At 37.9% G+C, this 202,944-nt stretch overlaps 2 protein-coding genes and 2 long non-coding RNA genes across 11 annotated transcripts; 3 read left to right on the top strand and 1 right to left on the bottom strand.

Moving 5' to 3' along the window:
* The first annotated feature begins 6,037 nt into the window (after positions 1-6,037).
* On the top strand, positions 6,038-196,693 carry ntng1a (netrin g1a). 8 transcript variants are annotated; one of them, XM_077508784.1, is made up of 12 exons: positions 6,038-6,273; positions 11,288-11,415; positions 38,641-38,672; positions 101,759-101,926; positions 110,648-111,247; positions 141,723-142,366; positions 164,563-164,735; positions 175,856-175,882; positions 182,273-182,317; positions 183,714-183,773; positions 191,126-191,260; positions 194,975-196,693. In XM_077508784.1, the coding sequence occupies exons 5-12, from the start codon at positions 110,999-111,001 to the stop codon at positions 195,202-195,204; spliced, it is 1,563 nt and encodes a 520-aa protein (XP_077364910.1). In that variant the 5' UTR covers positions 6,038-6,273; positions 11,288-11,415; positions 38,641-38,672; positions 101,759-101,926; positions 110,648-110,998; the 3' UTR covers positions 195,205-196,693. The 8 variants fall into 8 exon arrangements, with proteins under 8 accessions (XP_077364910.1, XP_077364912.1, XP_077364911.1 ...); XM_077508786.1 differs by lacking the exon at positions 182,273-182,317 and having other exon boundaries at positions 183,717-183,773; XM_077508785.1 differs by lacking the exon at positions 182,273-182,317.
* Positions 90,996-92,262, top strand: prmt6 (protein arginine methyltransferase 6). The gene has a single exon (XM_077508791.1). It carries the CDS (start codon positions 91,032-91,034, stop codon positions 92,088-92,090), a length of 1,059 nt encoding a protein of 352 aa, XP_077364917.1. The 5' UTR covers positions 90,996-91,031; the 3' UTR covers positions 92,091-92,262.
* On the top strand, positions 93,987-95,324 carry LOC144009514 (uncharacterized). Its single transcript, XR_013280951.1, has 3 exons — positions 93,987-94,285; positions 94,702-94,932; positions 95,204-95,324. It is a non-coding gene; the product is annotated as an uncharacterized LOC144009514 (long non-coding RNA).
* On the bottom strand, positions 95,418-96,996 carry LOC144009622 (uncharacterized). Its single transcript, XR_013280984.1, has 3 exons — positions 96,585-96,996; positions 96,130-96,216; positions 95,418-96,048 (listed from the first exon to the last, which is right to left on the bottom strand). It is a non-coding gene; the product is annotated as an uncharacterized LOC144009622 (long non-coding RNA).
* Positions 196,694-202,944: the final 6,251 nt, after the last annotated feature.

Genomic DNA, 202,944 nt, shown 5'->3' with positions numbered 1-202,944 from the left:
TACCTCAATGCTAAGTGATATGAGAGATTGGAGGTAGTTTATATGTATTGCTGTTATGTGCCAAAGCACAATGTTGTGCTTTTTTTTTAGTATTAGCTCTTTTATTTTATTTTTATTTATTTTTTTACAATATTGTGACCTTTATTTAATATCGCTAACCTCCCCACAACATCGTGATAATTATAGTATCGTGAGCTTCATATCGTGATAATATCGTATCATGATATTTGGATATCGTTACATCCCTAGTCTAAACACGCCGTTTTGGTCAGCACTGCTTTGGAAATATTGACTCACCTGTTGTCTGAAGTTGAGCCGTGATGTCGTGAGGTCGTTACCTGAGCCCTGAGCAACTATGATGTCATTTTCAACAAGTTGACAAAATGGCCACCTCCTGAGATGGATCAAATCCGCTCAGTACAACTTAACTCATTCCACAAACACAACATTGACCAGAAAGAATACTTTGGTGACCCACAACTTGGGATGTCTCATTCACCAGTGAACTATACACAGTACATTTCCTAGAGTAAAATTTACTGTAAAAAGACTATATTCCTATATATCCTCATGCCTTCGACCATTTTTGGTCTCCTTTTGGACACACCAGCGATGTTATCCAACAGCAGGGTGGCATAGCTCAAGTGATAGAGTGGCTCTCTCCCATGCTGAAGTGGGATTGTTGCTGAACCCTTGAGTGATTTTTTTATTTTGATTTTTTAATTGTATATAATAGTTTACTCTCTTCCGAGTGTAATGTTTACTCTGTTTACACTGGGACCGAATTTGGTTTTTCAGAGTAAAAATTTATGCTACAAAATGTACCGTGTACTGGATCAAAAGAGTAGAAAGGAGAATCCAGTTGATAAATTTGAAGCCAAACATACAATCGTTGGCACAGTTCAGTCAGGCAAGTGTAGTTCCCTCTGGTCACCAGACAACCAGATTTGTCACACCCATGAAAACGTTTCCGCCGCTCTCGTCTGGGTAGCTTGCTTTTATACTCCCACTGATGCTTGGCAGCTTCTCAAAACCTTGAACATCCATGTGGACACTTTTTGTGATGGTATTGCCAGCCAAGGTTTTGAACCCTCAATTGAGAGATTTGGTGACTATTATGTACCTTTGCAAGCAAGCCTTGTTATGGAACGCTATGTGATGTTGCGACAGTGGCTTTTTTTTCTTTTCTTTTTTTTCCATTGCCACACTTGAATTCAGTGATCCCTTGAGGACAATCAGATTTCTCTTAGAAAATTCCAAATGGATATATAAAACCATGAAGTATAGCTCCATCGTTATTTTTTTGTCATGCAGAAATGACATTCAATCTGAACCCCGTTGTTGTCTAAAATGACTTTTCGCGGAATCCTCCCCTCCTAATAATCCATCAAACAATCAGCCGCCATATAACTTTCAGTGTGAGTAAAACGAGGCTGTCAGCGCTCTGTTTGTGAAAGCAGCCATTTTGATCTCCTCCTGGCGCGCTTTGTCACATTGAAAAATATAGCCATCAACCTTGAAGGTGAAAACTGTCTGCTGTGTAGATGGAGACCTATTGTCTGGAGGATTGACAAGGGTTGATGCAACAGGCTACAGTGAGTCAAGGCAACACACACATTCAAAAAAAAAAAATACTCTTTATTCACCACCTCCTTCCCCAGAGAGGGTATTCTTCATACTTTCAACCACCCAGCAGTGACAAGTCTTTGACACCCCAGCTTACTGTGACACCTCTTTGAGGCCACTCGAGGTCTCCACCACAATCCCTCCTTTGATGGGTATTGTTAGAGAAATAATGCGCAGCTGGAAGGATAATTTTTAGGAAAAACAGGGCTGTTTATGTAGCACAAAGGCGCAACACATGTCTTGGTAAGTGTTCCAGTTGGCTTAAAATGCATTTTTAGTTAGCATTAACTTAGCATATTCACTCAGGTCACTTCATTCGTAGCAAATCAATACAACTGCGATTCTGGAAGTTGTGCCTTTTCAAATATAGAATCATTGTCGAAAAAAGGGGTGTCAAACATACGGCCCGCGGGCCGGATCAGGGCCGCAAATGGGGTTTAATCCGGCCCGTGAGATGATTTTGTAAAGTAAAAAATAAATAAATAAATGAATACATTGAAATGAGGGACTAATTAATCTGCCGGCCACAATCAAAACATAAACTTGTAATTTCACAAGCAGTCCTCAGATGGGCAATGCAACTTGTATCGGGCATCGTCCTGCATGTCATTATTTCACACACAACTTAAAGTTACGGTTTGTTTAATTTTTATTATTATTATTATTTTTAAATCATAGACCGACATAAAAATTATAAAGCTACAAATTAGACACAAATTAAATTACTGGTAACACAAATAGATATGACAAGGATTAACATCCTTATAACGTCATTAACTGCGCCACACAATGCACAATGCATTCTGGGATATATATATATATATATATATATATATATATATATATATATATATATATATATATATATATATATATATATATATATATATATATATATATATATATATATATATATATATTGAACGCGTCTAGAACTCAGTGTTGCCGCGTTCCATGTACATTTGTGTTATTTTTCAGAGCAATATGATTACAGTTGAGCTCTGTAATTTAGGGCTGGTCCATGAAAATCTGTGTGTAAATGACGGCAATCGATTTTAAGTTATATACCGTTATTTTCCCGATGTGATTTGTTAATATATTTTCCTCCACGCGGCCCTCGAGCTAACATGAATTTGACGCCCCTGGTCTCAGTGAAACTCTAAAACTCACTTCAACATTGTTCCTCAGCACCAAGGTGCCACAAGAAGGCAGCAAAGTACTATTTTTTTGCAAAATAGAGCTGCTCAATTTATTTTAGTATGGCACGTTAAAGTAATAAAAGTAATACTCTTATTGAATGAATACATAGAGGGTCTTATTTCAAGGTATCAATACTTGTGACAGCCGCCATTTTATGATCAAAAACTAGAAATTTAAAGTTAGAATAGAAAATCACTCATTTCATGCAATTTTAATGAAATATGCTTTGGTTCCTTTGGTTTAAAAATTTGTGTGTCCTTTATTTTCAGCCATTTAACTATTGTCCAGTCCACTGAGATGCACACGGTTGTTGATGCACACCGTGGTGTTGTTTGTGTCAAAGGGCAGGGTCTCGCCTGCATAAAGGAGCCGCGTCTGTTTCAGATGACTGCCCCAGCGGCACTCGCCATGTGCGGCTTCAATGCTTCGCAGCATCTCTCTTTCGCTCCCTCGCTTTCTCTGGCTGAACTCATCCATCTCTCTCCCTGAGCAGGATCGAGAAGGTCGGACCGCACCTAATACCGCCTCCCTCGCTGCCCGTTTTCATTTCTCAATCTGCAATGTCGGCAACCGTTTTGTGTGAAATTTCCACTTAGCGACTAGTCACATTAGGTAAGACAAGCGGGAAATGCCTGAATCCTGGTTTGTTGTCATGGTAACATGGAGAATTGGTGGCAAAAATAAATAAATAAAATAAACCAAAATCAGACCTCGAACGAACAAATGTGCACCAAATTGTGCATTCAGTAAAGCAGTTTTGTAGGGGTGTTAAAAAAAAAAATCGATTCGGCGATATATCGCGATACTACATCGCGCGATTCTCATATCGATTCAATAATCGGCAGAATCGATTTTATTTTTTTTATTTTTATTTTTTTTAGGATTCACACCTTGAGCATTTTATTTATTTTATTTTAATGCTGTTCAAACATGAAACAGATTACAACCTCTATAAGACTGACATTTCAGATAAATAAATAATACATTTTCATATAAATCTTACACTCTACAAGCTTACTGATTAGTATTTTCTAAATTTGAATGAAAAAAAATGGCAACAATCGACTTATAAATTCGTATCGGGATTAATCGGTATCGAATCGAATCGTGACCTGTGAATCGTGATACGAATCGAATCGTCAGGTACTAGGCAATTCACACCCCTACAGTTTTGTTTGTGTGTGTAGCTAAATTATAACCAAGTAAAGAAACGAAAATAATAAATAAAATAAAGTGGCAAATTTGCGAGTTTTTTTTTTTTTTTTTTTTTCTCGGATTATTGCCCCCACCCTCTTAAAAAAATATGTATACGTGGCCCTAATATGGCGCCGTAGTTACCCCAAGCAGAGGACATTGCAGACATTATTTTGGATACTCCACATCCACCTCCGCCCCCCCCACGGAGCCCCCCACCCATGCACCATTCCTCAACATATTGCTCCTGTTCAATTATTTAGTTGTAAAGCCCGGTTCGGTCCTGAGCTGCAGGGAAAGCTTTACCTGGCGATTAGAACAGAGCTTGTCACTGGCGGCGGCCTGATATCTGTGTTGTTGTCGGGGGGCTGGCGGAAGATGACTTTTGCCACATTATGCAGGCGGAAATGTCATTACCTCATTGCAGCCTTGTCATTTGCAGCCTTTGGTCTCCCAGGGGCGGCGGGGGATTTGTATGTGTATGGAGATGTGTTTGTGTGTCACCCAACACAAATGCCAAAAGCCCACATAATAGAGAACAGCTCATCCTTGCAACTAGAGTGGTAAAAGTCATTTTCTAGTCAAAGAAGATGTCAGTTTTTAATTATGGACAAATTATCCCCAAATTATTCTAATGTCCATTTATTGGACTTGACATTAAGATTCCTACCTATTGTTTATACTGTGACAATTTAGACAATATGTTACATAATTTTACATACAATAAATGGGGAATATATTTACGTGTTTAACCAATGCTCAATTGCTCACTTCTATAATAATTACAAATATCTCATCTATTGTGGGAGATGACATATTAGACTGGAATATGACTTATTGGTCCACTGAATGAGAAGGAACGAGAGCTTGACTAATCCCGTTAGCATCCACTAGGGGTCACTGTTGAAGCAACTACATTTTCCACCCGTTTCTTTTAAACCAATGCACTACCTTGACATAGTCAGAACTTTAATTTAAATCACCTGTATAATCAGACAGTATTCAATAGAAAAACTGTTTCTCCAGTTATTGTATAATTCATGCCTAATCTTAATTTAATATATTTATTTTTGACTCTATGACAATTGTACTGCAGAACTGCACTTCATCAGACATGAAGAACTTTTGATTATATTTTGAACCTCCCATGAAACTTAAAAAAAAAAGAAAACAAAAAAGAAACAGCTCTCAGTATGATGCAATTCTGCACCATTGCACCAATATTAATAAACACATTATTCAGCGCCCTGTGATAGTTGTCAGTACGTGTCAACGCGTACTTTTAACAATACAATAGTTTGTACAAGGAAATGCTGGTAAAGTAGTCTATTTCCCCAGACTTCCTGTGTTCATTATAGGCCAAACGCTTTAGGGAGACGAGAAATCAAAAGTGCCCAGTAAGCATTGTCGCTGAATACTTGGCGATTTTAGCCCAAGAAAAAAAGTCAATCTGCATTCCTCTTCCTGATCTATTATCCGGCTAAAAAAAAAACAACAACACACACACACACACACACAGGACTGTTTGTTTTCTTGCTGGACTGTATGCGCTGCCAATGTCTGTCCTTTCAGGCATAGATATGCAAATCACACTGGAGTTATTAATCGCAGCGTCACAGGGATTATGCAAATGAATAAAAATGAGCGTTAACGACAGGGCGGGGAAAAATAAAAGTCTGGACATCAGCAAACTTGTGGTGGCATTCAGTAGAGGTGATAAGTTAAATTGTTGGCTTGTCCCGACTGTGATCATCGTCAGCTTGTGCTGACCAGTCTTATGATAAGGTGACTTTTATGTCAGGAGACGTTTAGTCTGATTGTAGATTCTATTTGGTTTCATTTCATATCGTCTTTCCGTTTATGTCTGCTTGTGAGGTTTTCGTCTCCACCTGTTCTCGTCCGCCCTCTTCCTTCATGTCAACCAATCAACTCCCTACAGCAACTCGCGTCTTGACCAGGTGCGCCTCGTTGTCTCGTTAATTTTGCTTTTGTATTTATTTCCCGGGTTTAGGTTCAGTCTGCCGGATTATTGTTGTCATTGCGCTCGTCGTACATTATTTTTCTTGTAATGTGCTTTGTTTTATTTATTTATTTATTTATTTGGTTATTTTATTGTTATTATTTTTAAACTTTTTGAGTGGAATCACGCTCTCCTGCCTTGCCTCCCTGCTTCCCTGTGCTTGGCTCCTCCACTTTCTGCCACCGTTTGTGGCAATATTTACTCGACCTGGAATAACAAAAAGATGGCAAAAGGTGAGATATTTTTCCTTTTGCTAAGCCAAAAATCACAAAATGGCAAATCGTAGCATAGTGCAGATTGCAGAACATGCTCTGCTAGATGTCATTTTTTTTAATTATATAATAGTTGTTAACCTTTCTAAACCTCTATGCTAATTTGTGTTAGCCTGTTTATGGTGTTTCACATTCTGTTAGCATAAAGCTACCAGACTTTAATTCATTGACTCGAAGCCATTTTCACTGGAGCAACCCCCTTCGCTCCGGGCTGTTTTACTGGACTTTTACTGATTTTGCAAGGCTCACAGAATATTGTGTTCTATTGCTATAAAATCATGGAACCTACCAAAAAGAAAGATTAGTCTCTTCTTTTATCAGTGGAAAAAAAAATATTTTTGTTTCTGTTTTGCAGCAATTAGCATTTAGCTAAGTTTCATCATTATTCACAAATTTATTTAGAATTATGTGGGGAAACAGCTTGTTTTCAACATGGCCCCTGGTTCATCTTTTACTCTGCTGCCACCTGCTGGCTGTTTTTGTAATTACCATTTTTTTCACCCTTTCGCTGCGGATGAGAGGCTGCATCAAAGCCTTTTTGTATGCTGTTTGAAAGCGCTATATAAATAAAGATGACTTGACTAGCATTAAAAACAAATGTATAAATACATTGTTGGGACCCCGACACCATTTAAAATAGATGTTTTTGGGAGCAAAGGAGTTAATATATGATTTAACATTTTGGTTTGAAAACACACAATGTGTAATATTTGAAAACTGTTTTCGGTGTTAGTTGTGCAATAAACTTCAAATGGGAGTGACAAATAACCAGCTTGAAGCAAGCACACTGCACCTCTTCTTGGAGAATTGGCTGAATACTTTTTAACTCATTCACTCCCAGCCATTTTCACAGAAGCAATCCCGTTCGCTCCCGGCTGTTTTACTAGATTTTGACTGATTTTGCAAGGCCCACAGAATATTGTGTTCAATTGCTATAAAAGCATGGAACCTACCAAAAGAAAGATTAAAGTCTCTTCTTTCATTAGGGAAAAAAAAAAGTTTGTTACCGTTTTGCAGCAATTGGCATTCGAAGAGAGCCAAGTTTCATCAGTTTTCACAAATCTATTTAGAATTGTAAGTAATTTAGCCTTTTTTCTAGATGGCCCTGGTTGATCTCCTTTGCTCTGCTACCACCTGCTGGCCGTTTGTGTAATAACTACCATTTCTGCAACCGTTCTTTGCAGTTGAGAGGCTGCATCAAAGCCTTCTGTATGCTCTAGCATAAACAAAAAACGTATAAATACGTCTTTGGTGACACATTAAAAAAAAAATATATATTTACACGTTATTGGGAGCAAATGAGTTAAGTGTTCCAATAAGTTAAGTTAAGTGTCAAAATTAGCTGTGAAAGTTGGTCGGACAATAAGTCAATGAAAGCCCAGTTGACCGCATTAACCTAAGCTTTGAAATGCTATGCAAACTTTAGTCTTTAGTCATGACAAAATGAGTCTCGTCACATTTGGTTTTGAAGACCTACAATTCTCCTTGAAGCTGTTTTTTTTTTGTTTTTTTTTTGTTTTTTTTTTGTTTTTTTTTTGTTTTTTTCTGATGTCCCTAATATACCTGTGGACCTCACAAATTGGCCGCAGCGCCGTGATTCCCACCATCCTTGCTGGATGATTATTGGCATGTTTGGGGGCATTGCTGCAAAGGGTGAGTGAATGCATTTCTGCAGATGACTGTGAGGCTGGGAAAGATTGAATTCTCACTTTAGTGTCCGTGTCCGTGTGTGTCCGTGTCCGTCCGTGTGTGTGTGAGGAACGGGTCAGTCTCCTCGAAATAGGCAGTGATAGATGAGTTACATGGAAGGAGACAGCTATGCCTGCTCCCCAGCCTGGCTGAATCAGGAAGCTGTCTGCCAACTAAATGCCTCTCTCGCACTTCCTCCCGCCCTCCCTCACTCACACTCTCATTATAATTTCCTCCTTTACTCTCTTCCTCTGCTTTCGAATCAATCGTTTTGTTTTTTTTGTGCTTACCAGACAACAGATCTTTAGTCATTATGAGATTGAGCTTTATATCACTGCTTAGTGAGCACTACACCCACTGCAAGCATTTAAGGCACAAGGAAAAAAAAAAAAATAAAGAGACAGAAAGGTGATGCTTTCATCCATTTGCCTTTATATGAGGCATGAGTATCGTGCCATCATTCAAAGTTTTGCGATGTGAAGTCATTATTAGGGATTTAACGATATCAAAACATCACGATATGAAGGTCACGATACGATAATTGTCACAATATTGTGGGTGGATTTGCGATTCTTTAAAAAAGATCGCAATATTGTAAAAAAAAAAAAAAAAGAGCTCATACTAGGGCTGTGCAATTAATCAAAATTCAATTACAACTTAAATTACTCCACAATTACAAAATCAGCATAATCGTAAAAAAAGATTAATACAAATTTTTGAGTTGTTTAAATACAATACAAATACATTTACACCTTTTTTTATTTTAAAATATCTAATGTAATTTTTTCCATCCAAAAGGAACTTTCATAATTAGTGTTTCAAAGAATTTTGTCTTAATAGTTTTTTTTTTTTTTTAAATATATATTTTTTTAACTTTTAAACATTTTTCTTTTTTTTTTGTACCAAAAAAATAGATGACCCTACTGCACAAGTGCACTTCACGTTTTTGCCAAGATAAATAAATAAATAAATGAATATTTTATAAATTCTGTTTGGTCCAAAAGGAACTTGCATAATTATTTATTTATTTTTTAATTGGTCTTAATATTTTAAATATGAAAACATTTTTCGTTTTGTACCAAAAAAATAATCGTTTGAATAATCCTGATTTCAATTATTGCCAAAATAATCGTGATTATTATTTTTCCCATAATCGAGCAGCCCGAGCTCATACTAAAAAGAACACAATATTGTGCTTTTGTGCATAATAGCCATACATATAAACCACCTACCATCTCTAATAACAATATTGAGGCACGTACTTGGTAATGCAAGCACACATTGATCGCTTCACAAGCAAATTGTTCCCCTTTCATCTGACAATTCGCATAGATTTTAAACATAGAAGGCCAAAACATCCCTAATGAAAAATAAATTGCACTAATAAACTAGCCATTAGGGGGTGCTAGAACTGCACAAATGGAAATCAGCCTGACTTTTTTTTTTTTTTTTTTAAACAATGTGTTCCTTTTAAAGATTGTGAACACTACGACGACAATATTGTGGCATATTTTAATATCACGATGTTGCCCTTATCGTTATATCCCGAGTCATCATTAAAAAAAAAAAAAAAAAAAAAGCTTGTAAAATACTATTAATGTCACATTAAGATTCTGCTAACATGAAAATAGTTTGGTTAAAATGACACTGTTTCATTTCTTCTTCTTTCGAAAATATTTATGCTGTAGTCAGTTTTTGGTGAGTGACCATAAGCCCAAAGACGAAACAAGACTAAAGTACATTGTTTTGTTGTTGTTGCTTTTTGTTTTTTTTTTTTGTTTTTTGTTTTTTGTTGTTGTGTTGTTTTTTTTGTTTTTGTTCCCCCCCCCCTCTCATTCTTTCTGTCTCCTTGTAACTTTTCTTTTCTGCCCGGGGTCGCTTCTTTGTGAGTTGTTTGGGTAAATGTACATGAACCTTTCAAATGACAGCCTCTGCCCTAGAGGGCACACTTGAGCCATGTGACATTGTCACCTGCCATGACTTTCCAAAGAGGATTAAGTGGAGGAAAGGGGAGATGAGGAATAACGGGGATGGCAAAATGTAGGGGAAAAAAATGAATTACTGTATGCAAGTGTCTTTTTCAGGAAACATGTAATAGAAAATTGACTATTTAATGGCTTGTAGACAAATAATTGGATCTCTGGAGTGGCTGCCCGCCCATCAAGTGTGAAATTAGACAACCAAATAAATCTTTTGTTATCCGTTTTTGAGCTAGCCATTACGCATTTCCGCATAATAACCGCACCCACCCAGTCAGTTATTCTGGCCTTGACATTAATCTGCTCGGCTTTTATTCATTCCTTTTATTGTACAGTTGGGACAGATATAAAATTTGCGTTTAATCATCGGTTAACTACTGAAGACATGCGATTTTAATTACGATTAAAAATTTTTTAATCCCCTAACACCACTATTTAAAAATAGTTTTTTTAGTACTTTTTATATCCATCAATTCATTTTCTATACCACTTTATTCCAGATGACTTGGAGCAAAAGGCGGATTATCTGCTGTTTTGTTCTTTTTAGAAAGTTGACAAATCTTTGTTAGGGTCAATTCATTCAGAACAACTTGATTAAAAACAGAAATAATATGAACGCATAATGAACAGCACAATACTCACATAAGAAGGATTAATCACAAATCTGTCCTATTAAATAGAATTAGTGGAATATATGCATGGCTAATTGATTTGTGTGAGTGCACATCTGTCTTAATTAATCACCACTGTAAATGGCTTAAAGGGTTATCTGACTGAACTACGTAATTATATAGACATCAATACATACATTCATTCCCAAAGTGATTTGGATCAGTGAGGCCAAATCCTTTAGTTTGTCTATAGACGGAACATATTTGGGTTTGATGCAAAATTATATAAATATGGCTTTGAAGACATTTCTGAAAACCAGAGAGCTGCCTATGTTTGAAATACAAGCAACTGTAAAGCTGAAGGAAGACAATCCATCAGAGCCGTTGCAAAAACAAGTCGATACAATCATTTTGGATGCCCTGAAGAAACATCATTGGAAAATAAACGTACAAGCTCATCTGTGAACGACAGTAGAGTCACGTCTGGGTTTTGAATGACGAGTTCATCGGGGCGAGAACAGAAAGGCGAAGTCGATCTCCGGACATAAAACCTGTAGAACGTGTATCCGCTTTAAACTGAAGGGGGTAATAAAAAAAATAAATAAAAAATACTGCATATACAGTAAAACTAATAAACAAAAATACAACTCAGCGACTGAATCACTTCTCACATGTCAATGCTTGTGTGTGTTTCAGGCTTGCCAACGAAGAAAGGGAAACACAATGGGCCAAGCTGAGCTAAATCCGCCCCAGTCTCCCGACAGCCTTCGGCGGAGGATATGCTTGTGGAAGCAAACTCGCTCTGAAGTATTCACCATGACACGGTATTGTCACTTTTCCTTCTCTCGAGGCATGTTTTTGCCTCATCGCATGCTACTAGCTTTGACCATAACCATGCATGTGCTGGACTAACTTCATGTTAGGGGGTTAGCAGGTAGATGTGGATGAAATCAGGAAAGAATTCTTCCAGAAGTGCATAGAGGCTGGGGAAGTACCGTATTTTCCGCACTATAAGGCGCACCTTCAATGAATGACATATTTTAAAACTTTTTCCATATATAAGGCGCGACAGTAGAAGCTGGGTTTACATCATGCATCCATTAGATGGTGCTGCGCTAAAGAGTGTCAACAGAACAGTCAGATAGGTTAGTCAAACTTTAAGCTTTCTGACAACTCCATTCACTCCCAAAATGAATAAACGGCTGTTTTATTATTTTCTCTGAGGTAAAGTATTAGTATTAGCTAGCGATCCAAGATGGCGGGATCTTCTGCGCATGCACGTCACACATCGTGCAGGGTCACCGATAGCGTCTCGACAGCAAGACCTGTTGCGGCTCAATATTGATCCATATATAAGGCGCACTGGATTATAAGGCGCATGGTCAGCTTTTGAAAAAAATTGAAGGCTCTTAGGTGTGCCTTATAGTATAGTACACGGTATGTAAACTCGTGTTGTAACGACACACTTCCTACATCCCAAGTCTTTTTATCACCATTTGACGCTGACCACTGCTCTCATGGTGCCGATGATAATCAATCTCAAATCAATTGGGCAATAATTGCTGAGTCAATGGGGTAGGCTGGTTAAATATTGATACGCGTCTAAAAGGCTCATCAGGCTTTTATTGAGCGTACGGGGAGACACGCAGCGCTGGTGCGGCTGACGAGAGACGGCGAAGGGGCTCGGCTCGTTCGCTCTATTTAAGTTAATCAAAGCAAATCTTCCAACATGTACTCAAGAGGATTTATTAAAATGGTGCTCTAAAAGTTCATCATACATGCACACTAGGCTGTTTTCCAGCTGAGCAAACTTTGCCTCAGTAGTCACAACACACTAAACCAGGGCCACCATTTTTCATCAGTCATACTCGAGGTGGCCACATAGTTACTGCACTTCCTAACCAGATGTATGTCAATAATGCTATTTTAGATATGGTTAAAATATATGCTTATATGCTGGATGGCACAACACTGCTAAAGAGCAAACCAACATTAAATACAAGATTTTTTTTTTTTCTCACAAAAATCAATTTACTAAAAATTATAATTATACAGACGTATTATATTTGTCCTGCATATCATTAGAAATCCTCTAAAGTTATTTGGTGTACTTATAGTAGTATAAACCTTTTTTATTTAGACAGGCCTATTATATTTAATTGAGAATCTGATTTTTTTCTATTTCCTATTTTCTTTTTATATTTTATTTTCTGTTAGCGCTTTGAGATCATGCTGATGAAAAGTGCATTACAAATTGAAATTATTATTATTATTATTATTAAATGAGTCTGTATAAGACACTATAAGTGCATCTTGTGATAATACAACTTAAAACTACAGTTGCTGCATATTCACTGTTTGGCACCGGTTAATTCACATATTTTTTTTATTTTTATTTTCAATTTGTTTTATTTATTTATGTATTTATCCCCCCCACACAATCGTTCTCCCCGTGTATCCCCAGTTTGTTGTGGAAAATGTATTTTTCAAGTTTGTCAGCATAGAGTTTTGGAGGGTTATAAAAAATAAAAATAAAAAATCCCCATTTTTTTTTTTTTTTTTTAAATCATAGTGTGCCGCCATTTGGCATCCTTGCACTATAATAAACAGAAGCAATGCACCAATAAATTGCAATACTAGGCTTGAATTTAAAAGTTATGATTTTACAAAGTATTCTTCTGTCGCTAGTAGATTAAAAAGTACATTTTTGCACATTTTACTCCCAATGATTGCAATATGATTGATTAAAATTTTATTGAACATAACTCATAACGTTCCTCTTTTTGGCTGTAATCTTTAAAAATCACGATCAGCTTAATTGTTGGATGTCCCTTCACTAGAATGGATCATCAGGACAGTAACTTTGATAAAGATTGAAACTATCTTGCGGTATTAAAGACCCAACTCAAGCTATGAGCAATATGTATTTTCTCCTATTTCGAAAAGTTAGTCTGACTTGAACCGAAGATAAAATGAACAGTGACTTTGCTCTAATTATCACGATGGCCAAACGGGCTGTGTCAGTTAAATTGTGTTGGCAATTGGCACAACCTCTGGCTGCTTATAGCAGCTACTTTCTGACACTGCGCATCAGCCTGATAGATTGGATCCCGAGCCTCTCCTCGACTGATTGGCAGTTTAATGACAAGGGCGAGTGGGAGGGGGCAGTCGTGTGGAGTTGAGAAAGGCTAAAAAAAAAAAAAAGAAGACAAGACAAGCTTTCAGCTAATAGAAGTTGATTTTAGCTCTTAAAATTGATGCATGCAGGTTGGTCTGCTATAAAGGCATCATCAGAAAAATATATCATTCATAAGCTTGTGTCTGTAAATGTTTCTAAAATGGTTTCATTTATCAAAGATGAGATGACTGGTGAATCTATCTCATGGAGCTAATGGTGCCTGTCCGGGCCACTTACGGTATAACAAAGGTTGACAAATATTCAAGACTCGCGTACAACGGGATATGTTAGCCTCCAAATACTTTTGGTTCTCATAGGCGTATAATCGAATTTGTCACGTGAGCTGCAGAATTTGGACCCAAAAGCAAACATGACACCGATGTTGAAAAACAGTCAAAAATACAAAGTAACAACAGCACAAAGAAACTTTGGGCTAGATGCAAAATGCATGGAAACAGCTAGACTAAGAAACTGCCAATGCACTATTCCATATGACGGAATAAAGGCCTACATGACAAAGTAAGAGTGACAAATTAGGGCTGGGAATCTTTGACTGTCTCACAATTCAATTACGATTTTTTGGGTCTACGATTCGATTCAGAATCGATTTTTCGATTCAAAATTTGACAAATGATTTCTGCTTCAATTTACAGATTGCACAACATTGTCATGATCTACTCCAGTCTGCTTTGCAAGACAAAATGACAAATAGACATTAAAGTGATTTATTTATTTATGTATTTTTTTTTAAAAATAAACATTTCTTAATTTTTTATTGTAAGTGCCTTTTTCCACAAAAACAGCATGTAGGCTACATCTGCCTTTTCTCCTTCATTTCTAATTTAAATAAAATTGATTTATGTATATTAATTTCGATTGATAAATGAGAATCTCGATTCTTTAATGAATTTATTTTTTTTGCACACCCCAATGACAAATACAGGACCATAGCAACTAACAACATTTTATGACATAATTTTATACAGTGACTGTCTATCAATCAAAAAGTCAAAATTTCAGTCAGACCTCTACGTTACGGCATGAGCGCCAACACAAGCTAGCAAGGCCAAGGTCTCCAGCGTAAAGTCAAGTTGTGCTGTGCATGAGCACGGCTGCAGAGGAAGCAGATCACACAGCACAGGCTGCATTATTAAAGCAGTGTGTGGTCACGAGAGCTGACTGAGACTTTCTCTTGGCTGTCACAGGTTGCATCTTGCTATGCTGCATGCACGAGCAGGCAACCATACAAAACCAATCTGGTGAATTAATTTTTTTTTTTTTTTTTTTTTTTTTTTTTTAAATATTCGACAGCAAATCATTCCCACAATGCTTCGACTTTACATCCATTTAGAATTGTTAGACAGCATTTTTAAAATACGTTTGTGACACCACTCATCCTCTGCATTAAGTGATGAATATGATGGAGAAAGAACCACATGAAAGACACCAAAGAAAAAGCTGTCATGAATATTTACATTTCCAAGCAGCTTGAGTCTGGTGGTCTCATTCAGTGAGGGGAAAATATGAGTGACAGTCAGACACAATGACAAAGCAATCAGTCAAATGTTTGTCACGTGAGCAGCAGCATTTGGACCTAAAAGGAAGATGAGACACAGAAGCAGAAAAGTAAAAGTCTTATGTACAAAAATTAGAGCTGTCAAACGATTACATTTTTTAATCAGATTAATCACATCTGAGAATTTTGATTAATTGTTTAAAAAGTTTTGATCAACATTTTTTGCCGGCCAAATTTAAAGAGCACTTATTTTTTTACATTTAATGTTATGACGATGTTTTTTTTTTTATTTATTTTTATTTTTATCCACTGCACATGTCGCTCATTAGTTGTTTATTGCTCAAACACAACCTGTGCTACCTTTAACGTAACATCCGCTGTCAGTCTAATCTAAAGTAGCACCTGCACTCAAGAGTCCAAATTAATAGTGTCATTATTATTATTTATCCTGAGCTCTTAAATAAATAAAATAAATACAAGTAAATAAATAATAGTAAGTATGATTTAATCTGCGTTAATGCACGATTAATGCGATAATTTTTTGTGATTAATTAGTTAATGCTTTAACTTTGACAGCACTACCAAAAATACAAAGTAATAACAGAGAGCAGAACATGGAAGAAAACTTTCTGATTAAAAATAATTCCAGCTAGGACCATGCGAAGTTCTATAAGACAGAATAAAGGCCTATATGACAAAATAAGACTGACCCAAACCAGGTCACAGGAGCTGTTCACAAAAACTGCTTTGTATTATTGCAATAACATGACCAATAAAGCTTGAAATAAAATGCCAAATAAAACAGTCACATTATTTAATGACAAATAAACCCTAAGCTACAAGCCAAGGTGACATTGGAGTTTGTTTTTTTTTTTTTCTCTCTTCTCATCAACCTGCTGCAATTTTAGTCCTTGAAGGTGGACCTGAGAGTCCTCTTGTCTTTATAAATTAGTAGGCCTGCAGGGGTTATTCTACAAGGCTGACACTAATTCATCCTTTGTTCTATATTGAAACTTTGAGGAAAAGGGATTTCGTCTTACTCTAAAAGTCTCCCGGACTAAATATTTAAACAGCAGTTTTCCATGGAATACTAATTCATCATCTATTTATAGCCCATTTTTTTAACACTTCCTGGATAATGTGTCTTATGGCAATACATTTTCTTCACTCGTATGAGAAGAATGCTGAATGAATAAAATATTCAGCCCCACTTTGGAGTGGGGGAATCATGTAACCATAAATAATAACAAATACATGGTGGTAAACCATAGTTGAGAGATTTAGATGATAATTTCTTCAGTTAAAGAATGGGTGTGGGTGGTGCCGGAGTGACAAATAGTGACACATTTTGTCGTACGTTTAATTGGATGGAAGAGGATGAGGTGCAGTCATTCATATGGAGGGTGGGGCCTCCTTGCGATCACATTCTGACATATAGCCAGAATACGAGACTTCCAACCAGTTGGACAAATACTGTTTGCAAAATGATTAACTCATTTACTCCCAATAATGTATAAATACGTTTTTTTTTTAATGTTCTAAGTGTCCCAAAGACGTATTTATACGTTTTTTTATTTTATTTATTTATTTTTATGCTAGAGCATACAGAAGGCTTTGATGCAGCCTCTCAACTGCAAAGAACGGTTGCAGAAATGGTAGTTATTACACAAACGGCCAGCAGGTGGCAGCAGAGCAAAGGAGATCAACCAGGACCATCTAGAAAAAAAGCTCAATTACTTACAATTTTAAATCGATTTGTGAAAATTGATGAAACTTAGCTCTCTTCTAATGCTAATTGCTGCAAAACAGAAACGGATAGAAACATACTTTTTTTTTCCTGATGAAAGAAGAGACTTTAATCTTTCTTTTGATAGGTTCCATGCTTTTATAGCAATAGTACACAATATTCTTTGGGCCTTGCAAAATCAGTCAAAATCCAGTAAAACAGCCGGGAGCGAACGGGATTGCTTCTGTGAAAATGGCTGGGAGTGGGGGCATATAAAAAAAATAAAAAAAAAATAAAATAAATAAATAAAAATAATAATAATAATTTGGATGGCATGTAAATAGTCCTTCATTGCTTGAATACCGGATGAGCTTCTCTTAAAGTGTTGGTAGGCTTTATCGTTGCTTTTTCTTGCAGCTCAACTGGGCTCGAGCTTCAACAGCTTCCAGAAAGTTCTTCCCTTGAACTCGTAATCACCTCGTGGAGCACTTGGGCCATGTGAATGAGTCTCCTATGAGAAAAGGAAAATCACAACATAAGACTTGAGATTGCACAGTGTGACTGTTTGAGCCTCGTGATACACATGCACTGTAAAAACAGGACATTGCTTTTTCCGTGTATTTGCATAACATTCAATATACAATGTACAATATATATAGATTTTTTTTTTTTTTTTTATAAAACTCTAGCTGTAGCTTAACAGAATTTGAATTACAGATTTTTAGATCCAGTAATCCATTCAAATGGATTACTAATTGTACTTTTACTGAAAAAAGTCATAGTCCAACAATCATAATGGTAAATGGTTTACACTTATATCGTGCTTTATTAAGAGGAAAACAGCGAAGTAACAACAAATGACACTAGTGTTAATTTTTTTTTCTGCCATTTTTAAATTTAGTCTTAGTTGTTGTTTTTTGTGTCAGTTTTTATCACAGTTAGTTAACCTCATCCCATTTTTATTTAGTCCAGTTTTACTGGATTTTGACTGATTTTGCAAGGCCCACGGAATATTGTGTTAGCATTAGAAGAGCTAAGTTTCATCAGTTTTCACAAATCTATTTAAAATAGTAAGTAATTGAGCTTTTTTTTTTTTTTTCTACATGGCCCTGGTTGATCTCCTTTGCTCTGCTGCCACCTGCTGGCCGTTTGTGTAATAACTACCATTTCTGCAGCCGTTCTTTGCAGTTGAGAGGCTGCATCAAAGCCTTCTGCATTCTCTAGAATTTAAAAAAAAAAAAAAAAAAGCGTATAAATACGTCTTTGGGACACTTAGAACATTAAAAAAGAAATGTATTTACACGTTATTGGGAGCAAATGAGTTAATGAGGGTTTTAGTCTAGTCTATTTGTTGACAAAATTATTTTTGTCACGTTTTTGTTGAGGAAATTAACACGAAAGGACACATCATTTTAAATGTTTCTTCTTATATTTAAGGCAATATACTCCACTGTTTGTTATGAGATTGCGTCAAATGAAAATGTATTTACCTGTCACCGATAGAGAGATGAGAATGTCAAACTGCATGGGAGAGTTGTGACTTAACTCAAGATTTCCCCAAAGACCTTCACTACCAGGTTCCACTGATCTCCCACTTAATTGCTCTTTCCTGTTAAGAGGTGTTTTCCGAAGTGCAGAAAGAGGCTTGGGTTTTGATTTGCTTTTAACAATCCCTCACGCTGCCACCTTTTTTTTTTTTTTTTTTTTTTTTTTTTTTTTTTTTTTTTAAGGCAAGGCTATATTAGACTTTAATTAATAATGTGGCTTGAAATACTCAAAGGTAATGGCAATTCAGGTATGCAATGCACAGCAGAGGTCTGCAGGGTGGCAATTAATAACGCGGCCTGAGTTGAAAGTGGAGGCCTGCCATGCGACACCTCCAGGGTTTCACTTTATGAAATGTCAGAGGGACCCTAAACTCGGTTCATTGTTTGGCAATAGCCAAATTATACTTCTTGGTTCCATTTTTAACTTATTTTTGAAATCTTAATTCTTAGATTTGTGGCTGCCAGTTTGCTTCCTGAGATATACTGCTTACTACTTATCCTCCTGCTCACATCCAAAAGTGTATTTTTATGTGTACTAAATTGGAATGATGTAAAATTTCCACTTTGTTACCCATTTTTTTTTTTAAATCTGTGGTTGAAAACAGATCAAATAGCATAGTTTGTGGACTCCCCTTTTATTCAAAGCACAAATCTGGTGCAGCAAGCACCACTATTGCAGGAGGCATGTTCGACCAAGTGTTTGTATTTTCCGAGACATGCGAAAGTGTAATGTGTTCAATTATTTGAGTTCTACGATGATTCAGAGGGTTTGATGCATGTTTTCTTATTTATGAATGAAATGCAATGGCATGCTGGACTACCAGCGGCAACACTTAGACATGGTTCCAGTAGGCGTAAAGTTTAGGTAGTTTAGCTGCGGTGGGCGCATGGCAAATGTAACACTAACAGTCTGTATGCAGGAACGCCCAACATGGCACAAAATAGCCTTTTTAATATTTATTGATTTTTCATTAGTTTTTTTATTCAACTTTTTTTTTTTTTTTTTTTTTTTTTTTTTTTTTTTAATTCAGTCAGTTTTAATTAGTTTTTAGAACAAGTTTGTTAGTTTTTGAATGCTTGATTTTGGTTTAGTTTTTATTATTTTTGGTATTAGTTTTTCTTTCTTTTCTTTTTTTAATATATGGAGTATTTTCCCACTGCAGTGTAAAAAAAATAATAATCACAAAATAGTGCATAATAAATTTAAGTAAACTACTATTCTCAAATGACTTTTTGACCTTATTTTGTGCAGACATACTGAAATGAACACTTTTACAATGAACTGCAAAAGCTCAAGTATTAATGACAAAGATTCCATATGATTGACAAAGATTGAAACAATGCCATTTTTGCTATAATTAATGCTAGTATTGTAAACAGATTTAGTTTCAGTGAATTTTCGTTTTTGAAAAAGCATTTTTATTTTTATATGATTATTTTTTTTTCTTTTTCCAATTTTACTGTCAGTTGTTTCTTTCATTCTCGAGGAGAGATGAACCAAATTCACAACGAGGCTCAATGCACCGGCACGAAAATCGAGATGTGCCAGTTTTTACACTCAAGCGCGGCTCTGCCATCCACAAAAATAGAGCCCCGTATCTGTTTTGAGTTAAAAACGGTCTTCTGTAAATGGCCCTTCAGTCATGTTGTCTTCGCTTGTAGCACAACCAAAAGAAGAGCACGAGCAGGGTACAGGATTAATGAGATTATGAAAAATATATCTGTTTGTCAGGATGTGCATGGAAGCGAGATGACTGGAATAACAAGTCTTAACCGAGTTAGAACAGAGCAGCAACTTAGTGCGGTAAAAGTGAAAGTCAGGGGCTATTGCTGTCTCAGGAGTGCGTTACCAGAAGCAACCCAGGCTGAGGCAGGAGGGAGCAATGATTGAAGTGGAAGTCGGGCTGAGAATCTGTTGGCTGAGGATTCCTTGACAAACAAAACGGGGCAAACGAAAATAGAGAGGTTTGATCCCTGACTGGCTGAACAAACAGTCCACGAACTGGCAGTGTTGGTGTGAGTCATGTAGTGAAGGCAAACCAGTGATGACAGGGTGGAGGGAGAAGCTGCCAGCAAGGTAGAAGGGTCAGCTCTTCATATCCAGATCGCATTACTTGGTTTTATGAGCAATTCGCTCTGTTTGTAAATCAAAACAATATTTTCATAAAAAGAGGTTAACATTTAACGCTTTGACCGCCAAAAACGTTTAATAACGTTTAGTAAGATCACGATGTATGCCACTATAAATGTTAAGTGATGTCAACTATTTTTTTTTTCTTTTTCTGACCACATCAGTGGTCAGTGCAACGTCCAAGTGCAGCACAGCCAGGTCAATGAGTTGTGAAATCAAAAACACCCACTAACTATGGCCAGCAGATGGCAGCAGTAGCTGCTCGGGCCCTAACTAGAGCTGCAAATTCCAATGAAACATGACGCAATCTGATGAAATAGAACGTTTTCAAGGCTGACGTGAATGATCAAACCCTTTGTAACATTAAACCTAATTTGATGGAGCGTCACTAAACAAAAAATATTAGTGTCAAAGTCACTGTTGTGGAGAAAATGTATCTTTTCAATTTTGGCTCAATGTCACTCAAATGACCTATTTTCAAATGGTGATTACTAAAGAATAAAATAAGGTAGAAAGTTTTTTTTTTTTTTTTTCTTTTTCTCCCCCCCCCCCCCCCCCCCTCCTAATGAAAGAACGGAATGCGATCTTTCCTGTTTCGTTTATCTTCCTGGGGTCTTTTCAAATTCATTACAATCATTTCTAATAAACATCTAGCCATATACACACCTACTCTCACATGCATACACTGAACAACAAAAATAAACATAAAAATACAAATAAATGAAAAGTCAATGTGCTACCCATGTTGTATATGTAGCAAAAGAACACAATATTCTGATTTGCTTTTTACTCTGGCAGTAAAAAAAAAAAAAAAAAAAAAAAAAGTTAAAATACAGTATCTCATGGAACGTATTCAGAGTGTATCATTGATCTATTCCACTGAATGACAAAGTAGCACAAATCAGGATGATGTCTCATATCAGAATTGCTGGAAAACCGACAAAGTAGTACAAGACTTAATGAGTATGGCAGTATGAAAACCGTAGTTCCACAAACGGACGCACAGTAATTTACAGTGTCATCATTTGCACGCCTGCGTTCACACACTAACTCGGACACACATTCTTTTGTGGTTAATTTCTCCAGTTACAAAGATAGTGTTATTGATGTGATGGGTCACATTGCGATTTGGAGGCAATTAAAAGGTAATGAATGTACTCAAATGAAACCTATGCCTGGAGGGCAGCAAGATGATCTATTTGCTTGCGTGTGTGTATGTTCGTGTGGCTTCCAGATCGGATGAAATGCAACCAAAGCTGCTGTTTATATATCCCTGCAACAACCTCATTGTGCTTTCTGACTAATTGTATCTTAAAGCTGTCAATAATGGCCTCTGCATCCTCCTTTAGCCATTGGCTCCTTAAAACAAACTGGAGTCAACAATTCTGACTGAAAATATGTTTAAAAGTATTTGGAAATACGTTCAAACATATTTAAATAAATATGTCGGCAACTTTAGCATATTTGAAAGTACGTTCAAATGTATTTGCAATTACGGTTAATTGTATTTAAATACGGTTAAATGTAAATATGGTGAACTTAGGGCTGTGCAATTAATCAAAATTCAATTACAATTTCAATTATTACACTCCACAATTACAAAATCATCTTAATTGTAAAAAAAAAGATTAATACTAATTTTTGAGTTGTTTAAATTTATACATTTACCTTTTTTTTTCAATTTTAAAATATCAATTTTTTTCCCATCCAAAAGGAACTTGCATAATTAGTGTTTCAAAGAATTTTGTTTATCTTAATAGTTTTTTATATATATATATATATATATATATATATATATATATATATATATATAAAAAATTTTTAACTTTTAAACTTTTTCTTGCACAAGTGCACTTCAAGTTTTTGCCAAGATAAATAAATAAATATTTTATAAATTGTTTGGTCCAAAAGGAACTTACATAATTTATTATTTATTTTTAAATTGGTCTTAATATTTTAAATGTGAAAACATTTTTTTCTTGTTTTGTACCAAAAAAAATAATCGTGTGAATAGTCATGATTTCAATTATTGCCAAAATAATTGGGATTATTATTTTTCCCATAATCGAGCAGCCCTCGGTGAAAGGTTTTGGCAAGTACTATACTCTCAAACGTTTGCAAGTACGCTCGAACATATTTGCAAATATGTTTTAACAGTATTTGCAAACTGAAACTGTCAACACATTTCATCTACTGTATTTTTTGTAGCGCTGAACAACCAAACAGAAGACGGACAATTTTTTTTGTATGACTCATTCCGCTCTCCCCAAGGAGACAATGTCTGCCACCGCAAAGGAAGAACTTAGCACAGTCGTCGTCATTTTCATGTTCATTAGATCTCTCTAACCTTAGAAACCTAACCAGTCATTACTTCCTAACGGCTCTCCTAGGTGTTTTTAATTAGCGAGGATTCCTCGTTATGTGAGGCAGATGGCCCAATCCTCGATCTTTTGTTAAAGTCATGCTAATTAGGATTCTCACAGAAGACGCGTCCAACCCGAATCCTTAATCAGTTGAGACTGCTTAGCCAAGTAATAAGAAGCCTGATGTGTGTCCTTAACAGTGCTCACCTTGAAACTTGAAAAATAAGATACCAGTCACTTGGTGTACGTTGCAGACAAATGTGTACCATGAGAGAAATAATCCCTAAAATTGTCACAATTGATTATATTTCTTGGTCACGAGATGTTTTCGAGTTACAGTAGAAATGGTTCCAAACAGATTAGCAATCAATGACTACCAGGTCGTCTGCTAAACAAACCAATGATTGAGTCAGAAAAGGAAAGCAATATGCAAGAGAATGCTTGATGTCTTCTGCGGGTCTGAAAATGCCGGCACATCAAACGTCACACATGTCATTCTTTTCTGGGCTTTCCAGCACTTTGAAGGCACAACTTTTGCAAAGATATCTAAAAGTCCTTATCTTATCTGAGTCCAGATACATCCTTCTCAACAAGCACAGATGGCAAGTATGGCCCAAAACAATTCTCGTGTCGGCTTCCTCCACTGAAACGGTTTGAGGGAAAATAATGTTGATTTGGAGTCTCGGTAATAATCATGAGTGTTGTGTATTATCGCTATAACAATATGGGTTTATATTGATGTATCCTCTATGTCAGGGGTGTCCAAACTTTTTCATTTGAGGGCCACATACAGAAAATTAGAATGATGCAAGGGCCACGTAATGTTATGAACAAAAATTATGTTTAGTCCTTAAAAATTGTACAAATTTATTTGTGCTTTTGCATATTTAGAAAAATGCTACAGTATATAAACCATTTTATTTATTATGGCAGTAGGGTTATTATAGCTTTTGGAGTTTTTCCATTTTAGTTAGTTTTTTAGTTTTCAGGCTGGTTCTGTTAGTTTATTATTAGTTTTAGTTCTTTAATAAATGCTAGTTTTAGTATTAGTTTTTTTTAATGTGTATTACTTGTGCGCAATTTAATAAAAAAAAAAAACACCATGGGAGCAACGTCATCTGAAGGTACTTTACTTTTCTATTGGCTTCTGCTAGATGATGTCACTTCTGTGTGACATACTTTCAAACATCATTATTCCGGTTTATATCAAAATAAATCGACTTAAAATCATCCCCAAAGGCTCATGTATTAAATTAATTACCAAAGACTAAAAAAAGTCATTTTTGCTATAATTAGTTAGTTTTGAAAACATAAAATGTAGTTTCAGTGTTCATTTTTTAAAAAGCATTTTTTTTTTATTTTAAAATTGTTTTTTAAATTTTAGTTTGTTTTTTCATTAGTTTTAGCTAACTAACCTTTAATGGCACCTGTGTTTTTCGACACCCCCTTACTTTGACCATCTCCAAACGTTTTTGTTTTTGTTAATTTATTTTAACTGAGTCAAATGCCATTTTTAGCATATGGCGCGGGCCACTGAAAAATGGACGGTGGGCCGCCAATGGCCCCCGGGCCGTAGTTTGGACACCCCTGCTCTATGTATTTTGTTCAGTAAATTACATACAGTAAATTGAGTTCACTGATTTCGGACTTGTATGTCTCTTTCCCCCCCCCCCCCCCCCCCCCCCCCCACTTGGATTGGACCTCGCTTATTCTCATGAGTAGTCTGACAAAGGTGAGCATTCCGTCAGTACTGACAGAATTTTATTAATCGCCCATCACTGCTCTTTGATAATAACCTTCATATGTGTTAAGACTAAATTCTGGGTTAGTTGGGAACAGGAAACGGCAATGGGATGAAATGGAATGTCTTAAAGTAAAACAATGATGCAACACAAATCTGTGGAATTTAGCCACATTGATACTCAAATGTTGCTTACTTTGGAAAAGTACACTATGTATAAATCACCAGACTTTCCTAGTGTGCAGTCAATAATGGCTCAATAAGTCCCCAGTGCGGTAATGGCAAGAGGTGGGTTTTCGAGAAACAATCAAGACTGGCGTAAACGACGGCTTTACAATACGACTTCCCTTTCTCTATTTTGTGACGTCACTTTTGCGACAAAGTTATCGCTGCAAAGTTATTTTCCTTTTTGGTCAGGACACTGCTCTTTTGCTCATTTCTTACAGCATCAGTCACCGTTATAAAATGGCTTTTATAATTATAGAGAATAAAGCACCACTTAATTCAGTTTGCTTTGTAATGTTAAGTTAATAATAAGACAGGGTGGGCGGAATAGACTACCTGAAACATTTTCATAAATCTTTTATAATGAAGTTCGCTCCTTTTGTTGGCTTGAAATGTCATACGTTGAAATCAGAAACGTGGTCCCGTTCTCACCAGTCGCCAACCAATTAATCTTTAAGATGAACTCTTTTTTTTCCCTTTCCTGATAACATGAACTCGTAGACTGTCTAAGTCTCTCGTAAAAGCGCCATCTTTTGGACCAGAAACATTGGACAAGCAATGTAATTTTATTTATTTTTATTTTTTGCAGACCATCGGATATTATTTACACTCCATGACATCTAAATCAAGAAGATGTATGTGTGTCCTTTTTAATTTGAATCCTGTAATAATGAGAACGTTGACAAGTGTGAGATCAAATGTTATTGGGTGAAGTAACAACTGATATACAATAACAGGATGCCAGCACAAGCGCAATCCGCTTTGCCCGTAGTTCAGGCACAATAAATAGCCAGGGCTCCTACCGCATTCATCATATCGATTTTTCTTTAATGATATGCGCGAGAAAGTAATTTCCTTGTCTCTGCCTTGTCAGCGGTGACTAATCAAATTTTCTGGAGTCAACCTGTTCTATACCTCAAGGAAATGCTTGGCTATAGGTACCGGTCATCCGAGTGGCACAGAAATTTCAAACGCCTGCAATCTTTCTCTCCATGCAGAACTTGAATACTAACTATATGCTGTGACTGTGTTTTCCGGGAAAACTACATTACAAGATTCATCACAACTGGGATCGAGTGTATAAGAAATATTTGTACCTCAATATTAACCTTCACCAAGTAAATTTAAATCTCTAATCCATCATGTTGCAGTAAAGTTAAATGCTAATTGCATTGGCTCATTACAGCTTGTGTACGGCATTTGCGTTTATGAAATGTCATTCAAAGTAGTGTACCCGCAGGCCAATCGATGTCAGCTGTCTTTCCGACAGAATGTTTCATTTGCTGTAAATACAGGAACGGAGTATTATGGATTGGGGGCAGCCAGCTGGACGCCCGCATGTGTTTGTTTTTTTTTTTTTTCCTTCTCTGGGTGGTGGCACTCTGGAAAGGCATTGATCATTACTTGGTTTCCAGTTTCATGGAAGCTGTCTAAATCTATGACTAAGGCCTACCGGGGCCAAGATGTTTGGAGTAAACTCATGACCTTTGAGGTTGGTCTAAGACCATGTTATTGATAGAAGCGCAGATTTGGTTGCTTACCCACTGGAAGTTGTCGTTATTCAATGACTGTTATTTGTCTGGAGACAACGTTGTGGAGATGCAGAGAGGTGCCACACAAGTTATTTCATTTTGAAATGTATATTTCCATCCATCTTCTTATTCCTCACAAGGGTCGCAGGGGATGCTGGAACCTATCTCAGCTAGCTTTGGGTAGTAGGCGGGGTACACCCTGGACTGGTTGCCAGCCAATCGCAGGGCAAAATGTATATTTCATAAATAAATAAGTTCCTCATGCATTGCCCACATTTTGTTTTTGAAAAACTATCACCTGTGGCTGCATTTTATCGTGTGAACATTGAAAGCATTCATGTCATTTTTTTAAATTTTTTTTACATCTTTTTATACCGCCATATTTTGTCCTTCAACTACTTATACATTTCTTGAAATATTTAAACTATTCCAGCTTCAACATGTTCCCAAAATTCACGCTTCACGGGCCATTATTTTTCTCAATCCTAACTTTCACAGTTTTCCCACAATTTAACACCCCCCCCCCCCCCCCCAAAAAAAAATAAATAAAAATTATACCGCTATATTTTGTCCTTCAACTACTTATACATTTCTTGACATATTCAAACCATTCCAGCTTCAACATGTTCCCAAAATTCACGCTTCACGGGCCATTATTTTTCTCAATCCTAACTTTCACAGTTTTCCTACAATTTAATATTTCCCTCCGCCAAAAAAAATCCCCATCCGTTTTGAATGTGACATTCAAAAATTCACTCATTCAGAATTCAAACTGTCCAGCTCAAACGTACTTGCAAATGTAACGTATTTAAATATGTCGGAACATGTACATATTTTCCAGTCACAATGTTTTGACTTTTTAGTTCTTTACTTCATGTTCCACACTCTGCTACTCTGTTTACATAGTAATTTGATTCCATTTCTTTTTCCAAATCAGTGATACTGTTTGGAATTCATCAAGTCTTCCAGTAAACCTAAAATCTAAGTTTGTATTTATGCAATAATTCTGACATTTCTCTGTCAATAGTCTCACAATTTCAACCTGTACTGGGCTCCCTGCAGAGCAAAGGGAAGGAGGAGGTAGCATAGTGTTTTTTTTTTTTTTTTTTTTTTTTTCCCCAAAACAGCCTGCTATTGCCACCCACCTCTGCACGCTGGTTAACACTCCGATTTCTCTTTGTAGATCTGGCTTTGGTGAATTTTCCTAAAATACACATTCATCATTGCCAAGGGCATAAACAATTATCAATCAGCTTTAACGCAGTATTCCACACAGGAGATTCTCAAGCAGCTTGCAGAACTGCTCTGCTGTTCTCAGTGAATGATCACGTGTGAGGTTCAAACTAGCCGCTCGTGATGCGTGAAAAGTTATTCGCAGTTGGGTCATAAATTCGATGTTTCACTTTTGTAGATGTCCTGTTAGCCAACATTTGAATTAGAAGGTTCAATTGACAACATTCACTTGTGTTTAAATATGGCTGCTTATCCCATGCAACGTGAGGATCACACAAGTACTATTTTGCAACTGGATGAAACGGTTAACTGTGTACATAAAATGTCATTTAGGAAAATGACAGAAATGGGAGCGGATGCACACAGTTGAGGACACATTGTCTCGCTTATAGTGCACTCCCATCATCTCCCTGGTCATAAACGACGAAATGCCCACAGGCGAAGAGTTATGACAAATGACGGCCCTGTTTTAACATAACACACCAAAGGGGGCGTTTGTTTAGCATGCACATTGCTTTGTTGGTTTTCAACGTATTGGCTCATCAATAATTCAACGCTGATTCTACCGGCAATTACAATGATGAAGACATCAAAATGCAAAACGGAGGGCTGTGACTTCTGTTAGTGAATAAGAGTTGTTTGCAAAACTACAGACAGGACAGACTTTTAATGAGTAGCTTTTGTAGAGTAGCCAGAAAGAGCAGATTGTCTGCTTGCTCTTTTGGGGTCTTCAGTGTATTAGAAATATAAAACTGGAAACATAGCTACGGTATGTGAATAATGCCTAATTTATTGTTGTTAACAGTTTAATGGGCAAATTGCTTTCAACGAATTTAGACTAACAGTATCTGAATACTTTTTTTTTTTTTTTTTTTTTTTTTTTTTTTTGGTCATGATTTTGATTAAATTATGACTTGCTCATTTTATAATACATGAAGGACTTGGTGGCCATATAAAATGTGTTAACACCCATCAAATTGTAAAACATGATTGTTTCTGTAATTAGTTTGTTTACAACTAGTTGTTAGAATGTACAATTTTATTATAGGTTGTGTACATTTTTTAATATAATTTTTGTTTTACACGTTGTGTATATAGGGAAACACAAAGTTAAACAAAACAAAAAAACGATTATTATTATGCATTAACAGTAATGCCATTGTGTAAAATATTTCAACTCGGTGCAGAGGAATGACCCAGACAGATGCATGGACTGCAGGTCATTTTGAAATGCATGACTCCTTCTTGTGACTGCAGCCCCAAATCTGCCTTTCAAATCTGCCAGCACAATTTGTCTCATAATATTATATTGTTTATTTTGTTGTTGCGGTGCAGTTTTCTGCAAAAACCGTCAACCTTTGCCAGTGTTTACAAATGATCAGCAGGGCAGAGTGTCAGTCATGAACAGTACCAAAACACACAAACTCTGGATTCAAAACAACCACCTTAACTTTGGGTTTCTTTTCAGTAGAATGTCTTGTCTGACCTTTTTGGGAGATCTTGCTTGAGTCAGGAATGTCCTTGTCACTATGAGTTTTCATGGACCACTTGGCGTATTTTTGTTTTTGTTTTTTATTTATTTATTTATTTTTTTATTTTCCCCTTGTGCACCAGGAGAAATGTCCTTAGTTGGGGAAACAACACAAAGAGAAGAACCTTTCAGAACAAATATTAGCCAGACCACAATTATGATTTATATTTTTGACATTAGTATTACCAGTTTTTCTGTCATGAAGCACATTTACAGATATTTGACACTATAATTGAATTTAAAAGCATTCAGTACATACAAAACACCTCGTGCACAAAAACTAGCATTTAGCTTTTTTTTCTTTCTTTTTTTTTTTCCCCCCTCATTTAATTCAATGACAAAACAGAAAACAAGTACGATGCTATTTGATTTTCTTGTGCTTTATGGACATCTTACGTGCTAATGTTGCCTGCATATGTTATCTGTTAATGAAGACATGCTCCAGCATGGCTCGGTGTGCAAGGCCTGAAAGTCATTCTATGTGATCACAGGCTCTAATACCTGCTTTAATCAACACAGCTTGGCCGACGGTATTGTGAGGGCATTCGTCTCACCTCGCCAGGAACACATGCTGGCAGCTGCTTTGCATATCAGGCCTGGCGAATCGATATGTTATTAAAGAACAACCTGTTGGAGGCATGTCAATTAATTCTGGGCTGTCAACTGCTTCGCTTGCACTGTTTAGCAGGTCTGAAGGAGTGTGGGAGGTGTCATTTTAACTTGTGCCTGTGAAGCATTTGTCACCTCAGTTACCACGAGCACTCCACTGCAAACTCTGCAGTGGCTTGTATTGTGCACATACCGGTAATTAAAAAAAAAAAAAAGACAGCAGTCTATTTTTTTTTTTGCAACTTTTTGTATCTAAAACAAGGAGCTGAACACAACGGGTGTTTGATTTATGAATGGATTGATACGCAGGGTTGGGGAATCCAGGTCCAGAAAGTAAAAATCCTGCCACAGATTGCCTTTGACTTTTAAAAAAAAAAAAAAAAAAAAAAAAAAAGAATCTGAATCATATTTACTGGTTATGTATGTAAAACACATGAGGAATGTAATTTCGCAGTCAAAACTCGTCCAAGAAATGTAAAAATAACTGACCAACAGAGGGAGATTTGGATCAAAGAAACTGACTGCAATTTCAGTTAAAATATACTTCACATATCACAAGGGACATAGCAACTGCATAGCACTACAAATATCACAAGGGGCGTAAAATAACTGCATAAAAACTGACAACTTCATCATCACAAGTGACATAGAAACTGCATAGCGGCTGACATTACAAGTGACATAGAAACTGCATAGCACCTACAAATGTCACAAGGGACATAGAAACTGCATAGCAACTACAACTATCACAACAGACATAACTGCATAGCAAATGACATCACAAGGGACATAAATTGCACAGTAACTACATATACATCACGAGAAATAGCAACTGCATAACGGATACAAATTTCACAATGGATATTAAAATAACTGCTTAAAAACTGACAGCTTCATCATCACAAGTGACATAGAAACCGCATAGCGACTGACATTACAAGTGACATAGAAACTGCATAGTTCCTACAAATATCACAAGGGACATAGAAACTGCATAGCAACTACAATTACCATCACAAGGGATATAGCAACTGACATCAGCATCATAACATCCCCATTACCCAACCAAAAATGGTCACATATGACCTAAATACCCCAGTCCAAACCAAAACACAGTCATAACAAGAGAAGTCAATTGCCTGAGAATGAAATGACCGGCATGAATGAGAATATTCACAATGCATCGTTCTCATTGACGTCTCCTCATTCTTTGAATCAATGCAATCCTGAGCCATGCTCCTATTGATATGTCTTTCTCTCTAACAAACGGGACAATTACCTCAGAATTTGACATTCGTGATGTGCAGATCCATACTGAAATATTGATACCCCCAATACCAGATCTTCATGCTCTTAAAAGCGATTAAGTCAAAATATCGATACTTTTGATGTATGGGGCATTTGAGGTAATGTACAGGATATTAACAGGGACGCTGTTGAAAGAAACCATTATAGTGAAACTATTGACACGTTTAAATGATGATAGTTGGTGGGAACTACTTTACCGCCTCTGTTGTGCAAATATTTTCACCATCGGAAATGAGCGGGCTGCACATTTCACTGTGGCAGGCAGGCACGTTCTTGATTTTCTGAAAATAGCTTGATTATTGCGCAGGGAGGAGAGCTTGAATGGGGTGCGGCAATCCATATGCTACACTTAACAACCAATGAAGTTGTGATTCAGAGATCTGGAGCGAAAAGAGCTGACGATGCTCGTCCACGCTCCTGACTTTTCTCAGAACAGCAGCGGCACGCAATAATCGACCTGTATTTGTTGCCTGTAAACCACGTCATGTAATGGCTAGATCAAAAACATTCATATTCAATCACTATGGCATTAACTATATGAGATTTGATTAATTACGTTCACCAAGTTCTGTTTTTCTTTCATCGCTTCTTACTGCATAGTAGATATGAATTACTTAACCGTTAAAATCCAAACATATTTTTGATCAGGTCTTGCTAAATACATTTTACAGTTTGTGATCCCTATTATTTATAATGGGCTCTTTGGAAAGCCAGCTTGTTTACTCAGCAAATGATCTGAGCAGAAACTTCCCTTAATGGAGAATCTAAAGCGTTTTCCAAACTCTCTTTGCATGCTGACTGCTTGACATGAACGGACATTGACTTCAGCACAATTTACTGTACTTTGGAATCTAACCAAAGTCAAATTTGTGCTGCACTTGAAATGATTTACTCTTGATGTTATTCACATTGACTGAAATAGAAATCATCTGAAATTATTATTTTTTATTTTTTTGGTGTTTGTAGATTTAAAAAAAAAAAAAAAAAACTAGTAATACTAATTAAAAAATAGAATAAACGTAGGGGCTTATATTGGAGACACAATTTACTTACATCATATGCCGGTTCTTAAAATATATGCAATTGTACACAGCATGATGAAGCACACACTGAAAAGAAATGTGAGCGCTTTCACATAGTCATAGAATATAATGAATACATACCAACAACTTTAGAGCATTCCACTTTTGATTAATTTTGTCGGATGAATTTTACCGAGAAAGCAAAAAAGGCTTAACGGTGTATATTCTAATAACCTGAAATAAACAATACACAGAACGGATCTATGCATTTTTATTCCAAGCAAAAGTATGCAGTCTTTTACGGTGACATTGATTTTATAAATTAAATAGATAAAATAGTCCTTAGAATGTTAATTAAGCATGGAACCTTTCAAAAGAAAGATTAGTCTCTTCTTTCATCAGGAAAAAAAAGGATGTTTCTATCTGTTTCCGTTTTGCAGCAATTAGCATTAAAAGAGAGCTAAGTTTCATCAGTTTTCAAAAATCCATTTAAAATTGTGATTAATTTAGTAAAAATAGTAAGTAATTGAGCTTTTTTTTTTTTTTCTACATGGCACTGGTTGATCTCCTTTGCACTGCTGCCACCTGCTGGCCGTTTGTGTAATAACTACCATTTCTGCAACCGTTCTTTGCAGTTGAGGCTGCATCAAAGCCTTTTGTATGCTCTAGCATAAAAAAAAAAAAAAAAAAACGTATAAATACGTCTTTGGGACACTTGGTACATTAAAAAAAAAACATATTTATAAGTTATTGGGAGCAAATGAGTTAAGGATAGGTGAGTATCGGGCCAATACCCGGCCTAATTTCAAGGCTATCGGCCTCTTGTGGCTGTTTTACAATCAGGAAATAGAAATTGAAAATTAGAAGAATAGAGAATTGGCATCAATTTTATGCAATTTTGAGGAAAAATGCTATATTCTTTAAAATTATCTATTTTTATTTTTAAATTTATTTTTTTTTGTAGGGGGGAGATTTATGCATCAATAGTACTAGTAGTATCGGTACTTGGTATCTGTATCAGTGACGACTTGAGTCGTTGACGACTTGGACTGATATTCATCTGATGGAAAACAAAGATTCGCTTTTTATTACAATTTATTTTTCAAGCTCTTGTGCTCAAAATGCACAGTGTCCCCCTAGACAAGTGAAGTCTACTCAGATGTCACTTTCCATTCATTGAAATGTTGAATAATGCAATAGTAGTGCGATTTTAGCGTCGCTTTTCTGCAGGCCTGCCGCCCCCTGAGCGAACGTGACCAAATGCAATTTAACTGTCGGGCATTCGCTATCCATTTTTAATGACTGGCTGACCGTTGGCAATTAGTTTTGCTGCGATTCGAAATTTGAAAAAATGCCAGTTGGATCAGATGACCTTTCACAACAAAAATGACATGTTGGTGAGATCGGCCACATTTATACTATTTTTACTTTAGCTGCGGGTATTCATTGTAGTTTTAGACGCATTGCTTTGAAACGGGTGCAATTTGACCTCATTCAGATGACTAAAAGATTGAGAATGGAGAAGGATATTGCTAAAGGGGGAGTCATATTTGCCTCTTTGCTTTCCAAAGATCCCCCCCCTCCCTCACTGGTGTCACCTGGAAGCTTACCGCCAGTCAGCAGCCCACCTTTTCGGGAAGCCACAGATGAGCGCTGTTCAGACGAACGGCCTCAGGCGCAGGCCTCCATGAATAGTCAACACAACAAGTCGGGATACTTCAAGGGAGCTTGAAAATCTCTCGACCAACTTGGTGTCCCACTATGGGAGCCATCCATAAAGACTCTTTAAACCCATATGAAAGGGTCGGACCACGAATGCCTCTGGGTTTAAGTTTAGGGGGGGGGAGGCACTGTTAAACCCGAGCTGCTGTTTGGATGGGAAATACAGCATAACATAAAGTTATATAGAATGGGATGTCATTTTGCATGTAATAAATCTCTTCATTAACTCATTCACTCCCAGCCATTTTGACAGAAGCAATCCCGTTCGCTTCCGGCTGTTTTACTGGATTTTGACTGATTTTGCAAGGCTCACAGAATATTGTGTTCTATTGCTATAAAAGTATGGAACCTATCGAAAGAACGATTAAAGTCTCTTCTTTCATCAGGAAAAAAAAAAAAAAGTGTTTCTATCTGTTTCCGTTTTGCCGCAATTAGCATTAGCAGAGAGCTAAGTTTCATCAGTTTTAACAAATCAATTCAAAATTGGTAAGTAATTGAGCTTTTTTTTTTTTTTCTAGATGGCTCTGGTTGATCGCCTTTGCTCTGCTGCCACCTACTGGCCGTTTGTGTAATAACTACCATTTCTGCAACCATTCTTTGCAGTTGAGAGGCTGCATCAAAGCCTTCTGTATGCTCTAGCATAAAAAAACAAAACAAAAAACAAAACGTATAAATACGTCTTTGGGACACTTAGAACATAAAAAAAAACGTGTTTACACGTTATTGGGAGTAAATGAGTTAATGAGCAATTCGGGGTCATTTGTGTAAACAACAATGATGCATTTTCTTCCTCATTTGTCACTGTCTCCAAAAATAGTCAACCAGCACGCAATCCATTCACAGCATATGATATGCAGCAATTTACAAAAAAAAAAAAAAAAAAAAAAAAAAAAAACTCTAAAGAAAACTGTCACGAAAACATAAATGTATTGTATAGTCAGATAATTATTAGATGTGTAGCAGATGTAAAGGATTTTTCTTAATAATCCCGTTTCCTAAGAAATGTTTCATCCACAGAAACACTTCCAATTACTGTCTCCACCATTGTCCGGCCAGCTCACGTTGCCCATTATTTCTTGCCGTGTTGCATGCTGTGGGGTGAGGACTATTGTGGTGGGTGCGCTTGAAAGCAATGTGAGGTTTTCAACTGATCCCTGCTGTTATGTTTACATCGCCATCACAGGCTAATAGATATATTATATATATTATAATAAAATAAAGTGAAAATAAAAATGAATAGAAAAATCTAATAAAAAAAAAAAAATAAATGTAATAGGAAATAACAAATATCCATAAATAAAAAAATAAAGAGATTCAAAAAATAAAAATAAATGTCAACAAGCTAGTCGTCCATTGCTGGAGCTCTCATGTAAGCTGGCAAGACTTCCTTGTTCATCATCGATCCGCTCACTCGACCAATGAAAGTCAGTTTGCAGCGGCTGAGTCGAATCCAAGATATGCTTTGGACCGCCCTCTCATTTGAATAATATTTCATCCTGGTAGAGCGTCTGCAGCATGAAATAAATAAATGTGAGAGCAGAGTCTTTTTTTTATTTTTTTTATTTTTTTATTTATTTATTTTTTATTTATTTTTTAAATTCTATATTTTTGCATTTATTTTTACTTTTATTTATTTATGCAGCTATAACTTTCTATTTGTGTGTGTATATATATATTTTTTTAAATTTTTTTATTATATTTTTATATCTGTTTTTATTTTATTTATTTATGGTATTTATTTAGTTATGCATTTATTAATTTTTTTTTTTTTTTAGCTGTTTTGTTCCTCCATATATATAGCAAGCTTTTTTTGTGTGACATACAATTGCTTTTTAAACAAAGCCCTCCTTCAACAAGTCATTGTGAAAATGTTTTTTTTTTTTTTTTTTTTTTCCCTTTCCAAAAATAATAAATAACATTAATATTTTCTTTTGCATAAATTTGTAATACTCAAACACCGTGTGCCCTTTCGGATCTGAACATGCTCATTGTGACAGGAACACATGGCCAGACAAATCCCCTGTAGCTTGACGGCGGGATATTCTCAGTGTTGATGGAGCTATCGATCATGCACACATTAAAATGATGTCGGCAGCGGTGAACGCAAATGGTGGAGGAGGTCCATTAATCAGGAAATCGATGCATCCCATCAATAGGCCGCCATGGCTCGGACAACGGATGATGCGTTTGTAGGTGGAGCTTAGCTTTCAACCCCAACGGAAAGCATTTCTTTGCAGGGAAGGACACATCTTGCGCAAGCCTCTGGTGATACTTTCATCTTTTATGGAATCCTTTTAGGGGACTGCTCAGCCCCACAACTCATTTTCGCTTGTGAGCGTGAAGGGGTCATGAGTCATGAACAGTTGAGATGAGGAAGTTCACTCTCAGCTTCCCTCCACTTGTGCCCGAGGGACGGTCACCTCCATGACTGATAGGCACGGCATCTGTGAATCATGGCTTACAGCTATGAAAAAGTCAACTTCAGCATTACTGGACAGCGCAGAACAATGTACAACAAGTTATTTCATTAATCTGTAACAGTGGTGTCCAAACAACGGCCCGGGGGCCATTTGCGGCCCGCCATACATTTTTTAGTGGCCCGCGACATATGCTAAAAATGACTCGGTTCAATTAAAATAAAAACAAAGATGTCCGGAGATGGTCAAAGTAAGAAGGGAGAGTGTCAAAAAACACAGGTGCTATTAAAGGTTATTTTAGATAACTTAAAAAAAACAAAAAAAACTAAAATTCAAAAAACAATTTTGTTAACAAAATAAAATAAAAACGAAGATGCTTTTTAAAGAAGAAAACTGACTGAAACTACATTTTATGTTTACAGAACTAACTATAATTATAGCAAACATGTCCTTCGTTTGAGTCTTTGGTAATTAATTTTAATGCACCAGACTTTGGGGATGATTTTAAATGTGATTTTTAGTAGATTTATTTTTGATATAAACTGGAATTATGACGTCGTGCCGATGGTGTTTTTTTTTTTTTTTTTTTTTTTTTTTTTTTTTTTTTTCAATATTGCGCACAAGTCATACACATAAAAAAACTAATACTGAAACTAACTAAACTAAAACTAAGCATTTATTAAAGAACTAAAACTAATTAAAAAAAAAACTAACAATCACCCTGAAAATTAATTAAAACTGAATTTAAAAAACAAACAAAACTCAAAACGAAATAAAAACTAAAATGAAAAATTCCAAAGCTATAATAACCCTACTGCCATATTACAAAAAATTGGTTTATATACTGTAGCATTTTTCTAAATGTGCAAAAGAACAAAAAATTATTTATACAATTTTTAAGACTAAACACAATGTCTCTTCATAACATTATGTGGCCCTTGCGTCCTTCGGATTTTCTGTATGAGTTATTTGAAAAGTTGCGTTTCAAGTTTTAATTTTATTTTTAAGCAAGTATTCAGTAGCTAAGTTACTTTTTCAAAGTAGTCAGTCAAGTAACAAAATGATTTTTTTAAAGCAATTACCGGTAAGGAAAGTAACTAAGTTACTTTTTAAGCTATTTATTATAAACGTTGATTTTTAAGTTTCTTTTTAAAGAAAGTAATCAGTTGAGTAACTCATTTACTTTTTCAAGCAACTAATCGGTAAAGTAACTAGTAGCATACACGATAAAGTAACAGTTACATACATATGAGTTGGCATGCTGGGGGGGGGGGGACTGAGCCAGTGTGACTGGGCTCTACAATCACTGTATCTTTAATTACTCCATGTTTGAATTGAATCATTATTTTGAAAGCGTTGACTCAGCATAATATTTAAACTGCAGAATATTGCCGTATGTTTGAAATGATGATGAAATTATAATTCATTCATTGATCATGTAAATCACAACCTGTAACATCTGAAAATAGAACAAAGTCTCCCCAATCTAGGTCGCTAGATGAAAAACATCTCAAATGGAAAACCTAAATTAACTTTGCCAACCTGAATGGCACATAGAGAATATTACAAAGTCGCATCCCGTGGGCCAATTGGTTTCAGGCCGTTCGAAAGCAGCTTTGTAGGTGTCAAATAATTACTTAAAAGGACTTGGCTGTTCTATTTTGAAAACATCCCATTTCCCATCAAACATGACATGAATGGCGGGTTTTTCCCGCCATTCATGTGTCGAGTAGAAGGCAATTTGAAGAGGTTACATCTTTTGTAAATGTATCTTTTACGGGAGGCGCTAGATTGGAACATGTCGTTTAGCAGATTTTCCCTCCCCTTTTCCGATAAGTGAATTGAATTGCAAAGTCCTGGATATAATTTGACGTTAGACATAACCAATTTATCTCCGGCTGCTGTGCAATCCGGCCCCTGTAATGAAAACCCAGATGGGCAGTCGGGATTGGCGGAGACTGACACCTGCTTCTGTTGCTTCAAATTAGAAATGCCAAAAGAAAGGAAGAAAGTGTCAAATGGCAATGTGGCACACAATTTACATGTCTAATACTCAAACTGGAGGGTTGAGGTTTCAATCTCAAGAAAAGTGGTTTTGTTATCCAGAAAAAAAAATAAAAATAGGTATTACCATCCCATATTTACTGGCTTAAATCCTACTTTTTAATTACTTCGTTCAATGCATTTAAATGACTGACTTGTTATACAATACACATATCACGGTAATTTTTTCATGTCTCTGTTCCAGAAAACGCACAAAAGTCAGAAGAATCCGAAAAGGTATTTGGTGCGACCTCCCTTACACCACACTTATTTGTCACATACATAAATCTCTTTTATATCGCATACAATAAAAGACATAATGTAACATAAATTCTTCTTTTAAAGCAGGCAGTGAAATGTAGTGTTGGTGCTGAACTATTCTTAAGACAAAGTTAACCAAAAACTTTATCAAAAACAGAAAAGTCTACAAACAGGGCTTCTGTGGGTCTTAAAAAAACATTAAAAGTCATGAAACTGAGTTTGCTAAAACTTTAAGGCCTTAAATTGCATTAAATAGGATGTCCAGAAGGCAGATATATAAAAAATTTAAATATAGTAGTGGGGATGTAACGATAAGGGCGATATCGTGATATTAAAACTGCCACAATATCGTTGTCGTCATGTTCACAATATATAAAAGGACCAAATCTGTTAAAAAAAAAAAAGTTGATTTCCATATGTGCCGTTGTAGCACCCTCTAGTGGCTAGTTTATTAGTGCAATTTAATTTTCATTAGGGATGTTTTGGCCTTCTTTGGTTAAAATCTATGCTAATTGTCAGATGAAGGGGAACCTAATTTAATAATTTAATTTAATAACCTAATAAATCAATTAGTGCTTGCATTAGCAAATAAGTGCCTCAATATTGTTATTAGAGATTGTAGGTGGTTTATATGTATTGCTGTTATGTACAAAAGAACAATATTGTGCTTTTTTTTTAGTATGAGCTCTTTTTTTTTTTCTTTTATTATATTGTGACCTTTTTTAAATATTACCAACGCCCCCACAATATCGTGATAATTATCGTATCGTGACCTTCATATCGTGACATTTGGATATCGTTACATCCCTATATAGTAGACCTTTACAAACCAAAATAATATACTGCTCCTGTCGCCAAAATCCAACATGAAACACTAATGCCACCTAGTGGCAGAAGTACAAAAAAAAACAAAAACCTCAACATAAATCTATGACTCAATGTTTCACACTCCTTTTAAATTGTTTAGTATATATTTTTCAACTTCAATAACTTGTATGTATTACTGTAAAGTTACTAAATCGATGAGCTAAAACAACCACATTTGGATTTGGTAAGCATATTTGGACACTTTGATGTCACCAAGTGAATGAAAAACGTGAAAACAACAAAATTTTATTGTACATTTAGAAAAGATATAACGTGTGAGTTATATAAACAATGCATGTGTATGTTTATGCAGTATGACGTGAGCATTAAATTAGTTTTAAGTTGCATAACAAATGGCATTAAATTAGATTTGCTGATACCTGAAGCAACAACCCTGATATAGAACCCGCATTTTCTCCTTATATTCTACCACATATGACAAATAGTATCTAGCAACACTTTACTTTTTTCCCCTCCCTGTTTAGAATAGAAAAAAGAAAAACCGTTTTCCTGATTACACCAAATCACTGAACGTTATGATGTTGGCATCCTGGTGAGAGCAGCTGCTCGGCTGTCGTATTAATCTATGATACTTATGTAAATGTGAGCTCTTTTGAAGATTTTTTCCCCGACAAAAATTGTTATTGAAGCTGCCAATCATTGTTTACATAATTACCCCATCATACGTTTCACTGAAGTCCTGATGAATGACACCTGCATCATCATCCAATCATGCACTTGTAAAAGTTGTTTTGTACTTCAGAGAAAAGCGTCTAAATTTAGATTTGTCATCACTATTAAAATTGAATAAATGATATGTCATACATGTCAGTTATTGGTTATGACAGACAGTAACACAAACAAACCAGATCTGCGCTTGTAAATGGCATGTACTCTCGGATAATAATTGCCATGTCAGAAAGATTTAGTCGCAAATCTCATTTTAAATGATGTCACATAGAATTAGGCTAAAAGGTCCTAGAGGGAAACTAGTCCAATCTGAGTCTTTAGCGAAAGCTTTCTGACACAAAGTAATATGAAATATATCCAGTTCTTAGTTTTCACATATGTAATTGTATTTAGTTGTATTTTTTTCTGTTGTTCATATTTCGATCTTTGAATGTTGCTTACAGACAGAAAAAACAAAATTGAGATGTTAGCCCATAAGGATGTAATATATAAAATAATAATATAGTAATAATAGTAATATTAAAAGCATCACATTAGTTTAAAAAAAAAAAAAATGTTATTCAATTTGTGCAGTTCCAGCACCCTCTGGTGGTTAGTTTAGTAGTGTGGTTTAATTTAAATTAGGCATGTTTTGGCCACCTTTGTTTAAGACCCACGCCTAATGGCCAGATGAAGGGGAACGCAACACATTTGATTTCCTCCACAAATTGACTTCATTCAAAATCTGTGCATCCATTTGTAAGTAAGTGCCTGAATATTAAATGTTATTAAAGTAGTGATTGTGATCATTTATGTACATAGAGGTTAATTTTAGCTGTACTATTTGCACTATATGTATAATTAGCTAGTTAGCATTGTCTAGACATGCAACTGCTCGTTTATTTGTATTTTATACCTGCAAATATTTTTCAACATGCATAAAAAAAATATTAATTTAACTCATTTGCTCCCAATAACGTGTAAAAACGTTTTTTTGCTTTGTGTCCCAAAGACATATTTATACGTTATTTTGGTTTGTTTTTTTATGCTAGAGTATACAGACGGCTTTTCATGCAGCCTCTCAACTGCAAGGAAAAGTTGCATAAATGGTAGTTATTACACAAACGGACAGCAGGTGGCACCAGAGCAAAGGAGATCAACCCAGGGCCATGTAGAAAAAAAAAAGCTAAATTGCTGACAATTTAAATAGATTTGTAAAAACTTATGAAACTTAGCTCTCTTCTAATGCTAATTGCTACAAAACGGAAACAAAATTTTTTTTCCTGATGAAAGAAGAGACTTGAATCTTTTTGATAGGTTCCATGCTTTTATAGCAATAGAACACACTGTTCTGTGGGCCTTGCAAAATCAGTCAAAATTCAGTAAAATAGCCGGGAGCGAACGGGATTGCTTCCGTGAATATGGCTGGGAGTGAATGAGTGCTAATTTACGCCTGCTTCAGCCCAACACAGCATTTTAAACTGCGTAGACCGTCATACTTTGTGCCACTGTGCCAATAGGAGCGCATGGCAATAAAATGACTGGCCAAGCCTATTTCTTTGTCTGTTATGTACAAAAGCACAATATTGTGTGTTGTATGCGTCACTGCTTTTAATCAGAACTTGAAATTCTTATTGTGTTTATCTGGACAGTACTTAGTTTTCACAGTATCAGCCGTCTGAAAATGTCTCGACTACTTACTGAGCTGAAGGACAGCTACAGCACTGGACATTCAACTGATTACAGTTCGTATAGAAAATGTAGGTTATAGTTGGATAAGATGCTTATGTCACGTAAGAGTCTTTGACTCTTAAGCTTGAAAAGAAACTGGTGATATAGACAAAGGTGGGGAAAAAAAAAGAATTTCACCGTGAATGTGAAAACATGTTCGAAGACTTTTTTTTTTTTTTTTTTCTCCACACAAGCTCAAGAATGCATCCATTCCTTTCAGATGCTGTGCATCTTCTTTGCCGATGGATTTGATGGACTGTGTTAAGTTTTTGAGTGGCACGCCTTATATACAGCTCCAGACACCATCCATCCAGATACGTGGATGTCTGGATTGCAGCATTCTGTTAATGTACAGTACACTTATCTTGAAAATCAGCTCATAATTTCATATTGACAATTGATGGGCTTGCAAATTAAATTAGTTGAAATGACTCTCCCTTGCTACTTCAGATGAACTCCTAAAAGAAAAGACATGAAAATCATCATCAAACTATCGTGTAAAGCTTCAAAGTTAAAAAGGATCTCTGCCACCGTTTCCATCCCAGACAATGTAGATTTCTCCACGTCCACAAACATTTTCCTTTAAAGCCTCGATACATATTTTAATACAATCACAGGCTCGGCGCCACGGTTAAATCTGTTTGTATAAGTCTGATAAAGTATCTGGTCCAGCTGTCAACCTATTTCCATGACAGTTGTGTGGAACTCCAGGCAAGCATTATTCTATCCAAATCAATCATATCTGACATGCTTTCACTCAAAATGAAGCAGAGTCCTTGAATGGCTTTAGTAATGTCATTGGGGAGTGGTGGGGGCTGGTTTAGAAGTTGCATGGTGAGGTAGGCTGCAATCCGGCTTTTAGGAAAGCTTACAAGTATTGTGAAATTGCGCCTGAAATGTGAGTTTTCAGGAAATGGCCAAAGTTTTGCACAATTTTGAGTTATGTTGTTGGGTTATAAATATAATGCGTCTCTCAGTGTGGATAATTGTCATCTTATGGAAAATAATATTTATAGAGGTCATATATTGAACAATATTGCAGTTTGTAGGTACTTTATAAGTAGTTTTCATCAGTCTTGAAAAAGCCAGACTTTCACATAATTGAAGTTCTATAAGTATTTTTTTTAATCTATTTGTAAAATACACTACATGTATGTACTGTAGCGACGTTCCTATTTGCCGCTAATCCCGTTCCACATAGCGCCCTTAGTCTTCAGACTAAGAAACCACAGTCTGTTATGTTAGTGTATGAAAAATTGTAAATAAGTTATCATACATTTGCTGCAATGAAGAACTGCTTCTGCTGGCAATGAAGAATGCTTTGCTCTGTTCCCACTCACATTCACGTAGCCTCGCTATTTTTGAAGATGACTCAAAAAGCTGAAGGACCACAGCATCTATCGCGGCAAAATGGTTCGAGCCAGCCTGCTGAGGTTGCCTGTTTTCTGTTCAAGAAATGATTGTAAACTTGACCACACATGTACTCTGCAATTTTCCACTCACATAGACAAACAAGTGCACTGTGTTCCTACTATGCCTTGCATTTGCATTTTTTAGGGTTGGAACACCCATGTAACTAGGGGCGTGGAAAAGCAAATAGAGAGGGTGAGGAGAGGAATCTTCAGAGAGTGCAGGAGTGAAATGTATCAGTTGTGAGCCCTGAACGGAATGTCTTCTCTCCTTTTTGTGTCGTTTTTAAAAGATGTAAAACAGGTAACCCTGACAGTTAGGATCTTCGTAACAAGCTGCCAAACTTTTATTCCCCAAAGTCACCGTCTGAAATACTTTTTTCACCATTCAAGTATGTATTTAAAAAAAAAAAAAAATCTTCACAGTCGCAACCCATCCGAGAAATACGAAAACCAACGACAATGGTGGGAGAGAGAAGGGGAAGGAAAGCCTGGCAGTTTGCTAATTAGCGTCCCAAGTTTCTTAGATGGGGGGGAAAAAAAAAAAAGGAAACTTGAAGGAGAGGGAAAGAAAGGCCCAATTTATTAGAAATTTTACTGATGAAACGGTGGCCATTCTTGAATGTTACTTGAAACAATTCATACACAATATTTCAAATATTTTAAAGTTAATCGAAATTTGTCATTCATTTGACAGCCCTTCAACTTTTAGCTTGTGTTAAACCCGGGAGAATTTGTGTTCCTGTTGACCTCACCAGACAGGGACTGATTGGTCGCCATTGTCACCTGACCTAAACCCATTTCAGATTAAACCTTGGGCTGCATGCAGGTAATTGCTCACAATCCTTCGTCATCAAGCTATGTAAATCTCTCGCCAGCTCATTAGCAGGCTCTATTTGAACATCGTTTTTCCTCTCCCCATCATCTTTCTCAAAGCTTCTCAACTCAGTCTGCTGTTTTTATTCACGTGTAATTTAGTTGAGTTAAATACTATTACGTAAATATGAATGGATACTTCTTTTTTTTTTTTTTTTTTTTTTTTTTTTTTTAAATGCTGTTGGAAACATTTTGTAATTTGCTTTCATCAATTATTCAGACGTATCTTTGGTGTCTGCATCATCTGCAGCACAACTGTCTTGTCAATATTATCAGCCTTGGATAATTAGCCGCCATTCTTTTGTAATCTAAGCGGCTGGTCTGGAAATGGCTTTATTGATGAGCAAAGCAACACTATTGACTTTTCCTGTAAAGCAAGATTTAAAAAGCTGAATTTCTGTTCCAATCCTAAAGTCGATACTGTCAGTTCACCTTTTTTTTTTTTTTTTTTTTTTTTTTTTTGAAATAGTTTGGCACATTCAAGCATTTCATTAAAGTCGAGTCATTAGATCTCAAAGACTTTAGATTAATTTATTTAACCCTTCTGTTATCTTCACGAGGGTCAGTCTGAACTTTTTAATTCATTAAAGGGATACTTTACTTATTTAGCCATTTTTGGCAGTCAAACATTAATATTTTGCCTATAATAAATTTGATATTTTCATTAGTTTTCATGTACAATTAGTACCTTTTTTTTAAAAACACATTTTGCAACTTGCTGTCGACTGAAAATGACATCACAAAGTCTCAGGTAACCAATCACAGCTCAGCTTGTGAATGTCAGATGACCAAACCTAGAAAACAGGTGAGCTGTGATTGGTTACCTTGTGATGTCATTTTCAGTCGACAGCAAGTTGCAAAATGTGTTTTTTTAAAAGGTACTAATTGTACGTGAAAAGTAATGAAAGTATCAAATTAATCATAGACAAAATATTAACGTTTTATTGCTAAAATGGGCTAAATAAGTTAAGTATCCCTTTAATTAATATAAAATAGAATAAAAAAAAAAAAGAAAAAGATCTGTTTCCTTGGCATAGCTATGATGTTTGCGGGTCAATTTGACCCAAGCATATTTAATTATTTATATATAAAATTTAATTAAATTAATTAAAATGACCCAGGTCATGACCCAAAAGGGTCGGAAAGAATAATTTTTTTTTTCTGTATATTGCAATATGATTAATAACTCAATGAGCAAAACTACTACAATTCATATTTATTGTCGATTACACTTAAGCCCTCATACTTGTCACTTACTTTTATATTTTTTGTACTTTAAATGGGTCAATTTGAGCCAGGGAATTTTAATGATCAAAATCAGCAGGAGAAAAAAAAATGTATTGAGTTAATTTAATGCAACAAATTTATTTAGAAGTGATGACTTACTTTTAGAAAAATTGTCAGTTTAACCAGCAACATAAGTTATTGAAAAGATTATTATTATACTACAGTCACCTGAAGTGCTTTTTAAAAAAATATATATATATATATTTTTTTTTATGTTATTGCCTGCTTTTATTTCTTCACCTCACTACTCCAACACATTTATCTACCATCAACATGCAAATATAATATAACCACACACACACGCCTCTCTCGGTCATCTTAAAATTTCGATAACCAAACATCATGAATGTTAAATTAAGTCTCCCACCTGTCTGGGTTGGAGCTGTCATGTTCAGCGTTGGTCGACAGAGCAGCCCCGGAGAGTTCATGAAAGAGGCAGAAGGAAGCGCAGCTCATTTTACATGCAGCACCGCCTTAGTTGAGGCAAACACCCCATATGCGCACCAAACCACAGTCATTATGGAAATACGTTTAGAATGCATATTTATATTGGGAGACAAAAAGCATTTACATTTTCTCCTCTGTAATTCGTACTGCAGAGAGACCTCTTGATACTAACTGCACGTGTATGCATGCAAGCATTAGTCATTGTGGGTTTTGTTTAGCTGTTTATGGCAAAGTAGGGCTAAGTCATGTTGCGTGGTCATGTCCATGAATGAAGAGGTAATTGATTGTGGCGATTTGCATATAACCGTTTTAGCACCGTAATGAGGATTGCGCTCAGTGTTGCTGACCCGACCAGAGTCGAACATGCCCCCCTTTTGCTCCCTCTGAGTGATTTGCAAGGCGTAGCTGTCCTTCAACAATTGGTTGCATCTGAGACTTGAAGCATTTATTTCCCCAACCTATCAAACGGCCGCTGCACTCAGCCTGTTGTGATTGTGCTGACCACGACTGAACACGGTGCCTAAAAATGCACAGACTGCAGGAGGTTAGAAAGAAAATCAAGTTAAGTGGCTGTGGGGTTGTACATTGAGAATTTGAGAGCAAAAAAAAAAAGTGTTCTTTTGAAGTTTGAAGGAAATACTTGAGTTTTTTTGCAAAACGTTCCATTAAAGCACCGTGTTCTGATACTTTACAAATAAAACTTTTACGCCACAAAAGTCAGGATTCATACGGATCAGTCCCTGCTACTGATGTCGGCCTTTCAGCATAAGCAATTTATGCAGTTAACTATTTACATCCAACAATATGCCATAATTCCATTCCGGAATAATTTAGCTGATAATTCACCTTAATTCAATTCAGTTGCATCACATTTACGTTCTACGGTAAAGAGAATTTGGAAGGTCAATAAAATTTGGAAAACAAAATTTGCATCAAAAGGATTTGAACTCTGTAACTATTTTTAAGGTACTATGTGTATTATTTAGTGCCATCTCGTGGTGAACTAAAAGATTGCATTGATTTTGAAGCATACGCACTATATATCAGAGACCGCGCTTAGCAAGGCTACCACCAATATAGAACTATTATTTTTGAGCAGCCCGGCCAGCCAGAGTGGCTCGGTGGAGTGGCTAACAGGAGAAGCTAGCCAAACCGAGCGAGAGCAACGCAGAGTTAGCCTGAACCACGGGACTCAGGTAAACGAACATTTTTTTTTTTTTTAAGTTAATTGTGGGTTTTTAAAATTACTGAATTATTAGTTCATGACTAGATGATGCACACTGTCTCTAAGGGTTGTCAGAAACTCATTTTTGTTATTCTTTAATGCCTTAATTGGGTGTTGGGGGTGGTTAGGGGGTAGGTAGTTGTGGCACGGACGGGTACCCCGCATAGTCAAAATTCGCAACTTAGAAATGTACCTTTTAAATTTATTTATTTATGCATTTATTCCTTTATTTGGTACAAGTGCTGTTATTCCATGAAAAACTATTTGCAGTTTTTTGTTTTTTTTTTGGCTTATGTCAAAGCCGTGTCGTATGGAAAACAGTGCTTTGGTGCCATTTTGTGGCATCCTTATGCCAATTAACTGTTGAAGTGACAAAAATATACCAGCCAGAGCATTGTCTAATAGAAAAGTAATGATTTGCTGCCATCTTGTGGCATGTATAGGCAATTATAATTGGGTTTGAATGAGATAAACTTGTACATCAGAATTTTCAAATCTTACAGGTTTGATTTAAAAAAAAAAATAAATAAATAAATAAAATAAATAAATAAATCAATATTCACAATACCTGAAGAGCAAAATACTTACTCTGACCAAAACACTGAATTCAGCCCGTGCGGTATAGAGCATGCAAATGAGCATTATGGAGGGGTCATAATGTGGAAGTACCCCTTTCTGCACACATCCTCCTGACTATAATCCTGGCGCAAAATCAAATCCCACCTCCATACTGAACCGAGATAATTGCAAACAGAGGTCTGATAAGCCCCTGTAATGGAACTCTGTCAATCAGTTCATGCCATATACCCTCCCTCTCTCCTGGGTGTTTGCTCAAATTGAATGAAGAAATCCAGGAGCCGCTGACATTTAGGTCTACTGCTCTGCTGATTGTGAGAAGAATGTTCCGGTTTAATTTCATTAACAGGGAAAGTAAAAGCAAATTTGCCGTATGAAAAGCAATTACGGCGCTGCTGACTGGAGCTTTTATGCTGGGAAAAGGTCCTCCTCTCATTGTCTTTCCGAGTGTTGAAGACTTTCCTCAATTTATTGCGCGGGGCATTTATTATGCAAAGAAAACAGAACTCGTACTGGGTAATTATTTGGCCTCAAGGTCACTATGATCCAAAGAAGTGATTTTGACAATGCAGGACTAATTTTGGCGACATCCTACGTATGTTTATAAAGGAGAAAGTATGTTCTACTGTACAAAACAATTCTTACACGTAGCGAATGTGACATCGCATTTTAAATAAGACGGCTTTATCCAGCAAATTGCAATCTAATATGAAATTTAAAAAAATGCTTCAGGCAGTGGAGAAATCAATAGTGGCCTTTATCTCCACAGCGTCAACCCTTAGTTCCCTGCTGCTTGAGTGCCATGGCCTGTTCTCCCCTTTCATCCCATGAACATGCCCCCCTCCGAGGCAGGAGAATAGTCAGACTGCAGGGTAGAGGTCGCTTGCGACTCACCTGGATTTATCGAAGAGTCACAATTCGAAAAAGGTCCAATGTGGATTAAAACATGCTGGCTTTTATCAGAATACATCGGTGAAAGAGACCGACCGGGAACATGTCAACTTTGTTACATTGAGCCAAAAGGGTTCCCATTTAGTTTTGATGGGGAAAATATTGATATTTTATGATGGGAAGAAATCAATAAGGGAATGATATCAACAACTCATCAGTACAGAGTGTACAAAAAGATTTCAATTCCCAAACATAATTGGACATTAACAGATCTTTCATATGTTTGCCTTGATATCACCCCTCAATTCTATTTGGTCCAAATATTTTTAACCCTCGGAAAACGGGGATCTCAATGAGGGTGAAATATGGCTGCAATTTCTAAATGGAAAATTCAGTATTTTTGAATCCTCTTAAAGTCTACACTTCAATCATATATTGCTTTATTTCAAATCCATTGTGATGGTACTGTTAGGTGCAGGCAATAAAAACGAAACCAAAAATCAACCATCCAAATTAAGCTTGACAGATCAGGATTTTACAGCCGATTGAGTTAAAAAAACAAAAAAATCACTGATTCAACCAGAAGATACAGCAATATCAACTTAAGCAACTTTTACATTTACTCGACAGTCGACCGCCACCATTCACGGGTGATAGGGACAGGCCCCTCCCACGAATAGCAAAAACCACCATATAATTGACAATTGAAATGCATGGAGAGAAAAAAAAAAAACATGATAATCTGGATTTAATAGCATTTCTAGTTGGGGCTTTCTTCACTTCTTCTGGCAACTTATTCCATTTGTGTGCAGCACAACAGCTAAAAGCTGCTTCACCTTGTTTGCTTCGAAACTTGGGCTCCAATAATTGACCCGTTTGTACCTAGATTTAAAAGCATTTGTACTTGGAGATGATGTCACTTCCGTTTGCAATTTATTCCATTTGCATGCAGCATAACAGCTAAAAGCTGCTTCACCTTGTTTGCTTTGAAACTTGGGCTCCACTAATTGACCCGTTTGTACGTAGATTTAAAAACATTTGTACTTGAGGATGACTTCACTTCTGTTTGCAACTTATTCCATTTGTGTGCAGCATACCAGCTAAAAGCTGCTTCACCTTGTTTGCTTTGAAACTTGGGCTCCACTAATGGGCCTGTTATAAGCTAGATTTAAAGGCATTTGTACTTGGGGATGATTTCACCTCTGTTTGCAATTTATTCCATTTGTGTGCAGCATACCAGCTAAAAGCTGCTTCACCTTGTTTGCTTAGAAACTTGGGCTCCAATAATTGACCCGTTTGTACCTAGATTTAAAAGCATTTGTACTTGGAGATGTCACTTCCGTTTGCAATTTATTCCATTTGTGTGCAGCATACCAGCTAAAAGCTGCTTCACCTTGTTTGCTTTGAAACTTGGGCTCCACTAATGGGCCTGTTATAAGCTAGATTTAAAGGCATTTGTACTTGGGGATGATTTCACCTCTGTTTGCAATTTATTCCATTTGCGTGCAGCATAACAGCTAAAAGCCGCTTCGCCATGTTGCTTTGAAACTTGGGATTCACCAATTGACTCGAATCTGAAGACCTTGGAGTCCTACTGGGTTTATATGCAATTAGCATTTCCTTAATGTAGTCAGGACCCAAACCATTCAGTGATTTATAGAGCAGTAACAGAATTTTAAAATCTATTCTATATCTATGGAGTATACATGTGGCATACTAAACATATTTCTTTGTAAATGTCATCAGAGATTGTATTTTCTTGTGTTTATGTATAATCTTAATGACTAAAAGGAAATAAAGTGGGGAAAGTTCATGTCCTCATGATTTCACAGTTTTAAACCTTAATCAAAGGTTCATGCTCTCTGAGTGCTCCAGTTTTTCTTCGCTTGAGTACCAACTTGCGGAAACACAGTCGACTTTTGCTTTATGCAGTAAAACGGCAGCTGGATATTTCTAATGGCCAAAAAGGACCCAAAGCGCAGGGTTTTTACCCTCGGGGGCAGACTCTGCCAGGTTGTTTATCTCCACACAGAGCCCCTCGCTGCTCCTGTCTCATTAGTAACGCAAGGGAGTGTCACAGCCTGGCTAGCTGGCTAAAAGAAGTTGACCTTGCTCACAAGTGGAACCATTCTTGGAACTTGCACTTAAGACAAGTGAGGAGGACTATGAATATTATTTCATACTCTTCTACCTCTGTTTACTTTATATTTTGGAGGGCTAATGTATTCAGGCTGCTATTTCGTCCCTTATAGTATAATGTTGATTAAAGAGAAACGAAAAAAAAAAAAAAAGTCCTTGAAGTATAATTGCAACACTTGTTGTCTGTGATTTGTGATTTTTGCTTGGTGAAACCCTGAGAGGCTAGATGAGAATTCAAAGTGGTTCATGGGAGAATGATAAAATGGTGCAGCGCCGATTTTGACAGTTGATGAAATGAGATACGGAAAGGCCACGACAAAGACGAACCTCTCGGAGACACAAAAAGAAACCTAAATGATTTTTTTTTTTATTATTATTTTGAAAGGCATATTTCATGTTGCTTGACAGTCACTGGCCACTGTTCAGCAATGTTGCAAGCAAACCTTAACGGAGACTAAAAACATAACTGATTTGTTTATCCTCCATATAATCTCAAAATGGCCTCCTCTTTAAATAACTTTTCGAAAATCAGTTGTATTGCAGGCGGTCACTACAGTTGTTTGTGTTCCTCTATAGTACCATATGGTGTGAAGATTAAAAGCTTTTTTTCTTTTTTTTTTTCAAAACTTGAATGCGAAAAAACAAAAATCTAGTCATGTGACGTGACCAAATGATGCGGCAGTCGCTTTAATCAGCTCTAATGAAGTTAGAAATGGGAAAACGTTGCAGCCGAAGCTTCAACCGCCTCTCCAGCTGCGTCTTCCACCTCGCGTAACGTTTCATTCTTCTGATTCATCCAAAATGAGATTTATCTTTGGGTAGTTTGAGGTATTAACGCTCTTTTCAACTCTGGAGGGCTTCAGGGGAAGCAAAGCAGCTTGATTAGAAATAAAGGGAAATACATTTTTAACCTGTTAAAATAACTTGATGTTGAAGGAAAAATGATTTACTGTAGCAGCAAAAATCAGAGTGTTAAGATTCAGTCAGATAGGCAAAAGGTTCCTTATTAATCTCGTAGATGACATGTTGTACTGACCAAATGTAATCAGTAATCAGGGTGGAGTAACGGAAGGAGGCTTTTATTATAATTCACCATCAAAGAACTGGTTGTGTGTGGCAGAAGCTTAGAGGAAGATTTCCTTGTAAAGCTCTGCAAAAAAACAACTTTAAAACAGTGTTGATCCTGTACCATTTTCCAAATTAAAATGTTTCGGCGCTGACCAACCTCTCATCCCCATGTATGAAGAGGGATTAAGTTGGCACAAAAGACTAACAATAGCTCACCTAAGTCAAACCACTTCTTTTTTTTTTTTAAATAACTAAAGGATAGGACATAGAGTACTTTCATGTATGATAATAGCAACTGTTATTGTTGACTTTGGTCACATTTTGAAAAGAACATTTCATCATTTGTTCCTGAATGAAAAGAATATCTGACCATAAAAGTAACACACCACGAATACATTAAGAAAATCAATGGATAAATAACAATAAATTGACTTTTTAAAAGTGAGAAATAATAAGGACCAAGTCAACTAAATCATTTTATTGTTTCTTTTCAAAATTCACAATGCCACTATTGTGTATAATGGTTCATCAGTATGGCTTCCTTCAAACTAAGCCAAGGTTAATGCTGTTAGTCTCGCCTGCGCTTTCCCTGCTATGACCAATCAAAATGTCTGCAGGGAAGCAGGTCCCTGCTGAATTCATATTGAATATTTCTGAAACCATGGCTGAGCATGTGACTACGCAGTCAGATTCACACATTTCTTTGGATTGGATTTTAATACATGTAGGCCTGCTTAGGGTGAGCAACCTTCAGACTAGTTCATAGATAACTGACAAAAATGGACGGGCTGGTCAGGAATGTCACAAAAATTTGAATCGCAGTTGCAATGTTGCCATCTCAAACAGCACATTTGAGCTAGAGATGTAACAACAACGGCAATATCGCGATATTAAAACTGCCACAATATATCATCATCGTCTTGTCACAATATTAAAAGCAGCACATAAAAAAAAAAAAGAAAAAAAAAAGTTGTGTATTTCCATTGTGCAGTTCTAGCACCCTCTGGTGGCTAGTTTTTAGTGCAGTTGAATTTTCGAGAGGCATGTTTTGCCCCTTTTAGGTTTAAAATCTTTAAAAAAAAAAATGCGGCATTAATTATCTAACATCTTAATATTGAGGCACTTAATCGGTAATGCAAGCCCACATTGAGTTCCTCCACATATTGACTCACTTCAAAACATTTTACAATCCCCTTCATCTGACAATGAGTGTATTTTAAACATAGGAGGGCCAAAACATAATGAATGAAAATTAAACTGCAATTAAAAAAAACTTGCCACCAGAGGGTGCTAGAACTGCACAAATGCAAATCAACCAGACTTTTTTTTTTTTTTTTTTTTTTTAATGTGTAGCTTTTAAATATTGTGAATATGACGACGACAATATTGTGGCAGTTTTAATATCACAATATTGCCGGAATCGTTGCATCCCTAGTCGATACCGTGTCAAATCATTTCATTTTGTTTTTAAAGAATGAAATAAACTGTTACTTCACAGTAAAACCATGAGATTAGCGGTTTGGGAAATAGATTCATGGATGTATCTTCCTTCTGGGTCCTTCTCCACTTTTTGGAATATTTTATTTGCATTTTGACAGTTTATATAAATATGGTACACAAACATGCCAATGTACAGACAGTATAAAGACAAACCCCACTCCCCATCCCCGTTACCCTTTTGCAAAAGTCAGCATAATATCCATCTGGCTCTCTCCGCTGCACCTTCCACCATCTCACAGCTAAAAAGACAGAACAAGAAATGATTATCTTTGCTCAGAGATATCAGACCCTGACTCCAGTTTAAACTCATTTGAAAAGCATATGCTCATACATCATATTTCACTCGCCAGAATACAAAACAGATTATCATGACACTCGCTGAACCATGGGTGGGAAACTTAGTTTGAGGACTTATATACCTTGTTGGGGAGTTTGCAACCACGAGTGATGTGCAGTCAGTCTCTATGAGAACTGGACATTACACTGGCAGGTTCGAAATTCACAATGTCGCAACTGATGTTCACGTTCACAGAGTCGCTAAGAAACAAGAACCTCGGTATTTGCTTTCGAGACGCACATTAACTCATTCAAACCCAAAAACGTGTAAATACGCTTTTTATCACTTTGTCCTTCATTCCCAAAAACGTATTTCTACGTTTTTTTGTTTTTTTTTTGTTTTTTTTTATTTTTTATTTTTTATTTTTTTTATGCAAGAGCATACAGAAGGGTTTGATGCAGCTTCTGATATGAAGAGGTGGCTTTAAACAGTGGTTGTTATTACAAAAAACGACCAGCAGGTGGCAGTAAAGAATCATATTAATGTGAATTAACATTGATGAAACTTAACTGTATTCTGATGTCAATTGCTGCAAAATGGAAACGGATGCAAATATATATATATATATATATATATATATATATATATATATATATATATATATATATATATTTATTTATTTTATTTTTTCCCTGATGAAAGAAGAGATGATAATCTTTCTTTCGTTAGGTTCCGAGTTTTTATAGCAATTGAACACAATATTCTGTCGGCCTTGCAAAATCAGTCAAAATCCAGTAAAACAGCCGGGACCTAACGGGATTGCTTATGTGAAAATGGCTGCGGCTGAATAACTTCAAATATTCTCAGGCCAATGATGAAGGAAAAACCAGTAGCATAGACCTTATTGTTTGTAGATAGTGAAGACATAAGTATTTGAGGAAGTGACTGATTTCATTTGACTTTACACAAAATGCTTTTTTTTTTGTAATCATGTTGTTCAAACTGAGCCAAAGAATGGTGTAGCAGAATCAAGTTAATATTTGTAAAATTAGCATCTCTGGGTAAACTGCCATTTTTCTCAGAACAATAAACAGTGTTTTGGAAAAGAACTGATTCACGTCAAATAGCTTATCTACATTATTTTAATTGCATTTTGTTTTCAAAGCAATTGCGCGTTGACTCACTTAGAAATTGTCCTTTGTAAAATATCCACATTTTTGGTGAACAATGTTTGGTTTGTAGTATCTTTGGTGCCTGGTTGCTATAGAAACCGATACCATTCTTTTCCTATGGATTTGTTCTGCACACAAAGCAATATCTTGGTATGCAGATGGTCACGTAGTATAAAGTAACGAGGTGAGAATGCATTGTTTTGTTTGGTCTGGATCTCCCCAGCATATTATATATTTGTATATAATGTATTTCTTGTAACACACCTAACGCTACCTGGGGAATATATTGGATTCACAACCATCCTTTTGCTGCAATCTTTTTGTGAGCCATATTCAATTGTGTGTGTTTGTACAATGCATACACAGATAATTCAAATGCTAATGAATTCGTGACTAAATAACGGTAATGATTTTTCCATTATGAGACATGCAACGAGTATTCAACCATCAACAACTCTCTAATCAAGCCTTCCAATTATTTTCAGAGGAGTAGCAACGCTCCAGTTTAGCACTTCCATAAATACAATTATACTGTCACAACATACATGCAAGTACTCAATGTTCTGTTATTGCAGCGTTTTTACATTTCTTCTCAATTAAGCAGGTGTTTATGTACATGAATTATAACCTTGTGCCATATTGGCAAGTATGAGTTTGTATATTGACCCTGTGTACCTCTCTGAGTCTTAAGGTTTTGGTTTTGACTGGTGCGGTTTAAAGTCTCCCCTTTCAGATGGTTGGCTAGATTTGCTTCTCACAGGAAAGATTAATATTTATATACTGTAATCATAACTACCTCCCTATAGCTCGCAAATAGCGAATATCAAATATAAATGTAAATAAATTTAAAAGAAATATATATATATATATATATATATATATATATATATATATATATATATATATATATATTTGGTTCCCATTTTTTCTTCAATACAAAGGGCTCTCTTACATAAAAAAATAAAAATAAAAAATAAATACTATTCAAGGGCTAACTGTTGAACAAGAAACCATTAACTCATTTTGTATTTTTTTTTTTCCCCACAAAAATCAGCTCCCTCCAAATTTTATTTTTTGTTGAGGTACTGTATTTGTCCTGTATATCATTCAAACTCCGCAAAAAAAAATATGCCCACTCATGTACTCACTATCGTAGCGCAGGATAAGACCTACTGTAAATGCAACTGAGATGTCTGCCATCTAGTGGTGAATGGTGTTATTACAAATTAAAACTACAGTTTTTTTTTTTTCCACATTCTTCCAAGGGATGTTTTCCTCCATGTTTCATGGAAAGCATTTTATTGCATGTGTTTTTACTAATATTTTATTATTATTATTATTATTATTATTATTATTATTATTATTATTATTATTATTATTTATTCAATCTCTGGTGTAATAACCTTTTTGATTTATTCAATTATTTTTTATTTTATCTGTTCTCATTGCTCCTGGACATGTAAATTTCCCAGAGGGAGCCATCCCAAAGGGATCAATAAAGTCAAGTCTAATTCTAGTAAAAAAATAAATAAATAAAAAAAATATCAGTTTGGCTGATGTTTGAAGGGCCATAATCGAATAGGGTAGGGTGCCCACTAATTACATTCAGTGTAATGGTGAGTTGTATATTCAATCATTTGTCTATATGTAAAACGTGGTGAAGATAGCTATACTTAGGGTTGTGCGATTATATGATCGTGAGTCGTGGTTGCGATAAATTTAAGGTGATCAAAACTGTAAAAAATATCCAACACAAATTTAGTGACATTTTGCGTCATTTTCTGCATCCAAGGTTTAAAATAACCCTAAAACTGCGAGTCAAGACTATCGACACGCATTTTTGGTCAGCTCATCAAGAAAACTTGGCGCAGATGGTCATCATCATAATTCCATGGCATTCATTCGACAACACACTTGCAAAACATTCCAAAACACTCTGAATCCTTATATACTTCCCCATAAACCGCATTGGTGGCTGATCTTGTTGTAGCTCCAGGACCCACTAAAATGCACTAAGCAGCCACTTGGAGGGGATGAAGAAGCTCTTTTTAACGGTCCCTGGAGACAAGCAGTATATTTACCATAATCCCAAGCCTGAGGGAGCATCAACTTCTAATCACCTCCATCTTCCTTCCCTAATGCAGATAGAGATCACTGCCTATTATAAACCTCATAAAGCAGCAAGCTTTAAGATTATTGTCGCTCTATACAGAATCGTTTATTCAAAATGGAGGCTTTGTGAGTTGGTGTTTAGCGGGTGATGGATAAATGTTAACAACTGTTGCTACATGGTCCAATTTTAGATACGTGTAATGTAATTTTTGTTTTACATTGTCATCAACAAGCAAATCTATGTAAAAAAATGAAGTTTGCTCTTATTTTGGTTTTTAAAAACTAAAAAGCCCTGGGGTGCCCCTTTTCTAACCTGAATACTTGGTCATATAAAATCAATCCGTGTATGTCGTTGGAACTGAACTTCGGTTTGAGTTCTGCGAATTTTCTATTTGCGAGGAATCTTGGGTGTATATTCACTACGAATGAGCTGCGTCCGGTAAAAGCGCGAAATATTGCACCACAACTGCACCCGCGGTCTGCGCCCAGTTACCCACCTATTCACTAAACCGGCGCCAACACGCCCACAAAACTAAACGGCTTGGAGCAAATTTGCACCTGATTTACCACACATGGCAATGAATTTGCGCCAAGAACACGGTTGTTATAGTGACAGTTGCGAGAAAGATGACATTATCAGAAAGCGTGAACAGCCAGAGAGCGACGGTGCACCGTGCCATGCACTGCTGTCATGATCCCGGGATCGAGGTTGCGGCAGGTTAATGCATGCTTTCCAAAAACTTTATTTGCGTTTGTGCTGGCATTAGTGAATTAGATGCTGCATATCAATGAGTCTCATTTTCATTTTGGTGGCCATATTTTGTGTCAAATGTAACGAAATTACCTAATTTACATACACGCAAATAACACCGGCGCACCGTGGCACAATCTGGTCGGCCGTGCACTTAGTGACGGACTTCCCCATCTGCACGTGTTTAGTGAATTAGGCGCCCCCGGATTGCTCAATGTTTGTTAAACATTTAAGCGATTATAAGGTGTTTTGGTTTATTAATGTACGTAACACAATCATTTGACCAGTTACTGCCTCCGCAAACTTTACATTGGAATTTAACATTTGTGGAGTTTTTATGTCCTTGACATTTAAGAAGAATTGATGTGTCATAAGTAATCAATATAAATGAAATCGAAATTGAATCGATTGAGGAAGTTAGAATCGATACCTAGCCGTAATGAAAAGGCTGTGAAAGCATCGACTATAACTGACTGCACAGCCATATTTAAAATGTATTTCTTTGTAAATTATATAATTCTTTAAAACATTAATTTTAAAACTTTTGCATTTGGTCCATCACTTGCACTTATTGTATGATTCATATGTCAGACAATCATTTTGTTTGGTTCACAGCTGTGAATGAATGAATAGGCCACCAGACATTTTTATGACAAATTGTTTTGTAAAATTAAGGCAAATTCAACACAGTTATTGAATCACGTTAATTTAGTGAATAATAATTCAGTTAGGCTCAGGTTATTACAAGGCAGAGAACATATCACTTTGTGGGGGGTGGGTTGTTGGTCCACCATATTGGCAGATTAAGCAAATTAATCCCTTCTTTATGCTTAATCCCTTTCCTTATCATAAGATTATGAAAATACAGTCTCCTCCCTCCTCTCAGATATTAAATTGCTCCCAACTCCTGGTTTGAAGAGGGAAAGAGGGCACAATAGAAGACGGAAAATAACCCACGTTGTGTTTCAAGTCTTCTTTGTTTTAAATTTCTTTCCCTAGTTTCGAATTCATCTACTGTGTTTCTGGTCCAGCGCGTTAATAATGTTGGGGGTGTTTCATGCACCAAAGTGCTTGGTTATGATGTTTTACCCGTTTTGTATTATTTTTGGATTTCTGGACACTTCCTGTTGAGGCACTGGGGGAAAAAAAAATGCATGACAAATCCTTTGCTAACTGTCTTGGGTTGAATCAGACACTAATTAAGCATTAAAGCACAGCTTTACAGAGAGCAAACCAGACAACTGCGCTAACTGCTATTGGGAGCAAGGGGCATCTACATGAAAATACTGCATCATTAGCACATTACCCGAGATTTCAAATGTCACTCAGCCACAAAGGAGACGATGAACCAAGAGAAACAGCCGAAAGCTCTTCAATTCCTTGACATTCTGCAGACGATGGCAGGAAGTATGGCATGCGTACAGTAATAAATGCGCTCCGTTATTTTAGATTCCAACCTGTATTTCTTTTGCTTTCATACATCTGACACATGCAGCTACTACATCTCTTTTAATCTTGCCAACCTAAACAAATGCAGGCCTGCTGCAGGGGGGTTGGAGCCGTCTGTTGTGGTCTTGTCAATATCTCTCATCAAACGGGGGGGTTAATCAAAGACCTGCCTGTGCCCATTCATGCTGGGGATTAAGCCACATCATGCACGTCATGAAAAAAAAAATAAAAAATGTGGATAGTGAAGTCTCAACAAAGCAGTGTCCGATGCTTTCAAAAATTTCTACACACAGTTCATCTAGTAGCAGTGCAATACCTCTACAGTGGAAATACCTTATAGTATTATAGTATCTTTAAAAACAGCGGCTCCTTTGAAGTAGTGCTGCCCATCTTAAAGTGTTAAATTTAACTGGTGAGTTTTCACTAAATTGTTAAATTAAGACAGGCATTTCACTTCTTAAAAAAAAAAAAAAAAGCCAAATGTAGACAGACACACTTTCTCCAGGTGGGAATCGAACTCAAGCCAGAAAAATAATCACCGTTCTGTGATGTAATATTGTTGAGAAACGTCTGATTTAATAAATTCACCATACGTGTAACTCCTCTCAAAATATGTTGTAGTGACTTAACTGAGTTGAATATGAAGACAAAACTACATACATAGTATAAGCTTGGCTGAGCCACATCCAATATGGCCACCAACTATATGTGGTGGCCATATTGGATGCGGCGAAATTTCCAAGAAAGGCAGGATCTAACATCCAATATGGCCACCAAGTAGATATGGCGGCCATATTGAATGTAGCAAATTCCCATATAATTTTGGATCCAACATGGCCACCAAATAGACATGGCAGCCATATAGGATGTTTCAATTTCCCATAGAATTTAGCATCCAACATGGCCACCAAATAAATGAGGTGGCCATATTGAATTTGGCGAAATCCCAACAAAGGCAGGTTCTAACATCCAATATGGCCTTCAAGTAGATGTGGCGGCCATAACTGATGTGGCAAATTCCCATCATAAAATTTAGGATTCAACATCCAATATGGCCACCAAGTAGACGTGGCGGCCATAGAGGATGTGTCAAATACCCCTAGAATTTAGCATCCAACATCCAATATGGCCACCAAGTAGATGAGGCAGCCATATTGAATGTGACAAATTCTCATCAAATTTCGGATCCATATTGCGCCGGACACGAAATGACGTTTAGGCTGCAACATTTACTTGGTAGCCATATTGAATGTGGCAAATTCTCATCGAATTCGATTTCCAACATCCAATACGGCTGCCAAGTAGACATAGCAGCCATATTGGATGTAGCAAGTTCCAAGTAGATTTGGCAGCCTTATTGGATGTGGCAAAATTCCATCGATGGCAGGATCCAGTTTGAGCCGGACAAGAAATTACGTCTGTTTTAATGATAATGCCCTTGAAATGAGCAACAAGACTTGCTTTCTTCGTATTAGGCAACTTTTATTCCAGTCCTTGGTTCAGTGGCGTCAAGCAGTTTTCCATTCTTTTTTTTTTTTTTTTTTTTTTTTTTTTTTTCTCTTCTTCAAAGATGTTTACACACTAAGTTGTGATCATCTTGTCATGCTGGCTCACTAACAAGCAGTGGCCAAAAGGTACCACAGTCTGTGATCATGATGTGTCACTCCAACAGTTGACACAGGATAGAAAAGGACATCTCTGACAATCTGTCATACTTGCAGCTGTAATTTTGTGTAATGATCTAGTTGGATCACAGTAAGGACTGCACATCTTGGGCTGTGTGGATTTTCCAAAATGCTGTTGCGCAAAACTCGTAAAATTCTTTCATGTCATACCCAAGACGGCATAAGAATGAAATTCTCACGAGGAGACACCTTGCCATAAATAACTTTCAAAAAAAGGGCTTTTAAACATAGAGAATCGTTTCCTCTTGACAATGCAGAATGCGAAGCAATCGTTTCACTAAATATACTTTCACAGAAGCCCCTTTGCATTAAAACAGCAGGCCTGCATGAATACCAATCAAGCCGGAATGATTTTCGAGTGCTGGAATGAAAACTCCACAGGGAGATGAAATATCAGCCCACAAGCAGTAATAACTGCAAAATCCTGAGGATGAATGATTATTAGGCATAAGATGACTCCACCCTGAGACTTGTACAAGCACAGCGTGTTGTACATTAATGTGCAAACCTGTTTGTCGCCACTCTATAATGGAACGTGTGAAACATAAACCTTTGTGTTTATATTTTTCAGTTATGCGACAGAGAGCGATACAAGCCTCGCTTAAATTCATTAATCTGTCACAGGTCTTTTTATGCAAGATGTACAACCTTTCCGAGGGAGGCAGACAGTAATGAGCAGCCATTTAGCAAAATTGTAAAATGAGCAGAAAAATGATTCCTAGACTTTGGTGCTTGAGAATGAAACATCATCGGTATGTTACAGCCTTTCAGGTGGTTTCATATTGACACAAACTAGACATATTCCACTAAATTACTATCTAAAGCCAACAGCCTCAAACCTGGGCGTCAAGATGGACGGTGACTTTAAACTGGAGCAGCAAATTGCCGCTGTTGTCAAATCCAAATCTCCCATCTCAGCAGCACATAGAAATAGTAATCCATGCCTTTGTTACATCTCGGCTGGATTACTGTAATGCACTTTATTTTGGAATCAGCCAGTCCTCCCTCTAGCGTCTCCAGCTTGTCCAAAATGCTGCTGCTCGTCTCCTTACTGGTGCCCATAAGAGGGAACATAACCTCTTCACTGGCTGCCTGTGAAATTTAGAGTCCACTTTAAGATTCTTCCATTTGTTTTCAAATCTCTCAATGGTTTGCCCCACCTTATCTCGCCGAGCTCTTGCACCCCTACGCACCTGCCCGGTGCCTCGGGTCAGTAGACCAGACTCAATTGGAGGTACCGAGGGCTAAGCGGAGGCTTAGAGTAGATCGAGCCTTTCCTGTTCCCGGTCCCTCCCTTTGGAACGACCTTCCACTAAATATTAGGCAACCCCCTCTTTATCCTCTTTTAAAACAAGTCTTAAAACACATCTGTTTTCTTTGGCTTTTGGTGCACCATGAGACTTGTTCTTGGTGTTTTGTGGTGTCTATGACTTTGATGTTTAGTCTACTTATTTATGCATTTATTTATTTATTCACTACTTCTTATTTATTTACTGATGTAAAATGTATTTTCTTGGAAAAAAAACAAAAACAAAAAAACTTGTATACGCACTTCAAAATGTTTGCTTTGTTCTTGTTTTGTTACCTTATTCTTTACTCCACAACCGATATTTATGGTTATGTACAGGAATGCCTGTTCTTCCAGCGCTTTATAAATAAAGTTGAGTTGAGTAAATCTGTGCAATTCGCATCCCCAGGAAATAAGAAACTCATAACCGCTTACCCATCTCGCACATAAAGACCATTGGATTTGTGTGACCTGAGAGCTATTTAATCTCAAATAATAGTCAGGGATTGTTCAAGTTTTCGGAAAAAGTAACACACGGCATAAAAGTTCAAATCTATTCAAAAGTATGACATTCTTGACCTTCCTACATGAATTTCTGCGCGAGTGGTGATGTGATGAAGAAAGATGTTTTTGTGTGATTTAAAAACGTTATTTCTCAGACAAATAGTGAGAATGTGTGGCATTTTTGTCAAACTCTGGGTACGCAATTCCATCCAGCCCACGGAAACATTTGACAAATAGCGTCCACTTAGCAAGCTTAAGGAAGTGAAAGCAGGCTCTGCAGATTTCATCTACTTTTTAACTGTCGTGAAAAAGCATTTGCTAAGCGCAGGTGCCCGACTCTTCAACTTCGCAAACATTTTGACTGGGTGGCGGTGCCACATTCAGCAACAGTTAGTTGGAATCTTTAAGCGGACGTTTAGGTTGTCTATACTGAACAGTGTGCATCTCTGGCGGATGCCACGAATATTAATGTGCGTGGCCTCAACTGCCATATCACAGTGAGCAGCAAATCTTTCCCCGTTGCCTTTCACCCGCTGGCCTGTTTGGCGATTTAATTTTGCTGAAGTCTTGGCAGATTACCGCTACCTCTGTGCTACTGTCATGGAGAATGCGACCCAGGTAGGCAGTGAGCGGAGAGCTGGCACATTGATAAGGACAGCTGCTCTTGGGAGATTTCCCCGGAGAGAGCACTAAGACAGGGCAGGAAAAGACACGCCGGACGTCTGGTGACAACAGCAGGTACGCCTTCATTGTTGCACTCTGGCTGGCATCGCGGTCTTGCTTATTATCTGATAGGCAGCTTACAAGCTAGGAGAGCGTCAACTTTTGTAGGCGCAATCAAAGGGCTTAGGGGCAACATTCTGATTGAAGTCGCTGGCCAAGGTAAGAACAGATCAGCGAGTAGATTGAGAAAATATTCCCATATGCACCCCTTGGGTTTTTACTTAAGAGTCACATTGAAAAAGAGTTCCCATTTCCCAGCGTAGTTTGCAAACTTCAATAAAGAGGACAGTCAAAAAGTAAGCTATTGACAAAAATGTGCTTTTTATATCTAAAACGGCAACGGACTCATCAGGGAGCAGATTGTTCAACAATAAAAGCAGTTCAAGTGACATTTATCCTAATAGGTGCATGTTTTAAAACACTCCCTGAGGCTTTGCCAACTCGACTTTTGAACTCTCATTTCCATATTCTCTTTTGATCCGAAACAAAGGAGTGAACAAAAATTGTTTTCCCCATAAAAAAATGTAAGAATTCCATCGGCCAGACATTGTGAATACTTTTGCCTTTTATTGCGAAAGCCAGGCAGCAGCTTGGGTCTTTACTTGAGATCCGCCACTGCATCCCACTGGGTTTCCTTGACAGAAGTGGAAAGAGGAGCGACTTTGATGAGGAAATGTTTCCCCTCTGTGGAAGCGTTGAGAGGCAACGGCAACGAGACAGAATTGCTGTGTGCATGCATGTGCTGATTTTGTGTGTGGATGTATTTCTCCCTCTCGTTGTTTACTGATATTTAGGATAAGATATTTTCTCCCATAAAACAACAAATAAAACGATATGTTGTGCGTTCAATTAATGCAAAGGGACTGTGAGAGCCCGTCCCATTTGTTTCGAACCACGCCATTTGTCAAAACAACAAAAACCCATTTTGAGAATTTTGACACCATTTTTGACTGTGTGCCACCATTTTGAGTATTTTTGTAAAATTTCACAGAAATGTATAGCACTGTTATTATTTGCACATTTGGTGTTTCTGGGTATTCCTTTGGACCAAATTTTCCCACCAATTTTGACTGGACCAACAGTTTGAATTTATTGAAAATCACAATATTTCGACGGAAGATACCACCGCATAAAATGGTTTGTGACGCTATTGACGGTTCTTATACACTCTTAATACATTTGTACATTTACCGGCAATTTTGCAGATTTATTATTATTATTATTATTATTATTATTTTATTATTATTATTATTATTATTATTATTATTATTATTAATAATATTAACTAGACTAAGTGCAATTTCTGGAGAAATTGCATGGGAATGCTGAATGCTAATATTTGAATGCATGTGGAATGGTTATGAAGTAAATTGAGATAAATTATAAAATTATGACCTCCTGGTTACTGGACAATGCACTTTACCAACTGTGCCACTGTAAGACACCTCGTAATAAGTTATATGTATGGAAGTGGGCGTGGAAAGTGATACTTAACAAAAAGTTCAATGTCTGTCCCATTGAAAATGAATGGGCGGGGGGGGGGGGGAGTTGATATTATGTTAAGTTATAAGTTAAATTATGCAAATACTGTAAGTAATGTGGAATCAGACTATATATATATATATATATATATATATATATATATATATATATATACACACACACACACCCTGGGAGGTGTGATTTTTTTTTTTATTTTTTTTTTTAAGCTAGTTGAAATTTGAACAGTGTAAATTGGAAGTATTATTGTGGGAGTTGTTACGTGACAAAAAAAAGTGTGGAGAATAAAAATCACAATAACGTGGGAATACAGCATAATAATAATAATATAGGCTTTACGCAATTGGGATTGTCCTGCCTATCACTGATAAGCAATCACCCAATCAGAAGAGAGAGCAGTATATCTATATATTAAAAAAAATATTCTCTACAGTCGTCCGTCTAGAGACTGGGTGGGCCCACGAGTAGCAAAAATCAACAAGACATTTTATTAAAAGAAAAAAAAACAGTCTGTCCATTAGCATGACACCAGTTAAACCTCCACAATTCCTCCTGTGACATCCAAACACACCGTTAGCCTCGCTCGCTGGATCCCGACACCCGACTGACACACACAACTATGAGATTAATCAAGAGAGTGGGTCTACTTGAATGACACCGTGGCGGCATGTTATGGATTGTCATCGCTGAGGCACTTGTGCCATTTTCAAGCTTTTTCAGAATCCTTTTGTCACGCTCTCGGGCTGTTGTTAAACCTCCAACGGTGCCGTCTCCAACAAGAGTGGTTCACAGTCAAACACATTTATTACGTATAAATCCCTTTTCTCTTCAGTGGAGCTAACTTTTGAGAGAACGAAATGAAAGACAGGAATTGAGATAGTTTGGCATGTATTGAGTTATATCGGATAAGCAAGGCAGGAAAATACAGTAATAGGGTGGTCAGGTTTCCCTAATTAAAAACCAGGATGCTACGATGTTGCCAAAAATCAAATGTACATGTAAATGCTATCTTGGCTGACAGCTCGACAGTGATAAATAAGTCAATGTACTCACTCCGATTAATCGTTCTAACAGTGGTTAAATGCTGCTAGAAAACTTGGCTTGGTTTGGTTCTGACCGGCGAGTGGAGACCACAGTATTAGGATAGTGGGAGTGCATTTCCCATGATTCTTAGAACAAAAGCAGGAAGTAACTCTAGTTCTGGTTAGAGCTGTCAAAATGAATCAATTAATCGACAAGTAATCAATTACCAAATTAATCGCCAACTATTTGAATAATCAAGTAGTCATTTGAGTCATTTTTTTAATTTTAAAATCCTCTGATTTCAGCATGTCAACTCTAATTGTTCACTGATTTCTGTAGTTCTTCTTGAAAGAAGACGGATTATCTTGTGTGTTTAATCAAAATAAGGCATTATTCCGAACCGATAACATGGTTCAACATCAATTACAATCAGCAATCACTGGTTAACTAATCCCCAAAAACTTTTTAATACTTTACTACGCTTTTTAATACTTTGTCCTTCCCTCCAAAAACCGTGTGCATGTTGTTGTTTTTTTAAATGTAAGAGCATACAGAATGCTTTCATGCAGCTTCTTACACGAAGAGGTGGCTTAAAGCAGTGGTAGTTATTAAAAAAAAAAAAAAAAAAAAAAAACAGCCAGCAGGTGGCAACAGAGTGTAAGAGATCAGCCCGGGCCATTTGGAACAACCTCTTTTTGTCTGTGCTTTCACCAGGAATGTGAATATTGATAAAACTTAGCCATATTCTATTACTAATTTCTGAAAAACTGAAACAGTTACAAACATTTTTTTTTTTTCCCCGATAAAAGAAGAGATTCTAATCTTTCTTTTGGTAGGTTCCATGATTTTATAGCAATAGAACAGAATATTCTGTGGGCCTTGCAAAATCAGTTAAAATCCAGTAAAACAGCCAGGGATGCTTCAGTGAAAATGGCTGGAAGTGATTGAGTTAATAAACGGTAATCCAGGGGATGATTTTGTAATACACTTTAAATGCAAAATTGAAATGAATTTGATTAGTCGATTAATCGTTTGAATAATCGATGGATTATTCGATTCTAAAAATATTTGATCATGACAGCACTAGTTATGATATGATGAAAACACGTCTGCTAGCAACTAGCTGCGGGATGAGAACGCAAACGTTATGTGAAAATAAATAGGAAGTAATAAAAAGTTAAATTCCCTTTTAATAGGTTTTTCTTATGACTCGTTATAACAACCGTGTGATCGACATGCACATGGCGAAATACCGGGACTTGCATAACATCGGGACAAAACAATGGGATTGGCCAAACCCGCCAGGATTGGGACCCAAAGCTCAAAACGGGACTGACAATCCTGGGACATCCGTTTCGTAAAACCACTTTATGTGAGACACAAGTGGCTCATTTTGAATATACACTTCAGGAAACTCAAACTGGGCCAATTGTCTTGTATGGTGGAGAGGAACCTTGCGGTGAACTGAGGCCACGGTCTTCCAGTGGACCAGCGGCTCTAGTTACATATAAATACTGTATTAATAGTGGTGATTCATAATTCAAGTGCAAGCTGTAGTAGACATAACATGAGCCCACCTATTTGCGACATACAACACCTTGACATTTCAAAAATTTTGAACACGGTATAGAATATCACCAAACCAGAGACTATAATTGTCTTTTTGTGAGCTCCATTGGGAAAAGTATGTATGCTCTAAATATTATTCTGGTATTTTTGTTCCACGGAGCTATAGGACCTTTCACGTCCGGAGCCTCTGAGTCTGGACACTGAAGGCCAAAGTGCTCCTCGCTAATATGATGTACAAACAGGCGCACACACGCACACTTTCTTTTTTTCAGAATCTTGTGCACTCTTCATCACGTATACACAGAACTAGAGGAGAACCCGATATCACCTCACCGTACCATTCAAAACTATTGATTTTCAACTTTTCATCAGCGGCAAGAACATTATAGTAATATAAAGCGTGTTCATCGCTCCAGAGTGAGGAATGGCTTGGGGGGGGAAACTTCTTAATCACTTGAGCTTGTGCTTATTCTTAATAGGCTCGGCTTGAAAGGCAATGATCTGAAGACGTGTTTCTTTAATGCGCCGCACGTAGCAGTTTAACGTCAATGGCGCTATGCTTTAGTAATTGCTAGCCATCTGTTTTTCCAAACAGGCCAACCTGACTCGAGTTCCTTTTCTCTTTGTATGATTTGCGATGAAATAGACCAAGCTTACCAGGAAATGTTTAATGGAACCGTCCCTTTTCGTGGTGCCAAGAATATGGTCGAAAATCCTCCTATCGCTGCCGCCGTTTATTTCATAACTCCCGCGAATCTGTCGGGCATGAATGCTTGAAAAAAAATAATCCGGCATGTATATTCTGATGCATTTCACTGGCTACGAGACAGAGAATTAGTCCAAAAAAAAAAAAGATACTGTATGTATCTGCTCTCTGGCTATAAAGGTAGAAAAGCGCAACAGCGCTCCCGGATCTAGTGTTAGAAAGGCGGTAATGCGCTCCCGGCCTAAATAAACATATTTGCGAAGTACGTATTGCCAAGTGGCATGATGGCGATGTAACAGTGAGCACAAACGATATCCATGTAATGAAGTGATGTTTAATAAAGTGAGGGATTGTAATGTGTTAAGCGGATTAAGTGTCATGCTACAGGACAATTCCAAAATTAAGTCAGTAGAGTTCGCCAGACGTGAGCTAGACTGATATAATAAAAATCCCATCATATTCCATTGGCTATTCCAATGCCGTTTTTCCTTTATGGTATGCTGCACAGAGGGAGGTGAAATAAAGCTGCGTGGCTTGTTCCATAGCTTGGATCAGATGACTTAATCAGGCCATAAAGAAGGCCTCACTTACAGATGCTGTTTTGCCCCTGTGCTCTGCATTTCATCAGCCCTCGGGAAGGGTGAAATATGCTCCATCGGAAGGTAATGTGCCCTATCTCTGTCGAAGAAGTGACAAATTTATCACCGCCATCAACAATTTACAATCCGTCCATAGCGTGATGATCTGGACTGTGTTATTTAAGCTGCAGTGGTACAGCCATGTTGGTAATGGTGAAGGCGAGTTGGTACAAAAAGATACGCATTAAGCATTTGTGATAAAAGTAAATATTTTGTCCATAACCTACATGTGTCATGACTCGAGTCATGCAGGAGTAATGTTTGGGTCGTCTCATGTCTGTGGTCACGCTTGGGTTAAGTTTGAGTAGAGTTCATGACCGTGCTCCAGAGTTCACGACCTGTTGCGTGTCTGTTTTGGTTTTGATGTAACAGCATCCAATTTCAACTAGTTTTAGGCTATATGATGTCTGGACTATATGATGTCAAGGATCTTTTTTTTTCCGCTATATGATGTTTGTTGATGTCAGGATCTGTAATTACGGAGTCAACAGCCAATCAGAGAATTTCATTTTAATACTAGTAGTCACATGTCTAGCCACAACCAATGAGATTGATTGACTGTCTATTTAACACCTGGGCTAGGATATTAGCGAAAGCTAATCCAGCCAATTGGCTGCCCTATGGCCCTAGATGGTTGAAAAGCCAAATGGCTTAGCCTTGGCCCTAGGAGTTTGGGTCTGAGAATCGTGTGCGTTTTGCCGGATTATTGCTCAACTGTTCCTGTGTACAGCTCTCTTAGGTTCTGCCTCTCAATGTTAATAAATAGATCTTATTTGAGTCTGCGTTTGGGATTCTACCTCTCAGCACGCAACAGCATGTTTTTTGTTTTTGTTTTTTTGTTGTTGTGGGCTTACAGATCCCATCCTCTTCTCATCAATAATCAAATTATTTACCTCCAGCACAGTGGCGCATCCCCACAGCAACTTTTAAATGATGATTTTCGCTCCTTTATAACTACAATTACGTACAACTAATCAGCCAATATCATTTAGGGACTCTAATTAGGATGCATTCTAAACTACTACTTAAGAATAGTCGTAAAATATTCATTTACTAATCTGTCTGAGACAGATACAGCTATAATCAATACAATCTAATTTGTACTTGTTAAATAATAAATTACCAATGTCAACCACAGAGTATAAAATAAACCTTGTCATCTAATGAATTGCATCCCAGGAGAATAAATGACAGAGCGTTTGAAACAATGAAGCAAGTGGTTGTGAAACTTTATAACCGCAAATGATTTGAAAGATGTAGCACTACACTATTAGTGTTATATCACATCATATTTACTGTCTTTTTACTTATTGTAACTCACATAGGATGAGTATCGATTAATCACCACTTGTTGAATATTCCATTCATCAGATCAAGTCAAACAAAAGCGATAGCACTATTTATTTTAAACAATTATACATTTTTGAATATTTAAAATAATATTTAATAAACAGATACAATACGTGTAAGGATTGGGTGAAATAAAATCACTTTAAGACTGTATTTGGTTCCTGAGTCTTTCCCCCAAGTATTTGCTTCCAGTTGTCCTTGTAACAACTTCTTTCGCCGATTTCTTGTTGTACTGTGAAATTCACAGAATCTACCTTTTCATACACCTGCACATTCATTTCACTTCCACTCCTGTAGCCTCTGGTCCCTCACTCTCTCCATCTATAAACCCCCAAATACTCAGCTTCCTCTCGCTCTTCCTCGCCACCCTTCACTCCCTTCAGTGCCTTTTTGATTGGAGTGACAGTCTTTACAATATGTCACTGTGAATCGACCTCACCTTTAATATTTCAATAAAAAGTCAAAGTGCCGAGTGGTGGAGGGCCCTGAGAATTGACTTCCAGCTGGTTCTGTACTTCCTTTTTGGTCTGTAAAAGCACAACCAAAATAGGGTTTAAAAAAAAAATGCTTATTATTTTTGTTAGCTCGTTCTTGCATTTATCTAATAATATTTACTGTCGATTTAGTCAAACGATAATGGCGCATCAGACCCTACAACTTTTATTTCATTGCTGCAAAGGTGAACTATCCGAAGCTTTTCTCTCTGGTCTTGATGTTATTTGAAAAACAGAACACATTTTTCAGCCACTGAAAAGCAACATCATTCCTGAACTCGCACTTGTACACAAAGAGCTTGAAACCTCTGGTATGCTGTGACCTAACGTTACAAACATTTCCAGTCTTTGCACTGTGAAATGCAAATAAGGACTATCGGACTAAGATTTACCAGCTACACTAACCTCAAAACGTCATACTGGACATGTAGAACAATTGGAAATGCGTGCATCAGAAAGAGTGAACTTGTATTTTCTCTTATCTTCTCTCACTAGTCTAAACAAGTAGCTCTGATTAATATTTATATAAAATAGAAAATAACAATGATTGTAGCCTGATAACAACGGATTGATGGTAACGCAATTTCTATCAGGCTGTTAGCATTAAAGATTAGTGCGCCTTGGCAAAGCTGAGGGCTGTGGGCGATGATGATGGCTAGCTGTTAGCCACTAGCTGCTAACGCCAGTGACTGATGAGAACAGCTGTTGCAACCCAACGCGTCCGCTATTAGCTAGCTAGAGAAGTGGATGTGACTAATGTTTAGATTATCTTTGGTAAATATTTATCAATTCCCTCTGGTTTTGTCAGTAAATAAGTTGAGCTAAATGCTAACAGAAGTCACAATTTAGCCATCATTCTATTATGTCCTGATAGTATGATAAATTGAGATTTACAGAAAACACAAGGGTCTTTCCCAACTTATTGATTCAGTGGTGTGCCTCAATACAGTATAAAGTACTATTGGTCCAAGTCGTTCTCTGTTCATTTACTGCAAAGAACTCCTCGCTAAAGACATTCACTGGGTCTAGTGTTTCGTCAGAGTGGAGGTGAAAGACAATATCTTTGTCGCCGTGCCTCACTTCATTCAGACAGGAGCTTGATCAATCTTTTGGCTCTGTGTGGACTGGGACTGGTGTTTCTAAGGCGTCACTGCACTCGTTTGTGTAGACTACCCTTCAGCCACCCCCCCCCGCCTCCGAACCCAAACCGGTCAGATCACACCGCAGAGACCCTTAAAAGTAGAGTTACGGGAGATAAAAGTTACTATATACCACAGCTTCATTGCTCTTTGGCGGTTGACGAACGTGTCCTCTTATTTGACACTCCGGTGATATTTGACTTTGTCGCATTCTGTGTAACCTCAACACCTTGATAAGCAGCTGCCAGATCCCAGGCAAAGTCAGTCAATTATTGAGTCAACAAGCATCGGGATGAAATCATTATGCGCAGAAATATTAGCTCAGCTTGGCTCAATCTGTTCACAACCGCCTTCCTAACTCTTCTTTATGGCCCAGGTTTGCATATTAATTGATGGCGTAATCTCATTGACGTGGGCCCGAGTGAATCGGGGGGATAACCTGAAGAGTTCATCTGAGCCGGTGTTTATCCGGGCTACGGCATGGTGGTGGGTGCCAGGGTGAAGAACGGGCGATCTGGAGCTCAACTGGGTGTGTGCATACATGATTTATGTGGCTTACCCTCTGAGGGGGAGATAGAGACGACCTTCTGAGGAGTCGGAGCCAAAGCTCTCTCCCTATAAATGAAAAGTGTGCGTGATTACCGCAGGAAAGATGATACAACGCAAGAAAGGTTATATTACTACGCATGATGTGGATGATACATCAATTTAAAAGGTTTACAGTTGCAACATTATCTTTGAACTCCACGAGGATTCTGCAATTTGCTCAAGCAAAAACAGCATCCCCGTTTTCGCGGCTTCATTTTGCATTTCAACTTAATGAAAGGGTTATGTTTGTGTTAGGCTAGTTTCCTTTATCCATTGATAATTCCATCCTAAATCAATGGTGATCTTAGCCGATTTGTTTCTTGACCTTTGTCAAAGGTGAGATTAACATATTTTTCGGATTATAAATCGCAGTTTTTTTTCATAGTTTGGCCGGGGGTGCAACTTATACTCTGGTGCGACTTGTGTGAAATTATTATATAATTTCACGTTATTTTCACACTAAACCGCAAGAGGGCGCTCTAGGCCTGTGTTGATAAGTTAAACATTGCCGGTAGAAGAGGGAGCGGCCATCGTCTACCTCCTGAGTTGGGGGAGTTGTTTAAAAGTGACACAGAGGATGAAGATTTCATTGGATTTAGTGATTTGGGGTGAAACTGATAGTTTTTAAACTTGTTAGCATGTTCTGTATGCTAGAGTTATATGAATAACTTGTAGTGATGGGAACATAATTCACTCACGGAACGTTGGGACGAAGGGAAAGTTCCGGGTGGGAAGGTTTTGTTTTGTGGAAAAGGGGAGTTAGCCTGTTAGCTTCTAGCTGAGTGGGGAGTTGCTGTTAAGACCTCAGAAGCTGACGTCAATAAAACGCCAGCCTTTGGCTCCGTGCTTCAACACTCCGCTTCCGACTGCCGTCACTGCTCGCTACAAACTCTTAATATGTTACGTCGTTACCGACATTACCAGGCATGTCAGTCATGTAACGTTATTATACCGTACGCTTATTCAGCCCGTTGTTCTCTATTTTATTTTTATTTTAAATTGCCTTTCAAGATGACATGTATGTTTTTGGTGTTGGATTTTACCAAATAAATTTCCCCCCAAAATGCGACTTATCCTCCAGTGCGACTTATGTTTTTTCCTTCTTAATGATGCATTTTTTGGCTGGTGCAATTTATAATTCGGAGCGACGTATAATCCGAAAAATGCGGTATGTATACCGCAGTCAAATGTTGTCATACTTTGCACCAAAATTGTGAATATATATCCGACAAAAAGACCGCAAGACATTAATGGGGTCAAGCGATCACTCATCTAACTTTCTTGTCTTATAATTATTCATTTGAGAATGTCCATAAGTAGTCTCTGCTAGGTTGTCTGCCAATTTTGAGTCAATAGTCAATATTTAGCTTTTTTGTATGGAAGCATGGAACTGCCAGTGTGGAGTAAACATTTTTGAACGTATTGAAATACATTTGGACATACTTGTAAATACGTTCAACCATACTTGCAAGTACATTTGAATATACTCGCGAGTATGTTTGAACGTACTTGTAGGCTAAATGCTACAAACATATATTCCCATAATGCCACATGGGTATTTTGGTAACTTATACAATGTCTATAGCATTTAGCCTACAAGTACGTTCAAACGTACTTGCGAGTTTGAACGTACTTTGCGTGCATGTTTGAATGTAATACATTGGAATATACTCTCCAGTCAAAAATGTTTACTCCACATTGGCAGTTGCACTCTTCCGTATTTTTTGGTGTTCAAAAGAGAAATAATTAATAATAATAAACATAAAAGTAATGTTTTGAAGTATTCAGTAAAATGTGACAACTTTTCCAGGTCCCTACTGTGCCCCCCTTTAAAGGAGGCACAGTAGGTTGATGTTTTTTGCCCTCCCCTCTTCCTCGTGTTTTACCGTTTTTCCATCTAAGAAACTTGGGATGCTAAGTAGCGAAACGTCAGGCTTCCCATTGTATCTCCTTCTGTTGGTCGTTGTTATTTTTCATGCTTCTTGAACCAGTTATGACTGTTAAGACAAATTCCTTGTTTGTTATTACATACTTGGCCAGTAAATCTTCATTCTGACACCCACTCCCATTCACACTTGAGTCTCGTCAACACGTCACGTCTTGGTAATATTTGATATTTTGCCTTGACATTGACTTTATAATACTATTTTGAAGAAACACATTTATGCAGTCACGTAAATATCTGGAAAAGGATAAAACAGAGAAATATATATTTCAAATCTGCCTGGGAGGAATGTTTACCGTTTTTCACGACTGAAAGCAAACCCCTTGTGTATGCCTTTTGACGGTGTTGATGTACTTATTTCACTGGCTCACACCTCCCTTTTGATTGCAACCTCTGCTGGTTCTTCAAGTGAGAATCTAATTTGATGCCAAATCGTGTTTCTGAGACCTTTTCACTCTTCAAAATTGACTCTCATCCTTAATTTATAAGGCAGCCTCCTACCGTCAGCACCTGCTCATATCCTCTCACCGCATCAACATATGGCGGCACACGTCGGCAGCTTTGCTATTATCCGGCCGCATGGCACTGCTGACATGTAAACACATGCATGGTATACATTCACGGTCATATGAAGGACCACAAGCTTTTCATGTGTGGAACTGGAATGGCTTTCGAAGACGTTGTTTCCAATTTTTACAGCATATTTTCACTCATTTGACTTCCCAACCTTTCCATTTTCAAAGGGTCTGATGTATGTAACTTGCTTTTTTTTACAGTGCACCATGTCGCTCAAATATAGAGAAAGCAACCAATTAGTCGGATGCAGCCACTGAGGAGTCCACAGTTCAGAACTTGTGAGAATGCAAAATGTGTCACTCAGCAGCGTACACATCCATAGGGAAAGCTATATATATATATATATATATATATATATATATATTCAGAGGAATTTCGAAACAATGACTAAAGTCTAAAGGCTGAAGTCAGACAAATGTATTGTTTGCACATTTTAAATGAGGCTAACTCGGCATCCATCTCATTTGTAAACAGGAAAATGTTCACAGCACTTGATGTCAGTTGCACAATGGTGGGGTGATTATTCTATAGTTTATCGTAGTTTACATTTTTTTTTTTTGAGTATCATAACAATCCACCTATTGCTGTGCATTAGGATGTAACAATATCCAAATGTCATGATACAATATTATCACGATATGAAGCTCACGATACGATAATTATCGAGATTATAATTAATTTAAAAAAAAGCCACAATATTGTAAGAAAAAAAAGAGCTTATACTAAAAAAAGCACAATTTTGTTTTTATCAATATGATATTATGATTTGAGTTTTTTATGTTGTTGTTATGTTATGTTGTTAATGCACGCACACATCGAGTTCCTCCACATATTGACTTGCTTCACACGCATATTACGTTCCCCTTTTATCCACAATTAGCGTAGATTTTAAACATAGAAGGGCCAAAACATCCCTAGTGAAAATTACACTGCACTAAAAAATAGCCACCAGAGGGTGCTAGAACCGCACAAATGGAAATCAACCTGACTTTGCTCCCAATAATGTGTAAATACGTTTTTTTTTAATGTGCCAAGTGTCCCAAAGACGTATTTATGTTTTTGTTTTATGCTAGAGCATACAGAAGGCTTTGATGCAGCCTCTCAACTGCAAAGAACGGTTGCAGAAATGGTAGTTAGAAATGGAACATACTTTTTTTTTTTTTTTTTTTTTTTTTTTTCCTGATGAAAGATGAGACTTTAATCTTTCTTTTGATGGGTTCCATGCTTTTATAGCAATAGAACACAATATTCTTTGGGCCTTGCAAAATCAGTCAAAATCCAGTAAAACAGCCGGGAGTGAACGGGATTGCGAAATGTGAAAATGGCTGGGAGTGAACGAGTTACATATCGTCAACATGACGACGACGATATTGTGGCAGTTTTGATATCGCGCTTATCGTTACATCCCTAGTCATTAGCATGCATTATTTATTTGTTAAATAACATAATTTAGTTGAAAGACTTCTACGAGGCAATAAGATTTGATCAGTCTTAAAAATCCCGTCTACAAGCCATATCAAAGCAACCTGCCGTTTTGTAGCCGAAGGTTAAAGGCCCACGCTGGGCTACGAGCAAATCATAATGGTCCACGCTCCCTGGCTGACACTTGCAGCCTGGGAGTACTTTAATAAGCTGCTGGCTGACAGACGGAGGCAGAGGAAGTGAGGCGCTCTCTTTGGGAACGACACCTTGCTCTCCCTGACGGGCGAGTATGTGCCGAAGTTATAATAAGAGGTTCAAAAACCTCTTGGCTGGGGTGATATCATAAGATTCCAAAAGAGATTGCCAAGCGACACTACATGCTGGTGATTGTTGAGACCCGGAGTAGATTTGTATTATATTAGCATTTGCTTGCTAACATTTGCAAGCACGTTCCAACATATTTAAATATGATCAGTTATATTTGAAAGTACATTCAAACGTACTTGCAAAATATGTTTAACGTATTCGCAAATACGTTTGAACATACTTGTACGCTAAATGCCAAAAACGTATTTTTCCCATAATGCCATGGCGTATTGTTTTTTTTTCTTTAGCATTTGGCTTCCATTATCCTATCGAAAATTAAGTAAACTTAATTTATTTGTAATTATGATTTATTTTTATGTCTGCAGTGCATTGTAGGGGTGTGAATTGCCTCATACCTGACGATTCGATCCGTATCACGATTCATAGGTCACGATTCAATACGATTAATCCCGATATGAATTTACAATTCGATTGTTGTGATTTTTTTTTTTTTTTTAACTCAATTTAGAAAATACCTTTCAGTAAACTTGTACATGTACCCTGTAAGATTTGTATGAAATTTTATTATTTATTGATCTGAAACTTCAGTTTAACTTCAGTTTAACAAACGGGAATTGAAATAAAATATTCAGGCTTAATGTTCCATTAATATAACATTCTTCCATGCTTAAAGTGTGAAAGTTAGACATTTTGTTGAATTTTTTTCCATCAAAAATGGATGTTAAAAAATCGATTCGGCTGCCTATTGAATCGATTCGAGAATTGTGTGCTGTAGTATCGCGATATATTGCCGAATCAATTTTTTTTTATAACACCCCTAGTGCATTGTTTTCTTTCAGCAATTTTTCCATTTATGGGAAAAATGCTATGTTCTTAGGATTTAGCTTCCAAGTACGTTCGAACATACTTACATGGAACATATTTGCAATTGGGTTCAAATCTATTTACCAGCCAAGAATATTTACTCCACATTGTCAATTACACGCTTCCATACATTCACAAAAACACGTTGCATTCATTTCATGTTCGCCCAAAATATGAGCGAGTTCGTCAACTTTCAGTCATTGAACTTGTTCATGTGCAAAACTGCCCCACAGAGAGGATCAACTGTTTTCGCAGTGGCCAGTTGCGCGAGATATAAACACCCCTGTTAAAAGATTATTCTTATCAGTCATCTGTGCATTGACTGAGCCAGCCCTCCGCCATGTAAAAGAATATCACCGCCTGTCCCAAGATTAGACTTGTATCGCAGTGACTTTCCATTGCAGGGCAATAAAAAGTAATATACCCGGCTTTCACTCACGGGTTTATACGCCGCTGAGAGAATAAGGAATTGGCAGTTAAAAAAGCAGGAAAGATAAGCAAGCTGTAATAACGCAGGTATGTCTCTCTCTGTGGGAAATGCGGAGATTGTGAGTTCAAAACGTTATCCACGGCCATTATAGAATAATGTACGGAATGTAGTGTGAGCATTTTTTTTTTACGGCAAACGAATTCGAACAAATTTACATACTGTCCGTACTAATGGCCTGCTGTCTTGATGTGATTTTTGTAATTTTGGAGGTGACGATTATCTCTCGATATGACGATACCGCGGTTATCGATAAATTGGTCAGGTATTAATTCCACGATAATCTACAAAAAAACTAATAATAAAATAATTTAATATAAATAAATAAATAAATTGAAATAAAATAAAATAAATAATACAAAATAATAAAAATACATATAATATAAATATATGAAATAATATAGAATTATATAATATATAATAAATATATATAATAATAATAATAATAATAAGCTCATGAGTCTTCTTCGCCTCAAGACTTCCGTACATTTCCCCACCACTCTTATGAGGGACTCCCCCTAGTGTTCTGCCAAGGAATTGCTCAATAAGTAATTAAACAATGGCGCTGTTATAGTGGCTGAATATTAACGACAAATATCGCGATACTTGTGTAGGCGTATCGATAATCTATCAGGAGACAAAATATCACGATTTATTGCGATACCGATATATCGTCACACTCCTGATTTGTATCGCGATTCATAGGTTTTAATTCAATACCGATTAATCCCGACACAAATTTATAAGTCGCGATTTGTTGCGATTTTTTTTTTTTTTTTTTTTTTTTTTTTACTCAAATTTAGAAAATACTAACCAGTAAACTTGTACATGTACACTGTAAGATTTGTATGAAAATGTTTTATTTATCTGAAACTTCAGGCTGTTTCATATTGGAACAGCTTTGAAATAAAATATTAAGGCTTAATGTTCCATGAATTCATTTAACATTTTTTCCATGATTTAAGGTGTGAACCCTAACCGTAAGTAAGATGTTTTGTTGAATATTTTTCCATCAAAAATGGATGTTTAAAAATCGATTTGGCGGACTATTGAATCGATTCGAGAATTGTGCGATGTAATATCGCGATATATTGCCAAATCGATTAGAATGTGATAATTACGTCAGAGGATGTTGTCGAGATAGCAAGCACTTGTTAAAGTCAGGCATGAGTTTTGATTTGACTGCTTTGGCGACCGATACTAAACCCTTACGATACAGGGATCTTAGTAAATACCGTTTTTTGTTTTTTTGTTTTGTTTTTTACAGATCGTACTTGTTGCGCATGAAATATGTTTGCTACTTCAAACGACCTCCAAAACCCATCAACATTTTACAGAGCTCCAATACTTTTTCTCCCAATCTACTGGGATTCACGTTTCTGCATACAGTAGTAAACTCAAGTGACATACGAGATCTCTTTACAGCTCACTTCACATTTCATCTAAGAGCCACGAAGATAAACCAGAACCCTTCACTTGCTCTGTTGCCGCTTGCTGCGGAGGCAATAGGACAGGAAATCATTGTCATCAAAACAATCTTGAGGAAGGTCAGCTAAATCAGGGGAATTAAATTAGTCACCTTGAGGAAAAGCAGAGACCATGTGGGGACAAACCCGGAGGCAGAGACACTCACTAAATGCCACATGGCAAAAGAAATTGACTGTGTTTACTTGCTAATCAAGATGCGTAATTTGGTCAGTCTCTTCGCAATTAGATGTATAGTTATCTGATAATCATTTTCAAAAATGGCAGACAGTTTTCTCGAACTGTATCTTCACAAGACTGAACACGGAGAAAAGGAGAGAGGGAGCAAGCAAGGGAGATAGCGAATAACCAGTTTGCAGCCAAAGACTGGAACGCTTTGAGCGTCGGGATTGTTTCCACTTAATTTACATACAACTGTGCAATCTCATCTTCCAGAAATGTGTTCCCATTGTTAGAGACAGAAGAGCTGATGGGTCTTTTCAGCTCAGGGATTCATTAGACAAGCAAATCATTTGGATGTTAGTATGTCAGACAAAAAAGCAGTGATTGTATTCGTAGCAGAGGGAAGCAATGGAGAAGGTGGCCATGTTTATTGTTTAACTTTGCTGGGTAAACGACTTTTATGAGTCTACACGATTGACTGCGTTCACATGCAGTCAATAACGATTTTATTTTGGTTTTCAAAAACCCGAATAAGAGCCCTGTGTTACCGCTTTTCGAACCCAAATATGTGGTGATATAAACATGCAACATAACTAGTTTGTGTTCTGCGCATGCTGTATTCGCAAGGAAACTTGGTCTGAACTACTTGTATGCATGTCGGCCATCTTAGGTTGCCACTCGCGAAATGTATTTTCTGTCTCTACGGTGGAAATGCCACGGACATACGCACATATATGCGTGTCCATATGTCCGTAACCCACGAGAAATACTCAGGCAGGGGTAAATAGTGTTGGGAAAGTTTATTTTTCAACTTCAGCTCACAAATTTAAAAATAAACTATAGTTCATAGTTCACCATTTAAACTACGTTTCATTGGTCCAAAAATGAACTAGTTCAGTTTTTTTTTAGTTTTTTTTACGAATACTTAAATACAACTCAAAAGGACAATAAAAAATGAAATTAGTAGGAAAGTAATATAAGAATACTGTACACTAAAATAAATAATGCATGACTTGACAATTCATAATAAAGCGTTTGTGTGTGAATAGCTGCTATTTGAAAAAATAATAGCACTGCTGAAGTTGATGCTAATTGTTAGCATTTGAATGGGATCTGCCGTCAACTTTAGCATTAGCGCTAGCGATGTTTTATAAGCTAATTATGTTTTGTATTTAAATATACGATCTCCCTCGCAAAACATCTTTGCGTTCCCTCGCAAATATTGCGAGGGAATGCAAAGTTGTTTTGGGAAGGAACGCAAAGTTGTTTTTTTCCGCCTAACATGTCACCTTAGGTGCTCCGTAAACACTTCCGGGTCATCTTCCATGTGACCAAAAGCGACGAGGGTGGAACGTTTGTAAACATGAAACAAAGCAGTGGGAAAGCGTTCCCAAAGCAACTAGGATAGAGCATGTAGTTTCCCACTGCTTTGTTTATACGTCTCTTTTGGTCACATGGAAGATGACCCGGAAGTGTTTACGGCGCACCTAAGGTAACATGCTAGGCGAAAAAAACTAATTTGCGAAGGAACGCAAAGTTTTTTTTTTTGTTTTTTTGTTTTTGTTTTTTTCTACCATGTCACCTTGGGGGCACCGTATAAAGCAGAAATAATTTTAGAAATTATCATAGTTGTCCGTGCGTTTCGGTTTATATTGAAATAAGTATGCAAGACTAACTCTGTCCACTCACGCATGTAAACGGGTTATCCTGAATGTTCCAAAATTATATTATTAAATATTTAAATAAATGTAAAAAAGATCAAAATAGGTGACCTAAGAACTTGATGATTTTTTATATCTCATTAGTCGGATGCAGAGGGACAATATTTCCCGGCAAACGGCGATTACGTGCCACCTTGACTGTATCCAGGGACCTCACAGCAGAATCGTGTCATTTACAGCACATTCTATGTCTTTGCACTTTCTTCCAGGCAATATAGAAAACTCCTAACTGACTCTCTGGGGATAGAGAATGACCCAGGCTCACTAAATATCCAGTGCAGCAGCCCAAAGTAGCCATTTAAGATCGCAATGTAATGTCCCTCCTGGCACTTCCTGCCCGGCCAATTAGAGGTCCGAACAGAAGTGCTCAAGCTGAGCGCTGCTTTGGATAGATGATGTCATTGTTTGGGGATGAAGCTCAAGCCGTTAGGCTCGGTGAGGATCCCCAAGTGCAACTTTTTGAAATGCTAATGAAAGGCAAAAGCTTTCTCAACACTTTCAGAAAAGTAGCAGCCTCTCTTCACATGCCGCTTTTATTCGGTTATGCAGGTGGGACAAAAATAACTCGGCTATTCTCTGTTTTTATGCTCCAGAAAATACGTAGCATCATGTTTGAAAAATGTGGCTTTGGACCAAGCAATGAGCTGTGTGGAAAACAATGTGTTTGGTGATGAACTGTAACAGTAAGTTTATGTTGCTTCGGGACAGCGTTCGCCTGCGGGCTCGCGTTGTTTCTCTCGCTGGTTCACGTGAGGACATCAACACCACCCAAGGCAAGACTCTCTTCCGGTCATTTTGTCGAGAAATAGGAAAAAAAAAAAAAGAAAAATCACAGTAACTCGCAATCCCATTACATGTATTTAATAATCAGAACTTCATTTTTAATTGAAGTTGAAAAAATATGCCTGAATGTCGGTGATGAGATTTTAATTTGCGGTTAGTCCAGATTTGACTTGGCATAATCCAACGTCTGTAGTGTGCCAGAAAACAGGCGGGCCAGAACATAATGAGGGTGGTGTTGTAAACAAACTACCAATCACGGCTGTCATGGCTCGCAGGCTACGGCGGCGTTCCATTAAGCTGTTAAGCAGCTCATTATCCATTTTCCTTTATTGTCCCTCCCGGTGCTTGCCATCATTCAAAAATGTAAATGGCTTAAAAAAAAAAAAAAAAATCAACAGATTAAGAGATTTAACTAACGAAAATTGTACGTTAGGACAGTCCGTTTTCATGATGCCACAAGCGATATTGTTTCTCTCTCACAACGGTGATCTGAACAAAGAAAACAAAGCCTCATAAATTCAGGCTCTCTCGTTTCCATTGAAAATTCTTAACATCAGATAATGTGGCATAAAATCCTTTATCTGACCACTCGAGCGCTTTAATTTCATATTTTCATTTCAACTGGTTGATTTTTGTGCACAGATCGATGTATGCAATTAGACATGCAAGACTCAGCAATTGTGCTAATGTGCTTCCATAGATTTTCTCATTTGTTTGAAGGTAACCAATAGTGTACATCTAAATCTGGCGGCCTTATGGTCAGCATCTCTTTGACAGAACAGTTAACAGAAGTCTACGGTGCCTCTGTGCTAGCGTGCAGTGTTGTCTTCCTTCTGTATTTCACAGTAATGTAATGGACTAGGGCTGCTCGATTATGGGGAAAAATAATAATCCCGATTATTTTGGCAATAATTGAAATCAGGATTATTCAAACGATTTTTTTTTTTTTGGTACAAAACAAGACAAATGTTTTCACATTTAAAATATTAAGACCAGTAAAAAAAAGAAAAAAAAAGAAAATGTAATTTCTTTTGGACCAAACAGAATTTATAAATTATTTATTTATGTATTTATTTATTTATTTATCTTGGCAAAAACTTGAAGTGCACTTATGCAGTAGGATCATCATTTATTTTTTGGCACAAAACAAGAAAATGTTTAACAGTTTAAAAAAATATATATTGAAAAAAACTATTAAGACAAACAAAATTCTTTGAAACACTAATTATGCAAGTTCCTTTTGGATGGAAAAAAATATATTAGATATTTTAAAATAAAAAAAATAAAAAGGTGTAAATGTATAAATTTAAACAACTCAAAAAGTAGTATAAACTCATTCACTGCCAGTCATTATAGAAAATTTTTACATTTCCAATACTCACGTGATATTCCATTCAATAATTATATATAAACCGAATCTACCAAATAACAGAATAGACTCCCTACTTTTTGTCCCGTCCCGTTCTTTTATAATTGACAGCAGAAAAATGTAGGTTTGCCAAAATACAGCCATTTCTCCCATGGACTCTGAAACTGTGTTTATTTCCTATAAAATGGGGCAATGATGTCATCTACCGGTGGTTGGGCATCAGTAAAGTTGTTTCCAAGTTTGATATTTACAGTGGAGCATGCTCAGATTCGCCCCCATTTAGCACCGCTCTAAAAAATACAATTGACAAGTATACTTGTCAAAGACAGTGAATGAGTTAATCTTTTTTTTTTTTACGATTATGCTGATTTTGTAATTGTGGAGTGTAATAATTGAAATTGTAATTCAATTTCGATTAATTGTACAGCCCTATAATGGACCCACCACAAGTCAAACCAAAAAAAATCTTAATATGTTTTCTCTATCCCCATTGCGTTAAGTGAAATATGAGTTAAGCTGCAAAATCCAGCAGTTTTTATCAGTATCAGAAGGCCATTTTGCTGTCGAGTGAAAATGACATCACAGTTGGAACCAATCACAGCTCAGCTCCAGAAAACAGGTGAGCTGTGATTGGTCGTTGCCCCTGCGCAACTGTGATGTCATCTTCAGTCGACAGCAAGTGGCAAAATGGCTGGATTTTGTTGCGTAACTCATATTCTACAAATGTAATATTAATCAGAATGTCGTGTTTAGACTGCTGAGGTCGCATATAACATATTGTTGTCAAAGAAATGTTTTCGGTTGACTTCCCCTTTAAGTACATTTTAGGACAAAATCGCCACCAAAGATTAACATAAACCCAGATGTGTACAAAGTGTGTACATCCTGTATTTAAAAAGTGCATTTTCCTGAGTGAAACCGGCATACTGGGCCTTTAAGTGAACTTGAACATGCTAGAAGACGTTTACAACTGTAAATTCCATTGTATGAATAGCATAATATATAAATATAGAGAAACGGCTCAAATGAGAAAGCGGACTTATTATTATCTGAGTTAAAGCAACGTGTCAGTGCTGCTCAGATATACACTATCTGTGTCCCTTAATATCCATACAAGCGTTCCTGTGTGAATGTGTCTGGGCCTGTCTGCTCCGATAAACGTCCTGCTGACACTAACTACCGGCACAGGTTCTCTCTTTGGCTGTCTTACCTTCAGGGTGAGATGCACAGCACCTTAACAGAAAGTGAATACTGCCTTCTGTCCCCTTTGAAAGAGCATTGATTTTTTTATTTTTTTTTAAAACTTTGCACAAACCAAGGTCAGTGGGAAGAACAAGCCGGGAGCGTCTTATCGCCTCCAAAATACCAGGCCTGTCTGTCAGTCTATTTGTTGAGAGCAAAATAAACTCAAATGCAGATACTTGACTTATCGCGTCCTTGTAATTATGACAAAAGAAAGTTAAAACTTCGGTTTAAAGAATCTGCTTTGACGCTACATTATACCGCATCTCTTTCAGGGCTGTAAAGTATGAATGTCAGCGCTTTAAATTGCTTATTATCTACCCTTTCTGTGTTGAAATGTGCCTCTTAACCTCTGGCATAACAGTCCCTTGGCTGCTTGTGAAATCGGACTTTTTTTTTTTTTTTTTTTTTTTTTTTTTTTTTTTTTTTTAAACTGTCAAATGGCCTGTGAAAAAAGCCGACACGTTCGCTCCCAGAGAGACATGAACAAGTAATTGGCCTAATCATGGCAGGCGACAGCACCTTCCTAATAAATTTTTCTCAATAAATGACTTAAACCTAGCTCCAAATACATGCATTCAAAAAGGTATTTTATATATATATATTTTTTTTTGTTTAACTTTAAATTTGGACTCAATTGAATTTTTAATTGTGCTTCTGTTATGGAAATGGGAAATGTAGCTGCTATGAATCACTTATTTCAAAGCGTCCATCATTTTGAGCAGAAAGAGAGACTTATTATTATTATTATTATTATTATTATTATTATTATTATTATTATTATTCATGTACCCCAAACACAATACAAAGAAATGAACTTGGGGACGAACTGATTTCCGAGGTGGCTTCATCGGTGTGAAAACACAAGCACCACATTGAGAATGCGAAAATAGTGCAACTTCATTTTAGGTTCACAAGCTGAATTTAAATGTGTCCAGCATTAATTACGGAATGTGAGCGTTAAGAGTTTAGATAGAATAATGGAGGACCATCATTACAGTTTAATGTGTTCGTACCCAAAGATCCGAGCTATACATATGCTTTTTGAAAGTTGGTTGCAGTCATTTTGTTGGTGTTTCTATTTCACAGTATCATATACCCGCGACGGCAGCCAATAATGGTATTGACCGTTTTACAATCAGGAACTCGGATTTTGAAGAATCGAAAATTGTCGTTAATTTCAAGCACTTTTGTCTGCAAAAAAAAATCCTAATGAATACCATGAAAATATTGATTATGACTGAATTTTCTAGTTCCTTTTCACTTGCACTTTTGTTAACCATTCTAAAATCACCCACCAGGAGCCTATTGAAGTTAAAAGTGAAGAAGAAAATGGACTGATGGGTGGATTAATACTTGCCAGTAAAGAGTCTTGTGGAGGTTTGCATCATTCCATTGGGCCAGTTTGTTCTAATATATGACTCAAGTCATCAGCTAAATGCCATTAAACTACTTGATTTTTATAAATTTTTAGTGATTCCATCATAAGTAGCATCCTCCAACATAGGGCTTGTACTTAATTGCGTGGAAGTGGATGTAATTAATGAATTGATTTCCCGGGATGGGGATTGACGGGCCAAGGGCTTGCTATGGGACTGGCTGGTGCGACAGTGTGTGGTGGCTTGGTGACTGGACAAATAAGAGTGGAAACTCCCCCCTGGGCGAGAGATTTTGCTTTGGCCATTGTTCGAAGTTTTTCGCTGAGAAGCACTGGCACATTCTCCGATTCTGTGCAGTGAATTGCCAAAGTGAGAAATAAAATAACACGCACTTTGAAAAGACATCTAGATAGATCCAGTTGTAGAATACTTTAGTCACTAGGTGTGCACTTTTGGATGAAGTGGATGTGACTCTGTGGTATGAAAGACTAGCTTCACCTATTTGGGTCTTTTCTTTGTGAGACCGATATTAAAACAGCCACCTATTGATCACCAGGAAGAATTCATTGCACCCTAGTTTTGTTGTTGACCTGTTTGCAATTCTCTAAAACGTGGTTGTGTAAAATGTGATGATTGTGTTTTGGGCTGGGACGGCGGATCATTGTTTTATGGATGTATAATGCTTATGTAGTTACTATGTCCCTTTTGATACATTATGCGTATGCAGGTCAGGGGGTCATTGTGTTAAGGATGTATTATGCAGATGCAGTTACTATGTCCCTCTTGATGAGTTATTATGCTTATGCAGTTCCTATGTCGATTGTGATGAGTTATTTTGCTTATGCACGTCAGGAGGCATTGTGTTCTGGATGTATTATGATTATGCAGTTACTATGTCCCTTATTTTGAGTTATGATGCTTACGCAGTTATGATGAGCTATTATGCTTATTCAAGTCAGGGGTCATTTTGTATTATGATTAAGCAGTTACTATGTCCCTTATGATGAGTTACTTTACTTATGCAGGTCAGGAGGTCATTGTGTTAAGGATGTATTATGCTAATGCAGTGACTATGCCCCTTATGAGTTGTTTTGCTTATGCAGTTACGATGTCCCTTAAGATGAGTTATGATGCCTACGCAGTTCCTATGTTGATTATGATGAGCTATTATGCTTATTCAAGACAGGGGTCGTTGGGTATTTTGATTAAACAGTTACTATGCCCCTTATGAATTATTATGCTTATGTACAGCAGGGGTCATTGTGTTACGTAGTATGCTTACACAGTTACTATGTCTATCATGATGAATTATTTTGCTTCTGCAGGTCAGAGGTTCATTGTGTTATGGATGTATTATGCTTATGCAGTTACTATGTCCATTATGATGAGTTATTTTGCTTATATTTTCTTATGCGTGCCTGGTGGCATTTTGTTATGGATGTATTGTGCTTTTGCAGTTACTATGTCCCTTATGCTGATTTTTGTAGCTGTATTACCCACATTTTGGTCACCAAATTGCATGCTATGCTATGTGCCTCTCTTAGTTTGTTCAGTCCCCCTTCTTTTATCCTAGTGGTCTTTATTCTCCCATATAGACTTGTGCCTTGCTCCAATTGGAGATTCCGAGTGACACTTTTGTAAGTGCCTCGAGCTCCAAGACGAGGTTCTTTCAGCACATAGTCGTAGAGGTTTCCCATCCCTCTTCTACTTTTAGTTCTGTATCCAACCCGCGCAAGGTTCTTTGTCAAGGTTTCTCCGTCATGTTTTCTTCGAGGCTGAATCCAACTTATTTCCTTTGTATTTTCTATATAAAGACTCTATGTCCCTAACTTGGCTTGTCTGTGTTTGTTTGGGTCCTAATTCCACACCCCACGTGACAGTTCTTGTGCACATAATATATCCACTCCACATTAGCATACATTTCATGTGACTGTGCGTGCAATCTGTGCATGCTCGTGTGCGCTTCCAGGAGAATGTTGTGATCAGGTTTGTGTGCCGGCCGCAGCAGCTGACAGGTCCAGTATTACTAACAGCGCACAGGCAGCTCCCGTGAGTCCACACAAGCTGACCAAGAGGAAGAACAGCTGCTGGTGGCCTTCGTGTAAAGCCAAACCAGCATTTCTTCTTTGTATCTCTCCTTGCCCCCGGTACACGCATACTGTTATACAATACTTATCGCCTTCTTTATTTTTTTACTTAGCGTGTCTTTCTCTCACGCACACGACCATCTTGTTGCATTCTTATATCGACTATGAATCGATTGGCCACACTCCACAGTACTATATTTGCCAATTTTACTATAGGACAATATGAAACGTTGCAAGAAACAATCTTCTTAGGTGTCTCTTTGAATTTATTTTATAATATCTTTTATTATTTGTATTGTTCTATGTTAGGAAACTGTTAAAGGGGAACTCGGCCCAAATATTTCTTGACAATAATGTGTTGTATGCAGCCCCACGAGTCTAAACACAGTATTCTGATTGATTTTGTGTTTGTTGAATATGAATTAAGCAGTAAAATCCACCCGTTTTCATCTGTCTGACAGGGCGGACATTTTGTCACTTGCGGTCTCCTGAAAATGACATCACAGTTGCTCGGGGCTCAGGTAACCAATCATGGCTCACCTGCGAAGAATCACGGCTCACCTTTCAAACGTCACATGACCAAACTCAGAAAACAGTTCAGCCGTAATTGGTTGTTGCCCTGAGCTACCGTGATGTCATTTTCAGTCTACAGCAAGTGACAAAATGGCCGCCCCCTTGAGATGGATATAATATGTGGGTTTTGGTGCTTAATTAATTCATATTAGGGGCGGCACGGCGGGTGAGTGGTTAGCACGTCCACCTCCCAGTTCTGAGGACTCGGGTTCGAGTCCAGGCTCCGGCCTTCCTGGGTGGAGTTTGCATGTTCTCCCCGTGCCTGCATGGGTCTTCTCCGGGTACTCCGGTCTCCTCCCACATTCCAAAGACATGCATGGCAGGTTAATTGGGCGCTCCGAATCTCTGTGTGCCCTGTGATTGGCTGGCAAGCAGTCCAGGGTGTACCCCACCTACTGCCCACAGCCAGCTGAGAGGCTCCAGCACTCCCCGCGACCCTTGTGAGGAATAAACGGTCAAGAAAGTGGGTGGATGGATAATTCATATTGCACAATATTGATGACGTTAGACCTTTTAAGAGTATCTCTCATATTTACCTTTTAACTTTTGCACTTTTAGTTATCAGTGTCATACTGTATGTCCATGTTTTGGTAATATATGATGCATTTTTGCAATTAAGTTTTTATAGTATAATGGCGTCATACTTCCTTTCCATCTTGAACTAATTAATTTGACACACTGGCAGAAGAAGATGAAAAAGCAGCTAAAAAAAAAAAAAAGTAGATTTTCCTCTGTGTATGAATACAGAGGATTTGTAATTCGCAGTGTAAAGATGAAGGTAAACCGATCCAGCTGACACAGTGGGAGCTGGACGCTGGCTGTTTTGAGGTTTGGCAGCAGTTCTACCTGAAGCCTGAGAGGAGGCGACGACAACATGGCCAACAGCTTCTTGTCTGTCTGTCGAGTCCGGCAGCTATGCTTCCATCCTTCCTGCCAAGTTCATACCATCACAATGTGTCTGGATTTCACAATGCAGTCGTGCGTCCCACTGTAGATGCCCGGCCTTACTTTGCACGTCATCCAATTTTGCTTCTGGCGATACATCAATCAGGGAATCAGCTCCTTCAGTGTTTAGATGGATTTTTCATGTTTCTGATTCAACATACAAGGACATGGCTTTTTTTTTTTTTTTTTTTTTATATAAAAGTTTATGCTCATTATCCCATGATGGCTGCTGTTCTAAACTAAAACTATTTGAATACAAAAAAATGCCCTTTTCTTTCTTTAATAACAATGATAATGGTTCCAGTACTAATTACATCCGTATGGTTCAAAAAGCCTTTTTTGCAGGCCACTTAGTTTCTACATTCCACTATGCTTCAAATAGTAAAACTTGAAACTCTCTTTTGCTTTGTTTTGTTCCTCAAATCTCTGCTTTTTCTTTCATGTTTTCATCATTATAACACGGGATACAACTCCTGCTCGTTTGGCCAGTATCGTTTGGCAAAGATCTCTGAAAGTCCCATAGGACCATCAGGATGAGAGTTCTGTCTGCCATAACTTTGGGAAAATCTCCGAAGTCTTGTGTGTAGCTTGTTAAAAGGTAAACATGGTGGATGTCTAGATATAGCTCGTGAACCGAGGCGTAGACGTTGCAGTGTTATCCAAAAAAAAGTCAACTAATCTCCGACAGACACCCATTTTCTGGAGATTAGATCTATTATGTCATGGAATGTTACGACACATTTTTATTAAAAGGGGAAGGCATCCTTTTTTTTTCTTTTTTTTTTTATAAGGGAAGGCAATCCCAAAAAATGTGTTCTGTGCAGTCCCACTTATTATTGTTTGTGAAATATTTAAGCAGCAAAATCCACCCATTTGTATTAATTTCAGTTCCTCGAGGGCTCAGGTGAGTACAACTCAAACAGGTGAGCCGTGTGGTGGCTGTTACCTGTGCCCTGAGCAACTGTGATGTCATTTTCAGTCAACAGAAAATGGCAAAATGGCCGCCTCATGAGATGGGTACAAAAAAATGGGTGGATTTTACTGCTCAACTCATATTACACAAACGCAACTAAAATGTATTATAATATCTTATGTTTTGTATAATGGCTATTATTTATCGCGAATTCATCCTATTTTGACCACCTTCTCCCGGTCCCTGAACACACCATCCGACTCAACCGTCACTGTCGCTTCCTTGCGGGAAATGTAGTTCTTTAGTAGCTTCACAAACGTATATCGCGAGCTGTATAAAACTACAAATCCCATTTTCAATAATGCGGAAGTGCCAAAGAGAGAAAAGCTGCTTGCGGTGAAAATGTCTCGTGTGGCGAAGAAGCGAAAATTCGATAAAACCCGACAGGACAGCTTGTATTTTGATAGCTATTCCGATGTGACAATACACGAAGAAATGATAGCGGACCATGTACGTACCGACACGTACAGATTGGCCATTTTGAAGAACAGTGAATCGATTCGAGGGAAGGTTGTGCTGGACGTGGGTGCAGGGACCGGCGTTTTGAGCATGTTCTGCGTCCAAGCCGGTGCCAAGAAAGTGTACGCCGTTGAAGCGTGTTCCATTGCCGAGCAAGCTGTGAAAATTGTCCGACAGAACAACATGGAGGACAAAATCGAAGTCATACGAGGGACTGTTGAGACTGTGGAGTTGCCGGAGATGGTGGAAGTGATAGTGAGCGAGTGGATGGGTTATGCACTCCTGCACGAGTCCATGCTGAACTCGGTCCTGTACGCTCGCGACAAATGGTTGAAAAAGCCCGGCGGGGTTATTCTGCCCAACAAAGCCGAACTTTTCATCACGCCAATCTGCGAGCCGGTGGTGGAGGACCGCTTAGATTTCTGGTACACGCTCAAAGACAAGTACGGCGTCGACATGTCATGTATGAGTGACTTTGCCAAGAAATGTATCAAGAACTCTGACATTTCTGTGAGCCCCGTGACCGCCGAGGACGTGCTGTCTCATCCGGCCCGGTTCGCCGAGCTGGACCTGTACACGACCACAGTGGAGCAGCTGCGGTCGGTTAAGGGCCACTTCCGGTGCGAGTCTTTCGGCTCGGCTGCGGTCAACGCATTTTGCGTCTACTTCACGGTCTCCTTCCCTTGTCCGGACAAACCGCAACCACTCGTTCTCTCGACGTCCCCTTTCAAACCCGAGACACACTGGAAACAAGCAGTTTTGTACTTGGATGAGCCAGTGGACGTGGTGCAAGACACGCTGGTGACTGGGGAGGTCAACATGTACCCCTCGGAGGAAAGTGACAGACATGTATGCATTCACCTGGAGTACACCATTGGAAAACATAAAACCCACTCCAAGACTTTTTCCATCCCTGACTGGACCTCTGAAACACTATCATAATTTAGTTTGCTGTCCTCAAACGCACCACCATATCCTGTTTGAATTTAGCATTGTCGCTATGTGGACTATACGTTTTTGATTCAAAGTTTGCGTTTGTGACACTTCAGTGCATCACATATTTGGGAAATGAATGAACAATCTTAAATTGTGTTAAATAAATAGTTTGACTGCACTTTGGGTTGTGTTGTATCAGTCCTGGCATGTTAATATGCACAAAATATTCCACAGCAGGTGTCATGGTGGTTAGTTTTATTAAAGCTTAATTACTTGCAAAAATGTAAGTTGTTTATGTTTTATAATGTGGACTAGACCGATAGATTCAAGCCAAAATAAAAAGTTAATTGTACGAAGCGTCTCAAAAACAATACATCTTGCAATCTATTTATTAAAATTCCCAGGTAATGTTATAAGAGATGCTGCTGACACCCTTGGAACTCTTTGCACCTTCTGTTTTTGTTTGGAATGAAAACCAAACTGATTTTTTTTTACTAAACTATATTTACTGTAGAAAACAATAGTGAGTGATTTACTTGTTAGGTTTTATTTATTTTTTATGTTTGACTAACCACCAGAGGAGATCCCTGGAAAAAAAAAAAGCTCATTATTTTGCTAATCTTAAAAGTTAATTAGATTTATGCTTAAAAAAATCAACAAAGTTCAGAGTTGAAGTTTGTATCTCTAATTTAGATAGTTTTGTGAACAAATGTGACAAAAGTCCTCTTGTGTACCTAAAAAATCTTAGGTCAGAAGAAAAATGAGCATTACATTTACATTTATTTAACTTGCATTTACTGGTATATAATTACAGAAGCGTACTACATTCGCTTGGGAAAAAGTCCTGTTTTTCAGATTTCTTTTTTTGGGGGGGTGGAGGGGCTTTTATATATATTTTTTTTCAATATTTTTTATTTTTTTCTGATTTTTTTTTTTACCCCTATTTTTCTTAATATTGTTTTCTGTTTTTCTGAACAAATTTTCCTCTCTTTTTCTGATATATATATTTTTTCTGTTTTCTGATTTTTTTTTTTGTGTTTTTCAGATTTTTTTTTCCTGTTTTCCTGTATATTTCCCACCTATTTTTATGAATATTTATTTTTCTGTTTTTTTTTTATGACAGAAAAAAACATGCAGAAAAACAGAAGTCGATTTTGTTTTTCTCAGAAAAACAGACAATTAAAAAATAATTACTCAAAAAAACAAAGGCCCCCCAAAAATTAGTCAGAAAAACAGGATAAAGTGCTGATCAGTATCAGCAAATGCATTGACATTTTGCTCAAAATGTAATGTTATACTAGCATTTGTACAACTTTTTCACCAAATTATATTTTTTGTTAGAGGTACATCTGCCCTGCGATTGGCTGGCAACCAGTTCAGTGTGTACCCCGCCTACTGCCCATAGCCAGCTGGGATAGGCTCCAGCACCCCCTGCGGTTCAGAAAATGGATGGATGGACGGATGGATGGAGGTCCATTTATCAAGGTTCTGTGCGTATCCAAACTAAGTGATAGATGTTGTACCATTTTTTGCGATAAACAGTGCTCGTTCATGGCCAAATAGCAGTAAACCGTTTATCATCAGAACAAAATAGGATCCCATGAATGTGGATGAAAATGTCAAACGCAGGCAGTCTCAGAAATCACACTGATGCATGCGTGGCCACACTCGGCTGCTAACTGTGATACTAATTGCGCTCTGTCCCCACCTGAAATGATTGAGAACATTGAAATGTGATTACTTATGATGTCATGCTCTGCACTTGAGTAACCAATCGATACACGTTGTTTCATTCAAGCTATTTCAAGTGTGTGGCACAAATGCTGTTTTTCGACATGTAGAGTGGCACAGGTTAAGGTTGTGTATTTTAGTTTGATGTATGATGTGGGTTTGCCCTTGAATAGGTCGCTTGCACATGTCGTCACTTCCGCCTCGGATTTCTCGTAGTCGCCATGCTGGGTGGCCTCCATTTACGTAGCGATTCGGTCTAACACGTATCTATCACGTTTGTTTTCTGCGTTTAAAATGGTACATTGTTGCTGCATCGTTGGCTGTTCGAACAAAGCCAAGGGGGAAAATGGTCGGTCTTTTTTCCGAATTCCGAAAATAATTAGGAACCAGGGCCTGGAGACAGAGGAGTGCGGACTCCGGAGGGAAGTCGTTACTTTGGGCTCGTGTGTGCAGCGATCACTTTGTGAGCGGTAAGCTTGTTTACCTTTATTTAATGCATGAGGATTAATAACGTTTCGACCGCCCATATATGGGCAAGTTGCTTATGTTTTGGATTCATGAGCAAGCAAGTTCGGTAGTACAAGCTGGCTAGCGGACGTTAGCCGAAAGCTAACATCGAACATTTTCACCCAAGTAGTGCCAGTGCAAAGTGTTTACTGCTGAAATTGGATTGATTAGTCTTGGGCTTTTAATGCCGATAACATGTTTTTTGGTGGCAAAATGTAAACTTGGAAAAAAAAAAAGAGACAGAAGGGGCTGATGCAAGAAAACAGACCCCCGGTAGCCTACACATCATGCTAAAGAACTTATTCACGGCCACCCTACTGCGGTAAAATAACCAGTCTTTCCATATTTTATTTGTTTATATATTTGTTTATTTTAACAGGTCGCCCTGCGCCCGTTTTTCTGTCCAATCATCCCGACTGGGCTCCAACATTAAAGTTGGGTCCCAAGTTACAACATCTATGTCTCAGCCCAGTCGGTGCCAAGATATGAACGTGCACAGGAGAGACAAGCAAAGAAAAGACGACTCGAAGTGGCAGAGATTGTTGCAGTTATGCAGCCAGATGGCTCCAGTAACCTGTACCCTCAAGTACTGCTGACATCATTGACTCTGGTATGCCACTCAGAATTCATTACATGATATATTGTATGCATGAGTGAATGTATGTGTTTGTTTGTGTGTGTACACGCACCTTATATTTTAGAGACATTTGGAAGTGTTTATAGAAATAAGTATTTGCCTGTAGCAATGTTCATACATTAAAAAATGCAACAAAATGTGTACATTTCTTTTACACTGACAAAAAAACTATACTACTTTACTATATTAAACCTATTACTGGTACCGTATTTTTTTGTGATTTTTTCTTTATTTTTTTCTTTAGGGATCTCATGCCACACCGACTTGATTGCCAATGACATGATGGAAACGAAGGCGAGCATCAAAGCATTGGAGGAGGACAACATGCGACTGTTTGTTTGGCGCTAATAAAGGCAGCGTTTATACAAATTCTATTGTTGGGTTTGTTTACAAAGCTATACATAATACAAATGACAGGGTTTTTTTTTTGACTCAATGTGCAATATGGTCCCTCTTAAAGTAATGGCATAAATCTCTATTATTTCTAAAAGCACAAAAAATGAAGTGAATAATGATTAGATGTAGTAATTTCAGGGTTAAAAATTGAACTGTTAATTAATGTAGTTTATTTTAGCACAGGTGCCTACCATCCTGAGATGACGGTATGATGTAATGTTGATGGGGTACGCAATGACTTTCATTATGCTATGTACAGAGGAAAAAGTTGCTCTCTTTTAAATTTGTTTAATGTAAGACAAGTACCAGTACTGTGTTACAGTTTTCCCAATAATCCTTGTTTCACACTTGTCACAAAACCACTGTCCTTTTGGCAGTCTAGATTGGCACACTTCAAGTGATATCATTTGATTTTACAATCTGCTGCAGCACAAAAAACCACTTTATTCCGCATCTTTGAAGTACATGAGCAAGTGGTAGGTGACAGCGGCTGAGCAGGAACACTGGAAGTCCACTGCTGATCTAGTAAATGCTCTCCCGAGCAGTTCAGGTAAGGAGGGGATTTTGGGAAAAAAAAACTCTGGCTTTTCCAACTGGCCAAAACGAGCGATCTGGGTGGACTCGCTCAATCACACTTTGTCCACACCACAAAGTCGCAGAAGTCCGTCCAGTTAAACTCATCTGTGCCTGAATCTGAAAATATTACAAACATTGTAATGAAAATATGAAACATAGAATTAAATAAGAAACTACAAAAAGTAAAGCCATACATACCTGGTAATACTATTGGTGTTGTCGTGACAAGTGATGGGAATTGTTGCCATCTGGCACCAGACAGAAATTGGGTGTTGTGACAGCCTCCTTAACCGTGAGATCATAAGAAAAGCTGTCAGTATGCTCAGTAGTTACCATGAACACGTTTTATTGTACTGGAAACTGAAACTAAAAATACGTCCTCCGAGAGTGGTTAACCTTAACCATTTAGAATAAGTTGATTAAGTAACATGTAACTAGTGAAAGGGTAGCATTAGATTTAATTAAGCCACGGGGAGGCTGTGCAGTTACTTTTTATTCTTATACGCTCTGCCATATTTGCCTGTTATAAAATTATTAGGAAAAACCACATCAGGTAAAGCCAGCTGTGCATGTAAACACAATGATAACAGGAAGCCTGAGAACAAATCAACATTTTTGTGTGCAGAATTACCAACACCATGTGGTTTACTTACGTGCAACAGCAACCGTTTCTTCTGATGCGATGTTAAAGTTTACACTCTGTATCCACCCGCTTACAAAATAATTGTAAGCCTCCAGGGATTTGTTGGCGTGTTATGGAGCATGTTGTCAACACGAGGTAGGGAAAGATGTCCAGAGATGTCACATTTGGCCAGCAAGCTTTCTCCGTCAAAAAAAAAATCACCCTTGGTCAGGACGTAATTAGGATCAATCCCGCCACACAGAGACACCTTCTGCCTGTATCGTTGTTTTTGATCTTCCGGTAAATCGTGAAAATACTGCGAAAATTACATCAGGTTGATAAGCTCTACCGTGTAACTCGCGAGTGTACCTTGTGAACCGGCGGACACCCAATATGGCGCCCGAAGGAAAAACTCCCATGATGCATTACGATGTGCAAGCGACCTATTGTCTGCCACTAGAAAAGATGGGAACAGCGCATGGCACATCTGTGTTTACCAGCAGATTATTTTAAAGAACCCGATATTCAGAAAAATGGAATATTCTGCATATGAACATCATAAACAACTATCGTTTCAAACCGGACAAATTATTGAGCGTGTTTACAAGCATCTTGTTCGTCGATTGCCACTGAAACCTGACTGGCGACGCAGTATCTAATCACGGCTACTCATTTATCCTTGTATGCTAATGACAGCATGAATAAGCCAACGGGATTCAGTTCCCGCAGTCAGTTACAGTAAGCAATATTTCCGTCAGCACATCCTGAGCACACAAATTAGAAGTATTGACAAAAGCTAATTTGGTGGACCAACCCCCAAAGAGGTGGGCTTCATTTCTCTTGCTAGCTGAGGAGACAATTTGTTATCATTAGCATTAGCTACCGGAGCTAACCAGTAGATCCTGTGTCCACTGCATGGATAGCGATAAAACGTCAAATCTCAGCCTGTCGTTTCCAAGACGTCCATCTTAAAGCACTGATGCATGATGACATGGACGGACGCGCAGCGTATCCTGCGCCTGTTAACTCATCCATTTTCACAGAAGCAGTCCCGTTCGCTCCCGGCTGTTTTACTGGATTTTGACTGATTTTACAAGGCCCACAGAATATTGTTCTCTTGCTATAAAAGCATGGAACCTATCAAAAGAAAGATTCAAGTCTCTTCTTTCATCAGAAAAAAAAAAAGGTGCAGTTTAGAGGCTGCATCAAAGCCTTCTGTATGCTCTAGCATTAAAAAACAAAAAACGTATAAATACGTCTTTGGGACACTTAGAACATTAAAAAAAACGGATTTACACGTTATTGGGAGCAAATGAGTTAAGAAGGAGCACGTAAACCATAACAAGGTGGCCCCAATTCACAATCGACCCGAGGCGCTCGGCTCTCGTACAATCTACCAAACTCCTCCCCCTGCCTCGCTAATCCTTTTTCAATCATGCACTTTTTGGATTATGCCTCCATGTAATTCTTTTCAGGTATTGTTTTATAACTTAATATGATATTTCAATTTTAGGCGAGTTGGTGCACGCGCTTAGAATAGCATATAGGATTGGATCAGCGGCGGAGGTCTGCTCGCAGCAGATTGGAGCCCAGGGTTAGCGCCAGGCTGATAAGCGCGGAGACTGACCTGATTCGCTCCTTCAACCCATCCCATATCGAAATGGGAAGTGACTTTTCACAATGTGACGGTCCCTGAAGGAGGCTGGATTAGCAGGTGGGGATTGTTTACGAGGGAGTCCAAACACCACAAAGCCAATGTTTAAATGTGGTTATTTTATATTATATATCATAAAAACTCTAATTAGCTGGATTGGTTATGCCGAGAAATCAAAATTCACAGCAAGCAGTACAGTTTGGTTAATGCTCTTTTTTTTTTTTTGTATCTTATTGTTAGTATAAACCACAGTGGTATAGTACCTAATTAATGTAGTTTAACTCATTCACTCCCAGTCATTTTCACAGAAGCAACCCCCCTTCACTCCCAGCTGTTATACTGGATTTTGACTGATTTTGCAAGGCCCACAGAATATTGTGTTCTATTGCTCTAAAAACATAGAACCTACCAAAAGAAAAATCAGAAAAAAAGTATATTTCTATCTGTTTTCATTTTGCAGAAATTAGCATTAGAATGTAGTTCAGTTTCATCATTATTCACAAATCTGTGGGGAAAAGAGCTTGTTGCAACATGACCCTGGTTGATCTCTTATACTCTGTCGTCATCTGCTGGCCATTTTTGTAATAACTAGCATTGCTTCAACGTTCTCTTCAGTTTTCTAAAAAAAAAAAAAAAAAAAAAAAGTAGAAATACGTCTTTGGGACACTGGTCATATTTAAACTAGAACGTATTTATATGTTTTTGGGAGCAAATGCGTTAATATACCTTGATTGAAAACTAGTTGACAAAAAAATATTTAAATATCAGTCCAATGTCATAATTAACAAAAACTAACAAAATAATAAAAACTAAAATGGAAAAAAAAATTGTAAGTGAAAAAATTATTCTTCATTTTCATCTTTGTCAGTTAATATCATATGTAAGCTTTCAGCGTACCTTTAAAAAAAAAAATAAAAAATTCTGTATTACTTTATGTATGTGCAGAATAATGAAGGCCAAGCAGTTGTTTGAGAATTGTAATTTATTATTACACAATTAGTGATATATATTTTTTATTTTGTGCTCGACAACTACTCAGTATATAAAAACTAAAACAAACTAAAAGTGAAGCATTCACAAAAAAAAAAAAAAAAAAAAACTAACAGACCTTTTCTACAAACTAATTAAGTAGCTGAATTTCAAAAAATTTAAGAAAACTGCTAAACTATTTTAAACCTGGTCCTGACAGCTCATGTCACTTCTGTGCTATTCAACAAATACTCCATGAATGAATGAATGAACAAACAAATAAAATAAAAATAAAAAAGTAAAATTTGGCATTTTACAAAAAAAAGTAAAACTGATTCAAATTACTACATGTAGCTGAATTAAATAAATAAATAAATAAATAAATAAAAGTCTAAAAAGAAATATTATAACCTTGGTCTGAAGAGCGCTCCATTGAACAAGTCCTAAAATTCGGCGACAGCTTTATCCATCAATTTTCAAATAACTATCATGTGATTTGACGAGTGAGGGAAAAATAAGACGCAGGGGTGGAGGCATATTATAGGCACTGGGACCCTTTAATGCTCTTCAAAGAAAAATACATTTCTTGAACACTGGTCGACATTGATGACTGACTGTATTAGCTCATAGTTAGCATGTTATACAAAAGCCTTATTGCTATCTAACTTCAGTTCAAGTGTACATTTGCTCTCTCTGGTTTATTTCTTCAAGTCTCTACCTTTGAATCAAAGAAAATAACTGAGGATTAATCACCACAAAAATTCATCTTGAGTGAACGTTTCGCCGTCATATTTTCGTCTCTACTTAAAGTGTCTCTTTGTTAGCTTGCCGCCGTGCGCCTCTCTCTTGTCGCCGAGTGAATTAGAAAAAAAAAAAAAAGAGGTTGATGACAGGCAAGCTGGCCTCGGGCTAAGGAGGCAGACACAAAAAGCGAGAGACGGCTGCAAGGAGAGCTGTCTCCGCCGTCCCCACCTTGACGAGTCCAACAACAATGATGATGAACCAACAGCGATCATGCTTGCGGTGCTTTGGATCCGCCAAACGCACTTGGTTTGTTGCGTTGATCCGTGATAGGGTTTAATTGCCGTCCAAATCCACTTTTTTTTTTTTTCTAATAACCTCCCTTGGAAATGCATATTTTTACACAATGCTTGAAAATGTAGAAAAGTGAACATCTGGCAGTCGTTTACCTGTGAGGCTTTTTGGTGGCACTTCCTGATTTCATCTGTGATTGGCTTCATCAAAACCTCTGTCACTGTTGGTTTCCTCCATCCATTTTCTTGACCACTTATTCCTCACAAGGGTCGCGAGGCTTTTTTTTTTTTTTTTTTTTTTTTTTTTTATAAACTGTCCTAGAATGAAGTGCAATTGCACCTCCACTACATTAGGGGGCAGTGGCGCTCTCATTAGTGCAGTGTGCGCAGGGAGCATTCACTAGGTGGTGTAGGGGTTTTGTTTGCACTGAGCAAAAAAAAAAAACAAAAAGCAAAAAAATCAGCACAAATTGTTATATATATATATATATATATATATATTTTATTTTTATTTTTATTTTTTATTTTTTTTATTGTGCTCCTGAGTTAATGTTGGTGATCAGTTTGAATGCATTATTATTTATTTATTTTATGTAATTTTTATTTTTCCATATCATATGGTTTGTTATAGTCAGTCAAATGTTTCAAGTTTAATTAAGGATTTAAATTTATTTTTGAATTTCAGATGCACTTTAAATCTTTTCTGTTACAGTTAATGAAGCTATTCTTTGTTGTTAGTTGGTCCATATTTCTTTCTTTTTTTAAATTCTCTTATACGTTAATATGGATACAGTGTTATGCAAAGTGTGCTTATAACAATTTTATAGACAAATGACACTATAGTTGCGTGGTTTGATGTTTTCTTCTTACTGGGGTTGGGCATGACAGAAAATAATTGAGAAGCACAGATTTAAAGGAATATTTCAACTTCCAATATTCACATCTAAACACTTTTACAACTGTCAAACAATAGCATAATAACCGCGAGTCCCTGCACTGTAACTGTCCAATCATGTTAGACTTGAATTCATAACAAGTCGTCTGAAATCTCTTTCGATACCCTTGAAAAACGCCTCCATGCATTCTTGCTTCGTAAGATGCCGTCTGACTAGCTCATATGAGTGATATTGCAAAAAATAAAAACAAATAAAAAAGTGTCGCGCAATCCTCGCTTTATCCCAACTTGTGACACGCCGATGCCGAGGCATCTTTGATGAATAAAACAAGTGCAGTTCAAGGTGGTGGCTCCCTGGCAGCTGCTGTCTGCAAAGAAATCAACTTGAGCTGTCAAAGGCTCACAATAGTCTGCGTGCGTGCGCGCGCATGCCACTCGGCTCGCTCGCTCGCTCTGCGCCTCTGACGCTCACGAACCCCCCACCCCCCCCCCCCCCCCCCCCCCCCCTCCTCCTCCTCCACCACCACCAGAGCCACTTGGAATGTTTGCATCCGGCAAGCCTCGACATTTCTGCAAACTTTTAAACAATTGCACAGCTTGAGGGAGCGTTCAAAGATTTTTTTTGTTGTTGTTTTTTTCGTCTTCTTCTCCAGTGTGGTCGCGATACCGGAAGCTTGTCTTGTCTTCCATCCTGCGAGGAGGTGCGGACTCAATTGCTGCATGGTGGCACCTGCAGGTCGACATGCCCCCGTCGTAAAAAAAAAAAGCGGATTTAGGCGGCTGCAACAGGCGGCATGGACGGCTCTCCACGGGGTTCCAAGGTGAGAAGTTCCTTTCCGTCCATTCGGTTTTTTTATTTTTTTTATTTTTTTTTTAGAGCAGATATTGGTAAACATTTGAAGCGTTTAATGCGCGCCGCATGGGGTAGACGATTCGTGAAATATTTTTTTTCCATTAAGATCTGCTCAAAATGTGCATTTTTTTTTTTTTTTTTAGCTCTAACTGTCAAAGTAATGAAAATGGAATGAATCAGGTTTAGGGGGGAAATGTAATAAATTTTACCTCACGTAAGAAGTTTTTTTTTTTTTTTTGCTGTAGATTCGATATCTTAAATGTTTGGGTATTCTTTTTTTTTTTTTTTTTTTTTTTTTCCCTGCCGTGATTTTAAATATTTTTTTTGCCAGATTGACCATAATCTCACTTTCTACAAGAAAACTTTTTTTTTTTTTTTGTAACTCTTTTAAAGCCTTTCACTTTCTCAATTAAACACAACGAATTGCTGCGTCGTTAAATATGCGGCTAAATATTTAATCCTCCTCCTGTTTTGATGGTTTCGCTCGTGCTAAACAGACTTTTTTTATTTTTTATTTTTTTTAATGTAATAGGGTATACCCAATTTTAGCCTTTAGAGTCCAATGTAATAATGCAATGCTTATATGACGATTATTTTCGCACTATACGTCTTTTTTATTATTATTATTATTATTATTATTATTGAGCAGGGGAGCACGCTACTCTGGTGCATATATTATTATTTGTATTAGGCTATTTTTTATTTTATTTTTTAATTATTGTTGTTGTTGTTGTTGTTTTAAGAGATTGTGAGCGTGCGGGCGGGTGGCTGCACGCTCGAGTGCGGGAGGATGAAAAAAAGGCAGGAGAAGGAGGTTGGGTGGGGAGGGGGGTGAGACCACCCATAAGGTGCGCGTGGCGGAGGAGTTGCAAAGCTGAGCGTGCGCCCGGGAGCGCACCATCCTCCTCCTCCTCCTCCTCCTCCTCCTCCTCCTCCTCCTCCTCCTCCTCCTCCTCCTCCTCCTCCTCCTCCGCCGCCGCCACATCTCGCATATTACTGGAATATCATTTTAGTGCGTGTGCACAACTGAGGCGGGTGCGACTCAATCGTCTGTGGGGAATATTGAAGTTTGTTTTCGCGTGTTTCACCTCGATCAGCGATGGAGTGGCACTTGGATGATGGTGGAGACTTTTGCTACGGTGCCGGTGTCCAGAAGTGGTCCGGTTTGCGTGACGCGCGGTGTTGAGCGACACCCCCCCCCCACTCTCCGGGGGACGAGCGTCAGTCATTTAACGTCCATGTGGCAGGACAAATCCTCTTGATCGTCCAAATAGAGCAATGGTGGTGCGCGCAGCGAGTTCTCCGGGACTGACGTGCGAACTCATCACTTTGCGGCTCCGGCAAGAGCGCGTCTTAAAACGCGTCATTCTTCATTCATGATCAATTTTTTTTTTTTTTTTTTTTTTTTTTGCTGAACTTGTTGATGAGCGCGGGGACATCGGAGCTCGTGTGCGCAAGTGGACTTCAACGCTTGTAAGTTAAATTGCTTTCAGTTTGCTCACAACATCGCCTTGTCATTATTTATTCAGACTTGCTTCAAAAACCACATTTTTTTTTTTTTTTTTTTTTTAACTTTCGTCCGTTACTATTACTTCACATTTCTTTAGTGGCGCCCCCTTGTGGAAGTCATCGTCATCATCTATCAAGCATAATTGCATGTCTGGGATATAGCATTAATTTGTCATCATTCAAGCTGCCAATTATAGTGAGACCTCCCTCGGTACATTTTAAACAGGCCCTTTAGTTTAGGCTCATTCAAATGCATGTTTAACAGTGCTTTAAAACTCATTCACTCCCAGCCGTTTTCACAGAAGCAATCCCGTTCGCTTTCGGCTGTTTTACTGGATTTCGACTGATTGCGCAAGGCCCACAGAATATTGTGCTCAATTGCTATAAAAGCATGGAACCTACCAAAGGAAAGATTAAAGTCTCTTCTTTCATCAGGAAAAAAGTATCTTTCTATCTGTTTCCGTTTTGCAGCAATTAGCATTAGAAGAGAGCTAAGTTTAATCAGTTTTCGCAAATCTATTTAAAATTGAAAGTAATTTAGCTTTTTTTCTAGATGGCCCTCGTTGATCTCCTTTGCTCTGCTGCCACCTGCTGGCCGTTTGTGTAATAACTACCATTTCTGCAACCGTTCTTTGCAGTTGAGAGGCTGCATCAAAGCCTTCTGTATGCTCTACCATTAAAAAAACAAAGCAAAACAAAAAAACGTATAAATGCGTCTTTGGGACACTTACATAAAAAACGTATTTACACGTTATTGGGAGCTAATGAGTTAAATGAGCCAGACAGGCTGCATGTGCTTGATGGCATTAGTGAAATAAACTTATGTTGGGTTATTCTCAACAATTATTATTTTATGCAGATAACTGTTGGTGATAATTGCTTCAAAGTTATGTTTCAATTCAGGGCTCAGTTTCCGGCAACAATTTATAGACATTATTTAGGCCAATGTAATAATATTTCAGTGTGAAATCAAGAGTCAGCATGCCGCTTTCACTAGTTTCATAAATGGCTCGATTTATTGTTCCTCAACAGGCATTCAACTTGTTTTAAATGGATGCTACTTTTAAAGCTATGTGACAAACTGGGCTTCATTAGAAAAATGAAAAGAGTCTGAACCAGGGGTGGACAAACTCGGTCCTCCAGGGCCAGAGTCTTGCAGGTTTTGGAGGTTTCCCTATACCAACACTATCTGATTCCAATCAACAGGATCATGGACAGGCTTAATCATATATCAGCTGTGTTGGAGAAGGGACCGAGTGTGCCCACCCCTGAACGCTATACTCAACAAAATTGGCAGTGTTAAATTAACAACTTTCAGAGTTAAAATTAACACTTCAAAAGTACCTCTGTTGTTGCACACTGTATATAGTTAAAACAACTTTTTTTTTCTTTTTTTTTTACACTGAGATGGAGTTAAAAAAAAAACTCAAAAACAAATTGACACGAGTCAACACTGGTCAGTGTTGATTTTACATCGCACTACTGTGTGTTAAATTACACCATCTAGTTTTGTGCCTTCATTAACACTAAAAATGTTAAGTAAATATTTAATTCTCGTAGATTCAAAATATACAATGTGCAATTATAATTTAACATTACATACTAGTGTCGTGTAAAATCAACACTGACCAGTGTTGACTAGTGTTAAATTTTCAACTACAACAGAGTTCTTTTAACTCCATAAACATTTCAAAAGTGTTGTTTTAACTATATTTAGTGTGCACCACTGCGATTGGCTACTGCCCAAAACCAGCTGAGATAGGTTCCAGCACCCCCCCTCGACCCTTGTGAGGAATAAGCGGTCAAGAAAATGGATGGATGGATGGATAGTGTGCACCAAAATAGACACTTTTGCATTGTTAAAATTTAACTGTAGGTGTTGAATTCACGTAACACATTTTGTTGTGTAAAATGAAAATTTGAACTCGACGCACCTTTCTGTCAAGTAATTGTGTTCTATACCTTGCTCTTTACCCACGTCTTTCTTTTTCTGGCATCTTTTCAGTATTTCCTGCTTGTCGCAAGCTACTTCAGTGAGCATCTTCCTTACAGCTAAAGTGGGCATTTTTGAGTATCCCGGCATGTCACTGTGGTTGCAGAGTAATGTGCATAGCGCCTTTTAGGAAAAGTGTGTTTAATTATGCATTAGGTGTTCCTGTGTCGCAAAGAGAGCTATGCTGAGGAGATGCGGAGTGTGTGCACATGTGTGGAGAGGGTGTCTCGCCGCCACTCGCATGTGGCGTAACTGACGCCTGAGGGCTCCGGACTCAAAACTTGGGGCGGCATCACCACGACGCCCCCCGTCAAAAGTGCTGCTCCTGCACAAACGGGGCGCACGTGTCAGACCGGACCACTCGAGGGAGGACGGCCGTGTTGTTTAGGATGAAAAACAGTCACTGATAGAGAATTGTGGCAGATGGGGAGGCAGGTGAGGCGTATCTTTAGCAGTCACACATTGATTGCATTCAAAGGTCTCAGACATGCGGTTTGGACTTGATCCTGGATGTGAGGAGGCTTGTATTTATGGGTCCTGTAACTGGACGTCGCAACACCAACAACAGATTTATTCTCTCACACGAAAACCTTTTTTTCAGCTGAGGAAAGTAATGTCTCAGTCCCCAGACAAATATGTTAAAAGCTGGAGGCAGTATTGGTACATCTGATTGGATGCTACTAAATTGGCTAATCTATGCTATTAATGCTAATACTGTAGGTGATGCTAAAACTTAAGGCAGAATAAGAGTATCAAAACAACTAAGAAGAATGGATAAGGCATTAGTGCGGACTATCCGTCAGTGTTAAAGTGCTTTATAAATAAAGTTGAGTTGATACATTCACGGCCCCGCCCCAGACTATAGCTAACCGTAGAACTTGTGAATGTTGCTACAGTATGTGGGCAGTGTACATCATGTGTGTGAAATGAGAATTAAATTAAACTGCTTAACAGTCAATAAAACTCAGTTAGACAGTTTATCAACACATTTGTTTACTCGCTGTTGGATTCTCAAGGCGTCCTAGCAAGTTAGGACGAAATGTGAAAATACCCAGGTTAGCTTAGCACTAGCTAGCTAGCAGCTGGAACAACTCAAACAAGTGAATTCAAAATTGGTCCAAAAGATCACCATGAATGCGTTCCGCCATTGGCCAGTGTACGATGAGGAATCCAGGAAGTTAAAGTAAATTAACAATGATAGATAATTGTGGGAATGCTGAAGCATTCCGCGTAACGAACTCCCACACAATACTGCCAATTTACCTTGTTCAAATTTCAACTAGCTTCAAAAATTCACGCCTCCCAGGGTATATATCATCTGATTTCACATTACTTACAGTATTTGCACAATTTAACATTTAATATCAACTTTTCCCCATTCATTTTCAATGGAAGTATCACTTTCCACGCCCACTTCCATACATATAACTTATCATCATGACTAGATACTGCTGGGTGGTAAAGCGCATTGTCCAGGAACCAGGAGGTTATAATTTTATAATTTATCTTTCAATTTACTTCATAAGCATTCCACATGCATTCAAATCTTAGCATTCAACTATTAGCATTCAGCTTTTAGCATTCCCACGCAATTTCTCCAGAAATTGCACTTAGTCTAGTTATAATTCATGTTTTGTATAATTACATTCAGTAGCGTTTCACGTCTGTGTAAGAAGAATGGATTACTTCTCATCATTCACCCCCCCCCCCCCCCCCCCAAAAAAAAATAAATAAATAAATAAATGGCATTCTTTCAGGGTTCACTTTAACGACAAACCTCAAAACAATATAACATCACAGCTGGAAATGAAGCCTGGAAACGGGCTGTATGGCACTACCCCCTACCTAGCACTCCATCAGGCAGCCAACTTCTCAGGCACTTAAACAGCCGTCAGCACTGCACCCATTTGCCATGGGCCGACATGATTAAAAGTTCATAAGGCAGCCACTTGTCGGCGCCGACATTTTCAAAAGTGAAAACGTGATGAGCCGACTCGAAGGCAAGCCCTCGGCGCGCGTTCCACGGGAATGCACGGCTGTCATGTTTGCGGGACCAAGCTCCACTCGACATGTTTATTCATGAGGACAGTGGTCCTATATTGGCAGGTTATTAACAGCCAAGATGAGCGGAGCAGACGGAAGCTTCCGTCCTTATCTATCTTTCATCTACCTCTGACTGTCTGCCCTCCTGTCTTTCTGCCCTTCCCTCTGCCGTGTTTCTCCTTTTGTGAGGCACTGGTGGAGAATATGAAACAGGAAGAGGCAGGAAAAGATGAAAGTAAAAGAGGCAGGACAGAAGCTGTGTCAGAAATTGCCCTTGAAAGTGCATAAAATGCGTGAAATTAAAAATAAGAAGGTGGGGATACAGCCCGCGTATCGTCGTTTTACCTTAATTCCAGCTCAGTTTGTGCTGAGCTTGTCCTTTATGACCTGAAGTAGACTGTTTTGAAATTATTGGCCATTACTAACTTGCTTAATTGTGGAATAAAAAAAAAAAAAGTGCTGCCCTTACTTTCAGCCACCGTCAGTGACTCATAGCACATTAAGCGATGATGTCATGATCGGTTACGTGAGATGTATGTTGCGTGAACAACTATGATCTGAAAAAGTCCACTCCAAATTGTCATCGTATTGCTGCTTCCCTATAGGAAAAGTATGCATTGAAAAAAAAAATCTAATTTCGAACACCCGCATGTAACAATATTCGGATTATCTGCACAATTGTTTTTTTTCCCCCCCGCGGTTCTAGCATAAACCAACGAAGAAACCACAATACAGTATTTTTCACAGTAAATCTGAATTGTGGATCCATAAATTGTTCTATTCATCAATGTGAAAAGTTGATTCACAAAGAATGGGTGAGAAGTCTTCTTCTCTTTAATGCTTTAGATTGGTGGACTATTACTGCATTACTGCCACCTAGTGGGCCGGTGGACCATTTTGAAATATGCATTGCTGCCGCCTACAGAGTAGGTCAAGTTCAAAAATCATTTGTATTTGACAAAATATTTATTGTTTACATTTCTGCAATTTTTAAAGCAAAAGTATTTGGAAGCCTCCTAAAGCAACGTGATATTTGATATTTAATTGTGCTGAAATCTAATTATTATTGTGATCGATTAATTCTCATCCATAAAGAATTTGCAAAACATTGATTAAAACGGCAAATTATAGTTATTTATTTGCATTTCGGTTTGAAGACTTATTAACCATTTTAATAACTTACATTATGGATTTCTGTTGGATATGCTTAGGTACCCCTTCTATAATACTTTGAATATAAACCAATAAAATACACTCACTGAAAGTATTCAAATTTATTTTGATTTTATTTTATTTTATTTTTACATTTTTAGTTGATTCATGTTAATTTATGTAAATTCTCTCTTACTCTATGTAGCCTATTCATGCACAAATTACAATAATCAACATCAGTATTTTTAACAAGTATTTAAAAAAAAGAAAGTCTTTTCATATTCATTCATATAGGAGAAGTAACTTTTCAATACTTGTCCACTGTAGTGACCAGTGTCCCTTAAAGGGTTCATTTTAAAAAACACATTAATTTGTACAGAAAGTTGCCACCCTGCCCTGAAATTTTACAACCATTCTGGTGGTATGTCATTTATTATGATGCTGTATGCACGACATAATAGTTATCATTGTACATCAGTGGTTTGGACGTCCTTTTATTACCTCATACTTTGATCAATGTCCAAAAAGTCAGTTTAATTCCCATCTGCAATTGTTTATGCTTTACCCACTTCCTTTGGTTTACACATAGAGTAAGAAGACAAGTAGGGTACAGAATGCATTGCTTTATTATTGAGGTAAAAAGTAATACACGCATGCACATTTACACACATGCAGTCACCATTCCAGGAAGCTCTTTAGTGTGCCCCTTAACACGTTAATAGTATGTCTCCTAATGGGAGACAGGGAGCTCGGTGCCAAGAGTTCTTCTGGATAATTGGCTGCTTCCTCACCCGCTGACTTCTCACCCATTCACATGCTCTTATTTTACATTTTAGGGTCCCCTTCAACTCTCATCCCTTTATCACAGTTGACAACTTGATTTTTTTTTAAAATTCTTTTAAATCATGCACGAGTCTTTGTCCATCTATTATTGACTGATTATTTTGGTTGTTGATGTCGGCGTTCACGGTCATTCCATGCCATCATTTGCCATTCAGCATACTTAGTCTTAATGTACCAAATTCAAAAGGCATGTTTGTTTTTTTTTAAACTCATACAGTACTTTGATTGGCTACCGTGGATGCCACCACTCGCATCATCATAATTTATGTTATCCCAGTGGGAGGCACACAGTACTGCTCTGCTCTTAGAGCAGAGATGAGTTCTACTGTCGATTGTGACAGAAATACCCCAAGGCTTGCCAGGTGCCCCTTGTGATTGTACACAGGATCTGCCATCATGCATGTCATGTTTTGCAAACACATTGGTGGAGAAGTCGAAGAGACTTTCAGGTGGGAAAACAACTTGGTGACCACTGAAAAATACTGACATATCTATAGAAATAAGACACTTCACGATAAACCTACATGTAAGTTTTTCTTAGCTGAGCTTTGCTTTATAATTCAGTTCTTGTCCATCACTCATGTAGTACTGCAACTAAAGCAGGGTACATACAATTAATTTAAACATTGTAATCAATTTTCTTTATGCGAGAGACCCGACACATAACTAAGAAAACAAAACAAAACACTGTTAGCATGTTGCGTAGCATCCATCAACAATCATGAGTTTCCCTCCCACAAACAAGATTTCTGTTGTAGTACCAAGACTGGCCTGTTATAGCTAATGGGGTGCCAGAGAGCATCAAGGATGCTGAAAATTACAAAGAAGAAATAAAAGTAGTAGCAGAAGAAATAAAACAAGCTAGGCTAACCATTAGGCAACGCTTAGCTAACTCAACTCTTCTTGTCAATTGTATTGTTTTGAATGAACCAGTTGCTTCTCTATTCTTACCACGCCCCATGAAAAAGAATATTTCTTTGTGTATTCTCAGTGTTGTTGTATTGTGAACTTTTATAATTTGATCCAATCCAGCCCACGTTTTCTGTATTTCTATTTGGTCGACAAACGCCAACTTATTAGCATTCAGCCTTGCAATGCTTTCAAACAATGTCACTTCATCCCCGTTCTCTGCTTCTCATTCCTCCACAGTTCCAGACCGCCACACAGGACGAGCACAATGACTGACAGCCAGACAAGCTGAGAAGACCTGTCACACATTGTCTTATCAACACGTCAAAGGGCTATCTCCTTCTCGCGTCCCCCTTTTCGAGCAGCCTCGCTCAATCTTGTCCTCTTCTCAATGGCCTGCTAACACTAGAGAGACACAAATAGTAAAAAAAAAAAAAAAAAAAAAAAAAAGTCAACAAAAGGACATGTCTCCCAATTCCCGTTGAATGAGCTACTGTTAGTCGAAGCGGAAGTAGAAGAGGGACCCCTTGTTTCTAAGTCTTCATAAGGAGATCCAGCTCCAAGAGGAGGGAGGCTGAAAGAGGACCAGTCATGCGTATCTACTTGGCATTGGCACTGCAGGCGTTGTGGACTGGTGTTTGCCAGGCCGCCATGCAGCACTACCCTGCGGCATGGGGCCACTATGACGTGTGCAAATCGCAGATCTACTCGGACGAAGGACTAACCTGGGACTACATGGCCTGCCAGCCAGAGGCGGCAGACATGACCCAGTACCTGAAGGTTACTCTTGATCCGCCCAACATCACCTGTGGAAATCCTCCTGAGACGTACTGTGCGCTGGTGAGTACAGCCTTTATGGAGTTTTTTTTTTGTTCAATGGATCGATTCTGTTCCGCCCTCCAACTAGTGACAGACAACTGAAAAGCCCGCGTAGCATTAATGTGGCTAAAGACGAGGAGACTTGTGCCGACTGACGTCACGTTCTGCTGTTTAGAGAGCTGCTCCTCAGTGTGTTGTTGACACTGATTACTCACACAAAACACAGCATAATGTGACTTTGCCAGGGAAAACAAACACCACAGCGTCAGTAGTACTGCACTAATTCAACTATAACTGGGAAAAACCTAAACATACAAAAGCATGAATGAATGACATTAAATTGGATAGTTAACTCATATTAACTCTTTGACTGCCAAAAACGTTTAATGACGTATGCTAAAATCCTAATGAATGCCGCCATAAACATAGACGTTTACTGAGTTGTTGTTTTTTTTCCCCCCCTCAATGGGCAGTGCAATGTCTTGTGCAGCACTGCCTGCTCAATGGGTTGTGGAATCAAAAACACCCACTAACTATGGCCAGAAGATGGCAGCATTGCATCTCTTTTCAATGGGCTCACGATATATGAAATTACAATGAAACACGACGAGAAGACTTGAAATTGTAAATGCAAGTGAACGACTGAGAACAGCAGATTCAACACATCAATTTAGCGACTTATACCCAACGCTCCAAAGTGTAAATACTTAATATAACATGGTTAATCTCTGCTAATGCAATTACTATCTCGACCAATCAGAGTACGGTACGTGTATTTCTTGCAAGTTTCTGAGGTTTTTTTTCTCGCAAATCTGAGAGTTTATTTCACATGAATTTACGATCTTTTTACTCACAAATTTGCCACTTTCTAATATCACAAATGTTTTGAGTTTTTCCTCATAAATTTGAGTTTTTTTTTCTCTCGCAAATTTGTGAGTTTTTTTTTTTTCTTGGAACCTCAGGGGTCAAAATACACACACTTGACTCAAATGGCTTGGACGTCATGGGCTGCAGGGGATCACACTATATTTCTTGGCTGCAGGGAATTTGGTGCGCTCAGTAGTCGACTTTTGACCGTCGTGTGATTACTTTATTACTATTGGAGCAAAAAAAAAAAGGAAAGTAGTCGGACAAATTTATCCAATAGGAATTCACATGTATAACGGAATCTATGGTGTTCCACAGGGTTCAATTCTGGGGCCTTTGTTGTTTTCATTGTATCGTCTGCCCCTGAGTTCCATCTTATGAAAACAGCTGTGATTGTTTTAAAATGCTCTATAAAAATAGTTGAGTGATGGGAGTCAGCATCAGCAAAATCGCTTTATTTTTTAGTGAAGAAGGGTTCGGTGAATGCGAGGCTGGTGAGGTTAAGTACCTCCAACAAGGTTAAGAACGACTGGGGGAAAAAAAAAATAAAAATGTTAAAGTGCCCAATAAAAGCAATGATTGGTTGATGAGCTTTAAAGACCTCTTTGGTGCATCTACAAATTATCCAGCAATCATGAAAATCACAAACTCCTTGTGGAGCTGAAAATAAAACGATGCATATTAGGTCAAGTATTTAATTAGCAAACCAGCCTCCTCCATATTTGGGGTCCTTTTCACTTTGAAACTCACAGTTGGTTGCCCCAGATTGCTAAATGATGAATCAATTTTAGTCCGACTTGCAAGTCATCAAAGATTCTCTAAGAACAGGAACGCAGCCTCGAAAGCTTTTTAGATAAATAGCAAAAATGTTCCAGGAAGAAAAGTAGTAACTTGAGGAATATAAATAGACTCGGGTAGTCGTCAGCAGAAAGTCAGCTGAGGGAGAGAGAGTGAGAAACGCAGGGGAGGGAGGGATTAACAAAATGGGGATGACAAAGGCGAGCAAATGATCAAGAAAGATTGGAGAAGGCGAGAGCGTCTGGGAAGCAGAGACCCAGAGGACCATGCGCGAAGCATGCAGTGACTGAGTAGCTAATATCTCCTCGGCGGCCCACGACGGAGACTCGGAAATGTGAATAATTCAACATGTAGATAATGTATTTTACTCAGGCTGCACATTATTCTGCTGGACATATTTGAAGCAATGTCCACACTCAAATATATTTTTTGAAAATCGTGTATGTCATTTTTAATTAAGTCTTTTAGTGTTTCTATAACAACAGGTCCATTATCAACATCAAGTACAACAATTACAGCTAAAGTTAATTAATCAACATTCATTTACTTTTGCAGTTTTTTTGTTGTCGGTGATTTTTTTTAATTTCGTGTTTACTTTGTCTGCCAAAGAATATAAACTTTTTTTGTCTGATTTCAAAGATAATTTGTGTCAAACTATAAATTATATATATCAGTAGTCAGAAGTTGCTCGAGATTTTCTCCAGAGCAATATTAAGTTGTGTCATCAGCAGTATGAATAATTCAGGACCTAGCACAGACCCTTGGGGGACTCCGTGAGTTACCGTCAACTGATATGATTTTACATTGTTAAACTGCACATATTTGTCATATTTATTTGATCTGTCATCTAGGTAACTTTTCTTTTCTTTTTTTTTTTCTTTTTTTTTTTTCATATGAATTCATATGACAACTCTCTTATGCCCTAATCTCTCCATTTTTCATATTATGACTTATCATCTAAAGTATCAAAAAACTTTTGATTATTTTTTTATTTTTTATTTCTTTAGGACTTTAAATCCCTACAGTAAATTCTTTTCTTGTCTATGCTAGAAGTAATTTCTGCCATAGAAGTGGATCTTTTTTTTATTTTTTATGTTTTTCTCTGAAACCATATTGGTTTTCACTTAAAAGATTGTTTCCGCACCGAAGTTGTCAATTCTATGTAGACAATATTTTTTCTACCTTTTTTATAGAACTGCAGCAGTACATATATTGGTTTGGTAACGTGTATAGATGTTTCTCTCCACTTTTTTTTTTAAATCGAAGTGACTTTTCTACTTTCATTTTTGATTGGAAAGTACCAGTTTTGAAGGACATGTTATTTGAAAGGTTGCACTACAGAATGAGGACAAGTGCAATAGAAAGTAGAAGGATAGATACATTTTCAACATGAAATGCTTTATATTTCTGTGGACCCGTCGTCCTCAAGCTCTTTTGGAAAATGTGGTCTTCTCTCCACCTTAAGCTTACTCCGTTTATAATCGAGTTGAGTGGATGAAAAGAATTGTGCGTCATATCGTGAGGACTAATGTCAAAACGGGGCCACTTTTCATTCTCCGACTGCTCATTTCTTTGACCTCTGATTGATCCAAAATGAAACCTTGAGTATATGCTCCTTTTTTTTGCTTCGTTGTGACTCAGTGATGGACAAATGAATCACAGATGGGAAGGACTCAGTCATGCATGTCAGAGGCTTGGAACTATTCTATTTCTGGATACACCAATGAAACAATACAAGTAGAATTCTCAAGTCCAATTCAACACCAGAACTTTTACCTGTGATATTCCTGCTGTAGTGTCAAAATGCTGCTGCGAGTTTGCATCACAAGAAGCATTTTAACCACAGGGCAATTGTAGTTAGGTGGCGTTATCAGAGAATTCTATCAACGTGATAATTGATGTAACACTTGTAAAATCTGCCACATATAGCATTGTGTCTGTGGAGCTGAAAGTAACAGACATCAAAGTTGGATATGAGAGTGAGTGAGGCAAGTGGAGCAACTGCAGGGCATGGTGCTTATATGAGTATTATGTCCGGCAGAGGCCTTCATTCCTGGGCCCACCGCTGCATCATTTGCCCACACACAATGACGGCTTTTTTTCTGTTTTCGACCTGTGACCTTTCAAATAACAGTAAGATGACAATCAGTGAACTTTGCTACACATTATATGAGATGCTGCTGCCCCCTCAAGTTCGACGCCTGGCATCTAATAGCGCTGAGAGGTTGCACAGTCGCAAACATTTTGATGATTGAAACTGCAAAGCATTCAGGAGAGGAACCTTGAATGTATGATTTATTTATTTTTTTACATGACAGAGTAGGCTACAGTCCATTATTCCAGAGTTCAAAACAGAAACCTTCACAAAAAATAAAAATAAATACAATGTAACATACCGTGTTTTTTTCAAATGAAATAAGAATTATATTGAAATATTAGCACACCATTTATTTGGACTTTTAGATATGCTGTGCTTTTTTTTATACCTAAAAATGTTAAAGCAAAAATCCGTTGTATATGTCAGCACTAGTCAAAACACGATAATTTGAGAGTCTGGATGTCAATATAGTTGTTAGATACATTTGAGCTGCTTTGTTTCTTTAAATGTTAAGATATGTGTTTTTGTTGACACAGTGTTCATTCCATTTAGTTTTGTTTCATGTTTTGTCAAAATTTCCTGTACGGATGTAATAAATAAACTGGGCTACTCCATGCTGTAGCGAAAAGTGATGCCGGCGGTGGCCATCTTGCGTTGCCACACTTTAACAGTAAGTTGACTTTTCCGCAGTAAACTTTCCACGTTATTTTAAAAATAACACTGTGTGCCGACCGGTTGTAGCAAAAAGTATAAAATTAGCGTGGGAGATGCTCTAAATGCAGATTTCATCAGTAAGAACATGAATATAAATTTTCTCTCATAAGGTACTGAGTGCTACTCAGACTGGTCTGCATCATCAGAACCAGTTATCAGAACCATCAGCAATGAAATGAAAGCAAAGCACACAAGAAAAAAACAATTCTTCTAAAATGGCCGATTCATGATACTTGAGATAATACTCTGAATGGTTGATGCAAACAATTAAGTTCGTTCCTTGCTAGGCTCTCATTATCCCATACAGGGATTTATTGTAGTACAATTACTACATTATTAATTTTGCACTGCAACTGAGGTTTTAAAATTCCAGAGACGTGAAGATACCGTGTGCCCTGTGTGAGTTTATGATGAGTATTTTGTGGTTGGTCTAATCTAATAAGTTGCGCGGGATCGGGTTTGTGGTTGGTCTAATAAGTTGTGCACACTCTGGGGGGGGGCACTAGCAGAAATCCTGCCTAGGGTGCCACGTTGCTTAGGAACTCCACTGGTTAGGGGAACCCCATGAAATGATATCTTAAACGCTGAAGTTAGTTGGCTGACTCAACAAAGCCTAAATAAGGCAACTGTTGCTAGGTGGTAGCTGATTTGCCAAAGTAGTAAAGCAGGTTTAATTACATGGGAGCCTGCTGATGTGACCATTTTGTCAGGTATTAGTCAGAGCTCATGTACTTCCAAAGAGACAAAGATTAACACCGTACACGACAGTTTTACTTAAATTTACATTGTGTGCCATTTATAACCCTGAAACGTATTTTGTACCTTAGACCAAGGACCACTTGTAATCTAAATTGTCCATATGAGTGAATGGTTGTTTGTTTGTGTTGTGTCGTTGACATGGCGACTAGTCCAGGGTTTAACTAAACTAACCTCTCACCCACCAGAATAGGCTCTGAGTGACCAGATTTTCAAAATTACAATCACAAGGGACACAAGGCTCAAACAGGACTGTCCCGTTTATTGTTGTTTTGTTTCATTCCTATGAATCAACGATGTTTTTATACGTTGGATAGTTACCAAGTGCAAGTCATCCGCAGATTCACATGCGGTTATGCAAACCTGACCTTTTCCAAAACTAATCCTGATCAGGGATTTACGTTGGAAAGTGTTTTTAACTCCTCATACCTTCCTTACTCCCCCCTCGCTAATGCACTGTGCCGTTTCAACTGACTCCATAATGACATTTCCTTGAGAAATAAGACAAGTGTCAGCCACAATATGTCTCAATTCATATCCTTAATACTGCTTGGTTTAGCGGCGAATGAGTGGGTGAGCAGATTTTCACAGCGCTGCAATGTTTTCATAGACTATGACATTCTCTCTCATAAACTTGTTTATGGTGCCTTTTGTTGTTGTTGTGAAGTGGGCGAGATAGCAACAGCAAGCACGAAGGCGTTTTTTCCGGACCGACTTGACTGACTTCAAAAAGGTCAGACTCCAGAACCGCAGCAGCAATTAACCAGCAAAGAAAAACTAATTACGCATCCAATTTGGAAGTGTTAAGCATTGGAGGATGAAGTCAGCTTGTTCACTTTTGTTTGCATGGTTTCTTTAATCTGTGACCAGCTCAAACAGAATCGATTTATTGTCGTCTTACTGCGACGGAAGTGGAGGATTTGCAACTAACTGCAAGATGTCAATTTCATTTGTGACAAATCTGTGCCAATCGTGTTTTTTGATTTAATAGCCTAATCAACCTTCAGTAAGTTTTCTGTTCATGATTCAAATCAAATCAATTAGGCCATATAAGCACATTCCATACATAAAAATGCAACTCAAAGTGCTGAGTAATTAAAATGTCCATAGTAGCCTACAATATAAAAAGTAAACCAGCAATTGAGGTGCTTTACATTTTTATTTTCACTGCATTCAACAACACTATTTTAGGGACAGACCGATGGCGCCGATATTGGGCATTTTGACAAATTTCTTCAAAATCTGATGGCCGATAAAAGGTGAAGCTAAAACCATTTTAATCTCAGAAAACTATTTACATTTTCAGTTCAGTTTATAAAAGATTCTGCTGACCTTGAGAATCTTCTGAACCTTTTGCTTTTGTTCGACATTAAAACAAAGAAATGTGGATGTTTAAGATTTCATGTTGTTGGTTTTTTTATTTTTTTATTTTTTATTTATTTATTTATTTTTTAACATTAACTTTTTAAGTTCACTACTGATCACCTTGGGAGTTCACTGGACATTTTTTTTTTTTTTTTTTTTTACATTAACTTTTTAAGTTCACTACTGATCACCTTGGGAGCTCACTGGACATTTTTTATTTTTATTTTTTTTTAGAAATTTAAAATGAAGTATATTGCCTAAGATAAAAAAAAAAAAATCTATATTTTGAAAAGTCTGAAAAATGTTCAATAAGCATATTCAATGTTCAATAAGTATTTAAAAAAAAAACTTTTGATTATAATATTTTTCTCCCCCTTTTTACTGAAAATGAACATCAACTTCAAATATCGGTTATCAGCCTTCTTGACTGCTAATAATTGGCATCGGTATTAGGGATGTAACGATATGGGCAATATCGTGATATTAAAACTGGCACAATATCATCGTCGTCATGTTCACAATATTTCAAAGGAACACATCTGTTAAAAAAAAAAAAAAAAAAAAAAAGTCAGGTTGATTTCCATTTGCACAGTTCTAGCACCCTCTAGTGGCTAGTTTTAGTGCAATTTAATTTTCATTAGGGATGTTTTGGCCTATGTTTCAAATCTATGCTAAGTGTCAGATGAAGAGGAACCTAATTTTCTTGTGAAGCGATCAATGTGTGATTACTTTAGCAAATAAGTGCCTCGATATTGTTATTAGAGATTGTAGGTGGTTTCTATGCATTGCTGTTATGTACAAAAGCACAATATCGTGCTTTCTTTATCGTGATAATTATCGCATCGTGACCTTCATATCGTGATAATATTGTATCGTGATGTTTGGATATCCTTTACTTCCCTAATCGGTATTGGCCCTGAAAAAAACAAAAAACAAAAACGTATCGGTCTATCTCTACTCTCTTTACTAGTCGCCGATTATGCTATTTCACTGAATTAAAGCTGCACCCAAATAAACATTATAACAGTATGATAGGAAAATGATGGTAAGAAAAACAACTCTCTCTACTTAAAAATGCAAAGGAGACTTTTGCAGATCCTTTCAGGGAGAAAAGTTTGTACGAATAAACTTGGTGAAAAGTTGGCTTGCTGACAACATCAGGTGATTTTTTATTTTTTTTTGTGATCGTGTGTATGTGTGTGTGCGACTTGTCTATCTGGGCGCCATCAATGCGCTCAGTGTTGCTTCAACCGTTTATATTGCCACAATGCGATAACAGGGGGCCTCCTTGACTCCAGCTTCCCACAGCCTCTGTCGACTTCTTTTTAAAGTCGGGAGACAAACATCTCTTATTTTGCCCAGAAACAATGAAGAGGCAAACTACACAAGAGGAAAACTTTGTACATGTTTGAATATGAATTTTAGAGTGTTTGCCTGTGAATAAAAATAGAGAATGTACTTTGGAATTTTGTGGATTGACCCCTTTGGAAAACTGTTGCATGAAATAATTCATTCTGTTGCGGTTTCCATAGCATTTCACATGACAGTTCCCGTCAAATAGCAATTGAAGACGAGTCAAGTATGGATTATCTCCCAGAGATTTTGCCTCGGAATATTTTAGAGCCTTAAAACCAGGCATATCACATTGTCTCAGTGTTAAACACTCTTGCAGCTCGCTGACTTTTTGGACCCTCGGATTAGCCTCTTTGAACTCTCATTTCTCTTTTTTTATTTTTGGCCAAAACCATTCTGCTTCAATTTTTTTTCCCTTCATTCCTCACAGTATGTGTTGTCCCTGAATCTCTCCGTTGCATTTCTCAGTTAATCACTTATGAAGAATTACGACCGGAAGGCACTGCTTTCAACCTTTGATACTCAGAGAATTGATAGAATTACTTGTAATTGCTCTTTGTAATCCTGCAGTGGAAATTAGATTCTGTGGCATATGGTGGCTTTCACATTTAGGGACACTTATTTGTTCTTTTGTGTTGGATTTGGATGTTAATTGCAACATATGAACAGGAAGGATTTGAATAGAGCAAAACCAGTGATCCCATTGCTCATTTTTATCTACGTGGTGGGGGCCAAATGATCCCACTGTAGTAGCAGATGCTGAAGCTTCTAAGCACAGCATTTCTATCCACTTTGAACAATTCTTTTAATTGAGCGAATAAGTGGCAAATGTGTCTCCAGGTTGTAAATTTGTCTGAGGATGCTTCAGTAATTTTCCACTACAGTCCGAGAGGTGACAGTAATATGCGTCACAAAGTAGGTTCACATCTGCAGAGTAAATAAGAAGCTAGTGTTGCAGTATGTGGTCGAGTTATGTCTCACTTTTGCCTTAACTCGAAAACGGCCAAACACCTTGAAATAAAATAATATTGTCATTGATACATGAAACAAACTTATTATCATTGCAATTAGTTTGTGAACATACGTAATGGCTAAGAAATAGTACGTCCTACCAAGCAAAATCACCGCATAAAAAGCTAGGCTAGGGTTAGGCTAGCATGGCTACAAGTCATCATATTTGCAGGTCACATGGTACTAATGCTGCATTTGAAGAAAGTGTGAAGTCGGTTTTATCTCACTAGGATTGTTCCAGTTCCGACCTCAAAGCGTATGAAGAAATGGTAAACAACAAAGATGGCTGATTCCGATAAATTGTTTGTTGTTCTGGAAAACAGTTAGTCCAAATCAGGTTGTGTTAGGTAATGTTACTAATTTCGAATAACTAGATTACTGGACTAATAAATAAAGAGATAAATAATTGTGAAAGTTACGTTTGACCGTTTACGATCTATATCTCTATGGGAGTCGCCATTGTCGAATGACGTCAGATTGAAGATTGAACACTTTCTGGTATGAAGTTGGAAAAGTCAGACTTTCTCAAATGCACCATTAATGTGACTTATCAATTAGCATTTATTAGTATTAGCCTGCCAAGCTAATTGCTTAGCCAATAGCTAGAGAAGCATGAAACTAATACTTGAACAATAGAAAAATCACAAGTTAGGCATGTTAGCATTAGCATGACGGCTAAGCTAATAGCTAGGTTACCAAGGACTTGACAGCACAGGACGTTCACTATATGTTCTTGTGTTCGCTAGCATGTTATACGGGTAGAATTTGGTAGTCCAGGTATTGTGTGGCAATAGGGAGTTAAATGGGTTGTAATGTGCACCTTTTTTGGAGGATCCAAAATAGAACTCCGGCAGATGAAAGGCAACAGATAGACCTGTCTGGGAAGTACACACACTGCAGTTTTTCAAAGCAATATCGCAGTGTGCCGGAACATTTTCATTTTACTGTGCACTCAGCTTGATCTGACATTGAGAAGTAATCTGACATTCGTTGCCGTGTATCATTGTGTTGACTACTCATTGACAGCCGCAAAAAGGCTCAAAGTTCAAATGGATAGCAAAACACAACAGACCCAATGAATCCAGACGGAATTTCTCCATCCGCTCTTATCGCAATATACATTCTTGAAAACACAGAAAAATGTGAGGCTGTCATGCTTTGTTGTTATCCATTTCAGTCTTTTGGGACTGCACTTGAATGGCTCCTCTTTCCGCTCTCCACATGGCTCAGTCCCTATTTAAGCAAGCAAGCATATGCCGTGCAAGGGGAACACGCTGAAGCCTGGAAAATGTGCTTGCTTAATTAAAGAAGTGGAATAGCCAGTGCAGCTATTTACACCTAATTCTGACATAAATCTGTAGTTATCGCACTAGTGAGACCGTGCTCCCCCCAATTTAGTGAGGTACCCCAGAGCCTTTCCTTAATAAGCAATCTTCCTGATTGAGCCGAGGTGAGAGTTACAGTATCTTTCTAAGGGAGGCGAAAGGATGAGAGAAGCTGAATTTAAGCAGAAGGGAGGGGGGGGGGGGTAGTGAAGTGCTGTCAGGGCTATTCTGATTGTTAGCAGTCTATTAACCCCATTTAGGACAGAGAGAGCAGTTGGTTAATGGTGGGTAGCCTGGCAATATCTGTAGGACTGTGGCTAGGGTGAAGGCATACACTTGGCATGTCAACCTCTCAACAAAGACCACATAGTCATCTTCAGTCCATTTACCCCTTAATTTGTGACTGTACATATTGTGGCTGTTTAACTTTGCCTTACATTGCAAATTTGGGTCACATCGACACCATCAGAGTCCAAGTGGAACCGCTTGGTGGGAGTTCCTCCTGTACGTTTGCTTTTTCAATGACAAATTTAACGAGAGTGGTGACTGGTGATTGACAGTCAACGGAGTGGATAGATATGGTGGCTCATGATAATGTCCAAACGAGGGCTAAACACGACTTCAAAACCGATTGAATCCATTACAAGTGTGAAGCGGAACATCGCTAAACCGATCTAAGAAAGCCCGTCACTGAGGTTTCCGATCAGTAAAAACACCAAAGCGCCTCTCAATGTAGCGTTAACTACATCTCCCTTCAGTTTTCATTAAATGTTGCGACAATTTTTCCACAAGTACATTTTGGTAATAGAAATGATCCGTTCCAGGGATACAAGTGGGCTGGGTATTGCCAGCAACCTCACGATACGCACCCAATATTTTACATTACTTACATACATTTTTATGACAACAGTCATGTATATTTACTCAAATTATCATTGTGCTGGCTGGTAAAAATGTCTTCTTCTAATGTTAGCAGCACTTCCGGAAAGTAGCAGGAAACGTTATGATTGAATATGCAATATCGACACCTCCGAACTGATACGTGTATTGTAATTAGACTGGCAACGATATATATTCCCGTATTGATTTTTTTTTTTTTTTTTTTTTTTTTAGCCCACCCACCCCTACTTACAAGGATTTGACTTTTATAGCTTTTGTTTTTCTCCCGAAACATGTACAAAATAATTACTCTGGAGCGCCACAATTCACCCTAAGACAGAAGAAAACGGACTCCCTCTATTTCTGACAGTATATTGAAAATAGCTCCCATAAGGTGTCATGCACTTGTTTCAGAAGCATGATTTGACAAGGGGGCGCAACCGGTAATCTTTTCATTATGCTCGCACGGACGGTAAGCACTTGAGAGGCTTGGCGTGGAAATGCATTTTCCATCCCGTCTGTCTGCACATCAGACGCCGAAAATGAAATGATTTAGTGAGAGGTGCCAGGTATTAGCTGTTACTTCGGGACTTGTATTGTTGTCGCACCGAAAGGCTTCTCTTTCACTGCTTATTCAGCGGCCTTCGGTCTACTCCCCCCCCAGTGTAAACACATGCATCAAACAGTGAGCGGCGGCCATTGTGGCAGGCGGCGTTGACGTTCGAGATGAGTCGCACCTCGCTTGGATTCCCTTGGATCGGGTCAAGGGTTTCTTTGCACTTGTGTTATTAGTTGGCATCCTGCCTTGCCATGAGATTGACTAGCGTAGAGAAATATGAAACACTAAAAAGCAGGCGATTATAGGTCAATAGTCAATTAAATGACGATCTGTGCTTCATTAGGATGATACATTTCTGTTTCACTTGTAACATCAATCACCTGAATGCGTCATTATCAGTCTCACTTGCTGCCTTTTAAAACATACATGCAGATGTCTATAAATGTTCTCATTCACAAATGTTGTTCTACAATCATTGAGCAATTTGTATTTGCTTCAGCAAAATTAATTACTAACCCTAATTAGCTTCTCCAACATACCGCCTCTCTAAATGCTCCCTCTGGTATGCAATTTAAGTTGGAACCCATTCCACCCTGCCACGTCCCCTCACTTTCTTGTCTGACTGATTTCAAGCTGCTGTGGGGGTCTTTCTAGTGTCTCGAGACTTGTATTCATTTATTTAAGAATATGCCCTTGGTACACAACAATACATATACATCATTCGAACATGGTGTTTAATGTTTTATACAATCATTTAATGGTTTCCCTTAGCAACACCAGGGGAGTGACTATCTGTTTGAAAAATGTGTGAGTTTGTCTCAGTTGTGTACCTGAAATCTCGGGAAGGAATTCAACGGATTCAAGGAAAGATGCCAAAAGCATGGTTGTCTTTTCATTCGTTGCAAAAGCCATCATAGTGAAAATGTTTGACCCGATGTTTGACGCTTTTGTGAGTGTATTTTAAGGAGTACCAAAAAGTAAGGTACCGTATTTTCCGCACTATAAGGCGCACCTAAGAGGCTTCAATTTTTTCAAAAGCTGACCATGCGCCTTATAATCCAGTGCGCCTTATATATGGATCAATATTGAGCCGCAACAGGTCTTGCTGTGACCCTGCACGATCGGTGACGCGCACGCGCAGAAGATCCCGACATCTTGGATTGCTAGCTAATACTAATACTTTACATCAGAGAAAATAATAAAACGGCTGTGTATTCATTTTAGGAGTAAATGGAGTTGTCAGAAAGCTGGTTTGTAATCTATTAATAACGTTTGACTAACCGATCTGACTGTTTTGTTGACATTCCCTTTAGGGCAGCACCATCTAATGGATGCATAACGTAACCCCAGCCTCTACTGTAGCGGCTTATAGATGGAAAAAGTTTTAAAATATGTCATTCATTGAAGGTGCGCCTTATAATGAGGTGCGCCTTATAGTGCGGAAAATACGGTACTACCCCAATATGACAGTAGGCTGACATGCAACCTAAATTACCGCCAAATGACTGAATTAAACCCTCCATATAACATTGATAATATAATAGGAAATACCCCATAAGGCACCTTTTATCAAACAAAGCTTTGCACACTATGCTGGATATCCTCCATTGTTGTCCTGTATTTACTGTGACAGGCTGCGCTTCCTTATTGAATTTATTGGCAGCTTTCACCATGTCGTGCTGCAATGATGTCCCCCCTATTTACGTGCTGCCGACACATCCAACAGTGGAACCACAAGCCAGATAAAGATTTACTGTTCCAAATCGTACCATGGCAAGCTAAATTGAAATGCAAAGCATGGTGATATTGCGTTAATGGCAGAAAATGCCGGTATAATTGTGTCTCTATTGTAAGTTGTGCAGTCCGAACAGTTTTACCTCATTATTTTGCCAGCTATTTTAGGAATTTTAACAAACCAGACCTTTTGATTCTTTGCTGCAAACCATGGTGGTGTGCAATGACTCATAAAAGCCAGCATGTGTGATTGTGCCTCACCACGTATCTGGGTGCCATGTGGCAGGGAGCGCGCCTCAGCATCGCTCTGCCAAGAGATAAGAACAGAGTAAGCCGCTCACCGTGCCAGCATACTGGATTTCCACTCTGAATTATCTTTGTTGGAAGCTGTAGGGCTGCTCTATTTCTAAAGTAACAATTCCTACACAGCACCATGTTGACTTTAAATTCTTTACATGCTCAGTGTGCGAAGCTATTTGAAATAGATTATCAATAGCGAAGCACTTGACAGTGAGGCAAAAAAGTGAAATCCCGCAAGGGCTGGAATTTGTAAGGTTGTTAAAGCTTTGTAATGAAGGACACATTTGCCTGATGATTAGAGCTAATAGCGTGTATCGGGGTGCTCTAATTGTTGTTGATTATGTAAGTACTTTAATCTCAAGTACTTCATGTTATATTATAGTGCCGCTGAGATTTAGGGAGAGGAGCTTTTTAATTGAGCGTGTTATTGGAGATTAGTGCATTGTGATGTAAAGGGAGACAAGCTCCTGATAGAAAAGGTGGGAGACTGTTGTGCTGACTGGATGAACACCTTTCAGCAGACTTGTGCCAGCGTTATATTGGCTGAAGTCAGCAAACAGGTCTGCGACAAGAGGGCAGCGCCTACTGGGAAGTGTAGGCGGGGGCTGGCATACGGCTAACTGCTCTCGTAGCTTTTGCTTCATCACTTCACCCCCCTTGTTAGGATGCGTTTTGAGCTTGTTTGTGCACTGTAGAGCTGAGATGATTCATTTGGGATGATGTTTGTGGGTTATGTGGTTGGTCAGAGACCCCGCAGACGCCAGTGTCTATGGCAGCGTCTATGGCAAGGGGTGTCCAAACTTTTACCTCTGAGGGCCACATACAGAAAAATAGAAAGCTGCAAGGGCCACTTTGATTTTTTTTTTTTAAAGTTATTTATTAACACATTCATTGCCAGACCAGCAAAAAAATGCATCATTTGACGTCTTTTTCCGTCAATGGCAGTGAATGAGTTAAACATGGTAAAAATCAATGAGGCAATTATAAATCGTTGATATAATGTAGTTAATTATTGAAAACTGCTAACAGTCACAAGGCAAATAGTGACCCCTGTGTGCCACTATAATAGATATGCCTCTCCACTGAGCGGCAGCTGAATCCCAACTTGACATTCTGAACCACAACAAGAACAATCGGTAGTAAACTGACCACACTTAAGAACCATTAATTTAATGTGATGTTTTCACAAATTGGACCTTCACACTAGGCAACAAGTGGATGAAACTATTTTTATTTCTGAAACTGAATTGTTAGCTGCAAATTTGTATCTTTGCGTAGCTAGAAATGTTTAATGCACTTTTTTTTTTTCTTTTTTTTTTTTTTTAACAGCATTGAAAAATTATTTTTCATTTTTGCCGCAGGCCGCAAATGGCCCCCGGGCCGTAGTTTGGACACCCCTGGTCTATGGAGTCTATGGCATCGTCTCCAACATTTGGATGGCTTATAGGAATGAAAAGCAAGTTTACACCAAGTAATGCAGAAATTGGATTAATCTCAGTTGCCATTGTTACATCATTTACATTCTCACAAAAAAAATGTCAGGCTTCCCTGACAGATTTAATCAAAAACTGCAGCACCGACAAATCTTAATTTTATTGTTAAAACGGTTAGCAGGAAAATTCATTGTAAGGAGGATTTTTGTGTTGTGGTCAATTTCAGGTGTTTTAGTCACAAACTGTGTCTAACCAATCTATTTCACAGCAGGACCAAGAACAAATGCTTGCTTTGATGCAATTATGTATTTATTACAACAGGGAATATTGCAGTGTAATGATGGTGTTTTTCTATTGTCCAAGCACTTATTTTTAACCAGAACTCATATAGAGAAATTAGCATTTACTGAAGGTTAGCTAATATATGTCTCAATGCACTATTTTTGTTCATCATTATTATTAATGTTTCAATTATGAACACAGAAGAGAAAATAAGATATTTCACTTAATAATGAGCGGGCAACTGTTTTCATTTTGAGATTGTCAACATTTCAAACTGTATTTTTTTTTTCTCTAGAAACATTAGTGAGATTTGGGCTACGAGACGAAGTTCTGTCAGAACCACAGTCGCGATTTTGCTGGCTAAAACAGCACATTTGATTAAGCTTGGTTTGTTTTAAAATAAAATATCAGTAGGAACTGCAACGGTGCCAGGCTGTCAGCAAAAGTGTTATTTTTGTCAAATAAATTGCTTTTGAAAAGATGTCACACATTTCTTGACCTCGGGCGGGCGGTTGTCCCGGGGGCCCCTTGGCCCCGGGGAGCTGTGGCTCGCTTCAGTCTGTATGGAGCGGGCTGCGGTCACTATGGGCCGGTGGTCTCTGGGATGGCGTTCCTCCCTGTGGTGGTTGGCCGTCATCCCTCTCAGTGTGGATGAACTCCTCCTGCGTGCCTTTCCTCACAGGGTTCTTCTGTGCCCCGCCATGTTGCGGTTTGCATGTGTGTCTTTGGGTACGATCATTGGGATATGTACTAAGTCTATCATGTACAAATACATTGAAAGATTGTGTAAAGCACCATGAAGCTGAATTTTATTGATACCTGTGCTTCACAGACGACCAGTAACTCATTTTGAGTTTCACAAAACAGTCAAGTTTCAAAAATGCAACAACAACAAAAATATGAGGGTAACATTTTCGGGAGACACATTTGGGCACAAGTTGAGCCACAACAACAACAGATGGATCACCGTGGAATGTCCATTATTATCAGTAGATTTCTTTATTATCTGGTTCATCAGTGTGGCGTCAAATTGGTTGATAATTGCCGATAATTATCGCCGTATTTCTTTATTATCTGGTTTATTTGTATGGCAAATTGGTTGATAATTGCAGATAATTATCGTGTATCCCTAATCCTAATTATGTTACTCCCCATACGAGTATACTCAAACCACACTGCTACGTCACTATTATAATAATCTTTTCAAGAGATAGTGGAAACAAAAAATCCAACATGCTGTTAAATCCACCCGTGTTTGTTGTATAATTGCTTGTGGCATAATGTTAGTAGTTTTACTTTTGGGGTGTCATTACGAGTTACTCTATATGAATATTCAACGTGGGCCTGCAGGAGAAACAATATATGTTTGAGTGACAGTACCTGAAACCTTCTTCACAAACCTTGTCTTTTCAAATCCCTCCTGGACACCGCCTGGTTGCCTCCAGCATAACAATTTAAATCCCACCTGATAATAGCTCTTGTCACACTGACAGCTGTCATCAAGTCAGCCGTGTACACTCTTTAGTTTGCTTCTCAAATTAGCAAGTGGATTTTCTCATAACGCTCTTTGTGTTTCTTTGTCTATAAAAAGGAACAATTCACCCTCAGGGAAAGCAACCAAGCATAGAGCAAATTCTGTACTTGTGGCTAATAATTTATAGCAGTTTTGATTTTAACTAAACCACAATTATTGTAGCAGTAAGTTTTTTGTTGAGGGTTGTGTGAAAGTCACCTTTTAAGTTTTAAATCATGCATGTGCACAATACACAATATTGCTGCTTGGTGACTTACATACACGCAACTTCTGGTTCATTGAACTGTAACATTGGCTTGGTTTTGACAGAAAATCAAAGCTTTAGCCAGGTTCATGCTTACCAACTTCCACATTGACCGCGAGCAATAAGTTTCTTCAGCAATTGTGATCAGTGGGTTGATGGGTTGGAGTTTAATTTTTGATTTTTGAAACTGGAGAGAGGGCTTTCTTCCAAAATAATGTTGGCTTAGTCTATGACCTTGTTTGAAAGTATGAAGAAATACTATACCATACTATACGCCGCCGACTGCCCAGAGCCAGCTGAGATGGGCTCCAGCACCCCACACAACCCTTGTGAGGAATAATCGGTCAAGAAAATGGATGGATGGATAACATACTATACTATTACTGTACTAGTGATTTACTTTGTATTTGTCCAAGTGACATGTTGTAGGAATAATTGTAAATATAAGTTATCATACATTTGCTGCAATGAAGAATTGTGTCTCTTAACAATGAAGAATGACTTTCTCTGCTCTACATTCACATTCACATAACCTAGCTAGGCTATATGTTATCTTAAACAGAAGATGACTCAAGAGCACAAGAACATCTAAACGCAGCAGAATGGTTAGAGCCAGTCTGCTGAGGCCGCCTGTTTTCTGTTAAGAATGATTGCAAACTTGAGCACACGTACTCGGCAATCTTCCACTCAAGTACACTGTGTTCCAACTATGGCCTGCATTTGCATTTTTAGGGTTGGCGCACCCATGTAACTAGGGTCGTGAAAACCAAATAAAAAGAGAGGATGAGGAGAGGATTTTTCATAGAGTGCAGAAGTGAATTTTATCAGGTCAGTTCCTCTCCTCTCTCCTCGAAAACATGAATTCTATCACGTAGTAATGAATGTGATGGAATTGGGATATGGGACCCATACTTGCAATAACTGCACCAAGCCTGCGGCCCTTTGACTTAACCAGACTCTAATGTCACATAAAATGTCTTAGACTGGTGTTCCATTACTTTTGGAGGAGACTGTAGTGTCTAAGTGACAACCGGGAACTAAGCTGTGAAATGTATCCTTGGAAATTCACCCCCCAAAAATATGATAAATTAATATGCTGATGATTTATACTCGGGTTTGTTTTCACTCACATTGTGGCTTGATTACAAAACACCTCAAATGTAGTAGATTAATAATGAATAATATGTCACTTTTTATCTGCTTTAGTTGTCCATAGAGGAAGAATTGGGGCACTTTCCATTGTCTTAGTCATTCATTGCAAACTTAATCCCTGTGCACGATCCTGCTATTCAAAGGTGCATTAGTTCAGCTGCCATGCTCCCACTAAGAAGTCAAATGTGGGTGAGGGTTTGGCAAGGCTGTTCCATCTCACTGCCAACAGATGCTCTCCAAGGGTTTGTTGTGCAGGCAGATGCCCACACTGAGCAGAGCCAGCCAAACAAGACTGTGCGCGCGCCCTGGAGCCCCGAGAGGCTCGTCATTATTTGGTGGATTAGCATAATGCTACAAGCCAAACATTTTCAATGGATTCTCAATGAACGTCCGCGTAGCTGGTTTAAATCACTAATTAAGTGTTTCAATAATCCTCATTTGCTAGTCTCAATCTGTGGGGAATATTTTGCTGGAGGTATTGTTAAGTAGTTTCAGTCACAAAATAATGCGTGTAGCTCATAAATTTCATCTATTTAAGTTGAAGATGCTGAATACTTTTATGAAGATGCACACTATTTAGTGAACTGATGATGAGTGTGGATATTTCGTTCACTTGTGTTTTTAGTTGACACTCTCCACGATTTTGCTTTTTTTTTTTTTTTTTTTTTTAACCCACAGGTACATGTGAAATTACAAATGTTGTGAAGTATTATTGTAACTAAGGGTGTCAAAATTAGTGCGTTAATTTAAAGTCCCTTAACGCAACACATTTTTTAAACGTGCAATTAATGACCGCCCCTTACTTGGAAAGCCTATCCGCGTCAAAATTTAGCAGTAATAAATGTAATAATAATGCATATATTTGTGGAGGCTGGGGTCAAGTTTTATTTTGCAATTTAAAATATGTGCAGAATTTCACAAGTTGCTTCATGTTAAAGATAAGATAGCTCTTAATATGAAAATAAAAATGCACTGAGCTGTCACCGTCTTACAAATTCCATTATGCCATCTAGTGGCAGAAAAAAAGACACAAATCAATATCACACTTGTTTTAGTACGTTTTATTTTTCAATTATTCAAAAGTCCATCCATCCATTTTCTTGACCGCTTATTCCTCACAAGGGTCGCGGGGGGTGCTGGCGCCTATCTCAGCTGACTCTGGGCAGTAGGCGGGGGACACCCTGGACTGGTTGCCAGCCAATCGCAGTATTCAAGTCAATTTCATGAATTATTATGAAATTACTGTATCAATCACTAAAAGATGCAGCCATATCACTATTAATTGAGCACATTTTTTTCCTTTATTAATTTAGCAATTTTTTTCATTAATGTTAACAACAGTATGAAAACCTATCTGCGATTGGCTGGCAACCAGTCCCGGGTGTATCCCGCCTACTGCCCAAAGCCAGCTGAGATAGGCTCCAGCACCCCCCGTGACCCTTATGAGGAATAAGCAATCAAGAAAATGGATGGATGGATGAAAACTTATTAATATATTTTATTGTACATTTTATTGTACATTTAGAACATATATAAAATGTTGTAATTAATTGTTAGCTATTGATTAATTACGATTAAAACATTGTATTGCCTGACCCAATAATTGTAACTCAACTAAGAATTTTGTGTGATATTTTTTTCCTGAAAATGTTCATTTAATTTCGAATGACCTCAGAAGTTGTATATTTAGCATTAAACGTGCACCGCTGCCAAACCTTGACCTGCAAATATTCTCACATATTTTTCACATCCAAGCAGTGATGATTTCTAATGCTGCAGTGATTAGATCGATGTGAAAGGCTAAATTACATCTCGTTCTCATTTGTGTCAATAGTGTTGAGTCAGAAGTAATATAGAAGCGCGATGCTCCCCAGTGATAAGCGCTAATAAAAACCTCATTTACAGTAAACTGTTTACTCTTTGAATGCATCATTTGAACCTGGAATGGTTTTCCCCCTCTAGAATCTACTGCCAGGCTACCCTTGCTTTTCAATGCCACCACCTCCATGCCAGTGAGTTTTCCCTTGCCAGCCCCAAAAGTAGGCCAACCGAAAAGGGTGGAAACGGAGTAGTTTCGCCGGTGTAGATGAAATGAGGTACAAAGGCTGGAGTCAAACCGGCTGCAATGATGCACCGCATCTTTGCCGATTCCCCGCGTTGCACCCAAGAGCTGTCACGGCGTTCGCTTGCTGCCATGTTTAGAGCGGCGACAGAGCAATTGTAGCACCTCCGCCCATGGCTTCCTCAACTCTGTCACGTCAGATGAAATCAACTTTAAGAGAAGATAAATAAAGGAAGAGTCGGAGTTGGAGCAAAAAAACGGCTGGTGAAATCAGCGTTGCACCTAGTTTCACCGTGACATTGAATATTTTTATTGTTTTCAGCCACTGGGAAGAAAGCCCTGCCTATTGTGGATGCAGGATTACGGAAGAAAAAGGAAGCCCGTTATAATAGATTGAAAAGCGCCCTCACCTAAAATTCACCTCACCTGACAATATTGCTTTCCGTTGTGCAGCTGTCAGCAAAATCTGGCAGCAAGGATGAAATGAATGTTTGCATGATGCATTCACTTCCAGCCAAATGACAATTTGCAATTGCTTTTGTTCCAACTATCTGTACGTTTGCTAAATATAGCGGTGACTTGAGATATGAGTCAAATCATCGTTTGCCATTGAAATGAATGCAATTGCCATTAATCTGTTCCAGGCCCCGGGTTTAGAACATCTTTTATAGTTGTAGTAATCTTCAATTTGACATTTGACACTCCCTCTTTTCACGCCATACTTCTAAGAAAAAATTAATAGAATAACAAAGGTACTCAAATAGTGATGTGGGCCGGGACTAATGTTATTTTGAGTTTATCGTCGCTGCTATGTGAAAAAACGCTTATGTCCATTTTGGCATTTTTTACATTTTTTGTTTTTGGGATGAAACTGAATACAGATGTCCCAAAAACATAAAAATGTTAAATAATAATAATAATAAATAAATAATAATAAATAAATAAATAAAAACATAGCAGCATATGCTGTGGGATGCTAAAAATAGTAAGGTGGACCACAAATGGCCATAGATTACATGATTCTAGCACCACAACATAGACACTATTTAGCATTTCGCTAGCTGACTAAAAAGCGAAGCTCCGCGTTTGTTTACATTGGTAGCCTGCATCATTTTGAATCCCATCACATTTTCAAAACGTACTCGCACTTCTCACGAGCCCCCTCAAGTCCGATCTTCTTGCCGAAAGACTTTTTCCTTTATTCCTGCTATTTTAAGCCCATCCTGACTACCTAATGAGCATGAGCGTGCGCAGCCATCACAAGATCAACCACTGCATCTAATCCCTCATTAACGAGGATTGCCGCCTAAAACCGGTGTGCTTCTGCTGTGTTTGGCACCAGAAACGTGCACATGGAATTCTACAAACGGGCGACCGCTCGTCATGCGCACACAAACGCGCTCCTCTGCGCGGGCTCGTTAATTTGTATCTTAGTTTAATTCATCACTAACAGAGTGCTTAATGTATCTTTAATTTCAGCAGAGTGGAGTTGATTGGTGTTTTTTGTTTTTTTTTTGTTTTTCCCCGTGGCCCTGTAAAACGTACTTTTCGGCAACAAAAACCGCTGGCTGCCTCTCATCTTTATAGTATCATCCTGATCATCAGGCGCTCAGTCACAATCAACTGGTAAAGCACCCTTGAGTCCCTTTTGAGATTTGTGAGTTATAATTGCAGCGGATGATTGCAGTCATTGTTGGGAATGCAAGTGGATCCACTTGTAATTAATCAGTGGCGGCTGCGCTACTTTATACTGCTTTTCCCCCCTTTATTTTTATTTTACTTTTAACCCTGATGGGTAATGAGGGATGCTGTGTGTGTGTGTGTGTGGCTTGCTTTGAAAACCAGCGTGCGTGTCTGCGCGAGTGTGCGCTAGGACACTTTCCCTGTCAGTGTGTCCGAGTGTCGTGATCTTCCAAGCTCAGAGAAAAGTAAAAGGCCCAAGCTCCCTTTCCCCCAGAGTCATCTGTCAATCATCTCCGATTCAGACGTGGGGGGGGTGGAAGGCATGCAGGGAAAAGAGACAGTGAGAGAAATAAAGACAAAAAAAAAGAAGAAAGTCTCCCTTTAGAATGACTAAATAGACCTTCAGTGATCTGACAGAGGGGCCTGGAGCTGAATCACAACTACTCTCTGCGCAGTTAAGTATCCACAGAGGGAATGCTAGGCCTAACCACAATATTGATTTTAATCATCTCTTAAAAACCAAGATTTAAATAAATAAAATAAGACATGAGGGGCGGTGTGGAAAAATCAGGAAAATGCGTGAATCCGGAAAATGGCGACCACGTGTTCCTTTTCCTTTGTCTCGCCAAGCCTCTTTTGGAAAATAAAACAAAAAGAGGAAAAATATTTCAGAAACAACAGAATACATGATATGCATCATTATTATTCTTGAGTCGAAATAAATTTAATTTGCAATATTAAGTGAACATGATGACAGACTCTCCCTTGTTTATGATCTATCGCATAATTTTAATTTTAATATCAATCTTTTCACTCCCTGTGCTTATGATTCTACTGAAGCAAACAATTCCAAGTGACCGTTTCAAAACTCTACCGTGCATAATAATAATTGGAGTTTTTGTCACCGCCATTGTTGATGCACTAGTTTTGAAATATTTTGTTGCATTTTACCAATTATGGTTTTAAAATTGTGAGATTTGGAAGAAACTATTTATGTAAGGTGGGAATAAATTTGAAGACCACAGATAAAAGGGGATGGGCTAGTATCGATATCAGGTATCGGTATCAGGCCGATACCCAGCCTTATTTCAAGGTATCGTTACTCGCTACATTAGCCACTCTCTTGTGTCAGATGCCCATGAATAATTGATTTATTTATATGAATTAATCTTATGTCTATTTGTATATTATATTATATTATATTATATTATATTATATTTTTATATATGTATTTTATTAACAAATAGGGGAAAAAAAGACAATAGAAAACTACCATTAATGCAGTTTTAAGGAAAAATGCTAAATTGGGATATATATTATTTATTGTTATTTAAAAAAAAGTGATATGAACATCCCTAACAAGGAACTTGAAAAGCATCTTGCAGCCAAAGCATGATTAATTCCTTTTTACAAATACACCAATGCAAAGTGGAGGAAAAAAAACAAAACATAATCATTTAAGTGTCCAAATTCGAATAATTCCAGAATCCCCGAGCAATACAGTAAGTTACATCCGCACGAGAAAAAAAAAAGAAAAAAAAAAAAGCACTGATCCCAATACAAGAGTGGATAAAGAGATGGGAAGGAGTTGTTGGGTCACGCAACGGCAGTGACAATTTGATGAAGCCTCAGCGTGGAAAACAATAACCGCTTCTATTATCTGATAGGACAGTTTGATTGAGAAGTGTCTTCTTTTGAGGCCCATATTGGCAAATCTGGGCCATTACACAAACAGAAAGTGAAAATCGATGTTGCCCTGCTGTTAGCGAGTTTGAAACATTTTCCATGAGTGTTTTTGTCCATTTAGCCAGAAGTGCGGGTGTTTTAATGGGGTTGAGGTCAGGGCTCTCTTTTGTCTAGTGCGCAATTTCAGTGTTCTTATATCTCACGCCGGGCTGCCGAAGCCATGAACTCTCCATGTTAGCGATGCACTTATCACCCGACAGTGGCTTTTACACTTACACTCCCAAGCATGGGGGCCATCAAACTGTCCTTCAAACCATATGATAGTGACACCCCATATAAAAGATAATGGAATGTAAAATGTATTTTATATCCTCTAAATGCGAGTAGGTGCTGAAGGCTTACTCCACTATTGTTTTAAGCTTCGTGAATCTTCCAAATTGACAGGCACTAAAAGAGGAGGATGCATCATGAGGACGTGTACACATGGCCCCGCCTCATAAGCTCCCCTCGGTTTATGTGGCAGCCACACACTGGCGCTAAAGGTGGTTAACCAGAAGAGCTCACACCGTCTTGGATCTCTCCCACAGGGGCCACAAAACAAAAAAAAGTGTTGCAGCCAATGAGCACCAAGCGTTGGCAATACTCTTGGCGTGTGTACAAAATCAATTATAGCCATTTAAAAGATTAAACTCATTCCTCCATCCTGGTTGTAAGTCTGCCGGGAGACATAAAGGCATTTGAAAAATAAATACGGTGTGAATTTCCGCTGCGCGGTCCGCTATCACCTTGTTGACCAGCGTCCAGCCTGGTCGACCTCCGGCCGACCCTGAACCATTTGAAAATATGATTGTAATCCTTGTGAGGATTTGGCCCGGGTGTCTATTACCACTGTAATCTGTCACACTGGCATCCAATATTCATTCCACGTCCAGGTTAAGCCCCTCTTTCTGTCTGCACCACCTATCACCATGGGAGAGGGAGCAAGGAAAATGGGGGGTAGGATGCGATGGCTGATCCACTCAAGGCATGGATGGAAGGAGGGAGATTTTTTGAGACTGTGATGGCACAGTTAAAAAAAGAAAAAAAGAAAAAACTGGGTCGTTTTGAGGAAATTATTGAGGAACAAAAGTCTTGATTAGCATTAGCATTTCACACATCACAAATCTTGGTTAAGACCACATATAATGTGGATGATTGTTTACTGTATGCAGCTGCTGTATGGACTGCCACACATAGCAAGCTAATTATGTAAATTCTCATGATGAAGGTGATGATGAAGCATATTTGCATGCTGGAAATGACTTCAGTCATTTTTGACCTTTGACATAAAAACAGAAGGAGAGATGATCGGTGCTCCGAAATTAGCATTAGCATACATATGATATTAGCATATCGACTATTTTGTTAATGAAGTATTTTGATTATCTCACTGCCTTGTTGTTTTAAACAAAAAAAAATGTTGGGGTCTTCCACTTTTGCATCCATAACTCACGATGCAAACCATCTATATTGACCATTTTGAAATTGTATGCCCATGATTGGGCAGCGGTGATGTTAGCACAGATTAACATTAGCTAACAGCGTTACCATTGTAGCGTCTGATAACCAGCACGTGCTGGAATGTTCAGCTAAGTTGGTTTACAAAAGCATGAGACTTAACTGCCTCCCCCATTCCGATTAATTTCAACCAAAATGTTACAAGTGTATATTATTTGCTGCTAATTGTTTATGTATGTTGACATCATGTCGGAGACTCCTGGAAACCAAACAAGAAGACATGGACCTCTAGCAGAATGTTCTTGAGTCCGACCTTTTAACTCATTCACTGCCAATGACAACTATAGACGTCAAAATTCCAAGCAAACAGCCAGTGTTAATTTTGAAAAAAAAAAAAAAAAAAAAAAAATTAATTAATTTAAATTTTAATAACAAAAAAAAGAAATTTTAATTAAGTTATAGTCTTCTGACTAAATTTCATTAAAGCCTTAGTCATAACTCAGTCACCTGATTGTATTTTAGTTTTAATGCAATTTTAGTCAACAAAAATAAAGAGCAATTTTAGTCGACTAAAATTGACTTTTAGAGGCCGAGACCCAGTATGTGGTCTCAGTAAGACCAAGACCGATCACAAGAACGTCAACGCCCGTGTTGTAGGGTAACAGGAATCCGTTCTACGCACGGTGGTAGCACTTAGCAATGAGATTGTCATCTTTGTTATTAATAACAACAATGATTAATAACTATGAATGAAAACAATGAATAACTAAAACTAAATTCAAATTTCTTGTCAAACTTTGCATTGGCTGTTTGCTTGGATTTTTGACGTCTATAGTCGTCATTGGCAGTGAATGAGTTAATAAGCAACATATATATTGATTTAAATACAGAGAAACACAGTCACATCTACTGCAATAATGTTTAGAGATGAATAAAGGAAGAAGAGGGACACACAGAAGGAAGAGGAGAAGAATAGATGCTACAGGCTGGGCTCAATTTGCTGTCTGAGCTATACGTCTGACACATCTGTCACACATACAGATTGATTTGATTGGTGGGAGCCCATCCATCTTGATGTCTTATCAGCAGGCAGTAAATTTATATTCCCTCAAGTCCCATCCTCCATCAATGGCTGCAGTGTAGACAGGCCAAGGTTGTCACCGCCACAATCACATCTTGGTTTAAAATCTCAGACACATCTTTGTCCTTTTCGCTATTATTTTATCCTCAAATCATTTTTTTGGGGGGGGGTCTTCATTTTGTTGCATCTGTTTAGCGATACCTGTGAATTAGTCAAAAAAAAAAAAAAAAACTTGCCGTGATATCGAAATATACGGTTTAGATATGAGCGCTGTATGGTGGCAGATGACTGAACAATCTTCAAAAGGTGGTTTATGACCACTTTCAGATTTAGATTACTGTCAAACAATTACATAGCCTCAGCTAACTTAATGCTAACATACAATGGGAAACTCTAAATGTTAGCACACGGGCTAACGATTAGCATCTATGCGCTGGTGTTGTTACACTTTGAGCAACGGATATCCGAATACAAACAACACCACATGTAGACAGATAATACAGGGAGTCCTCGAGTTACGTCGTACTCGACCTACATAATTTCGACTTTATGGCGACTGTGTTTAAGTTGAATTGGCGCAATGAATGTCTGTCTGTATGGAAACATAAAATATTGGTTCCAGCTCTTTTGGGGTCTGTAAATATGTTTTGTTTTGTTTTTAATTACTGTACAAAGTATTTTGACGCAAATGTCGACTTTAACGGTAAAATCCGACTTGCGTTGAAATTCGGGGTACACCGCCCATGTAAGATCGGAACTCGGCCGTAACTCGAGGCCTCCCTGTATAACAATACTCGGAGACATATATTTTTGTCTTCTTCAAAGAACGACTAATATTGTTGGCATACTGAGATGTGAGTTTTTGGGAGTGCTGGAACGGATTAATGGAATTTCCATTCATTTCAATGGGGAAAGGTGATTTGAGATTTTTGAGATATTTCACATATTCAAGATAAGAACAAATTGATCTTAAATGAAACGCTCAGTGACAAATCCCCAAACTGGGGATGGATAGATGTACAAAAGTGTGAGATTAAAATTAATTTTGACAAGTGCTTTATTATGTGTCTAAAAGCCCCTCATAGAAAGAGCAAGAGTTAATCTCTGTTTCCAGCGTCTGAACACTCCAAACAGCTCAGGCTGTGTGAAGTGCGGCTGAATGGAGTCTGCAATCAAATTCATGAGCCTCTGTTTACGACATTGTTGATTTTTATCCTTCTCGTTGGCTGTTAAATTGGGTTAACAGTTTGACAGTAATGGGGACAATGCGATAGGAATTCAGAGCAGTATCCTGCCAACAACACACACACATAGAATCGCTATTCTAATCTGATCAAACCGGTGTGTTATGATGACATCAACAGCAATTAAATGCTCAGTTCTGGCTTGGTTTTCTGCGGTGGTTGAACCCTCCCCCCAATTTTGACCACCCAACACCCCGTTGGGATTTATACAAACATCTTTAGTAATTACAGCTATGCTGCGTTCAGGCTGCGGTCAATTATTTCCGCATGTGCCAAACCATTAATTGCTTAACAGTGCCCTCACAGGTTCCCCTCCAGTAAAACACAGATGTCTGCCATTGATTTTCATGAGGCCATACACTCAGCATTTTATCTCTTTCCTCTTCACCGGGTCGAGCTTATTGATCTGCATAAAGGCTGTATTTTGAAGCGTGGGAGACAAGTAGCGGCGGAGGCGGTGATAAAATATATTTAACCTGTGGGTTCAGTAGAGTGCTGGACGACTGGCCAAGGTTGGCAAGTTTAACACGCAGCACATTTTCAGCTCCTCCGGGCACAGGGAATCGATTATGTTTGGACATATCTAGTGACAACAGCAGTGAGCATGCGCTCGAGAGCCACAACATTAGGTACACCTGCATGTAACTGGCACCCAAAACAAGAAATTCAATTTCAATAACTTTCATAACTCACGTGGCTTAGTTATCTTCCCTGTTAGCTTCAAATTTACATGCAGAATACTATACAATACTATACGACAGAATAAAGGTCTATATAATAAAACAAGAGTGACTACAATAACTAAAAGTGACTCATATATCCACATAGCAACTGACCACAATCACATCATCATCATCATAAGGGGCATAGTTACTGCGTAAAATGAATGAAACATTAGAAAATAAAGAAACAAAAATACGCCAATCTTAAATTTAGAAACTTTAATCAAGGAATGGAGTTAAATTACATGATAGCAGGAGGGCTAAGTGGCAAGTATCTCTCATTATGATTGAGTGCAGGTTTTTTTGTTTTTTTTACAATAGTTATTAACTATTGATTCAGATATTTTCTAGAATAAAGTAACATTTTTGAAGGGAAAGTGTTGCAATTCAATGAAGTCTTGCGTTTTAAATGTGTTAGCCCGTGGCAAAAGTTTGCAATTTTCAACGACACTTTTTGTCATTTTAATCAAATAGATGAAACAACAATAACAATCCATTTTCAGAACTTCCCTGCCATTTTGAAATTTTTGAAAATTGTGACTTTTCAGTGAAATGTACAACAGTGCTACTATATCCACATTTTGTGTTTCTGAGTATTTCTTTAGACCAAAGTGATGTTTAAGGGGGCAGTCAGTTAACTCCCCCCCCAATTTTGACTCTGTGCCGCCATTTTTAATTTCTTCAAAATTGTGACATTTTTGACGGAAGATGCCGCCACATAAAAGGAAATTTGTTGTTGGCGTTTTTCTCGACACTAGCAAAGCCTACATGGTTGTATTTCACTTTCCTATACACCTTCAAAACAGTTTTACATTGGCCGCGAATTCCTTCTTTCGTATGGACGCTCATAATTTTTGCCAAAATTGGTTTATATGATGGGCTTATATGTATACATATGCTTTGTAGACCAAAAAGGTTTCCGATATTTATGGTGATCTGCTTAATCCTATATGAAATATGTCCACGATATATTGAAATAATTGCCATCTACCCATTAGCTAACCTTTTAGGATTGCCAAATGGACATTTTACCGCAGTCATTTGCAACTTTACGAGATACTGACAAATACTGGCCTGTCTTTTACTGTGCTTAAGGGCATTAACTCAAATAACCCAACGGACATTACTTGGATACTATCTTTTAATTTTCCTTGAGAGACTTTTTGTTCAGGAAAATTATTTTCTCATGCCCGCATTCTTGGATCTAAAGCTATCTAACATATTAGCTCTGAAGAGTTTGCATTTTCTATTTACCAGGAGGCCAAACACACACACAGGGCACCAGATGCTGCAGTTAATGTCACACCTTAACGTGCCACTCTGAGATTGTGTTAAGAAACCTGGGTGGAATTTTCCACCACCATCCAGCCTTCTACCACCTCACAACCATGACTTCCCAGAGCAGGAAAATGCCTGTAGGGGATGGTCGAGGCAGGATATTAATGGAGCCCTCCAACAGTTAGAAGGCCTGAGAGATTGCTGTTTCGTTGTCACCTTGCCATGGAGGACGAGGAAAAACTTGCAAAGCTTATTTAGCCGAATGGGGCGGGTTTCTAAATCTAACTTACTTGATCTTTGCCTCATTAGATCACCTCACATCTAAGGCCTGATCTTGTCATGTTTTTCCACTACATCAGAATCGCATTCACGTTTATGCTGGGTGCCATTTAAGCTAATCAAGTAGTGAATTATCTTTTACTGATAAATTGGAGCTGCTAGCACTTGAAAGGTCCTCTAAGCGGAGTGCCTTAGGCAGACAGATAAAGCCTCAGGGAGCCTGGTGATGATGTATGGTAAATCGGACAAATGTTTTGATAAGACCTATTGAGGAGGAGGCTTGGTGAGTTAATGACCCAAAATTATGCAAGAGCTTTTTATAGATTTTTTTTTTTCCCCATTTCGAGTTCTGTTTTTTAAGTATTTGTGGCTAAATAATTCATAAAAGCCAAGAGAAGATGCAACGCGCGAAATGAAAACAATCCAAAGTAAATATTGACGCCTCATACCATAAAAGGTTTGCACAGAATCAGTTCTGCTTCCAAATCAGTGTCTTATTTTGTATTTATTCCACTTAACATCTGATCTTTTTTGTTGTTGTTGTTGTTGTTCCTTTATAGGAAAACCCCTACATGTGTAATAATGAATGTGACGCCAGCACTGAGGAACTCGCCCACCCTCCAGAACTCATGTTTGACATCGAGGGACGCAACCCCACAACGTTCTGGCAGTCGACCTCCTGGAAAAGGTATCCAAAGGCCCTCCTGGTCAACATCACGCTGTCTTGGAACAAGACCATCGAGCTGACAGATGATATCGTCCTCACCTTTGAGTCAGGCCGACCCGAACAAATGGTACTGGAAAAGTCGCTGGACTATGGACGTACCTGGCAGCCGTATCAGTTCTACGCCACTGACTGCCTGGATGCCTTCACCATGGAGCCCAAGACCGTGCAGGATCTGACCCAGCATACTCTGCTGGACATCATCTGCACCGAGGACTACTCTCGAGGTTACGTGTGGAAGTACGATAAAACAGTCCGCTTTGAGATCAAGGACCGCTTTGCGCTGTTCGCCGGGCCTCGACTCCACAACATGGCTTCGCTTTATGGCCAACTGGACACCACCAAGAACTTGAGAGACTTTTTCACCATCACAGACCTGAGAATCCGACTGCTCCGACCTGCCACTGGCGCGACAATGGTGGATGAGAACAACCTGTCCAGATACTTCTATGCCATTTCTGACATTAAAGTCCAGGGCAGGTAAGATCTCAATACTTCTGCACTGTCAACAGTCCATCTCTCACAGATTTCTGTGCAAATGCAATATAATTTACCCAACAGTGAAAATGGGTTTACCATTAGTAGTACCTTACCAAATAGAGAAATCACTTATACAGTTTGCTGACATGCTCAATTTCAGTTTCCAGTTAACTCATTTACTCCCAATAACGTGTAAATACGTTTTTTTTAATGTTCTAAGTGTCCCAAAGACGTATTTATACGTTTTTTTGTTTTTTTTGTGCTAGAGCATACAGAAGGCTTTGACGCAGCCTCTCAACTGCAAAGAACGGTTGCAGAAATGGTAGTTATTACACAAATGGCCAGCAGGTGGCAGCAGAGCAAAGGAGATCAACCAGGGCCATGTAGAAAAAAAGCTCAATTACTTACAATATTGAGTAGATTTGTGAAAACTGATGAAACTTAAATCTCTTCTAATGCTAATTGCTGCAAAACGGAAACAGATAGAAACATACTTTTTTTTTCCTTACGAAAGAAGAGACTTTAATCTTTCTTTTGGTAGGTTCCATGCTTTCATAGCAATAGAACACAATGTTCTGTGGGCCTTGCAAAATCAGTCAAAATCCAGTAAAACAGCCGGGAGCGAACGGGATTGCTTCTGTGAAAATGGCTGGGAGTGAATGAGTTAATGCCCGATCATTTAACTCTGCTAAACGTCAGAGGTACAATTTCAGCTGCCAGGTCACCGCCGGTAGTAATTAGGGTTTGATTTCTCACTTCCACAGTGGTCAGTGGGTCACATAACATGTAAAGCAAGATGTCATTATACAATTAGCGGAATGAATAACAAAAGATTCACCAACACCCTGAACACAACTGTGTGTCGCTGGGGCGCAAACCTAAGTGGATGTGTTTTACGCTGTGTTTTACACTTTGTGGTTTTTCCAATTTGACAGATGTGTGTGTGGTTGCAGCGGTGTAGGAATGAAGATTTAATCACGCTTGTTTGGCTCTTCACACTTGAGAGGCTTGCAGTACAAAACGCGCAGCATGGCGAAACATCACAGCAATCCGAGTGTATGGTTACAGTACTAAGTGTCAGAGTCATGCGAGCAGAATGCGTCTCACAACTTTTGGTGTGTCACAACATTGGCGTGAGATAGATTAGGGACGATGAGAACAAATGGAAACACATCTGCGGCAGTATGAATGTGGTTGTACTTCTGTGAACCAATCATGCAAGTAGGAGCTTTAACAGTTTTAAATTTGTTTCTGGTCGTTTTGAACACGTTTGCTCCTCAGTGGGATATGGGGTTTCATATCTCACTGAGGAGCAAACGTGTTCAAAACGACGACGTTCAACGACGACTAGTAGTCGTTCAAACGTGTTCAAAACGACCAGAAACAAATTTAAAACTGTTGGTGAATGTCTTTTTGACAGTTTGCGACCTTGAACCAACCCTGACGAGAAATCAGCATTCGCTACCTTCGCTAATGTCCGTCCCTCATTTTCCCAGATTTTTTGCAAGGGTTCGTTCAAGGTCACAAACCATTGCAAAGACATTCACCAACAGTTTGAATGTTTTTTCTTGTCGCCAAGAAATTTTGAACCTCCATCACGGGCAGGTTGTGAGCCAGCAGTGCCCCAAACCCGTCCCGCCTTATCCCCAACAGCTTCTTCAACTTGAATACACTGCACTAAGAACCAAACGTAAATAGTGTTGGAATAATGGTCACCAGTCGGGGGACTGGTGACCAGCCTCTTTCCCAGATGCCACGGGTCACTGGCCCATATAGGCTGTAGTCCTCCATTAGGGTAAAAAATAATAATAATAATAATAAATAACTGAAGTAATTTCAGTAACAAGAGTTCAGAGAACTTAACTCATTTGCTCCCAATAACGTGAAAATAAATTTTTTTAATGTTTTAAGTGTCCCAAAGACGTATTTATACGTTTTTTTTGTTTTTTGTTTTTGTTTATGCTAGAGCATACAGAAGGCTTTGATGCAGCCTCTCAACTGCAAAGAACGGTTGCAGAAATGGCAGTTATTACACAAACGGCCAGCAGGTGGCAGCAGAGCAAAGGAGATCAACCAGGGCCATGTAGAAAAAAAGCTCAATTACTTGCAATTTTAAATAGATTTGTGAAAACTGATGAAACTTAGCTCTCTTCTAATGCTAATTGCTGCACAACGGAAACAGAGAAACTGAGAAACCTTTTTTTTTTTTTCCTGATGAAAGAAGAGACTTTAATCTTTCTTTTGATAGGTTCCATGTGTTTATAGCAATTGAACACAATATTCTGTGAGCCTTGCAAAATCAGTCAAAATCCAGTAAAACAGCCGGGAGCGGCGGGATTGCTTCTGTGAAAATGGCTGGGAGTGAATGAGTTAATAACCATTAAAATTGGTCTGCCATACGTGCAGCTTATTTATCTAACTAATCAGACCAAACCTAAGCATCACGAAGGGGACTGTAGTTTTGAGTAATGCCTGCACACCATCATCAGGCCACGGCTATTCACCAGCTCACCGCTGTGAGAGTGATGTTTTCCTGAGAAACATACCTAACTGTTTACCAAAGGTAACACACAGTTCAGCCATAATGAGATACACTTTATACTGGGAGGCTTCACTCTTCTTTTTACCCTCCCATGGCAAATCACCGCTCAGCTCTTTTCTTCATGCGTCGTATACGAGACGTAAGCTCCTTAACCCCTTGGAATACAGTTCTGTGAGACTCGGCGGGAGCGATTTTGCTGGGGCAGTGAGGTTGAATCTGGCACATTTGCCATCCGCCTGGATCAGGAATGAGAAGCGGTGCGGAGGGAGAAATTCCGGAGGAGAGCTCCTAGATTTTCTGGCCTTGCCACAGGAGTGTGAAAAACAAAGACAGGATCGTAAGCTCTTTCCTCAAGTAGGTCAACCTAGAAAAGATAGTGCATGAAGGAACAAAGTCCAACTTTGCAGAAGTATGACCCTCTATAAGAAAGTAGAAGTGAAAGGCAGGGGTGGGTGTCATGCATGATGAACCTTCTACTGGCGTTTATTACTGTAAGGGACCGTACTAGAGGCACTTGGATTGAAAGAAATCAATGCAAAGAATTTCAAATCCAACCAAGCATGTAACCATGTGATGGATGCGAACAATGTAAGCCGCCCGGGACTTAAATGAATTTGACACCCTTGTAATTTTTATTGTGTCAGCTGTGCTAAACGGGGGCATGGACGAAAGAAAGCGTGAAAGGTTCGGAGGATTTTCTAATTATCTACTGTATGACTTTAACATAATTGCAAAGCCTCTCTTTTCCTACATCTTTACAGTTACGGCAGCCTGCAATTTTACTAACTGACCCCCCTTCGCCCCTCTCGCCCGTGATCAATGCATTGTAATTAAAGCAAAGAGCCCACCAAAGGATCCTTTCCTCCCTCCCTATCAGCCCCGACTTCCGTGTTTCGCTCTATTTCTTCTGCGCAGAGGACACGTCTCTGAGGGGACTGTAGTTCCCTGTCTTGAATTATACAGAAAGTTGCAGACCCTTTCCATTCCTGTACCACAACTCCAGGGATAAACAACAATCACGGAGCCATGAAAGAAGCGATGCTGATAACTGTAGATTGGATGTTTGAGCACATTTAAATCAAAGCACTATTGCATCTTTTGATTACCAAAGTCTGCAAGGACTTATATAGGGCAAAAGTTACTTCCCATTCAGGTTTGTGTCATCCATCCAAAACTTTTCTCACATCGTCGTGAAAGGCTTAGACAAAAAAAAACCTTTTCCAGCTGGTAAAAGTAATTTTGTTTCTCTATATTATCCTCTGTCCCCTTTGGAGGTTGAAATTCAATTTCCACAGTTACACGTAAATGTGCCATGTGGGGGACGGTCACTCGCTGTCATAGTAGCCTTTTACCTGGCATAGCAAAGCCTCATTTTCCTCTGTGTCATTCCATGCTAAATCAACCTGCGGGTGCCATTGAAAGTAGTATACGTTTGTGTAATAACTCCCATTTCTGCAACCGTTCTTTGCAGTTGAGAGGCTGCATCAAAGCCTTCTGTATGTTCTAGCATAAAAAATAAATAAATAAATAAAAACATATAAATACGTCTTTGGGACACTTAGAACATGAAAAAAACGTATTTATACGTTATTGGGAGCATATGAGTTAATGGAATAAATTTATATTCACAGACATGGACTGCAGTTGTCTCCCTATTCTTTCGCATAATAATAGCAGTGATAAACAATGGCGCCCAGTAATCACAGTTTTTATTCTGTCCTCACTCAATTGGTGCATTTTAATCGTACTTGAGTGCACGTGAGTGCTGTTGGATGTACATATCAGCAGTTTAGTGAGTGATAGCTCTCCCTTAAGGGCGAAACATACAAAAAGTCAATCTGCCTTTTTCCCTCGTTCCCTGGCGCTCTCCCTCCACAGTGCTTGGCTTGCTCTTAGGTCCGCCTATGGTCGACAGATAATCTATTTGTGCTAATTTCATGTTTCTTCCTGTCCAGTTCCCCGTTGAATAAGTCATTCCACTTGTCTTCCCCCCTTAGTCCATCTTTTTCCCCGCACCCTCAATCTCCCACTCCCTGCCCGCCACCATAAGCAGCTATTGACGATGTGCTACGCTCTGCATTTTTTACTATTGGCAATCAGCAGTCTGTACTAGTCCTCATGTGGGAGAATGTCATGTTTGTTGGAAAATCCAACGAACTGGTCCTACTAATGTGGACCATCTGCTTACATCCAGACCGCATGCTATTCAGAGACGTGCAGCTGCAGTCTGATGACCCATATCCCTTCTTTTGGTTGCAAAAAAAAAAAAAAGTACTGGGATGAATTTAATCATGTGAAGTTTGTTGTATTTGTTTTATCAAGGTGATAGCATCATCCTCAACTACATCCTCATTCACTTCCTGTCCGCGGTGGGGTTTTTAACTCATTTGCTCCCAATAACGTGTAAATAAGTTTTTTTTTTTATGTTTTAAGGTTACCAAAGACGTATTTATACGTTTTTTTTTGTTTTTGTTTTTTATGCTAGAGCATACAGAAGGCTTTGATGCAGCCTCTCAACTGCAAAGAACGGTTGCAGAAATGGTAGTTATTACACAAACGGCCAGCAGGTGGCAGCAGAGCAAAGGAAATCAACCAGGGACATCTAGAAAAAAAACTCAATTACTTCTAATTTTAAATATATTTGTGAAAACTGCTGAAACTCAGCTCTCTTCTAATGCTAATTGCTGCAACAACAAAAAAAAACTGGGAGACCGTGTTGTTACCAGCATGTTTAACCTACGACGTGGTTCACATGAACACGAGCGGCAGGAGAGGACCTTGAAAAGAAAGCAAATAGTGGCAGTTAGGACGGCTCTAAGCGATTGAATATTTTGTTGATACGTAATTGCCAGAGAAAATAGTTTACTAATGCAAGCAACATTGTTCGTCTGCCTTTCACCAACGTTGTTGAAGTCATTGAGGTTCAAATAAGATGCTGAGCTCTGTTGGCGGCCCAGGATTTTAGCTCACTCTGGTCACAAACCAGAGGCTTTAAAATGAGACGCCCGTTCATCCCCTTTGATTCTGTGCGACATTTTGTATCCAGGCCAGGCCATTTTTTTTTCATCTTTGCCTCTTTTGCCACTTTTCTATCATCACCTACGAAATCTGTTGCGCCTGACTTCCACACATCTCTCCTCTGCACCTCCCTTCCATTGATTGTCTTTTCTCACTTCTTAAGGTTAACCAAGCTCAAAGGGGTTGTTTCCACAGCTGAACCAGAACTGATCTCGTCACTGTGTTCCCAAGTGCAGCTAATGTTGAGCTCTTAAGAATTCATTTGAATGCATTGATGTAGCTTTTAGCATTTCCAGTCACAGACATATTTTTATTGTGATTTTTGTGAAGATTGGAAATTGTCTTGGAAAACATGATTGATATTAATTAGGGATGGGGGAGTACCGATATCAAGTATCGGTATCGGGACGATACCAGCCTTTTTTCAAGTACTTGAGTACTCGTGACGCAGACGAGTACAAACGACCGATGGCAGAGGGGGAAGACGTTAAGTGAGTCCTCCTTGCCTGTAAGTGGCGCTAGCTTGCAGCAGTTTTTCACCAAAACTTCACCGGTTTGGAAATACTTCAAAATTGTGAATCTTAAACTAAAAGAGCATTTTTGTGTTTTATTTTGAGCGTTAAGACTATTGAAGAGTGACTGTTGCTGGTTTTTTGTTTTGTTTTTTTGTCAAAATTAAAGGAAATGTATTTGTTTAAAAATAACTTTTAGTGATTTTTTTTTTTTTTATTTGTCAAAATGTACTACTGGTATCGGCAGTTGGTATCGGTATCGGTGAGTACTGAGGGTCTGAGTATCGGTATCGGTCTGAAAAAAAAGTGGTATCGACATCCCTAATATTAATAGTGGTTTCGAAAAAAGAGGGTGTGATGTGTGTCTTTTTGTTAGCAATGAGGTGTATCATCTTAGATAACCACAGTTGCCTGTTGTGGTGTTATTTGCATAGCCATTTGACCAACGTTTGTCTCTTCATATGGCAAAGGACAAAACCCTGGCCAACATTATTTTCTGTCAATCAAGCTATTCTTCTGACCATCTGTAATTTACTACCAATTTAATGTGCATGATAAAAACAACATGAAAATCTTTCCTCATATACAAGTTTGAAAATATCCTAGTCGAGGAAAATGAGCTGTGTTGCTTCAGGGGGCTTTAAATTTGTTGTTCAAGGGCATCTGTCAAGGCACTTTTCTGTTCACCATGTTTAGTAGGAGAGCAAGCACAAGTGCTCAGGTGGACCTTTTGTGTCACACACTGTCTCCACATTTTTTCCAAGCACGGATTCCTTCTTTGCTTTAAAGCCGCTTCTATCTGCCTCTTCCCTGCTTACCATTTTCACATTCCAATGGCGGGACGAACAAGGAAGGATTTTACTGCTTAGTTTCTGTTTGCTGACTTGCTCATTTCCACACACAGGCCAGCTTAAAGCTATTGTACTGTATTTTTAATATTCAAAACCCAAACAACAGATGGTTTACCTCCAACTGTTTCCAGTCTGATTGAAGCTTGCAACAAAAGCAATATTCAGAGTATGGCAATGCACAGTTTTAATACCACTTTTTTCAGAATGCCAGTAACTCTTGATAGTCAGTAGTAGGGGTGTTAAAAAAAAAAAAATTCGATTCAGCAATATATCGTGATATTACATCGCGCAATTCTCGAATCGATTCAATAGGCGGCCGAATTGATTTTTAAACATCCATATTTGATGGAAAAATATTCACCAAAACGTCTGAATGTTCACACCTTAAGCATGGAAGAATGTTATATTAATGGAACATTAAACCTTAATATTTTATTCCAATGCTGTTCAAACATGCTGTATAAGACTGAAGTTTCAGGGAAATAAATAATACGTTTTCATGCAAATCTTACACTGCATACGTTTACTGATTAGTATTTTCTAAATTTGAATTAAAAAGAAAAATCGCAACAAGCGACTTATGAATTCATATCGGGATTAATCGAATCGAATCGTGACCTATGAATCGTGATGCGAATCGAATCGTCAGGTACTAGGCAATTCACACCCCCTAGTCAGTAGTCACCGATACCATGACTATGCACCGATACTACCAGTACTTTTGATAATTAAAGTTTCACCCCAAAAAAACATTGACAGATCATTTTAGAGAAATAACTATATATGCTATTTTTCTTAAAATTACATGAATTAATGGCAGTTTTCAATTTTTCAACTTTCTAATTTTTAGGTCCTGATCGTGAAATGGCAATGAGGTTGGACCGATACATTTAACAAAGTTTTCATTCCAACTACATTATAATGCGTACAATCTGTGAAAGAAAACAATGATTTACTAATTCCAACAAACAAATAAAGGTTAACAGAAAACGACAGTTAATAGCAAAAGATACTGCAACAAAAAGAGTGAAAATAAACTTATAGTGATTTAGAAGTGGAACAAGAAGATGGGAAAATCTCAAGTCGTAGTGTACTGTAGAAACCAAGGGCTACAACAAGTGTCTAACAAAGCGGTGTTGAACAACAGCTGCAGGACTTGTCGCTCGAGCTGGGTAGGATTCGTTGTTTCCTGTCTCTCTCCCACGCTCCCCGAGATGGTTGTCCAACTGGAGAGCCAAAGCAGATGAGATCCTGCAACAATGTAGTCTCATCTGTGGCTGCCAGCTCGTTCGTTACCTTAGGCTTGCGATTAGACCACTCCGCAAAGTACCCTGACCTCCCACCTTCTCTCCGCTTCCGAAATATGGAAGTTCCCAGAAAAGTCAGCAACCGATAACTTGCTTCACAGTCTATTACTGGCCTCCGAACCCTTAACTCTTTGACTGCCAAACGTTATCCAAAAAACGAATGTGCCAGCTGATGTCGGAGCATTTTCACTCATCTTTCAAGGCAAAAACAATATTGTGTGCTATGACTACATAAACATAAAAAAAAAAAGTATGTTTCTACCTTATTCCGTTCTTTCGTAATCACCATTTGAAAAAAGGTCATTTGAGTGACATGGAGCGAAAATGGAAAAAAAAATTGGAGAAAACGAGCTTTTTGTGATGATGCATTTTTTTTGCACAATAGCGACTTTGACGCTAATATGAATATGACTATACTAATATGAATGAATTAGATTGAAAGTGACAAAGACTTTGATCGTTCATGTCATCATTGAAAACGTTCTATTCCATCAGTTTTGTCAGGTTTCATTGTCATTTTCATACACAGTCAGCCCATTGAAAAGATATACAATGCTGCCCTCTGCTGGCCATAGTGAGTGTTTTTGATTCCACAACTCATTGACCAGGCGGCGCTCCACTTAGACGTTGCACTGCCCATTGAGAGAAAAAAACAAAACGTAATAAACGTCAATTAACGTTTATGGCCGCATTCATTAGGATTTTAGCATACATCATTAAACGTTTTTGGCGGTCAAAAAGTTGAGGTGGTGATCAAAAACGGAAAATATATGATTTCATTTGTTTCGAAGGAACAGCGAATTTCAGGACTTATTCATAGTGTTCTCCGAACTTTTATGTCAGTACGGAGTGTCATCTGCGATTATAGCTAGCTGGGAATGCCGGTTCCCACAGGACGCCCAAACGGGACGAAAAGTTCCGAAGAGCTTTCACAGTCTCGAGTGGGGAGGACTCGTGCTGGCCAACCAGATGGCTTTGGTTTGAGAGAGCATATTCATATTCCATGGGGTGCATTTTATGACCAGATTGTTTGTTGAATATATACTGGTTGGATCCTAAAGCAGATTGAAAGTATTGTAGGAATTTTTCAACAGTCTTTATTGAAACAAGGTGTGCCTTGTTCTTCCTCTTTCCACTGTTAGCCATGTTGTTTAAAAGAGAAATGAAACAATACTAAGTTAAAAAAAAAAATGTTGCGACTATAAAAAAAAAATGATGCATGAAAAAAAAAAAGAACAATCCACAGTTGTTGTTTTTAATGTCTAAATCCGTACTTCAGCATTTAATTTTGTATCCCCCCATTCAATCTTGGGATACACGATAATATCGGTGGCCGATAATTATCGGCAATTATCGACCAATTTGACGTCAAACAGATAAACCAGATAATAGAGAAATCCGCCGATACTTATCGGCAATTATCAACCAATTTGATTTGATACAGATAAACCCAATAATATAGAAATCCGCCGATACTTATCGGCAATTATCAACCAATTTGACGTCATACAGATAAACCAGATGATAAAGACGTTTTCTGATAATTATTGACAATTATCAACCAATTTGACGTCATACAGATAAACCAGATCATAAAGATATTTGCCGATAATTACTGGCAATTATCGAGCAATTTGATTTCAGCTGTATTCAAGATAATTTGCAAACAGTTATCGGCTTACTTATCGGTTATCGACATCGGCACGTTCTCAATGATTGCTTTACTGGTATCGGTTGAAAATAGCATTATCGTGCATCCCTAATTCAATCATTTGCATGTTAGACACCCAATAATATTTCTCAGCTAAAATTAATGGAAAAAAATGTATTTAATCTATCAAAACGGGTCCTCACTTATCTTACTCGTAAAGCCCCATCCTGCAAACCTCTGCAAATAGCTGCTACACCCTGAGATCAAATCAAGTTCACTGAACGATTTATGTACAAATAAATTCACGTGATAAGGGTCGATGTCGCCGACATTGAACTTGTAAAAGCCGCGCTCGCCATGCAGTCCCTCGCTATTCATCACAGACCGCTGGTGTCGAGCCGCTTTAGAGATATACCAAGCAAAGCTACAAGTGACATCAAGATTTTATCAGCAGAGTACATGACACGACGCACGACACCTCAACAAATCCCTTTCCTGCTCTCAAGCGGCAGACAAGATTTAATTTTATTTTTTTACACTTTAATCTCATTCTGTGGCTGAATGTATTAAATGTTGTATTGCTGTCGTGAAATATACCCTCTTATTCCTGTTACTGTATTGACACGGCATGAAACAAAAACTAGACGCAATGTTGAAAAGAGTACAAATATTCGATTATTGTACTTAAGTAGGTTTTTTTTTTTTTTTTTTTTTTTTAATAACTGTACTTCACTTTGCTAAATTCGCAATTTGAATTTTGATTTCATCACTATCTGGGGAAAAAACAAACAAACATATGACTGGTAAATTAAAAGATGACAAACGTAGATAGCTAGAATAAACCAATTTTATTCTAATACAACTTTCTGTAAAATAATAATAAAAAATACTACTACTACTACTACTACTAATAATAATAATAATAATTAGGGATGCTCGATACCACTTTTTTTCATACCGATACCAACTCCCGATACCAGTAGTACATTTTGACAAATAAAAAAAAATCTATCTGTTTCCGCTGTGCAGCAATTTGCAATAGAACATAGCTAAGTTTCATCATTATTCACAATTCTGCTTAGAACTGTGGGGAAATCAGCTTGTTTTAACATGGCCTGGTTGATCTCTTATACTCTGCTGCCACTCAACCTTCTTTTCTGCAGTAGAGCGAATGCATGAAAGCCTTCTCTATGCTCTGGCATAAAAACAACAAAAAACGTATAAATATGTCTTTGGGACACTTAAAACATTTAAAATATGACGTATTTATATGTTTTTGGGAGCTAATGAGTTACCGTCTTCCCCCTCTGCCATCGGTCGCTTGTACTCGTCTGCGTCACGAGTACTCGAGTGCTTGAAAAAAGGCTGGTATCGGCCCGATACCGATACCTGGTATCGGTACTCGCCCACCCTAATAATAATAATAATAATAATAATAATAATAATAATAATAATAATAATAATAATAATAATAATCATCATCATCATAATAATGTGACGTAAAATCTGTGGTTCCAGAGAACTCATTTGTCTCCTGCCAGAAACGTCAGGCATTTCCTCTTTCTCACTGTCGACAGACCACATTCAACATTCATGTGCTGACCCATTTCATTAATGGAGAGGTCTTTTTTCGGCGTGTCTTGTCCCCCTCCCTCTTTGTGGGCTGCAGCCGTCCTCATAATGGTCCCCGCTGTCAGGGTTTCATGACTAATCCCCTCATTGACCTCTCCTTCACTTGCTGCATCCCTCCACTCCCACTCGCAACGCCACGACCCAACACCGCCACCGCCTTGATGATTCAATAACCAGTGGAAGTACATGGAAAGACTCCCTTTGTAACATCAAAAATTATGTGACGAATGACCAGTAATATGAGATAATAATTGTAAATTTGTCTCATTTTTTTTGTTTGTTTGTTTATATTTGTGACCCACTCCAGCAAAATGGTCCGCTTGTCAGTAGGATGTTTAACGAGTTACACACGAAAATGTACAGTTTGCACAAAAATGCCGATTTTGAAATTTCACAGCAGCACAAAGGTAAAAAATGTAATAGAAGTGTATGAAAATAAGCAATTATTAGACAGTCTGCATCGTAAATAGGGGAAGTGTTTTTAGCATAGTCTTGCGCAACTCTTTAAAAGCAATCCAAATTTCCTTGCCTCAACCGTAAATCACAAATGATTTAAATAAATGTGAGGATAAACAGATCTGCCAATGGATGGCTGAATGGACATATCAACCAAAATAAAATCAAAATACACCATTCAGCATGAAAGTGTACAGTCGGGAATTAAAAGTTGTGACATACGCCAGTGCTTTGTATGTAATGCAGACTAATGGTTCATACCTTTTCTCTAAGGTACTGGTTGCTATGTACGTTTGAAAGATGCAACTTTAAACCCCTTTTTCTCAAAACTTAGGATTTCTCCCTTCCAACAATAAAATAGCTGTCAATTTTTAGACTTAGACTTAGACTTGACTTTATTGAGCCCTTTGGGATGGCTCCCTCTGGGAAATTGACATGTCTAGCAGCAATGAGAACACATAATAAAATAAATAAAAATTCAATCAATCAATAAATAAGGTTATTTCACCAGAGATTGAATTAGTAATAATAATAATAAAAAAATAAAATAAAAAATAAAAATTCAATAAAATTTTGAGGTACGTCCATGTATTATATATTATTTTAAAGGGAATTAAGTGCAGAATTCTAATCGATTTTGATTTATTTTTTATTTATTTTTTATTTTTTGCACATGAGGACCCTTTTGCCCGAGCCGGTCACATCAATGGTGCCTTGGTATGTGGAATATCGGGTTTACTGCGAAAACTGCAGTTGTTTATTTACTAGTGCTGTCAAAGTTAAAGCGTTAACTATTTAATTAATCACAAAAGTTTTATCGCATTAATCATTGTATTACCACAGATTAATCACACTATTAATTTTGACCGTAGATGATCCTTTTTAGCCGACAGCGGATGGTTACATTAAAGGTAGCTGTTGGAGTTTGAGCAATAAACATAACTACGTGCATTAAAGTAAAGCATTTAATAAATGTTTACATATGTCGTAGGTCTTTTTTTTTTTCCACATTTTAAATTATGCAAATAATTAATTGATTAGAAAAAGCAGGATGAGCATGTGCAGTAGATACAAATTTTTCAAGACTTCCTCATAACATTAAATGTCGAAAAAATTAACAGCACAGGTGCGCTTCAAATTTAGCGGGCAAAATATGTTGGGGAAAAAAAAAGCATGATTAAGTCAGTGATTAATCATGATGAATCAAAATTCTAAGATGCGATAACCATATGCCATGTTATTTCTTCTCATCTTAAGTTGAGGCTGAAACATTTATAACCGAAGATTGTCAACTGCGTCTTCATGCTGTTTGTTTGCATAATTCATACAACCGCATGCACACTCACGCGACAACAGAGTTGATGTGCTTCACATTCCGATTCTCCCAAGCGAGATATTTGATTGTGATCTGGAGACAACGCAGACCGATGAATAAAAACTGCTCGATAATGGGAGCATCGAGTCATGAAAAGCGATCCGGGGTTATCTCCTTGCGCAAAAGCCAGTGAATGCAGACGCTCATTATGTACGGTCATCCGACGGTGCATTAGCCTTCAAGCAGAGCGGGCGCAAACAAAAGAGGGGAAGGAATGAGAATTGGACAAAGAAAAAAGGTTTGTATCGGTTTTTCCAGACCTTTGCGGCTTTCGCGAGCTGATGTAAGTTATTGGAGCAAAATGACTCCCAGTGGGCATGTGGTTCAAGGTTCAGTGTGGAGGTCATTATATTTCTTTTTATTAAGCTAAACAAGTTACAAGGTTTTTTGTTTTTTTTTTCACGTATTTTGATGGCAATTAATACTAAAACAAACTTGGATGGAATGTATAATATCTCATTGTGGATGACCCATTCATTATTTAGTCTTCAAGTGTTTTTCAACATTTTCCACACTCGTCTGCTATGAAATGAAAACTAAATTAATGGAGGATGCAGTCGGTACTTGTACGCACTACAAGATTAAAATAAGAGTAAAGACCAATAAAAGTGAATTGCTGTGCTTATAGGGCTGATGAGTGCACTTAACATGCTTCATTTCATCCGGTGCAGTGGGCTTTGCTTCTCTGTTTCAAAGCAGTAAAACTGGAAGTTAAGACGTTGACCCTCGATTTACGGCGTAATTCCTGATCATCTAAATCTGTAAGTTTATATTGTTCTGCTATTTTTGACTTCTTACTGGGAACATTAACAAGCAGAAGCAATAATGAGTGTGGCCTTAAAGAATAATGAGGAAATCCGTCTGACAACTTGAGTCACACGCATCGTATACATTAGATTACACACCTCCTCTTAAGTTTTTCATCCGTTCATTGTCATTAACTCATTCACTGCCTTTGACGGAAAAAGACGTCAAATGATATGTTTCATTTTTGCTGGGCTGGCAGTGAATCTGTTAAACACAGAAAACATCCTACTTTTTTTTTTTTTTTTTTTTTCATGAGCAGAACCGTTAATGGCTGGTCTATCAAGGCAGGTACAAGCTCCCACGGTACCTCACACTGGGATTAAGAGAGGAGAGAGATGTTAAGGGGGAAAAGAGTTCACCCCTGTGCTATCTGGGAAAGTGCCAACGTTTTCTGCAATTACACCTGCTCGTCGGGCCCCTGCAGCGGGTTCTGGCTATGGCCCCTGATGGCTGTTGCCATGGGGAAAAAAAACAAGAAAAAAACTGGTCCAGACGTCGATATTAAGTAACAGTAAAACAGAGGGGATAATAGCTGGTCTCTTTAGCTATGTGTTTTTGATTACTATTAACTTAATTGACTTCCATTTATTTTTATTATTCATTATTGATAAACTGATACACTATTCTCAAAGTGGCATCTTAAAATTCAGTTTCATTTCAATTTATATAAACAGTATACCATAAAATCCCATGTTTATCCATACCTGTGTTTAACTCATTTGCTCCCAAGAATGTCATGACTGGGTCATGCCAGGGTTAAGTTTGGGTCATGCAACCGTTATGTTTGGCTCATGACTGTGAGGTGAGGTCAAGTGTCTGTTTTGAACTGATATAACCGGCATCTAGTTTCAACTAGTCTTAAGCTATGTGATGTCAAGACTCTTTAATCTATTTATCTGGTCAACAACCAATCAGATAATTCCATGTCAGTCCTGTTACCCACATGTCTAGCCACAACCAATCGTATCAATTCTCTGTCTATATAAGCTGTCTGAGAAATGTGTATGTTTGTCGGATTATTCCTCTGGCCAGCTGGCCAGCTGCTCCTCTTTTCCTCGATGCCTTTTCGTTGTTTCTGGTCAAGTCGTTAGTTCCACGCCTCTTGATGTTGTGTTAAACTCGTATTTGTGTCTGCACTTTTGGGATCCAACCTCAGAACTTAACAAAATATGTTCGATTTTAAATGTTTTAAGTGTCCCAAAGACGTTTTTATACGTTTGTTTTTTATGCTTAGAATATACAGAATGCTTTGATGCAGCCTCTCAACTGCAGTGAACGGGTGGAAAAATATGGCAGTAATGAAAAAAAACGGCCAGCAGTTGGCAGCAGAGTATAAGAGACCAACCAGGGCCATGTTGAAAACAAGCTGTTTCCCCACAATTCTAAATAGCTTTGTGAATAATGATGATATTCTCATGCTAATTGCTGCAAAACAGAAAACTATTAGAAATATACTTTTTTTTTTTTCCTGATGAAAGAGGACACTCTAATCTTTCTTTGGGTAAGTTCCATGTTTTTATAGCAAAATGACAATAACGTACCAAGGCACTAATAAGTACATGACTGCGTTTGGAAAGTTTGTATAAACTACTGAAATACATTCACATTTATATGAACATGTATACCTGTAGTGTGAAATGATAAGCCAGCAGAATATCATTTCACCTCCGCTCGTCTTGTGTGCCTCAGCAGTGGATTCTCTTGTCACTTGATGCACAGCCAATAGTCTTTAACACACAGCGCTGTATCACTGAGGCCAACTTTATTGATTATATTGAGCTTCCTTAGCATGTCACATGCAGTAAACACCTCCTGATTGACTCCCGCTTGGGTAGCATGTCCAACTCTGTACATTTGCAGAGGTTGCGGGTTTGATGAACAGCACAGCTTGATTGATGCGTGTAAGCAGTACGTTTAGTTGGAGGACCATCACTTAGTTTTAGTTAGTCTTTTGATTGAAATTAATTCAAGCTTTAGTCATAATTTAGTCATCCGTATTTTAGTTTTAATCCAATTTTACTCGATGAAAATAAAGACAAATTTTGGTTGACGAAATAAAGAGCAATTTTAGTCGACTCAATGAATGGCTTCTATTTTAATATTCGTTTCATTTTCGTCCAATAAAAAAATTGTTGTGACAAAAATTATGCCGAAAATGTTTCGGCGACGAAATTATCACTGGCACTAGGAAGGAAACATGATAACCTTTTTTTTTTTTTTTTTTTTTTTTTTTTACAATAAAATATAATTAATGTTATAATTTTGATCACGAAATATGATAAATTACAATTGTAGTAAACATTTTTACAGAATCCCATCAAACTCAAAAATCAAAATATGGCATGAGGGCCATTTGTGGTCTGCCGTCCGTTTTCTAGCGGCCCTCAGCGTATATAAAATAATCACTTGACAACCCATATTTAACCCACGTTGCTGTATAATATACCTTAAAACGACTAATAATTATATATGCGACTTGTTGACAAGATCTAGTTATGCAATGAAAGTATTTTAAAATACCTTTTAACAGGCATTTAAAAAAAAAAACGGTAAAATAACAATTTCTTAGTTTTTGTGTTTAATTAATAAATAATAAAGTAGTAATAATAATAATTAATTAATTAAGTCTGATACTGTCAAATTGGCCCTCGTATCCTTACATTTTTCTGTTTGCAACCCTTGAATAAAAAAGTTTGGACCTGTGAATAGTCAAGTCACCAGATACATCATATTTAAAATGTTGTTTTTATAATTCATTTTCAATTTATCACTGACCCAAGCTCAACCTCACACTCTGCATGCGTCTTTGCTTACAACTACTTATCGTAAATTCAAGAGCCATCGGTGGTGAAAGACTGACTGTGCACCTGTGTCATAAAAAAAATAAACACCGGTATCAAAAATTCAACATTTCTAGTTGTAGTTTGCGGTGATGGAGAACTGCACTGCATCGTAATAAGAGATAGTGTTACCTCAGTAGCTGTTTTTTTTTGTTTGTTTTTTTTTGGCTAAAAATCCACACAACTGATTTCTATGAAAATACATTTTGGTGCAGATGTTTGCAGCGGTTACAGTAAAACTTCCATTGTGGTCATGTGAGCTGCAATGGTTAATGAAGTCAGGCAGATTTAGGATTTAGGCTCGACTTGGTGAAGGTACCCAGTGCTGCCTAGTTTCATATTTCCTCGCACTCCAATACATTTTCATATTCAAGTCATTACTTTGCGCGACGTCTCTCGAGTGCAGAATGTTTATTCTCTTAATGAAAAATGCCCGAGAGGTGCTGTCTAAAAGCCTGTGTAAACAGTCTGTATTATTTCATGTTTACTACCTGTACATAATATCACAGCACCTGTCTGTTGTCTCATGTTTGCGTTTCCTCATGGCGGTAAATACAAATGGAGACTGAAGATGAAGAATTACGGGGAATTCTGCATGTTTACCCTCACACCTCCATTTTTTTTTTTCCAATTGAATACAGTACTTGCAAAAATGTTGGGGGAAGAAGGGTGTCATTACTGCAAGTTTGAGGACTCGGATCCATCCCAGGGGGAAATGGTGCTTCCCACAATAACACCGCAGCCTGGTAGTAAGCGGTGCTGAAGGCAATTACCAGATAACATGTGGAGCAGGACATAGAAAGCAGCTGCGAGCTATGCGTCACAGGGGGAAGAGCGTTGTGTATCGAAGAAGCGCTTGTGTGTGTTCGGGGAGATCAGCTGAGACAAAAATAGTGTTCCGTATGTTTCCTTTGGTGCGGCGCAATTATCTCTTCCGCTGTTGACAAATCACGTGTGAACACACCTCAAGGTCATTCGACCAGATATCTTCTTGTACCTCAGCCCACCTTGCGTGTTGCTGCTTATTCACTCTGGGGAGGGAAAAAAAAAAAGTGCATCATTGTACTTTTAGGGGGAAACTGTTTTGTCACTTAATGGTACCTTGACAGTAAGCATTTCTGACCCTGGAAGAGGTCCACTAGAATCCAGTAATTACCCATGTGGGACACAAAGTGTAGGTTGTACCATGTTGGTCAGAAATAGACTTCAACCAGATCCTGATTTGACATTTGACTGAAAATGGTGTTGAAGTTTAAATTAGCTTTCATATTGTTAGCCTAATAGCATGTTACCTAAATCATTTTTAAACTGTTTCTAGAAAAAGAGGCAACAAACAAGAAGACACAAAGTGTAGGTTGTACAATGTTGGTCAGAAATAGACTTCAACCAGATCCTGATTTGACATTTGACTGAAAATGGTGTTGAGGTTTAAGTTAGCTTTCATATTGTTAGCCTAATAGCATGTTAGCTAAATCATTTTTAAACTGTTTCTAGAAGAAAAAAAGGCAACAAACAAGAAGACACAAAGTGTAGGTTGTACCATGTTGGTTAGAAATACTCTCACTGTATTCTGATTTCACATTTACATGCTACACAAATGAATGAAACTGATATTTAAATTGAAGCAAGCTTTCATATTAATAGCCTAATTAGCATAATCACCTCAGTCATTTTTAAGCCAACTGTTTTTGAGGGAATAAACAAGAAGACCCAACGTGTAGGTTGTCCAATGTTGGTTAGAAATAGACTCCAATTATATTTTAATTTCACTTTTACATACTATAAAAATTGTATTGAAGTTTAAGTTAGCGTTTACATTGTTAGCTTAATAGCATATTTAACTAAATCAATTTTTAGACACATTTTCGGCGGGGTTACAGGGAATCAACAAACAAGAAGAGCCGATGTTTTCCAATTCAACCTTTGCAGATTAACATGGCCTACATGACTTTATTGATATTGTGACAGCTAAGTTAAACTGACTTGGACAATTTTGCTATAACGCTAACAATAAGCTGTGAGGTGAGTTCAAGATAATGAACATATGAATCGATTCTGCAATGAAGGTTTTTATTAGGGGTGGGAGAAATTATTGATTCCTAGATGCATTATGATGTAAAAGATTCTGCATCGATTAATACATGCAGTAATTGGTGATTAAATAGTGAGTGATAAGTGCGTACCTACTGTTTGACTCGATGTTTGACATAAAGCCAGCGATGCAAGCAGCTCCTCTTCCGTTGTGTTGCCAATTATTTTAATATGCAAAATTTGCACCCCTTGGTTGGCTTTTTTGGAAATGTGACATTTTCATTTATAGATCTTGTCTCTATTGTTTTAGTAATAGGTAATAAAGAAAATGTATCTGTAATTTATTATTATGGCAAGGTGAGTATAATGATGAAAGTCTTAATACATTCAGAAACAAAAAAAGATGAAATGCATGAGTTATCGTAATCTGTTTCAGTGACGCCACGCTCGTGGATATCTGTACATTCGGAGGCCAATTCCAATTGGCAGCATAGCGTGTCTTTGACACCCTGCAGGCTCTGTCATTATGCCGATGGCGCTATCATCTTTTAGCTCTGATTAAAATGTCTGTGATGTTGAAATAAGATGAAGGTTTAACCAGAAATACACACACAAACACATGCTGAGCAATGACTGAACGTTCACTTGTTGTTTTTTTTTGTTTTTTTCCCCTCAACTAAGATCAAAATTTTATCAAAAAAGCATACATAAAATTACCGGTCTTCTACCCCTTGCCGTGGTGTGTATGTGTACATGTTTATTGAAATCACAACATCGCAACTTAAACAGACCAAAATGTGTTTTATAATGAAATATATACAGTTTGCTCCAAACTGTGTATTTCATTGACCTGAAACTAGCTAATCCTACTAAAAAGACAGCCTGCTAATTCAGGGTAAGTAGGAGACAGTGAATATCAAGAAGTGAGTGGTTTAAGACTTAGCTTTTCCTCCAACTGTCATGTGTATTCTGGCTTGAGGCTAAGCTTTGGTAAATAAGGGTGAGCTTGCTGTCAGTGGAAGTTTTCCCAATGACGTCTGTGACCACTGTGGGCCTATCTGTGTCATCTGGCCCTTCAACACCTTCGTGAACGTCTCCATCTGGCAGCCTGAGGACCAAGTCGAGAAATGCCCATTCACCTCAAACGCTGAATGAAAGGGCACTTTCAAACGAGAGCTTGAATGTTGCCACGCAGCCCGCCTGAGGATTTTCTTCCAAAAATAAACAAAAACAAGCACAGTAGTCGTGTGAAGTTGCAGCCAGCATTGGCTTTGGATGGTGAGTCATAGTAAACTTAGCAACAATGGATTAGCTTTGAAAACGAATCATCCTTCTGCTGAGCTTTTGCATATTTTATATTCCACCTTAATGTCTACTTGTGACTTCCGATCTCATTGTTGACGACTGCAGGAAGTAGTTGTGAATAACTAGGAAAGTTTGAATTTACCTAGTGTTGCAGTAATAATAATCGCACATAAACACGGAAATTAAAATGAACCAAAAGTTTGTCTTGTAACGTCGATGTGTTATTTTCAATTAGATCTGATCTCAAGATCATCAAATACTTTTTGGTTACACAATATGCACGACAATTTTGAGTCACCTTGAAACTGAAATGGAAAGTAGTATTTGCAAATAGGAAACTGAAACTGCAGAAGCACGGAACTGCCAATGAGCAGTGAACATTTTTGATTGGCAAATATATTCAAATGTATTTGCAAGTATGTTTCAACATATTTGCAAATACGTTTAAATGTGTTTGTGTTTATCAGTTAAGTGTTTACACATACTTGCAAATATATATCATATATATTCAAACGTACTTGTAAATATGCTCGAACGTATTTGCAAATATGTTTGAACGCATTTGTGTTTTCCGGTCAAAAATACTCGTGCAAATATGTTCGACCGTACTTGTTAATATATTTGAACGTAGTTAGTAGTTCAAACGTACTTGTAAATACCTTTTAAGCATATTTGCCAATGAAAAATCTTTACACGTACTTTCAAATATGTTTGAACTTGAACTAAATTTGATCGTACTTGCAACGACATTTAAAGGAATTTGGAAATATTTTTAAATGTTGTTGACAGTCAAAAATGTTTACATATACTTGCCAATATGTTCAAACTTATTTGCCGATCGCACTTGCAACTACGTTTAAAAGAATTTGGAAATACCTTGAAATGTGTCTACTGTCAAAAATCTTTACACAATGCACATACTTGCAAATATCTTTGAGCGTACTTCCAAATGCATTTAAACTTATCTAAATATTTTTAAATTTATTGGCCTTTCAACATATTTGCCAGTCAAATGTTGCTTTCTACTCTAAGAAAATATCAAGAATTGAACTTCAGGGGTCAAGGCTGCTAAGTTACTGTGCCTTTAGATTTTAACAGAAAATTGCAAATTACTTCTTAAAATATGTTCCAACTTTAGCCATTTATATATTTTTTCCGTGAGTACATCACGCGGCGAATGATGTGGATCATTAATTAAAGAAAGTAATGACGTCCCCTCAATGCTCTTCTAAGGGACAGCCGAAAATGAATTTGTCGAGTCCATTGTTGAATGAATGTAGTGCGAGTGAGGATTTAGTGCACCTTAAGGGAGTCCCTCCTTCCATGGTGAAAATATGCTTCTGAGAGCTCATCTCATATTAATCCCTGACGGAAAGTGTAGCTGTGGCTCCATGCTGCCCGCTGGCTAACTTTGAGCTATTCATTACCTTTCAGAATTACGAGCTCCTTGCCTTTTATTCTCCCCATGTCTGTTTCCACTGTTTCACCGGGCTTGTGTTCCTCAGCCTTTTGTCCTTCTCTCGCTCCAAATCCCTCAACTATCGACTGTGACCTTGCAACCGCTATGCATCCTCCTGCGGGACAATTAAACCTTAGCGAGAACAGACGGGAGAGGGATATAAAGAAGCCGGGTTTGTCTTTTTTTTTTTTTTTTTTTTTTTTTTTTTTTTTGCCCGACTCACCTGCCTCCTTTGAATCCCCCTTGAAGTCTGAGAGGAGGCTGTTTTATCTGCTTTATGTCGCCTTCAACCAAGGACACGCAGGCCTCCACCTGGCTTGTCCAACTATATCAAAATCCTGAAGTGGAAATTTTACCCATGTTGACGCGTTTGTCATTTTTAACTCCACCCCTGTCGCCTCTTTTGACAGGTGCAAGTGCAACCTTCACGCCAACAGCTGTGTGTTTGACAAAGAGAAGCTTAGCTGCGAGTGTGAACACAACACCACCGGGCCCGATTGCGGCCGCTGTAAGAGGAACTACCAAGGCAGAGCGTGGAGCGCCGGCTCCTACCTGCCAATCCCGAAAGGCACCGCAAATATATGTGAGTACACGCGCTCATTACACGCACCGTTGATTAGTAATTGTGACAGGTCACGTGACAGGTGTTTGGCAGGAAAAATAAATAAAAGACTTCCTAAAAAGATTTCTGTACAGACAGCTGGCAAGAGTTGATACCCAATTAGCAGCATCCCGCATCATCATCTTTGACTTCTGACGATAATAATTTGAAAAGTAAGACAGTGACTTGTCTGACTGCTTCAAGGCAACACGAGGCAATTAACGGGGTTTCAAAGAGACAAAAGACAACTTCGTTAAGACTTTTTTTTTTTTTTTTTTTTTTTTTTGTCATCTTGAGAGAAATGTGTCTAAATTGCAGACTAAGTCTCCAAGTACTTTTTTTGGGAGCCTGTGCTCAAGCTAAAAAAAAAATATATATCTATTTTTTTTACATTTTGTGAACACAATCAATACGCTATAATCAAATAGTGTAACTTCAAATTGAACTAGACTAAGTGCAATTTCTAGAGAAATTGTGTGGGAATGCTGAAAGCTGAATGCTAAGATTTGAATGCATGTGGAATGCTTATTAAGTAAATTGAGAGAGAAATTATGAAATTACAACGTCCTGGTTACTGGACAATGCACTTTACCAACTGTGCCACTGAGCAGTTTCAGACACCTGGTAATGATGATCAGTTATATGTATGGAAGTGGGCGCGGAAAGTGATACTTAGAAAAAGTTCAATGTCTGTTCCATTGAAAATGAATGGGGGAAAGTTGATATTGGATGCGTCAATTTTTCAAGCGAGTGGAAATTTGAACAATGACAATTGAAAGTATTGTGTGAGTTGTTACGCGGCAAAAAAAGTGTGGAGAATAAAAATCGCAATAACATGTGGGAATGCTTCAGCATTCCCACAATAAAAGTGCTTCAAAAATAACTTAAAACTAAAGCAACTAACTGTGCACATGCCTGAAGGCATTGTAGAATATATTGCAGTTGATGAATGAGATATCTCCAGCATGAAATCTTTATTCCTACTCTTAAGCAAAGTAAAGTAGGTCGCCGCCTTCACATCTATTGTCCTATGTTGGTGGACTCGCATCATGTGCAAATAGAACAAGTTCAGTCAAATATTTGTGACATGACTGCACATGACTAAATTATGTTTTGCTTATACACATGAAACCCAAGCAGAAATCAGCATATGTTCCTAGAAGTATGTACAAATAAACGGTACTACAATATTGCTTATACTGTATTTTTTTTTACTTGCTGTAATGACATAAAACCACTAGAATGTTCCCTATTCACTTTTAAATTGTAAACCTTTTCGAAATAGTTAGCTTGTAGCTCAAAGTTTTTACTCATCTGATGTAGCTCAGCAACACTTAAATAAAATGCAAATTAGTTGAAGTCTATTCATTTTTCTTATCAGCCACTATGACAACCAGACTAACTGCCATTTAATTCATTAATCAGTTGAGGGATGTAGTACAGTATAACACGTACATGTTGCCGTTCATATATCAGAATAAACTATGAGCTGCATTTATATGCTTGAGCGTGCTGGTATCCATTTGAAGCTCAGGTTTTTATCCCGCTCCTTCACCTTATTGCATCTGCTGTGATTTCTGCATTCATCACCGGTGCTCGAAGGCTCCTGGCCACCGACTAATGACTTATTCTACCTCCCAAGGGATCCCTGTTATGAGACTTGAGAAGGGGCGAGTGAAATAGCCCTTCTTAGAGCCCGGATTGACAGCACATTATTAAAAAATAAATAAATAAATAAAAAAATAATAAAAAAAACATATCACACACACATTGATTCTTATAGGCACACAAACACACATTCATAACTACTGCACAGACCCACGCGAATGTTATATCCGTTCTAAATATACAATAAAGTTAATAGTAATTTCATAATAATTCTTAAAATTGAGTTAAAATTAAAAAGCTCTACTGTGCTGTAAAAAACGAGTGTGATATTGATGTGTTGAGGTCACTTTTCTGCCACTAGATGGCATAAATGCATTTGTAAAACAATGGTGACAGCTCAGTGCATTTTTCTTTCCATATTAAGAGCTACCTAATCTTCAATATGAAGTGACTTGTGGAATTCTGCACGTTTTTAAAATTGTAAACTACAACTTGACTCCAGTTTCCACAAATATATGCATCATTATTAAATTTATTACTGCAAAATTTTGACTTGGACATGTCTGCTGTGTTACAACTGGAATTCCCCCAGTACAGACTTTCCAAATAAGGGGCGGTCATTAACTCATTCACTCCCAGCTATTTTTACTGAAGCGCCCCCTTGGATCCCGGCTGTTTTGCTGCATTTTGACTGATCTTGCAAGGCCCACAGAATATTGTGTTCCATTGCTAGAAAAAACATGGAACCTACCAAAAGTAGTTTCTTCTTTCATCAGGGCAAAAGTATATTTCTATCTGTTTCTGTTTTGCAGCAATTAGCATTAGAATATAGATAAGTTTCATCTTTATTTTCAAATGTAAATTGTTGCAACGTGGCCCTGCTTGATCACTTATACTCTGCTGCCATCTTCTGGCCATCTTTGTAATAACTACCATTACTATTCTCTTCAGTTCAGAGTCTGCGCCTGTAAGCTCAAGCAATAAAAAAAATTAATAATAAAAAAAAAAAAAGGTACTATTTCAAATAGAACATATTTATACGTTTTTGGGAGCAAATGAGTTAATCACGTTTAAAAAAAAAAAAAAATGTGTGGCGTTAAAGGAACTTTATATTAACTCGAAATTAATGCACTACTTTTGACACCCCTAGATTAAATGTATCCTTTAATTCAGGCAAAAATCTGGATGCAGCGTATATTAAAAGTCTACGCACCCCTGTTCAAATGCCAGTTAATACAAGTACTCCCTGCGTTTGGCAAGACATTCTGGATGTAAAAATAAGTGATTTATAAACTAAAAAGGAGAATATTTCCATGGCCCGCCAAATAAACGAATATAAAGCATTTGTAAAGTTTAAAAATTTAGTCAATATTGGTGAAGATAACGTGCTATATAAGTGTACTTGATTTACCATTTTGATCAAAATGGATTCCGAAACAGCTGTACTAAACAGCTATCTGTATCGCACCCTTCTTGACCAATTTCCTTCTCGTGTGTTCATTAATTCTGGAGGGACGTCCAGTTCTTGTTAATATCACGGCTGTGCTACATTTTCTCATCTTCGTCTTCACTGCATTCCATGGTAAATTCCAGGTGGACTGATGTCACAAAAGCTACATTTCAAATCCAAACTACAAGTATTCTCTTCAAGAGTAATCCCAAAAGACTTCCTTAGCCTTCTCACTCGCATGCTATCCTCAAAGGATTCTTCTGGAATCCTTTGCAGCTCTGTCGTCGCAGCCATCTTGATGTAGTTGTTGTCTTCAAAATGTGTCCCTTTGGTGACCAGCGTCATCTTGAGAAAGAGAAAAGAAAAAAAAAATCACACAGGGCTCCAACATGATGATCTCGGCTAGGAACTGTCAGATGCTCAGGGCATTGTGAGCAGGCGTTGCCATGGTGAAGCACACGATGTATGTGGAACATATCTTCTTCTGTTTGATATTTATCATTATGACATCAGTCCTGGAAATTTTCTGACACACCTTGTGTTTAATGCCATGGAAATTCTTTTGTACACTTTTCCTGCATTCTAACTTTGAATAATGAGTTCCCTCTGATGCTGTGGAATCTCTCTGCGGACCGTGGCTTGCGCCGTCAGATTCATCCATCCAGTTTCTAAACCGCTTATCCTCATTAAGGTCACAGGTGTATGCTGGAACCTATCCCAGCTGACTTCTAGCAAGAGTCTGAGACAGGTACACCCGAGACTGACCGGTGAGTGTATAATTAAAATTACGTTTAATTTCAATTAAGCCGAACCATTCCGAATTAAATGGACCTGTAATTGTCCCCTTTGACATGATCAAGGCAATTAACACATTCACTGCCAGCCCAAGAATGCATGCATCATTTGACGTCTTTTTCCGTCAATGGCAGTGAATGAGTCTAAAGTAACAGCCTAGTCATCATTTGGCAGTTCTTAAGACACAAATCAAAGGTGGTGGTGGTGGGGGGGGGGGGGGGGGGGGGGTCAGTTATAGTAATCAATAATTTATATTTTTTTAATCTCCAGTTAGAGGGGCGTAATACGACTGTATTGCAGAGGACAAAGGAGTGTAGTAGAGGGAACCGATTTCATATAGAAGAATGGAGGCGTGTCATCAGCCATCCAACTGCCACCGTTAGTTTCTCCCTTGATAATTGAGAGCAGTTAAAACGTGACGCACATGCGCACACAAGCAATCAGCCACCTAACATAACCCTCTGTCCCTTAGCCTCACACATTCCTGCGGAATTCCCTTCTCTGTGGAGAATGAAGGAGAAGTATCAGTTTGACAATCAACCATGGCAGTTCATTTAACTGTCGGACTGAGGGTGCCGTTGAAGGCGGCGGTAGTAGATGGCCTCTTGTGAATGTTAAATTTACCACCCATAGTCACCCATAGGGTTGGTGATATTTAAAAAAAGATCACAATATTGTAAAAAAAAAAAAAAAAGAGCTCATACTAAAAAAAAAGTACAATATTGTGCTTTTGTACATAACAGCAATGCATATAAACCACCTATAATCTCTAATAACAATATTGAGACACTTACTTGCTAATGCAAGCACACATTGATCGCTTCACAAGCAAATTAGGTTCCCCTTCATCTCACAATTAGCATAATTTTAAACTTAGAAGGCCAAAACATCCCTATTGAAAATTAAATTGCACTAATATACTAGCCACTAGAAGGTGCTAGAACTGCACAAATGGAAATCAACATGACTTTTTTTAACAAATGTGTTCCTTTTAAATATTGTGAACATGACGACGATGATGTTGTAGCAGTTTTAATATCACGATATCACGATATTGCACTTATTGTTACATTCCTAGTGGTAACAATTCAAAAGTTGTTTCTTCCATACAGTATTTGTGACTTTTAATGTCAATTTTGTGCCACTATCTCTAAAATGGGCACACAAAATAGCAGACAGAATGTCAAAAATGCCACTTTGTTTAAAAGAAAATTTAGTTGAAAAACCTTTTTTTTTTATATATATATATATTTGTATTGCATTATTTTTGATTAATTTTATTATGTATTTTATTAGTATTTTTGTTAATTTTATTTTTTATTTATTCATTATTTATTATTAAGATTATTAATAATAATAATTTGTTTTTGTTTTTTTAGATATAACATTATTTTTAGGAATATTTGATACCACTTTTTTCAGACTGATACCAGTATGAGTTTTTAACACACCTATTTTTATGGGTGCATATACTGTACATAATGTACAATATAATGCCTCACGTTCATTAACACAACCTTCCACGACGAATATTTTTGATTAATCTCTCCTGCACAGTGCGAGCATGTTTCAGTACATATTTCAGATGTAGGAGCAAATCCCACAGGATCTTCTAATGTCGCTATAAAATAAATCTCATTGTCAGTGAGCACAAACAACGATTATGCAAATAGCCTTCCAATATCACTTCTCCACAATAATACCTTGAATTACATCCACTTTCGACTGGAACCTTTTAAGAGTCATCGGTAATATTATTTTACTCACTTCTTCCTTTGAACAGTGGTGGATTATAGTAGAAAGTATGCATGATTATATTTTGTCCCTGTTGTATAGCAACCAAAATCTTCCACGCCACACTCAATATGATTACAAATATTTGTACAGTACTGAAAACTATGATCGATATAAAAAATAAACTCATTCACTCCCAACCATTTTCACTGAAGCCTCCGGCTGATTTACTGGATTTTGACTGATTTTGCAAGGCCCACAAAATATTGTGTTCTATTGCTATTAAAACATAAAAAACAAAAGATTAGAGTCTCTTCTTTTATCAGAAAAAAAGTATATGTTTATCTGTTTCTGTTTTGCAGAAATTAGCATTAGAATATAGCTAAGTTTAAAACTGGGGAAAAAGCTTTTTTGCAAAATGACTCTCATTGATCTCTTATACTCTGTTGCCACCTGCTGGCCGTTTTTGTAAATTACTATTGCTTCAATCGTTCTCTTCAGTTCAGACGATGCACCAAAGCCTTCTGTATGTTCTAGCATAAGAAAACAAAAAACGTATAAAAATGTTTTTTTGTGATCATGGTAATATTTAAAATTGAACGTATTTATACGTTTTTGGGAGCAAATGAGTTAATTTCAGAACCATATTTATATTAGGTTAACATTTTTGCCACTTTTTTGTTGAGTATAAAAAATGAAAAAAAAAACCATTTTATTGTACATTTAGAGCAGATATAAAATGTGAGTCAATTAATCATAATTGTGCAATAATTATGATTCAACATTTGAATCAACTCTGAAAAATGTAAAGCTTTAACCACATAGACAAGACGGATGGAATTGTTTAGTGTGTGCGACAAAGTTGTGTTCCCTGTAACTTCCTCGGAGAACATGTTTATTATGGGCTTCATATAATTTATTATTAAGGTCACAGTGGTGATCTCAGATGGATGAATGCATAAATGTGCAGAGCCTGTGAGGCATTAATTTCTCCAAGCACATATCTCTGTGAAGAGAGATTTACTGTAAAATCACTTGACGTTGCCACTCGTGACTCAGCCTGTGTGCATGTGTGTGCGTGGGCTCCTGACCCCACACGGTCATAGATCATTTTCAGTGAATCGCACGCCCTTCACAGATCATGTTCAGTGACTTGCAACCGTGATCCCAACACAGCTCGTAAAAATCAATGAAGCACACCGTCAACATGAGCCGCTAATGCTCTTCCTGCGTGATAGGATAAAATTAGATTGCCGCCATGCCCTCGTAATAATGGGGCCGGGTCACGTGGACGGGATCAGAAATTACTGATTGGAAAATAATGGAACGGGTGCGACACTGGATCTTGGAAGTCTGTTCGAACCTCACGGGTTGCTCGTAAGGAGTGAATAATTGTGCTGATGGTGCTCCAAAGGAATGAAAGAAGTGTGTTAAATATGAATAATCAGTCATAATGTTGCCAACTTTACATTTATTTGGGGCTCACTTTGATATGTCAAGGCACATTTTTTCATGACATTTGTATATGTAACAATAATTATATACAATATACACGATGTGATGCTTTATAACTCATTCACTCCCAGCCGTTTTCACAGAAGCAATCCTGTTCGCTCCCGGCTGTTTTACTAGATTTTGACTGATTTTGCAAGACCCACAGAATATTGTGTTCAATTGCTATGAAAGCATGGAACCTACCAAAAGATTAAAGTCTCTTCTTTCATCAGGAAAGAAAAAAGTATGATTCTATCTGTTTCCGTTTTGCAGCAATTAGCATTAGAAGAGAGCTAAGTTTCATCAGTTTTCACAAATCTATTCAATATTGTAAGTAATTGAGCTTTTTTTCTACATGGCCCTGGTTGATCTCCTTTGCTCTGCTGCCACCTGCTGGCCATTTGTGTAATAACTACAATTTCTGCTACCGTTCTTTGCAGTTGAGAGGCTGCAGCAAAGCCTTCTGTATGCTCTACCATAAAAAAAAACAAAAATAAAAAATAAAAAAAACGTGTAAATACGTCTTTGGGACACTTACAGCATTAAAAAACGTATTTACACGTTATTGGGAGAAAATGATATAATAGTCAATATTATAATCATGTTTACACAATATGAATAATTGACGTAATATAGATTGAATATAGGTTTTATATTTCTACGTAATGGCCCTTTCGAGTTGAGGTGTTTATTTATTCAAGTGCACAAGCCACTCTGCAATTAATTGGTTCACTGTGTCTATTAGAGTGGAGGCCACAATTAGAGGAATTATTGCATATTAGAGCACCGCTGAGTACATTGTGCTTTTATCACAGCATTCTAATCAACAGCTCCTTGAGTGTTGTGGCACTCTCATATTTCCTCGCTGAAGGCGAAGAGCAGTCGTATAGTGTTGGCAGAAGATATTTTAGCTCCATAAACCATGTGATTGCTTTTTTTTTGCGAGTATTTCTGCTGTGAACTTGGAGTTTTGTGATGCTCGCTAACAAGAGTCTGTCTGTCACTTCTTCTGGATTTATATTTACAGTACTGTATATCCATTTTTGAGTATATTTAGAACCACATTGATTATTGTTTTTATTTTATTTATTTATTTTTTTAGAATAAAACAACAATCTGTTTGATTTAGTCACAATAAAAATAGACAAGTAGGGCAAGATGGTGGATGAATAGTAAGCACAACTTTGTCACAAATGAGAAGTATGTAGTGTATGTCCTCATTATTTTAAGTGTCATGTAGACTATGTTCTGTCATGTGAGATATGGAATTAGAACCAAAACGCAGACAAGACGCGCAAATAGTGTAATTTGTGTAAGATTAGACAAACTAAGATTGGCTAAAATATCAGCAAACATCATCAGCTGAAGAGGCATAGCAAATGTATAGCAGCTACAAAATGAAATTGACTAGACAAAATCAGACTAATACTACCAATAGCAACTGTATAGCGACTACAAAAAAATAACTCAACAAAATAAGTGTGACAAATACCTCACATAGCAACAGTATAGCATATGCAAAATAAAAATGACTAGACAAAATAAAACTTATACCTCACATGGCAACAGTATAGCAGCTGAAAAATAAAAATGACTAGACAAAATAAAACTAATACCTCACATAGCAACAGTATAGCAACTACAAAATAAAAATGACTAGACAAAATAAGACTAATACCTCCCATAGCAACTGTAAAGCGACAACAAAAAATGACTCGACAAAATAACCCTGACGAGTATCTCCCATAGCAACTGTATAGCAGCTACAAAAAAATAACTGGACAAAATCAGACTAACACCTTCCATAGCAACTGTATAGCAAATTCCAAATAAAATTGACTTGACGAAATAAAACTATTACCTCATATAGCTACAATATAAATATGACTAGACAAAATAAGACTTAATACCTCACATAGCAACTGTATAGCAACTACAAAATAATAATGACTAGACAAAATAAGACTAATACCTCCCATAGCAACTGTAAAGCGACGACAAAAAAAATGACTTGACCAAATAACCCTGACGAGTACCTCCCATAGCAACTGTATAGCAACTTCAAAATAAAATTGACTAGACAAAATAAAACTAACTAATACCTCACATAGCAAATGTAAAGCAGCTACAAAATAAAATTGACTAGACAAAATAAGACTAATACGTCACATAGCAACTGTATAGCGACTACAAAAAATGACTCGCCAAAATCAGACTGATACTTCCCATAGTAACTGTACGATAAATACAAAATGAGAATTGACTAAATAAGACAAATACTTCCTAATCATATAAGGGATGTATAAGGGTCAAACTTGTTCCATGGTAACCGTAGAACCTGTATTAAATGTGCATGCACACAGTATTGCAATGTACTGTAGGAACAAAAAATGAGGCCACCACTAATGCATATAACAGTGCCAGTTTTGTATTCATCCATCCAATACTTTTTTTCATAAGGAAAATTTGAATATTAATAACCCAGTTGAATCCTTTGTTTTCCAATAGTAGAGTAAATGCAGACATCTTTGCTACCCCAGACTAGCATCATTTTGTTTTCATTTTCGCTGTTCTTTATCAGCATTTATTTTGACCCTCGAAGCTACTACCGCTAAAACTGCACTCTTAAGCACAATAAAGGTGATTATGATTCAGCTCATCGTAACCGTTGTCCTTCCTGTCTCCTCGATGGCATCTGCGCACCCCCCGGAGGTCCGACATCCATTATGCTCCGCCGCCGTGCGTCGGCACAGCTTCCTGCGGTTCGCAGCTTGGACGAAACGCACACACACACGTACAGCTGCTAATTTACAGTACGTCTGTCTGCCAGTGATCCGAGACAGTGATTGAATGACAGCAGTTTGAGTGTCTCAATCAACACGTAAACGCACTTGCCGTGACCTTCAACCACAGCGGATGGTGGAACATTTGAAATCTCCTCCTTTTTATTAACTCATTCAAACCCAAAAACGTGTAAATACGTTTTTTAATACTTTGTCCTTCATTCCCAAAAACGTATTTATACGTTTTGTTGTTGTTTTTTAATGCAAGAGCATACAGAAGGCTTTGATGCAGCTTCTTATATGAAGAGGTGGCTTAAAGCATTGGTAGTTATTGCAAAAACGACCAGCAGGTGGCAGCAGAGTATAAGCGATCAGCCAGGATCATGTTGCAATAAGCTCTTTTTGTGAATGTGAATGAATATGGATGAAACTTAACTGTATTCTAATGCTAATTGCTGCAAAGAACTCTCTAATCTTTCTTTTGGTATGTTCCATGTTTTTTTTGTTTTTTTTTTATAGCAATCGTACACAATATTCTGTGGGCCTTGCAAAATCAGTCAAAATCCAGTCAAACAGTCGGGACGAAAGGGGTTGCTTCACTGAAAAATGGCCTGAGAGTGAATGAGTTAATTTTCATCTCTTCTAGTTGACCTTTCTCCCGTCGCTAAGTCAAAACCGTCCATTGCTTGTGTTGTAAATGTAAATATGACTTCGAGAAAACGGAGACGTCTCAATTCCACAGGAGCAAAACCAGTGGACACCCTGAGGTGAGAGGGATCTTGTTGAATGAGACACACCGCATTATATGCTCAGTTGCCGTCTGGCACGGGGAAGGGACGGCGGACAGGCAGGCTGCATGATGAGACGTGTCCTCGTTGGCTTCACAGGCAAACTTTTCTATCGGCGCTGACATTTGATACGTTTTGTCGGTGATGGTGTGCATGAGAATTCTGTCTGGCGTTCCTTTGACAAAGAGTATTTTTAACAAAGCAGGCTAGCTCACAAGCATCTTCAAACGTCTTTTTAACTTTATAAGATAAAGGCTTGTATTGTTTCTGACCCTATTGTGTCCACTGGAATTAGTTCTTCAATGACACTCATACGGTTGGGGTGTTGCGTGAAGAAAGTGGTGAGATCCGATCAAGGGGATTCATGAATTCAAACACTAAGAGTGGTTTGTAAGTGAATGAATGTCTTAATTTGTCTGAATTTGACTTTTTCCTCTTCCTGTCTTGCAGGTATCCCTAATAACATTGGTCCAGTTAGTAAGTAATCCGCCATAAAGCAACTATCACAGTGCTGGATGCTTCGCTTTGCCTATCAAGCCACCCTTCACCACACGTCTCGGAAATTGGGGCCAAGTGTTCATTTCTGATAAGACGCTGCTCTTTAGGGAATTAGGGAGTTCGATACCACTTTATTTTACACTGGTGCCACTAATACTTTTGATAGATACATAAATACTTGGGGTAATAGTTTGGGGTAAGAATTTATTTTAAAAAAAATCATGAATATATGTTAGGGCATTATAACATTAACTCTTTTACTGCCACACGTTATCAAAGAAAAACTGATATGACAGAGGCTTTGATCATTGACGAAAATAGATACAATGCTTCCATCTGATGGCCATAGTTTAGAGTGTTTTAGATTCCACAACCCATTGACCAGGCACTGAGAATAAAAAAAATAAAAAATTGTTGACGTTATTTCACGTTTATGGCAATATACGTCGTGATTTTACTGATCGTTATGAAACGTTTTTGGCGGTCAAAGAGTTAAGCAACATCAGTTCTTTCTTTTAGTTGCCAAATGAACAACACTCTGAATTCAAGCTTTTAGGGAACTTATTCAAGGCTCAACGAAGATTAATCCCACTATTAATTTTGACCTGAAGATGACAGTGGATGGTTACGTTAAAGGTAGCGCAAGTTGTGCAATAAACATAACTACATGCATTAAAGTAATGCATTTAATAAATGTTTGCGTTTGACATTCGGAATATTTGTTCATGTCAAACTATTGCGGTCATTTTTTTTCGATTTTAAATTATGCAAGTAATTAACTGATTAGAGGAGGGTGAGAGTGTGCAGTTGATAAAAAATTTGAAAACATCCTCATAACATTAAATATTGAAAAAATTAACACATAACAGGTTTTCTTTCAATTTGGCAGGCAAAAAAAATGTTGATAAGAAAGCATTTTTAATTAAGCAATTGATCGCGATTAATCAAAATTCAAAGATCATTTGGCAGCTCTAGTTATTACAAACTGTATACACAACACATTGATGAATTACTTGTTTTGAAATAAAAAAAAAATCAAGGATAATTGTTGAAGTTGCTGAAAAAAGGTTAACAAAAAAAATTCATGCAAAATATCTCAACATTACAATTTGAAATATTGGTGCAAATTTTAGCAAGGATCATGGAAGTTTGACACATGATTTGCATTCACGGACCACATAAAAGAATGTGGCCGCTCGTATTTGGCCCCCGGGCCTTGAGTTTGGCACCCGTGAATTAGTGTGTTGCTTTCCTTTTGTGTATTCCACATCATGAGAACAACTCAACACGTTTCTTTACCGCCTTCCCGTACATTCTAAATAAACGGCATGCCAACTTTATTTAAGTGCAAAGACCTTTCTGAAAGCATAAGGTTGCTTAAGGTTATTTTAATATAAGCTGTAAGGCACCGTGCACTGATATTATCACCATCAAGCTGTGACCTTAGAAGAAGACGAGAGAGAAATGAGGTGCGTGTGGTCTCATGTTGCTGCTGTCTGGAAGTCTGAGTGATGCGGCAACAGTACGGCTGCATTGAACACAAAGTCAAAGTGCATTCAAAGCCTGTGCCGGCCTTTTATTGCAATTCCTCGAGAATATTACCGACGCTTGGATCGGCAGACTTGTTGACCAAAACGTCGAATTCAAATTTAGCATCCGCCGGTGAAAGGAAAGGAACTAAACATCTCAAACAAAATTCATCAAATAATGTCAACATTTCAGCAATCAAAATAGAATTTCCTGGCACAAAATACCAGAAATATTCAAAATATGCAGTCAACATATTATTTGTGTCATCTGAATAAAATAGATTCTAATCAAGCTGCGTCACTTTGTAACTGCGGTATGGTTACAAAACAAGTAAAGTATATAATATAACAAATGTATCTACCATTAAAAATGAATACAAATAAACATGCATTAACTTTTTTTTTGATTGATTGATAAAAATGTCAAGCAGATCTGAGCGAGGTTTCATTCAATGACTCTTATTTTTCATAAATCTACTTCATATTTGCTTGGAAGAGTGTGTAGGCCTTAATGATATTAAAACACAAACGCTGTTATTTTTTATGCATTTTTATTTACATTTTTTTAGAAACTCTATTCCTGTGGCAACAACAAACATGTCCAATATCATAAATGAAAGCATTATTAACTACTTTTTTGTGATTTAAAGAAAAATTGTAAAACGTATTTTAGCGAGGTTTTCGAAACAATGTTGCCGTGGCAACACATTGTTCACCAACAAACATGTCCAATATTCTAAATGAAAGCATTATTAACTACTTTTTTTTTGTGATTTGAAAAAACTGTAAAGCGTATTTTAGCGAGGTTTTCGAAATGCTGTTGCCATGGCAACGCATTGTTCACAAACAAACATGTCGAATATCGTAAATGAAAGCATTAACTACTTTTTTTGTGATTTGAAGAAAATGCAAAGCGTATTTTAGTGAGGTTTTCGAAACTATGTTGCCGTGGCAACGCATTGTTCACCAACAAATGTTCAATATCAAATATATATATATATATAATATATATTTGAAAAAATATATAAAAACGTATCTGAGGGTGGTTTTCTTCAAGGACTCTCGTGTGTCTTATGATGCATCCGCATTGCGCAACCGCCCCACAACGTGTTACGTGAGCCCTAGTGTGTAAACAGATTGTCCTCAGGTGGTTTTTAATCAGGCTTAAGAGAAAAGTGGCAGTCAGAAATGGACACGTGGCAAATGAGACCAAGCAATTTTCCGCCGCTTGCCTTCTTTATCACCTTCACTCGTCATTCTGCTTCCCCCTCTGTGCCGTGCATGGCCTGACTTGAGCTAAAAATCTGTGTATGTGTGCGCGTGGAGGGCGGGGTTACTGGATGCACGCGCTTCTCACAAACGAAACACATAGGCCGCAGAACAACTAGCGCTCTCAATGCCGTGCCTCCACCATGCATGAAACCCGTCCTCGAGCTGAACATGGAGCGCGCACGCTAGACGCTCACACCGCAGCCTTCCTCAGTTGTGGCACAAAACGACTCAGACGTGGATGAGGATGAGGCTGTGCAAACAACACAAGTTTGAATAGGAAATGACTAAAGAGGATGAGAGATGTTCAGCCGTCCTTGAGGATGTTAAATGGACGAAAATGTGGAACGAAGGGGCGGCTCGTCTTGCATTATTTTATTTTATTTATTTTTTTTACAATTTAATTTATCATGATTGATTATTTACTTTTCCTTCCATATATTTCAGGGCGATCAAATCTGACTAAAATGCAATCTATTAAAGCAAACCTGGCCATACTAATAGCATTTTATTATTATTGCTATGACATTGATTGAAACCCTCTCACAGCCCTCCTGAGCAGGTCCAATCATCTATGAATATAAATAAACGAAGCAATTTTGATATCAAAAACTTTGAAATGCGACTTTGGGCATAATATGGGCCCTTTGTTTTTTTGTAATCCATCATAAAAAAATCATACATTTTGCTTTGAAACCACCAGGGGTGAATTCACAATCAATGCCTGATTCCAAATGCAAGATCAATCATGAATTATTTTTTTGGGGAGGGAGATGGGCGAGGGGGCAAAAAAAAAAAAAAAAAAAAAAAAAGATGAGATGGGATGAGAGTCTTTTGTCTCTCTTAAATCAATAAATGCAAACGTTGGGGGATTAAAAGTGATTGTCACGGTGTTCCGAGCATCCAAGCTGATGTATTATTCAGTTGAGGAGGGAAAGCGAGTTGAAGCGCAACAGCTTGAAAAATGTTCTTTTGTTCAAGAAGGGAGGTCACACACTCTGTTGACGCCTTTTTATATTCATCAGCTTTGTGTTAACTAAGTGTTGAACTGCCAAACATATTTGACTGGCAAACACGTTTGAACGTGTTTGTGAATATGTTTAATCGTATTTAAATATGTGCGAACACGCTTTCAAATACATTTAAATAGGGATTGTCCCGATCACACTTTTTTGTATTTATTTTTTATTTATTTTTTTTACACAAAACTACCCCAGCATCTTATATATATATATATATATATATATATATATATATATATATATATATATATATATATATATATATATATATATATATATATATATATATAACCCTTTTTTTTTTTTTTTTTTGGCACATCTATAAGTTACTCAAAAGGCTATTATTAACCAGCATACAATATTAATTTTTCACAAGAGATTTATTTTTGACTGTAGCCGTTATAAAGCATGCTACTTAACACAAATTGATGGGCTAAGCTAATGTTTTACTTTAGGAAGAAAAAATACAGTAGCATACTTGCAAATATGTTTAAATGTATTCATTTTATTTTTTTGAACATACTAAATGCTAAAAATGTATCATTTTTCCCATAAAGCATGGAGTATTGACTTGCACAAGTAAAAAAATAATAATTTTAAGTAAGTAAACATTGTTTATTCATATTTTTATTTTATTTTATATTTATCATTAATTTACTATTATGCGTACGGTACATAATTACTGTTCGGCATTTTATTTATATATTTTTTTTGCCCATAATGCCATGGGATATTGGCTTGTGGCTGTTTTTTGTTCGAAAATTAAGAGTTTATTCGTATTTTTTATGATGTCTGCCGTGAATGATTTCCATTTTTTCCCATAATGCTATGAGGTATTAACTTGCGCATACGCATAGCCAGCGGCATTATGGGAAGAAATACCCAAAGGAAATCAATCAGGTTTTTAGCATTTAGCCGACAAGTGCGTTCGAACATACTTACGAAATACGTATTTACAAAGAAGTTTATACGTATTTATGAATACCTTTATACATATGCTATTTATATAGGCACTTGCAAATATGTTTAAACATATTTAAATACGTTTGATGTACTTGCAAATATGTTCAAAGGTATTTAAATACAGTCAAACCTCGGTTTTCGAACGCTTCTGTTCTCAACCAAATCGGTTTTCAACCAGAAAATTCGAGAATTTTACGTCTCAGAACTCGTCCAAAAATTCGGCTCTCAACCAAACTGATAAAAGCCGAGCGTACCTGAACGCGACTCACTCGGGAGCCGAGCTAACTCGAATGGCCAGGATGCTTCCTCCGGAGCATATTCGTGTTCAAAGTTCGTTCGGAGCAGACCTGTTCATTATTTACGCAAGTTATTTTTTTTTTCAGTTTTGCATCGTGTATTAGCCCCTAATCATGGGTCCAAAGAAAGCAAGTGCAATTGGTAAAGCTGGTGAAGAAAAGAGGAAAGTAGTGTGCAGAACTATTGAATTTAAAAAAGAAATGCTTGCATTTTTTTTTTTTTTATCATTTTAGATAGGATATCTAATTAAAACTGTTTATTTCTACCCTTTTCTATTTATGGTAAACAGTATACAGTGCAGTTTATGGTGTAAAATAGTAAAAAAAAAAAAAAAAAAACTTGGAAAAAGTTTTTTTTAGACTTGGAACGGATTAAAAAATTTTACATGAATTATAATGGGAAAAAAATTTTGGGATTCAGAACAAATCGCTTTTAGAACAGCCTTGTGGAATGGATTATGTTCGAAAACCGAGGTTTGACTTTATTGTAAACATATTTGCAAGTACGTTCCAACATGTTTGCAAATACGTTTAAACGTATTTGCCCGTCAAAACGTATTACTCCATGTTGACAGTTCCACACTTCCGTAGTTAACTACAGGAAGTTGCATGATCCAATCAAAGGACAAAGAATGATGACGAGAACAGATGGGAGGGGCATGTTGAGGGAATGTATCCGTGTTGCTTGGCACATGAGTATTTCCCCGACACGGAAATACCGACGTGTATGTACGCTGAGGTTATGCTTCCCACAGCAGTCCGTCATTCCAAATCCCAACACCTGCCATTATTTATTCATTGTTATTCCTCCACCAGAAATACACTATAATTAGATATTGATCACATAGTCAATGTGATGAATTAAACAAAATGCCCCCTAACGTCTTGGGTTGCCATTAATAGTTAAGTCGCTTGCATAAGCCATGACTCAAATGTGAGATTTCAGAGAGGATGTTTCTTTTTTCTTTTTTTTTTCTTTTTTTTTCACATATCACCATCATCGCCATCATCATAAAACATACAGAGCACAAGTCACGCTAACGACATACAACGTCTCCCCGGTGTCCTCTAACGGGACGCTCGGCGTTGCTCGCCCATGTCAAGCTGTGCCGCATCACATCTGCTGTCTCCCAATTCGACTGGTTTGACTCATGCCGGACTTGTGCGTGTCTCCAGTTGTGTGTGTTCACTACCACATAGTTCCCCCCCCCCTCCCCCCTGTAGACTATCTGTTAAGTGCATCACACAAGTGCACATGAATAACTGATGGTTTCTCTCAATTGCACGCAGTTCGGCCGAATGTCTCGTCCCTAGGTGTCGCTAACCGAAAAGAAGGTAGGCATCTCAGATTATGCAACTGTGTTTTTGCTTTCACACCGATTTATTTACTGGAACAAAATAAGCCGCTTTCGAGCTAGGTGACCCCTTTTAACTCATTCACTCCCAGCTATTTTCACAGAAGCAGTCCCGTTCGCTCCCGGCCGTTTTACTGGATTTTGACTGATTTTGCAAGGCCCACAGAATATTGTGTTCAATTTCATGGAACCTACCAAAAGAAAGATTAAAGTCTCTTCTTTCATCAAGAAAAAAAAAAAAAGTATGTTTCTATCTGTTTCCGTTTTGCAGCAATTAGCATTAGAAGAGAGCTAAGTTTCATCAGTTTTCACAAATCTATTTAAAATTGTAAGTAATTTAGCTTTTTTTCTAGATGGCCCTGGTTGATCTCCTTTGTTCTGCTGCCACCTGCTGGCCGTTTGTGTAATAACTGCCATTTCTGCAACTGTTCTTTGCAGCTGAGAGGCTGCATCAAAGCATAAAAAAAAAAACGTATAAATAAGTCTTTGGGACACTTACAAAAAAACGTATTTACACGTTATTGGGAGCAAATGAGTTTTAAAGATGAGTAATTATGTCCCAAAGATGTTCACGAGAACACATGTTGACTCCTCACTGAGGATTTGTCTTTTGATGAGACGCTCACTGTTGTGATGTGATTTGAGTCTGCACGATAGCTTTTAACTACCCTTGGACACACAATCGTGCGCATTCCGCTGCTTCGATTCAGAGCTTCCTTGAATTCTTTTTTTGTCCCATCGGAACGAATCGGGAAGAAAAGCAGAAGTGGTTTCTCGGTGGTTCCGTGCATATTGATGCCGGGGCTCATCTCGGCTTGAATCCATCACGCAGATATGACGCGCAAACAAGCCTCGGCCCTCGGAAAGTGTCGAAAGGCTTTATGTCACGCCGTCTGATGCATATTTCCTTTACCGGCTTTTTTGTTCTGTGACTGAAGCACAATTGGGAGATTGATGCGTTCGCTGCGAAGTCTGTTTCCTTAGCCACGCTGCTGCGCACACATTTCGAGTGGAACATTCTTGGCTGGCCTCCAGTGAGGTGGAGGAGCGGTTTGTCAGAGGCGAGTTTGTGTCTGGGGACGCACGCACGCACGCCTTTGAATCATACAAAACACTTGTTTACGAAATGAAGCATAAAATAATAAGACTGGAAACCTTCGGCATCTCTGGCGTTAGTAACAGATGCCGCCACATGCAGCCAACTCCGCTTGGCAACGCCACTCCTCGTTTTTCCAGAGCCATCATTCATCTTTTACGTCCTGCTTTTCTGTTCGCGGTCAAACTCAATGCTCCATGTTCTTAATGATCTGACATTACACGCTTACGTTTGATTGCATTATCATGTTTTCTTTTTTCTTTTTGAAATTTCTTTCTAGTAGCTCCACAAGTTGCATTGTCCACTGCCCCTTCAGTCCACGTTGCAAACCGCAAACGAGGTAGGAATTGCCCCATGATAACAACTCTTGACTTTTTATTTAATGAACCAATACTTTTGTCATACCTTGTAGTACTGACCTACGCTTAGACCGATACTTACCTAATGCTAAAGCTAAAGAAAGTAAGAGAGACTATAACTACCAGGGATGTAACGATAAGGGCAATATCGTGATATTGCGATATTAAAACTGCCACAATATTGTCATCGTCATGTTCATAATATTTAAAAGGAACACACCTGTTAAAAAAAAAGTCATGTTGATTTCCATTTGTGCAGTTCTAGCACCCTCTAGTGGCTAGTTTATTAGTGCGATTTAATTTTCATTAGGTATGTTTTGGCCTTCTATGTTTAAAATCTATGCTAATTGTCAGATGAAGGGGAACCTAATTAGCATTAGCAAGTAAGTGCCTCAATATTGTTATTAGAGATTGTAGGTCATTTATATGCATTGCTGTTATGTACAAAAGCACAATATTGTGCTTTTTTTAGTATGAGCTCTTTTTCTCTTTTTTTTTTTTACAATATAATGATCTTTTTAAATATCGCCAACCCCCTCCCCCACATTATCGTGCTAATTATCGTATCGTGACCTTCATATCGTGATATCGTATTGTGATGTTTGGATATCGTTACATCCCTAATAACTACACTATGTTTAGTCCCCTTGTATTATATGCTTTATTTACTACGGTAGAGTGGAACTACCAATGTGGAGTAAACATTTTTGTGTGGGAAATACATTTGAACGTATTTGTATGTTCAATTATATAATTAAAATACATTTTAACTTCCAAGGTATTTGCAAGAACGTTCAAACATACTTGCAGGCATGCTTAAATTAAACGTACTTACAAATACATTTGAACGTACTTGCAAATACATTTATACGTATTTGCAAATATGTTTGAACGTACTTTCAAATACATTCAGAGGTTCATGCTAAAAAAAAAACAACAAAAAAAAAAAAAAAAAAAAAAAAAAAAAAACTTGGGCCTAATATACCAATACGTTTATAAATTAAGACCGTAAACATTATTTATGTGGTATGTTTATGATTTATAATTATGTCTGTAAGTCAGTGAAGTGCATGATTTACGTTCAGCATTTTTTTTTACCATTTAGCATTTTAAGTTTGAACGTGCTTGCAAATACGTTCGAACATATTTTTAGTAAAGGTGGTCAAAATCGCCATTGACGGATGCCCACCTTTGGGCGAGTGCTTTATTTCGTAAAAATACAGACTGAGCCGGAATGACGGCCTCAATTGGCGCTCAGTCCGTGTATTTTTTTTTTTTTTTTTTTTTTTAGCCGTCATAAAGAACTCAACGAAAATGCAAAATCTGTCAATGACGGGCCAATGTTTTATACTTGCAAATACGTCTAAATGTATTTGTAAATATGCCAGTCCAAAATGTTTACTCCACATTGGCAGCTCCACACTTCCGTAATTTACAACCTCAGCCCATTTCTACACAATTTAGTTTGTTTGAAAACGCATGAAAGTAAGGCGTAATACTTAAATCTTACGGTGTACATTTTGTGGTGGACTACACGGGTATTCTTTCATTGTCAAGCCTTGTCAGGTTGTTAGTAAGTGGACAGGGAGAATTGACCTCAATACTCATCCTTAATAACCGCAATCCCTTGGACAAAAAGCCCCAATTTCGCCCTTCCCTCGCTGGGTTTTCCTTCCAAGTGGTTTCCGATTGCCAGGCTTAAGAGTTCACATCTGTCTCAACTGTGACACGTGGTGTCAGTGGTCATTCAGCCTGCCGGTCTTATTGCTATGAGCGGAGTTGAAGTGAGGCTGCAAACCTGCCCATCCTGCACCCTTCAGGGCGGGGATGATAGTAAGCATAAAAGACTGCAGCATGAGGTTTCGCAGTCCGAGTAGCAGCTCCATGCTTGTAATCTGACGTGACATCGCACAGCATGGAAGCCGATGAAACCTAGCAGCAAATTTATCTCGCTTGCACCAATGGCTGAAAGCTTTTAATGGCCGTCGGACCTCATGGCTGTATGTTTTTGTTTTATTTTATTTGTAAATAATTTCCTTTGTTGCAACTTTGTGCCAGCATAACTAATAAGCATCGGTAAATGCTATTGTGTTCTCTAAAGGACATATAAATTTAGAGTTGTTGTAGCATTAGCTTGCGCGTTTTTCAATATATGGAGTATCTGCTGAGTGCAAGATAAAAAGACAAAAATGTCCGTAAGTATTGTTTAATAAAGTAAACAATCATTCTCAAATAACAGCTTGGCATTCTGTAATCTATAAATACGAACATACAGTAATACCGAACTGAAATAAATTTGAAATGCACCCCGAACGCTCATATTAATTGACAAAGATCGAAATGGACATGTTTACTATACTTTATTATAGTTCATTTTATAAACGTGATATTTAGTTTCAGATGGTTTTCAGGACGGAAGGGTTCCTTAACGGAAATGTTTTTTTTTTTTAATTTTATAATTTATTTTGTTAATTTTAGGGATGCGCGATAATATATAGTGGCCGATAATTATCGGCAATTATCGACCAATTTGAAGTCAAACAGATAATTATCGGCAGATTTGATTTTATACAGAAAAGCCAGATAATAAAGAAATCCAGCAAGAAATATAGACATGCCATGTTGGTCCATCTGTTGTTGTTGTGGCTCATATCAATAAAATTCAGCTTCATGGTGCTTTACATACATTGAAACATTGTGCAAAGTTTATACAATGTTTCAATGTATTTGTTGGACATATAGTAGGACTTGAAAACATATTTGTATTCACGTTAATTTTGCAAACAATTATCAGCTTACTTATCGGTTATCGACATCGGCACCTCTAAATTATTGGTTTATCGTATCGGTTGAAAATAGCATTATCGTGCATCCCTAGTTAATTTTCATGATCTTAGTTGAAAGTGATGCTAAATCATCTTAGCCTCGTTTCCACCAAGCAGTGCAGTTGAGTCTTGATTCGCTTGCAAAACATGAATTACAAGCAAAATCAGTTTCATCTCATCCTCTTTCCTGCCACTTCAAATCAGAGCAACCATGAAGCTGTATTTAGACAGGCGATGTCTAAAGTCTACGGTTCTCTTCCGTGGGTTAAAATCCCTTCATGGTTTGAGCTGCCCTCCGCCGTGTGCTGATCTTAACGTGAGCGTATCTCTGTGACCGTCGCTCGCCTCGCCTCGTCCTGTCTTGTGATGTTGTTGTGATCCTACTAACGCTGTGCTGTTTTTTGCAATGCCGTTTCTCAGCCGTGGCCGTGCTCATGCCAGACTAATCATAAACTCCCCCGCCTACTCTCATTAACTCACAAACATCTCCTCCCATGAACCGCATTGTTAACCTGGCATGCCGCGGCAACCAGATCCGTGCTAACCCGACCGCCGTTAGCGCTTCAAGCAACAGACCCAAATTCCAACGCCCTGTACCCACGTTTATGTCTCCCTTCCACACCCGCCCTCTTTTGCAAGACTGCGAATGCTTCGGCCACTCCAACCGTTGCAGCTACATCGAGCTGCTAAACACGGTCATTTGCGTGAGCTGTAAGCACAACACTAGGGGGCAGCACTGCCAGCTATGCAAGCTGGGCTTCTATCGCAATGCTTCGGCAGAACTGGATGATGAAAATGTTTGCATAGGTTAGTCCCCCGCTTTCCCTTCCTGCCTCTTTGTTCTCCGACAAACTTGTCCTCACTCTGACCTTCATCCTTTTTTAATTAACCATCCTTCTGTTCTCCTCCACTTTCTCTTTTGTCTTTTCTAATCAACCACATTCATTTACATCTTTCAGTAAATTTACATGTCGAGAATAACGTTAGAGGGAGGGAAATGAGTAAGAAAAAAGAAGCTAGACATTTACCAATTCACGTTCAAATGCCCAAATGCTTATTTTCTAAGTTTAACTCAAATGGGAGCCATTCATTTCGTGACAAACTGATTTTATTATTTTTTTTAATAGGTCTGCACTGCACCTTAAACCTGTTAGATTGCGAAGCGCATTCCATGTAAAGCCCCCTTCAGGCTACCCCACAAACCGTATTTATTTTTTTTCAATTGGAATCAGCTCTGTACCCAGGCTAAGCTATTCCGAATCTTTAATCCTCTTCTGGTGGAAGCCGTTTTATTGCAGATCTGGATGCATGCTTTGTGTTGAAAAAGGCTGAAAGGGGAAAAGTAAAACCCCGTCTCCCGAGAACATGCCTGAAGGTTTTGAGTGAAAAAAAACTGAAAGATTTCTGAAATTGTTGATAATTCGTGTCACCTTGACAAAAGCCATACTTCCAGGCAGAGAGGGAGGGGCCTATTTTCTGCGTTGGTATTTTCATACATGGGTGCAAACATAATCAAGTAGCTCCCCCAATTCTCTTTAAATTAAGCACAAGCAAGGCCTGCTTCCAAATTCACCAAAATTGCTTTACATCAGCTGCACCACAACTTAGACCTGGGAAAGTCTAGTCTACTTTCTGTCACCAAATTGTCAGGAGCACCTGGGGGGGTGTTTAATAAGTATCAAAGATGTTGTTTTTTTAATGGAAAACTTGAGTTAGACTTGAGAATTAGACTTGAGAAAGAAACGTGACTGTAGTGTAAATCTGTAATGTTTCTTGCAAAAACATCGTAGCCACGTGATATTTCTTGACAATACATTGACACGTTAGGAGAAAAGCAACTTTCTCCTTGCGTTTGTCATGAGCTTATGTGGACATTTATGTGCACGTTTCTGTTAAACACAATATTGTATATTGCTGGCATCAGGCTGAAACTCGTTTGGCACAATTTAAGACACAGAATAGAGAGCCATAGTAGCCATTACAAATATAGCCCTTATAAAATTCTGAAAAAGGTTTTGGTTGAAGAACAAATAAATGCATGATTAGAAGATTTGATGAATTGAATATGATTCAATGATGTAATTCATACAGGAAATTAGCATTTTTTATCAAGTTGGCTTGTGTTGTTGTTTTTTTTCCGTCTAATAAAGTTGTGGGAGCATTAATTAATGAAGGGTGCTTTTTTTTTTTTTTTTTGGTATTTCTGCATGTGGCCTAAATATAGAGTGGGCTGTGAAAGCACTTCTTTGTTATGCAATATTACTCTTCATCTCTTTTTTGGCAACAAGGTAAACAAGCTCAATTTGGGATTACTTTAAATAGCTCCATCATTTGTGAACAAAGTAACTGTAATCAGAATTTTCCTGCCACACAATTAGTACCAATGTAGCTCTTTTTTTTTTTTTTTTTTTTTTTTTTTTTGTCAGTTACGCGCCATTTTAATGTTGCCGTGACCTTTTCACAAGCACTCTGACTTGCCTCAGCTGTTTTTCTTTGTGTAAAATGTGTGAACATGTTTCGCCAAGTCCCCCGTGGCAAAAGTTACAATTCCCCGTCTTTCAACGTCCACGCTTCCAGGTGCATTTTTGAGTCCTAAGGGGCCCCCCGGCTGACAGGCTATGACAGGGAACAAAGAAATCAGCGTCAGTCAGACGTGCTATATGACTATGTCATATATATGAAAAGGCCTGAGGAGCAGCAGCTGAAACCCGTCACGAGGCGTTAAGAGCCGCTGACGAGTTACCTTGGCAGCCTCCCCACATCTGTAATGCTGACCTCCGTGCTTTGATTTTGTCACTTAAAGTCACCCCTTTCGGTTACGTTGGAGTTGATGGGCCGGGGTCGTCTGAAATGCGGCAGGTGTCACTTTGGGAGCACGGGGTTGCAGCTGTAGTGCAAAAGCTGGAAGGGCAACGGGACGTCAAGTACAAAATGTTCTCATTACACAGGCGTGTTTTAATTCAGAATACTGGAAATACCGCCTTTATTTTACAGTGTACAAAACAACATAGTGACTTTTTAAACACCCTGTATTCCTCTAGCTCTTGTTTGTGATCATTTATATCTGAGGAATATTGATTTAGAATTAGTCTAGCTATTCAAGAAATAGTTACAACAATGCCCATTTCAATGTGACGTCCGTCCACTCATTCCACTCGTCTCGATTTCATTCCAACGCGTCCTTATAAGTGTCATTTCCACTCTCCCTTTTCCACTTCTGCATACTTCTGCCTGTTTTGATCAATGTAATTTTACACATGCATGTGCAATATAGCCCATTTGGTCCATCTGACATTGGCGCGAATGATTATGCGTACGTAGAGTTGCTTAACCACATGCTGTTCATGAAAAAGATGGATTAGTGCGGCAGTCAAAGGAAGAGCGGAATTTCATATGATGCTTTAAAACTAAAGAAAAAATTGCATGCATACTGATATTTCCTATTTTACACCTAAAATTATATATACTGAATTATGGTCATTTAATGTTTTATTTGATGGGTTACCTATGATGATATATTATAGTGCATTAAAATACAATTTATTATTATTATTATTATTATTATTATTATTATTATTATTATTATTATTATTATAGTATCAGTAAATATTATTTTAGAGAGATCTGCATCAGGCTATAAAATATAAATTTGCTAATTTGATTTATCTTAAAGGGACATCAACCAAAATAAAAATATTTACAAAATGTTCTATGCAACCCCACTGGTTTAAGCATAATATTCTGATTAATATTGTATTTGTGGAATTTTAATTAAGCAGCTATATCCACTCAATTGTTATTCATCTCTGGGGCGGCCATTTTGCCACATGCTGTTGACTAAAAATAACATCACAGTTGCTCAGGGCTCAGGACCAATCACGGCTTAGCTTGCGAAAGTCACATGACCAAACTTAAAAGAGTTGAGCCGTGATTGGTGGTTACCTCAGAAACTGTGATGTCATTTTCCGTCGACAGCAAATGGCAAAATGGCCGACCCTGCGGCACGTTAAAACGGGTGGATTTTGCTGCTTAATTCATATTCCACAAGCTGAATATTATCTATTATATATTTATATGAATAATATAATCAGAATATTAGCTTCGACCAGTGGGTCACATAGAACATATTGTAAAGAAAATATTTAATTTAGTACTTTTTTTATATTATCATATACAGTTTAATCCAACTTTATTTGAGTACCATGGATGATTGTTTTTCATTTAAAAATAAAAAAGAATAATAATTAAATTATCAAAACTATTAATAAATAAAATCCTCACACATAGAATCAACTTCACAATGTTTCCATTCTGTGTTCCTGTTGAAATGGTCGCATTTATTCCAGATGACGAGCTCAGTAGCACCAAGTTTTCATCACTTGAAAGTTGTGGAACAGTAATTGAGTTGAAGGACGGTTGGGCCACGCTGTGAACGTTCTCGAGGTGTGCTGGGATGTCAACGCACGTGTCTCCAGCTTGTGTGTTTTTTTGTTTTTTTGTTTTTCCAGAGTGTAATTGTAATCCCTTTGGCTCAGTCAGTGATCGCTGTAATGGCACAGGATATTGTATATGTAAGGAGGGCACTACAGGGCCCAAGTGTCGCGAGTGTCTGCCCGGCTATATGTGGGACGATGGCTGCAAATGTAAGTAGAACCACCACCACGTAACACTCTTCCCTCATCCCTTAATCAACTGTCTCTCTCTCTTCCATCTTTTGTCTGAATCCTCGGCTTTGCTGGAAAAATGATGCGTATAGATCCTAAAGCCAGCTGGAAGCAAACTGAACATGGAGATACGCTGTATAGCTCAAATGGAGGCCTGGGGGGGTGGGGGGGGGAGCAATGGCCCGCATGCTGCTCACTAACGTGCTTATTCGGCCATGCAACGCGGCGGCAACATGAAAGCTGAGTCAATATTGACGGCTTGACAGGCTGCCTGGAATCTGTTTGAGTATCTGTCACCTTTTTGTCAGTCCACATCACCAGACAATGTCATCCAAAGCTAACAACTCTAGAGGAGGAGCTTCTTTCCGATTACGTCCCATGTATACATTTCCAGTACGGACAATCGGCATGAATTTAAAGGCTGTTGGTCATGTAGTTCCGTCGGTAAGATGAAAAAACCGCTTGGTACCAGAGATGCTTTGAAAAGTTTTCCGTTTGACCTTCCATTATAGCATCAGCTTCCCAAGGTGTTGCGTGCGTGGTCAAGTCCCCATTTGTATGCAGACTGAGGAATGCAATTAAATCTGAAATCTCTCACCAAACACATATCGCTTCCTAGCAGACACGCCTACTTCATCAGTCCGCTCTCCAAATATTTTCCCCCATCAAAAGTAAATGCGCCAGATCTTATCGTTTGCTATGTGTACACGTCGACTTGTGCTTCATGTTTGACCGAGAGGAGATGAAGTCGTAAATTGGGTCGAAAAACAAAGACTTTCAAGGAAAACCCAGAAATGATTAATTTGTTGGATTACTACGATGCTAACATATGATTAAAAACAAAAATATGCAGCCTATATGTACGTCAGATAGCATCTTATTTTTTCTGGCTCTCTTGGCCAGCTTCTAGTGTCATTTCGAGTCAAATCTGTTTGATAATAGGACGGTTAGTTGCCGAGAAAAATGTTCCGTATACATTTGAAATTGCTCTTGTCAGGTCAGTGTTTCTGATGTTGCACAGCGGGAGTCGAAGCTGCTGTGAATATTCTCGGAAGGATGGAGACTTTAGCAAGGAGCAGCGGGGACAAGATAAAAGGTCACGGTCTAATTAAAGCGGTCTCCCCTGCGTCCTGATCGTATCGCTGCTATTTTCTAGGAAACACCCTCTTTTAATGAATACACCTTCGTGCCTTTTTCTCTCTCTCTCTCTCTCTCTCTCTTTCCCGAAGTTTTTCAAATCGGGGTACACACATAGATATTTTTTATCATCTTAAGCAGATTTTTTTTTTTTTATGTGAGAGACCCCCCCACGTGACAGGATAAAAATTGGAAGACAAGTGGTGAGTGTTCTGAAAGGAAGCACGACAATGAAATACCGGTAGTTGTAAAAGAAGAAACCGAAGAAGCTTAACTAACTGTTAGCTTGTCCGCCAAACCAACTGTTAGCTTATCCGCTAAACTAACTGTTAGCTTATCCAGTAACTACATTGCAGTTGCCTTTTCTTCTCTTGGCCAGACTTTTTCATTTGTTACCAAAGTGTGATACCTATTTTTGACATCTTAAGTGGAGTAGTAGTAGTAAAAGAATATAAGAAGCTAGGCTAACTGTTAGCTTATTTAGTAAATAGATTACCAATTAATGAATACATCTCAGTGTGTTTATTTCTCTTCTCCAAAGTCATTTTTTTATTAAAGTAGAGTACCTATTTCTAACATTTCAAGCAGAGTAGTAGTAATAAAAGAAGAAATAGAAGAAGCTGGGCTCACTGTTAGCTTACCTAGTAAGTAGATTACTGATTAATGAATACACCTCAGTGCCTTCTCTTCGCCGAAGTTGTTCATTTATGACCAAAGCAGGCTACCTAACATCTTAAGCGCAGTAGTAGTAATAAAAGAAGAAATAGAAGAATAAGCGAAGCGTTAGCTTATCTTGTAACGTTGCACAACACAACACAACCAGTTGGTCATTCAGGTCGCCCATGGTGTCCATGGCTAGGCTAAACTATGAAAATATATAGCAGGTTTAACTTTTACGATTGTTCACCCCGACTGTTTTCTGAGCAGATCGGGGAAGAAACGTCACTATTAACAATTTACACTAATCGTAAAGATATCCGAGATTGTGTGCTATGAATGCTATCTTCAAATTAGCCCCTATTTTCAGTATGTGTGTACCCCGCTTAAAACATTTCTCCATCATGAAGATAAATGAAAATTAATCCACATTTGCTATTTAAATTACTGACCCATTACTTTTGTTGTCATCCTCTTGAAAGTGATATTAGAAGGTAAAAATAAATTGTTTGGTTGAGGGTCTGTGTGGTGAGCCGAGCAAAACCCAGAGCCACACAGCAGCCACAAACCAGACGTGACCAAATAGAAGTCAATATTTCTTTGCGCGCATCCCATCAAAGCCCAATTTGACTCCTCCTGGGAGACTGCTTGCGTCCAGCTGAGAGCCCTGATATTTCTTGTTGTGATATTTATGTCCCATCGGGTTCATAGATTGCTTACCATATTGTTTTCCACTCACGGAAAGATGAGGGAAATGGGTAGAAGTGTCTCCTGTGTTTATCATTGTTTATTTGTCTCTGTTGGTTTATTAGTTTGCGCAGCCTTGCTTTGTTTGCCTGCAGCTTGCTTGACAGCTTGCCTCCGGCGGGAATATAGTGGCCTCGGTGTCCCAGCTCTAAATATATACCAATTTTCAACCTGATGTTCACTTTGTCTAAAGTCGCTGCTTTTTTTTGGGGGGGGGGGGGGGAGCCTCACAGACTTTGGGGGAAACTGCATTCAGCTTTGTTACACTGGAAATTATCCATGTGCAGTCGAAGTATAGAAATTGTTGTAGAATAGCTAAAAAATACAAATGCTTGATGCTCTCATGATCACAATAGCATTCCAGGTCTAATGATGGAGTTACTTTACAATAAGGGTACCCTAATGATGTATCCACTTATAAATACTAAATTACTAATGGCAATATATCAAAAATAATTGGCACACTGTTTTATCTCTTTTTAATGATCCAACCGACGCTGCCTTTGTGAGCTCGGCTCTTTTTAGCAGGTAGCGTTCCATACTCAAACCAAAAATAATTATGCTAATGTTAGCTATCAGAAAATTGTGTGGTAACAAAAAATAGCCATCAGCTTGATAGTTCGCCCTTGCACAATGACCCGACCAGCCACGCAACACTCAAAAGTTGTGAGCTTTCTTGTTTACGAATGCATGTGAATGCATCGCAGGAAAGAAGGGAGGGGGAACGGAGCGCAATGTTGTGTGTTTGCATACAATAAGGAAGGTAAGCTGAGATAGGCTCCAGCACCCCCCGTGACCCTTGTGAGGAATAAGCGGTCAATAAAATGGATGGATGGATTTTGACTAGATGAATTATAGCTAGAAAACCCAAATGTGCTTCTGTCAAAATGTTCTTCTCCATTCAAATTTCTTGTGGCGCTAAGTCGCGAACCAGCAGGCTTCCTGTTCTGTTCGGGTGCGTTGTGACTGTGAATCCGTAAAATCTGATTCTGATATTGGAAGCTGAGCTGAATGAATCATGAAAACAATGTATTTTGATTATATGATAACAATATCTTTATTCCTCACAGTAATCTATCCTTAAAAAAAAAAAAAAAAAAACTATTCTAATGAACTCATTGTTATCTCTCTTTGACATTGCCTCCACCACAGCTCGGGTGTGCGACAACGAGCTCATGCGCTGCCAAAACGGCGGCGTGTGCATCGGCAACGTCCGCTGCAACTGCCCCGCGGCCTACACGGGCCTGCTGTGCGAGAAGCCGCGCTGCGAGTCGGAGCTGGGGGGTTGTCGAGGCGCCGGTTCGGGCCAGCCTCCCCTGAGGCCCGCGTCCTCCTTTGGGCCGTGGCAGCTGGTTCTTCTTCTGGGCTTGGCACTTCTCTAAAAGAGACCTGGTGGGAGCGATTAAACCCTCCGCGCACACACACACACACAGCCTTCACCCCCCTGACCCCATCCCTCTTTCGAATAACCGACAAGCATTCAAGCAGAACAATCATGAGCTTTGTGGACTGTACTGTACCAGCTTCTTCTTTGAGCAGCCTCAGCGGACACTGATGTGAAAAGGAATGTGCCAGACAAATGAGTGCAGAAACATTTTTGTTCATTAAGTATCAAAGAATATATACAAAAAAAATATAAGATGTATACTTGTAAAAATGCAAATAATATTGAAATTTAACATAAATGAGTGCAATGGACAATGAGACCCCCAAACTGCTCCGACTCATCCCTCCTCTAAGCCATACAGGTGCTTAAGCTGGCTCCAGTTGGAGCGAATAACCGAAGACGACTTCCTCTGTTATTGCCACGGCAACAACGGCCGTGACCAATTGACTCACACCGCCGACCGCGGCTGCCGAGGCCCCTTTGGGACGCTCCTGTAAGCTTAATGGTGGCTGGACTGTTGAGGAAGACAAATCAAAGAAATATTTCCCTCTGCCTCTTCGATATAATGTTCATGGGGGAGCCCAAACGGAGAACAGGTTCAGTAATGTGTGCGGACTGCTACTTTGAGGCACACAAAAAAACTTTTCTTCCAATTTCTCCGCCTTCAAGCTCCTCTTCCTTCCCCTCGCCATGCTGCCACTGACCTGTGCTTTTGTGAATGTTACTCTGTAAAACCCTTGTTGGTTGAAAGATTCTTCTTTCTTTTTTTCTTTTTTTTTCTTTTGGTCAAATGTTGGTGATGCACATGTGTAAGAATCCTCTTTTTCTCTGTCTCTGCTCCCCTATCATATTTCCTCCTCTAATAAGCTCCACTAAAGCTGTCTGATTCTTTTCTATTAGACTGTTCGCTCTCTCTCATCCCGGTCGGAGGATAGTTTTTCACACTACAAGTGGATAGAAAATCATCAGTGTATTTACAGGTTCTCTTCTAAAATGAGCAAACAATACAAGTAATGTAGTCCTTTTGTATCTTTGCTGAACTGTGACAAAAGAAGGCAACTTTAATGTATCTCAACGGCACCCAAAATACTGACTTTTTTTTTTTTTTTTTTTTTTAATCTACCCCATTCATCTTTATTTAATGCTTTTAGTTGTACGGGTCATTTTCCTTTGTGTTGGCAATGTGCTGGCATCAAAGAATATCAGTTTACATCCAGTATTAATAAAGTGTATTTCAATCCCACCAAAGGACATTCTAAATGTTATGTTCTCGCGTTAACACTTGAGGATTTAAGTGAATAAAAGGTGAAAAGAAGGAGTGCTCATGCTGGTTTTGATGACACAGTCATGTTTTGTGTGTTTATCATCGACTTGAAACTGTTTGCAATATTCAAGTACAGACTGAAAGAAAACTAATGAAAAGACACATTCGCATTCTGCAGCCTCTGATAGCAAAGGTCACACCTGTAATCCAGAATGATGAAGACACGTGCATAACTGTGATGTGAAATTCCGGGATTTACATTTGAGCCACAGCTGAGAAAGTAAAAGAGCAAAAACAAAGAAAAATCCAGTAAACAGAAAATTATTATTGTACTTTTATTTGTCGTTCAACTTCTTCAACATTTCTTGACCGATTCAAATTATTCTAACTTCAAAATGCTCCAAAAAGTCACAATTGGTGGGCTATTATTTCTCCCATTTCAAACACTCACAGTTTTCCCACAGTTCAACATATTTCATCCCATAAATTCCCATTGATTTCCAATGAGACGTTCAACAGACAAACTGTTCATCTCATTCAATTCACCTTGGGATCAATTTTCAACATTCCCACAATTCCCATTTAGTAGAAATTGTATATTTTCACCAAATATTGCTCATTTTTTTTAACCAACACAATTCCTCATTCATTTCAAGGGAGGGGTCCAGGTTTTTTTTTATTTTTGCCATTCAACTCCTAGATTTCTCAACCAATTCAAACCGTTCTGACTTCAACATCCCAAAAGTTCACAATTGACGGGCTATTATTTTTCTCATTCCAAGCATTACACATTTTGACGGGGGGTTTTTTTACCGCAAAATTCCCCATTCATTTCCAATGGGATGTTCAAAAATTCGCTCCCATCGAAATTAAAAATGTTCAGCTCATTCATTTGACCTTGGGATCAATTTTCAACATTCCCCCAATTCCCACTTTTGCATATTTTCAGTAAATATTGCAGGTTTTTGGACCAACACAATTCCTCACTCATTTCGAGGGAGGGGTCCGGGTTATTTATTTATTTATTTTTTGCCATTCAACTCCTACATTTCTCAACTAATTCAAACCCTTCTGACTTCAAAATGTCCCAAAAGTTCATGATTTGCGGGCTATTATTTTTCTCATTCCAAGCATTACACATTTTGACGTTTTTTTCACCCAAAAATTCCCCATTCATTTCCAATGGGATGTTCAAAAATCCGCTCCCATCCGAAATTAAAAATGTTCAGCTCATTCAATTCACCTTGGGATCAATTTTCAACATTCCCCCAATTCCCACTTAGTAGAAATAGCATATTTTCAGTAAATATTGCAGGTTTTTGGACCAACACAATTCCTCACTCATTTCGAGGGCATCAGCTTTGGTGATATTTGCTTGCCATTTAGCTTGAATTCTATCTGGTAACGATTTGTTTCAGTCATGTGCATTGTCAGAGGCACGGAATTAAATATTTACAAGCATTGATGTGTCCCAGAGAGCCTGTGCTCAAAGTTTATATAGTGGCTCTTGTCATACGCTTGACAGTTCATCTATAACCTGAAATACTGAAGTCACATTTTGTGCACTCAAAAGTTTGACTCAAAAGGCTGTTGAACACTTTTGGATTGCAAATTGTTAGGGCCCTTTCTCGCTGCCCACCGTGCGCCGTCGACCAACCCTTTCATTGCAGATGTGCTAGCCAGCAGACATGCCTGAAATGAAAAATGTTCAATTTGGATTCCAGTACGCTGTGACGACATCGCAGAACATCCAATCGGAAAAGATGGCGACGGAGTGATTGTCATTGTCTTCAGCTCCGGGAAACGGAACAAATGTTGACAAAGAAAGAAGCAAGCATGGGATTTGGATTTGTCAGGTTGGTTGAAAGTGGTACAAATGTATGATTTCAGCATTTTTAACAATAGCTTCAAATAAAATATAGCATCGTCGTCTGCTCCTTCCAACTTATTTTAAGCAAAACAGGGCTGACAAATAGGCTAAATATTGCCGAGCTGCGGCCTACTTAATGCCCAAACGAGCAGTAAAAGGCACCAGGCTACTTCCTGTTTGGTTGCTTAGCAACCAGCGCCAAATATGGGCAAGCTCGCCCCCCCCCCCCAAAAAAAGAGCACGTCTACGAGCACCTTTACACTGAAAATTGACAGTAATTAATTATAATTTGCCAAAATATTTATTTACAAATTATTGGTTTTTACTCTATCTACGGTAAAAATATTTTGTGAGTGGAAGACTAATACAAAATGTTAGCCAATATTGACAAATAAGTGAAATGACATATGGCAATAGTTTATATTGAGTACTTTTGCTGTGGTTTCCTCTTTATCCTATAATTACTGGTGATATGGATTAAGGATAAATGGCTGGAGTTTGCGATGACAAATAGAACCAGTGCTTTTAATTATTTTTTTGTTGAGATTTGTTTTTAGGTGAAATTGTGTTGCTAATTCAAAATGATCACTACAACTAGCTACATACAGACAATAACCTTGTGTCTGGTAGGCACAAATATATTCAATATTTTAACTAATTTTGTGTGTTCTTACTACTGTAATTGTATTTGTTATACTCGAGATGAGCAACACAGCACACCACACACATAATATCTCCATTTTCAATCATGAATCTCCTTTGTCAAAGCAGAAATCAATGTAAGAAGCTAAGCTAGCTGTTAGCTTATCTGTTAATTACATTGCAGGTTTGTTGTTGTGGATGACTTGGTGGACACATTATGAAATACTCAACACAAAATCCCCTGTTTGTGTCTTTGGGAGATGGGTATGTATATATGTGTGGCTTTAAAAAACGTATATTCTTGATATATTTTTATTCAGTGAGTAAAGTTGAGTGTGTTTACTCTCTGGTGAATTTCGCCAAAGTCACCTGTTTGTGAAGGTCCCCTCCAATGGCACTAATTTTAGCCATGTGTTGAGTGCAGGTGTCAATGCGTCATGCTGTGAGGAGAATTTAAAAAAAAATTTAAAAAAGGGCTTGATGTCGTTTGGGGAGAAGACTCATCCCAAATTTCTCTCCTCCAGCAGCTGTTGGCCAACCTGACCATGAAGCGTCACCAGAATACCACTCAGCAAACCGTCCCCAGACGTCCGATTCGCTCCTCAACGTAGGACCGCTCTGGAAAAGTGTTTACAAGTCGCGGTGGGTGCATTCTGTTTTTTTTTTTTTTTTGTCACTAATGCAGCAGGCCTATGTGTGGTTAAACTCTGAATACCTTTTGTTTTGGGCGTAAAATGGAACAAAAAGATGATCCATTTTTCATAAATAGAGCTTCTGCGGTTCGATGTCTGTGTCCTTGAAAGTCTGTCTCAAAGTCTCAGACAGGCTAGATCGTTGTCTTCTTTTAAATCCCCGGGAAAAGCTTACTTTACCGCCAAAATAGACATGATGGGGGAAATTTAGACATAGTTAACATAATTATGTAGGGACTGGCTAATTAAATCAGGATATATAAATAAATGATATGCCGTCAACCTTGGTCAAGGTAATTTCTTACCAATGAGAGGCTGTTTTGGTGACTGTTATCTAAAGCGCATTTTTCCTACTTTGTTTTTTCATACATGTTTAGACTTTTATGATTTCTGACATTTTTTGGGGGCAATTTTATTATTATTTTACATGGTCATCATTTTCTGCTTCTCTCCTTCCTTTTTTGGACATTTTATGCCTTTTTTTCTGCTATTTTTGCTATAATTTTCAGACGTTTTGGGGATTTTTTTTTTAAGGTTTTTTTTTTTTATCGTGAACTTTTCTGCCTTTCATCAAGTCAATTTTCTGACGTTTTTTTTTGGCAATTCCAAAGACATTTTATGGTCATTTTCTACCTTCTTTTGTTTTTTGTTTTTATTATCTAAATCAATTCATTTAAAGAATATTTTATCTCAAAAATAAAATGTGTAAAAAAAATATTCCTATTTATTTATTTATTTATTTATTTATTTATTTTAAGTCAATTTTCTGACATTTTTTGGCAATTCCAAAGACATTTTATGGTCATTTTCTACCTTCTTTAGTTTTTTGGACATTTTTTTTTTTTTTTTTTTTACTTTTTGAATGTTTTCTTTTCTGCCTTTTTTGTTTTAATCAATTTCTCTGACATTTTTGGCAATTTTCGTTTTTTTTTTTTCTTCCTTTTTGGGATATATTTAGGTAATTTTACAAACTTTTTTTCATTTTTTCTGACAAAAATTTGGGTAACATTTTTTGAACATTTTATTACATTTTATTATCTAAATCAATTCATTTAAAGAATATTTTATCTCAAAATTAAAATATTCCTATTTATTTATTTATTTATTTATTTATTTATTTAGTTTGGCTTTTTTGTTTGGATTTATTGACCCTTCTCTTTTGATGATGAAATGGATAGAAGTCTGCACTCTACTTATAGGCATGCACTCAAACTAAACTCGCAAACTCCCAGTTCAAATTTTCGACTTGACAAAAGTATCTTGGTAATGTCAAAACGTTCTGGCTGGTAGAAGTAACAACGTGCTACCACCATGCCGTCGCTCCTCGCGAGATTGCGACCCGTTCGCTCATGTCAAAGTCAAAAAGTCAAATAATAGAATCTAAACACATTGAAAGTGACAGACTGTGTTTGGTTCCTGTGTGTGCCACACCAAGCTGAGTCCACACTGGCTGATTTCCACAAATGTTGTGTGTGCGGTGCACAAACATTGTGTGCTCGCGCAGCATCGACAGAACACAGCACAACTAATAGACTGAACAAATGTTTGGATGGTAGAAAGCCGCAAGGCTCAAATACCAAAAGAAGACGATATAACTGTAGAGTTAGGTTGAAGTATTTGGACAATGAAAACGATTTTCTCTTCTCATCATTCCGATACATGTTGACCTTGGTAGGACAAAGGTACAATTCATGCAAACATGATCATACACGTCTGTTCGCTGCCGTTTTTAGATGATAGACTTGTCATGTTCAGTCAGCTGCTCATCTAAAGGTGTTAAGTAAAAAGTCATCTCTGTTAGTGTCACTCCAGGTAGACAGTTTTGACACTAATATATCAGCTAGCATAATAGGTCATCATTCACGTCTCATGTTCTAAAGCCAGTCAGACGGCTCACTCGAGTCAGTGTTTCACTAATAAGACCTGTGGCAGCTGTCTTGCTAGATATAGGACGGATGTGCTATGCCCGCAGGGGAACACCTGATGTGTAAAAACCATTTCAGACACTTCTTTTTTTTTTTTTTTTAACTCTTTTACTGCCACACGTTTCTACCTTATTCTGTTCTTTAGTAATCACCATTTGAAAATAGGTCATTTGAGTGACATTGAGCGAAAATTGAAAAGATACATTTTCTCCACAACAGTGACTTTGATACTAATATTTTTTGTTTAGTGACGCTCCGTCAAATTAGGTTTAACGTTACAAAGGCTTTGATCATTCACGTCAGCCTTGAAAACGTTCTATTTCATCAGATTGTGTCATGTTTCATTGGAATTCGCAGCTCTAGTTAGGGCCCGAGCAGCTACCGCTGCCATCTGCTGGCCATAGTTAGTGGGTGTTTTTGATTTCACAACTCATTGACCCGGCTGCGCTGCACTTGGACGGTGCACTGACCACTGATATATTAAAAAAAAAAAAAAAAAAAAAAAAAAGTAGTTGACGTCGCTTAACGTTTATGGCGGCATACATCGTGATTTTACTAAATGTTATTAAACGTTTTTGCCGGTCAAAGAGTTAATTGTTATTTTACATCATTCACATTGTTAGACAGCTAAGGGGTCCTTCAGTGCACCATTTTACGTCAGGCAGGTTATTGAACAGCTCATGTGGCGATATCAGTGAAGAAACGTCTATAAACATAATCTCAAGCGGAAAATAGTGGTGAAAAATGTAATTTAGCACAACAGAACATTAAAATAATGTATTTTAACATCCATAACATCCATGTCAAAGTTTTAAATCCGTGTCGCGTCTGTCATAGAAGCTAGGTAGCGCTAAGCTAACCCCTGTGAGGTTGTTTTGTCTCTCAAAGACTTCTGGGTCTCGAAAATGGTTATTTACAAGATGCTATGCACTCCTCACATATTTAGTGAATTAAATGTCACATTAACAAGCTTTGCCACTTTTTTTTTCAGTTATCAGGATTTGTTTACACAAGCAGAATACGGTCTGGAACGGTGATCTGTGATGGTTCCACGTTGTGACCACTCCAAGCATATCAACAAGTAAACTATGATATATCATTTATTCAACCAAACAAAAAAACTTCTACAAAACAGCATCTTTGTTGCTGTAAATAAAGTTTGTTCCACCGCTGGCATACGCGGCATGAATACAGATTGGATAATCATCAGCCTTGCTGTGGTCCAGACCTCCTAATGGGAATATCTCAGCAGGCGCTTTGGCAACGAATCAAACACGATCATTTATAATAGATGGTGGGGAGGTAAACATCAACTAAACTGGACGTGGTAGCTGGATTATTG

This window comes from Festucalex cinctus, chromosome 20, assembly GCF_051991245.1.
Source record: "Festucalex cinctus isolate MCC-2025b chromosome 20, RoL_Fcin_1.0, whole genome shotgun sequence".
NCBI classification, from domain to species: Eukaryota; Metazoa; Chordata; class Actinopteri; order Syngnathiformes; family Syngnathidae; genus Festucalex; species Festucalex cinctus.
This window is presented reverse-complemented; position numbering and strand designations above follow the sequence as displayed.

Excerpts from the sequence above, each read along its gene's own strand:
- prmt6 (XM_077508791.1), top strand. The coding sequence starts at position 91,032 with ATGTCTCGTGTGGCGAAGAAGCGAAAATTCGATAAAACCCGACAGGAC.
- ntng1a (XM_077508783.1), top strand. The coding sequence starts at position 110,999 with ATGCGTATCTACTTGGCATTGGCACTGCAGGCGTTGTGGACTGGTGTT. Across the intron at positions 142,367-164,562 it reads GACATTAAAGTCCAGGGCAG|GTGCAAGTGCAACCTTCACG; the intron begins GTAAGATCTCAA and ends CTCTTTTGACAG. Across the intron at positions 191,261-194,974 it reads GTGGGACGATGGCTGCAAAT|CTCGGGTGTGCGACAACGAG; the intron begins GTAAGTAGAACC and ends CCTCCACCACAG.